The sequence below is a fragment of the Stenella coeruleoalba genome (assembly GCF_951394435.1).
Source record: "Stenella coeruleoalba genome assembly, chromosome: 2".
In the NCBI taxonomy this organism is placed as follows: Eukaryota; Metazoa; Chordata; class Mammalia; order Artiodactyla; family Delphinidae; genus Stenella; species Stenella coeruleoalba.
Window position 1 is genome coordinate 107,362,979 of NC_137147.1, and position 248,746 is coordinate 107,611,724.

General features: G+C 42.4%; 3 protein-coding genes across 3 annotated transcripts; 1 reads left to right on the forward strand and 2 right to left on the reverse strand.

Moving 5' to 3' along the window:
- Positions 1-12,437: 12,437 nt before the first annotated feature.
- Positions 12,438-16,577, reverse strand: MEX3B (mex-3 RNA binding family member B). The gene is made up of 2 exons (XM_079913137.1): positions 15,956-16,577; positions 12,438-15,121 (listed from the first exon to the last, which is right to left on the reverse strand). The coding sequence occupies exons 1-2, from the start codon at positions 16,239-16,241 to the stop codon at positions 13,674-13,676; spliced, it is 1,734 nt and encodes a 577-aa protein (XP_079769263.1). The 5' UTR covers positions 16,242-16,577; the 3' UTR covers positions 12,438-13,673.
- A 72,046-nt stretch (positions 16,578-88,623) lies between these two features.
- EFL1 (elongation factor like GTPase 1) lies at positions 88,624-225,516 on the reverse strand. The gene is made up of 20 exons (XM_079912636.1): positions 225,354-225,516; positions 224,478-224,587; positions 221,564-221,631; positions 219,998-220,082; positions 211,498-211,631; positions 209,546-209,683; positions 207,719-207,933; positions 197,991-198,114; positions 196,184-196,260; positions 195,311-195,447; positions 194,173-194,295; positions 190,198-190,297; positions 186,104-186,255; positions 185,696-185,862; positions 174,376-174,514; positions 128,134-128,265; positions 122,573-122,720; positions 114,637-115,619; positions 104,315-104,499; positions 88,624-89,921 (listed from the first exon to the last, which is right to left on the reverse strand). The coding sequence occupies exons 2-20, from the start codon at positions 224,566-224,568 to the stop codon at positions 89,733-89,735; spliced, it is 3,387 nt and encodes a 1,128-aa protein (XP_079768762.1). The 5' UTR covers positions 224,569-224,587; positions 225,354-225,516; the 3' UTR covers positions 88,624-89,732.
- Positions 225,517-225,570: 54 nt separating this feature from the next.
- On the forward strand, positions 225,571-242,488 carry SAXO2 (stabilizer of axonemal microtubules 2; the record flags this gene model as incomplete). The annotated part of the gene is given in 9 exon segments (XM_079912631.1): positions 225,571-225,672; positions 227,735-227,914; positions 234,129-234,328; positions 241,535-241,619; positions 241,621-241,792; positions 241,794-241,832; positions 241,836-242,078; positions 242,080-242,391; positions 242,393-242,488. Coding segments are annotated over 9 exon segments (1,365 nt in total). The 5' UTR covers positions 225,571-225,634.
- Positions 242,489-248,746: the final 6,258 nt, after the last annotated feature.

A 248,746-nucleotide genomic window follows, 5' to 3' on the forward strand; every position in this document is an offset into this window, starting at 1 on the left:
GTGACCTTCTCTGGAGATAGGGTCCTTAACAGAAATAATCAAGTAAACATGAGGTCATTAAGGTAGGCCCTAATCCAATATGACGGGTGTCCTTATTAAACGAGGAGATTTGAAAATAGAGACAGATACAGAGAGGGAAGATGATGTGAAGAGATCATATAAAGAGGGCCATCTACAAATCAAAGTAGCCAAAAAGAGATCCTTTCCTCAGAGCCCTCGGAAGAAACCAACCCCGCTGACACCTTGCTCTCTGCTTCTCACCTCCAGAACTGTAAGACAACCACCAGAGAGATTCTCAGAGCTCTTAGCAAAAGCCAAGAGTTGAGTTCCCCCACTCACAGAGGGCCCGTCGCTTTCTGAAAATCATCAACTTGTGTACAGACTGCCTGTGGCCACAAGGTCCTATCACAGACTTGATTCAATAAGATAGGGCCACACAATGACTTGTTTTTGTATTCTGACTGTCCTGGGCTCTAAAACCTGCCTATTTCTCTATTTTGAGAAGCTTCTAAGTCTGATTGATTCATTTTGGACATCAATTTGGATGCAGGAGTATCAATATTCTGACCATGAAAGAAGAATTACTTGGGCTGCCCTGGAAGGGACTTCACTCTAGTTTCCAAATTTGATATATGGCCTCGTTCCACCCAAAACGTGGCGACCTGGAGTGTGCTTCACTCTCTCGTAGTGAGCTACTTGGCAGCCCCAAATTTACGAAGCAAAGGGCGAGATATTGAGGCAGTATGTTCAACATCCCAGCCCTGCTACGATTTCCTCTGTCCCAAACGTCTTATAAATGCTTGAGTGAAATGTGAGGCATTCTTTCTCCCTAAATGGGAAATGCAGACTGGAGGTTTTCATTCATTTTGATCTCTTCTTTGCAGTGGAATGGCTGGAATCTAGCTGGTACTTCTATATGAATGAAGACTGAGCTCTTGAGATGAAACTTTTATGACAATAACACATTGATGTACATGCTCGTACAAACAGAAGATTTGAAACACTGCTACTAATAGTAAATGGATCATAAAATCTTCCTAGTAACAAATGTTTGTCTTGGATATTTAATTAACACAAGCTGGATCCAGTGTACGCTACATTGTTTAGCAAATTCTAATGGTTACTACTAAAAGAGTGCATTTCTTTATTTCTGTGTGTCACTTAAATATAGTTAGCGATTTTTTTTCTTCTCAGATCAATCATTTAGTGAGTCTGGGGGTCAAATATATTCCCATTATGTGCCTTATGGCTTACTATGCTATTGCATATGTAGTATTGTATGTAAACCTGCTTACAGGTTACACTGTGAGTTCTTATAAAAAAGTGCCTCAGACAGAGGCCAAGTTTTAGAAGGTACATTTCTATACTTCTTAAATATCTTCAACCTTTATGTAATAAGTGCTCAGAAACACAAGATTCTTCTAAAAACACTGTTATTCACTGCAGTAAATTCACAGTCGATGACAAATGTTTAACCTTAACTGTTGTAGAATTTCTAAACAATTTCAAAAAGGATTAAATAAATGAATCCTCTGAAATGTCATCATCCCTATAAGCAGAAATTTTGTCCCTGTCATCGATGAGTGTCAATATGTGTATAAAGCAACAATGGAGATTTTCAGATAATTTCTGAAAATTGTATATTCATTGGTTAAAACAATTATGTAAAAACCACACCCATGAGAAGGCTGGAAAAAATTCTTAAGCTACACCCGCACACACACACACACACACACACACACACACACACACACACCATTTTGAAATAAGCAAGCACACTGAGGCTCTCTCTTGATAGTCACTTCTTTATATGCCTGTCATGTCTTTGCTTCTAAATGCATCGTTTGCCTAAGGATATGGAAATAGACTTTTTATAGACATAATCAAGATAAACCTAGCACAAATTGTTTCAAGTTGTATAGAAACCCTGGTCCCCAATTCTCCTACTGAAGAGCAGTTCTTTTCTTCTTTGAAGTCATCCTCAACAGATAGAGCCCCTCCCCAGGTCCTCACCTGATTCTCAGGTGAGCCTGTGGGTAGAGGTGAGGAAGGTTTGCTTTCTTAACATGGTCAGAATATTACTAGGTATAAAAGTTTCTTTTCCCCAGATGACCTTTTTTCCTATCCACCTTCCCCTGGTGGGAAGGAAGTCTGTGATAAACAGGAATATAAAAAGAGGGCTCTGACTTCAAATAGTCAAATTCATAGGGACAGAAAGTAGAACAGTGGTTGCCAGGACCTGGGGGAAGGGAGGTAATGGGGAGTTATTTATTGTTTCCTGGATATAGAGTTTCAGTTTGAGATGATGTAAAGGTTCTGGAGATACATGATGGTGGTGGCTGCACAACAAGGTGAGTGTACTTAATGCCACTGAATTGTACACTTGTGTGTGTGTGTGTGTGTATATGCACACAATGGAATATTACTCAGCCATAAAAAAGAATAAAATTTTGCCATTTGCAGCAACATAGATGGACTGGAGGGTATTACGCTTGGAGAAATAAGTCAGACAGAGAAAGACAAGTATGTTATCACTTATATTTGGAATCTAGAAAAAATAAAAGCAAATGAATACGTATAACAAAGCAGAAACAGACTCACAGATACAGAGAACAAACTAGTGTTTACCAGTGGGGGAGGGGTGGGGAGAGGCAAGATGGGGGAGGGGATTGAGAAGTACAAATTACTATGTATAAAATAAATAAGCTGCAAAGATATATTGTACCTTTTAAAAGTCAGATTCTGGGCCTCCCTGGTGGCGCAGTGGTTGAGAGTCCGCCTGCCGATGCAGGGGACACGGGTTCGTGCCCCGGTCTGGGAGGATCCCACGTGCTGCGGAGCGGCTGGGCCCGTGAGCCATGGCCGCTGAGCCTGCGCGTCCGGAGCCTGTGCTCCGCAACGAGAGAGGCCACAACAGTGAGAGGCCCACGTACCGCAAAAAAAAAAAAAAAAAAAAAAAAGTCAGATTCTTAGGTTCTAACCCAGACCTATTGCACCAAGTTTTCAGTGGAAACAAAAACCAGGAATCTGTATTTTACATGTTCCGCCAGGTGATTCTTACACACAGTAAACTTTGAGAACCACTGTATCAGGTAAATATAAGCCCAAGGCAGTAAGCTTCAACTCCCAGATGATGAAGTTAATTTTCTCTACTTTTAGATTATGATCTGAAGAATAAGGTTAAGGCAGTAGTTCTCCAGCAGGGGTGATATTTCCCCCGGTTATATTGGGAAGTGTTTGGACATATTTTGGGTGGTCACATTTAGGAATATGCTACTGGTATCTAGTGGGTATAGGCTAGGGCTGCTACAAAAAAAAGTGGTTAAAATGGTAAGTTTATGTTAAGTATATTTTAACCACAGTTTTTTTTTAAGTTAAACGAAAAAAGAAGGGCATGTTAGTCAAATAACATCTAGACATCGTACTAGGAGAAGCTGTCAATATTAGAAAGATTTGTCTTGTAGATGCTCCTCTCTGTTGACACAGAAAGGCTTACACTCTCTCCCACAGTACGTGGTCTCAATATGCCTCCTGCCACGGGGGGTAGGGGGTAGGGTGTTAGAACTTTGAAGACTTTGCACCCACTCTCTGGGATGGAGTTGGGAACCTCATAGGAGGACCATATAGAGAATATCAAGAGGATCGTGGCAGTGAAGGAAGAGCGAGGAAGATAAGAGAGTGGAGGGGAAACACCCATCAGAGGTAGTCTCTGTATGAATTGGAAGGAGATTCCCTGAGAAAAGTCCAGAAATACTCCTCCATACGTGCACCCCCATGTTCACTGCAGCGCTAGTCACAATAACCAAGATGTGAAACGACCCGGGTGTCTGTCAACAGGTGAGCAGATTTTTAAATGTGGTATATATTTTATTTTATTTTATTTTATTTTATTTTATTTTGCGGTACACGGGGCCTCTCACTGTTGTGGCCTCTCCCGTTGTGGAGCACAGGCTCTGGACGCACAGGCTCGGAGGCCATGGCTCACGGGCCCAGCCGCTCCGCGGCATGTGGGATCTTCCCAGACCGGGGCACGAACTTGCGTCCCCTGCATTGGCAGGCGGACTCTCAACCACTGCGCCACCAGGGAAGCCCTGTGATATATATTTTAAAATGTGGTATTTTAAAATGGAACACCATTCAGCCTGAAAAATAAGAAGGAAATCCTGCCATCTGGGACAACATGGATGGGCCTGGAGGACATTATGCTAAATGAAAAAAACCAGTCACAGAAGGACGAATACGTCATGATCTCACATATATGTGCAGTCTGAAATAGTCAAACTCATAGAAGCAGAGAGGAGGACAAAGATTATCAGGGGCTGGGGGCAAAGGGGAGGGGGAGGTAGTGGTCAAAGGGTATAAAATTTCAGTTATGTAAGATAAATAACTTTTGGAGTTGAGGGGGGCAGGAAGAAACTTTGGGAAGTGATGGGTATGTCTATGGCCTTAAGGGTGATGATTTCCCAGGTGTCTACTGATCCCCAAACTCATTGAATTAAATACACTAAATTTGTACATAAACATGTATAGGAATGCATACATTAAATGTGTACAGCTTTTTATGTCAATCATGCCTCAATAAAGTGGTTTCTTAAAAAGGCCTCCGCAGCCTTTTCTGGATTTCCAATCTACTTATGGTTTCTAATCCACTCTCCACTGCTCTCCAACAAGTCCCCTTAGGGATTTGGAAAAAGACCTGGACCCTACAGACAACTTCTTCAGCTGGCCCAAAGCCAATCTTCATGACAGAGCCTCTGCTTGGAAAGTGGGTCCAATCCTCACTGGCCTCCACATCCAGCCACTCACCAAAGCTGGCCACACACCTGGCAGCAAGTGTAATGCCACCCTCATGGTTTGTGTCAGGACTCACGCCAGCATGGGCCAGTGTGATTAGGCCACCAAGAAGGTGAATGCTTCCCAAGGCCACGCGAATGGAAGGAGGTGTCCCTGCTCTGCTCCTATCTGTCCACACCTAGAGTACAGTTGTCCAGTCGTGAGCTACCGGAGTTTAAGGTAAATGGGCCCAAAGCACATCATTTACAGAAAAGTTAAAGCCCCTGAGCTACGTAGCATGGAAGCGAGAAAATTCGAGGTCTCACGGTCAGTGCCTTCAAATCACTGACGAGTTGTCAGGTAAAAGAATAATGTGGGGCTTCCCTGGTGGCGCAGTGGTTGAGAGTCTGCCTGCCGATGCAGGGGATGCGGGTTCGTGCCCCGGTCCGGGAAGATCCCACATGCCGCGGAGCGGCCGGGCCCATGAGCCATGGCCACTGAGCCTGCGCATCCGGAGCCTGTGCTCCACAACGGGAGAGGCCACAACAGTGAGAGGTCCGCGTACGGCAAAAAAAAAAAAAAAAAAAAAAAAAAAAAAAAAATAACGTGACTTGATCCATAAAATGAAAGCTGCCCGGTGGAGTTTCAGCTTTTGACTCCGGGCAAGGACCAGCTTTCTCACAGTGAGACCTGCCCAAAGGCACAAGAGTGATGATTTTCCAGACTGAGAATGACAAATACTGTATGATTTCACTTGTATGTGGTATCTAAAGAAAAATAAATAAATAAACAAAGGTAACAAAACAGAAAGATTCAGAGAACAAACAGGTAGTTGCCAGAGGGGAAGCGGGTGGGTGGAGGAGAGAAATAGGTGAGGTATAAACTTTCAGTTACAAAATAAGTGAGTCACAAGTACGAAATGTAGAGTATGGGGAATAGAGTCATTAATTGTGTAAGTTCTTTGGACGGTGATAGATGACAATTAGATTTATCATTTTGAAACGTATAGAAATATTGAAACACGCTGTTGTACACCAGGAACTAACATAGTACCGTAGGTCAATTATACTCCAAAACCAAGCAAACAAACTCATAGAAAAAGAGATCATGATCCCAGATGAGGGGGGTGAGAGCGAGTGGAAATTGGGTGAAAGCAGTCAAAAGGTACCAACTTCCAGTTATAAAATAAATAAATACTAAGGATGTAATGTACAACATGATAAAGATAAGTAACACTGCTGTACACCATACACAAAAGTTGTTAAGAGCATAAATCCTAAGAATTCGCATAACCAGGAAAATATATTTTTTTCTAGTTCTTTAAGGTTGTATCTCTATGAAATGATGGATGTTCACTAAACTTATTATGGTCATCATTTCATGATGTATGAAAGTCAAATCATTATGCTATATACCTTAAATATATACAGTGCTGTCGGTCAATTACATCTCAATAAAACTGAGATATAAAAAAAAGAGTGATGACTTCCCAAGCTCTTCAAGGAAACGGTGGTTCCAGCATTGGTGGAGGTGCTGTTTGAACCAGATTATATTTAAACTCCCTTCTTGTGCTAAGATTCGCTAAGCACGAAGCACCTCATCTCACTCCCCTCCTTCCTAATCCAACTGCTATCTCCTGGGTCCAGGCCCTCCCCATCTCATCTCGGGTCACTGACAATTTTGCGGGGAATCAATCCTGCCTACCACCAGCAACATCCTCTTCCTAAAATATCACACTCCTTCGGGTGTTTCTCTGTTCCAAGGCCCATTCCCAACCCCGTCCAATGTTCATGATTCTTTCTACCTTTCAAATTTTTGATAATCTTCCTCCACCCCAGTGAGGTCATAAACTTTGCTCCAGGTAGACCTTTCTTTTCTCTATTTTATCAGGCTTCCACTTGGATCTTTACTAAAAAGAAAAAAAAAAAAAAATCAACACATTTCCTAGGCAGAGGGAATGGTTCAGGCAAAGGCATAAATATGTAGAAACACAAGACATATTCAGGAAACATAAGCAAAAGCGTTTGCTCTAAAATCCCATGGTCTAAAACTCCATGACACTCCATTTAGTCATCACCTCAAACATCCTCGTTCCTCTCTTTTTAATAATGGTGTTTTAGCCACTGAGACTTAAATCCCCAAGTCTCCCCGTCCATCCTCACTCTCCAGAGATGCCCTCTGCCACCTCACAGTGTCAACTCTGTTAGGTTGAACCGCATGAAGTTGTGATTAATGTAGATCAAAATGGTCCAATATCAGCAATTTCACATGATTCAACCTAATACGTTTTCAAGGCCCTCACAACTCTCTCCTCTTCTCTCATCATCCCAGATGCTCCGCGACCTCGTGCCTCACCGTCTACCTCCCGGATCATGGCCATGGCCTCCCCACTCCAGCCTGTCCTGGCCTTTTCCCAGCCCATCTGGCTCACTACGAAAACAGTGTCCCCTGATGCCTGCAAGACACACCCCAAAACCCCCAGTCGAGCTCTCTACCACCTAATCTGACCTGCTTTTGCAATCTTACCCTCTACTCTTCTGTTCACCTGGAACCGTCAGTGGAAGGGGCCTTCCACCCACCATGTCCAGTGATTCCCAAACCTGGCTACACAGCAGAATCTCAGGGGCAGCTTTTACTTAGTCAGCCTGTTAATCAATCCATCAGTCTAGCCTTACATTCATTTACACATGGCTTTACCATGCCTAGCACTTTAAAAAATTGCTCTAATGAATAGACTTTAATTCTAGAGAATTTCTAGGTTCACACCAACATTGAGGAAAGTACAGAGTTCCCACCTCTCCCCCGACGCCCCCACCCACCCTGCCACACACACAGCCTCGTCCACCATCAATGTGGTACATTTGTTCCAATCAATGGACCAACACGGATGCATCATTATCAACTATAGTAAATATTTTGAATAGGTCACGTACAAAATTTCTTTAAAGATCCAAACACCACAAAAGGATATACAATGACAAGTAGGTCTCTCTCCAGCCCCTGACCCCTGACCCCCAGTCTCCCTCCCCAGAGGTCCATTCCATGTATATACAATGATACTTGTAGGTAAGTCTCCATATACAATCTGAATACAAGTGTAGCATACTGCAGGTACTCTAATGTACCTTAACGTTTTCCTCTTAAGAATGCATATTGTTCGACAGCAACACAAATCGGTCTGCTTAACTCTTTTGAACAGCACTCTGCAGAGTTGTCTAAAGTCTAGGATTTATATCTTTAACTAACCATCCCCTATTGAAGCAACAGAGGGAGCTTTTTAAACTGCCATTTCCAGGCCTCATCCCAAAAGTACTGAATAAGAATTCCAAAAGGTGGACCCAGGAAGTTCTATTTCATATACATTTTCCAGGTTACTCTCATGTAGGCATCTCAAGGGACTAATATGCCAAGAAAATTGGAGATGGAAGATGTATAGCGAATTCCCCGAAGTCTCAGAGCAAAGGCAGAGTTAACAGAACAACAGCAGTGCTCCCTGAATAGGAAGAGTGGATGAATGAACAGATCTGGGAGGTACACCATAAAAGTGTGGCTGTGATAAGTAACCCCAAATATCATAGTCCTTTTTATCAAGAGAGTTTAAGTGATCATTTTCTTGCTGTACAGTTCACTGATGGTGAAGTGTCTTCTGAGTCATCGGAGGAATATTAAGATGAGGTCATCATGGTTTTTAATGAGAAGCGTGTTTTACTGGCCTCTAAGTCCATGGGTGGTAGGTTTGGATATTTTCAGTAAGCAGTCTATTAAATTTACTCATAACTCATTGGAGTCACTTTGGGCTGTTCTGTAAAAGCAGGAGTCTTCTGTATGTCTGCACAGGGCATGGTTAAAAGGAACTAGGTTTCCAGAAATCTCTAGTCTCCACTTCACCAAAGACTGCCTGTTGGGCAAAGCATTTAAGCTCAGTTTCTTGGGCTGTAAAATGAAGATTAAAATGATAGCCATATTATTCACTGCTTCACGGGGTGTCTGTGAGATGATTCATATGAAAGCATTTTGAAAAGTGTAATGTCTCCTATACCAAATAAAATAATAGCATTGTATTAAAGATATGATGTCCATCAAAATGTTCAGACGTAGAAGATCTGGCCCAGACAAAATCGACAAACACCCCTCATGCTTCCGATTCTAAATTTTTTAAATTATTTTTGACCTATGAAAGTAATATAATCACATAGTAAAAAAACCTCAAAGGTCATGAGGATATTAAGTGAAAAAATAATAATAGCAAACATAAGGACTGATAGAGATAGAGCGCGCATACCATAAGCCATGCATTATCCTAAATGCTCCTCAGAGCAACCCTTTGAGGTATGTTACTGTTATTATCCCCATTTCATAGATGATAAAAGTGAGGCACAGAGAAGTTTAGTAACTTTCCCAAGATACACAGCTAGGAAATGGCAGAGCCAGTTTTCTGTTATCAACCCCAAATACCAGGCTTATTCTCCAAGGATGACCACTGTTTTAACAGTTAATTGCATAACTGTATTCATTTTCTATTTGTGCATAACAAACTGCCCTAAAGCTTAGAGGCTTAAAGCAACAAACATTTATTATTTCACTGTTTCTGTGGGTCTGGAATCAGGGTTTGGCTTAGCCGGGTATTTCTGACTCAATGTCTCTTAGGAGGCAGTCAAGATGTTGGTCAGGGCTGCAGTCTCATCTGAAGATTCAACTTGGAGAGGGTCTGTATTGGAGAGGGTCTGTATTGGAGAGGGTCTGTATCTCTCCCCAAGTTGCCTTGCCCCCCATAAAGCTTCAAGGACAATTACCACCAGCATCACCCTGGCCAGCAGGCTCAAAACCTCCTTGAGATGGAGCAAATTTGTTCATATGTCTTGGAAATATAAGGCTTAAGAGATAAAAGCTCTGGATCTCTTAGTGCCTGATAGTCACTGACAATAATAGAGCTTTTCCCAAAAGCCAATGTTGGTAGGACTACATTTTGAGTGTGTTTTACTACAAATACGCACAGCAAAATCTCAATGGTTTCTCCCTTACGGTTGTGGAAAGGATCACAGGAGACAATCGAAAAGAAAGCGCTTTGAACATTCCATGCAAACATTATTATTGGTTGAGTGCAATCTACCACTCTTTGGTGAAGAAAAATGATTTCCTTAATTTTGACCTCCCGTGCTCACACATCAGCCTTGGCTTCCCCTGCAATATTTCTGATACCACTAGAGCTACCCTGGGTAGTGGGCAATCCCAGAGCACCACCGAGGGTCAACCTCTGTGCATTTAAATGTCAGAACAATATCACCAATTTCAAGGCAGTGAAAAGACAGCAGGGAAGACCCATTTTCTTTGTCTACATCAGGGTTTCTCACCCTGGGCTGGATGATTCTTTGTTGTGCTTTGCAGGATGTTTAAGCAACGTCCCTGGCTGTTACCCACTAGATGCCAGCAGCACTACCCCACGTTGTCATAGCCCAAAATGTCTCCAGAGATTGTCAAATCAGGGGTGACGGGGTTTGCAAAATCACCCCCAGTTGAGAACCAGTAGTCCACATAAAGAAAGGAAACATGGACCAATAATTCGGGGCAGAGATGTCTGTTAGCTGGTATTTTGTTGCTGCAGAAAGACGGATTTCAGATGGCTAGTAGAAAGTAGAAAGGGAAACTGCTAGTAGTTGCAGGGCATAAAAGTGGTACCTCTCATCTCTCCAGCTGGAGAACCTCCACAGCAAGCGACCACCTCCACAGTTGTCATTTGTGGGACCTGGGGGATGGGACAAAAAGCCTGCCTTGGATCAAAAGTTAATGCCATCTAATGCCACTAGCATGTGTCCACATCCTCCGCTGGTGACAAGGGCCTGCCCTGCAGAGGAAACCAATAGTGAAAAGCTCTCTCTCCTCTCAAGAATCCTGGTTTTATTAATATATTCCAAAACGTCATGTCAACAAAGGGGACCTCTCACCGCAAAGAAACACAAGCCATCCAAGGGCGTGTCAGTAGCCTCGAAACCTGATTTTTTTTTTTCTCATGTTCTAAAGCAGCATATGGACCGCAAAAAAATCTCAGTGAGTAAGAGCCCACGTGAAATTCAACCAATCAAGGCTTCGATTTTTCCTTGCCTTCTCTGGAATCATTCTGCTAAAGCAGCAAAGCAAAGCTGCATCACTAAAGAAATCAGTGCGAAAAGACTCTTGGTTCTGTTCTAGGCACTTTGGAACAGCTGAAGGAAAGCGGGCATTGGACCGTAATATTGCTCCTTGACAGGCCTCAGCTAACCTCCAGTCCTTGAGGGAGCAAAGAAGGGGGTAAACACTGCCTGGGAACTTTCCAGAGTTGAAGATGATGCCAGAAATTTCCCAAGCAGGGCCACTCCTTTCTCTCCTCCCACCCCAAAGGCCTGTCTCCTGCCTTTGCAGAGAATCATTCAAACCAAACAAATCAGGAGCTATGACGTAGGCAGTGACTAAATTTCCGGACAAATAAAAATGAATACAAAGGGGAAAAGAGGAACAGCCAATATATGTTACAGCCTACTCTTTGGACTCACCTGCTAAATGTTACCCATCAGCAGAGGTTAAAATAAAAGGCTGCCCGCATTCCAGGCAGACACCGTTCTCCAGGGGCAGCTCAGCTCAGCCTGGAAGTCCTTGGCAATCCAGCGGTATGGTCTGGTCATTCCTAAATACTCTCTAGAAGGCAGAGTTCCTGTCAAGTGAAAGCATGCAGGCTCCATCCCTTGACAAAGCCCCACAGCCAGGGAGCAGGTGTAGCCTGCCAAAAACAAACAAAAACTTCTCGCAAACAACAACAGACAGTTAACACCTGCAGCCTGTCAACACCAGTTAGCCTGCCTGACGAGCAGAAGCCTATTAGGACCAGCGCTCAAATCTAGCCCGGTCCTCGACCAGCAGAAACTGGCATCTCTGGGCTTCCCCCAAGGAAGTGACCTTCAGTGGAAACTCAGCACAGCAAGCGCAAGCCCTCAGCCTCCTTAAACTCTTGAGGGCCCTGCTGGGTGGGATGATGACCTTCCTAGGCCCTAGGCGCTTCTGCTCCCTCCTCCATAATAATATTATTCAAATTTATTTTTGATATAACTTTCAATACTTTGATGCCTTGTTTTCTTAATGTGCTAGGTAAAATGGAATAGGTTTTGGTGGGCCTGAAAATTAAGACATTGTCTTTGAATATTTTCACTTCCTTTGCTTTATTTTCTTCTAATTTTAAGAGAAATTAAACCTCTTCCTGGGACCCGAAAAGAATCACAGATCCTAGGCACTGTGCCCACACATGTCTAATGAGGAAGCTCTGATTCGGTAGATAACATGCAATTAAAAAAAAAAAAAAATACTGTTACCCACGGCCTAATCATCCAACCAAACACAACCTTGGCCTCTTTTGAAAGTCCACTCTATTGATAAAGTCCTGACATAATACGCCTGGAAGTTGTATCTTTCCATTTGTCACTTAAGAGTGATTCCGTATAAAGGTAGACTCCGAGAAGCTTAAAAAAAAACAAAAAAAATCAAGTTACCACACAAGATAGATTTTCTTCAATATTTTATTTATATAGAAATACTTAAAAAATGAAGTAGCACCATTACTTAAGTTTTACCTTTATTATGTAGAACTTTAAATGTCAGAAAAATAAAACTCTTGATACAATTTCAAATCTTGTCTCAGCAAATATAATATTAGTATTTGACCATGAGGTTAAAGGCCCTTTATCATAAAATAAAATATACTTTGTTTTTTTAAACTTTGCTCAGTAAAGTACATTTAAGCTCAAGTAACATCACCTACATATACATAAACAAGTGGTAAACAAATGTATTAAAATAGAAATACTAAAACTATAGTGGTGCAACAGAATTTTTGTAACTTGCACTGAATTCTATTTATACAAATGTTAGAAAGCATCAACAGTTCCTTTTGACATGTTTATACATTTCCGTTTTTTGTAATAATATAGAATAAAATATGCTTTATATCACTGAATAGAAAATATGCTGGGTGAAGCAGATCTAGAAGATTTGTCTGAACCTATAAAATCTCCATCCCAACAGAATACTGTTCAAAACATTACGCATTTTATGGTTTGTAATTCCGTCACAATTGTGTGATTATTAAAATAATACAGTGTTCTTTGCCATAAGGCCATACTAAAATAAAAAGATTTAACCCAGCTACAAAAAAGTTCACTGAACTTAAATTAAAATACTTGTAAACATCTTTGCAATATGAAATATAATTTTTCAAGTCAAAAAAGAATAAAATACTTCAATCTGTATAATGCAATTTCTCTTTAAAACTTTTAAACGTTTTTTAATATATAAGAGATATGTTACAGTTTCTTTAACTTTAATAAAGCTGCAGTATCCTGGTTTCACAGGAACTCCTGGCCCTTCCACGAACATTCAGAAAGGATCCACTGTGTTCTATAATAAGCATCGTAGGAACCCAGCCACAAAGGGGAACACACTAAAACAGTCCACACATCCCATAGCACTATTATTATCATCTTCATCATAATAATTATTGTTCATTTTTTCCTACTTTAAGAAAATGGAAAACTTGTGGGGTTTTCTTCTTTTGGAAGCTTCCTATTAAGTACAGTGTAAAAACTATCATTACTAGAATGTCGCCGTTCCTATTATTTATAGAGCATGCATTTAAGGTGGTTCGGAGGTTTCCCAGGCTACAGTACTCTTGATGCAGATATCCTGGCAAGTTCCTTTGTTTAAAAATCGAAATTTAAAAAATGAGCGGATACTACAGCTTTCCAAGCTCCTCTTCGGATCTCAGAGTGTGAGCAGGGAGGCGGGGAGGAGAAGGTGGGGCACCAAGTAGGCAGAGAGGCGCTGGGGAGTGAGGATGGAGGGAAGCGGGTTCTCCATCCCCCGCGTGGTGCGCGCCGCCTTCAAGAAAAGATGCGGATGGCCTGAGTGACCGCGGTGTGGCAGACCGGGCATTCAGGCTCACTCTTCTCACAGATGCGGTTGGCGCACTCCATGCAAAAGAGGTTGTGGCCGCAGGGCACCAGTGCGGCGATTACTTCGCTCTCAAAGCACACGGAGCAGTCGCGGCTGCCCTTACGCCGCAACCCAGAGGAGGAGGATGAAGAGCTGGAGGAGGAGCTGGACGAGGACGAGGAGCCGGATGTGTCCGACGGCTGCAGGCCCGGCAGCTGCGCCCCAAGGCCGTTGGCATAGGCGGCGTAGGCCAGGCCCCCTCCGCCCGGGTCGCTGCGCACCCGGCGAGCCAGGTGGTGCTCGCCCGCCCCCGGAGCCATGTGCAAGGGCGGGGACAAACGGGGGCAGCTGGTGCCCGGGTGCAGCCGGCGGTGCACCAGCAGCCCCAGGTTGGCGTTGGAGGGCGCGCTGGCGCCGCCCCCGGGAAAGACCACAGAGGAAGACGAAGCAGACGAAGATGCAGAGGAAGAGCAGGAAGAGGACACGGGAGCTGCAGGTCCGCCTCCCGGGGACCTCTCAAACTGGGCCCAGAGAAGTGGAGCCCCAGGCGGTGGGGCGGGAGCCGGGTCGAAGGTGGGCTGTAGCTCAGGACAGCCGTCAGGGGAAGGCACAGAAGCCTCCCCCGCCGTGTAGGTGTATCCATTGCCATTGTTGTTGTTTCCATTGTGAGCAAAGCTGAGCGCGGGGCTGGGGGGACTATAGTCCGCCAGGCGCGGGGTGGCAGCTGCACTGCCGCTGGTCCCCCCGCCGAAGTAAGAGTCTGTGGAGGCGCTGCCAAGCGAGCTGGAGCTGTCGTTGCGATAACTAGAGAAGGGCTTGCGGCCCGGAGTGGGCGTAATGCTGGGTGTGGGCTTGCTCCAGAGGCTGCCTGGGCCGGACCCGCCGGACCCATGATGCAGATCAAAGCCCACATCCGTGCCATTGGCGTGGAAGTCGTTCTCATCTGTGAGCTCAATGATGCCGCCAGTGCGCAGGGCGATGTGCGCCTCGATCTCCTCGCGAGCTCGGTCCACGTTCTCAGGCATGCCGGTCACCTCGAACACCGGCTCCTTGTCGCGGCTGGGCGTCACGATGTACGTGTGCGTCTGCTGCTGGATGCGCTTGATCGTGGCGCCCTTGGGCCCCACCACGAGCCCCACCACGCGGTAGGGCACCCGCACCTGGATGGTGGTCTGCCCCGGCAGGTTAGGCGGCCCGGGCACTGCGCCGTTGAGCGCCGTGTTCTTATTCCGCGAGGCGCGGATCATGGAGAAGTGCTCGGCGGCAGAGATGATCTCCCTCCGAGCCATGGCCACATCCTCCTTCCTGCCCGTCACAACAAAGACAGGCTCCTCCCCACGAACTGGGGTCTTGATATAAGTGTTGGTCTTCGCCCGCAGTGCTTTGATTTTACAACCTGGGAGCCAGAGTGCAGGGGAGGGAGTGGGAGAGAGAGACAGACACGCCCATTACCCCGGGGTAACCGCGGGGACCTGGGACTGCCCGCGTACGGGGCAGCGGGAAGGCAGAACGCGCGATGGGCGGAAAGGGGGCGGCTCCCTCACAGACCCCGGGCCGCTCCACGGGCTGGAAAGCGGGTTCCACCCGCGAGGCGCTCGAGGAACAGTCCGTTGGCTGCCCAGCCCTCCCCCAGTGACTGCAGTCGTCCCGAGTCAAACCCGAGAATCCCAGAAAAAGTCAGCTGGGGAGATGCCGCTGGTATCCAGCGGGACGCGCCGCCGTCCGCCCTGAAGACGAGGCAAAGGGTTCGGGGAAGGCGACCGAAGGCCGAGATCCTCCAGCGCGGGGGGGGGGACTGGTGGGAATGGGGGGCAGTCCCGGGACCCATTGTTCCTCCTCTGGGCTCCATTCCGCTTTGCAGAAATCCAGAATCCTCCTCCCATCCGATGCTCACTCCTCCTCCTCCCCCCTCCCAAAGGACCGATCAAAGGCCCCCTCCCCCAAGCATCTTATATTTAAATTCTATTTCCCGGGGTGGGCTGGGTGGGGGGCGCTAGGGGAGAAGGCAGTGATTTTCGCAGGAGAAAGTGCATCCCGCCGTGGCCGCGGCGCGGCTCTGGGAGACAGCCTGCCTGCACTTTCTTTGTCTGGGGCGCCGGCCCTTCGCGCGGCTCTTCCTCCCTCCCCAAGGCTCCCCGGCGCCGCGGATCTCGGTTCCTCTCCCGCCTTCCCCGCGGGGCGGTGGCCCGAAACCCTCTCACCTCCAGCTGCCCATCCCTGCCGGACCCACCTTGCCGCCCCACGATCTCGGCGACATGCTCGGAACTGGGCACCGGCACGCACTCGGTCATGTTCACGCTCTTCTTCCTCGGCTCGCTGTCGTACAGAGACGCGCCCTCGTCACTGTCCAGCCCCAGCAGGGAGAGCTGGTCGAGCGCGAGCTGCAGGGCTCTTTGGTCATCCAGGGTCTCTCCCCCGCCGCTGCCGCCGCCGCCGCCTCCCCCGCCGCCGCCTCCCCCGCCGCCGCCGCCGCCGCTGCCGTTGCGCTCCAGGTCTGCAAACAGCGAGCTGGGCATCGCTCGGCCGTGCGCACCGCGCCCCCGCCGGCCCTCTGCTCGGCGGCGAGAAACTGCGGCCACAAAGGCAGCCGGGAAGCGAGTGGTCAGGGGCGGAGAGGCCGGCCGGCTGCAGAGGGCTCCGTTGCTCCTTTCTCGGCGCCGGGAAGAGTGGGTCGCTCCTTGCGGTCCACGCCGGGCAGTGGCTGCGGGAGCCCCCGCCTGGGTCCCCACCCCAGATCTGCTGGCGGGTGGGGTGGGGGCAGAGCTCGAGCGGCGGCCGCGCGTGCCCCCCAAGTGCCCGGCTGGCTGGCCACAATGCCGAGCGAGAAGCGAGCAGGCGAGCGACAGCAGCGTTTCTTTAAGGAGCCCCTCCCCGGCTCCTCCACTCCCTCCCGCCCGCCCGCCCGCCAGCCCTCACTCAGCGCTTTTTCCTCCTCTCCTCCCCGCCTCTTGACTGAGCCTCTGCAGCCAGACGGCTCCAGAGGGGGACGAGGGAGGCGCAACGTCACCGGCGGGAGCTGACTCTACAATGCTACTGACACTATCGCTGGGGGAGGCGATTGGCGCGCGCTGGGCCGGGGGCGGGCGGAGGCCGCAGGCTGAGCGAGCGGAGAGCGAGCGCCCCCCCACCGCCGCGCTCGCCGCAGCCCGCCCCGTCCTCCTCCCGGCCGCGCCCCTCCCCCGCCGCCGCTAACGCCTCTCTTTGTTGTCTAATGCGGGACCGGCAGGCTCGGGACACTTGCCTGCACCTATCAGCCGAGAACGGTCACTGTCCCCAGGTCTCCTCCCTCGCCAGACTGAGAAAAGGAAACGCGCCCAACTCTGATGCCAGGGGCCCGGCTCTAAGAGACTGGTCCTTAGAAAGTCCCGTTAGTGTCCCCCAAATAAACCACCCCTAGAACCAAAGATGCCACTGGGAGAAGCGTCTATTGTCTGCCCAAAAGGCGGTCCGAGCCCTCGTACACGAAAGGCATGTCTCGAGGTCCTGGGGCGCACTGGCAAAGTGGCCCCCGGCGCGGGCTGCCCACCTGCACGGGAGCGCAGGAGACACAAAGGCAAACGCCCGGCCGCATCTCCGCTCGTGCGCGCGCGCGCCCGCAATTCTGTCCCCTTGGGCAACACTTCGCCCAACTGGCCCTGAAACTGCGGATCAGAAAGCCAGAAACGGGTTGCAGCGCGGACCTGGCCGGCCCCGCCTCCGGCGACCTCCGGAACGCACCGCGCTGGGGTCCTGCACATGCCACGCGCGCCAGGTGAGACCCCGCGGGCGCTGATACGCGCACGAGCGCCGCGCCGGCACCGCTAGGACGCCGGCCATACCTCCAGCGGGCTGTGAGGGCGTGCGCGCCCGCTGTTCTCAGGGCCCTCCCCGCCCCACGGTCGGGCCTGCGCAGTGCGCGCGAGGAGCGGGCGGTCCCTTTAAGGCGGGCGCGGCGGAGTGCGCCGGCCCCTCCCGCAGCCCCGCCCAAACGGGAGGTGTGCGCTTGCCTCCCGGCCGCTCTTTGTGCGTTTCTTGGGGTGGGGGTGGCGTCGGAGGGAGGGTGCGACGGGACCGGCCGGCAGGGACGGCGAGCTGCGCCCCCTCCCGGATCTCCCGGGGGCCGCCTCCGAGCGCTAGAGAGAAGAAAGGAGGCTTTGAGGGGCGGGCCGGAACGGGGCACGCTGCCCGCCGGGCCAGCCACTCGATCCCTCTCCGCCCGATCCCCCGCTCCGCCGCCGACCCGGGCGGATGCCCCCGGGTCCCGGCGCGCGCTCCCCTCCCTTGTTCGGGGCGCCGCCTGGCTCGCCGGGTCCCCTGCGCCTGGCCGAGGCCGTTCCGCAGAGCGGCCGGGGCCTCGGTTCGCGGAGTCGACCAACGTTGGCGCAGCGGGACTCCTGCTGAGGACAATGAGGCCATGTGGCCGCAACCGCAGACAGGCTTGCTCGGGAATCCTCGTGGTGCCGCGGGGCGATCTCGGCACTCGAAGACAGCGGCTCCCCCAACTGCTCCCTGCGTGACCCAGGGAAGAGTGAGGGAGCGCCCAGGGCCTTGGTTTCTCATCCATAAAATAGGGGAAACCATACCAGCCCTCCCCACCTTGTGGGTTCTGGGAATAAAATGTGACAATAGGTGGGAGCGCGCTTTGCAGGCAGTCAGGCAAACGCCTTCTGAGAAAACGAACGTGGTTTTCCTTCCTCGCTCACCTGGAGCTGTCTTGGCAAAGAGGTGCTGATTATTTCCTTAGGGAAATGAGACTTAGAAGCCACTTACAGTGGTTACTTCCTCAGGATGTTTACATCAGCTTCCTGGTGTGTGTTTTTCTTCAAAGGGAAAGCTTGGTGAGGGGGCAGGGATTGGGGTGGTGGGCGTGCTGCGTCTTCTGAGACAGCCACCACCTAGACCTCCAGTAGAGAATTCTTGTATTTTTTTTAACCTGGTTTATGGACTCAAGTCCTACCAATTTGAGAATGAGGAGGGAGTGCCCTTGAGGATTCCTGCCGAGATGGAGGGCTGGGAATAAAGGGTCCTGGCTGGGGAGGGCCATAGAGGAGGCCCAGCCTGGAGTCCCTCACTAAGGGCCTGTAAACACCGAGGCAGACAGGAAAAGCCCTCCTGAGTCCTTGGCATTTGTATCTTGCCGACACAACAGGCTAGCTTTGGCCTCTCAACTCTGTTTCTAGGGACTTCATAGACTCTGGTTGCGCCAACTGAGGTTTCCTTTTTCAAATCACAAACATGATGAAGGTAAAGTTGTTCTTCAGCTTCCACAGCTGATGAGGCCTGTACCCAGGTAAATGGGGGCCCTCCTCCCCAAGGTTGCCTGTGCTAGGGACCAGGCTTGCCATACATCCTCCCCCTCCTACCTGCAGTGTTAAGCTTTCAGATGGTCAATTCAGAAATGATTTGGAGAACTGGATACTTCCGAGTCCCTGGGTCATTCCCCGGAAGGTGAATACACTTTGTGGAAGTGACATGTTTCATATCTCTCTTCCCTACTAGATCAGGAAGACAGGAGCTCTACCTGCCTGTAAGTGCAAATGTTCAATGAAATCACCCATCTCACCCCCACCCCATGAAGGATAAGCTAAAACTCTGACCACAGGAATTCATGGAAAGCTGCCAATCGCGAGGTGCCCACGACCTTCCATGTAGCCCAGGTCACCCTCCAAGGACCAGAATGCTTCAGTTAAACCTATACAGAGGTCAGCATGGTTTTCTGGACACCCACAAAATCAAAGCCCCTCCTGAGGGTAGGAGGGGGATGATTGTGGTGGCAGGAGCTGAGATGGCTGACGGATCCGGTTCCCAGTCCAGCTCTCCCCAGTGTTTCTTGCCTGCAAAAAGAAGGTCGTGTCCCGCTTTCCATCTGCTTCCAGGGTGGAGGGTGGTTTAGCAAATGGGTAATGAATGTACAAGGTGACTCATTGTACGTTGCAAAGTCCTAAGCAGATGTACTGGGAAGTGGGTGCTTTCCCCACTGCCACTTCTTGTCTACTTGTATCCAGTACTGACTGGTCAGGGTTATTTTCTGACACTTGAACGCTATTGTAAAAGTAATCATCTGGAAATTTTAATTCACAGTTAATGGCTTGAATAAGCCAAGACATCATAAAACTTGCAAAGTCCAGTTCTGTTTTTAAATAGATAATACACCCAACCCCAAAGTTTCTGGTTAGACTTTCCCAGGCGCCTTTAGGACCCCAGAGCTTAACTACTTTTCCTGATACAGGACATGTTCCCTAAGGACGTCCCCGATGTAGCCATATTATTTTTTTTTATTAGCACAAGAGAGAAGCTTGCAGAATGTGATCTGGTAAGATAATAGAGAAGTTCAGTTGTCATAAAATAAGAAAAGGTAAAAACAAAGCAAGATTAGCAAAAGACCACCTTGTTCTTGTTTCCAGAGCCTCCAAACTATTTTGCACACAGCTTGCTTCCTCTTGCAAACTAAGTAGCTGGCAAAGAAATTAAAATCCTCGTGGGAAAACAAGCACAGTTTCAATCAACTCATTCAACATTATCGAGCACCTACATACTTTTTTAAAGGCACAGAGGAAAGTGCTGAAGCTACAGAAATGAAAAAGGCAGAGGAAGGCTTTCCCTTGAACACGGTCTTGTCCAAATCCAGTTCCCAGCAGGGGTGAGTGCCCAGAGGGTAGTGAATCTGCCTAGGGTCCCAGGAAGCCTTCCCAGAGATGTGGACATTTGAGTTGTACTTTCAAAGGATGACATTAATTGAGACTAGTGCCTAGCATAGCATATGATATCTCATAGGGACTCAGTTAATCTTTATTATATGAATGAGTGAGCCAGACTGAGAAGGCTCGAGGTATAACTTTCTTAAGTATGTGGATGAATAACAGTCTCTGGGAAACAGCTCAGATTACTTCAGCCACAACTACATGATTTTGAATAATAATAACCACAGGTAATACTTATTAAGCACTTATTATGTGCCTGGCAGTTTTACCAAATGTTTTATAATGCAGTCTCTTATTTAATCCTCTTAACTACCGGGGTCAATACTTTTATTATCTCCATTTTACAGATGAAAATAGGTTAAGTCACTTGCCCAAGGAAAGGCACATTTATTCTTTTCCTTAAGGAGTACCCCTAAAATGATGTAATCTTCAAATATTAGATCCACTATTGAACCTAAGGTCTTGAAGCTAGTAAGTGGTACTTGAGCCTGTGATCTTTTTTTTTTTTTTTCTTTTTTTGCGGTACGTGGACCTCTCACTGTTGTGGCCTCTCCCGTTGCAGAGCACAGGCTCCGGACACGCAGGCTCAGCGGCCATGGCTCACGGGCCCAGCTGCTCTGCGGCATGTGGGATCCTTCCAGACCAGGGCACGAACCCACGTCCCCTGCATTGGCAGGCGGACTCTCAACCACTGCTCAACCACTGTGCCACCAGGGAAGCCCCAGAGCCTGTGATCTTAATCAACCATAAGTTCCTTCCCATCTCTGAGCCATGGTTCCTCAGAGAGGAAATATTTCCAGCCCTGCTTCTGTAACGATCACATGTGTGAGGGGACTTGAAAGCATTTTGTTTTTCTGATGTTCTGTGGTTTTTATATCATTAACATGTATGTGACATATAATACATGGAACACACATATTTTAAGAATATTTTAATAATATGGGAAATGTTCTCCTTATGTTGAGCGAACACAGAAAAGGATAGGAGTGTGTGTGTGTATGTCTGTGTGTCTGTGTTACTAAACACTCAATAAGCATTAGAAAAAGCAAATGATGTATGGAAACACAAAAGACCCCGAATAGCCAAAGCAATCTTGAGAAAGAAAAATGGAGCTGGAGGAGTCAGGCTCCCTGACTTCAGACTATACTACAAAGCTACAGTAATCAAGACAGTATGGTACTGGCACAAAAACAGAAATATAGATCAATGGAACAGGATAGAAAGCCCAGAGATAAACCCACACCCCTACGGTCACCTAACCTATGACAAAGGAGGCAAGAATATACAATGGAGAAAAGACAGTCTTTTCAATAAGTGGTGCTGAGAAAACTGGACAGCTACATGTAAAAGAATGAAATTAGAACACTCCCTAACACCATACACAAAAATAAACTCAAAATGGATTAAAGACCTAAATGTAAGGCCAGAAACTATCAAACTCTTAGAGGAAAACATAGGCAGAACACTCTATGACATAAATCACAGCAAGATCCTTTTTGACCCACCTCCTAGAGAAATGGAAATTAAAACAAAAATAAATAAATTGGACCTAATGAAACTTAAAAGCTTTTGCACAGCAAAGGAAACCATAAACAAGACCAAAAGACAACCCTCAGAATGGGAGAAAATATTTGCAAATGAAGCAACTGACAAAGGATTAATCTCCAAAATTTAAAAGCAGCTCATGCAGCTCAATAACAAAAAAACAAACAACCCAATCCAAAAATGGGCAGAAGACTTAAATAGACATTTCTCCAAAGAAGACATACAGATGGCAAACAAACACATGAAAGAATGCGCAACATCATTAATCATTAGAGAAATGCAAATCAAAACTACAATGAGATATCATCTCACACCAGTCAGAATGGCCATCATCAAAAATTCTACAAACAATAAATGCTGGAGAGGGTGTGGAGAAAAGGGAACCCTCTTATACTGTTGGTGGGAATGTAAATTGATACAGCCACTGTGGAGAACAGTATGGAGGTTCCTTAAAAAACTAAAAATAGACCTACCATACGACCCAGCGATCCCACTACTGGGCATATACCCTGAGAAAACCATAATTCAGAAAGAGTCATGTACCGAAATGTTCATTGCAGCTCTATTTACAATAGCCAGGACATGGAAGCAACCCAAGTTTCCATCAACAGATGAATGGATAAAGAAGATGTGGCACATATATACAATGGAATATTACTCAGCCATAAAAAGAAACGAAATTGAGTTATTTGTAGTGAGGTGGATGGCCCTAGAGTCTGTCATACAGAGTGAAGTAAGTCAGAAAGAGAAAAACAAACATCGTATGCTAACACATATATATGGAATCTAAAAAACAAACAAAAAAATGGTCATGAAGAACCTAGGGGCAAGACCGGAATAAAGATGCAGACCTACTAGAGAAGGGACTTGAGGATACAGGGAGGGGGAAGGGTAAGCTGGGCCAAAGTGAGAAAGTGACATGGACATATATACACTACCAAATGTAAAATAGATAGCTAGTGGGAAGCAGCCACATAGCACAGGAAGATCAACTCGGTGCTTTGTGACCACCTAGAGGGGTGGGATAGGGAGGGTGGGAGGGAGGGAGACGCAAGAGGGAAGAGATATGGGGATATATGTATATGTATAACTGATTCACTTTGTTATAAAGCAGAAACTAACACACCATTGTAAAGCAATTATACTCCAATAAAGATGTTAAAAAAAAATGAAAGAGAAAGCAAATGAATAGGCTAGAAAGAAATACATCAAAGTTTGATAGTGGGGGCTTCCCTGGTGGCGCAGTGGTTGAGAGTCCCCCTGAAGATGCAGGGGACACGGGTTCGTGCCCCGGTCCAGGAGGATCCCACATGCTGTGGAGCGGCTGTGCCCGTGAGCCATGGCCGCTGAGCCTGCGTGTCCAGAGCCTGTGCTCCACAACGGGAGAGGCCACAACAGTGAGGGGCCCGCGTACCGCAAAAAAAAAAAAAAAAAAAAAAAAAGTTTGACAATGAATATTCTTTAAGTAGCAGGTCACAATTTTATTTTCATTTTATTTTTCTGTATGTTTCAAGTGCATCTTTATTCAATTAATTTTTTAAAGTAATGCATGCTTAATTTAAAAATTGAATAGTGCTAAAAGTCTTAATAAAATAGAAAGCACCCCATACCTGCTGTAAACAGAAGCAAAAAAAAAAAAAAAAAAAAAAAAAAACTAAGCTAATCCTAGCACACATTTATTCATTTATTTTTATTAAAGCTTTTGGAATTGTGAGAGGAAAGGGGAAAGTTCCATAAATTTTATTAATGGGCTTTTAAAAGTAGCTTGACTTCTAAAATTTAAACATAATTTAGTTAATAACCAGTAATAACCATCCTACAATATCAGAAAGGAATAAGAATAAGAGAAAGTAATTTTAAAATCTCTGATAATACTGGAATTCAAAGAGCCTGGTAGCTCACCGATCTCCAGAAAGAAGGAAATCTTCTTTCTGAGCAGAGATGAAATAAATCAGTGGAATTCAAACTTTTTTTGCAGTTGAATCCCCTTTTTTCCCCAAAGTCTTAGGTTGAACCCCTATCTATGAAATTGACAAAAGAATGTTAAGATCTCAGGTGTTAGTGTGTGGTCCAAAACCTTCATTAGACAGTAAGCAAACTGAGGGCCAGAATTAGATAATCTGACCCAATGTCAATTGCCCAACCCAGAGTCCTGACTTCCAATGTGAGGTGCTCTGTTCTCTTACTTTAGGAAATCTGGTATGGCCCCTAGTAAGCCCCTTCAGTGTTTTATGGGCCATCTTCACAGTAGTCTTACAGTCAAAACTGCTGGTATCAAACCTAAAAGGAACTCTACGATTGCTCCCCAAGTCTGGGTAGTAAAGAATAAGGAAGGGGGAGTGTTGGGGAAGATCTAAAGGCAGTGCCACTCACCTTTCCTCCCCAGCCTCTCTTTTCTGAGCTAAATAGTGCCTCTTTAGTGAAGGTACTGTCTCAAGGAGCTATGCAGCCCTGCTCGGGAGAGACAGGTGATGCACCGGCAGTGAAGGTTCCAGTCATCACAGTGGTGCTATACCTTCTTAGAGGGACTTCCATACCATAAATAAACAAAATGAGTGCTCCGTATTGGCATATGATACAAGTCAGGCACAATGTGAAACAGCTGGACACTTTGTCATCAATTCTCACAGCACACCCATAAAGTATGTACTGTCGATTCTATTATAGAAATTGACTTTCTCAAGGTCACATTTCTAGAAGAGTTGGAATTAGGATTGCAATCCAGCCGCTCCAGAATCCAAACTCCAGCCAAACTTCTCAAATAGAAGCGTGTCCAGAAAAAGACAAACCAGGATAGTGAAAAGCCTCAGAATCTTGATGTAAGAGAAATAATTGAAGGAATTATGACTCTTTGGACAAGAGGAGCTTCAGGCTAACAATATTTATCCCTCAGAGTTGAGAATGACAAACAGATTAAAATAATAAAATCAAAGATAAAGTGTCTCACAATCATAAGTGCTCAGTAAACAGAGATTTAAAAAAAAAATCAAAAGTGGGAAGGGACAAGGCAGGGAATGGACGGTTTTCTGATATTTAAAGAACTACTCAGTGGGCGGCGGGTTCTGTGAAACTATGTGGGGTGAACAAGGATAGAAGCTACTGGAAGGTGTACCGGCAGAGGATAAGAACTTGCTTAAGTGGTAGATGGGTGGGGTGGGCCACTTCCAGGCGATGCTCACAAATGCCTGAGGACCAGGAGACACCTACAGAGGGTTCATGCACTGGCTGGGCGGACAGGTAACTTTAATCAGTGGTGAAATTCCGAGTTGTTTTCAGTTGGTCTGTTGACATTCAACTAGTCACCTAGTCTCTGAGCTTCAGTTTTCTCATCAGTAAAATAGGAATATTAGTCCTTACATAGGCAGGTAACAAATGTGGGATAGTCTTTCTTGCCAGTGGGATGTAGACATAGTCTGCATGAGGGTTTTCCCGTCAGACCTCTTATAAAAGTGATAGAGAACAGAATGAAAAAAGTAGTAAAAGCTCTTAAGTCTGTTTCAGTACTTTATATGAGTCCATTGTCTCTGCTCTCATAACTGTTTTTCAAAGTAAGGAATACTTCTATAACCTAGAGAATTTGTGTGTGTACGTTAAACGTCAGCCCCAAAGTCAAGATGCTAATTGATGATATACAGCTGCGATATTCTCACAAAGAACTCTGAACTGTCATCTAATTTATCCTCATGGTAAGAGCATTTTTTCCCGTGCCTTTCAGTTCAAACAATAAAAATTATGTCAACAGGGCTATTGACATTTTAGCTAATAATAGAATCCATTATGTTACATTAATAAAACAAATCTGCAACTTTATTTACTAAAATTCTACCATTATCACTGTAGTAAAAGGTATACGCTGCCATATAAGGAAGATTCACTAACCTGACAACCAAAGAAATCAAGTGAAAGAGTGCTTTTGAGTAAGCACAATCACTAGTGAACCTAGCCAAAGAATTAAAATAGAGGTCATAAAGTAAATTCCACATCTCAGGGGAAAAAAAGAAATGTAGTCTCTAGCTGGAAGCATTATAAATAAGAAGTAAAAACCAAAACACAATAAAGCATACAAAAGCATTAAACAACCAAATAAAGCAAATACCAACAAGTTGGTAGGAACAGATGTGAGGAGAATATATTCCTTCTTGAAAAGAGATTGATTCTCAGGTTGGATTTTACCTTGTAAAGGTCAAGGTCATGGTCTCTGGAGCTAGACTGCGTGGGTTTGAGAGCTTCCGGTCCTGCTAGTTTTGTGACCTTGAGAGCATGTCTCCTCTTCCCGTGCTCAGTTTCCTCAATAGAAGTGGTGATAGCACCTGCCTCCCTGGGCTGATGTTAGGCATGAGGAGTGATGCTTGCAGAGGCACATGGTGATGCTTGCATAGCTGATAAGAAAAACTCTGAAAAAAAAAAATGAGGAGCACTTGCATTCTCTTGTGTTTAACTATGTTATGCAGCTGTAAAAAATTAAAACAGCATATAATGGCATCAGATGAGGGCTAGATAATTCCAATGGACGTAAACATTTAGAAACAAACCCAAATTGAAAAGTATTTACTATATGACAAGGGTAGAAATGCAAATGAGTGGAGGAAAAGATTATTCCAAAAATGATGCTGAGATAGCTGGCTTTTTAGAAGCACTACATTTGGGATTTTTTTTTTAACCTCACAGCATACAATGGGATAATTTCCAGGTGGGTTGAGGAGTTAAGTATGAAAAATGAAATCACAAAAGAACTGAAAGGAAATCACTGTTTCTATAATTTTGAAGTTAGAAAAGGGCTTTCTGAGTGTGACCCTAATGGTGGAAATTATTTAGGGGAAGCCTTCTATAAAGAAACTAAGAAACTGCACTGTGGGACAAAATAAGGTACAACAGGGCTTCCCGAAATGTGAGGTACCAGCAGTGACACTGGAAGGTACACAGATGAGTCTACTTTGTTTTAATTATTATATATTTATTTTAATTGTATTATAAGATCTTAGTTTACCAAATCTTAGAATCCACTGATATCAAGGCAAGAAAGAAGCTAAAGTTGGTATGTACACTTAGAAGGAAGTCAATTTGAACAAAATATTAGATAAATAATATTAGAGTTTGTTCTCAGATATTGTAAAAATATATAATGCAACTGTTCACTATTTACAATAGCCAAGACATGGAAGCAACCTAAATGTCCATCGACAGATGAATGGACAAAGAAGATGTGGTACATATATGCAATGGAATGTTACTCAGCCATTAAAAAGAATGAAGTAATGCCATTTGCATCAACATGGTTGAGCCTAGAGATTATCATACTAAGTGAAGTAAGTCAGACAGAGAAAGACAAATATTATATGATAACACTTATACGTGGAATCTAAAAAAATGTTACCAATGAACTCATTTGCAAAACAGAAATAGACTCACAGGCATAGAAAACAAACCTATGGTTACCAAAGGGGAAAGAGGGGGGAGGGATAAATTTGGAATCTGAGATTAACAGATACACACTACTGTATATAAAATAGATAAATAACAAGGACCCACTGTGTAGCACAGGGAATTATAGTCAATATCTTGTAATAACCTATAATGGAAAAGAATTTGCAAAAGCATATATATATATATGTATGTAACTGAATCAATTTGCTTTACTATGTATATATACATATATATAGCAATAAAATTACAAATGTATGGGTGAATGATGACTAGAGATGGAAACTATGGATGAGAAGATGTTCCAATTAAGCTAGTTCTTTAAAAATTCATTTATAATTAGAATTTTATATAATTCCAATTAAAACACCTGCTTTTGAGGGGAAGTCTTTCAGAAGTACATCTGAAAGAACACAGAAGAACCAACGGAATAAGGAGTAAGCCTTCACAATACCAGATATTAGCATATTTTATTCCATTGAACAAACAAACAGAACAATGTGGTATCACTGCATCGAAACAGGAAACTCAGAAATAGACCCAAGAGTGTGTAAAGCTTTGGTAGAGACACCATCCTTTCAGCAGATACTTGGAGTGCCCGTCCTGTGGGCACCGGGCTGGGGTATGGGAATAAAACGGTGAACCAGTGAGAGACGTGGGCCCTGCCCCGGCTCTGTGTACAGTCTAGAAGGGAAGGTGGCATTCGTGAAATCACAGGGCAGCGCCCACGACTCTGTAAAATTGCATCTGTGACAAGTGCCATGTAGGAGGGGACCGTGGTGCAAGGAGAGTTTATAAAAAGGGGAAGTTGGCTTCTTCTTATCCCATAGAGGACGTAATCTCTGACCTGGAAATAAATGAGACAAGAACATGTTTTCCTGTATAAGGTGACAAAAGCAGCATCAATTGTTCTTTATAACATTTTTTGGAGCACTTATTATACACCAGCATCAGGCCAGCCGCTCTAATAATCTCAGTAAACCAGTGAAATAGAGACCATCATGCTTTCCATTTTTGCCCTGAAGAGCACTGAGCCTTAGCTGGCGTGTGACAGGCAGACCCGGGCTGTCCAAAGCCAGAGTCTTCCCTTACTCTCTTTTTCTTTCAACAGCTTTATGGAGGTATAATCAACATACCAAAAAACTGCACATATTCAACATTTACAAGTTGATGTGTTTGGACACACAGCACACCCGTGAACGTGAAACCACCACCACAGCAAAAGTAATAGATGTATCCATCACCTCCAAAATTCTCTTGTGTCCCTTTTGTGTGTGTGTGGTAAGAACACCAGCCCGAGATCTAGTTTCTCAAATTTTTAAGCGCATATTACGATATTGTTAACTATAGGCTATGTGGACAGCAGAAATCTAGAACTTATTCATCTTGCATAACTGAAACTTTATACCCATCGAACAGCAAGTCCCCATTAACCCTCACCCCATCCATGGTAATCAGCATTCTACTCTCTGCTTCTCGAGTTTGACTACTTTAAATACCTCATATAAGTGGACTCATGCAGTGTTTGCCCCTCTGTGACTGGTCTATTTCACTTAGCGTAATGTCCTCCAAGTTCATCCACATTAGCAGGATTTCCTTTTTTTAAGGCTGAATAATATTTCACTGTATGTATATACCACATTTAAAAAATTCATTCGTCTGTCTATGGACATTTGGGTTGTTTCCATAACACAGCTATGAGTGAATAAATCTGCAATGAACGTGGGAGTATAGATGTCTCTTTGAAAGTATGATTTCAATTCTTTGGGGGTATATACCCAGAGGTGAGCTTCCTGGATCATACGGTAGTTCTATTTCTTTACCTTTCCACCAAGAGTATACAAGGGTTCCAATTTCTCCACATACTTGCCAACACTTTGTTTTGTTTTAAAATAGCCATCGAAGCACAGGGAGATCAGCTTGATGGTTTGTGATGATCTAGAGGAGTGGGATAGGGAGGGTGGGAGGGAGACGCAAAAGGGAGGGGATATGAGGATATATGTATACGTATAGTTGATTCACTTTGTTGTACAGCAGAAACTAACACACCATTGTAAAGCAATTATACTGCAATAAAGATGTTAAAAAAATAAAATCAAATAAAATAGCCATCCTAACAGGTATGAGGTAATATCCTATTGTGGTTTTGATTTGCATTTCCCTGATGATTAGTGATGTTAAACATCTTGTATGTCTTCTTTGGAGAAATAAAGTCATTTGCCCATTTTTTAATCTGGTCTTGGCAATGAAATCATGGATATGACATGAAGAGCACAGTCATCAAGAGCGTAAGTAAGATATCTGCACAGCAAAGGAAACCATCAACAGAATGAAAGGGCAACCTACAGAATGGGAGAAAATATTTGCAAACCATATATCTGATAAGAGATTAATATCCAAAATATATAAGGAAAGACTACAACTCAATAGCAAAGAAACATAACAAAGCAAAAAACAATAACCCAGTTGAAAAACAAGCAAAGGACTTGTATAAACACTTCTCCCTCTTAATCATTACACAGTGATACCAGCTGAATTTTAGGATTATACACACACACACATTCATGCATGTACGTGCGTCCTAAACATTTGCTCTCGTGCCATATATCTAAATATTTCAAAGTTATAAATCAAGCTATCAACTGTTGAATAAAATGTGTTCTAACCTCCTATCTAGACAAACAGACCTTCAAAATGGCCTGGGAGACCAGGTTAGAATTTAGAATTCTCAACCTCCTTGGGGTTCTGTCCTGGACCTTGGTCACACAGGGAGGGGTAGCCTTGGCCATGACGCTGTGACTCCCACTCTCTTCCCACCCCCATCGGTTTCAGACTCCATCCCACATCACAAGGGGGCCTCAAGCACAAGTGTGTGGACCTCCCAGCTCCGTCCACACCTTGTTCCCTGCAGACAGTCACTCCCTTGGATGCCCCTTGGGCCTAGAGGTGCACACACTTCAGTGCAAGACCTGGGTGGGCCATCAGGAGAGGTCCACACTGGGAGTGTACTGGGGCCTCTGGGCAGGGAAGTCCCATTGTGACTTTGTACTCAGGGGAGGGGCATAGCCAGAGGACAGCAAAAGCATGGGGCCCAGGGCAGTGGCCTCTCTCGTCTGACATTAAATAACTTAAAATATTTAAAACAACAATTTGAGTTATCAAATAGCAATTGAGATAAGTACTATTATTATCTCCATTTTCTATGTAGGAACATATGACAAGTAAACCTGTATGCTGGGGGACAGAATGGTTGTAAAGAATCTTTCCCCTTGTAACATTTTTCGCTAGCTGCTTCTTTTCCTTCCTTTTTTTTCTTTCTCCCCCTCCCTTCCTCCCTCTCTTCCTTCCCTCCTTTCCTTCCTTCTTTACACAAATATTTAGAGAGTGCCCTGTGTTCCAGGCACTGCCTGGGCCCTGGGGTTCAAGGCTGATCAAGACAAATGCTCTCAGGGAGTTTACAACCTAATGAGGGGACTAGCATTGATCACACACAAATAAATGGATAATTACAAACGGGGACAAGTGTGCTGACAGATAAGCATGTGTTGATTTGTTGGTTGCCTCTGATTTAAGGTTTCCTGCTGAGGCGGGAAGGAATGTAAATCTGTTTTTCTCTTAAAGCCAGAGGCCTTACATATTTTCACAAACTTCCCAGTTCTGTACGGCCGGTGTAATGAAACTGTTAATATTCCCCACGTGGATTTAGGCAGAGAAGACCTAGAAGCTTATTGTTATTAAACAGCTTTGTGTCGAGGAGGAGAATCCTAGAAGGAAAATCTGCTTGTGCCTTTAACATGGGCAAGTTGGACTTCTGATCGCCTATTGGCCTTACATCTTTTCACTAACAGTATTCATGGTTTCTGGTAAGGAGGAAATAAATCCCCATGAACTTTACCTTGGGAAAGGAATGATTATATCTTTACCATACCTAAGGGTCACTTAGGCAAACATTCCCTAAGAGGCGAAAGCAGCTGGTCTTACCCTCTCTTCCTCCCCTGCCCCGTACTGAACAGTCAAGTTTTTTAAAATTTGTATTCCTTGCAGGGGAAAACCTTATTTGAGAAGTTGTATTTTAGTACACGCACAAGACACAACACACACACACACGTTTTCCTGTACCTTTCTCAGGTTTGGTCAGGTGTCCCAGGTTGGGGGGTGCCCACGGGAACTGGCACAACCTGGGATGGGTTTTCTGCCCTTCACTACTGTGTCCTCTCCTGCCAAACAGTCTCCGGAGGACTGACCTGGCTACTGCGAATGAGCTGCCCCGCCCCTGGGACCGCTGGGTCTGCCCCACGTTCTCCATCCTGCCTGTGGTGTCTGCCCGCCAGGCCTTTCCTCTAAGCTACCTACAGACTGCACAGCAAGTAAAAGTTTTTTTAGAGGGGTTTTGCGGGGGTGGGGGGGTTGTTTTGTTTGTTTGTTTGTTTGTTTTGCAGGATTTGGGAAAGCATCCAATACCAGAATCAGAGTTGAGAAAAGAATAAGGAAATGGCTGGGGAGGGGAGACTGTCTTGTCTCCAAAGCATCTTTTATCCTACGAGCCTGCAACATTTTAAAAAACCTCTCATATGCCCCCAAGCAGGGAGCGATCACCAGCTTGATCAAGGCAAGTGGGATAGAAGCCAAACTCCTAGTGCAGCTTCTGAAGTGCTCCAGGACTTAACACCCAACCCACCAACAACAACCACTGTTACTACCACTGCTACTATTATTGCTACTACTAATATTATCACTACTGCTACTGCTATTATTACTGTATTACTATTGCTGCTACTGCTACTGTTACAACTACTACTGTGACTCCTCCTATTACTACTACAGTAAGTCCCGTACAGACGAACAAGCTCCATTCCAAGAGCACATTTGCAAGTCCAATTTGTGTGTAAGTCCAGCAAAGTTAGCCTAGGTACCCAACTAGCACAATCGGCTGTATAGTACTATACTGTAATAGGTTTATAATAATTTCACACAAAGAATACATAAAAAACAAACACACACAAATAATAAAGATAACATTTTGACTCTTACAGTGCAGTACCTTGAAAAGTACAGTAGCACAGTACAACAGCTGGCATCCAGGGGCTGGCATCGAGTGAACAGGCAAGAAGAGTTACTGACTGGAGGAGGGAGAGGAGGTGGGAGATGCTAGAGCTGAAGGATCGTCAGCAACAGGAGACGGAGGGCGAGCTGCAACGTCACTCACACCTGACATGGATGGCACAGGTTCTGGCTCCTTGCTGGATTCAGTTCTATCTACCCTCTTGAAAAAATGATCCAGTGAGGTCTGGGTAGCAGCTCTTTTTTTCTTGTCATAGATGACATGGTGGCCCTGGATTGCATTCTGAACAGCTGCTGCAAACATCCTGTACCATTCTACATTCGAGTCCTGTGCCTCAAAAACCAACAGTGCCAGTCAAGGCCAGCTGTTATCCTCTCAACCCCCGTGTAGTTTTTCCACCAACGCAGCCCTCCATAGCTCTGCCTTGAATCCCCTTCTCTTTAAAATTATTTTCCTTATGTAACTTCTCATCATCCTCTTAGGCGCTATACAAAGGCCACCTCCCCGATGAAGCTTCCCACACCGACCCCAGAATCAAAAGCGATTCCTCTCCCTTTTCATCTCCCAGCCAAGAGTTAGGGTCTGTCTTGGGAACCCCTTTCCTTCAGCCTGATATTAATGTTCATGGACCCTCTTACCTCCCCTGCGAGGCTGTAGGTTGGTTGGGGAAATCTCTACACCACTTTCTTCTAACCGTGTTACCTCAGAAACTGCTTAACCTCTGTGTCTCGGCCTCCACTTCTGGAAAATGGGGGCGGGGGGGGATATTCATTGCACGATGCCCACAGATTTAGCACAAGAGTTTTTTAAAATGCTACACGTAATCACATCATGCGGTCCCCAGCAACAAGGAAGTAGATGCTTAGAAAATGTTTGTGGAGGGATTCTCATGACAGTTCATGCATTGAAGGGTGAGAAGGTCTACAACTGGAGGGACACAGGGTCGCCTTGGTGAATGAAGTCAGCAGATGTGAGGGCCACAGATAGCCCTAGCTGTCCCCACTCACAGGGCGCACGTCTGCAGCCACACAGACGCTACTGTCCCACGGCCCTGCGATGCGGAGGCCGGGGCTCTCCGACTGCAGCCCCACTGTTCCGAGGGGAGCCGCATCTGTGGCTGCAGGCCTGACACCACCTGGGCGTCTGCCCCAGCACGTGTCGGGTGGCTCCCCCCAGGCACAGGCGTCACTGTTCTCCCAGCGTCACATCTGCAAGGAAACCCAACTGCCTTTCACAGAACTGGGCCAGCTGAACTTGAAACAGATTCAAGGCATAGAAATCGGGAAGGAAACCCAGCCATGACAAGTCAGTCTAAAGGAACTCTCATTCAACCTCCCCAGCCCCTGCTCCCTGTATTTCAAAGAAAAACATTCATCACAACTTTTTCTCTGGAGTGTTGATTTTTCCCAAGATCAGCACTTTTTTAAAACTTTTCATTTGGATGTAATTTCAAACTTACAGAAAAGTTGCACAAACAAGAATAGTGCAAAGAACATTCATATATTCTTTACCCAGCTTCACGTATTGGTAACATTTATCCCATCTGCTTTATCATTGTCTTTCCCTCTCAATATAAGTATAAGTACAGATATAGATGGATATAGATATACACAAAACCAGGGTGTACATAATAGTGTGTACGTCATGGCCCTTTACCCCTAAATACTTCATCATACATTTTTCTAAGAATAGGGGTATTTTCTTAAAAACCCATGCTACAGTTACCAACTTCAGCATTGATACAATCCTTTTATCAGCTCTACTGTGCTATTCCAATGTTGTCGATAAGGGTCAGCACTTTTAAAATTCTCTTCAAAATAAAAAAAGATGAAAACCTCAGATAGGTTGAATAGGGTCATATATATTTTAAAACCCTCTGCTTTTGGAGTAAATCTTCACACACACACACACACACACACACACACACACACACACACACACACAACTGGCAGTGTTTTAAGCAGCCCACCTTGGTTGGCCTTATATCCTTTTATGTTTCTGTTATCGTTGTGACAAACTGCGTCAGCATCCTGTGTCTATTGTGTATGCTGGTGTCACAGGTGTTCTAGGAAGGGAGCCCCAGCAGGTAATTAACACCTCAGGGAATGATCTACATGGAGTGGGGTCTGGCAAAGCCTGTAAAATGTACTCATTCTTTCAACAGTGAGCCATTGAGCACCTCCCCTAGGCTGGGCATCGAAGATACAAATATCAGAGACAATCTCTGTCCCAAATTTGCTTACATGACAGCTGAGAGCACAGACTTAGGAGCGGGATGAACCTGGGTTGTACTTACTTGTTGTGAGATGTGGGCGGATCACCAAGCTCTGAGCTTCAGTTCCTTGAGCTGGGAAATGGGGGTGATAGTAAAGGCTACCTTGCAGGGGTGCTGTGCTGATCCAGTGAGAACATCGGTCCGAAGCTAGTACAGTGCCTGGTACGTGGAAGTACTCAGTAAGTGCTCACTGGTGTGATTGGTGGGGAGACAGGGACATAAACATGCAATTATTATATCAATACAATCAACCTATTGCTATCATGGTGGTCTAGAGCACAAAGGGATCCCCAGAGATGGAAGCCCTGTGTCTTTCAAGTGGAATCAGAGATGTCCTCAGAGGAGGCATTTGAACCAAGACCAGAGGGAGTCTGGAGGCTGAAGGGAAGTAAGAAGGCAGGAAGGGGAGGTCATCCACGTCCCATGCAGAGGAAATTGCATGAGCAAAGCACGGACGACCAAAAGACAACAAATTACTTCATTGCGGCTGGCCTCAGAACCAGAGGGGTAGGTCACTAGGAGGCGAGGCTGAAAAATGACCAGGGGGCCCAACGGTACCAGTGATGTGCAGGTAAAACTCCCACGGAGGATCACACGCTAATGGAATCAACCACGCTGCCTTACATCAGCCTGAGGCACAGGCTACCAGGTGAGGCTAGAGCTGAGCAAACTAAGCCCCAGTGCGGTCCTGACCTTCCCCGTGTGGCCCTAGCTGGGGATCACGGCAAGTGAGTCAGGCAGCAGAGGGGTCAGGAGAGAGGGAACCAGCTCGGCGGGGGCGGGGAGGGGGTGTGAGAGAAACTTCAGATAATCTGCCAAGTAGTGATTGAGAGTTTGACTGTGGATTAATTTTATGCCGTAAAAGACCAATCCAATCCTGTTTGACTATGTAGCATCGTAAAAGGGAAGCAAAATTAAAATGAAACTCCAAAATTAAGAAAAAACAAAATTAAAAGGGAGGGGTGTGCGGTCAACTCACCCCTCCCTTTTAATTGCTCAAAATGGCCAGATGCTTTTTTGTGAGAAATATTTTCTTCTGACAGTAAAATGAATAATGTTCATTACAGATGATTGCAAAAGTATTTCTTTAATCTCCTTTTCCCACTTTTCCAGTAATAGATTTGCTCAGTGAAGTCAGGTTCTGTAATCTGGCCTCGACTTGGCTCCAGCAGCAGTTAGTGAAAACAGCACGGAGCAGAAACTGGATTTTTTTAGATTGCTTGTCCTGTTCGCTGGGTCTTTTCCAAAATACTGCTTTTGTTTTCTGATTTTCAAAATATGATCTTATACACATGCTCATGAAGGGATGGTGGTCCACTTCACAAAGGGATTTTAAGAGGTTATAAGAGAAGAGCGTAGGTTCCCCCAAAGCACTGATAATCGGATTTAGTTTATCACCATTGGTTTTATATAAAATTCTTGGGGAATGTAGTTTATGCGTCGGAGAGGCACAGCTGCCACAAACGCGGCCTGGGTGTCCAAACCTCTCCACGGTCCACCTTTTGAATAAGGGCTACAGACTAGCGAGCAATGGCCTTTTCCAATAGCTCTGCCCATCAGAGCTTCTTGTCCTAGACCTTGAGCACAACCAGGCCTTGCTGTTAAAGGTGCACCTCTCCCTCCCCCGTCTCCCAATGTCTGTGAAAAATTAAGACAAAAATCAAAATGCTCTTGAGAAATACCTGAATGAATTCTTAAGAGGAGTTAGAAGGAAAAACCTCCTTCCTTCCCTGCCTTTCTGTTTTGATTATGTTTGGTGTTATCTGTGGTTTGCAGAACAGCAAACTATTCAACCCAGCTTTAAAACATACCCACACTGACCCCCACACCAGGGAAATGTGTTGGAAGGACCCAGGATTCTCTGCCAAGGGCAGAAAATACAGCCCCGCCTCGCCAGGGGCCGGGACCACTGGCTGGAGGGCAAGAGCTGTAGCTCACACTTTTCGTCTCTCTGGGGCTGCCCAGTCCCTGGCGTTCTCTGCATTTCTGCTTCATTCATTCACAGGCTACCTTTCTCTGCTTATCTCCATGTAGCTCCTCAATCCAAATACTTAACAGAACTTTCCAGAGTCTCTGAGTCACAAGTTTATTTTAGAAAAATTCTGATTGGCTCAGCTGGAGTCCAATTAGCTGTAACAAGAGGAGGCTGGGTACCCCTCACCCACCGCCCTAGCACGCCTCCCCACGGCATCACCTCATCCCTGGCTCTGACTTTCATCAACTATCGTACGTTTCTGCTGCCTTTGTCCTCGCAGTCCCTGTAATAAGCATTGCTGGAGGGTCTGTTGTTTTGGCCTACCTAACATCTATTACTCCTTCTTCTGGCATCAGAACCCACCTTTGCCTGTTGGAAAAAAACCTTTGCCCCAAATGACATCTTCCACTCCCCCAACTGCCTGGCCAGTGGGTCACAAGGATTCAGATTCAGAAGATGAGCATGTGTCACAAGCAGGGCCACTGAGAACCTTATCTAGGATTTTTGCTGGACCATTCAGGGAAAGAACCATTCTCTTTTTGCTGCAGTTGCTATCAAGCCTGGAGCTGCTGGTGGCCATCTTGGCTTGCCCCCAAATGAAGCCAACACAGAATAAATGCGGAACCAAGAAACAGAAACAAATTGTGACAACATGGGTTTGAACAACTAAAGCTGAACATGTCTGAAGCAAGTGGACCCCAAAAATCTCTTCTTTGCTTAAGCCAATTTGAGTTGGATTTCTGTCCCTTACATCCAAAAGAATCCCACCTAAAACACCAGTGGAAAGAAATTACTTGCATTCTTCTTTATCGGTTTCAGCCTCATCAGCTAACACTCAAAGAATGAAAGAGCCGAAAAGCCAGTAGAGTTGATGGAGCCCAAGGCTTTATGGTGCAGAGAAGCTTCGCGCTTCAAGGGCTGGAGAAGTTTGCCTGAAGCAGGCTGACCCCTAACGTTTGCGGCCTAGAACAAGAGGACAAGTGGAGGCCCACATACCACATGTCTAAATATTTAAAGGTTACAAATCAAGCTAACAAACTATTAAAGACAATATAGTCGGGACTTCCCTGGTGGTCCAGTGGGTAAGACTCCGTGCTCCCAATGCAGGGGGCCCGGGTTCAATCCCTGGTTGGGGAACTAGATCCCGCATGCATGTCACAACTAAGAGTCTGCATGCCGCAACTAAAGATCCCGCATGCCACAACTAAGACCTGGAGCAGCCTAAATAAATAAATAATGTATTCTATCCCTCTACCTTGACATATATACCTTCATTTTTTACCTAGCAAGGCAGACCCAAGTTTAGGATTCTCAGGCTGCTTGGAATTCTGCACTGGAGCAGATGGGCGTAGGAAAGCCCACCACCAGCATGGGGGCAACCTCCCCTCCCGTCTCACTCCCTCCAGCTACATCTTCACTGCAAGAAACCTCACACTTGCAGGCTCACCTCTCAGCCCACAGGACCAAGCTCTGCAGATCTGCCCTTCCCCCCACACTCAGTGTGGTCTGCCCTCAGGAGGACGGACTCAGCAAAGGAGCCCGAGCAGGTCCCAGAATCAAGCCTTGGAGTTCGGGGGGCAGAAAATTCTAGCAACCTGGGTCCCCAGAGAATGGCCTAAAATGGGGAGGCGCAGGCCTTGAGGGCTATGCTCCTAGGCCCTTGAGACTCCTCCCCTGAGAGGAAGACCACGCCTGCAGAAGAGCTAGGACAAGGCCTCTGAAAGCATGGAGCCTAGGGTAGGGCCCCTCCTGTCCAGGTCTAAGGATAGTTCTAGGCGGAGGTCACACACAAGTGACTAGCACTTAGTTTGCGGGCCCCAAGCCATGTACTGGTTTCTACCTCATTATTGGTATTTTTACACTGTCAGGGAAAGGTGTTTGCACGGCCCTTCTGACTGTGTCTTCCTGCAAGATGAAATTCAGTGATCCCATCAGCTGAAGACATGTTTGCATTAGAAGTTCATTTTCACAGGAATGATCCTGCCCAGGCACAGATTACCCACCGTGGGGCAGTTCTGAGGGCTGAACAACTTGCAGAATCACAACTCATTTACTTCCTGATTTCTCAAAGCACTTTGGATGTTGAACATACATAAGCAAAAGTTTCCTGTATGGGCTCTTCTATGAGAATATTGGCATCTGCAGCTATTTTCAAGAGACTCAGGATTATTATAATATTGGGTTGGCCCAAAAGTTCGTTCGGGTTTTTCCATCACATCTTACGGAAAACCCGAACTAACTTTTTGGCCAATCCAATATGTTGCTGGTGGGAATAAGAGTTTGGAAGAAAAATAGACATAATGTGAAGGACCTATGGGATTCAGCAAATGCAACTTAGAGGCTCATACACAGATGGGAAGGCCTGTGTTGGAGTGTGTGACGGATAATTGTAGCATTTATTAAAAACTATTTATAGTACATCAGAAGCAATACAGTCCAGTCATGATACACAAGCACCAAAGTGTTAGACAAACGTTTTGTCCAATCCTATCAGTGTATCCCTGTGACTGTATTTACAACCTCATTTGGAGATAACCCTGAGGTGGAACTAGAGACTCTTCCTGAATGGGAGGCCAAGTCACATGCCCCTCTATCCCCACCCAAGCATGTGCCTGGTCTTAGGTCAGTAGGGATCCTGGCTTTGGGGCAGATGCTCTGACCTCTGACCTGGAATATCAGCTTCCAGAGACCCACATGGTCCCTCTAGCCCAGGGCTGCTATTCACCTTGGAGGGTTTGCCGTCCTCTGTCTGCAGGTATGAAACGGAGCAGGACCCTATAGTCCTTGCCCACCGCCCCCACCCCGCAATGTCCTCAGCCTGCCTTTTGTCTGTGGAAAAACTTTAGCCAAAGAATAAATTTAATCAGAGAAGTGAGAAAATGTAGAAACAAAGGAAAACAGTCAAAGGAGACCAAATAATAATAGTTTAGTCATTAAGCATAGTCAAGGACTTTTAGTTCCTCCTTAAGGGCTGCGGATAATATTCTGAGCCATATCCTGTGAGCTGTCTTATAGATACTGAAACCCACACCAGGTGGAAGAAGTTAACTACATGATGATCAGACTGTAACCATGACATAAGCTGCCACAATTCCAAGAATTGGCCTCAGAGAAACAAACCAGCCCTGGAACTGAAGACTAACTGTACTTAAAACAATCAAAATGATGATGCTGGTTAAAAAAAAAAAAAAAGAAAAAAAGATGCTGGTCAGACCACCGATGACCAATTTCAAGATGACTGTCAGAGCTGACTGTGCTGTTTCTGCATGTGGCCCCCTCCCTCTGCCTATAAAAGCTCTTGCCCCATGGTTGTCAGTGGGGACAGTGGGCCTTTGGACAGGCTTCTGCCCTCCCCCGCTCCCCACCTGGTTGCAGGCATCTAAAATGAAGCAAACTTTCCTTTCCACCAACTTTGCCTCTTTACCGGTTTTTGAGCAGCGAGCAGCCAGACCCCGCTTTCGGTTACAGGTACCCAGAGGTCACCTTAAAGAAAATATTTTCTGCCCCGCTATGCAAAATGCAGCAATGGCTGTGGACCTTGATTAACTCTCTTCCTGCCCCTATTTTCCTTACTTTTCTGCCAAATCCATGTAACACATTCCTTCCTTCAAAACTGCAGTGTAATAAGCCCTTGCTGGGCGTTGAAGACACAGAGCTAATAAGCAGTTAGTTCTCCAAGGCCTCTCTGACCTAGTGAAAGAGACACATATGTAGAGAGAATCACATATGTAGAGAGTTGGATGAGTATGGAATTAGTTTTGGTTTATCTTTTACTTGATTTTACTGTTCATCTCCCCATCAGACTCTAAGCTCCTTGAGGATAGATGGTGGCTGTTTTGCTTTCTATCTCCCCACGGCCTAGCACAAAGTAGGTGCTCACTAAATACTTGTTGAATTAGACAAATACTACACAGACTTTCATATCTTGTTATTTCATTCGACATTCTTAGTGCTTAAAATGTCATGCGTATTTCAATACAATTACATTATCACTATAAACATTAGCTTCAATGACATTTCATATATTTCCTCTATCAGTGTTTTCCAAATTCATCTGATGATAAGAATCGCCTTGGAATGTAGATTCCTGGGCACCATCCCAGTCCCACTGAATCGGAATTTTCCAGGGACCGAGACCATAATCTGTATGGGTAACCAGTGCTTCGAGTGATTGTTAACAGGAAAATCTGGGACGTTCTAATGAATTTATCAAGGATTATTTAACTGACTTCTATTTAGATGATTTCTAAAAAGTTTATTATTCTGCTTACAGATGATTTCTTTAGAATGTATGTAACAAGTGTAATTACTGGGCCAAGTGTAGCAAATTGCTTTCCAACAGGACTATACCAGTCCATCAGCAGAGAGGAGCACCTGTTTCACTTCACCCCCTCAGCAACAGCAGTAACAACTTCTTAAATGGCCCTCATCGTATAAGTGAATATTTCTCTCCTTGCATTATTTTTATTCCAGTTTTATTGAGATATAATTGACACACAGCACCGTGTAAATTGAAGGTGTACAGCATAATGATTTGACTTATGTATGTCATGAAATGATAATGTTCACAATAAATTTAGTGAACATCCATTATCTCATATAGATACAAAATTAAACAAATAGGAAAAAATATTTTTCCTTGTGATGAGAACTCCTAGGGTTTACTATCTTAACAATAACATACAGCAGTGTTCATTCTCTTTATCAGGTTGCACATTACATCCCTAGTACTTATTTATCTTATAACTGGAAGTTATATATAAAGTCCTTCTGCGCTAATGTGTCATTAAGACCAGTGTTTCTTTATTGATTTTCTGTCCGGATGATCTGTCCATTGATGTAATTCCTTGCTTTATTTTGCATTGGTTTGATTCCTACTAAGACTGAACATTTTCCTATGTTTGTGGGAATGCAGTTATAATTATATTTTCTCAGAATTTTTTGATCCTATTTCTTGCCTGTTTAATTTCGGTGACTTAATATTTTTTCTTATTTATCTTTAATGAACTCTTTATATATAAAATATCAGATCTTTTCTCACGCCTTAAAATGGAAATTAAGTACCAGCCTATCTTCCTTGTTAGAGCCGCAGGGACAGTCCAGTCCCCAGAAAAGCAACTGTTTACTTATTTATTAGCTCCATCGCTCTCTCACAAGCATGGAAATGTCGCTTTGATTGAGCCCCTTGGTCCCATGGGACACTGGCAGTCGTTCCTGGCAGAAAAGGGGAGCATTTGTCTGGTGATTTCCTGGTGAATGTGCCCAAGTGTAACACAGAGGGTCAAAGTCCGGCTCCTCTACTTCCCAGGCTGCGTGACGTCAGAGCAGCTCCTTGGTGTCCAAGCCCGTGAGGCTGATGCTCCCAGCTCACCGGAGTGTTGCGAGGATTCAGCGAGATAAGGCACGTTCGGTACTCAGCCCACCATAAATGCTCAACAAACGCAACGGAGATGATCATGAGCTACCAAAGCAAAAGCTGCGTGCATGGTTTGTGGCATGGGCAGGCACCTCAAGGCGGCACGCCACAGAAAGGGGCTTGGGGCTGGGGGAGCTCACAGACATCTCCAACCTGTGCAGAGTGGCACGATGGGCTCAAGTGCTTTTTTGGCTTCCGTGTGGCGGGTAGCAGGTGTGTATCTCCAGCTATGGTAAACTGAGTGTGCACAAAGACGCCAATGCAACCAGCCAGCTCTTACCCTCCAGCCCCTCAGAGTCCCTGCCTCTTCCCAATCACAGAAAAGAAACAATTTGGGGAGGAAATTCCCTCCCAGTGTGACACCCCCCACTTGGGTAGCTGCTCTCACTTCTGCAGACTGCTTTCCAGGTCTCCCCCAGTGCATACAGATGTTGACGCAGCTGCCAGGTTTTGTTTAATGGTCTCCATCTACATGCACCTTATCCCATGTGGCTGCATTGTTGTCCCAGTTACCAGTGTTGGAGGCAGCATACTATCTCTCAGGATAGCTTAACCGTCACTGATGGTCTTAACATTTCACGACTTTAGGACATCAGGTTAGAGGATTTTTTCAATGTCAAATATAATGCAGTGATCTTTGTGCCCAAAGCTCTTTTATTCTGCTGAATCTTTTTCTTTGATTTCCTTTAGAGAGATTCTAAGGACAGGATCAAAGCAGTACTACACTTGGATCAGGCAAGAGGTGTCTCTCCAACACTCCTCTGGCTGAGTCCTTCCCCATAGGGTAAGGAACCCCCAGACCAAAGGAACATGCCCACTTGAAGTCCACAACCCCCCTTCCAGGTACCTGGGATCCCCAGAAGTCCCTGCCCCAAGCTCATCTCCAGACCTGCTCCTGGGTCTCTCCTTCTGAGGTCCAATCTCATCAATAGTGAGCACAGAGCTGGACCCAAGAAATGGCTAAGGGGACCTGGGATAGTGGTCAGAGTTTGGACATGTGGGCTGTGGTGTCTGTACACATCCACAGGAGGTCCCTCCCAATGACAGATGACCTAGAAACTAGAAAGAAAACGGGTCTGGAGACCAGCGACTGGCATTCTCCATGTCATCACACTCCAATATGGAACTCCGAGTAGTCTGAGAACTTTAAACATGAACCTGGCCTTCAGTGGTTGTGAAAATACATTTGACACAGTAGAAGGATAGAACACATTGTATTTAACAGTTCGTAACCTGATCTATGACTCAAAACTATTTAAGCATATGGGATACGAGGCTCCAACTGTACTCTTACTTGGAACCCTGGAAATTATTAGGAGGAGTCCTGGGTTGAAGGTTGTGACCATTTTTGTAGTCTCTTCTATGTCTATATTGCCACATTGCTTTTCCAAATAGCTACACTGGTTTACCATTTACGACTGTATCCATTTCATTATACTTTCTCAGCCACTGAGGATTATAGTTGCTGCTGCTATTATATCTGCTGATTCAGTAGGTGTGAGATGGTCTGTCAACATTGCTTTACTGTGCATTTCTTTGATCACCTGCAAGAATAATCATAAAAACTACCAATTATTGAGTGTTTATATGCCAGGCACTATGATAAAACGCCCTGCCTGCATTTTCTCATTCACTCCTCCTAGGAACTCTTTGAAGTATATACAATTAGGATACCTATTTTAGAGATGAGAACAATGAGCTTGGAGAAATAAAGGATCTTGCCCAATATTGCAGTTAGTAATCAGCTCAGCCAGAATTAGAAACTTGGTACATTTGACACCCAAATCTGTGATTTTTTCATTGTTATACACATCTTGCAGGTGTCTATTTCCTAAATGTATTTCCTCTTTGGTGAATGACTTTTTTATTATTTTAAACTTTTTATTTTGGACTAGTTTTAGATTTACAGAGGAGTTGCAAAGATGGAACATAGAGTTCCCATATACCCTTCACCCAGCTTCCCCTAGTGTTAGAATCTCACATAACCATGGTCCATTGGTGAAAACTTAGAAATTAGTATTGGTACATACTATCTAGGGACTTCCCTGGCGGTCCAGTTGTTAGGACTCTGCACTTCCACTGCAGGGGACAAGTGTTCAATCCCTGGTGAGGGAACTAAGATCCCACAAGCCGCATGGCGTGACCAAGAAAAAAAAGAAAGAAAGAAACCATCAAAAAAAACTATCAACTTCTCCTCAAAAACCAACACAAAAGATGGAGACAACCACAATGTCCATCAACAGATAAGTGGATAAAAAATTGTGGTCTATCCATACAATAGGATTTTAGCCATTGTATTGGTTTCCCAGGGCTACCATAACAACCACCACAGACTGGGCGGCTTCAACAACATAAATTTATTTCTCACAGCTCTGGGGGGTGGGAAGTCCAAGATCAAGGTGTTGGCAGGCTTGGTTTCTTATGAGGCTTCTCTCCTTGGCTCAGAGATGGTGGCTTCTTGCTGTGTCCTCAACGGTCTGTCCCCGTCTGTGTTGTCTGTGTCCTGATCTCTCTTCTTATAAGGACACCAGTCATATTGGATTAGGGCTCACCCATATAAACTAGTTTTACTTTAATTACCTCTTTAAAGGCCCTATCTCCAAATATAGTCACATTCTGAGGGACTGGTGGTTAGGACTTCAACATATGAATCTTGGACAGACATAATTCAGCCTAAAACAGACACAAAAAGGAAGGAAGTACTGAAATGCACTACAACGTGGATGAACCTCAAAAACGCTATGCTCAGTGAAAGAAGCCAGACAAGAAAGGTCACATAGTGTATGATTCCATCTATATTAAATGTCCAGAAAAGGCAAATCCACAGAGACAGAAGCAGCTTGGTGGTGACCAGGGACAGGGGTGAGGGGGAATGAGGAGCAACTGCTTGGCAGGTACAGGGTTTCTTCTGGGGGAGATGAAAACATTTTGGAACCAGATAGAGGGGTTGGATGTACTAAATGCCGCTGAACTGTTCACTTTAAAAGAGTTACTTTGGACTTTGGACTTCCCTCATGGCGCAGTGGTTGAGAGGTAAATCTAAAACTAGTCCAAAATAAAAATGCAGGGGACACGTGTTTGACCCCGGTCCGGGAAGATCCCACATGTCGCGGAGCAACTAAGCCTGTGCGCCACAACTACTGAAGCCCACGTGCCTAGAGCCCGTGCTCCAGAACAAGAGAAGCCACCGCAATGAGAAGCCTGTACACCACAACAAAGAGTAGCCCCCGCTCGCCACAACTAGAGAAAGCCTGCGTGCAGCAACGAAGACCCAACGCAGCCAAAAATAAATTAAAAAATTTTTTAAAAAGGTTACTTTTATGCTCTGTGAAATTTCACCTCAACAAAACACCCACACACAGTTACCCACTTCCCAGAACCATCCTCCCTCTCATCCTCCCATCCGTTTCTGGGGTCCACCCCCAGCCTCCTGAAGTTCGCCCTTCAGATCCCAGGGTGCACCCCCTGACTCCCATGCTCTCGGTGCTGAGGCCCCCACTGCCCTCCTGAGGCCCTGGGAACATTCCTACAGCCAACTGAAACGCTGTCCTCTCTCCCAGCAAGTCCGAGTTTTCTGTTTTCCTGTATTTTCCCACGGAGCAAAGTTTGATGCTTTTGTACAGGCTGTGCCGTGTTCCCAGAGCTCATTAAACAGCCTCCCCTGAAAAAACAAAAACAGAAAACCGTCTTGTCTACATATTTCTCCTACCTCTGCCCTGGATCCCTTCCTTTCTGCCTCTGTAGAGATCTAGCTTCATCATTTATCCTCACACACTCACGTTTTCTCTCTCTCTCTCTCTCTCTCTCTTTCTCTCTCCCTCTCTTTCTCTCCTGTATCTTCAAATTCTCCCTCACGTATGCTCTCTTCCCATTACGATGTCAGCCTGTTCCAGCCTCTTCTTCATAAAGAGTTTCTTTCCTTCCCTCCACACCTCTCTCCAGTTCCTGCCCTATTTCTCTGCCTGTTGGTGTGAGATTCTTTTTTACCTTTTAAATTGGATTATAGTTGCTTTACAATGTTGTGTTAGTTTCTGCTGTACAGTGAAGTGAATCATCTATACATATACATATATCCCCTCTTTTGTGGATTTCCTTCCCATTTAGGTCACCACAGAGCATTGAGTAGAGATCCCTATGCTATACAGTAGGTTCTCATTAGTTATCTATTTTATACATAGTAGTGTATACATGTCAATCCCAATCTCCCAGTTCATCCCACCCTGCCTTTCCCCTCTTGGTGTCCATACATTTGTTCTCTACATCTGTATCTCTATTTCTGCTTTGCAAATAGGTTCCTCTGTACCATTTTTCTACATTCCCCATATATGCGTTCATATATGATATTTGTGACTCACTCTGTATGACAGTGTCTAGGTCCACCCACATCTCTACAAACGATCCAGTTCCATTCCTTTTTGTGGCTGAGTAATTGTCCATTGTATATATGCCACATCTTCTTTATCCGTTCCTCTGTCGTGTAAGATTCTTGAAAGAACTGTTGCCTGTGTCTCCTCCTTTCACCCCTGAAGTCACAGAGGCACCCTGGTGTCAGTCTCACCCATCCACTTGAAACGACACCTTCTGCTAGGTAATTCCACCACCTTTAGCTTCCCAACCTAGCTTCCTCTTCCTCTAAGAAGCCTCTGCTGGCCCCCAAGTCTGGGATGAGACCTCGTGGGTGTTTCCCAGAGCACCCAGGCTTACTTTGGCTGGAGCATCTGTCATATTGCACTGTGGTTGCCTGTTCAGCCCATGTCCCCTCCAAGATGGTGAACACCTGAAGGGACACATCTGGGTTTAAAAAACACTCTACACACAGCTCCTGAAAGCACTTGGCATGTTGTGTCAATGGACTTATCCCTCTGTAATTTTCTAGGTGTCCAGCAACACTTATCAGATAATCTTTCATTGTTTCCTGGTTCCAAAATGCTAAACAATAAATTTTTATATTTAGCCAAGTTTATTTCTGGGTCTTTTCTTCTGCTCCGTTAACCTATGTTTATTTATTTTGAACTTTCGTGTATTTTAAATACCGACCTTTTAATAATTTTATTATAAATGTTTCCTCTGTTTTTTAAAATAAAGTTTGAAATTATTTTGTGTATCTCCATTAATAAGTCTCTTGGCTTTTTTATTCTGATTATATTGTCTATAAAACGTCTCACCGAGAAAAATCCTCTTTCAATAACATTTAGCCTTCCCATATGAAGCATAGTATAATTATTTATTCAAATCTTTATTTATGTATTCCAAAAATATTTCATATATTGTTTTCTTTCTAGAGATTCTGTATTTCTGGGTACCATGTGCCCTTTCATTACTTTGCCTTGTAATATGTATATATATTTTGCTTTGTGTGTGTATAAAATATATATATATTCAATCATGTGTATAAAGTATTTCAAAATAAAAAAGATCGTAATATCTCAATTGTTTTATTCTCATGTAATGAAATATTTTTATTAAATTCATAAGGATGATTTCTCTTTTAATAATTTCTTTCAAGTTTCTTCATCGCAGTGCGTTCAAGAATGCTCCTTTAGCTATACTTATCTAGCATCTAATAATGTACGTTATTATGCCTTCTTAAAATGATGACATCCTTGTCTCTCTTTCCAATATTGTACTCCTCTTATTTATTTTTCACATCCAATTACATTGCTTGATCTTTGTATTGCTTCAAACACTCATCCTCCATCTGTCATTGGAAGGGAAAATCAGGGGTTCTGATGGGAGTGTGATCTAAGCTTAGTCAGAGGTACAAAGACAGCTGAGTTTCCATGAAATCCTTTATTGATGACAGTGAAAAGGAGGCGTGGTCCCAGGTCGAGGTCGGGGAGTTGATAGGGAAGGTTTCTTCCACTATAACTGATACAGACATTAGGTTGTTAAATCCTCGTTCAGTTTTGACGAAGTTAACCTTCCTTAGGAATCAGAACATTGGGCAGTACACAAATATGATTCTAAGTATCATTTTTGTACTAAATGTTCTTTAATCCTGATAGCCAAAAATGGTTGTTTTTTAAGCTCTCATGCCTTTGATTAATTTCTAAACTAAGAATGACAAAGAATTGTCTTCTGGCAATAAATATCTTCTGTCTGTTTTGGAGCCCCACCTGTCCCACCCTCCTGAGCAGTGCCTAGTCTGCACTCTACCTGAATGGCTTTCCGCTCTGAGCCTTAGTTCTCTTATTGATTAAAAAGTCATTGGACTAGCAGACTGCCGTGAACTTGTGGGGATGTTGACCTATGTTGAAAGCACATTTCCTACTGGTATTAGCTGGTTGATTAATGGATTTGTTGATGATACCAACACAGAGAAATATGTTTCTGTGGGTGTGGTTGCCAGGCATTGATGAAAAGCTATGTAGGGGGGTAGAATTGAGGCTGGGCTGGAGCTGGATCTTCCAGGTTCCTTCTAAAAACAAATGTCAAGTCCAGGATTTTAGAAATAATTATTTGAACACACAGTTAAACATCACTTCTTTTGTGGACCTTTTCCAAGTATCCTTCAGACACAGAATTTCGCATGACTTCCTGACTGCTACTTAGTATACACCTCTGTTCCCTTACTTTCCACACTTCACCTGAATTATCTTTTACTTGTCCTTTGTCCCCATGAGACAGTAAGTTCTCTGTAGTGTGGGGCTGTGGCTTATGACCTCTGTAAGGCTATAAGCCTCCAGCTAAGCCCCTGGCAGGTAGCAGCTGGTAAGAGAACTTCTGTTGAATACGTGAGTGAGACAGAGAGAGTGAGTAGGTGAGTAAATGGCTTGAAACCAGCTCTGTCGTGTAGAGCTATGCTGTCCAACATGGCAGCCACCAGCCACATGTGGCCACCTAAAATTCACTAAGATTAAATGCAATAAAAACTCAGTTTCTCCATCACGCTGGCCACATCTCAAGTGCTCGAAAGCCACACGTGGCTGGTGACTACGGTATGTCCAGATTACAGAAAATTTCCATCATGGCAGAAAGTGCTTTTGGACAGTGCCGGTCCAGACTCTTATCTGTATTACACACACACACACACCACGGAATTACAGGGACTCTCCGGTGGAGTTACAAGGAGGGCCATCTCCCTGCAAGAGATTTAGCTGAGTCACTACCAGATATGTAGGGCTCCACCGCTTTTGACGGGATGGGGGTGGGGGGAGAAGAAAAAGTTCTAGAGGAAGTAAAAGGGGATGCCTTTGCTCCTAGACACCTTCTAGTCCCTACTTCAAGCCCTCTTAGAGATCAGGATGCAAGGGGAGACCCAACTGCCATGATGTTAGCCAGGATTTCATTCCTTTCCCAGACAATAAGCCTTCCATTATATTCCCATTACTCTATACTTTCGATTTATAAAGGGAAACTCCCATGTCTCACATAATAAATCATCTTTATTTATTTTAGGCTGGGAAGGAGCCAAAAAGCCAACCGTCAGTGAACAGCATGCTGTAACCACAAATGCCTGCCTGGAGAGCCCTCGTGGAGTGCACGCATTCCCTGCCGATCCCAAAGCGCTCTTTGTCGGGCAATGTTTGCCAGGACATTTTCAAGCGTGCTGTGTGTTTGTCCCTGGGGCTTGACATTAAGCTCTGCTCATCCGTCACCATCTGAAGGTCCACTCCTTCAGGAGAGATGCCTGGCCACAGAGATGACAGCCCCCTTTAGCCAATTAGGGCTGTGCTCAGACACGGCCAAACTCTCCCATTCCCTTTTTGGAAACGACAAGCAACAGTTACTGCAGGCAATAGGGAAATGCAATCGCTGGATTCTTAATAAAAATTCAAAACTGCCCATGATATTCCAGGCAGCAGCTTCTATGAATGGAAGATTTTACATGAAAAAGATCTCAGAATTCTGCTAAACAACAAATGCCACATAAACCATGAATTGTCACAATCTTAGGCTGGACAAATAGAAGGGGACCTTCATATCAAGAAAGTAAGTGTCCCACTATGTTTGGCCCTGGGAATCACACACCAGTCCAGGGATGGGGGCAACATATTGGGATATTGTCTACAGGGGAACACCAGGAAAGCGACAGAAATGGTGACAAACCATTGCCTTTGTCTACGGAAACCATATTAGCTGACATTTCTCTGGACAGAAGGATGAGGATTCAAAATAAGCCATCAGGGTGAAATTATGATGAGGTAGCTCGCAAACAATAAGGATGGACTCTGGCAGCAAAAAAAAAAAAAAATTTATTTGTGAAAGTAAATGCCTAAGAGTTTCAGATAACCACAAGCTCATTATAAGGCAACAGCATAATTGGAATATTAAAAATAAAAATGTAAATGCTCGTGAACGATACAGAGTGAGTGGGGGTGGCTAAGAGCGCCCCCAGTGCTGAAGAACCAGTGTTCACCTCCAAGTGCTATCTTAGGAAAGGGGTTCAGAGCAGCGTGATCAGGATGGCATGGGCGGGGAGTGTTGAGTCTGGACAAAAAGTATTGGCAGCACTGATGGATCTCTGTGGACCTCTTAAGGGTCACCTTATAGGGGAGAGATTAGATAGACATTTCACCTATATGGCTAATGGTTCTGAACAGGTTTCTGAGCAGAGAAAAGAGATGTTCTTGCTCTTTTCTCTGTGCTAGGGGCACCAAGCTAGGGGCATGATTTCATTTAGTCCTTAGGATAACTCCAGCAGGTAGGTCTTGTTATCCTCATCTGACACCTGAGAAAGCTGCTTATTAAATATCAAGCTCAAGGTCACAAGCTTGTAAGTGGCATAGCTGAGATTCAAACCTGCGCCTACCTGCCAACCAGGTCCCCTTCCTCCAGGGAGTCTCCCCTGACTACGTCTCCCCTGACTATCTAGGAAGTCTACCCCCTTGACCTTTGACCTCTCTCAGGTATCACCTTTCCTCTCAGACTTCTCCTCCTTCTCTCTCCATCCACTCCCTGGGATCTCTCCTCCTCCCCCCTCCGCAGAACCCACATACAACGTTTCAACTTTCATCACTGGCTGTTGGTGAGTCCTAATATTATCGCCTTAGCTGACCCACTTGCCAATTTCCATTGCTCCATTTCTACCCCCAGGGCAGTTTCATCACTGTTAGGTGCACAAGGTTCTGGGATGACTGAATACAGCAATTAGCATTGCTTGAACATCTACCAGGCTCAGGGTGAAGTGGGGTGTGTGTGTGTCTGGGGGGGTGATCAGAAAGCAACCAACAGGAACAAAAAGATGCTCAGAAATCATCGTTTGATTGTCAAAGAGCACATTCTCTCCATAATTAGCTAGCACTCAGTCCCCGCCTTCCAGGAATTCCCCGTCCATTGGGAGAAAAAAGACAAAGACACACTAACCAATAATTCAGGAATTGTGAAGTGACGCATGGGAGCACAGAGGGGGAAGAGTGAGGGTCTGCAGAGGTGTCACGGCCCGTGTTCTGGAGGAGTTTGAGGGGGCAGACAACATGGGGAGGGCTTTCCAGGCAAAGTCACATTGGAAATAGAGGGTGCGGGGACTTCCCTGGCGGTCCAGTGGTTAAGACTCTGCGCTCCCAATGCAAGGGGCCCAGGTTTGATCCCTGGTCAGGGAACTAGATGCCGCATGCATGCTGCAACTAAGAGCCCGCACGCCACAGCGAAGATCCTACGTGCTGCAACTAAGACCCAGTGTAGCCAAATAAATAAATAAATAAATAAATAAATAAATATTTTTCTTTAAAAAAGAAAGAAATCGAGGGTGTGGAACTCCAGGCCTGGGGCCTGCACTGCTCAGAGATGTCAACATGTGTGGGGTGATTTGGGGTGTTAATCACAAAGGTCAAATTGTCAGCTAATAACAAGCAGAGGTGAGGTGACAGGCATTTGGCGTACACACGACTTAGGCACTCATGCTTGTTTTTCATTAAGTTTGTTTACTAGAATAAGAGCACAGGGACTTTGGGAAGGGAATTTTGACTGTACCTGCTGATCAGTTATAGATGTGCTACCCTCTGATCCGGCAACTCCACGCTCGGACTCTACCTTACAGGAATGCTCATTGTTCAGCTCAGCATTTCTTTTTTGGAAACACTGGAAACAATGCAAATGCTTTTGGCCAAAGAATGACTTGGCAACTTATCAAACATCCATACAATGGAATATGATGGAGCTGATAAAAAGGAATGAGTTAAATACATATACATCAACATGGAAAGGTAACCATGAGAAACTGTTTTTTTTTTTCAGCCGTAGATTAAAATATAGAGAGTGTAACTTCATTGTGCTTGTGTGTGTGTTCGCCCAGGAAAACATCTGAAAGTATGTCTCAAACTGTACGTAAGGGTTGACGCTACATAGGGGAGGAAGCAAAGTGGGGGGAAGGGGAGGATTTCGCTTTTTACTACACACGCTTCTGGGTTGCTTAAAAGTTTTGCAACAAACATGTAAAACTAGTCATTTAAAACATTTAAAATAATTTTTTTTACCGCGTTGCACAGCATGTGGGATCTTTCCCAACCAGGGATCGAACCCAAGCCCGCTGCATTGGAAGTGCAGGGTCTTAACCACTGGACGGCCAGGGAAGTCCCTAAAACGTTCTTGAATGAAACAAATACAAAGAAGACACTGGCCTGTAATTAAATTAAGTAAAATCTAATAAAATATCTGCTCCATTCTTTCCCCACAGGGCCTCCCACCCACTGGATCTGAGAGCATGAACTGAGGGGGCAGACACGCAGGCAGGAACTGCAGCAAGTCGGCGCCTCCCGCTGCTGGACAGTGGTGAGTGGTGAGGGAGACAAAGTTTTGCAGTTCCAGCTGGAGGGGGGCCCCGCAAGGGGAAGACAGCCCATACCGAGAGATGGAGTTCTAGGAACCGAAGTGTCTGATCCATTTCTGCCCTTCACCAGGCAACCTCTCTGTCATTGACTGTCCTCTTACCATCACTGTCCCATGTGCTAAGCAGACATCTCCCTCTCTCCTCCAGCCAGCATCACTCCTGGGGCCTGGCTTCTCACGAAGTCTCTCTTCTAACATAGCACATATACACACAGAACATCAGAATCTAGAACTGCAATATTAATGAACTGTATAAACCCACAAAAAAATGACATGGGTGCTGGACCAATGCCCAAGATCATACCGTCTCTGAGCAACTGACCATACTTTTTTTTTTTTTTTTTTTTTTTTTTGCGGTACGCGGGCCTCCCACAGCTGTGGCCTCTCCCGTTGCGGACCACAGGCTCCAGACGCGCAGGTTCAGCGGCCGTGGCCCACGGGCACAGCCTCTCCGCGGCATGTGGGATCTTACCGGACCGGGGCACGAACCCGTGTCCTCTGCATCGGCAGGCGGACCCTCAACCACTGCGCCACCAGGGAAGCCCTGACCATACTTCTTAAATGCACCTGCTAGCCTTGTACACATCAAGATTTTGAGGACTTATTACAAGACCATACCATGCATTCCTCCAGTCTTTTACCAAGACTCTTACTCTATGCCAGGCTCTTTGCTAGTATATTAGTTAGCTATTGCTTTTGGCTGCTAGTTACAGGGACCCAAAATAAGAGTGTTTTAAACAAGCTATAGGGGGTATTTTTCTCTCACATAATAGGAAACCCAGAGGTAGGGAGTCCAAGACTAGTATGGTGGCTTCTTGGTTTCAGTAAAAACATTCTATATTTCTGCTTTATCTTTTTTCCACCATTTTTATCATGTGGCTTCCAGTCTCAAAATTGCCTCATGATCACAACATAGCTGCTGCACTTCCAGTCATCACACCTAAATTCCAGTCAGCAGGGAGGAGGAAAAGGAAATGACAATAAAGTCATACTTTCCATATGAATCAATCTCTTTCAAAACAACTTTAATGGAAACTTTACCCAATTTTATTTGTATCCCATTGACCATCTCTATGTGCAAGGAGAATGGGAAATGTAGGTTTCTACTACAGCTTCTGACAATACAGAGGTTCTGTCAGTAAGGAAGAAAAAAAAAAGAGATACTAAGAAGACATTTCTCACAGCTGGGCCCCATGGGTGATGCAGAGATTAAGACCCTGTTCTACCCTCAAGGAGTTCAGGCTTCAGGGAGAACAATTTCCTTCCAAAACGGTTAAAAGAATAATTACATCTTGAGACATAAACTTTCATCTCGAGAAAGAGACTCTGTAATTTAGGATGGCATTATCCCAGAAGATTCTAGACTGCAGAGAATTTTGCTGAGTTTGTTTGTTTTCGTTCACTAAGAATTGTGTTTCTGCCTTTGAAATCTGCTTGGGCCCTGCTCCTATCCACCAGCATTTATGTTCCTCACAGCTCTGTGGTAGGAAATGGGAGAATTTTTTGCTAATAGCAAATGTCCACAGAATTTCTGGGCAGATTTCCCTGAAAGACAAATGACAGCTAGACGCAGAAGGTGCTGCGGTCCTGTCTGTCCCCTCCCCCTCCCCTAGGCTTATCCCAGTCATATACAGGTTGTGGGCACCAATGGCTGCGGCTTTATTAAGAGAGGGATTCCACTAGGGAGGGTGTAAAACCCTCTGTGCGTTATGTGGCTTTAACTCCAGACCCAGGAGAGACCCAATTTTTCTATTTCATTTTGAGCAGATCCCTTGTTTTCTTAGATAAAGTCAATGTGGCGGGCTCTGACGGTTTTCTGCCCCCAGGGGAGAGGGGTGGATTTCAAGCTAGTTTCTTCTATTTCTAGCTCAGCCTGGGGTGGGGATTTCCCCTGATGGAGCTAAGAATAGAGGAACCCGGAGCCGGAAGCCTGGGGGTGAGCACCCCCGGCTGTCACCTTGACCTCTGCCATTCACCTGTGCCACTGCCCTCTGACTGCTCAAGGGACAACCCAGAGGCTCGGCGGTAGGTGGGAACGTCATGATGGGCGCGGTCCTGAGAGAGGGTGGGGCACCGCAGACGGCCTTGGGGAGTCCGCAGGAGAAGTGGGGTCGGGGGCACGGGAGGAGCAGAGCAGGGCCCCACAGACACCCCGACAACCTGGAGAATGACTCGCACATCAGCGCAGGTGATGACCCAGTTGTCTTTCATTCAGCCTTAATTAGGAGCGTTCTTTCTGCTGGGCGCTAAACCAGGCACTAGACACGCTATCCCTGCCCGGGGGCGGGAGGAAGTAGAAGGTCCAAGGAGGGCGCTGTACGAAGTCAAGGAGAAGCCCTCCAGTTGGGCTGATGGGCACAGAAAGCTTCCGGGAAGAGGCTCACCCAAATTGAGTTCCAAAGGATGGATCAGGCAAGCAGAGACTGGACGGAGCTGGGGTGGGGCTCTCTAAGCTTGCTCTGTCACCTGTGACTTGACGGTAAGGCTTCCATCTTCGCACAGGGGCGCTATGAGGCTTGAGTGAGGTAATGCACTGGAGCTACTCCACTGTTGCCGTTACTTAATAAGGGGACTAGAGGGGACCCTGCTCGGTGGGCACGACCCAAGGCCAGGGAGTCAGAGTCAGTCAGTGGAACATGGATTTCCACTGGGTGGTTTTTCTTACACCCAGCATCCAAAAGAGCTGAGTTCATCCTCCCTCCAAAGCTACATGCAAACCAGAGTCTGGTCCCCAACCGGGATTGGAGGGAGAATTTAAAATCCACCGTCCTGGACTTCCCTGGTGGCGCAGTGGTTAAGAATCCACCTGCCAATTCAGGGGACACGGGTTCGAGCCCTGGTCCGGGAAGATCCCACATGCCGCGGAGCAACTAAGCCCGTGCACCACAACTACTGAGCCTGCGCTCTGGAGCCCGCGAGCCACAACTACTGAGCCCATGTGCCACAACTACTGAAGCCTGCACGCCTAGAGCCCGTGCTCCGCAACAAGAGAAGCCATGACAATGAGAAGCCCGCGCACGGCAACGAAGGGTAGACCCCGCTCACCGCAACTAGAGAAAGCCCACGCGCAGCAACGAAGACCCAACACAGCCAAAAATAAAATTAATTAATTAATTAATTAAAAAAAAAAAAACACCCTCCTGGTGGGCCTGACTTAGCCTGAGGCAGCGTACGACACTCCTGGCAGACACAGGCCAGCCTCCTTTGTGGACCCACTGGGCTCAGCGATTCGGTCCACACTTACCAGTCCCCCTCCTCCTCCCTTTCTGCCCGGTCCTCCCCGTCCAGGAGTTAGGCTTTGTGGAGTCGGGCCCAGGAGTGGGGCGGCCTGACTCAGCGGCAGCGATCAGAGCCCCGGTCTCAGGCAGGGGCGTGGGCAGGGCAGGCGAGAGGGGTCCAGTGAGGGGTGGGGGAAGCATGTCTTTGCGCTCTGCCTTTTGCACAGTCTGTGCCAAAGGCAAGCGGAAGATCTGACTCAACCCAGCTGCTTCTTCTGGGCTCTCATCACATGCTCATGGTCGGGACCACAGGCCCCAGCGACAAGGGCACTTAACCATAAGCGACCCAGCTGACGAGCCCACTGTCCCATTTCTGGTAAGGTCCCATAGGATATCTTGAAATCTTGTCCATGGGGTTGCTATGGACCAGACACTCTTTTAATTCTAAAGTTCAAATGTAGCCTTTTCTTTTCCAAAAAAAAAAAAAAATCTGCCACAATTCAAAGTGAACTGTGTTTCTATAAAAAGGAAAAAAATAGTACTTTTTCAAAAAACCATAGCCCAAACTGGAACATTTAAATATGAGACTGATGTATAAATATGCATACCCTCTCATAAAAATAGAGTGGTTTCAGTATATGTTATTTTTTCCCTTCATTGGTTGAATGTAATTGAAAATCCACCAAAAGCCATCCTGCGGTGAGTTAGCAGGTCACATCCCTCCCCCGCTTATGGAGACAACTGTTCATCTGGAGAATAGATCTTAGAGCTGCTTACAGGGGCATGGTCTGTTGATGCAATAGTTATCCAGTCACCCGTCTCCGTTACCTCACACGGAGGTGTGTTTCCAGACCCCCAAACAGAGCTGAGGAATGGGTGGAGGCCTGAAAGAGATGGTGCTGAAGGGGCCCCAGGGAGCATTTCAAAGGAGGGGAAGGTGGAGAAGACTCGGAGGTCCGTGTCCCCCTCAACGAGGTGCTGGGAGTACGCTTGCTCCAAGGAGAAGCTAAGGGAGCATCTAAGCTAAGGGAGCATCTCCTTGGAGGCGAGGCAACCGCATTGTGTAAGAGGCTTGGGTTCAGGTCCTGCTCCCTCTCTGTGTGGTTCTGGCCCAGTTATTTCACATCCCTGACTCACTCTAAATGGAGATGGATGATACTGATGCAGAGGTGTGCTGGAGTGACTAACTGAAAACATGCTTGCTCAGCTAGGAAAAGACGTGGGCAGTCACTGGGTCACCCACGGAAAAGGGCTGGACGTCGCTGGCGCTCTGGCAGTTGAAGCATTTATTTTATTTCACGAGAACAAAGAATTAAGAACAGGACCAAGAATAGCCACGAGTGGGGATGAAAAGACAAGAAGAAAGCATCTGTAGTACCAAAAAGTAAGTAAGTGATTAAACACACAGGCACACGCACGGATGGGGGTTTGTCAAAGGACAGCAGGGCAGATGGAAGGAGCCCCCCCCCCTCCCATGGCCAAAGATGGAACAATCTCAGCAACACAATAAATAAAGGAATATTGGATTATAAACAAAAGTATAACATAAATATGCATGCCTCCATACTGATGGAAATAAAAGATTGCATAAATTAATAAATGAGAGAGAAGAGACAAATGCCCCGTGAAAAGAATCCCAAATCATTCCTGTTGGATGCTTCCGCCTACAGGAGCTGGAGCTTAACTCTCCATCCCTTCAGTGTGGGCTGTGTGTCCTGGCTTCCTTCAAAAGACCACGGGATGGAAAGGGGGGGCCAGAAAGAGTAGCTTTACCATGGAGAAGCCTGACCAACACTGCTCGCCCAAGCAATCAAGGTCAACGTCAGCGGCCATAAATCACATTGACAGTACGTACTGTTGATGCCGGTGTGATAGGATGTAAACGGCACTTTACCCCTTTGGTCTTCCTCGAAAAAGGAAGACCATAACCCCAGTCTCATCGTGAGTAACACGTCAGATCAATTCCAATAGAAGGTCAACCCCTCCACACTGTCTAGGCCACCCCAAAACAAGGAAAGTTGGATAAATCATCAGCCAACGGAGCCTAAGGAGATGCAGTGACGAAATGGAATGTGGTGTCCTGGATGGGATCCTGGAATGGAAAGAGGACATAGGGAAAAACGAAGGGAAAATCCAAATAAACTGTGGGCTTTAATGAATAATAATGGACCACTGTTGTTCCATTAATTCTAACAAATGGACCTTACTGGTATGTAAGGTGACAATAATAGGAGAAACTTTGTGGGGAGAAGGGGGGTATAGGGGGACACTCTGTCCTATCTGCTCAGTGTTTCTCTAAGTCTAAAACTCTTCTAAAAAAGTCTATTAATTTAAAAAAGAAGGAGGAGGAGAGAAGGAAAGGTAATTCTTAACACACTCCTCCATAAAGAGCTGACCTGAGGGAGGGCATGGTCAGCACATAAGGTGAGGGTGACCCAGAGGAGGGGAAAATGGGGTATCCTCATACCCCTCAAAGTTGTGGGGCGGTGGGTGAACCTCCAAGATGGGCCAGGAGAAGGAGCTGGTGTCAGGGAACCGAGTCCAAGGCTGTCCATGTGCCAGGGAATTCAATAGCAACACCCAAGGTGGGGAATTTCTGGTTCATTAAACTTGATTCTGTAAAGGAGGAAAATGCCTTTGCTATTTATAACCCCAAGAGCCTTCTAGGGAAGGGGCGCTCCATCCAACGAAGGCCCTTTTGTTCTGCCAAGCACCTCTATGGATTCAGACCCGCCTGGAGCTGACTTCAAGGGGATGAAAGGGAGAGGGAGGGAGAGAAGAGATGGAGAAGAATCAGCAAAGTGGCAGAAAGCCGAGGGCTCCATGGGGTGAAAGGGGCAGTGAGAAGCCCTCCTGGAAAGTCAGCGGAAAGGACTTTTATAACAGGAATGTCAGACGTGCTGTTGTAAGTTGCTTGCATTCCTCCCCACCACCTGAACTTCCTTGGTGACCCACAACTCCCCCATAGAAGGTTCCACTAAAGCGATGGCCCAGGACATCCCCGGTGGCTTCCCTGGGAGAGAAAGAACGTGAAGAGTTTACATGGGCAATCACTTGAATGGAGACAAAGAGGCGACTGCAGGGCACAGAGCGGGAAACAATAATTCAGTAGATGTGGGACGCTGGATATGGAGCTGACTGTGAGAATGGAGACTCCCCGCTAGGGGGAACCCAGGCATCTTGGGGAGAGTTGAGACTTCCATGCATCCTTTGGGGAGGGTCTGCCTGGAAGAGGGATGTCAGCCAGTATCTCCTGGACCACCAGGGGCCAGGAGATGCCCGCTGACATCTGGGCTGCCTGCAATACTCTACCTCAGCGTTGGAGAGCTTGCAAGGGTGATTGGATCCGTGTGGGCAGCATGGCGGGGGGCACATGTCCAAGGAAGTGTGCCCGGAGGCTTTCTAGGGAAGACAGGTACCCGGAGCTTGCACTCAGTTCTCACCATGGAGCCCTGCACCCAGTAGGTCCTCAGCATACCCTAGTTCCTTTTCCAGTAAAGCTCTGCTTAAAGAACACGCCAGCCTGATTGCACCAAAAGAACACAGTGCAATGCTATTCCTTTCATGAGGGTGTGTGTTTGCTCCTCTGCTGACGGCCATCTCTTATGGGTAACGAGGAACACACCAATCACTACTCAGCAGCCACAGAAAACATCTGTTTTTCTGCTTGATATTTGGAAATAGAAATCACTGAGTAGCTAAACTGGTCGTGTGTGTGTGTTGGCGAGGTGGGGAGTGGGAGAGCAGGGAGACAGCAATAAGTGACTCTATTTAAAATCTCCCCCCACCACCACTACTGGGCATATACCCCGAGAAAACCATAATTCAAAAAGAGTCCTGTACCACTGTGTTCACTGCAAGTCTATTTACAATAGCCAGGACATGGAAGCAACCTAAGTGTCCATCGACAGATGAATGGATAAAGATGTGGCACGTATATACAATGGAATATTACTCAGCCATAAAAAGAAACAAAATTGAGTTATTTGTAGTGAGGTGGATGGACCTAGAGACTGTCCTACGAGTGAAGTAAGTCAGAAAGAGAAAAATAAATACCATATGTTAACACATATATATATGGAAACTAAAAAAAACGTTCTGAAGAACCTAGGGGCAGGACAGGAATAAAGATGCAGACGTAGAGAATGGACTTGAGGACACAGGGAGGGGGAAGGGTAAGCTGGGACGAAGTGAGAGCGTGGCATGGACATACATACACTACCAAGTGTAAAATAGATACCTTAGTGGGAAGCAGCCGCATAGCACAGGAAGATCAACTCCATGCTTTGTGACCACCTAGAGGGGTGGGATAGGGAGGGTGGGAGGGAGGGAGATGCAAGAGGGAGGAGATATGGGGATATACGTATATGTATAGCTGATTCACTTTGTTATACAGTAGCAACTAACACACCCTTGTAAAGCAATTATACTCCAATGAAGATGTTAAAAAAAAAAATATCTCCGCCACCAGCCGCAGCTTGCTGGCTGGCACAGAATAACTGGCATGGGTTAGGCTTTCAATAAGTGGTGTCTGTGGTTGCTGTACTGTTGTCAGGAGGCACTGAAGGGTGGGGGTGGGGGGGAGATGGCGGGGCATGAGCATCGATCTCTGCAGTGGTAGAGTGAAGGCGGGTAGAGGGTTCTGGAAAAGCAGAAGCTTTAGAGCATCACCTTTGATGCTGGCCACAGGAGGACGAGCTCTCAGTTGGATGTGAGACAGATGTTTTAATCTGGACCAGACTTTTTAATACTGACATGTGACCAGTAAGTTTTTAGATCTTTCTGGGATGACATCAAAAGAACTGAAAAGAACTGCATGGTTGCAGTTGGGATATTTTTTAAGGCAGTTCCTTGTCTGTATCCCCTTGAGTTCAGATTGTTCAGTGAACCAGTTATATAGTTCTAGATGTTCATGCAGACAAGTTTAGAAAACACTTGTCTGTAGATAGATGGACATAAAAATCAAACTAGATAAGGAAAGAAAAGTATTATTCATATTTTTGTGAATAACATTACAGTTTTCAATGTAGTTTCTTTGTAACTTTTTATTTTGATGTCATTTCAAACTTGCAGAAAAGTTGCAGGAAGAGTACAAGGCGCTCCCATATACTCTCCACCCAGATTCACCGATTGTTCACATTTTGTCCCATTTTCTTTATTTTTCTCCCTTTACTGTCCGTTTATTTTTTCCCTTTCTCCCCTGATGTATATAGATCCATATATACGTATATATTGTTATTTTTATAATATGTCAACTACATTCTAATATCTTTATCAATATATTAAATGGTATTGTGACTTAAAATAATAATAAATTTTAACAATATACTCATATATTTTAGACAGACACAATTTCTGAACCGTTTGAGACTAAGTTGCAGATATTATGCCCTTTATCCCTAAATACTTCAGTGTCTATTTCCTAAGAATAAGGTAGCTCTCTTTCATACCCACAGCACTAGCATCAAAATCAGGAAATTTAGCATTGATGCTATTATCTAATCTGCAGTCTGTATTCAAAGGACATCATTTGTCCTAATAATCTTCTTTAGAGTAAATTTTTTTCCTGGGTCAGCGGCTAACCCAGAATGTCACAATTTATTTAGTTTTCATGTCTCTTTCGCCTCCCTTAATCTATAAGAGTTCCTCAGTCTTTACCTTCCATGACCTTGGTACATATTTTAAAATACAGGCCAGTTAATTTACAGGAAGTCCCTCAGTGAGGGGTGATCTGATGTCTCCTCATGATTCCATTTGGGTTATACATTTTTTTGGTACAAATACCCCAGAAGTGATGTGTCCTCAGTACGTCCTATCAGGATGCAAATGAAGTGGACTCATCCAGCTATTGGTGATGATAACGTTCGCACCAAGGGATGGTCAGATATTAAGAGAATTGGGTTGCACCGGACACTTTTATAAACTGCTTTTTCACTTAACAATTTACTGCAAACGTTTGGTATGTTTTAAATATTCTTACACAGCATCATTTTAATAGATGCATAGTTTTCCATTGTCACGTCATATTTACTTATTATAACTCCTATAATTTTGCCAAATTGGAACATTTTACCAAATATCTCCTACCATGAGCAATGTGATGCTGAATGTTCTTGTAAATAATTCTTTTTGTATCCCAAAGACTAATTCCTGAGGGTGAATCCCTAGGATTGGAATTGACAAAGGCTATGAATACTTTTAAGGATAAAAGATGCCGTTCAAGGGACTCTGTCCTCACAAGCTTTGGTCAAACTTACGCTCCCCATCAGAGCGTGCGAAGGGGCCCACTTCACCATCTGTCTCCCTACACCCTCCCCAGCTTGGGGTTTTGTCGTTTCCCCAAATCTTTTGCTTTAATTTGTAATCCTTTAGTTAGAAGATTTGACCTTTGCATATATTTTGGACCATTTACATAACTTCTTTTCTTTAGTTTCCTAATCATATCCTTTGCTACTTTTTCCTTGAGTTTCCACCTTTTGTTATAACATACAGTACTTATTGGTATTATTGGATGAACAATTTGTAAATTGAGTTTTGAGTACTTTCTTGTTTTTTCTTTCCTTTGTGGTTATTTTTTTTTTAATTTCCAAATAGCTTTCCTTTATTTATAAACAGAGTACATCTATACTTGTGTTTGTAGTTTTGTCACATGCTTGTAAATATAGTTGTAAATAATTGCTCCACTGGTAATTAACTTGTGGTGTTAGGTCTTCAGGTTGAAGAGGACTACCTAGAAGCAAGCATAGTTTGGTGGTGAAGAGCACAGGCTTTGGGGTCAGGCCAACCTCGTGTTGAGTCCCGGCTCCGCTGGGTGACTCTGGGTGAGTCAGCCACACTGGGTCTCAATTTTCTCAACAGTAAACTAGAAGATAATAATAGGGTCGTGGTGAACATTAAATGAGATATTGTGTGTAAAACGCCCGCTCCTGGGCACTCAGTAAATGTCGGTTGTTAGACGGTTGTTTTGTTATTGAAACCCGGTCTACTGAGGACCACATTCAAAGAGACTGATTCACCAGGACGTGCGGAAAGGGCAGACACAGTGTCCAAAAGTGAGCTGCTAAGGACGAGAAGCGAGGCTTTTGAAGGAGTTCACGGCAGGGCAGGGTCTCAGGCTTGTTAGGTAACATCCAGCACTGACCTGCGTTACTGGCTCTTCCAGGAGACCCTGAACCCTCCTGACCCTTCCAGGTTCGAAGTTACAGCGTCTGAATGGTTAAGGGGTTGTTGTTTTGATGGGTTGACTTTTCTGTGCTGCGCAGACGTCTGTCCCGTGGTGACATCCAACAGCTATTTAAGGTCCCCAGATGTACATCTGCAGGCTGCTGACTTGGAGTTGTAGCGTCAGTTGGTAGCACTTAGGAACCTCTAACTAAGTGAAGAATGAACTTGGAAAACATTGAGCCCAGTGCCTGGCACCCAGTAGGTGCTCATCCAGTGCAAGTTGTTTCCCTTTCCCCCACTCTCTCTCTCCCCGTTACTAATGGACACAGCAGATGACGGGGAAAAGCATGAACCAGCAGCCCAGTCCCGGTTCTGGTCCTGTTCATTACCTACTGTATAATATTGGGCAAGTTAGGTACCCTCTGAACTTCTCTTTGCTCCCCTATAAAAGCATGGTTTTGGGGACAACTTGCTTTCAAAGAGCCCTTCCAACTCTAATATCCTATGATGTTATCATATAAGATTTGGCATAACTGCTTATCCCCGGAAGCTCACACCCTTGAGATACTTATACACACTCAAGAACCAAAACACGAGGCGTGGGATGAAAACTGCGCCAAGAAGGAACGCCCGAGGGTCTGCAAAAGGGCCTCCACCCGCGTAGCCTCTTATCTGACCCGCTCGCCAGGGACTCAGTGCCCCTGCAGAAGCTCCAATTTGTCCGTCACCCCCCCCCGCCCCCCGCAGAGGCCAGGCTCCCTACTCGGCTCCACTAACTCACTACTTGTCAGGCCCCAGCTATGCAGTTGTTGGTAGGGGGAGGGCGGAATTCTTTCCAGCCTCACGATGGAAATTTAAAGAAAATAATGCGAGACCTTCACAGATAGCTGCACACTCACCACCACAAATGGCAGCATCACAAAGACAAATATATAACATTTCAGAACTTGGGAGCGACCCATGCTCAGAAAGGGAGCAATTTGGCCGATACATGGCCATCCTGTGGTACAGCAGAGGGAAAAAAAAGCGAAGTTTCTAATTACCCGGCCACAATCCTGTATTTTGATGTAAAAGAGAGGAAATAACTGAGCTCTCTTCTAGTCACAGACACACCAAGGGGCCAAGAGAAAAGCCTTCTGCCCAGATCACTGCTGAGCCCACAGCTGGCCTTCGGCCCAGGCGGGCCCAGCCAGCGATCCTCAGATGAACCCCCAGAAGCCGACAGTGGCCCACTTCATCCTTCCCCCCTTTTGCAGGGGCATCAGCAGCAATTTCCTTCTCAAAACCTCTGCACCCTCTTCCGTGTCCTTTCTCACACGTATGTGTTGGAATAGGAGGAATTGGGGTCAGGGAGATCAAGTAACAACCCTAGTTTACTCAGGAATACTGCAAACCAAATCACAGCTCATCCTGTGCACTGGGCACTTCTGATCTGGGCTCCCATCCCTCCTTCACTCTGTGCTTTCTGGAGCTCTGACACATCCTTCATCTCCACTGAATGTCACCTGTGGTCACGAGGTCAGCCAAGGTCTCCTCTATGATTGGGCTGCAAAATTAACGGAATCAAGCTTCCATCCTAAGATTTTTAGGGCATGACTCACAACCCATCTCAAGGATTTGTCAGAAGCGTCAGCACAGACAGTCTGGCAGGAAAGGATGCTACCTTCCTAAGAATGCTTGGGGAACGCTTAGCTGTGCCTCAGTTTCCCTTAGCATCCCTCTGAGCTGCGGGTGCTCGAGGCTAAGAGGACTTCCCCACTGTCTGGGGGAGACAGACTTTGCAGCATTCCCTGTCTCACAGCATAGAAGCAATTATTGTAGCCCCCCCCGCCCCGACAACCCTCACGGAAACACACGCACCCGGCTACCAGCCTGTCTGGGTTTTACTAGTCATTCATCTTATTTTCAGGATGTATAGGCAGGAGAATGAAAGAGAGACTGCACGGCACGGGTGAGGAGAAAAGGAGAAGAAACTTGGGAAAGGGGAATGAGGGATCCTCTTGTGCTGGTGCTACCTTGCGTCCTGACACCGCTGACACTTGTATGATTATTTTGACATTTCTCCTATCCAGACGACAACAAATCATAAACAAAAATCAGTTTATCAGAAAACATACAAGGACAAAATAGTAACACAGATAGTTGCGATAGTTGCCCCTCCCACAGCCTAACACAGCAAATTCCATATCCGGCCACGTTTCCCCTCCCCTTCCTTCCATGGGCGATCCTGGGTCTGCCATCTTGGTTCCTGGGCTCCTGTTCTGACAAAACGTGGTCATACCTCCAAGAGGTGAAACAGAGGGCAAACTGATTTCCTTAACTGATTTGGAAAAGGGCAGAAATGTTGCTTATGGGAAAGAAGAAAAGATTTAAAGAGGGAGAGGAGGCGTGAGGGAGTCAAAGGCCAACCAAAGTTGGATTCGAGGACAGCTTTTCTCAGGCACTGAGGTGAGGAAGTGAGAAAGAAAGAGTCACTTCATGGGCAAGGGAGAGCTGTAAAGAGCAAAGGCAATGGGGAGAGAGGATTTGTGAATTGTGAAATTCTCCTTTGACAGTCTTCGAGGGGTCCCAGGAAAGAATTTGGAAAGACATTTGGAAATTCAGTCCTTGCCTCCGATAGGGCATTTGTTTATTCTTCAAGATCTTCATCGGAAGCCATCTCTGGAAATCTTTAGAATGACCTCCTAGTGACCTCCCATGTCTCTGAATTCCTAGTAGGCAAGTCCCATCTCAGTCCCCAGAGTCCAGTAATCTCCTCAGGAGCGACCCCTGATTTTGTGGCATTGGGTGGGAGGGGAAGTGGCTTGTGTTAGGCCATTCGGGCTGCTCTAACAGAATACCATAGGACGATGAAAATTTATATCTCACAGTTCCGGAGGCTGGAAAGTTCAAGATCAAGGCACTGGCAGGTTGGGTAAGGGCCACTTCCTGGTTCCTGGACAGCCATCTTTCACTGTGTCTTCACATGGCAGAAGGGGCAAGAGAGTTCTCTGGGGTTACTCTTCTAAGGGCACTAACCCCATTCACCACCAGGAGACTCAGTCGTCTCTGCCTTGCACGTGCTGTAGGGACTTGAGAGAGGTTTCAGAATGTCAGGGTCCCCATCGGTTAAATGATGGGTACAACTACGGGCTGCTTAAAATGCCCTCTAGCCCTGAAGACCCTTCACGTGGAGAGCTGGCCCCCTCCTGGTTGATGTTGGCCTGCAGAGCCAGGACCTGGGCTACCTCATGGCTTCTCACTGGGTGCAGGCAGGTCTTGGGGCTCCAAAGACTCCTGGGATATCTGAAGCCTTGGCCTCAGGCCTGGACCTAAGGCCAAGACACTGCTGTCAGCTCAGGTCCCAGTAGGGTGACAAATGGTCTGGGTTTGTCCAGAGCCTGAGTGCTTAAACTGGTGAAGTCTGGGACAAACCAAGACACAGTTGGGTGCTCCTGCATCCCCTCCCAGTGTCCTCTGGGCTGCTGTTCCGCTGGGTGGACCCTGCTCCACAGTCCCACCCTCTTCCCTGCCGTCCGATCACAAAGCTCTCAAGCCTTGGGCCAGCCTCTCAGGGAGGGGCTGGAAGAGGAGGGTGCTGTGATAAAGCAGCCAATAGGAAGCCAGGAGGTGGGAATTCGAGTCCAAGCTCCGCCAATCACTGATGGTGAAACCTCAGGATTTAATCCCTGATTTAATCACTGTAAACCTAGGTCTCCTCATATGTCACACAAAGAAATAGATACGGGGGTGAGTGTGTTCCCATGTCAAAGTGGTTAGAGGACTGGACTCTGCAGTCAAAGAGGACAATGTTTGAATCCTGAAGGGCCATTTATAAGCTGGATGAACTTGGACAACTCACTTAACCTCTCTGAGCCCAAATTTCCTCATCTGTAGAATGAAGATAATATCCCTGTTTTGGGGACTTTTGTAAGGATTAAGTGGGATGAGGTTAAGTAAAGCCTTTAGCCCAGTGCCTAGCACATCATAAGCACCTGTTATTATTACTACCATTGTTATTGTTCGCTACTCACTAACAGTCTGTGGCTCTAAACCACACCGAGGGGAAACTGGGGGCTCAAACCCCCTGGCATCATTTGTTAACCCAGAACATGTAGGCAAGCAAGGCTTGTGCTATAGACTGAATGTGTCCTTCCAAAGTTCATGTGTTGAAACTTAATCCCCAGAAAGACGGGTAGGCAGTAGGGCCTTTGGGAGATGATTAGGTCATGAGAGTAGGTCATGAGAGTAGCATGACACTGAACTCCTCAGAGGCGGTACTATATGACTTTTCTCTCTTCTTCGCATGTCCAGCATGGGACCTCGCTGTCAGGCAGTCTCAGTACAGTAATAGGCTATGGTCCTGGGGTCCTGGGGCCCTGGGCCTCCAAAGGGGGTGGCCTCGATGGAGGTTGGGGGGAAGGCAGGAGGCTCATTCTCCAAAAAGGGCGTCTGTTTAATGATTGCCCTTGAAGATAAAGTGGAGACTGTTAGGACTACGCTGAAAAGATGTTAGGGGAAGTGGTTGAAACCACATGGTGAGACAGGCAGACAGAGCAGGCAGAGGGTGGGGCTTATTTTAAGTGATCACCTCCCACCTCAAGCAGCCTGCCCTTGCCTGGTTCACTCACTGTTTTTAGAGCTCCCCAAGTGGCTGTCTGCAGGAACAGTGTCACCTGGACAAATTGACTGCTGGGGAAAATTCCTGAAAGCAGTTTGCCAGAACAGATCAATATTTAATTTCTAATGGGCAGTTTTCAATTAGATCCTAGATTGAGTGCCGTCTGATTGGTCACCTGTAACCACTGAAGGCCTTTGCTCCAGCCAGTGGCCGAGTGCAGCTGATATTACAGCCACGATACCCTGGGTGTTCGGTCCCACTGCTGCACCTAGGGCAGCGGTTCCTAAGTGGGGCAGTTTTGCCATCCAGGAGACACTGGACAATGTCGAGATATTTGCGGTTGGCACAACTGAGAGATCTAATGGCCTCTAGTGGAGAGAGGCCAAGGATACTGCTAAACATCCTTCAGCGCACAGGACAGAGTCCCCACAGCAAACAAAGGTAGAAAAACCTTGTCTTACTCAGGGTTTCCTCTCGCTGGTGGTCACAGTCACCTCCCTGATGGCCTCTCTACCTCCAAGTTCGCTCTTAAAAGCATCTGTTCGTGCCACAACTGTGCGCGTGCACACACACACACGCACACCCCTTCACAGCACCGGTCACCTACGGTCCAAACTCCACCCACTGTGTAAGCTCTGCACACCCAGGGCCCACTTGTTTTTCCATTTTTCTTTCCCCATCTCACTCCAGTCTCTGAACTAAAGTCTCTGTCCTGGTGACTCTCAGACTTGACTCTGCATCAGAATCTCCTGGGGAACTTGTTAAAACCATGGTTACTGGGCTCCGTCCCCAGAGCTTCTGATTCAGTAGGTCTGGACGGGGGGCTGCAGGATGTGCATTTCTTCTGGGTGAGGCTGCTTCTGCTGGGCTGGGGCCCACGCTCTGAGAACCTCCACCCCACACCGGCTTCTCTTCACCTCTCGTCCTGTCCCCCAGCCTCTGCTTCTGTCCAGGATGCCCTTGCTTACTGTCCTTCTACCCACCCGAGTTCTACCCTCAAGGTCCAGATCAAACGCCACCTCCACCCTGCAGTTGCCCTCCTCTGATGCCCAAGGGAAGAAATATCCCAGCCTCGGCCCTCTTTCAGTACTGTGCACCTCTCCGTGGACACTTACTTTCTTCTTTCACTGACAGTTACAGTGAGTCCTCTACTCAGGAACGAGTTCCGTTCCGAGAACGCGTTCCTAAGTCCAATTTGTTCGCTAAGTCCAAAAAAGTTAGCCTAGGTCCCCAACTAACACAATCGGCTCTCTAGTACTGCCCTGTAATAGGTTTATCATACTTTTCACACAAATAATACATTAAAAAACAAACAAAAAGTAAAGAAAACATTGACTCAGTACAGTACCTTGAAAATACAGTAGTACAGTACAACAGCTGGCATCCAGGGGCTGACATCTAGTGAACAGGCAAGAAGAGTTACTGACTGGAGGAGGGAGAGGAGGTGGGAGATGGTAGAGCTGAAGGATCGTCAGCAACAGGAGACGGAGGACGAGCTGCAACGTCACTCACGCCTGACGTTGATGGGACTCATGTTCGAATCTTTGAAAGGTCGCAACTTGAAGGTTCATATGTAGGGGACCTACTGTATTTAAATGCATGCTGTACAAGCCAGGCATGCTCCGGAAGAGTAGCTGGAGAGAGTTTAATCAAAGGGACTATTTACAAAGATGTGCGCAGGATTAAGGGAAACTAACAAGTATGCTGAAGCACCCCAAGGCTCGCCATGACCAGCCATGACCACTTATTGGAAGCCATGACCACTGCGATGGACAAGGTGGGGAAATGGTCACTGGAATCAGGAGAGGGTCACCTGATAGGAGCTGCAGGCTTGGGAAGAGGAGCACAGACACCACTAGAGGGCAGCCTGGCAGGCAGGGAGTCTGGGGAATAAATACCCCAGCCTTTCTCTCCAGCACCCCCTGCTGTCCTGCCAGTGCCTCCCACGGGCTAAACCCAATAAGAAAACAGAAGGCAAAGGGAACATGATGCAGCCCACAGACGTCAGCCTCCCAAGGCTCAGAGCAGGTAGAGAAGGTTGGAGAGTGGACCTAGTGGGGCAAAGAGAGGGTCTCCAGCACACGACTTCTCTCCCTACTATGAAATCCCAGAGTTATAGCATCCATGTCAGAATTGTCCCCAGGATCCACGACAAGCCGGGGCTTTGCATAATAGAGTAGGTTATTAATAAATATTTGGTGAGTGAATCGTTCATCATTAGCTGGTGAGTATGTCTGGTGATTAATTTTCAGATATTTTATGGAATTTCATCACTCATAGAAGTCTCTCAGAATATTCTAAGAATGTTTATAGCTCCACAGAAAAACCTGCCAGCTGAGGTCCCCATGACGTGGCTGGGAAACCCAGCTTATCGTATTTCCCAGCCCTGTCCACCAATTTCTCACTTACATATCACTTTATCTTTCAAAGCAAAGAATATAAACTGGGGATGCATCAGGCTTGTGGAGGAATATTTTCTCAGATCTCAAGCAATCAAGGAAAACAGAAAGGAATGGAATCAACAGCAGAGATACTAGTCTTTTTAAAGTGAAATATAACCAAACTAAAATTAAAGGGAAAAAGTTGTCTGCAAAACATACTTGCATTAGAAGTGATCATGAGTTCAAACTGATTAATTTCGTGTAAATGTGTAAGAAAAACAACTTGAGCTTAAGAGAGAAGTCTTCTATTCTAGCACAACTGGCAACCATTTATTGAGCACTTACTATGTGCTATGTACTAAATGCTTTATGTATTCTATCTCATTTAATCCTCACAACTGGCATTTGAGCTCTGAACCGTTATGATTTTCATTTTCACAGATGTTGAAACTGAAGTACTGAGAGGATAAGTAAATTTTCCTGGTTCTCGTAGTTGGTAAAAGGCAGTATTGGAATTTAAATCCAAGTTGCCTAATTAAATCCAATTCTCGCTGGAAAATAGCTAAAAGTTGAAACCGTAATCACTATACAAATTCAATTCAATGACTATCTGAGTGCCATTTACACCTACTAAATTAATTAACGCTTTTTAAAATTATTATTCAGTTCCATTGCTGATGAGGCACTGGTGAAAGTTATACCCACAGAGCTGGTGCCATGGTGGATGAATATACACTTCTGGGAAAGCAACAAGGCAGAACCCGTCAGAAATTAGGACCACATTCAGAGCGTTTCTACCATGATCAGAAGGCTGGTTCGCTGTCCTGCGGGAACAGGATTCTGCATGAGGGGCAAGGATGTGAGGTCTCTGGGTCTGGGCTTTGCAGTCGTGGGGCAGGAGAAAGACAGTGTCTTCAGATATGGGATCCACTGTGCTTTCATCTACATGACCAGCCCCATCTAGAAGCAGCTTCCTCCAAAGGATCGAGGTGGGGGTGGGGTGCGGCACTGGTCAGCCGACTGGGCTGGATCAGGCCCAGGATATGGTCCTACTGAAGCCCTGGGATGGTGTGACTCAGGCACTGGGACCCAGACAGATGGGCAGAGCTGTGTTTGGAGTTGTAGCCTTCCCAGAAGACTCTTCATTTGCTCTCATTGACCGGCCCATGGCTGGTCCTAGAGGTGACTCATATTGATGTCCAGATGTTGAGCAGGTAGAGCGAGGAGGTAGCGGGGTGGAGGAGGTTCCTTGCTGCACCCTTCCTGAGCTGGAGGAGAGCGGCCTCCCTGCTGCCCCTGCTGGGAACTCTGAGAACTGCAGGGGTTTTTCTGACATCCCGGATCTTGATTTCTTCTGGAGACAAAGCAGGAATCTTCTTCTGCTCCCTCCCTGTCATCTCTTTGCCTGACGCTACCTCTATATTTTAGCAGAAGCAGCACGCCGAGCATCCCAGCTCTGCCACTCACGCACTTAAACTCTCGCTTCCCTGCTCCTGGTCAACACTACTACCTGCCTCACAAGTCTTTCCTGAACCCAGAAACATAGTGTTTCGTAAAGGCCTGGCACACAACAGGGAATCGATAAATATTCACTTTCCCCCTTCCTTATTTTTATCCCTTTAACGGATTACAGGTGAAAACACCTCGGAGTGGTCATTTGATACGATAAGGCCCATCTAGTGTGGGGCTTTCACCTTCCTCACACTTTTCTTACAGGACCAAAGGGCTGGACCTGGCGGCTGTTTCCAGCCTGCAAGAGTCAATCAATCAACCAGGGGCGGGCAGGGCAGTACGGCAGGGATCCACCAGGAGGCAGCAGAGAGCCGGCCTCCGCGGGCTCCGCTGGGCTGGGGTCTGCACAGGTGACCTCAAGAGCAGGGAGACTTTCCCAGGCTCTGTCATTAGAGACTGAAGGTCTGGGGGTTATGGGCTGTGTCACCAAACTGAAACTCTAGAGGCAAAGACCTAGATGAGCGTGAGCCCAGCATGGCTGTTAGCTTAAAGAGGAAGTAGTTCTGGGACTTCCCTGGTGGTGCAGTGGTTAAGAATCCACCTGCCAATGCAGGGGACACGGGTTCGAGCCCTGGTCCGGGAAAATCCCACGTGCCACGGAGCAACTGAGCCCCTGCACCACAACTACTGATAGAGCCCGTGAGCCTCAGCTACTGAGCCTGTGCACCACAGCTGCTGAGGTGCACACCTAGAGCCTGTGCTCCACAACAGGGGAGGCCACCGCAATGATAAGAAAGCCTGGACGCAGCAACGAAGACCCAACGCAGCCAAAAATTAATTAATTAATCAAAGGCCATTTCTTTAAAAAAAAAAAAAAAGAGGAAGTAGTTCTACAGAGTCCAGAAGAAACCCTCTCAATCAGGGGAGTAATAGTAATAGTAGCTGCGATTAACCAAATGTGCTGATATCATAAGGATATTATTGGGAGACCTTTATATACATATGTACATATATAATACACATATGTGTGTGTGTGTGTATATGTGTATATATATATATATATTTTTTTTTTTTTTTTTTTTTTTTTTTTAGGCCGTGGCATGAGGGATCTTAGTTCCCTGACCAGGGATGGAACCCGAGCCCTCTGCATTGGGTGTGCACAGTCTTAACCACTAGACTGCCAGGGAAGTCCCGCCAGTATATATTTTATCTGTGGTCATCTCTAATGTCAAACCTGGTAGACTCGGGCCATAGAGATTCTTCCGGAACATAGAGAAGCCCAGTCATGGGCTTCAGGACCTGGGGCGGGAGGAGGGTACTGAGTACAAGGAGATTCTCCCAGACAGGAGGTGGAAATGGAAACCCTGCTGTTTCCTCTTGATGGAGCGTGGAAGGAAGAGAGGCGGGGGAGGAGAGGCAGTGGGTCAGACGCGTGGGTCTTGGGTGCCCCGCGCAGCCCCGCTCCCAGGATGTGGTGGGGCTGGATGTTAACATGAAGGAAAAGCCAGAAGTGGAGGGAGGGGGGCTTGTGCTCTGCTGGTGCCGGGCATGCAGCAGGCACGCCGGGTACACACGGAGACCCAGAGGCGTGAAGTGGAGAGGAGGTCTGGGTTAGGGCTCTCCAGCCCTCTCTTGGCCTGGAGGGGCCCCCGAAGAGCCGGCGTGCGACAGCCACGGGTTGAGACCCAGGGGCCTGCCATGCTAAGGGGTGAGGTGACTGCACCATGAAGGCCACAGAGTCCCCAGCTTAGTAGGGGGCAGGTGGAGGGTGTGCCTGGGACTCAGAAGGCTGAGCAGCACCCCGAAGAGCTGGGGGAGGGGCCCGTCAGCAAGGGAGAACAACTGGACCCCAACCGAAACAAGAAAACAAGCTTCGCGTTAATCTCTGCACCCAGGGAGAAGTAGCCCACGGGGCAGGCATCCCTGCCTCTATGTCTGCTTTGCCTCTCGAGCCCCAGCCACTCCCATTCTCCTTCACAGCAGCCACGCTGGCCCTCTCAGGCCTTCAATGCTGCCATGCTTCCTCCAGCCACAGGGCCTTTGCACATCCCTTCTCTCCTCCCTCCAAACCCATCCTCCTGGCTCAGTCCTTTTCTTCTCTTCCATACTCTCTTTCATAACACTTGTCATTTCATTGAGTTGTCATTTTGCATCTATCTTTGATTAACACCCACCTCCCCCCTAGGATTATAAGCGCCATGGGGGCAGGGACCACGGTTTTTTTTTTTTTTCCTTTTTTTTTTAATATTTATTTATTTGGTTGTGCTGGGTCTTAGTCACGGCAGGCAGGCTCCTTAGTTGTGGCACGCATGTGGGATCTAGTCCCCTGACCAGGGATCGAACCCCGGGCCCCCTGCATTGGGAGCATGGAGTCTTAACCACCGCACCACCAGGGAAGTCCCACCGTGTTTATTTTCACACATCACCGTGTGCCCAGCACCCAGCAGACACTGGCAATGACAGACCCTCCATCGGCGTTTGCTGAATGACCGGACAAACAGCTGAATGAGCAAACGTGTGGCCACAACCTTGTCTCCATTTTCGGAAGGAGGAACGGAGGTGAGCAGTGAACTGTGTTCAACACAGAAGGTGGGGGAGGGGGACGGCAGGGGGCAGGTCCTGCCCTCGCTGAAAGAAGCAGACCTTTCCCCACATCACACAAGCTTTTCCTTTACCCCCCAAGTCAGAGCAGCATTTTCTTCTTCAGATGAAGAACCTGAGGATTTGCAGGGTCTTTCGGTTTTGTGTTTACTTCCCATGATGAAAATTTTCAGCAGACAAGAAAAGTGAGGAGGACTGTACCATATCCATTGGAGAATAAATATTTTAAAGTAAATTACAGATATCATGGCAACTGACTCTCAAAGACTTCACTTTGCACCTTTGAAAAATAAGGACACTTCCCTACGTAACCCAAGTACTGTTATCGCACCTAACAGAGTGATCCGGAATTTCTTATTATCATCTCACACTCAGGCCTTGTTCATATTGTGGGCTCCAAAATGTCTTCTACACTTGGTTTCCTAGACCCAGGAGCCAAACAAAGTCCTTGCACAGAGCAGCATGTTTTGAAAACCATCTCAGATGTCTTAATTCAGACCATATGTTGACCAGCAATGGAACACAGAACCAGACGTCTCCCATGTACATTCCGGTATCCTCGGTCCTTCTTCATTCTGATCCATTCCTGGATGGCAGGCAAGTCCAGGAAGGAATCGCCACAGATCCCTGGAGCCCAGGTCCCTGGGGACACAGGGCGCCTCAGGCATATTCCAGAAGCCCACGGCAGCCCCCAGGGGAGGCAACACGCAAGCCGCACTGCGGAGGAGCAGAAAGATGAGCCAGAAAGAAAGTATTTTCTTTTCCCGAACTTGCCAAGCCCTCGCGAGAAGTCTGGCTACCACTTCTGAAGGAAGGTGCTGCCCCCTAGGCAGGTCCTGGGGGGCGGTGGTGAGGTCGACCTTTGAAAAGTCATCCACTTAAGGGACAAAGCACTTTCTCCGGTTCTCGACCCCAGTGCTGGCCTGGTGACCTGAGGTCGGCCAGAGAGGCTGCAGACAGGCGTTGTGTCACCAGAATGCGTGGAGGTCGAGCTGGGGGGTGGACATGGGACTTGGCTGTGCCAGTGAGATTTTGTTTAATCTTGATGGGAATTTTGTGGTTTTCACAATTGCCTTGGGATAAAATAGGACCTTGCTTCATAGTCCCTCAAGTGTGCAGCTGCTGAATTGTCCTTTAGATGACGCTCTTGACTTTCCAACTTATACTTTTTCCCTTGGGCGACGGCAGGAGGGCAGATTTCCCCGCCCCCTACCCTTGGCTTCCTTGCCTCTAAGATGAGGGAAAGACTGGGAAATTCCACCCCTAAAGAGAGTTTCCCCTAACCTTCCCCCTGAAACCGTGGCGTTTGGACAGACTGATACACGTAAGACTCAGTCCTATGGGGACGGTCACTCTCTGTGCTCCAGAAAAGCTGGGGGCAACCTGGAAACATCCTCAGTGCCTGCAGGAGCCCCACTGACCAGGTGGGTGCAGACGTGGTCACCCAGGCCACCATCCGTCACACCTTTGCCCCCGAGCTGCAGCCTGGACCCTGGTTCCCATCCGGCGTGGACCCCACCACCTTCCCTGCCCATCAGGACAGGGTGCCAATCCCAGACAGAGAGCTGTGGGACTCAAACAGGCTGGAAGAGACTCCTTGCTCACCATGCCCTCCCTTCCCATTCGGTACAGATACTTCTCTGCTGTGGCGCCTGTCCTGGGAACAGGAGGATGGTTACAGCGGCCCCGGTCTCTACCCACAAGATGCCAGGATCGTCTCCAGGCGTTGCCAGATGTCCCCTAGGGACCCAAATCAGCCTCAGTGGAGAACCCCTGGTTTAGATCTCGTTTAAAAAGCCAGGGAAGTTGCAGAGCTGTGTACACCAGCAGAGAGTTTCACTCTTTGTTGAGAGGACCTCAAACCATGCATTTCAGCAGCGTTCAGGAGAGCCCCCATTCTCTTCTTGGGGAGGCAGAGTGGCCACCAGGCCGGGCCAGTCGAGTCCCCTAGGTGTCCCTCTACTCATGCTCGGGAAGCTGCGGAACAGTGCTGTCCCTAAGATAGGATGAATGGGGCGTTTCCCCCCTGGAAGTGTGAACCCATGAATGCTTTCCAGCCACCGAGGCCCTGCGTCCCCACCCTCTCCCTTCTTCCTCCCTTCCTTCTCACACCCTCATCCCCCAACCAAGGCCTCTGGCTCTGTCCACCCTGAGCTGGACTCAGGATGGGCGGCTTCTCTGGCCACAGCTAGAATGGCCCTAGCTTGCACCCGTGGCTCTCCCAACACCCTTACCGCTGTCACCTCCTTTCTCTCATGTCCCAGAGGAGCTGCATCAGGGAGGTGGCCTTAGAGCCCTGGTTGACAGATCTGCAGGGCCTGGGTCTGAATCTGGACTTTGCCGATCGCTGGGCTGACCCCTAGTCCTCCCAGCGGTCAACACAGGGAATTCAGGTGATGAACGTAACTTCTGAGCATGGAGCCCAGCTCACCTCGGAGCTCTGATGTGTTAAGAAGGAGGTTTGTCCTGATATCATAAGGATATTATTGGGGGGATCTTTATATATATATATATATTTTTTTTTTTTTTTAAAGCCTGCGGGATATTAGTTCCCCGATCAGGGATGGAACCCGTGCCCTCTGCATTGGGAATGCAGAGACTTAACCACTGGACCACCAGGGAAGTCCCGTCAGTATATATATTTTATCTGTGGTCATGTCCTGCTTCCCTCTTCATCCAGCAGGGGATGGTGAGAGAAGACTCAGATGGACCAAGCGGAGAAGAAGGGGCGAGAATAAAAGGACAAGGGTCTGAGGGGACCGGGGAAAAGACACAGGAGGTCAAGGGGAAGCGGTGCCTCTGAGAGCCCTGTTGGGTGACCTTGAGAGCAGAGGGCTGAGGTCCAAGGCTCTGCACCCATGGGAGCTCCTGGCGGAGGAGGAGCCCCTGGGATGGAGCTGAGGGGTCACGAGCGGTCCTAGCCCCCCACCCCTGCGCAATAGACTCTGATGTGAAGGGCTGGATCATATCCCCTCTTCCCATCCTCTGGGGGTGCTTGACGGCCTTGTAAGTAAGATCTGTCGGCAAGTAGACTACATTCCTCTCCTCCCTCCCCAGAAGGTTTGGGGCGCTGGGCGCCCCCATAAATGGGTGGTTGTTTATTGTCAGTTCTGCTAAGGATTCCCCAGAGGAGGTCACCATCCTCAGGATCCAGGAGATCCTTTCCTGCTGGCTCTCCTGCCCCTCCCAGTCCGTTCTTCCGCCAAACCCACTTCCCTACCTCACTGAGCGTCCCGCTGGGCCAGGCCTCTGTTCTCAGTCTCTTGGGCCCCTTCTGGCTTCAGTTCTTCCTTCGACCATCTCCCAGCAGCCTAAACTCACCTGCTCTCGTGGCCCCTCGCCTGAATCGCCATGCCTGCCCTGCTCAGCTCAGCAATGTCCCTGCCTGCCCTGCCTGGGAGCTTCACTGGGTGTGGGCGGGGGGGGGGGGGGGGGGGGGGGAACAGTACCAATGTGCTGATTGACCTTGTCGTAAAGAAGGTCACCCAAGCCCTCCAGGCAGCCCTCCATGATGCTACAAGTCCTCCAGCAGCCCCGCCCCCTTTTTCCATGACTGCATCCTCAACCTTCACTGCTGCTCTCAGGGCGCCAGAACCACCTCCAGCCTCACCTTTTCAGGAGGATCTTTCTTCCTCCTTTCCCTGAAAAGCAAAACAAGATGAAGCGAGGACCATCAGAGGACTTGCTCTGTCTCAAATATAACCTTTTCTCCATCTTCACAGCTGCCACCCAGGTCAAGCCACAGTCACCTCCTGCCTGAAGCACCGCGATACTTCCCATGTGACCTCCACAGAGCAACCAGAGTGACCATAAGTTAGCTCACGTCACACCATCTAGAATCCTCCAAGACTTCCATTGCTCCTAGGAAAAAGATCAAATTCCTCAAATGGCCTTTCGGGCTCTGCCTGGTCTAGCACCACTTTCCCCCAGGCTGTCTCTGCTCTGGCCATGCTGGGCTTGTCTAAGTTCCTCAGACCTGCAAAGATTCCCCCTGTCACAGGGCCTTTGAACATGCTGTTCTTTCTGGAACACGATTTCCTCTCCCATCCTGGCCTAGATATGCTGAAAGGTCACTTTCTCAAGAGAAACTTTTCTGGTCCCCCAGTAGGTCAGGTTGCTTTGGTATACATTCCTTCCTTCAAAGGCACTTATCCTAGATCACTGGGATGTCTTCCTCCCCAACTAGGGTCACCAATAGCTCCTGAGTGCCTGGCACAGTATTTGGCACATGGTTGGAACTCAATAAATCTTTCTTTGTTGAATAAACCTCACCTCCAATCCTTCATTCTCAGTGGACCATGTCCCATTCTCTCTCTCTTTTTTTTTTGGCCGCACCTCACGGCTTGCAGCATCTTAGTTCCCCGACCAGGGATCGAACCCATGCCCCCTGCAGTGGAAGTGTGGGGTCCTAACCACTGGACCGCCAGGGAAGTCCCCGTTCTCTCTTCCTCTCCCTCTCTACCCATGCCCCACACCAAAGAGTCCATTAGAGGTGAACTCTTTCCACCGCTGTTCCCTTCACCACGCACCCAGCCGGGCTCTCATGTCAGAAATGGGCATTCGTGCCTTCACAGTCCCTCTGAGGCCAACCACGAGGATGCATGGGGTAGATTCTGCAGCTGCTCTCGAGTCTTTCCAAAAGGCTTGAAAGTCTTTCCACTGAACATTAGGTTGGGTGGATTTCTTGGAAACAATGTGCTTCTTACGAAAGAGATGAAGTTTAATGTTTCTCAGCAGCTTCTTCTTGGTCTGGCTGAAGGTACCTAGCTAGCTGTGCTTTTCTGCCTTTTCTGGCTCTCATTTTCATCAGAGAGACAGCATGCCAATGCCCTGTGGGGTCGTGTTGAGAGCCAAGCTCAGGAACGAGACGGGCTGAGTCTGAGATTCTGTTGCACCACTTCTTAGCTGTGTGGCCTTTAGGAATTTATGGGGATATAACTAGTACATACCTGAGTCGATTGGGAGGCAGCCTAGCACAGGGTTTGGGAACATGAGGTCTGGTGTGAGAGCATCTGCATTCTAAGACCTTAATTCTTGTGTGTAAATAATGTTAAAACCCAGAGGGAAGGTGACCTCCATTTCATGAAAGAATTAGTAATCAGTGTGTGTGTGTGTGTGTGTGTGTGTGTGTGTGTGTGTGTGTGTGTGTGTGTTTCCCAAGAGCCCACAAGATTTGGAAAATATACCATTTACGAATAAGCAGTGCTTCTTTGGGCCACCATCGCAGGAAAACAGATGGAATCCCACCCCTCTGGCTCTTGTCCACCTGCCATTACATGACCTTCAGCTCTCAGAAAGGGGCCCCCCCCAGTTTCTTCTTGAAGTTCCCTGAGAGTATCTCTGAGATGCGCCCTCGAGGTATGAAAACGCAGCCGTGCTCCCTAGAGCCCTCGGGGTGTTGAGACTAAACTGTGTTCTGGGCATTAGTGGGAGAGGTGTCTTTGCTCTCTCCTCAGCTGCCCTTTGGACCAGGAAGAAGGAAACTGTACGGTCTTATGTGTCTGGGGCTCAGAGATTGAGCGTGGCAGCTTTTTCAGTGTTTACTCACAGCCTGCAATGGGGTCAGGGAGACAAATCTGAAATGCAGATCCTCGGTGAACTGAGTCGCTCCCGCCTTCTCTTCCTTGCCACTGTCTAGGGCAGCGGTTCACAAATACACGAGTGTGTGAGAATCAGCTGGAAGGATGATGGGGCGCACGCCCAGTTCCTGATCCGGTAGGACTGAGGTAGGGCTGAGCGTGTGTGTTTCTGAACCGTCCTCAGGTGGTGTTGACGCTGCTGGTCTGGGGACCGCTCTTCGAGAAGCCCTGCTCGAGGGCTTCCAAATCGAATCCAAGCGACTGTCCAAGTCCTCTTTCTAGAGTAGGACTCCTGGGACCTGGGACCGTGGCTGTAAGTCACCTAAATCCCTCCCATCCTTGCAGATGTAGAGACCTTGGTGAGGAGTCAGCAGGCAGCTGAGCTGGGCGCTGCACCCCAGAGCTGGCAGTGGAACTGAGCACGGTGTGCGCGTGTGCCATTCCGGGAGCCCAGCGAGGGGGATGGGGGTGTGTGAGCGGGGACGCTGAGGGTGTCGGCCGAGCAGGACCTACAGCTGCTGGTTTTCAGCCGTGCCCCACAGACCCCGAGGTGTCCCATGGATTCTGCCAGGAGCAGCTCTCTGCGCTGGCGGCCAGGTGTGGGGCTCCTCTTCTGCGCCCCTCCCCCTGCCCTTCCACTCCCGCCTGCAGCAGGGCAGGCTCTGCGTGCCAGGCTCTCAAAACCTTCCTCCTCTCACCAGAGTTCCAACAGGGTCCCTCCCTAACACCGTCCAGTTCGTGTGCAGATGCCACCTACTCAGCCAACCTCTCAGCAACCAGACGGCAGCGCCCTGAGTGACGGCGGAGGGCTACTCGGTTATCTATCTTATCTCATCTAATTATTTTTTTCTGATTATTAAAGCAATACATGTTGGATGTGCGAAAGAAACACTTGCTAGGAAAACATAATGTGGAAAGAACAAATGGTCTGTCACGAAATCCATAGGGATAGTAAACTTAACAGGCTTGTAAATGTCTTCAGATGCTTTCTGAGCATTTCTTAATGAGGCATACATGCATTATAAATACGTAATAAAGTGGATTCAAAGTATAGTTTTGTAGCTTTTTAAAAAATATTCCAATAGATCTCAACTTTCTATGTCATTAAGTAAAGATTTTCTTCAAACTTTCTAATGGCTGTGAGTGACCCACTGTTCAAATACACCATCATTTACATAAGCAATTCTTCATTGGCTATTAGGAATTTTCCCCGTGGTGGCTGTTACTCGCAGCCTTGTTTGGGTGTTTTTGTGCACTTGTGTGAATGTTTCCGTAGAGGAGATTTCTAGAAAGATGTCTAGGTTAAAGTGTATGACCAATTTACATGGTAACACATACAGTTGACCCATAATGCGGGTTTGAACTGCGTGGGTCCAATTAGACCTGTTTTTCAGTAGTAAACACCACAGTGCTACCCGATCCGTGGTTGGTTGTATCCGCTGCTGCTGAGCCGTGTGTACCGAGGGCTGACTGTAAAGTTATATCTGGGCTTTAGACTGCAGGGAACTTCAGTGTCCCTAACTCCCTGTGTTGTTCAAGGGTCAACTGTGTACCAGATTGGGCTGGGCCACTTCTCAAAGCTGCTTGTCCACGTCAGAGTCAACAGCTCCAGAGGATGACATGTCCCCTCTAGCTCACTTCTCAGATCTCACCCTGCTGCAAACTACGGATGGATTCAATGGCATTCTGCCACGGCTACCAACATATTACAAAACATAATGGCAGTGTGGGTCTCCTTAGAAGGAGCTATGGGTATGACAAGGAGATCGACCAAGCTATTTGTAGGAGATCTGGGGAATTTTCTTGGAGAGAAACATCCTGTAAGAAGGCAGCAAACACAATTGGTCGAGTAGGTAGCAGAAGAGGGTAACAATTTTGAGTACAGCCAGTGACGGCCAATTGAATCCATCCCAAGCTAGACCTCAGGGACACTTGTCTGGTCTGCTGGAGAGCAAGGTGCCAAGGAGTTGATTCACTCAAAACTCCAGGACACCAGGGCCCACTGCTTTGAGGCCTTTCCGACATAACGACACAGAAAGGAAGAGGCGGAAAAATTCCATCTCTGCAGCCGTGGCAGGAGCATGGCTCAGTGAGCGGTGGCAGCAGCTGGCAGGGGACTGGGGTGCAGGTGAGAGGCAGCAAAGAAGTGACGGCTTCAGAGGAAAGGGAGCCCACAGAGCAGTGCCCAGGGAAAGCGGGTCTGATTGGGGGCCTGTGTGAGACCCCCTAGCCCCCAAACCCACCCCCTGGGAGCCTCCTGCAGCATTTGGGGGAAAGGAGGAAGCAGCAGGAGGTCCTGTATGAAGAGGGCCGTCAGCACAGTGATCCCTCCAGGCTGGATGGATCCTTGCACATCACTTAAGAAATATTAACCTTTTCTGGGGAAGGGAGTTAGCTCTCCAAGAGAGAAGCCCAGGGAGAGTCTCAAAAGACTCAGAAAGACTTGAGGGTACTTTTGCCTTCTTTGGAGAAATATTTGACCAGGAAGCACGCCTCTTCTACATCAAATTCCATTCCAAATGCTACATCCTATTTATTTTGAAGCATTGAAGGTGGCGGCAGCAGCAATTTTAAAACATTTCAAAGCCTCTGAAAACAGCCAAATGAATTCACCTCTGACTGACAGGCTCGAAAGTGCAGTTGTTTAATATACGAAAATGTCTTTGGAAAGGGTAGCATAGAAAATGAAAAGTGTGTATTTTCAATGATCTCATGTGATACACTTAACAGAAGAATTTTCCCAGCCCTGGTTTTTCTAGACACTCTTTTAAAAAAAAAAAAAAAGATAAAAGAAGGGAAGTAAACATTCATAACTAGACATCTCATAAGGTTACTTCTTTTTTCTTTCTTGCTTTTTTAAAAAATTTTGAATGAGGGCAAATAAAAAAAGAAACATCTAAATCTGATGTTCAAACAACCTTTCCAGTTTGATCCAATCCTCTCACCTTAAAAGTCCATTTATAAGTGCCCCAGATCTTTGAGCTGGTTCCTCCCTTTCTTTGCTCCTTCTGGGTTTGAAAGGCAAATAACTTCTTCCTCCAAAGATGTTCTGTCCAGAATGAACACCATATGGATGAATACTTTTTGGTGAGTTCTCTCCTTTGACCTTTCGTCTCCCAATCCTAAAAGAACAGTGTACACACTTGGAAGGAGTTAAAGAGTTTCCATATCTACTGTAAGGTGGAAGAAAGTTAAGTATCCAAATGAGGCCTTGCAAATTTTACTTAAAGTTAGACTTAAGATGTAGAGTGCGCATTTCCACTTGTAAATCACGAAGAAGTTAAGATAAATTTCGAAAAGAGCAAAGTATAATTTTAAATAGTTGTCAACTGAAATCTCTATGGCGGTAGTTTTCAAACTGAAGTATGCATCGGAATCACTTGGAGGGCTTGTGAAAACACAGCTTACTGAGCCCACCCCAGTTTGATTTAGGAGGTCTTAGGCGGGGGCCGAGAATTTGCATTTCCCTCAAGCTTCCAGGTGATGCTGTCTGGGGACCACACTTTGAGAAGCACTGCTCTTGAACACATCCACGCCACTAAGGCTTCTCTCTCAGGAAGGAGGAAGTGTGGCATTCCAGAAACACTGGAAGAGAGCCAGGAGAACTATGTTCTCAGTGTGGTTCTACGTGACTAAGTGTACACTCTTAGGCTAATCCACACACTTCCACCAGGATTTACTGAGCATCTACTATGTGCAAGGCACAGATGGTATAAAAAATCTCACCTTCAAGCTTTCACATAAGTAAAAGGGCCAGGATCTGTACCCAAACCACACTTACCAGAATGCCCTGAGTACCATAAAAGAGATGCAAATAATATTATGGGCGTCAGAAAAAGATAAGCTCATTTGGTTGGCAATGAGAAAGGTGACATCCTAATAGAGATGGCACTGGGCCCAGGCTTTAAGAGATGGGAAGGACACAGGGTGAAGGTGGGGGGACAGCGGGAACCACAAGACATTCTTGAGCAGAGGAGGGTGTCAGGATCAAAGGTGTTGTATTGGTCAAGGCTGTTCAGTGCTTGTGATTTTAAGTCAACTCAAATTGACTTCGACAGAAAAAGGCGAGGAAACTTACTGCCTCGTGTACCTGAAAAGTCCAGGGATAGCTTTGGTTTAAGGTACAGAATTTAGATGCTCAAAATTGTTCAGAAATTGGTCTCTCATCCATTCCAAAGAGGCCAAGGGACTTGAATACACCAACTGTCCCATCCTGTGTCACATGCAGGTGTGGTGAGGTCAAACCCACTCCAACCTCACGGACCAAGTAGGAATGAGGTGGTTTCCCCAAAGAAAAGCAGGGTGTTATTTCTAGGTTTTTGTCTACTGGGTACTGCACAGGAGAAAACAGCCAAGAACTACTATAGATGTGAATAGCCCAAACATGGGATCCAACAGGTCACTATCAGAGGGGGAGCCAATTTAACAAAAGGTCACTACCCACCTCTCAGGTCCCTTGCCAAAGGACTTTCTACAACCTGGCTTCCATTCTCGGGGTCTGGTCCAGGGCAACTCCCTGGTCCTCTGTCCCCTCTGCCTCGAGCTTCTCTACAGCAGCAGGAATCCTGCAAGGGGGACTGTCCAGGTGGGGGGAGGAGGGGACGATTGCAGTGGTGGCCCCTGTAGACCAGGCCTTCAGAGACAATCTCCGGAGGATCCATTGTCTCCAGATGTCTCATCAGGGCAGGGTCAGCTCAGCTACCATGCATCCTTCTCCCACCAGCCTTGAAGCCCAGTCACTTTCCTAGAAGGTTCTGGATCATTCCTGTCCCTTGTGGATGCTGCTGTGCACTTAGTGGCCAGAGCAGGAGCCCCTGCTGCTCAAGTTCCTCCCGCTGCACCCAATTCTGCTGGGCGCCAGGCCTCCCCCCACGGTGGGCTCCCCGGGGAGCCCGTTCCCGAGTAACGGCAGCGTCACCGGTCCATGAACTGCTTTCTCCAAGGCTCTCTTGACCCACCTGCTCTTTGAAAAGGGGAAGGAATGGGCCCCTGTGCCAGAGGTACTGGAGCAGCCCAGAGGGCTGGCTGGAGGAAGCCCTGGCTCTGGCCACAAAGGCAACACCAGTGCCTTGAGCAGAGCAGGTCTGCACAGGGATGGTTCTGCTCGGTGGATGTGGCTGCCTGGGGACCAGGCCGGGGAGAAAAGAAAGTAAAGCCTGTGGAGGGTAAAAAGGTGGAAGGAAATGGTGGCTGGCAGAGTCGTGGTAAGTCAGAGCTTCCCAGAGTTGGGAAGACAGCAGGCTGTGGTGGGAGCAGAGCACAGTGACGTTCAAACGTCCCAGGTGGGGCAGGCCAGGCCCGTGGCGAGGGCCAGAGCGGCCCTGAGTGCTGCCTCCGAAGCAGAGGGGCAGGAAGGGGAGTTGGCGCAGGGGCGGCTTCAGGAGCTGGGAAGACCACACGGAGACCCAGGAAGCTGACATCTCGGCTGGGCCTAGCCCTCCCACTTTTCTGTAGCTCCCGTTCCAGCCGGAAGCACTGGCTGCCGCGGGTTCACGAAGGATGGATGAAGGGGAGCCCGTAGGCAAGCTTATCTGGCTTGGCCTTAAGCAGAATCGGTCACTGTCCAAAGGCCAACTGTACGGCGGTCCCCAAAGCGAAGGGCCTCGGGGCTGGCCGATCCCACTTGCTATGCTTTGGGGACAGTACATAATCTGACAAGGGGCGCTGGCTACAGTGTAAAACCTGACCTGAAGGAAAGACCAAGAAAAGTGAAGAAACCAGAAAGCAAGCACCCCTGGAATTTCGAGTCCTGTCGCCCTCCCCACTTTAGGTCCAGAGCGCTCGAGCTCAGCGGGATGGGAAGACCTCACTAGAGAAAAAGAAAAGTGAAATACGCAGCCTGAATTTTTGTCTTATCAGATCAACTGATTGCGTAATCAGCCTGAACTGAGGTATCTTCCCTCTCCGTGCATGTGCACTGCCTCAGGATTGTAATAAAAATAAAAAACCAATGATAATTGCTTTTAATACATTGGGCACGATACACCAGGTACTGTGTCCTAACATGGGTTATTTTGTTTCCTCCTCCCAACAATCCCTTCCACATGAGAAATTACCGACCACCTTACATCTGAGGGATGTAAGGCTTCCAGAGACTTGCCCAGGGTCACCCAGGTAGGAGTGACAGGACCCTAAGTTCTTGTCTCCCTGCTCCTGACCCCGCTGTGGTACTGTCTGATGATATCAGGGCTCTGTGGTTCACAGAAACGTTTTTTACTTTTTCAAAAAGACAACAGATAACTATTTGGAAAAATATGCTTCAAATGGTCATTCAAAATTAAGACATAAAAATTCTTCAAGATCACTGATTTGCAAAAAGGTAAAAGTTGCAGCTGTGGTAAAAAGGCCTTTTAAATTGGACAAGAAAGGCTGTTTGTTTATGAGAAATCACACGAAATCTGGGACAGAATTAAAGCTGCTACACCTTTTGCCACGAACCAAAATCATACAAAATAATCTGTCAGACCCAAAGGCCTGGCAGAGATGTGCAAAGGGCAACCCCCAAAGCAAACGTGCGTTCCCAGCGCTCCCAGCCCTGAGGCCGAGGTGCGGGGTGGAATACAACTGCCTGGCCCTCTGGAACTTCCTCAGGAACACCGGAGGGAGGGGACACATGGGCTGGGAGAAACCCCATCCCCGTGACTCAAGATCAAGTCTCTGGCTTTCCAGCCCTGGGCCAGGAATGGCCAAGCTGGGAGGGCCTTGGCCCCTTCACTTCCAGAGCCCTTCCTCGTGTTCCGCCCCCTCCTCCCTCCCATCTCCTCTGGTCGGTACTCCCTTGCTTCCCTGGAGTCTGCGGCATATGGCTCTGCTCGTTCCCTGCAGGGCAGACATGCCACAAGGTGAGAAGCCTCCCCACCGCTCATTCCTAAATTGCGAGAAGATGCTCTCTGTGCCGCGGGTTCTGTCTATGGAACAGGATCAAAGGAAAGTCTTCTTACTCCCGTGGTCTGGTTTATGTTTTTAGGTTGACATTCATAATCCTGTTTTTAGAATCTGATCTAAATTCTTGGCTTTTATTATTAATTTTATCTTTTTTTTCTAGCTTAGGAAGTTTAAAGTGCTCTTTGCCTTAAAAAGAAAGGATTACTTGGACTGCTTCACAATGGCACACCTTCTAATTCTGGGATTTAATAATCTATTCACCTGGAGGGCTTTGGCTCCAGGACAAGCCTTCTATGGCTCTGGGCCTTATTTGTTGTTGTAAGACAGGAGAGAAGGGAAATTTCTTATCCAGTTCCCTAGTCCCAGTTCCAAGAGCACAGGTTAATCTAATTTTTTAAATCTGATTTCTGAAATCAATTATTTTTCCAAACTTACCAGCCACAAACCTGAGCCATATAGATAATGATTTTGAATCTTGGACACTGGCAGCTTCACCTAAGTTTGAGGCACAGAATATAAATATCATAAATATAAAGATGGCCCACATCCTCACCTCGTCCTCTGCTATAGTGAAGATTCAGCTTCTGTTGATGATTTCCCTGACCTAACACACATCAGGCAACAGTCCCTGAAATCCTTTTGTGATGTACTCAGAGCAGGGCTTACCCAGAGGTGCAACTAAATGAGATATGGGACCACGGGCTGTGAATGTAACTTCTACGAGGCCGTAATGATTTCCTACTCCTATTCCCATACAACAGGTGTGAGGATCCGTAATTCTCTCTCCCTCTCTGCACAGACACAGACACACACACACACCACACCCCGCCACTCCATACACCCAGGGTCATAATAGGAGATGGGTATTTCCCCTCAAGTCTATGAAAACTCTGACCCTTCCAGACCCCACGCCCCTGGCCCACCTGTGCCCTGGGGTTGCCTTGGAAAAGGCATTAGGTTGATGTTGCCTATGCCTGTCCTCTGAGACCTCAGGACCTCAATGCCAAGAATCCTGCAGGAGTGAGGGTCTTGATTTTGTGGCTTCCTCACTGCCCCTGAGGCCTGTCTGTAAATGACTGCCAGAAACCAATCCCTGTGTAAGAACAGGAACACCCCCATCCCACTTTGGGACTGATAACTCCTTGGTTCACTTCCACTGAATTCAGTACACTGAGGCTAGGGTCTGAGCATGCCATAGGGACACGAAGTAGAGACACAGTCTCACTATGCTGTCACACATGGACGGGGTATCCATGGCTGGGGCCCCGTCACCAACTACACACCACAGCAGATTACTCGCATGGCAGATTAGCTATAGCCCTTGGCCTGCCTGCTCGTGGTCATTCCTGCTTCTTGTTGTCTCCAAACGTGGAGAAGGAAGAGAGGCAATCGATCAACTTGACACGCCACCTCCCCACACCAGCACATCTGGCAGAGCCCAAGCGAATGCAGAAAGAGCTCCGACTCTTTCTGGGTTATGCCTCTTTTCTCTATTAACTGTAGCATTTGCTGATAAAGTGTATAGTCTAAGAATACTTTTTATAGCACATCTGGCAGTTTGAATGATATGATTTACAAACGCTATAAATCGATGTGCTAGCTTTTCCTGTGTTATCAAAGTTTTCAGATAAACCAATATGTGGTATAACTCTCCTAAATTCATTCAGATATCAGTATCTGTTCCACTTAGACAGTGAATTATCTAGCTACATTTTCCCCAAAGTCTGGGTCAATTAGACTTGACCAGATATGCCAGGGCTCTGGTACTAAGAATGACAGAGTTTAGGGCTTCCCTGGTGGCGCAGTGGTTGAGAGTCCACCTGCCGATGCAGGGGACACGGGTTCGTGCCCCAGTCTGGGAAAATCCCACATGCCGCAGAGCGGCTGGGCCCGTAAGCCATGGCCACTGAGCCCGCGCGTCCGGAGCCTGTGCTCTGCAACGGGAGAGGCCACAACAGTGAGAGGCCCGCGCACCGCAAAAAAAAAAAAAAAAAAAAAAAGAATGACAGTTTATTAAAAACAACAAACAAACAAAAAAACATTAATAGCATTTCAAGCCTGGTCTGATAATTTTAGGTGTTTTGAAAAAGAATCCTTCTTTTAAGTGGCTATAAAAGATATTAGCACAACATCAAAAATTACAAAATCTATTACTGACTGGATTGCATTTGTACCTTATATGGGGATCTTCCTGAATGAGGCAACTGAGGAGACTTAGGGAAAGTATTTACAATCAAGGCAATAATCTCATCATATTAGCTAATATCCCTTCAGTAAGGCTAAGAGGAAACAGCCGAGAGAATTATAGAAATTTACCTTTTTTTTAAAAAAAGAAAAAGGTATAGGGCATAACTTTAATTAACATTTATTTAAATATGAGTGATGCAATTTAGGAGGGAGTGTAAAAACAGAAGGTTTAAAGGCCAACAGTTGAACATTACATTGGTTTGCTACACAAATAAAGAAAGATGTGTAGCAAGATGAATCAGCTGTAACAGTGACTTGGTTTAACTAACCTAAAGGCAGCTGGTCTCTCGAGTATGCGGTCTCTCCAAATGATGTTAAATGCTGTGATTCAATGATTAAATATGAAGTATGTTTAAGTGGAGGATGTAATCAGAAGAGCGACACTCTGATGACAGGCAGAGGGTGGGTGCTCAGTGTAGAGGACCCAGCCCACTGGGGGATCTGCACACCCTGCCCCTGGCACTTAGCAGGTTGCCCTCATCACAGCACAAGTCTTGCTGCCAAGGGGTTATACATAGGGTAGGAAGAAGGCACCACTGCAATATTTATCACTTCTTGCCTTGTACCAGAACCAATTACAAAAACATTTTGGAACGCCCTCTTTAAAATATGATATGGATCAAATTTACTGAAAGTGAATGCACAGAGATGATGCAGCATAAAGGAATTCTCCCAGGATCGAAGCCTGGGTGATACTTCCTAACTTATTACAAAGAGAAGAATCTGCCACCAGTGGTAGTTACTTATTTTTGCTGAGGGTTCTCTGCTTTTCTGCGTGCTCCACAATCTTCTCTTCCACATAAAGACCCTTCCGCTTTCGTACCGCATTCATGTACTTCCGGGCCTGGTTCTCAGAATCAGCCTTTTCCCCAAAGTGCAAATACTCCTCCTCAGTGGTTGGTACCCAGAAGGGGTCGCTGGGAATGATCTTGTAAAAGAAGGTGACAGAATGTGCTAGATTAGACAAGTGTACTTTCATCTCAAATGCCAACTCATACAGTCTTAGCTTAAGAATAAAAGTGAAGCAATGAAGAGTTAAACTTGCTAGAAATGCTAATAAACAAATACGAAGGATCACAGGCGGTATGGACAAATGGAAGTAGATTCAACAAAACTTGTGACATACATATTATTCTTTACTCCTAGAGCCTTTACATAACACTAAGTAAGAAAACTATTAACTTTGAATAATGTAATAGAAAAAACTCTCCCTTTCACTAGGATATACCTGGGTATCAGTGTCACTTCACTAATTTTGCCTTTGTCCTCAGCAAAGACCAACACATGTAAGTCCATTCTTGATTATTCTGAGCTTTTTGCTCCAAAATTCAGTGCAGTATTAGGAGCTCGGTATTGCCTACAGATGAAGACCACATTCCACAAGATCAGCTTTATCAGTAATAACAATGAGATTCTGACTTTTATATGCCTTGTTCTTTTCGTTGTTTTTTCTTACTTCTCAATTGGGAGGAAGGAGGTGCTATTTCTCAAGTGGTCTCAAATCCCAACACTCTCAATTTAAAATGCAGAAATGAAAGAAAAATTTATTTTATAATAGTCACTCTTCAACACAAGAAAAGGAAATTTCTGTGGACCAGGAAGGGAGAGGTTCTTGGAGGGAGAGAAGAGAGCCACAGTAATATGTGAGGGCAAAAGCCCCAACCACTTCCCATAGGGAGCCAAGATAGCTGTGCACCAGGAGGGCCAGGCTTTTACTGCCCACTTAGGATGGGCCCAAAGCCACATAAACCAGGTGTGTGGGGACCAGAACCATCCACTCTTCTCTGGAGCTGGAATAACCATGTCTGCCCAGGGCTGTGGCTGAAAATGAGTTGCAGGTCATGAGATAAAAGCCGTCACCTTCTGAAGATCAGACTCGGCCTGTGCTGAGTCTGTTGTCCTGCACCATCCACACTGGTGAAGGCACCAAGCTGAGCCACTGCAAATGCTACAGTTAGAGCTACGGCACTCAGGAGGACAGAGGAGGAGAGGATTCCTGCTGAAAATGACCCTACCAGTAAGATATACAGAAGACAAAAGGAAATCCAGCACCATGAAAGACAGGTGCCAGACTCAACAAAAGGGAGAATGAATAATCAAATAGAGATAATAAGGTAATCTGAAGAGAAAATTCTAGAGAGTTCATTTAAAAATCCTCCAAGAAATAAAGGAGATGGGGGTGGGGAATAGCATCCACAATACATTAGGCATTTGTGAAAAAGAAAGAACTAGAAATCCCAGAAATTAAAATTTTAGACATTAAAATTAAAAAAAAACAAAGAAACTCAGTGGGTAGGTTAAACAGAAAACTGCTGAAGCGAGAATAAGTAAATTAAAAAGACATTTGATATTCAGAATATATAAAGAACTCTTAGAACTCAACAACAAAAAACCCCAAACAACCCGATAAAAAATGGGCAAAGGACTTGAATAGACACGTCTCCAAAAAGGATATACAAATGGCCAACAAGCAACTGAAAAGATGCTCAACATTATCAGTCATGAAGGAAATTCAAATCAAAACCACAGTGAGGTACCACTTCACACCCACTGGGATGACTATTTAAAAAAAAAAAATGGAAAAAAAGCATTGGTGAGGATGTGGAGAGACTGGAAGCCTCATGCACTGCTGATAAGAATGTAAGACGCTACAGCCACTGTGGAAAAGTCTGGCGGTTTCTCAAAAAGTTAAACGCAGAATTATCATACGACTCCGCAATTCTACTCATAGGTATATACCCCAAAGGACTGAAAATAGGAACTCAAACAAGTATCAATACATATACACGCAAGAACACAGCAGCACTATTCACAACAGCCAAAAGGTGGAAAAGCCTAAAGGTCCATCAATGGACGAACGAACTACGGTATACAGTACATACAACGGGCTGTTACACAGCCATACGAAGAACACTGATACATGCTAAATGTGGATGTACCTCCAAAGCAGTATGCTAAGTGGAAGGAGCCAGACACAAAAGGTTACATATTATATGATTCCGTTTGTATAAAATGTCCAGAAGAGATGAACCGCAGACATAGAATGCAGACTGACGGTTACCCGGGGCTGGTAGGGGAGTCTGTGTGTAAGCCCAGACCCAGGAAGGCTTTGGCACATCTCTAAATCCAAGGCAGGCGCGGAGGCTGGAGCGAATGTAACGCAGGGGTTGACGGTGCTGGTGCTGAAGTCAGATCTGCATGACTGGGGCAAGTTACTTAAAGGCATCTTGTGCCTTAGTTCTCTCGTTTGTAAAGGTGTAATATTAAAAGTCCTAATCTCCTATGATTGTACGAGGGCTAAATGAGATCATCAATTTATGTCAAGTCATGCCAGGGATGCAGTAACGGCACATCACCACTCTCTGACACTGCTGAATTCAAGACTAGGGCTACAAGCGCAAGCACAGTTGAATGGAAGTGGAAGGGGCGAGTCTGGAAAGTGGGTAGTGTCTCTGCGTGCTCTTATGAACCACCAGCCTATTGTGGCTGGAAAAACAGACCCACTCAAAGAACTGCTACTGCGTTCTGTCCCCGGGAGATGAATCCCTTTGCTTCCACAGTCACCTCTGGAGACCTGTCTGCCACTCTCCTCCACCACCCCCAGCCACAACCACATGTCACAACCTCCTAAGTGTGTCAAAGCACAGACCGGTGCCCTCAGGCTGAAGGAGGATGACATGCTAGGTATGAGGACACAAGTGTCATCAGGGTATACGTCTACAGAGGATAAGCAAAATCTCCAAGGTGCCATTAGCCAAGTATTAGCAGGTTGCTGGGGCCCTGCCACCCCCAAGTCTAATGTGACACGGTACCAGAGTAGTGGGGTGATGCTGCGGACCTGCAAGTTCCCACACACCAGTGAGTGGATTCAAGGGTGCTGAGAGGCTGGTGGAAGCCTGGGGGCAGGACAAAGGCAGCTGCGGGTGGGGATTTTGTGGCTAGAGACAAGTGGTTGGTAGGAGAGATTCCTGAAACTGGTTGGTGCCACCACACTGGCCCCAGCAGCCAGATGGGGCTGGACCAGTCAAGCCATTTCCCGGCCAAAGCCACTGAGGATCTAGGGTACTGGGGTGAAGCTGAGGCTCCCCTCCCCCTTTCCACAGAAGGCCCCCTCTTGCTTAGAGAGGGGCAGAAGAAAGTCAGGAAATGGAACATTTACGTGGGCAGTCATCCACAAAGACTATACTTGTAAGAGACTAGTTTTAAGCCAGTTATCAGTGCCCTCCTCTAACTAGTTGGATGATAAACCCATCATAGAATATAAAGAAGCCACATGTTCTTAGCAGGTCTCAGTGGTAGCAGTGAACACATCTTTAATCCAGTTAAAAAAAAGTGACACATTTTATAAAGAGAAATAAGTGAGGTGTTAGTTGGGAGATATCAGACTCAGACTGGCCAACTGAAGGCCAGAGTGTCCTCTTTTCAAAAATGTAACTTCAGAGCTTCAGAAGGGTCCAGTTTCGCCTGGGCCCTCAGTGTATATTTCTGAGGTTTGCTCAGTTTGTTTCCCGAGCCGCCAGGGCCGCTTTCTGTGCCCATCTCCAGCTGCCCGGGGGACTCGACCCGATGCGGGTCAACTGCCCACATCTCTTCTGTCCAGCACGGGCAGCTGCTGTTTTCACCTTCACTCCTCCTGTATCTGTGTGGACATCTGGAAGCTTCTTGCCTCGACATGCCACACAAAGTCTCAGAAAAGGGGCAATGGGGTACACTATACCAGAAAGTGACTGGCCTGGTCCAGTCCCACCTGACCGTGTTAGGGTCATTTTGAATTTTCCCAGTGGGGTGATGACAAGGCCACCCCAAAGGCTATCCAGCTGATGCTCCACAGAAAGGCATCCTTGAGGCGACAGAGCAGAGCTTGCTATCAGTTTGGAAGAAAAGATGCTTTCTTCTAACTGGCTCACCCAGAATTCACGTGCCTACAGTGAGAATGTTTTTTTTTTTGGCAACTCCACAGCCTAAAGAGGATGCCATTTTCTAACTCACAGGAAGAAAGGCACCCAAGTGCTAGCTGTTGCCCTGAGCATTACTACAAAAAAAAAAAAAAAAAAAAGCCTAGAAGAAAAAAGCTTTGGGAGCTCTCTTTCAATACTTTGCCCAATTTTCCCTATGGTTATGGCTGGCAGGTGGCAAACACCATGTCCAAAATACACTTCTTCAGTGCGATTGTGATCACTTCTCCCTTACCCTAACGTGAACTTTAGCCCACCCCTCAGCAGCGAGTCTTGAGGCTATGCTGACATACATGTAGATCAGCACTGGCTGGTAATATTTTTCCTTCTGTGTCTGTTATTAGCTCCTTTTCTTCCTTTTTCATAGAAGGGTAAAACATAGAAAGAGAAATTATGAGATTGCTGACTTCAAAGGTTTCCTCATGGAAAATGCCTGTAATTTTATTTTCTCTATTTTTTGAAGCACTTTCTCTCAAAAGCTCTTGATTGTAAATTACATGGTGTGGTAGAATACAAATGAAAAAAAGTGCCTTGGAGTGAGAAGCCAGATCTCAACAACTGTGTTATTTCTAAACCTAACTATGGGGGAAAACTGAGACAGCCAGAAAAGATCAGATCAATGACACTTAATTATAATGTAGTTTTCTAGACTTTCAAAAGATTTGAAGCTTTTGGGAACAGGACCATGACAGGTGGCAAGGGGATGACAGAAGGATGGTACAAAACTGGAGCAAACTTTCCTTGACTACATTTTTCTCTCAAGTTATTTATTAAAGGGCGGATTTGTAATGATTAGCTGTAACTAAGTCAAAAACGAATATATTTTTAAAACTACTACTAAGTATGTCAGATTAACTTTCAGCCTCCCCGCCCTTTTTTTTTTTAATTTTGAGAAAGAAAGGAGACTGAAAAACCACCATGGTTTTCACGTTGACAAAAACTGCCTGCTTTGTAAAACTTTGCTGTTTTATATTAACTGTTCCTAAATACTTATTATCCTCTTTTTCTTTGGTATTAGTATTTCAGGTGGGCATACAGATGACCTAGGTTCTGGGGGGAGGGGTCGGTAGGCACACATTTTCTATAAAGCTCAAGACAGTAAATATTTTAGACTGTGGGCCACATGGTCTCTGTTGTAACTACTCAAGTCGGCTTGAAAGCAGCCATATAGAATACGTAAATGAATGGGTATGGCTATATCTGAGTATATTTTATTTACCAAAACAGGTAATGGGTCATAGTTTGCTGACTCCTGAATGAGTTAAGACTATATTGCCCAGCCTCCTTGTCAGATGGAGCCTTGTTAGATGTGGCGGGATGATGTGTTCTGGGCAATGGACTTGGGCAGCATCCTCTTAACGGGACTATGCCCTCTTAATGGAGTATGTCCTCTTCCCATTGCCTATTCTTAATGGCCGGTATGCAGAGGTGACAGTAGGAGGTGAAACAGCCACTCTGGACCATCCAAGTGTTGAGAAAGGCAGCAAAGGAGCAGAAGCCTGGGCTCCTTCCACAGTGAGCTGCACACCAGCCCTGGACTGCCTCCTGAGACTCAAAAGAGAATCTTCTGCTTAATTTGAGCCACTCCACTTTGAGATCCTTTTGATAGAGCAGCCTTATCTGTTTCCAGAATATAGCTGACAATTGGCAAATGGTGAGAAGTTTAGTTTATAGATCTTTAAAAAAATGTGCTTTATAAAGTCACTTTCAAGGAAAAGGGTGACTACAAAATGATGAGGGGACTTCCCTGGTGGCGCAGTGGTTAAGAATCTGCCTGCTAATGCCGGGGACATGGGTTCGAGCCCCGACCCGGGAAGATCCCACATGCCGCGGAGCAACTAAGCCTGGGCACCACAACTACTGAGCCTGTGCTCTAGAGCCTGCGAGCCACAACTACTGAAGCCCGTGCTCCAACAACAAGAGAAGCCACCGCAATGAGAAGCCCGCGCACCGCAACAAAGAGCAGCCCCCGCTCGCCATGAGAAAAAGCCCGCGAGCAGCAACAAAGACCCAACGCAGCCCCGAAGACGCCACGCAGACAAAAATTTAAATTAAAAAATAAATTCATATAAAAAAATAAAATGAGATATTTTAAACAAACAATAGAATAAATGAATTCAAATATATAATTCTTCCAATAATGATGCCATTATAAGAGCTCTGAATATGTTTTAGATCTGTATTTACAGAGAACCCCGGGGATCACTTAACCTACATGCTCTTTGTTCTGACCAAACATACTATAACCCAGTTTTCTGCACCAGTGCTGATCAAGGACATTTTCTTTTCTTTTTTGAATTTTATTTATTTATTTTTTATACAGCAGGTTCTTATTAGTTATCCATCTTATACATATTAGTGTATACATATCAGTTGCAATCTCCCAATTCATCCCACCACCACCACCCACCCCCCGCCATGTTCCCCCCTTGGTGTCCATACATTTGTTCTCTACATCTGTCTCTCTATTTCTGCCTTGTAAACCGGTTCATCTGTACCATTTTTCTAGGTTCCACATATATCGTTAATATACTATATTGGTTTTTCTCTTTCTGACTTACTTCACTCTGTATGACGGTCTCTAGATCCATCCACGTCTCTACAAATGACCCAATTTCGTTCCTTTTTATGGATGAGTAATATTCCACCGTATATATGTACCACATCTTCTTTATCCATTCGTCTGTCGATGGGCATTTAGGTTGTTTTCATGACCTGGCTATTGTAAACAGTGCTGCAATGAACACTGGGGTGCATGTGTGGTTCTGAATTATGTTTTTTTCTAGGTATATGTCCAGTAGTGGGATTTCTGGGTCATATGATAATTCTACTTTTAGTTTTTTAAGGAACGTCCATACTGTTCTTCCTAGTGGCTGTATCAATTTATATTCCCACCAACAGTGCAAGAGGTTCCCTTTTCTTCACACCCTCTCCAGAATTTGTTGTTTGTAGATTTTCTGATGATGCCCATTCTAACCGGTGTGAGGTGATACCTCGTTGTAGTTTTGATTTGCATTTCTCTAATGATTAGTGATGTTGAGCAGCTTTTCATGTGCTTCTTGGCCATCTGTATGTCTTCCTTGAAGAAACGTCTATTTAGGTCTTCTGCCCATTTTTGGACTGGTTGTTTTAATATTGAGCTTCATGACCTGTTTATAAATTTTGGAGATTAATCCTTTGTCTGTTGATTCGTTTGCAAATATTTTCTCCCATTCTGAGGGTTGTCTTTTCGTCTTGTTTGTAGTTTGCCGTGCAAAAGCTTTAACGTTTCATTAGGTCCCATTTATTTGTTTATTTTTGTTTTTATTTCCATTACTCTAGGAGGTGGATGAAAAAAGATCTTGCTGTGATTTCTGTGAGAGTGTTCTTCCTATGTTTTCCTCTAAGAGTTTTATAGTGTCCGGTCTTATATTTAGGTCTTTAATCCATTTTGAGTTTATTTTTGCATATGGTGTTAGGGAGTGTTCTAATTTCATTCTTTTACACGTAGCTGTCCAGTTTTCCCAGCACCACTTATTGAAGAGACAGCCTTTTCTCCATTGTATATCCTTGCCTCCTTTGTCATAGATTAGCTGACCATAGGTGTATGGGTTTATCTCTGGGCTTTCTACCCTGTTCCACGGATCTATACTTGTTTTTGTGCCAGTACCATATTATCTTGATTATTGTAGCTTTGTAGTATTGTCTGAAGTCAGGGAGTCTCATTCCTCCAGCTCTGTTTTCGTCCCTCAAGATTGCTTTGGCTATTCAGGGTCTTTTGTGTTTCCGTACAAATTTTAAGATGTTTTGTTCTAGTTCTGTAAAAAATGCCACTGGTAATTTGATAGGCTTTGCATTGAACCTGCAGAATGCTTTGGTAGTAGAGTCATTTTCACAATATTGATTCTTCCAGTCCAAAAACATGGTATATCTCTCCATCTGTTGGTATCATCTTTAATTTCTTTCATCAGTGTCTTATAGTTGTCTGCATACAGGTCTTTTATCTCCCTAGGTAGCTTTATTCCTAGGTATTCTTTTTGTTGCAATGGTAAATGGGAGTGTTTCCTTAATTTCTCTTTCAGATGTTTCATCATTAGTATATAGGAATGCAAGAGATTTCTGTGCATTAATTTTGTATCCTGCAACTTTACCACATTCACTGATTAGCTCTAGTAATTTTCTGGTGGCATCTTTAGGATTCTCTATGTATAGTATCATGTCATCTGCAAACAGTGACAGTTTTACTTCTTCTTTTCCAATCTGTATTCCTTTTATTTCTTTTTCTTCTCTGATTGCTGTGGCTAGGACTTCCAAAACTATGTTGAATAACAGTGGCAAGAGTGGACATCCTTGTCTTGTTGCTGATCTTAGAGGAAATGCTTTCAGTTTTTCACCATTGAGAATGATGTTTGCTGTGGGTTTGTCATATATGGCCTTTATTATGTTGAGGTAGGTTCCCTCTATGCCCACTTTCTGGAGAGTTTTTATCATAAATGGGTGTTGAATTTTGTCAAAAGCTTTTTCTGCATCTACTGAGATGATCGTATGGTTTTTACTCTTCAGTTTGTTAATATGGTGTATCACATTGATTGATTTGTGTATATTGAAGAATTCTTGCATCCCTGGGATAAATCCCACTTGATCATGGTGTATGATCCTTTTAATGTGTTGTTGATTTCTGTTTGCTAGTATTTTGTTGAGGATTTTTGCATCTATATTCATCAGTGATACTGGTCTGTAATTTTCTTTTTTTGTAGTACGTCTGTCTGATTCTGGCATCAGGGTGATGGTGGCTTCATAGAATGAGTTTGGGAGTGTTCCTTCCTCTGCAATTTTTTGGAAGAGTTTGAGAAGGATGGGTGTTAGCTCTTCTCTAAATGTTTGATAGAATTCACCTGTGAAGCCATCTGGTCTTGGACTTTTGTTTGTTGGAAGATTTTTAATCACAGGTTCAATTTCATTACTTGTGATTGGTCTGTCCATATTTTCTATTTCATCCTGGTTCAGTCTTGGAAGCTTATACCTTTCTAAGAGTTTGTCCATTTCTTCTAGCCTGTCCACTTTATTGGCATAGTTGCTTGCAGTACTCTTAGGATGCTTTGTATTTCTGTGGTATCCGTTGTAACTTCTCCTTTTTAATTTCTACTTTTATTGATTTGAGTCCTCTCCCTCTTTTTCTTGATGAGTCTGGCTAGTGGTTTATCAATTTTGTTTATCTTCTCAAAGAACCAGCTTTTAGTTTTATTGATCTTTGCTATTGTTTTCTTTGTTTCTATTTCATTTATTTCTGCTCTGATCTTTATGATTTCTTTCCTTCTACTAACCTTGGGTTTTGTTTGTCCTTCTTTCTCTAGCTCCTCTAGGTGTAAGGTTAGATTTTTTTATTTGAGATTTTTCTTGTTTCTTGAGGTAGGACTGTATTGCTATAAACTTCCCTCTTAGAATTGCTTTTGCTGCATCCCATAGGTTTTGGATAGTCGTGTCTTCATTGTCACCTGTCTCTAGGTATTTTCTGATTTCCTCTTTGAGTTCTTCAGTGATCTCTTGGTTATTTAGTAACGTACTGTTTAGCCTCCATGTGTTTGTTTTTTACGTTTTTTTCCCCTGTAATTGATTTCTAATCTCGTAGCGTTGTGGTCAGAAAAGGTACTTGATATGATTTCAATTTTCTTAAATTTACTGAGGCTTGCTTTGTGACCCAGGCTGTGATCTACCCTGGAGAATGTTCCGTGTGCACTTGAGAAGAATGTGTAATCTGCTGTTTTTGGATGGAATGTCTTATAAATATCAATTAAATCTATCTGGTCTATTGTGTCATTTAAAGCTTGTGTTTCCTTATGAAGTTTCTGTCTGGTTGATCTGTCCATTGGTGTAAGTGAGGTGTTAAAGTCCCCCACTATTATTATGTTACTGTTGATTTCCTCTTTTATAGCTGTTAGCAGCTGCTTTATGTATTGAGGTGCTCCTATGTTGGGTGCATATATATTTATAATTGTTATATCTTCTTCTTGTATTGATCCCTTGATCGTTATGTAGTGTCCTTCCTCGTCTCTTGTAACATTCTTTATTTTAAAGTCTATTTTATCTGATATGAGTATTGCTACTCCAGCTTTCTTTTGATTTCCTTTTGCATGGAATATCTTTCCCCATCCCTTCACTTTCGGTCTGTATGTGTCCCTAGGTCTGAAGTGGGTCTCTTGTAGACAGCATATATATGGGTCTTATTTTTGTGTACATTCAGCGAGCCTGTGTCTTTTGGTTGGAGCATTTAATTCATTCACATTTAAGGTAATCATCAATATGTATGTTCCTATTACCATTTTCTTAATTGTTATCGGCTTGTTTTTGTAGGTCCTTTTCTTCTCTTGTGTTTCCCACTTAGAGAAGTTCCTTTAGCCTTTGTTGTAGAGCTGGTTTGGTGGTGCTGAATTCTCTTAGCTTTTGCTTGTCTGTAAAGCTTTTGATTTCTCCATCAAATCTGAATGAGATCCTTGATGAGTAGAGTAATCTTGGTTGTAGCTTCTTCCCTTTCACCACTTTAAATATATCATGCCACTCCCTTCTGGCTTGTAGAGTTTCTGCTGAGAAATCACCTGTTAACCTTATGGGAGTTCCCTTGTATGTTATTTGTCGTTTTTCCCTTGTTGCTTTCAATAATTTTTCCTTGTCTTTAATTTTTGTCAATTTGATTACTATGTGTCTCGGTGTGTTTCCCCTTGAGTTTATCCTGCCTGGGACTCTTTGTGCTTCCTGGACTTGGGTGGCTATTTGCCTTCCCATGTTAGGGAAGTTTTCAACTATAATCTCTTCAAATATTTTCTCACGTCCTTTCTCTCTCTCTTCTCCTTCTGGGACCCCTATAATGTGAATGTTGTTGCATTTAATGTTGTCCCAGAGGTCTCTTAGGGTGTCTTCATTTCTCTTCATTCTTTTTTCTTTATTCTGTTCCGTGGCAGTGAATTCCACCATTCTGTCTTCCAGGTCACTTATGGTTCTTCTGCCCCAGTTATTCTGCTATTGATTCCTTCTACTGTATTTTTCATTTCAGTTATTGTATTGTCCATCTCTGTTTGTTTGTTCTTTAATTCTTCTAGGTCTTTGTTAAACATTTCTTGCATCTTCTCGATCTCTGCCTCTATTCTTTTTCCGAGGTCCTGGATCATCTTCACTATCATTATTCTGAATTCTTTTTCTGGAAGGTTGCCTATCTCCACTTCATTTAGTTGTTTTTCTGGGGGTTTTATCTTGTTCCTTCATCTGGTACATAGCCCTCTGCCTTTTCATCTTGTCTTTCTGTGAATGTGGTTTTTGTTCCACAGGCTGGATTGTAGTTCTTCCTTCTGCTGTCTGCCCTCTGGCGTATGAGGCTATGTAAAAGGCTTGTGCAAGTTTCCTGATGGGAGGGACTGGTGGTGGGTAGAGCTGGTTGTTGCTCTGGTGGGCAGGGCTCAGCAAAACTTTAATCCACTTGTCTGCTGATGGGTGGGGCTGGGTTCCCTCCCTGTTGGTTGTTTGGCCTGAGGCAACCCAACACTGGAGCCTACCTGGGCTCTTTGGTGGGGCTAATGACAGACTCTGGGAGGGCTCATGCCAAGAGTACTTCCCAGAACTTCTGCTGCTAGTGTCCTTGTCCTCATGGTGAGACAGAGCCGCCCCCCCCTCTGCAGGAGACCCTCCAACACTAGCAGGTACGTCTGGTTCAGTCTCCTATGGGGTCGCTGCTCCTTCCCCTGGGTCCCGATGTGCACACTACTTTGTGTGTGCCCTCCAAGATCGGAGTCTCTGTTTCCCTCAGTCCTGTCGAAGTCCTGCAATCAAATCCCGCTAGCCTTCAAAGTCTGATTCTCTAGGTATTCCTCCTCCCGTTGCCGGACCCCCAGGTTGGGAAGCCTGAGGTGGGGCTCAGAACCTTCACTGCAGTGGGTGGACTTCTGTGGTATATTTGTTCTCCAGTTTTGAGTCACCCACCCAGCGGTTACGGGATTTGACTTTATTGTGATTGCACCCCTCCTACCATCTCATTGCGGCTTCTCCTTTGTCTTTGGATGTGGGGTATCTTTTTTGGTGAGTTCCAGTATCTTCCTGTCGATGGCTGTTCAGCAGTTGGTTGTAATTCCAGTGCTCTCGCAAGAGGGAGTGAGCACACATCCTTCTACTCTCAAGGCCATCTGAATGAGATGGACGACTTGTCATCTCTAAGATATTCAGAAGCATGAGCTGCAAGTTCTGAAGGCAGTTTTCAGCAATGGCAGCACGAATGAAGAAAGTGTTTCACTTCTCAAGGTCATTACTTTGAAGTGGAATAAGTCTCTCTTCAGTTCTAAGCATCATTTAGCTGCACTGTCCTGTAATCACACGTCTGGTCACTAAAACACGTGGGGGCTAACGCTAATGTTTTTCATTAGGAACATCAGTAATATATTTACACTATAGACATAGTTCTTCAGAAGTTGCCTTTATAAATCCATTCCTTCTACTTCTTACTGGTTTGTGTTTTTATGTAAAAGTTGAGTGCCAAAAAGCAAAACCAAAAAGCTGGACGTTTGCATAAGTGGGAAACTACTACCCCATAAGTGTGGGCATTAACAAATAACTTAAATGTTTTGTGCTACTGTTTTCTACATAATGAAGTACAGCAATGGCATCTATTCAGATATAGGCCAATAAAACCATCAAAACATCATTTAGTTTCTAGAAAAAGATGCAAGAAAAATTTCATAGTAAATCAGTGTTAAAATATAGTTTGTACTGACAACCAAAAAAATGTAACCTAAATCAGAACAACATTAACTTTAGTTCTATCAAGTACTAAGAACGTAACTTTCTCTTTTCAAGGAGAAGCAGACACAGTGGAGTGTTTTGGACTAGCAACTTCACTTGTATCTATTTAGATGATATGAACTTGCCCAACTAAAATCAAATTTGCCCTGTCCAAAGTTAGTTTTGCTGAAGTGTCACCTTTCTTTACTTTGCCAGATACACTTGACTATAGAATTCATTTTAAAGAGAAAGTTCTCCCTCAATTATTCCCATTCCTCTATACTGTCTAAATTTAAACTGCTCGTTGGAAGCATTCTAGAGAAAGGGACCCAGCTGGCTAAAGAAAGTGAAAGGAGTAAAAAGAGCTTAGCACTGAACCCAAACCATGAGCTTTGTTTATAAATAGTTTAAGGAAAAAGTCTGGATTTGTGTGAAGTTGAGTGCAATGCCACACTGCTGAGAGAGAGCCAAAAGGAACATGACAAGGACTCTAAGAATGTTGACAAGAAAACAATCTTCATGCCAGGGAGGGCCTACCAGTGTCAGGCACTAGGCTAGATATTCCATATACCTTATATCTCAGGGGCAAAACAAACTCAGGGAGGTTCCACAATTTGTCCAAATAAGTGGCAGAATTAATATTTGAAACCAAGACTTCTCAACACCAAAGTCAATGCTCCTTCCACTAAACTATACACCTCCACGGTACAAGAGAATAATGTGAAGTTACTTAGGTTCCCTGTAAACAGTGACAACAGAACTTTCTTAAAATCACCTTTCAAACTTACAACCTACAGTTTAAGAATGCTATTCCTGACCTTCAGGCTTTGTCTTGAAACATAACACATTGCTTTCTGCTCATGCCCTACAGCTTTCCTTCACTGCTTCTCACACAGGCACCCTCCAACCCAATGTCCTTCTCTCCTCCTTAGCTGCTTTCAGGATCTGTTCACAAAGGCCGGTCTGACCTCCCCGTCCTTTCTTGTTATTATTTTCTTGACCTAAGTTAAAAAACAACGTGTTCACAATCTTGTCTTCTCTCCCAAGCAATGTGGACCTGTTAAGTTTGCATTTCTGATTACAGATAAGGTTTGCCTTTCACCTACCTTTCCCTACACTGACAGTGAAGTGTTTTGATGAGCCATTTTATTCCACAACACTTGAAAGCCACAGGAGCCTCGAATCTCTATAATGGGGACTGAAGAATATGTAACACGTAATAATTTAAAGGTGCCCCTTGTAAGAAGCATAACTGTTTGCCTTTAAATGCTAGAAGTACTTTTTCCCCAGAAGAAACAATACCTTAAAGTTTCACTTTCAAAATATCTGTGGTTTTCTTATCTACAATATTACCTTTGGAGGGAAAAAAGGGATTAAATGTTGTCTTAAATTTTACATCAAATGAAAAAAAAATGAATATATATGTGTGTGTGTATTACAAAGCGCATATAACCTAAGGCTCATTCAATCTGGATGAAAAAATGCCATCTGCTTTGTCCTGTCCATTTGACTGAGCAGAGCCAGAGGAAGGCCACATGGCCTGGGAAGTCGTCTGCTACTCTTGGCGCCATCTATAAGGAAGCACATCCGTAGATGCAAAGGAAGGAACGAGGATTTGGATTCTTACCTCCCAGTGGCTAAATATCAGCTGCGGGCTGGCCAGGCCACTTGTCCTCTTCCTAATTTCATCAGCAAAGCCAAAGCTTTCGGCCACGGGCAGCACAGCCTTGATGATGAACATGTCCGTCCCCTCTTTCATTTCCTCTTGTAGCACTCGACCTTCTCTCTTTGACAAGACCGCATAGACCCGACCTGCAAAGCCATATACACCTTTTAAATTCACTGACCGGTTACATGTCTTGAGCGACACAAAGATGGGACTACTCCTGTACCCTGTTAACAATCAACTAATGATTAACTTTGTTCCCAATAATTTTGGTTTACAGAAGCATGGGAAATTTTCAAGTGTTTATTTAAACAGTAAAGCATGACAATTATAGAAAAATTAGAAACAAATGATAACAAAAGGTGAAATCACCCCAAACTGCTTTACCCAAGGACAATCCCCTCAACACAGTGTGAGAAGCAGGAGACTTTAAAAGGACCTTTTGATATAATTTCACTACGAGGTGTCTTTGGGTCTGAAATCCAACGAGAAGAGGGTGACTGAGCTTTGCAAATGTTAAAATATTCTAATAATTTCAAGACATTATTAATGTGATGATAACTATCATGATGACAAGCTATTTGGGACTAGTAAGCAATCAACTGGCTCAAGGACATTTTTATACTAAAAATTAAAGCCGCACATATATACATGCTTGCTTGTATTTGTTTTAAGCTGATATTATCTCAGTGGTATAAATATAAGGGTTTTGTTACCTGAAGACTGATAGTCTGGAATCTTTAATGTCTGGTAACAATTTTTACTGCCACGTCACAGGAATTCTAGCAAATCCTCTTGGCTAGCACTTTTATTTCATCTTTAGGCACAATTCTTTCTTCCACTCACGAGGGAGACCCCTTCCCCTCTGACTGGCTTCTGTATGACTGCCTCTGGGTGCTCAGACTATCCATTCAGCTAGTAAGCAGAACAGACTGCAGAGAACAGAGATAAACTGGAGATCACAGACAACTGAAAGAAACTTGCTTTAGCTAATGGGTACACTCATTAAAGCCCCCACTTTCACCTTCCATTTAGAAAAAATAATTTTAATTACGTAAGTGGTCTATAAATATATTCTCCTTAAAAATTTACACATTGCTGTGAAGCAGAGTGCAAGTCTCCTCTGACTACCACACTGAGCTCTGGACTCTGCCCTCCGTCCTAAAAAACTGGGTGGTGATCTGGTGCGGATGCCACCCACCTTACTTATTTTTTATTTTTTACACTAGGCACTGAGGACACAGGGCAAACTTTTCTCTCTGACTCAGATTTCCCCCTGGTGGTGGTTATTGGGAAGGATAAAGGAAAACAAATGCCAGGAAACCCATTGTGTCGCAAGGCTTAAAAATTTTAAAAAAACCTTAAAACCCCCGGAGGGCCTTCTGCATCTCTTGGCTTAGCATCAAAACAAATAAATTACAAATTCCACCAGTGATGACAGGTACAGTTGTCCTCTTCCCCACTCCCGCGCCCGCCTCCACAGTTTCGCCTTCTTCCTGCCCCACAAGCCCTAAGGGACCGCCTCTCACGTCTTCACTGTGTGCTCTTTCTTTAACACCCAGGCTCCACTGGTTGCCCTGAGCTCTATTAAAGCTGCTTCCTTGAAATTTCACAATAATTTTCATATTCCTATCCTAAATGGCTTTTTCTCAATCCTCATTCTCCGATTTCTCTGCGGTTTCTGCAGCTACTGATCAACACCCTCTCTGACAAATCTCTTCAATCTTAGTGTCACCTTCCTTTGACCCCTGGCCCTCTAACAACCATCATTCTACTTACTGTCTACTACAATAATTCTTAAGGGTATGACTTCTTCCTAAGAGTATTCTTTGAGGCTCAATACTCTTCTCCAAACAAACTTCCCCTTCAGAAAGCCCATTCATTTCTCATTTGTGTGGTTTAAATTATTAACTATGTCTGGGATTCCTGGGACTCTGTTTCTAAGCCTGGCCTCTCACTGGACCTCCAATCTCACATTTACTGGGACTGTGGCTGCCAGGGCATCTCCACGGTGGAGCACAACTTCCTTTTAAATTCAACGTGTCTAAGACACAATACATTGCCTATTGCAAAAGGCAACTCCACTCCTCAATTTTGAAGTCATTTCTCCTGTCATTCACACTAGAAATCTCAGAGTCAGAGAATCACAGAACAGTGGGCTAGAAGGGAACTCAGGGGTCAAGTTCTACCACAGTAGTCATTTAGATTCTGCTTGCATACGTCTAAAACTCACTTCCTCCCAGGGCAGGCCATTCCATCTTTGGACAGCGCTGATTGGTAGACAATTCTTGAGCCCCAAGTTTCTAACCGTTAGGCCCAGTTTTTGTCCTATGGGACAGGTTTAACCCCTCGTCCACAGACCAGCCTTTAAGCTACTTGAAGACAGTATTCAGCCTTCTCTTCTCCAGTCTGAACACCTCCTCTTTCTCTGTCACGACCTTCCTTTCCTGTTCCATCCTGACCACTTTCCTATTTGAACGACTACAATTTATTTACGTTGCTTTTGGAAAGCAGTTTCTAGAACTGAAAGCCATATTTTAGGTACAGTCTGAAAAGCTCTTGAAAAAAGCAGAATAATTAGTGTCTTTACTAGTGATCCCCTCTAGGTTACATATGACTTGCCTGAGATTCTTATGAGAAAAAAATTCTTATGAGAAAAAAATTCTCATGAGAAAAAAAACTTACTGTAATAGCTACCATGTGTGAACTAGTCATCTTTATTTACTCCTCTACCTCACTCTAAGGAAAGTTTTAAGGTGGTTTATGGAAGTAAATACCAAACAATGGGGTGGGGAGAGAGAAAGAATGAGTAAATTGGGGCAACGAGACTCTGAGGAGCTGGGCCGGCAGGGACGAGCCGCCTGGCTGCTGCTGCAGAGGCTGGCGGCTCCTCCCCTGCTTCACGGGTCATGCCAGCAGGCTTGGATCAATCATTATAATTGGAACTGAATGTAATTAATCATGTAATTTTGGGCCATTCCATTTTAATTCCACTAAAACTAAATCTTAAAACTGGGACACAGTGATGGATCACTGAACAATGGACACCAGCTATAACAAAACCTTCCAATACACTTGGCGCTCATGACAGCTGTGTCCAATGCTTGGATGCACTCAGGGACCCTCTCCACTGCTGAGGTTGCACTGAGAAATGAATGCAGTCCTATCAATGAGGATTTCTGATCATGTGGCCCCTGACAGAATATTTTGATACCCCTTCAACTGGTCGTAACACCTCAGGCATTTGTTCACTCACTCAAAGGAAGATCACAGTGCGCCCTACTGTACGCAAGGCACCAGGGAAGAGGCATCCGTCAGGAAAGAAGTGGCAACAGAAAGGTTAATTGCCTGACTGGTTTTGATCAGGGCTCCACTTTTAATGACTACACTACAAATGTCTCAGCCTGTACTCCAGGCCCTCTATGACCTGGCAGGAACCCACCACTCCAGCTCCTGAAACTGCCAGATCCTAGAGCACAGAGCACAGACTCTACACCCTAAGCCAAGGTAAACCCCTCACTGCCCACAGGACACGTGTGAGGTTTTTCCACTCTGAGCTCACAGTTTCTCCAACTCAGAGTACTCTTAGCCCAGCTTTATAGTCAAATCCTTTTCATCATTTAAAGACCATTCAAAAACAACTTGTTCCACAAAGTGTTCTGTGAGATCCCAAGATCGAAATAATATCTTCACCATTTGGACTTTACTGAACCTAATCTGTTCTTTTGTGGCATTACAGATACTTATATACATATTTTCTTCTTCCATAATAGGCAGTTAAGATTGGTCTGCAGATTCTACCATCTTTAGAGCTGAAAGTTTGGCAATTAAAGGTATGTTATTTTTTTTTCAGAATTTAGGAAAGGAAGCAGCTGTCCACAGCAATGTTTTCTCTAATAGTAAACAAACAGGAAACAATGTGAATTTCCAATTTGGGGATGATGGGAAGTAAATTACAGCACATCAAATTGATAGGATATTATGCAGAGGTTAAAATGAAAATTATGAATACTAAGTAGCCAAATGGAAGTGTGTTTATAAAACAAATAATAAATGTAAAAAGCAAAATATCAAACTGCCTCTACCATAATGCATAATAGCCATGCAAAATGTACTATTATGGACAAAGATGGTAAAAGAAAATGAAAAATGATAGGCTGACTTCCAAGGTGGAAGATTTTTCTTTCATCTTGTGGTTTCTGTTACTGTCGGTAACACTTGCGGTATAACTTCAATTAAAAACACACACACACAAAGAAATCGGTGGGCATTTCTTATTCTTATAAACTAGGTCACACAAACCTCTTTTCCTTTTGTCACAGAACAACCAGACTGCTAAATCAAGCAAATGTGGTCGACAGGATGCAGGTGGTCTTCAACCAAATATGAGATAAAGCGTGCTGTGGACGTAATGGGGAACGTGGGCTGGTTGCTATTAGATAGAAATGGATGTTAACAAGTCACTCCCACCCTGGAAGGATGTCCTTAGTGAACTGTCAGTGCTCTGTTCACAGCTCTGTGTCCTTACTATGATAATCAGCCACTTAAAAATTCAGAAGGCATGGTGATCAAATCCAAAGTTGACACGAAGCTGGCAAAGGTAATAAATTCTTTGACAGAATCAGGATAACTAGGTAAGGACCCAAATTTAATAAGACACAGTATGGGTAAATGCAAGGTTTTACTGTTGGGTTCAACCAACCAGTGTCCAGGATTAGAAAGGTAATGCTGCACAGCAGTGTCTGTAAAACCAACTGGAAAGGAGTTTACTTTAAGTTCAACAGAGGTCTTCAGTGCTGTGGTACAAAGAAAGCCAATTTAATACCTAGTTGATGAACTCAAAATCATTCCATCCATCATCAAAGCCCATTTCAAAGTACAGTCACTTTCAAAAGATTTACCCTGTTTTGAATTTTGCTAATCCAAATTTCTCATAAAATTTCACTAAAAACCCATATTTACTCACTAAATTCAATTGTATTTTACTAACTGTTTTACATACTTAAGCTTTGTCACCTTAACTTATTTCTCAAAGCAGGAACCATGCTTAACATAGTGCTGGCATATATAGCTCAATAAATTTTTGTTGAATTAATGAAATGCTGGTGAAACATAAAAAGAACTCCAAGTATGAAATAAGAATAGGTTTTTAACAGTAGACAGTAATACTTACTAAGAATGTTTCTGATACATTAAAACACATATGTTTTAACAATATAAGCATTTATCCCTACAAATAAAATAGAAGCACTATAATAACTGTAGATGTGAGTAAAACTAACAGTAACAGAAAAAGTTATATTTTATATGTGAAGTTATTGCCAAAGGTAAAAACAATGGAGAGCAAGAATGAAAGATGTTAACAGGTTAGAAGAAATATGAAAAGAGACAATTTACTAGTCACATGATGATCAATTAAAAACACAAACCAATTCTTATGTCCGTTCAAGCTCATAAAAGGCAGTTTTCATGGGTAAAAAATGATAATAAAACCACAGTTAGGAAAGCAGGTTTTACAAGTAAAGGAGGTCATTTTCTTGGGATTATTTCCCCAGACAAAACAATTTTAAGATGATTATTTTTTCTGCAAAATTTCCCATTTTGACCGTAAGCAATTCTATACATTTATAAAAGGATTCCTTATTTTAAAAATCTGTGTAGAAAAGTTTTAAAAAGAGACTAACTCATCTTACTAAATAAGAAAGACCTGACTTGTCCTTTTATTTGTCTGGTGCCAATTCTTGGAGAATTAAAGGAACCAGCAGCAGTCTGAAGTTTTCCTGGAAGATCTCTGAATACCCAGGGAGGAAGCAAAAGCCTCAGGAACATAGAGGTCTCTTCATTTCTTTTTCCAGGTGAAGGTGGTGATTTAGAAAGAAAAAGGAAAACACAAGTGAAGAGCTGAGTATCCCGATAGACCCTGGATACTAAAAACTGGCATCATTACCAAAGAATCCCTCAAAACAAGAGAAAACAGGCTTAGGAGGAGATTCTCTAGTCTAAGCAAGAAGGCCTCAAACCAATTCAGGAATAAAAAAAATTCCAGATCAAATCTAAACACAGCTTCTTTGTAAGGCAGTGGGTGTGGTAGCCAGTTGATCTCTGAGAAATGTATTAAGAAGGCTGACCAGCGACACTGGTACAGACCGTGTACAGCGGACCCTTGAACAACACAGGTCTGTGTTGGGTGGGTGTGGGTCCCCTTATAAGCGGATTTTTCTAAGTACATACTATAGTACTACAAAATTCGCAGCTGAATCTACCGATGTGGAGCCACGTATAGGGAGGGCCAACTGTAAAGTAATATACAGATTTTCAACTGTGTGGTCAGTCAGCACCCCTAAGCCCCGTGTTGTTCAAGGGTCACCTGTACTAACCAATCCACATATACAAGGTTGAGAGTTGTACCTGGATAAGGCAAGGCAAAGACATATTCTGCTCCTAAGGGAGAAGAGGGCATATAACCCTGAAGGCTAAGATAAGCATCTATTCCTAGAAAATGCCAGAACTGACTCAGCTGGCCAGGTGAAAAGTACCAGGATGAAGATCAAAGTGCCGGATGACAAGTGATATTCAAGGGACTGCCTGGTCACATGCAGGGTCCGGTCCTAGTGGTGACTTCCTAACACAGATGGACAAATGGACACAGAGGACTGACTCAACAAAGGTGACTCAACAGTCTGCTGGGAATTTCCAATAAATGCCAACAGCTGAACCTAGCTTCACGTGTTGTGCTGAAAAGCTGTCTTCTCAGAAAGGACAAATGCCGCTCCAAATGGATTATGTAAGGAGAGATGGCCATTTGGGGAGGAAATATGTGTTCCTATTATGCTGGGAATAAGGGAGGGAAAGACAGGCACAGATAGATCTACATGGACCCTAGACTTTGGGAAGGCTCATTTCAAACACATAAAGGAAAAGAAAAACAAAAAACCAAACAGGCTTTAGGATAACAAACCCTAAGATAAAATTCCTTTGGGGAGTAACAAGAGTCTGAAAATATCAATCATGAATGATCCCAATGAGAAAAAAGGAGGAGAGATCCTCCCCACCCAAAATAAATAGCTCCAAAATAAATCTGTTGGGTCATGGAAGGCACTGTGTTGTGCCTTCTGACTCCTATTTTAAGAGGACAGGCACAGTAGACAGAAGAAGAAGAAGATAGCAAACAACTAAGGGAGGATCATAGTATGTCCTGGATGTTGAAAACTAGAGTAAGGCGAGCCTACCAAGTAACAGAGTTAAAGACAACAAAAAGGGTCACAGCTACAACTTGGAGAGGCCAGTGTAACATTAATACAGGACAGCAAGAAGGCCAGGGTTGGTTCTCAACACCGACGTTACCTCCATTCTCTTCAGTAAGGAGAATGAGGAAGAAACTACAGCAAGTAGAACAAACATGATAGAAGAATGCTGAAGTTCAAGATAGCCGAGCAGTTGATAAGCAAGTAACTGGGCTTCTTAAACGAGTTCAAGTCTCCAAGACCAGAATTCTATCTCATGGCCCTAGAGAAATTTGCCCTTTTGAGAACTTGTGGATAGCAGGGTAGCTGCCAAACTACAGGTAAAAGGCAAATGATAAATGAACTTTTTTAAGGATAAAAACACTGGTTCCCATAAACTACAGACTAGAAAGCCATATACTAATTTCCTACAGAATTTTAAGAAAACATTATAAAGATCTGTATATATTTATAGAAGCATGAGGTAAACCTTTGGAGATGACACGGACTTTCTAACACAAAATCCTATCAACCTAAGCTTATTTCTTCTTATAAGATGGTTGGTAAGTTGATAATCAGGGGAATGCTATATATACAAAGGACCTCAACTTCATCACAACATTCAATTCACTACTTATTGAGTTTCACGTCTCACCAGACAAGAAAAGGACACATGAAAAAAAATTAAAAAAAGAATCAATGTGTGAAGATTATGGTGTTGAGGGACTTCCCTGGTGGCGCAGCGGTTAAGAATCCGCCTGCCAATGCAGGGGACACGGGTTTGAGCCCTGGTCCAGGAAGATCCCACATGCCACGGAGCAACTAAATAAGCCCATGTGCCACAACTACTGAGCCCACGTGCCACAACTACTGAAGCCCACGTGCCTAGAGCCTGTGCCCCACAACCGCAATGAGAAGCCGGCACACGGCAATGAAGAGCAGCCCCTGCTCGCAGCAACTAGAGAAAGCCCGTGCACAGTAACGAAGACCCAATGCAGCCAAAAAAAAAAAAAAAAAAAAAAAATTATGGTGTTGAGACTTCTTTTTCTTGGCATTAAAAAACCCAAAACTTCCTTCACTATTGTTGTAATGTTTATTATGTATTTTACACACACACGCACACACAAAAAAAAAACCTAAGGGAAGAAATTAACTGTATAGACCCAGTTTACTCATATGTAAATATAGGAGTTCTACATAATTTCAGTCACTAAGATTTAAATCCAGCTTTTGGGGGAACAAAATAGAAAGACAAACTTATTTAAAAAAAAAAAATGAGGTTGATCCTGACTTCTCACAAGTGAATGACAAGATGCAACTGCTGAACTGCATTAAAAGAAGAATGCTGTACCGCATGTGGGAGGTAGCAGTGTGTCTGTGTCTGTACGGGTGAGATGGTATCTGGGGTGCTGTTTATGGCTGCTTTATTTAAGAGGGAGGCTGACCGAAGGAAGTATATCTAAAGGACAGCAACTGGAACAATTGAAGGATTAAAAAAAATCATATCCTGAAAACCAGCTGAAGGATGTGGAGAGTTTCCCCCTACATATAAAGCTAGAAAACGAATGCTCCCCTCAAATATATGAAGTGCTATTGCATGTAAGAGGGACGAATGGTGGTATGAATGGTGAGAAACTAGCAGGAGACAAGACTTTTTTGCTCAATATGAGAAAGACAGTTTAATCCGGGAACTGGCTGTGAGCTGCCCATCAACAGAAGTATTCAAACAGAGGTGGTATAAGCATCTGTCAGCGTAGGAGAGACTGGAGAAGACCTCTGAGGTCTTTTTTTGAAGGAATTAAGACTGCTTGATTCTAATTCTACCTCTGCCTTCTTAAATTAAGAAGGTTCTCAATGGAAATGTGAAGAACACCTGGGGATGGTCTAGATCGGTGTTCCTCGAACTAAGCTACGGATTCCGTGAGGTGTTAATAGGATGCTGTATTCAGGTAAGGTTGAGAAACACCGCATATTCCAGGCCGTATCTGCAGATCTGACTCACAGCACGTACTGGCTTTAAGCCGGCCCAGAATAACCAAACCTATGTACCTGTGTTTAACTCAACTGTTCTTGAAATGCTGCTATGGGTGCTCCGTTCCTCTCACAGGAACCTTACTGTGACGCAAGCCTAAATTTCTTTTTGGGGAAGAAAACCCCCAACAATTTAGATTTATGCTTTTAGGAATTAATTGGCAAAAGAACTTTACCAAAAAGAATGTAAAGGAACCACATACTGACTCAAAGGACCTCAGAGCTCGAGAAAACACGACAATTTGGTCCACTCGCTCATCCAGTGCTCAATTCCCCCTTCTATAACCTCCTCACTGCTGAAGCAGTTCCACAATCTCAAGAGGGTAAAGAGAACTACCGTGTGGCCAGGCATGGTTCCAGGTCCCACATTTGTGTTCTCATGCTACTCTTCACAACCTCCAATGAATTATTACCTTCTTTTTCAGAGGTGAAGAAAATAAGTCTCACTGAAGTACAATCTGTCAAAAGTCAAAACAGCTACCAAGTGCCAGGGTTCAATGTCTCCTGAGATCTTAAAGGTTCTTCTCCCAAAGAGAGAAAAATCAGCAGTAGGATCTGATATAATAGTTAGCAGTGGATAAAGTCCCAAATAATTTTCTTCTTCAGAAGACACCCAGAATTCACAGAAGCCCTTTGTGTTAGGAGTACGAGAATGTCACCTTATTCTCTGATCGTTATCACAACTTTGGTTACCCAGAATGATATGGTTACTCCCTTGTGAAAAACTACTGCACGGGTTTGGATGGTAAAATATATGAGAAGTTTAAACCTCATTTACCAGACCTTCTGTTGCAGAAAAGTCTTTCTATTTTTGCAAAACAAAATATCCTAAGTTGGCAAAACTTCCGCTCCCTTGCCCCCAAGATTGTAATATTTAAGGCCTCTGACTTTCTAAGATCTTAGTTCCTGAAAATCATATGATAATGTAGCTTCTGCAAAAAAAAATATTACATGAGTTTAAGCTTTCTGACCTGAGAGACTTCCACTGTTATTCATGGTATTTCTCAGTCTTTACCTTTCTTGCCTTACCGAGAACATCACTGGTGGCCATGATGTCACACGTGTACATTGCTGCCATCAGACGCTGAGGTTTCACTTGCAGTGCATAGCGACAGGCTTCCTTCATGGTGGCAATGAGCTGTCCTGAGAAGGGCCCATAGCAGTCGGTGAGTGAAGACTCTCCTTTCTGGGAAGCCCTCTTCTCAGAGGGCTCGGAGCAGCCACCTTGTAGGTCTTGGTGTTCATCTCTACCAGAACAGGTTTCACCTTCCCCCTGTCCCTCTTTTACCAGATCACTTTGTTCTTGATTCTGCTTATCACTTGCTGTTTGGTCTTCAAATTTACTTAGGTCCCATTCTTCCAGAACAAAACAGACACCCATGAGAGGCTCCTCACACATGGGGCCAGAGAGGGTTGCTAGCTGGAAGCCACTCACGATGCTATTGCCCAAATCTCGGTATCTACTGGCTTCTTTTGATGCTTTGCCGTCTGGGCCTGTCCATACTGAATTCTGAAAATCTTTACTTTTATTTACTAATATGTTGGGCCCACATTTTCTTGGGCCAAACGACCAGATTTGGTCAACAGTGTTCCTCCATTTTCTCCCTGTTAGATGCTGCTCTAGTTTTCCTTTGAATTCCCAAATTTTCTCTTGGGTCTTCTGGTGAATCATCTGAGTGTTTTTACCCTCATTCAAAGAGGATATCAACTGCTCCATAGAACGAATCACATCACTATTTTCTTCCAGAATCTGAGTGACTTCTTCTGGAAGGGGCATGGCTCGAACACTGAGTGTGGCAAGTTTATTGGGGGTTGTCATGGTGATTAGCCCACCAGAGTACACTTGGATTCCTTCAGGGATTCTGTTTTGATCTTCTTTTGTTTGGTGTATGACTGCAACTTTTTGTTGTTTGCCTATTTCTTCATTGACCATGTCAACTGTGGGGGGTTTTGTGATTGTTTCTCTGAATGGAATAATGGGTTCAGACACACTGATTTGAATCTTTGCAAACCTACAGAGTCAAGAGAAATAACACAAGGTTATAATCAAAATGGCATCAAAACGTCCATGTAGAAATGTTACATAATGAATATTCTGCAAAAACATAGAAATATAAAAATTACTTTACTAGGAAATACTGGTAATTTACATTATATCAGAATTCAAAAACCACTTTCATTTCAGATTCAAAAGACCACCTCTAATGGGAACAGACCTTCAGGGAGTTCTTTGCATATACTAGAATCTCACTGCTTTGTTCATTCTCAAAATAAATAAACCATGTATTGAGATAAGAATGTTTTACAATGGAATATTACTCAGCCATAAAAAGAAACGAAAGTGAGTTATTTGTAGTGAGGTGGATGGACCTAGAGTCTGTCATGCAGAGTGTAGTAAGTCAGAAAGAAAAAGACAAATACCATATGCTAACACATATATACGGAATCTAAGAAAAAAAATAATGTCATGAAGAACCTAGGGGTAAGACAGGAATAAAGACACAGACCTACTAGAGAACGGACTTGAGGATATGGGGAGGGGGAAGGGTAAGCTGTGACAAAGTGAGAGAGTGGCATGGACATATATACACTACCAAACGTAAAATAGATACCTAGTGGGAAGCAGCCGCATAGCACAGGGAGATCAACTCAGTGCTTTGTGACCACCTAGAGGGGTGGGATAGGGAGGGTGGGAGGGAGGGAGACGCAAGAGGGAGGAGATATGGGAACATATGTATAACTGATTCACTTTGTTATAAAGCAGAAACTAACACACCATTGTAAAGCAATTATACTCCAATAAAGATGTAAAAAAAATAATAAAATAAAATAAAATAGGCATTAAAATATTTTTTAAAAAGAATGTTTTGAGTGGAGAATAAATGTTTTAATAAGGTTTTACATGAATTCTTTAAAATATTATCTGCCACTTTAAGAATCTGGAGAAGAAAAGCTCAATGATTATAACTCTAAAGAGATAAAAAAAAAAAAATCACAGAACTTCAGGATATCCAGTCAAATCCTGACAGTGGATTTGGCTTTGATGAGGTTCATGGTGAGGGTGGCAAGACCTAGGAGTTTGTCTAGAGTAGCACTCTCCAGAAGTACAACTGGGGAAACAAAGTTTTAATTTCATTTAATTTTTTTTTTTTTTTTTTTGCGGTACGCGGGCCTCTCACTGCTGCGGCCTCTCCCGTTGCGGAGCACAGGCTCCGGACCCGCAGGCTCAGCGGCCATGGCCCACGGGCCCAGTCGCTCTGCGGCATGTGGGATCCTCCCGGACCGGGGCACGAACCCATGTCCCCTGCATCGGCAGGCGGACTCTCAACCACTGTGCCACCAGGGAAGCCTCCATTTAATTTTAATTACATTTAAATAGCCACATGTAGCTACTGAACATTTGAAATGTGGCTAATGTGACTGAGGGACTGAATTTTTAATCTTATTTAATCTTAATTTAATTTAAAATAGCCATATGTGGTCAGTGGCTACTCTACTAGACCGCATAGGTCTTGAACCTCATAGGTCTTGAACCTCAGTCTGCCACCAAGTTCAGAAAGCCCCCTTTCTCACAATGTGTCAAGCTTAGTTTCATGCTGCACTTTCTTGCAGATGAGTTACAAATTCACAGAGGGCAGATTCTGGAAACTGACATGGTCTGATTCTGATGACAATGAAACCACGCAATCTTTCTTTTTCTCTTATTTTCTGTTTACCTCATTCCCAGGAAACACTAAAGGTTTGGTCTGGTCTACTATTGGCAAGGTGGATGGACATATGTATAAATGTACATATATATATGTATGTACACATACATAAATGCGTGTGTATGTACACATATATAAGAAATTTTTGGATCTTGGAACAATACTTTTTCCCTGGGGAATGTTATTCAATAAGGAAATTAAATACTAAAAGTAAAAGGTTTTGAAATGCTTACTTTTGATTCTAGATTTGTTTTTGCTTTCTATATTTTGTGGGTTTAGGGCAGGAATTTGGTTTATCTGATTTCATACTTTGTGATAAAATTGAAAACTCAATGAATGGATGGTTTTCTAAAAATATGTTACCAAAACTGATTTTAGAATACAGAACCTGAATAGATCATAATGTATGGAAGAAAATTAAAATTTTCTAAAAATAAAAGTCACTTCCAAGAAAGGTTTTGGTTTTGCCAGTGAGTTGGTTTACTTTCAAGGATTAGTTTATTCCAATGCTATATACATTGTTGCAGAATACACAAGATGGATGTCTACCTGACACTGTATTCATTTAAAATTACTCTGATACTTGCACCTGAAAAAGACAGCAGACATACACAAAACTGTAGCTCAATCTTACCCAAGAACTGAGATATAAAATCTAAGATAAAATGACAATGACAAAAATGGATATATATGTGTGTGTTTTATTTTTACTAATCACTTATTATGTATGAGGCACTGTGTTAAGTGGTTTACATGTGTTATTTCTTTAGTAGGTATATTATTATCCTCGTTTTGTAGAGGAGAAAATCAAATAAGAAAGATCAAATAACTTCTCCAAAGTCACAGAGCTAGTAAGCTGGGTTTCAAATCGAGGTCTGACCTCAGAATCCATGCTCTTAGCCATTATACTATAATGAAAAATCCAATTAAACAGCATATTAAAGGAATAATTCACTACAACACTAAGTAGTTTTTACTGTAGGTTCTAAAACTTGATTTGTATTAGGACATCTGTTAAAATATCACATTAAAAGTGTCTAATAAAGTAATCTAGGTAACCATCTTTAAAAATGCTAAATTGGCATTCAATAAAATTTAATACCCACTCCTGGTTTTTAAAAAAGAAAAGCACTTAGAAATCTTAGAAACAGGAAAATATTTTTTTAGTTACCTTTATTTAGAGAAAATATGTTCAACATACTTAGAACATTCAAGAAAACCAACTGCACAGCTTTGAAACTATGAGAGTTGAGTACTATGACACTGTCCTATTTTCCTCATACCATAAGGTCAAAAGGGCTACTAAGTCATATTAGTCCTTCCAGTTTCTAAGGTTCCCAAGAATTCTCCCATAGTCCTCACTTACAAGATTAATTAAAATCATTCCACACCATGGAAGGGGAGGTGTGCGTTTGCCTGTCACACCTACAAAGTGCCTCAGGGCTAGAGTTTCTTTAAATCCTGGCAGTGCAGAGCCTGTGATTACTTCAAAAGAAGTGCAGTAGACTCCGACTACATCAGCAATTTCCTGTGGCTTCCTGCCACATCTGATCATGACTACCTTGAGAGGTGTAGGATAAGAGCTCTGACAGTTTCTCTGGCCTAGAGATCACAGGAGCCTCCTTGTCTCCCACGCATGTACATAACGCATTCCTGCACATGTGTATCAAAGTCAAAAAAGCTTATATATTAGAAGGCATAGGCTCTGTCCTATGAGAGGTTAAAAAACCCTCTAGCATTATATATATGTTCTTATTCTAAGTATATAATTGTAAAATTTACCAGTCATATAGAACAGTACACAAAACAAAACTCTACTGGATCTATGACTTTCACAACATGAACACCATGTAAATAAACCACTACTCAAGTTAAGAAACAGAACATTCCTAGCCCTCAGAAGGCCCCCTTATGCATTCTCCCAACCCCATGAAGGTAACCGCTATCTTGATTTTCACTGTAATCCATTTTAAATTATTATTATTATTATTATTATTGCGGTACGTGGGCCTCTCACTGTTGTGGCCTCTCCCGTTGCGGAGCACAGGCTCTGGACGCGCAGGCTCAGCGGCCATGGCTCACGGCCCTAGCCGCTCCGCGGAATGTGAGATCTTCCCGGACCGGGGCACGAACCCGTGTCCCCTGCATCGGCAGGCGGACTCTCAACCACTGCGCCACCAGGGAAGCCCTTAAATTATCTTTTTTAACACCTAAACATAAAACCCCCATACTGTATATAGTTCACTTTGGCCTGCTTTTTGGACTTTATATGAATAGAATCAAACATTTTTTTCTTCAGTTGTCTTCTTTTGCTCAATATTATGTTGTGAAATTCATCCATGTTTGCGTAGTTAGCTTGTTCACTGAGATTATTCTATAAAATCCCATGGTATGGATTTACCGTAATTTATTTGTTTATGCATTTTATTTTGAGTTTTTTCCAGTTTTGGGCTATTAAAATTTTTGTTGCTATGAATATTATTGATGCACATTTGTCCAGCTTTGTGTTAAGTATATATAGAATAGAAATGGGAATAGATTTGCCAAACCGTAGGAAATAACTATCTCCTACCTTAGTAGATAATACCCAAACTACATTCCAAAGTAGCTGTACCAACTCACGCTCCCACTAGCTGTGTAGGTAAATTCCTACATCTTTGCTCTACATCTTTGCCACCATTTGATGCTGTCACTTTAAAAAATTTCAACCGCAAATAAGTAATTCAATTAAAATCAGTTTTAGATTTAAAGGGGGAATTTTACTTGAAATATAATTCTAAGTACCATAAAGCATTATTTTTAAAGAGGAGTTAATGGCCTGAGAAACGTAAGGTTATTTAACATTGGATTTTAATTTGGTAGCAAAGAGTGTGAAAAGAGAGAAAATAAGTTAGTTCAAAAACTCCAAAATATAACATAACATTTCAATACTGTTAAGAAAAAATCCCTCTGAGAATTAAGTTACTATTTTAAAATACATTATGCCTTACGATTTATCCAATTAGGATTATTCTCTAATCAACATTATAATTATACCTTCAGAAATTCTAAGAAAATGGTGACAACATGAAAGAGATGGAAAAACCTACCTTCCAATTTTGTACTAATTATGGCTATAAAAACATTTAAAGAAACCCAAATGGATGGTGCTGCAGGAGCAGCTCTTCTTATTCTACTGTATTAGTAGTAGTAGTAGTAAAGTAGTACTGTACTACAACAACAATTATTACTACTACCACCACCACCAATTTTACCAGGTTGTTTTAAGGATTAAATGAGACACACAGAGTTCAACACAGTGACTAACATGTAGTATTTAGTATGTAATCATGTTGATTATTTATAATTATTATTTTAGCTATAATTATTATTATGGTTATTAAAGTCCCAGAAAATTGAAAAATAAAAGGAAGGAAGGCCATTACAGGGTGATTCATCAAAGAAAAACAAATGGCCAATAAACATATTAAAAAATGTTTCAGGAATTGAGCTATTTGTAATGAGGTGGATAGACCTAGAGTCTGTCATACAGAGTGAAGTAAGTCAGAAAGAAAAAGACAAATACCGTATGCTAACACATATATATGGAATTTAAGAAAAAAAATGTCATGAAGAACCTAGGGGTAAGGCAGGAATAAAGACGCAGACCTCCTAGAGAACGGACTTGAGGTTATGGGGAGGGGGAAGGGTGAGCTGTGACAGGGCGAGAGAGAGTCATGGACATATACACACTAACAAACGTAGTAAGGTAGATAGCTAGTTGGAAGCAGCCGCATGGCACAGGGATATTGGCTTGGTGCTTTGTGACAGCCTGGAGGGGTGGGATAGGGAGGGTGGGAGGGAGAGAGACGCAAGAGGGTAGAGTTATGGGAACATATGTATATGTATAACTGATTCACTTTGTTATAAAGCAGAAACTAACACACCATTGTAAAGCAATTATACCCCAATAAAGATGTTAAAAAAAAAAAAAAATGTTTCAGGGACTTCCCTGGTGGCGCAGTGGTTAAGAATCCGCCTGCCAATGAAGGGGACACGGGTGTGAGCCCCGGTCCGGGAAGATCCCACATGCCGCGGAGCAACTAAGCCCGTGCGCCACAACTACTGAGCCTGTGCTCTAGAGCCCGTGAGCCACAACTAATGAGCCTGCGTGCTGCAACTACTGAAGCCCATGCACCTAGAGCCCGTGCTCCACAAGAAGAGAAGCCACCGCAATGAGAAGCCTGTGCACCACAACGAAGAGTAGCCCCTGCTCGCTGCAACTAGAGAAAGCCTGCGCGTGGCAACAAAGACCCAACGCAGCCAAAAATAAATTAATTCATTAAAAAAAAAAGTTTCAGTATCATTACTAAGCACAGAAAGTGTATATTAACAATGAACACCTTTTATTCGTCTTCCAGGTTGGTGAAATTTTTAAAAATTATGATATACAGGGCTGGCAAAAGTTTGGGAAAAGAGACACTTTCAAATACACCTTGCTAGTTTCAGGGTAAACTGGAACAGCCTTTCTTAAGGATAATATGGATCATAAGCCTAAAAAATATGCCAGCAATGTAATATGCCACCTTTTGAATCAGCAATTATACTTCCAGAAGTTTACCTTAACCAAATAATCAGAGCTGTGTATAGATATCTGTAGGTATTTGAATACACATAGAACAGACTAGGGAATTATGTACCCAAATGTTATGGTCATAGTTATCTCTGCATGGTAACTGAATGATTCTTTTTATTCTTCTGTATTTCCCTAATTGCTACAATAAACATATATTACCTTTGGAATAAAGAGGAAAAACATAATTTACAAAAAGTTATTTGGGATGCCTATTTTATGACACTTATGTATCACCATGATAGAGAAATATAAAGATTTACCGAAGGTTTACACTGTAGAGACCACATCAATAAGGAAAGGAAGTCTATCCTAATTACAGCCTATGTTTACAAAATACGATTTTGTTTTGTTGCCCTGATATGCTGTGTGTGTATATGCTTAAAGTAAAATACATATATATGAAAATATTTTATGACTCAAACTAAAAATGCAAAATCATGCAAGTATAGCAGTGAATACTATTTGTCAGTTATTAAAAATTAAATCTATGATCCAGTAACACAATAACAGTTCCTGTTTAAGTTGAGGGCACTTAATTTTTCTCCAAAGACAAACCACAGTGTAAGTTCAATGGGTTTAGGAAACGCTAAAGCATCCCACCGATTTGGGGGCTATCATTTCTTCATCTCTGTTATCACCTAACCTTTCTTTTAAGTCATCCAGGCATCGCTGAAGGTGAACTTCCCCTGCTGTGACTAAAACGTGCTCTCCCGTTTCCTGAATTAAAATCTGGACACAGGGATCAGCTTGGTTTAACAGTTTCATTCCTCTGACGAGCTGAGGCATTTCACCTAGGTTAACAAAATGAAATACTGATTAGATACAAGATAAGGACTAATATAATCTAAAGATAACATCTGTGAGAAAACTGAAGGGAAAAGTATAATGAAATAAACTCTTAAAATAATGGTTTACTGTTCTTCCAAATAATATAGCAATGTGAAGAAAACTACCCTCTAGTAATTTACCTGTACAGATAGCTCACATGAGACACGTGTCACATATCACTGAGACTCCCAAAGCTGATCTATGCCACTTCTTCAAACACTCAGCAAATATAAACTACCATCGTTACACTTGTAAATCCACCTAAATGTATTACACCTGTATATATACCTAGAAATGTAACACAACTCTTCCCAAACAGTACCTATAAAACTATAAAAGCAACAAATAAGCAAAGGAAGCATTCAATATGATACTCAATTCAAGAAACTGTACCAGAAGCTCATATTTAAAATAATTATTGGGCTTCCCTGGTGGCACAGTGGTTCAGAGTCCGCCTGCCGATGCAGGGGACACGGGTTCGTGCCCCGGTCCGGGAAGATCCCACACGCCGCGGAGCGGCTAGGGCCGTGAGCCATGGCCGCTGAGCCTGCACGTCCGGAGCCTGTGCTCCACAACGGGAGAGGCCACAACAGTGAGAGGCCCGCGTACTGCAAAAAATTAAATAAATAATAATTATTTATGAAACTGCTTGACAGAACTGTGGATTTTAGAATAAAGCTGCCCTTTGGGTGAGAGGTGGGATACACGAAGCAGCCACTTTATCCCGTGAGCTATGGGTACCTTCTGCATTCCACTCTGCTGGTGCTTTCAGTATCTAATTGCTTGTTCCCTACAGTTCTTGGGGTACAGGTAGGGATTTGGATCCACATCTTGAGTTCTGCTGCTTTTTCACACCTTTCATATGCGTGGTGGCCACTATTTACTCAAGGCAGGTCACAGGAATTCTCTTGTTACTACTTCAGCAGAGACCTTGGCTTTGAAGGCATTTTTACGCAGTCTTGTTTCACTTCTACGTCTGAAGGAAGGACTCAGTTAATTCCTCAATGCTTGGTTTTCAACATGCCAACAAACCAAACCACGGGAGCTTTCTGCAATCAGTGGTTTTTCAATATATTCTTCCCAAGTTGACTACCCATATCTATTCCATACCTATTTATTCTTTAAATAAGCTTTTCTTAATGGTAACTAACACTTTATAGTGCTAAGTGTGCCAGATAAGCACTTTACATATATGAACCCATTAACTAGGAGGCAGGAATGATTACTGTTCTCATTTTATAGATGAGCAAACAGGCATAGAGAAGCTTAAGGAACCTGTGCTCAAGGTCACAGACACACTGGTTTTGAAGCCTGCAGGCAGACAGCCATAGAGCCACACTCCATAATGGGTGTCGGCACCCTCACAGGTCGTGGTCATGAGCCACATATGGGATGCGTGAAATGCTGACGGAAGACAGGGAGTGGGATTTCACTGTTTGTGGGGGTGACGGACGTACCCTCATGTTTTCCTTTTCAGCATTTGTAGTTTTCCTTTGCCTAATTCCGTGGACAGATATTATCTAGTGTTAAGTTAACCTTCACAGAATTTGAAATATGGCTTAAAAAGATTCTTGCACGAAGACCACTAATAATACATATCACACAAGCCCAAGGGAATAATTAAAAAAAAAATGACAAAGCTTTTTGTCAGCTCTCCATCACCAATTACAAAACAATGTTACCAGTATGAGGACCTAATAAATTCTTTTTTAAATTTTTCCTTATAAATTTATTTGTTTATTTTTGGCTGCATTGGGTCTTCGCTGCTGCGTGTGGGCTTTCTCTAGTTGTGGCGAGCGGGGGCTACTCTTCGTTGCAGTGCGCAGGCTTCTCATTGCGGTGGCTTCTCTTGTGGCAGAGCATGGGCTCTAGGCACGCAGGCTTCAGTAGTTGTGGCTCGCGGGCTCTAGAGTACAGGCTCAGTAGCTGTGGCTCACGGGCTCTAGAGCGCAGGCTCAGTAGTTGTGGCGCACAGGCTTAGTTGCTCCGCGGCATGTGGGATCTTCCCAGACCAGGGCTTGAACCCGTGTCGCCTGCACTGGCAGGCGGATTCTTAACCACTGCGCCACCAGGAAGTCCACAAATTCTTAAGAAAACAAAAACAAAAAACCCACTCACATTCACATACACACTTAAATCTGTCACTTCAAGGCAAAGGTGACAGTGTAGCAATAAGCAAAGAAGAAGCTTTTTCAAAAGAAATTTGGCCTGTCTGACCAATAGAATACTGCAGAAGTGATATGTGATTCCTAAGGCTAGCTAACAAAAGGTACTGCAGCTTCTGTTTTAGTGTCTTGGACTACTGGCTAAAGCCAGTAACCATACGGTGCTCTAGGAAAATCAAGCAGCCACGAGGAGAGGTCCCTGTGGAGGAACTGAGGTCCCCAGCAAGCACCAGCTTATGAGCACCAGTGAGTGAACCACCGTGGAAGTCCAGTTAAACCTTCAGACGGCTGCAGCCTGCCGTGATATATGACTACAACTGCGTGAGACGTCCCCAAACTGAACCCTTCCAAAATTCCTGACCAAAGGAACTGTGAAAAATAAGAAGCGATTACTGTTCTTTCAAGTCTCCAAATTTTGGAGTAATATGTTAGGCAGTATTACATAACTAGTGCAACTATAAACCACAATCATAAACAAATAATACATATTCACCTATTTATAGATACAGTGCATATCTCCAACAAATACAAATAAGAATATTTTAAAGACAGTGATTTCATTTTCATCTCAATTTTTACAGTAACTTCTACGCTTGTGTGTATTTCATATGGTACAGAAAACATCAGCACAGAAGTTCATGTATCTATATAACCATATGCAGAGAGGGCTCTTTTCTTTTAACTGATATGGATAAAGGATGGAAAAATTCTGGAAACCAGTAACTCTGCTCTCAGGTAAACAGAATTTCTTGGATTCCTAAAAATAAAGATCCAGAGGCAGGAGTCTGAATCCTGACTCAACCACTTACTAACTGCTAAGTGTAAGGCCATGGGCAAGTTAACTAGCTTCTCTAAGCTTCAGTTTACCTCATGTGAAGATGAGGATACAAAATAGCACACGGCTGTTGAGAAGATTACATGAGATAATGTCAAATCCTCAGAATGTAGCACACAGTCAGGATCAATGATGATGCTGAAAATAATAATGGCTTTGGGCACGTGGAGTCCTCTGTGTTTGGGTGTTGGATTTTGAGTAGACCCTGTGGGCATGGAGCAGAGTGGCGGCCACCATGACATCTGGACCTCAGCTTAGGAAGTCAGAGAAAGAAAAGTGGAAGAACAAATGCTCGGAATGCCTTCACACCAAAAGAAGAGTAAAAAGGCTGTCTTCTAGATTAGTTAACCCAGTTTGTCAGCATGAAAAAGAAAAGAGGGCCTGGGGACACATGTTCTGTTCAGAAATAAACAATGCAACTGCCCAGTGCTTCTCAGGGGCAGTACTACTGGGAAGTTGAGGTACAGCAGGGTGGGACATCCCAATAGTCATTAGACATGTAATCTGTAAAGAGAGGGGCTATCGCCCCAAAGTAAGGATGGGCATAAGAAATTAGGGCAAAGAGTAAAGGGACAATAAATATCCTCTGAGGGCTCAGAGGAATGAGACTAGCATCAAGAGAAGTATTCCCAGACATTCTAAATGTAAAATAAGATGTTGACATTGTAATAACAAGAAGACAGAACAACGGGTATAAACTTCAGACATGGAAATATAGAATGGCGTACACTTCAATAACATAATCAAGAATACGCATGGCAAATTCAGCAAGAACAATATACTTGATTGGGAAAAGTAGCAATACTCCTTTTAAAATTATGAAGAAAACCGGTGCCCCTTCTATCATTTTAGTTTATTTTTTACAAAGTTCAGAAAAATCTAATGCAACACATATGAGGAAATAAATTTTGGCACTCAGATGGCCAATCTTAAGTAATTCTGTTTATTAGATTACCTTGTTTATGAGAAAGCAATTAATCTTACTGAGTCTGCTATGGGACAGGAAGTAAGCTAGGTACTAGGATCTCTCACCTCCTGTAGCAGAGCTGTACAGAAGGTGGCCCTTTAGGACTGGGCTTTTACTCGGCTTGGATAATAGCACAGAGTAGCACACAGCTATCAAACAGACTCCAAAAAATTACACATTTCTCTTAAAACATTATAGCTAAAATTTCTTTAATCTCTGTTTTAAAAGTAAGAAATAAGATTTAAATAAATACTAGAAACGCCTAAGAATAAATTATGATTGCCAGACTCAAATGTTACAACTTCAATAAAACTGAGCTTTTCTTCTATTGTATGTGCTTCTTAGGGTTGGAGGCAGTTAGCAAGGAGAATAAAAGAACAAACTATGAGGGGCCGGGATCTGGACAAACCCACAAAGAGGAAGCAGGCATTACACAGAATGGGGTAAATCCATGCAACAACCAAAGGCACTGTCAGTCCACAGTGACAGCCCAGAAAGCATGCCTGTCTGAGGCCCAAGGCAGATAGCTATTTACTGAGCCCAAAGGCCAGAGATGCAGTCCTCCAAATACATATCTGCTCAAGGGTCCCAGGGATCCTCAGTGGCTAGAATATGTCTTAGGAACTGAGGCAGAGACAAGCTTTCCGAAGGCCCCAGCTCTGGGGAGAGGAGGGATATACAGATGCAGGGGCAACGAGGCCATTATATACCCCAACTAAACTGCCATTTTACACATTTGTTCTCTGGTTTCCTTAAAGCAGTCTGGAGACTCTTCACTGACTACCACTAAGCACTGGGAACAGCCAAGTCACAGGGACTAGGGGGGTTAGTGACAATCATGGGAAGGAAAATACAAGAGTTAATGAAGATTGGCCAGGCAAATGGTATAAACCAAAGACTAAGAATTAGTTATTATAGGGACTGGCATATGTAGGTGTCACACAGCCAGACAGAAAGACGCAGGAAGTGCTTTCTACACAAAGAGGAAATGCTCAGTGTCCAGATAATCTAGCAAACCTAGAGGGAAGAGGATATGAATTTTGAACCAAGGAGCTTGGGGTAAGATTCTAAGAACCATTCACATAAAACATGAACTCTGCTGAGACGCCACCCTGTGCCGGGGTTCTGGGGGATGCAGGGATGACCCTGTTTCTGCCATAAAGAAGAATACAGTCTCCCTGGAGGGCGAAGGTGCCTAAAGACTCCCGGTTCCTAAGACAGAGGTTAGATTCCCCTCAAAATGTTGGTGGTCTGTAAGGCCTCATGGCTGGGCAGGGTACTCCTATTATATACCTTCAAGAAAATTCATAGTCTACTACTGAAACAAATCATGAGGAACCAAGCATTAAATGCAAGTATTTTAAAAATGTAATGAACATCACAGGCTTTTAAAAACAAGGTCATCTTACTTGGATGTTTCGGTTCAACAGCAACCCTCACAATAGGGGTGGCTTCAAAGTTGAGTGGTATAAATGGCGGGCAGGAGGGCAAGGTAGACAGTGTTGCCGACTTCAGCACAAAGTCTTGAAGGCCTCCTATTCCTGCAGGGAGGAAAAGATCCATGGAGTCAATAAAAGATGATAAATTCTGAATTTATGTTAGAAAAATAACAACATCAACCCAGTATATATGTCACAGAGAAAAAACACTGAACAAATTGGGCTAAAACATACCTACTTTGACCACAGAAATGATCATGTCCAGAAACATATGTCTGAAAGTACTAATTACTTTTTAAATTGTAACTCTTAGTTTTTAAAATACATTAGTTTGATGAAGATGAGTCTCTACTGAAATAATCTCTTTTGCCAAATCTACTTGCTTGTGGGTGAAGGGGATTTAGAGAGGAGAATATCAGTTATTCCCCCACCTCCCTCTCCTGCCCACTCTCCACTTCAGGCTCCCGGCTGATAGTTGCATAAGGCTCTAAAGCACACATATTTGTCTTTGAGCAGACAGGAGCAGAGAGAATGCCCCAGAAAAGTGAGGTGAAGGCGTCATATTGAACCTCACATCCAGAGTAAGAGCAGACAACATTTTAGAACAAATTAAGAAACACAAGGGCGATTTTTGTGCTTTGGGGTTAAAGAATTAAGAATTGAAGAGGGTGTGGAAGGGGAGGCTACCTGTTTTAGGGTAAGGTGACATAGGAGAAAGGGGCAGGGATATTTAATCGGCAGTCTGCTTTTGCATCTCGAGCTTAGCAACAACTATGAAAAGGAAACAAAGAAAACAGCTTTGCTACCTTCAGCTGACAAACGGATGTACAGGTACAGGGCACCGGGGTGCCACACAATCGACCATTCAGCCTGGTGGAGGGGAACTGAATCTGACCACACAGTGTGAAAAGCCCCCTCCCACTGCCCCTTCCGAATGCCTCCAGAATTCACCATCCCACTACATTAAGGGATCGCTCCAACTCTAAGAACACCTTCCTTACATTAGGCTGAAACGTGTTTCCCCCATCTCCACACATTGTTCTTAGTTCAGTTCTCCAAAGGTCCACAGAAAACGAGCTTCAACTTTTACCAACTACCCTTTGGATTTTAAAGGCATCTGTCAGATCCTTTTAATCCTTTCCTGCCTCACACTAAACCTCATTAGCTCCTTTAACTGTTTAGCTCATGACATGATTTCTAGACCTTTTGTGTGCAGGGGATCCTCTTCAGACTAAAGTTTCCAAGGAGCTAAATTCATTCCCAGCGCCTCTGGTTTATCTATTTGGTCAAGGTCTAAACTCATTGCTGTCCTTCTTAGCCCAGCACACAGAGAGACGTATACCTGGCCACAGCTTCTTGATAATGTCCTCCATGTACCATGATGTAACACATCTGGGTCTGCCCAAGTTTCCACCAAGTCTACTAGAAATAACAACATCTCCCATGAGGCTAGGGGTTTAGGAAAACCCCACAGTAAATATTCTCTTTCAAACCTCATCCATCCTGCTTCTGACCTCTGACTAGCATGCATTTCCTTCCTGCACACACAGCACATGGTTTCAATGAAAAGATAAATGCTGGTCTCTTCTCTGTTTCACCAGGGATGCAGGCTGCAGAAGGTCAGTATATTTTGAACACTGTCTCTTTAAACTTCTGGTTTACATTTTGCTGTTCAAATCACCAAATCTATTCTTGCTATTTAGATATGCCCAGATTTGTGAACAGATTAAAAACATGAAAAAACTGAAACAAAAGAAGTCAATACCACAGTATTCCTAGTCAAGATTAAGACTTTATGGAAAAGATTATGCTCCAAAGATAGTAAAAAAGTCAGTATCTGTAACATGCCACTATTTTAACAAATTTTTTAATATAATTTAAAAATCTAAGAAAGGAACCATTAGAGTTATTTGGCTGAATCACAATAAAATGATTTAAAAATCACTTTGAGAATTTCTTGATGTACTATCGGATAATTATTAAGTGTACAACTTGATATTTATACAAAACACACTTTAAAACAAACTTTCTGTTTTTAAAATAATGCCATCAGGTACAATCTAGAAAAAAAAAAATGAAACAAAACAAAACAGACCACCGTAAACCCATAACCACACCATTTGAATACCGTCACTATATTCATTTGATGTATTTCCTTTTTTATTCCCTCCTCTACTGGCGCACATAATTTACACTGTTATAATCTCCATATAATTCTGTGTCGGTTTTTTTTCTATTTAAATCACATGATTTTCACTTCAGTTGTTTAAATCACAATTATATCAATCAAGGAGGTATAATTCCTTCACATAAAGTTCACGTGCTAAAGCATTTTTCAACTGGGACTGGAGCTGCAGAATGTGTTCCCTTCAGGGAATCATTTTAGAAGTTTTGGGATGGGAAAAGTGATAGGTCAGAAAGAAAATATGCAAAATTAGCATGGCATGAATTTGTTTCAAGGATTAAAGAGGGTGCAAAGCTTTTTCCATGTATGTTTTAAAAAAAGGCATACGACTTAAATAAAAGACAGAGAAAAAACAGGCTGATGAATATGGAGCAAAAGGAATTCACTAAACACCAAGAATTCTAGCTTGTTTTTATACAAACGCCAGTAACTTTTGTCTGACTGAAGATGAACAATCCAAGTCCTCTCTGGTCCTGATTCTTCTCTATATAACAAGGAGTACTAGATATTTTGAGTGAGTGAACTCTAGCTTACAGGCTGGGGTGACACCTGAGTAAATACTGAGTTCTTCCACTGGGTACACAGGCCCTCACCAGGATGTGTACCATACCCTTCAAACTTTTCTTAATCAAAAATCAGCATTTTGCAAACAATGCCAGACCAAAATTTTTTCCAGGTTCTGTCTAATGTTTCTTTTTACAAAGTATTCCATTTTTAGGTTTTTTTTTTTTTGAGAAACTGCCATACTGTTGTCCACAGTAGCTGTACCAATTTACATTCACACCAACAGTGTAGAAGGGTTCCCTTTTCTCCACATCTTCACCAGCATTTGTTATCTGTGTTCTTTTTGATGATGGCCATTCTGACAGGTGTGAGGTAATACCTCATTGTGGTTTTGATTTGCATTTCCCTAATGATTAGGGATGTTGAGCATCTTTTCATGTGCCTGTTGGCCACTGGCATTTCCCCTTTGGAAAAATATCTATTCAGATATTCTGCCCATTTTTAAATCAGGTTGTTTTGTTTTTTTGATGTTGAGTTGTATTAGCTGTTTATATATGTTGGATATTAACCCCTTGCGGTCACATCAGTCGCATCATTTGCATATGTGACTGATATGACCCAGCAATTGTACTCTTGGGTATATATCCGAAAAAAATAAAAACACTAATTTGAAAAGATACATAAACCCCAATGTTCATAGCAGCATTATTTACAATAGCCAAGATATGGAAGCAACCTAAGTGCCCATCAACAAATGAATGGATAAAGATGTGGTATATATATATATAAATATAATAGAATACTACTAAGTCATAAAAAAGAATGAAATTTTGCCATCTGCAGCAACATGGATGGACTTGGAGGGCATCATGCTAACTGAAATAAGTCAGACAGAGTAAGACAAATACTGTGTGATATCACTTATTTGTGGAATCTCAAAAATACAACAAACTGGTGAATATAACAAAAAAGAAGCAGACTCCCAGATATGGAGAACAAACTAGTGGTTACCAGTAGGGAGAGGGAAGGGCAATACAGACATGGGGAAGTGGAAGGTACAAAACTATTGGGTGTAAGATAGGCTCAAGGATTTATTGTACAACAGGGGGAATATAACCAATATTTTATAATAACTGTAAATGGAAAGTAACCTTTAAAACTTATATACAAATTAAAAAAATTTTTTTTAAGTATTCCAGAAACAAGCAACGTTAAGGAGCACATCTTTTATGAGACTGAAAATATTGTGTGGGCCCTGAGAGATGGATTGGTCTTCTGTCGACAACTTTTTTTCTTTAACAACCCCCTGCTGCACCAGTTGAATCAATCTAGGATGAGGGCACACTGGCAGCAGTAAGATGGTGAAATCATTACTGAATTCTAACACTGCTTCCTGGGGAGGAGCCTGTTAGCTGTCTGGAGAGAGAGGAGCATTACTATCTTCAGGAAAGTTTCGATTCGTAAACTGCTCTTTCATTGCTGGTATAAAAATAATACTGGAATTAAAAAAAACTTTGTGGGAAAACATGTTACTGCTCTAGCTAGCATATGGTCTCCTAATTGCCAAAGTTTTATTTCAAGACAACTTTAACATTACTACACCCAGAACCATCAACCTGTTCCTCTTAAACTGTTTAATAAGACTGAATTAATGGAGTCCTTTAAATCTTCATAGTAAATGCAAGTTATGTATCATGGATGTCTATAGGGCCTCAGGCCTATGAGAGCAATAAACACTACTTTAGAAGAGATATGAGGATTCAGACAACTATTAAAACCAAACCAAACCTTTTTTTTTTTTTTTTTTTTTAAAGTACAGGTTCCCAGAGTAGTTGGTGAGAACCTAGAAAACCTTTGGTCTCAGTAGACTACCTTCTGCTCTAGGTCCTTCTGTCTTTGAATACCAAAGAAGCTCATATCCTCTGACTTATTCTGCACCTTTCTGGAAACTCAGATTCTGCTCTCTTTCAGTCAACTACATAGGATATCAGGGGATCCATGCACTTTATAATTCTTGTCATGGAGGGAGCAGGCAGGTAGGTACAATAAATATAAAATGGGCCTTTTCCAAGCCTGCCTGCCGAGCATCTCCAATGCAGACCAGTATTGCTAAAGTTTTCAGAGGACTGGTCCAGTCTGTCCATGATGCTAAACAAGTTCCTTAAATCAACTGCCCTTTACCTTCTTGGTGAAATAGGAGGCCCCGGGGAAAACTCCTGCAACAATGACATCACCATGTGAGGATTTTTTTCCTTCTCGTAAGGACAGATGGAGCTCATAACCAGCTAACAGTTACATCAAGATCTGGGGTCCTTTTCTCAGAAGAGAGACTACAGTAAATGGAAAATGTAACATCTTAAGAATCAAAACCTTTTTTTTAAAGAGCCGTCTAGACTTGCTATCTTCGTCTATATTCCAGAACAGGTGGAAACGTGGCCCTCAGGGTCCAGAACCAGGTAAGGGAGCTATAATTAGGTGTCACTGTGGAGTCTCAATTTATGCATCAAGACCACTTCCATTTATGCCAGACCACCATTCCTGCGAAACAGATGACTCAGTAGAGCCGGCTGTCACCAAGGGAATTAACACAGTTGGAAGGGTCTAGGACTAAAATAGTGGAAGAAATTTCACCTTGGACCTGGAGGCAATGCAGAGTACCTGAATGGTGCCTAATATTCACTCAGAGTGAATAAAAGGGCAGTTACTTCTGACTGCCTCTTGGTGTGTTATACCATGATAAAGGATCTACTAATGCTAGCCCAGGAGAAAGGATGAAGCACATTAATTAAAATATTTGAAAACAATGTTTTCTATTAGAACAGAAATAGATGTGAAGGACTGTGGGGAAGGGAATACCAGGCCAGGGACACAACATACACAAAGTGCTGGAGTGTTGTGGGAACCCAAAGTAGTTCAGAATACCTTATGCATAGAATACACCAAGGGGCTGGCAAAACAGGAGGGTGAAGGAAAACAGAGAGATTACCAAGGGATGTGGATACCAAGCTAAGCTTAGACTTTACTCTGAAGGGTGTGGATATGGAAACAAGTAGATGAATTAGAGAGAAATGGGGTAAGCTATCAGTCTTGGTGGTTACGTAGGAGCTGGAAAGAAGGGACAGGAAGAAACGAGGATGAAATCCAGATTTCTAACTTGGAAAACTAAGCATTTCTCTACCCTTCTTTTAGGTTCATAAGTTTTTCCTATTGTTTTTATTAGTTCTTCATGTAATAAACATTTTAACTCATCATATTTCTTTTTCTCCAGACTATAGTTTCCCTTTTGATTTTGCTTCTATATTTTCTCTTTAGTATCTTTTTGAGCTTTTTCTATTTGGTGTCTAAACTTCAGAGCTTACAAACTTCAGTGCTCTCAAAGAACTGATACTTATTCAACTTTCTGTTAGTTTTCCAAGAATTTAGTTTTAAGGGCAGGGGCACAACTAGGCACTTTCATAAAGTTTCTTCAATGAACAAGTGAACCTGAGCACAGTTCCCGCCCTCAGAGCTTAAAATCTGGAGGGGGACAAAGGCAGATAAACAGGCAATTACAATATAATGTGATAAATGTCATAATAGGAAAACTACGAGGTTTATGTGGGAAGAGAAACTGAGAGGTTAGACTTCCTAGCAAAGTTAACATGTAGGAGTACCTGAGATAACTCTGCAGATGCTGTGGGAGGAGAGTGTAGAGGGGGGGAAATGGCACCAGTGGAGGTCCAAGTGAGAACCCAAAGTCATTATCTACAGCTGCAGTGTGGAGCGGAAGGCAGGACTGAAAAGACATTTTCAACCCATTCATTTCCACTTCTCTGAGATCTTGCAACTGCCATCAACTTTCTTTCCTTAGTCAACATGCATTCTTGTGATGTCTGATTTGGAATCAGAAGGAGTTGAATTTAATTAAAGCTCTAACCTTATGCCAGCTACCTAATCTCTCCCTAGTTTTAGTTTCCATATATATAGCATGTGGTACTTTCATAGGGTTACTGTGAGCCTTAAGTAAGATAATCAAATAAAGAGTTACAGTCGCTGGCAGAGTGAGCACTCAATAAATGGAGGTGGTGGCAGTGGTGGTTATAATTGGTTGTAGTGGTAACAGTAGTTGTCAGTAATAGTTTTGTTAATCAAAAAGGTTTTTTTGTGTATGGTATGAAGTGCATATTTAATTTTTATATATACTATTAACTAGTTAACTGTAAAGGAGGTTATAATAACTTCTCTATAAGGTACTAATCATATCCATTTATAAGCTTTGAATCCTGTCCCACTGACCTAAATTTATACTTTGTATAGTAACACATGGTTTTAAATGATGCTCCTTCAAAGATGTGATTCCAATTCAAATGATTTCAGTAAAATGGAAGAAGTGTACAATGTTTAGCACATAAGAGGAATAAAATGCCTAGTATAGTTTAAAACAATGCTGGAAATTTGTTTTAAGATTTAAAAAGAAAAAAAAGAAGAGATATGGCTTTACCCAACCAGGAAATTGTAACCAGATTTCTTCTACCTTTAAACTCGAGATATTTCCAAATAAAAACAGGAAGCAGAGTCACTTCTGGATGCAATGGCAACTTCATCACAAGTACACAAAAGATCCTAGTTGAAATGATCAATGGAAGAAAACTAAGGAAAAACTGAATGAATAGTGAAACTAGAGAGGGCACTTCAAACTTTGAGCTATTTCTGTTAACTGTAGATCAAATTACAGAAAAACATCAAGTGTCAGGTCATAACTCCATTCTTGAGAAATTACCACAACTTAAGAAAAATGATTACATACGTAGTATACTAGTGGTGGTCTATTTGATAACAGACCAATGGAAATGAAGAGCCTAGAAACATGTATGTGTGAAGGTAGAAAACCTAATGAAATGGAAAAAATAATACAACTGCATCTCTATCATACACCATCTAGAAAAATAAATTTTACATGGAATTGAAAGCACAAGTCATAAGATGACATCATAAGACTGAAGACTGATAATGTCTTACTATATTATAAAATCTACAAAACAAAAATGCCATAAACAAAGTAAAAAGTTATAAAATAGATGTTTTCAATGTTTAAACAAGACAAAGGATTAGTAAGCATAATATATAAAGAACTAGTACAAATCAGTGAAAGAGACATGCAACCAACAGGAATATAGGCAAAGAATATAGTTTCAAGAAAAGACACTAAAAGAAAAGGAAGCTCTAAACATTCAAAAAACATACCAAAAAACCCTTAATCGCATTAATAATAAGGTAAATATAAATTAGAACAATGAGATACTATTTCACACCAATACAACTGGTATAAGTCTGAAAAGAAACCACGTTTGGCAAGTATGTGCAGAAATCATAGGTCTTATGAACTGGAAATGGGAACAAAAACTGTTACAACTATGCAGGAGAACGATTCTGTGATGTTGAGCCAAATACAGACTGTGCAACTTAGCAGTTTGATTTCTACTCGTATATCTCGAATCAGTGTGAGTAGCGGGCACAATAGTGTACCAGTAACATACCACAAACAGTGGTGCAACTCTAGTGGTACAAATCTAGGTGATTTGGTAATTGCTGGGAACATTTCTGGTTGGGGCCGACTACAGGCATTAGCGGGCAGCACCACGGACCAGTGCCTTGGAATGTCCCACACAAAGAATTTTCCCAAACCACACAGCTTTTGAGTATTCTGCTGGACAAACCTATTAATAATGATCCGAGTTTAGATTTAACTCCATTTTAAAAGTGAAGTATTTTTTGCACAATTTAACACATGTTGAATTTTCAGGAATTCTGTTCTGAAAATGAGCTATTCACCATTTTACCAACAGCTACTCGTGGCACCCCAGTCATCAGTACCATACATCTGCATCAAATTGCATCTGTAGCTGTCACATTCATGGTGACTACAAGTATTTATCTAACTTGATTATGCCATCTAGTATAGTCAAATTGGAACATTTACACACTGCAGGGTACTTTATTTTATTGAAAAAAAATTTTTTTAACCAGAAGGCAAGAAAACAGCCTTTTTGTTAGTCCTGCACCTTGAATGCTTGCATTGTTTGAATTGTCACACAGCAATAAACCGTGGCATTATGCTGTAAACACATTACATTTGAATTAATCAACTTAGGTCCTAAAAACTGAAACTGTGCTCTCACCTCTCGGCTGCCGGACTTGGATTTCCCTGGTTCCTGGTGTCCGCAGAGGGAGTCTTGGATTCCTACCTGATAGGGAGCTGGAATGTTTCTTGAGGTTAATCAAGGTCCTGGGAGTGAGGTGTCTGATAGCCTCAGATTGAAGGCCCTGTTCAATCTTAGTTCCATGGAAAGAGCCTCATCTCCGGGTCCACTCACAGGCCACCCTGGCATTAGATGTGAGAATGCATCACGTGATGCCACCCCTGTGTCCTTTAAACATTTGTAATGATCATTTTTCCAAAGGTAAATATTTTCCTCAAAGTCAATTCAGGAATTATGGAATTTAGACGGTCCTACTGAACCTTATATTCTAATATATTGTGATTTCTTTGCGAGTAGGGCTCAAAACAGTGGGTGAAGGAATACTTCACACAATTCCTGTGCTTTTTAGATTTATGTCAATAAAGTTCTACTGACACTTATGTTTACAGGTCTGTGCTGAGCACCTTGGAGGAGACAGAGATGAAGAAGACCAAGATCCTATAACTTTCTCTCATTTTAGTATTATAAGTGCTCCTAAAGCACTTTTAAAACTCAGTCGCATTATTGCTGATAATTTATTCCAATCCCTGAACCTTAGAGCTTGAGATTTTTGTGACCATTGCCATGCGTCTGCATCTTGATGTGGCGCAGTTACTATGGCACGGCACAGACACAACTGACTTGTATTAGAACCTACCAAAGAAATGTAATTCCTAAGGGGAAAAAATAACAATGATAGAATGTTAACAAAATTTTAAAAGCAAATATAGGCTATTTGAATTCAAGCCAATACTTTTTCCAACGCATGCATTACTTCCCTGTGAGAGGCAGCTTTCAAAGCAGTTCTGTTATTGTGGACCAATCACTTCACAGACCAATGAAGTAAGAATAAGTACTACAGGTTGAATTTTTTAATGTTAATATTACTACTACAAAACTACAGTAATCAAAACAGTATGGTACTGGCACAAAAAGAGAAATATAGATCTATGGAACAGGATAGAAAGCCCAGAGATAAACCCACACACCTATGGTCACCTAACCTATGACAAAGGAGGCAAAAATATACAATGGAGAAAAGACTGTCTTTTCAATAAGTGGTGCTGGGAAAACTGGACAGCTACATGTAAAAGAATGAAATTAGCACACTCCCTAACACCATACACAAAAATAAACTCAAAACGGATTAAAGATCTGAATATAAGGCCGGACACTATAAAACTCTTAGAGGAAAACATAGGCAGAACAACTCTTTGACATAAATTGCAGCAATATCTTTTTTGATCCACCTCCTAATGAAAATAAAAACAAAATTAAACAAATGGGATCTAATTAAACATAAAGGCTTTTCCACAGCAAAGGAAACCATAAATAAAACAAAAAGAGAACCCCAGAGTGGGAGAAAAGTATTTGCAAATGAAGCAACCAACAAAGAATTAATCTCCAAAATATACAAACTGCTCATGCAGCTCAACATAAAAAAAACACAAATAACCCAATCAAAAAATGGGCAGGGCTTCCCTGGTGGCGCAGTGGTTGGGAGTCTGCCTGCCGATGCAGGGGACGCGGGTTTGTGACCCGGTCCGGGAGGATCCTGCGTGCCGCGGAGCGGCTGGGCCTGCGTGTCCGGAGCCTGTGCTCCGCGGTGGGGGAGGCCGCGGCAGGGAGAGGCCCGCGTACCGCAAAAAAAAAAAAAAAAAAAATGGGCAGAAGATCTAAACAGACATTTCTCCTAAGAAGACATACAGATGACCAAAAAAGCACATGAAAAGATGCTCAACATCAGTAATTATTAGACAAATGCAAATCAAAACTACAATGAGATATCACCTCACACCAGTCACAATGGCCATCATCAAAAAATCTACAAACAATTAATGCTGGAGAGGGTGTGGAGAAAAGGGAACACTCTTGCACTGTTGATGGGAATGTAAACTGGTAAAGCCACTATGGAGGTTCCTTAAAAAATTAAAAATAGAACTACCATATGACCCAGCAATCCTACTCCTGGGCATATACCTGGTGAAAACCGTAATTCAAAAAGATACACGCACACCAATGTTCATTGCAGCAATATTTACAATAGCCAGGACATGGAAGCAACCTAACTGTCCATCAACAGAGGAACGGATAAAGAAGATGTGGTACATATATACACTAGAACAGGGGTTCCCAACCCCCCGCCGCAGACCAGTGCCAGACCAGTGCCAGGCGGTGGCCTGTTAGGAACCGGGCTGCACAGCAGGAGGTGAGCAGCGGGCGAGCAAGCGAAGCTTCACCTGCCACTCCCCATCGCTCCCTATGGCTCGCATTACAGCCTGAACCATTCCACCCCCCATCCCCTCCAGCCCATGGAAAAACTGTCTTCCACGAAACCGGTCCCTAGTGCCAAAAAGGTTGGGGACCGCTGCACTAGAATATTAGCCAAAAAAAATAACAAAATAATGCCATTTGCAGCAACATGGATGGACCTAGAGATTAAGTCAGACACAGAAAGACAAATATCATATGATATCGCTTATATGTGAAATCTAAAAAAAAAGGGTATCAATGAACTTATTTACAAAACAGGAGTAGAGTCACGGATGTAGAAAACAAACTTATGGTTACCTGGGGATAAAGGGAGGAAGGGCTAACTTGGGAGATCGGGGTTGACATATACACACTACAATATATAAAATAGATAACTAGTAAGAACCTGCTGTGCAGCACAGGGACCTCTACTCAACACTCTGTAATGGCCTACATGGGAGAAGAATCTTAACAAAAAAAAAGAGTGGATATATGTATATGTATAACTGATTCACTTTGCTGTACACCTGAAACCAACACAACATTGTAAATCAACTATACGGCAATAAAAATTTTTTTTTTAAATCATGAAGATATATAAAAACTGGGTATGGTTTGGTGCAAAGAATATATACTTCTGTAGAAAATCAACTCTAAAGGTATCTCTAAATGAATCTGTGCTGGAACTATACTCAATATAACCCATAAGGGAAAAGAATCTGAAAAAGAATACACACACACATACATACACACACACACACACACACACACACACACACACACACACACACGGCTGAATCACTTTGCTGTACACCTGAAATTAACACACTGTAAATCTACCGTACTTCAATAAAAAATTTTTAAAAAATGAAAAAAAATGTTAATGAGGTTTTACATTATAGTAGTAAGGGGTTTTAATTTTATAATATTATGAAAGCTCATCTGGTTAGTACTGGTATTGTAAAGCAATCAAACCTCTTTATAAAGGACAAAGGAATCTATACTAAATAGTTGGATTAACGTAGACTCAGTTAAAAAAATAAGTGAAAAAAAAAATAAGTGAAAACAATTAAAGATGGGGTCCCAGATTTATACATCCATTCTCATTTGCTACCCTCTTGTAAAATGACAGATCAATAAATTTCTACGAGGAAGCAGTTCTCGTTACTATCTAAGAACACTCTAAATGCCTATCAGTATAGGACTGGTTAACTAAATATGCTATACGTGTCAAAAAAAACCCATAGAGCCACTAATAAATTGAATTTTTTTTTTTTTTTTCAGTACGCAGGCCTCCCACTGCTGTGGCCTCTCCCATTGCGGAGCACAGGCTCCGGACGCGCAGGCTCAGCGGCCATGGCCCACGGGCCCAGCCGCTCCGCGGCATGTGGGATCCTCCCGGACCGGGGCACGAACCCGTGTCCCCTGCATCGGCAGGCGGACTCTCAACCACTGTGCCACCAGGGAAGCCCTAAATTGAATTTTGAAGACTACTGAGACACAGATAAAGCAGAATGTAAAATTCTACATAGATGAGATTTATAGATAAAATGAAGAGAAATATAACAATGAAAATTATAATAGTGGTGAGATTAAAAGTGATCATCTCTAGATAAAAAATATTTTGATTTTTACTATGAAAAGTTATTAGACACAAGCTACAAGAACTAAAAATTTAAGCTTTTTAAAGAGCTGCCATTAACAGAATCAAATGGATATAAACTATATAAACTGATATATGGCAAAGGTGACACTGTAGTATAGTGGGGATCTGATAATGATTTTAAGTCAATGGCGTATCCACACTGGCAGAAACAATCAATCTGACTTCCATCTCACACCATGTACAAAAACCAATTCAGATGGATTACAGGTCTAAATCTCGTAAGTTAAAAAAAAAAAAAAATCTTCTTCGTGACTTTGGAGTAAGCAGATTTCTTAAACAGGACACAAAAAGCACTAATCTTAAAAAACTGATAAATATTAGACATATTAAAATTAAGAACTACTGTTCATCAAAAGATACCATTAGAGAACAGAAAGGTAACTCACAGAGTAGGAGAAATCTGCAGTAAGTATATCCAACCAGGGATTTTTATGCCGAATATACAAAGAATGCCTACAAATCAATACAAAAAAGGCAGAGAATCTTAAAAAAAAAAAGTAGACAAAGACTTAATGATAATTCATAAATGAGTAAAAGTCAATAGTTAATAAATAAGTCAAAAGGAGTTTAACTTCACTAGTCACCAGGGAAACCAACTACTATTCCATACACACCAGAACGGCTCAAGCAAGAACAAAACAAGTGTTGGTAAAGATACGTAGCAACTGGAACTTTCAGGTCCTCCTGGTAGAAGCATAAATCGGTACACTCACTAAGCCTGAACATAAATCTGCCCTAGAACACAGCAACTTCTCTTCCAAGAGACATGTGTACAAATGTTCAGCAAAAGACATGCACAAGAATATTCAAAGCAACAATATTCATAATGGCCAAATATTGGAAATAAACTGAATGTCCACCAACACAAGAGCGGATAAATTGTGGTAGTCACACAATACAGCAATGAGAATGAACAAATCACAACGATGTGCAGTGACATGGACGAATCTCACAACCAGAATGATGAATGAAAGAAGCCCGACCCAAGAGCACATTCTCTATGATTCCGTTTGTACAAAGCTTAAAAACAGGTAAAATTAATCGATGATGTTAGAAGCCAGGAGAGTGGGTACTCTTAGGGGTGGAGGGTGCAGGTGGCAGTAACTGGAAAGGCAGCTGGCTTCTGGCATGTGGGTAGTGTTCTGTTTCCAGATTCGGATGCTAGTAACACATGCATAATGTTCAGTTTATGAAAATCCATCAACCTGTGGTTTAAGATTTGCATATTTTTCTATACGACTATTATGCATCAATAAAAGCTACTTAAAAGTGTTATTTGGCACAAAATTACATGGGTATGTAAAGCACTTCTGAGTCTCTTAGAGACGCCATTAGCTGCAACTATTAAAGATAAACCATTTCAGAGCCTTTAAAAAAGAACTGGCAGCAAAAGAGTGAGCGCGTGGTTTGTTTCCTGTATCTTTTCCCTCCACATCATCCAAGGAAGAGTGAAAGGTGTCTTTCACTGCAGTGTCCTTACACGGATTCTTCCTGAACATGTCTGTCCTTGAGCAAATCACTTCTCTATTCAAGTAAGTGCAGCCAGCCTCCTCCTGGCGGCACAGTTCTGTCTATTCTCTGGTTCCTGATGCTCTCCAGTTCATTCATTCAGAAGACGGTCCTTTTAAATACCCACTGGAAGATACTATAAATGGTTTAGAAAACTATTCTTTGGGTTTTGGTCTGTTTCATTTTGGGGGAAAACAAAACAATCCCCAGCAAACATCACACAATTCTCTAAGGCTGCCTTTATTTATGTACAAAAAACGTCCAGCACATTACCCAAGATTTTCCAAGTGTCTCATTCCATTCTTACCAGCTACCACTGCTGAAATCTAGCCACAATTAGAGAAAAATAATCTCAGCTCACATCATGGGAAATGTTTCTTTGGCTCTAAGAAAAACAGAGAATAAGTGCTGTGAAAAAGTAGGTCAGCAAAATAATGTGAAAGTTGTTTACAGCTGATTATTTCCATAATACTGTCCATGGTGGCCTTGTGTATATGGGTCTCTTCAGCAAACACCCCAGAAACACTCTGAGGCAAGATTATCATTTCTAAGTGATAGGAGACCCACAAAAAGGGTATGTCAGGCGACCCTCCTTCACTCTACCAAGGCACTTGGGTATGTTTTCTCAAACAGCCACAGGTGTCCTTCTGATTTATTAACAAGCTCTGTCCCTAGTGAAACCTGTTGCAAACTAAAGAATTCCACCATAACAAACCGCAGAAATGCTAATACAGCATCTGTAAGGAAGCTTTCATAAGACAAACTAATGTGAACAATTTACTCAAGACTTCCCAGTCTGTGCCTACTAAGTAGAGTTAGATGGGCAATAACAAAATCCCACTGGCTCCCTGACCCCACCAGTTCATACAGGGCCTTCATCTTCCTGTCCATCATCTTCTCTAGGAATCCCAGGGGCTGTTCCTCATGGGCTCATGAGCTCACATTTACCACAGATACTTAGGCACTGGTGTTCTCATGGTGCAAAAACTCTGCAGGGGTCTCCGATGTAGGGAGAATGCTTCTTCTGTATGCTTATACCCTGTTAGAGCATAGATGATGCTTGTGACCCAATGTCTTACAGAGGCCAACTCTTACCTTCCAAAGGTCTCAGTCATGGGAGCAACAGGGCTGGGCCAAAAGGCAAATCCAGTGACAGGCATAATGCCACTCCTCCCCGTAGAGACTAAGGCTGGGCTACTGGATTACCCTGTCATGTCTGGTTTCTTGTTCTTTTGGAGAAGTTTCCTTCCAGGAGGTACCTCAATCATCTTCAAGGGCCCTTTCTACCAATATCTGGATATGCTCCCCAGAAGGTAAGCAGTCCATGCTGAAGCTGATCCTTGGTACTTAACTATTTGAGTTCTTATTCAACATTAAGAAAATGGCTCACGGTATGCGGCTCAGGAGCAGAAGACAGCAGCAACACTACTGAGCACCCTCAGGCAGTGAGAAAAGCCTTCAGGGAGATATGGAAGCAGCCAGCTTTCCAGATCCAATACCATATCAGGCTGGTAAATGCCTCATCCGGAAAACAAAATCATCTCTAGAATAGTCTACGTTTTAGTAAACATCAAGGGATTTCTTTCAAACTTTGCACACAACTTTTATAGCTTGTTTGTAAAACAGCATTGTCGCCGATTTAATGACAGAAACATAAAATGTATACTTCAGCAAGTCCTTAGAGCTCCTCCCTTTCACAGGTGAAGAATCTGAGGGGTACAGTGGGGAAAGACTGATCCCAGATCCCAGTCGCTGGCAGTTCTGGAAAGATCCCAGTTTTCCTGACTCCCAGGAGGAGGGCTTTTTCCTTTATGCCATGCTTCCTCAATGTGTTCCAGATAAGATGAATGACATTTTTCCAGGACCAATAAATAGTTATAATATTTCTGCTCCTTTCCAAAATCATTGAAATCTCATTCACATGCCTTTTATCCAGTGAAGGAAAAGTAAAAATGCCAAATCTGTTAAAGAAAAAGAAGAGAGGAGGAAGAACTGGTGGGGACAAGGAGGGAGTGGGTCACCCTGTGTATCCCCTGTAGAGCTGGTTAGCACGCAGGAACAGAGTGCACCAGGGTGGAGAAGATGAGGCAATAATTCCTGAAGACTCCAGTGCCTATGCCCAGGATCATCCTTATGGAGGGGCAAAAGGGCTGGGCAAGTAAACACCTGGCGCCCTGTCTACAAATATCTCCAAATAGGGAAAACTGGTTTACAATGAACATCAGCTGAAACCTTCAAGGGACAAATGAGAGGAAAGTGCCTGGCCAATGTAAACACACTCAGATAAGGAAATGGGGAGAGAGCACTAGCTGTATTTTATCCCAGCTCCTACCCCTTCACTGGCAACACTTAGAATCTCAGGTGTTCATCAACATCATTTAGCTGTGTTGTCCTCTCTTCTCGGATCTCGTATCTCCTCCCCATTCCCACTCCTGCTACGGCTTGTACTACCTCTCCACTCCGAGAGTCACCAGAATGTCTGGCATCTAGTAGGCCCTCAATAGATATTTGCTGAATGAATGAATGAACCTCATTTGTGTTAAATGTCAATTAAAATGAAGCAATAGCTGTGATTAGACTGGCAAAAAACCCAGAGCCACTACAACATAAATATAATACAATGATTGTCATCACAGCACTGTCTGAAACAGGAAAACCACCATACAACAAACTAATTATTCATTAGGAAGGAACTGGTTTAAAATACTTGTGGGGCTTCCCTGGTGGCACAGTGGTTGAGAGTCTGCAGGGGACACGGGTTCGTGCCCCAGTCTGGGAAGATCCCACATGCCATGGAGCGGCTGGGCCCGTGAGCCATGGCCGCTGAACCTGCACGTCCGGAGCCTGTGCTCCGCAACGGGAGAGGCCACGACAGTGAGAGGCCCGTGTACTGCAAAAAAAAATTTGGGGTACATTCATACAATTTATTTAGCCATGAAAAAGAATATAGTAAATTAGAATGTGATAACACTTGAAGATACAGTACTGATAAAATATTCTAAGATATATTATGATAAAAAAGCAAAGTAGAGGAAAACAACATTAATAATGAGATTCTTTCCCTCCCCTTTTAATATAAGAAGATATACTTGGAATATGTTGGTATACTTGGTAAGAAGATATACATGGTATATGGGTAAACCTGACTAATTGTCAAGAACAACAGCTAGAATCTTAAAGTTGGCCCTTCCCAAAGAATATGGAATGGACAAAATGCTATCCCAAGTTTCTTTAAGCTCTAAACATCTGGGGTCTTATGATTTATTATGAGCAAGTTTCCCTTCCATACAAATATGGCACACTCTACAAAAACTCAATATACGACGTTGTCCTGAATTTGCCTGTGATAAAATGATCCCCAGATGACAAATAAGACTTGAGTTATTTTGTATTTTTGCATTTTGCATACAAGTCCAGGAAAACAATTTTTAAAGCCTCTGAATATCACTGAAGAAACAGTTTCATTGTGATTATACTTGAGGATGGAAAGAAAAAAAATCAGTTACTTGATACATATCAGATTTATTATCCTCAGTGACAACACAGAAAATCACAATTAATCATGCAAAAGAGCTGCAGAAGTGGAAGACCCCTGACAGCCTGTCTGCTTAAAAGAACCTGCTGCAATGTGAAATCTCCTTCATAACATCCCTAAGAGAAGACGGTCACAGCAGTCCACTTCCCTGATGGAGGAGCATGAATTCAAATTTCTGTATGGGTGTGTACGAATTCACTTACCATTATGAACATCTATTGCATGACAAGTCCTCTGGTAGGCACATGAACATGGCACTGCCTCTACCCGGCAGGCTCTTCTTGGCTTTCTTGTGTTGTCTTCAAATCACATTCCCTGTTATAACACCACTGCCTCTAGCTGTACTCTCTGGAAAAACACGAGCCTTTAAATACTTTTGAAAGCTAGTTTATCACACCTTCCGCACCACTGCTGTTTTCATAAAACCCCCTAAAAACTTCTATTCCCTCTCTGCTCCGTATATAAATTTAACAGAGAAAAGTACAACATTTAGGTCAAAAAATCAGCTGCCCACACGGGTATATTTTTAGGCAGTCATTTCAGTTTCACAAAGGTTTTCAGTTTGTGGTTGCCAATAGGTTTGCTGCAAACTAACAGTCTGAGGTAGCTGCTAATTAAATCTTAGGTTTCCTTCATGAAGCCTGGGAACCAGCAGAAGGTTCCAACAACAGTCACCTATATTTGAAATATTATTCTGTTAGGAAGGGTAAGGACAAAACTGAGTCCACCTAGAAATGGCAGAAGAGGATGGCAAGCTGCCTGTAAACCATATGTTACAGTCATGAAGCATAACGAGCCAAAATGTAGTTTGAAGTCAGGTTTAATCACCAAAGCAGTCAGCTTGCAAAGGTACCGGCAGACAAACACATGGGAGGAAAAACCTGGGCATCCAACCTTCTATCAAGGCTGGAGCTTCTCTGGCCTGGGGCATTTGTAAAGGGCATGGGATGGAAAGACAATGATGAGATCTGCAGGTAAAAAGGATCTCCCAGCAGGAAAGAGGACTTGGTGGTGACAGCCCACTTATGACCCAGATTTGGGGGAGAGATGGCGAAACTAAGTGAGGATTGTCCAGGGAATTTTACTACAGAAGCCCCTTTGCTATATATTAAGTATTAAAATTATCAATTTCTCAAACGTGGGGAGGAAGAAAATTTGATAATCATATTTTATAATAATTTTGCCCTTAATATAAACTCTGTTTTCTTTAGTAACTCAAATAAAGCTTTATATATGCCAGGGTATATCTGCCTAATTCTTCAAGCACATGGGATAAAAATAGATTGGTCAGGGCCTCCCTGGTGGCGCAGCGGTTGAGAGTCCGCCTGCCATTGCAGGGGACACGGGTTCGTGCCCCGGTCCGGGAGGATCCCACATGGCGTGGAGCGGCTGGGCCTGTGGGCCATGGCCGCTGGGCCTGCGCATCCGGAGCCTGTGCTCCGCAGTTCTTAGCAGGCAGCTCTCTCACTTGCTTCTTTGGTAAGTTCATCTCATTATTTTTTGGGGGGGAGGATACTTGCTCCTTAGGATGTGGTGTCACACCACCACTGAGGGCACCTTCCCTTTTTAGTCATCACTGGTCACTGGCCCTTTTGTCCCTGCTCTACTGATCATGTAACACTACTACTCCACTGACTGCAGCAGAAGCTAGCTGAGGAGAATAGGGTTGGTGATAAACTGCACCCACCCTCCCTAAATCTGATGGAAGGAGCTGGAAGAAATGTAATAACAGAGGTTCTAAGGATGGTCTAGCACTGAATTTTTAGCCGTTTTGAATATTATCACTGGGTTTACAATAGGCCCTTGTGTTCTCTGTTTGTGAACAGGGTCAGCTGGCAGCTGGTTAAATTTCTTAGGGAGTTACTGAAGCCAACATTAAAACAAAACCAAGCACAGGATTCCCTAAAAAGTGCAAAGCACCGGGAAGCGTGCCCAGAAGAACAATGTCAGGTTATCTTATGAGTCCAAGAGCAGAATACTCGAGCAGTACATATTATTAATGAAGGGCTCACCTTTCCAGCGGGGCTAGTGTCAGGCATGCTTTCCTCCCCAGGGTTTTTGGTTTACACTCTATAGGGCTGTGGCACTCCAGGACCTCAGAGGTGAGGAGAGATGTGAAACAGGCTAGAACAGGGGCTAAGAAAAGCGACCCAATCTTACAGCTGTCATTATAATTGGTGGTAAATCATTATTTTTAATCTAAATATCTTGTTGATATTGTTAGGGAAGTCATCATTATAAGTATCTATCTTGGAAAGCAATGACTGCTATATTACTATGCAAAAGATCTGCAGTTGAGATATCCAGGATTCTCAACAGTAAATACTCCTGGTACCCACAGGAAACAGCAGAAGCCGAAAGAAAATTCAAATCATGACTATAACATACATTCACAGCAACCTCTGAAGAGTGATTTAGGAGCATTCAAAAGAGTTCTTCTGGCAATGGAGAAGACAAAACCCTGCAATCAGGTTGACTTGTGAAGCACTGAGCCCAGCTTCCTGGTGCAGGTGGGGGTTACTGACTGCAGTACTCTTCTCCCTGAGAAGGAACCCAGTCCTCCTCCTGCACCACAGGTCACACTTTACTTCAAATCAGGGCCCAGCCACACCCTCCCAGCAGGACCAACCACGAAAATAAACCACCCAGGCTGTAAAATGGGAGGCACAGCAAACTGCCCAAGAGAGCACAGACACTCTGCAGTGCTCTTCCATGCCCTACTGAACAGTCTCCTACCTGGTATGTGGAGAATTTTTTCCCACATTTGGAAGAAAATGGAAGCCAAGCAGACTGTAAGGAAGAAGTTGAAAGTTCCTAACTCCCAAATTCCTCAGAGATTGACAGATAAGGGATTACTGGATGAAATGGGGTAAAACAACCTACTCTACAGCCAAAATAAGTATAATCATAAAAACAAAGAAATGTAAAGTCTTCCCACCTGAGGATTTTGGGACAAGAACAACTTAAAGAAGGGGGTGAATAATAAGTCCACTGTTCAGCTAAAAAATTAGGAGACCTTCACTTCCCCAGACTGTGTTATTAACATGAAGCAAATGTGTCAGCGAAGGAAAAGGAAAAGACATCTGTCTTTAAACTCCCCGCCACCATGAGCTCTCAGAGACAAAGCCAGTTTGAGTTGTTGACCATACAAATGAACTCACTACACCCCCTTCCCCACCACCCTCCAAGGTAGGACATTAGGTCACCTATTTTCAAAAATAAAAGATTAAAATTACATCTCTACCCAACACGGTAAGCCAAGATAAAAATCCACATGGATTTAAAAGTGACATATGTATGCATTTTGTTTGTGTAAGCAATACATACTAAACAAAAATGGAGTGTTTATCAGAGGAAAGGACAAGACTATTAACTTTTCTCTATATGCCATTGTTTTGCTTAATTCATTATGTTTTATCTCCCTAAATAGAGAGAAAAAATGAATTAAATTATATAATTTAATTGTTAAAGATGGTTGAGTTTAACAATCAGTTAGCAAAATTCCTGAAAATTTAACAATTGGCCCTTGTAAGCTGACCATTTCCCTTTTCTGTGTCCTGTAGGGCCTACTGTAGATTTTCTACACCTAAGCTTTCTAGAAATAACTTTTTGGAGCTTCCAGTTTATATGAGTTCCTGTAGAAACAGTCTATAACCTTCATGGTACCAAGGCTGACTCTGCTCTTACTTGCATGCCCACCCTGTACCCCCTGCAACTGACATCTCATGATGATGTGCAACTAACTCCAGTAAGGCAGGAGCTTGCTAGGTAGTCTTTTGAGCACCTCCCACTCCCTCCACCCCCCACCTCACTGGAACCTCAGCCTGTAGTGATTTTAGCTAATTTCTAGAGCTATGTTGTTTATCATTTCCTTGAACTCTGAATAGAGGTCACCATACCACTGGGATGCTCTGTTTTACCTTCTTACGTAAGCTATTTTTGATCTATTTTTAAGAGTGATTTCACAAATGTTCTCTATTATACATCACCTTACAAAGGAAGTTAGCAAGGGGATGATGACAAGCACCAGGGCTAACTGTAGTGCTTTTCTACAGAGGAGGCACTTGTCAGTGAGCTAAGGAGCAAACACTGTGACATATATTTGGAGTTCAAGTTTCTTTTTTTTCCCCAATAGTGAAGAAAAAATATTGTGAAATGGGTATCACTTCCACTAAGGCTGTTTGGTTAAGATAAAATGCAAATTTTTTAAATCAAGGGGTTACCTATATCCTATAGTTTGTTGCAAATTTAATTTCTACTTTGCTCCAAAGGTGATTTAAGAGATTGTATTTTAATATCTAACTGGTGAGAATTATTTTGAGTAACTTTTTATTACTAATTTCAAGTTTTAGTTTATTTTATAGTATAACAGCCAGTGCAGTTTATATTTGAGGGACTTTATTAAGATTTTACTTGTGACCTGGAATCTGATTTTAAAATCTGACTTATACATAGAGTACAATGTTTTATGTATACCTAGTGAATGCAGCTTACATTCTAATGGGGGAACTAAATAAGCCCAGAAGGTTAGAGAAGTCATGACATTTTTCTCCCTCTCAAAGTGCCGGAGACACAAAAAGAAGCTTGATGCTGACTCCATTTTCTCTTTTTAGCGGGTATTCTGCTTTAAACTACCTGGATTTTCTGGACTATTTTCCTTATTCTTGAAATATTTCTAAGAGTCTTTCTCTCTCGCCCTGCCCCCCCATCCGTAACTACACCCATTACTCAGGGTGTCCTTTCACCATGAGGGCCCAAGTCCACAGAAAATTTTCTCCCGTTCTTTCTTTCTAGTGTAGACGCGCGCACACACACACACACTCGTATACACATCTATACTGAATTCTCTGTGTTTATTTTCCATGTTTCCAATCTTTTCACTCAGAATTTTAATCTTTTTCCTTTTTAATTCTATTAGAACTTCTTTAGCTTTCTTTTCATTCACTGATTCAGGTTTCTTCAGTACTGAATCTGTTCCTCACCACTTTGTTTTAAAATCCTAAAACTATGTTTTTAATTTCCAGTAATTTTTCCTCCTCTCAGATCATTTATTTTTTTATGACTATCAACTCCGGTTTTATCAATGCAATACCCTCGTAATCTTACTTTGGATAATTTACTTTTCTAAGTTTTCTCCAGGTCAGACGGTCCTATTTACTCTTGTCGCTCAAAGTGGTCTTTTTCTTTGGAAATGCCGTATCTTTCTATATGTCCGTTGGTGTCTTCTATGTTCACTCGAAGGGAGGAAGCGTCCATGTTAGTTTTCTGAGTGATAAACTGTGACAGTTAGTACACAGGTTTTCTGTTCTCATCTTGAGTCTTCACAAAATGAGGAGGGAGGAGTTTAGAGTTATTGAAAATTTCTTTGCCATCTTGGTGATGCAATTATCTCTATGGTTTAAGAAAGGGCCAGCAAGTAGAATCAAAGAAGAGGGTTTAACTTTTGTCTCAAATAATATCTTCCTCATGTCCTGAGTAATATAAGCAATAATACTGATTTAATAGGGGTGTATGGGTGTGTGTGTGTTTGTGCACAGGCATGCACAAATTATCTTTAATGTCTGTGGAACATTTTAAAAATGGATACTAGATCACAAGTAAAATCTCAATGAAGTCCCCAAAATATAAGCTGCACAGCTATTATTTGATTCTCTGATTCACCTAGACTTTTTCCATCCTAGTTTGCATGCCTACTGTGATTTTTAAAAAAGGAAAAAAAAGGATTATCTGTCATGAAAATTATTTAAAACATATTTCCACCTCCTTAGGTACTTAAGGAAAACTGACAGTTTTCTTTGCCCCCTCTTTTCTCCTTGGCTGCATCCACAGCTTTCCCTAAGCATATTACTTATTACCCACATCTCTGTAAATTATATATATTCATTGTAAAAAAGGAGAACAACAGAAGAATTGAGCTGCTAATTTCTAAGATTACTCCAAGCAGTAAAGTTTTCTTTTATAGAAAAGAAAGTTTAAAGTTTCATCATTCAAATGTAGCCTATCTAAAACACCTGGAAATGATTTCAAAGTCACTAGTCTAATAGGTATTACTTCCAACCTTACCATTACTGGCCTTTGAAATATAGAAGCTAAAAGCAGACTGACAGATCAAATACTATAGATAAAAGCATTCTGAAAAGCATACAGTGCTATAAAAACATATGGTGGTAGTATTAAAAATAGATTTGGACATGAAATCCCAAACTCATTCATTTCAATGATTCCCTTAAATCTTGACAAAGGCAGAAAATAGTGAGACTTTAATCCAGATCCAGTTCTGCACCTTACTGGGATCATTTCAGTCCAGTCAATTGTAATCAAATTACACTCCATCCATACATGATTAGAAACAAACTGAGAGGTTTTGGTCGAGTGCCACAGTTTTTCTCACAAAGCCATCATGCTCACTTTATTGGAGGACACTTGGAAATTACGTGATCAAATTTGAAAGTAACTTTTCAAGAGTTCCGTGTGGTCTTTCTGACAAGGAATAGCTTTATACTTGTGGCAAAGTTAAAATCTCTGGCTGTAACTAATTAGCTGGTGATAAAATAATCACAATGACAATGGACATGGAATACAAACCATAAAGAATCTTAGACTCTAACACATGCATGTTAACTGAATAAAATTTATGGCCTCACTCTCATCCATCCAGATACAGCCAAGAACATGGAAGAAAAGGATGGCTGAAGATACAACTAACAGGATTTTTTTTAAACATCTGTTGAGGCAAAGAAGGTTAGGCACACTGCATCTTAAAGTAACAAATACAATAAAACCAGGTGCAGAAATGTATGGAACCTACTAAAATAAATTAAATATAAGCAGATGTACCATTTTGTCCTTTAGGAATTACAAAAACTAGAATTACCCATAAATAATTACTAGTAATCATCATGCTTACTAAATAAGTGCTTTATGCTTAACTAAGTGCTTTAATAAACATTACCTTATTTGGGTTTCACAACACTATGGGCAGGAAGCCCCCACATGAATTGACAGGGGATTAACAATAGTAATGAATTTGAAAATGTGTCAGAAGACATTATGCACACTCATAGTGCAGTGCCTCTTGACACTGTGTGAGCAAGAGCCCGATACACATCTGCTGAACTGCACTAAACTAATAATATATTCAACAATAATTTTATAAGGCAAAGGAAAGAAGGAAAAAATGTGTGTGTGTGTGCGCGCGTGAGTGCACGCTGTATAAAGAAAAGCTATGGAAGGATACATGCTGGTTTGTTAGCAATGATTATATCAGAGAAGCAGCTGCAGAAATGAAACTTAATTTTTGACACTTCTATACTGTTTGGATTTTTACGATAAGCATGTATTACTTTTGAAGCCCAAATGAATGAGATAAAAATTAAAATGTACCAGCTAAATCTGCTAACAAAGGATGGATGTAACTTTTAAAACAGAAAACAATTCAAATTGTATATATCTTTTTAAATAAAAGAAAAAGAAAACACCGTAGGATTATGCTATGGTTTTTGGATCCTGAAAATTGAATAGTGAATTTTATGATCAAATAGAGGGGAAGAAAACACAGATTCACCAGTATTTATTGAGCACTAACCATCATATGCTAAGCAGTTACCTAAAAACTTAGGACTCAGAGAATATTTGTACTCAATTTATCCACAGCCTTCCTTATTTACACCAATTAGATCGCCTTCCAGCTTTGCAGATAAGCAACTTTACACTCTGAATATAAATTCAAAGATTACTACACTTTCTAAATGTCAAAAGTTTTTAGTCACGAAAGTCTACAGCATTATTACATGTAAGCTCAGTTAAGTTGTCCATATTCTGCCTAAATTTGGAGGCATTTAGCTAGAGTAAAATTTGGCAAAGCCTTTAGAAAGACTCATTTTTTCTGGTGTTGTCAACTGCCTATCATGATAAAGTACACGGCATATTTTGCAACTCAAATTCTAAAAAAGGACATTCTTCCCTCTTCTGGCTCATAAATGGTTAACCGTTACTAAATACACCTAGCTTTCAAATTAAGAAGCCAAACTTATTCTTTAGAAATACACATGGCCCTGGACTTCCCTGGTGGCGCAGTGGTTAAGAATCCGCCTGCCAAAGCAGGGGACATAGTTTCAAGTCTTGGTGTGGGAAGATCCCACACGCCACGGAGCAACTAAGCCCGTGCGCCACAACTACTGAGCCTGCGCTCTAGAGCCCGCAAACCTCAACTACTGAGTCCACGTGCCACAACTACTGAAGCTCGTGTGCTCTACGCCCCATGTGCCGTAACTACTGAGCCCACGTGCTGCAACTACTGAAGCCCGCACGCTGCAACTACTGAAGCCTGCACGCCTAGAGTCTGTGCTCTGCAACAAGAGAAGCTACTGCAACGAGAAGCCCGCGCACTGCAACGAAGAGCAGCCCCCGCTCGTCCCAACGCAGCCAAAAATAAAATATAAATAAATAAATTTATTATAAATAAGTAAAAAAAAAAGAATTCTTAAAAAAAAAAAAAGAAATACACACAGCCCGACCAACTGGATGTGCTCACAAAAATCTCTCCTGTGAATTCCTTGTGTGGCTCTCCACCTACTGTTCCACTGGGTCTCTTCCACCTAACTTGGAGCCCACTCTCCTAACTCTAGACACAGTGCTGTCGCCAACACTGCTGGTGGCCATGGTGGCTGAATTGAGCTGCTCTCTCTCTGCCTCGCACTGGAAAACTCCTTTGCCTTCATATTTAGCAGGAGTGTCATCTTCCAGAAAGGACTTTAATTGAAAAAGAGTTTACTGAAAACTTATTTGAGAGTCTCCAGGTAACAAAACAAGATAAATGGAATCTCTTCCAAAACTGGGTTTGGTCAGTGGTGCTGTGGGACTGACTGGACCCTCAGCCCCAGCTCAATCCCAGCTCCTTTACCTGAAGGACATTTATTCTCAGACGAGACGGAAATTCAGCCTTCCTTCTATCAGGCCAAACTGTTTTCTCAGATTCATTCCACAAGTATTTCTTGAGCACTCACTTAGTTCAAAGCACATTGCTGGATACTGCCAGAGATACAAGGATCAGGTATCATCCTCAAAGAACTTATAGTCTAAATTTTAAATTGGTTGGATACACAAGTAACATTTCAGTGTTGACTCTTTTAAAGGATGATTTGAAAAACATAAAGGGCAGCCATTAATAGAATTAAAAATAGGATATGCCTTCTAAAACATAGGAGTATCTAAAAATACAGGAAAATATAGTAAAATATGCACTAAAGCAGCATTAAAACCAAGCATAAAGTAAAACATTTAAGGACAAGGTATATCAGTCATAACTAGAGTGACAACAGAATTCATCATCCAAACTAGCATTTACAAAAGTGAAAGGGGCGCTATTAATAACTTCTCCAAGACAACAGGCATAAACCAGGATGTCCTGAGCAAGCCAGGTGGTGACTTCTCCCTAGTTATAAAAATAAACAGTTTGCTTTACTAAGAAAGGCGGATGGAGTTAATGGGTTCAAATGATCATCTTCCTTTCAGAATCTGAAAATCATGAAGCATACTGAAAAAAATGGAAAACAAAATAGGATACACAAAAATATTCTTTCTACGATTTTTGCAAAGAACAAAGCTACAGACTTGTTAACATTTTAAAATAAATTTAAATTTGGTCAAATATTGTGAGTTTTAGAAATATTTTTATATCATTTAAAGTGAATATATACAACTTATCTATAATTACACCAGTAAACTAACAGTTTCTACTTGTTTAGGCTTTTTATTTTTTAAAGACAATTCTATATTTTAACATAGGTTTCACATACTGGGTTCAGTTATAAACTTGCCTAACCTCATAAAGGGAATTGTTCTCCAAATTTATTACCAAAAAAAAACACTTTGGATATACTAGACTTATGTAGAAAATTAGACTTTTACAGGCCAAATAAATCCAGAAAACAAAGTTACTCAAAAAAATGAAGATATCTTGTAAGACCTGAAGAGACCAATGTTACACTATTTCCAAACTCTTCTACAGCTATGAGATTTCAGGCTGTGAACAGCCCTAAGGTGTCCCACATCTGGGCAGATTAATACGCCTACAAATGAAAGACAAACAGCCATACTTACTCACATGACACCCAGCCTACTGTCTGCTCCAAGTTGTACATCTCTAAATTAATGCAGATCCTTGGGAGAAATTAATTCCTGGTGAATACACTGAATATCAGAGGCAACAAAGAAGCAAACCAGAAGCACAGGACTGGTGGTCACGTGCTGGAAATTCAAGTTCTTAGTACTCTGGTCTTCCATTCTCCCTTTCTGATCTGTAGTCCCTCAATTTTCCCATATATAATCTAAAAGCTAAATTGCCCGCAAACTAATGAATAATTGTAATAACAGCTCCTAGAACTTCCATAGACTCTCTTTTCCTCCTGCTCAAAATTCTATTCCATCTCTGTGCTCAGAAGGTGCAACACACCTTCTGTGTAGCACACAGCCATTTGTCTATTCACTTACACATGCACTGGAACATGTGTCCTAGTAAAGGGCACCCACTGTGTAACAGGTCTGGGCTCAACACCAGAGATGCCCAAAGAATGACGATCCTTGGCCCAGAAGCTTAGATACACCAACTGAAAACACAAACAATGTAATGGAATAAATGTTCTAAGAGAAATGTATTAAAAGAGGTATAGGAACCCGAAGGAAGGAGCCAGATGTAGCCTAGAGAAGGTGGGGAAGGCTTCAGAGAGGCTGCATCTGAACTGGGTCTTGAATCTGAGTTTATCAGGTAGTAAAGGGAAAAAGAACACTTGAAAAGAAACAACATGTGCTGAAACACAGAGGTATAAAAATCTTGATATATTCACTGTTGGTGGGAATGTAAATTGGTTCAGTCACTATGGAAAACATTACGGATGTTCCTTAAAAAACTAAAAATAGAACTACCGTATGATCCAGCAACCCCACTTCTGGGTATACATCCAAAACAAATGAAAACAGGATATTGAAGAGAAATCAGCACTCCCACGTTTATGGCAGCATTATTCACAATAGCCAAGATATGGGAACAACCTAAGTGTTTGTCAACAGATGAATGGATAAAGAAGTTGTCACACACACACACACACACACACACACACGGATATTATTCAGCCATGAGAAGAAGGAAATCTTGCCTTTTGCAACAGTATGAATGAACCTTAGGAGCATTACGCTTAGTCAGATAAGTCAGACAGAGAAAGACAAACACTGTATGATATCACTTATATGTAGTATATTAAAAAGCCAAACTCAGAGAAACAGAGAATAGAATGGTTACCAGGGGGAATTGGGGAGATGGTATTTAAAGGTACCAACTTGCACCTAGCAGATAAATAAGTCCTAGAGATCTAAACCACAGTATAGTGATTACAAACAACAAGACTGTATTATAAACTTCAAAGCTGCTAAGAGGCTAGATCTTAATTGCTCCCACCACAAAAAAGAAACGATAATTATGTGACATGACAGGGGTGTTAGCTGACACTACTGTGGTAATCATATTACAATATATAAATGTAGCAAATCCACATGTTGTACACCTTAAATGTAAAAAATGTTAAATGTCAATTATATCTGAAAATAAAATTTTTTAAAATCCTGATGTGTTCAGGAGTGGTGAGCAGTGAAGCACAGGATTTGAGGTGGGGGGAAGCAGACAGTGAAGACTCTATGAGGTATGGATACAAAACAAGCCTAGGCTCCCAGGTGTGTGACATCAGCAGTGAGGAAGTATGAGGGGGATGGAGAAGGGGGGTGTCTCACTATCTCACCTCTTTATGGTCTCTCTTTCCAAACTGGGTAAAACTGACAAAGTCTCACTGTTCACAACTTCTCTCTTCTCCCTTTTGAGAGGAGCCAGCTATTTCTCCTCCTGTCCTTCCCAACAGTTTTCTTTACCCCGCTTATAAAATCAAAGACCTGGGTTCGAGTTTCAACTCTCACTGCCCAAGCTTAGAGGAGACCCAGTCTCTCTCTGAGTCTCAGACTCGCTTTTTACAGGAAGAAGAGACCGGACTACATGAACCATGAAACTCAAGGACTCAATAAGCAGAAATGCCAAAAATCATTATAGCATATTTTCATTTTAACAATCATAGAAAGTGAGGAGAATCAGTAGCAGACATATTCTAAATAATGTCAGCTACACAACGGTGCAGGACACAACATCTGCCTACTCGGGGATGGCTGGGTAGTGTGATTTGCTAGGCAAGTCAAAACCACCTCAGTTTTCTCCTCTGCAAAATGAAGACAGGAAATTCACACTCAAGTTTGCAGTGAGACTTAAATAAGAAAACATAAACAAAAACAAGTCACTGGACACCTGGCATGCAATAGGTGCTAAGTAAATATTGGTTAAATCTAGTTTGATATATTATCTTTCAAGTACATTTATATATGTGCCATCTGTATTAGTATCAGTTAACAAAAAATATGCAAATACAATGACATTGGTTGTGTAAACTGTTTAGAAAGTGAAATTATTATTTTAGAAAAATTGAAGGCTTCTAATTGCATGGGAGATCAGGATATTAGTGATATTTTATATGCTCCTTCATTGCCCACCAAGCAGCATACATTTTCATTGCAATGCTTTTTTCAACTAGAAACAACCCAAGGAGTCACAACTCAATTTCCAAGGTGAAGAGGAAACCAAATGGAAAAAAATATACAATGAAACAATGCCTTTAGCATTTGGAAGAGAGGTAGGAGGGGCAGGAGAAAGAAAGAAAGGGCCAAAATAAATTTAAATTACTGCTTTGAAATCATTCTTCATGTTCAAACAGCAAGCTAAACTAATTTCAATTTCTTTATCTTAATGATTCAGACATCTCAACCTCTGATAATAAAAGATGCCTGCCTGCAATGTTTGCAAGACTCTGGCCTGCACAAGAGGGTATATATAGTTCATAGTGCCTACACAGAAGAATCCTATTTGTGTTAACAAACTTCAGTCCAGCAAAGCACAAAACCTACTCAGCACTCATATGCCCTTCACCCAACAGCTTAATACTCTTTATAAATACAGAGGCACAGGCTACAAATTTTACACAGGGGCTCTGGCGCAGAGCACGGGCTCATGCACACGCTCACACACAGACACCCTAGTCTTTGTTCCTGTTTTCCAATACGATGAAAATCCGTGGGAAAGGCTGCCCCCTTGTGCTCATCTCAGTGCGGCCGTGGACCTTGCTAGAGCAGGAACAACTGTCCACAGATGCCTTTCAATATCCCCTGATGGCTTCAGAGAGCAAACTTATTAGCCCACTCGACCTCTGCCCAGAAATCTACGCTGGTATAAATGATGATCATCGCTTGGGCTTTCAGAGAAAGTGGTACTGCTTCTGAGTTGGTTCAAGTCCAAGAAAACCATTCTGGACCTCTATTAAGGCACAGCCACGTGCAGCTGGTCCTTGTACATACAATCAGGATGAGAACCGCTTTTACAACGCTCCTGGTTGTTAGAAGAGACCTTTAGAGGGATGGAATTCCTATCTGTCAAATGGCCTCTGGACCTCTGGCTTTCTGAATGACACCTAGAGAAATCCACAGACAGGAGGAAGGGCAAAGAGGGTACTGAGAACAGCATAGCAACTAAAAGAGGTAGGAGAGCCCAAGACAGGAGCAATTAGGAAGGTTCTCGGAAAACCAACTAAGAGAGAAGGGAAGGCTTATCATAAGAGATCACCTGGGCTTCCCTGGTGGCGCAGTGGTTGGGAGTCCGCCTGCCAATGCAGGGGACACGGGTTCGTGACCCAGTCCGGGAAGATCCCACATGCCGCGGAGCGGCTGGGCCCGTGAGCCATGGCCGCTGAGCCTGCGCGTCTGGAGCCTGTGCTCCGCAACGGGAGAGGCCACAACAGTGAGAGGCCCGCGTACAGCAAAAAAAAAAAAAAAAAAAAAAAGAGATCACCCGACTCAATCTTATTTTCTACGGATATGCTTTCAGGTCTCGAAGTTCCCACGAAAGTAGCCAACTTGCCAGAGGTCTCAGCTGGCATACCTAGTGCTTTTTCTCATGTAAGAGGCTACCTTATTGACTAGTATGGGGCCAAAAGTGTGAAGGACCTATAAATAATTTGGAAGAGTAAATTTAAGCACCCAGCATAAGAAATCTAACCTACTGGATGATATAGAACCAAACATACAGTAGGCATGAAATCCATGTATGTGAGAGAATGACTAAGCTATAAAATTCAGCAAACAAAGGTTTGTCTTTTCAGAGCAAACAACAGTTCAAAAAAGAAAAAGAAAAAACTCCATCTTATTTTTTTTCTTTTAAGAGACTCTGGATCCTGAGAAAGGAAGGTTTATCAGAGATATTGATATCCCTTCCTCTCTTCCCCAAATCCCTCCACCCCCAAATCTCAAGTGAAATGTCCAAAGAAAGGTAAAAATTAGGGAAAGACTATGTCAACGTAGGAAAAGGTCTCATCCAAATGCCAGAAAATCTGAAAAATGGAGCTAGATTAAAGGTCACCCAGGCATCCTAGAATTCATTTATACCACTAGGAGAGCAACTGGTCTCTCCACAAATTAAAAAATAAAAGAGATCCTGGACCTCATAAATACCCCAGAGTAAGAAGGACCAGGGCAGACGTCTTTATGTCAGGGAAGACCCTGGGGCACAAGCAGTAATTCTGGCTGCTTGCCAGCTGGCTCCATTTGCGACAGCCAGGCCCGGGGCCCACAACAAAAGAGCTTATATGAAAATGGAAAGGGCTTCTCCCCAAAACAGACTAGCATTGGTACAATTTAATGGTTTAAAATGATTCGGTATTAAAGTTAGGAGACCAGAACAACACAGAGCTGGGTTAAGTCGCAGCCCCTTCCTTAGCTCCCCCATCACTAGAAATGGCTTAATATGATAAGGATGTCAATCCTTCCCAAATGAACTTGTAAATTCACACACATAAAATTATTTCTTACTATAAAACACGTGTATATATGAATGTGTGTTTATGCCTGGACAGAAGTTTGGAAAAATACACATTACACTGCATATTCTAAACACCTACAGTGAATACCCCTGGGAAGGTAGTTCACCTAGTATTTTCTATATTTACTGAGCTTTACAGTGAAAGAAGGTGATCACAACTTACTTCTGTAAATAAAATGTCTCAACATAGATATTTAATCTACTGGAATTAAATAAAATGATCTCAAGTTCATATGGAAAAATAAGTGTCTAAGAAGAGCCAAAAAATTATTAAAATGAAAAGTGATAAAACCAGATTAAGAAAGAATGACTGAAACCATCAAAACCAGACAATACAGACTGGCAAATACATCAGAATAGAAAATAGAGCCCAGAATCAGACTACTATAGTATTTGTAGGAATTTAACAGTGACAAAAGTAGTAGTAAAACTTGGGGGTGGGGGGAAGGCTTATTTAATAAACTGTGATGACACAACAGTTATGCATCTGGAAAAAAAAAACTGGAATATTTGGGCTACGGGTAACCTGGTCCATGGCAGAGCTTGGCTGAGCACACGAGAGTTATGTAACATAAAACGGTCAAAGAACAACTCAAGAAAGAGTACAATTGCCAAAGTATGTGGTAGAGAATAAGAGAATTGAACAAAAAAAGAAAAAAAAAAAGAGGAAAAGTATCAGTGGAGCTTAAGTCCCTACAAATCACACCTCTGAGAATATGGTACAAAATAACAAGTGGGGATAGACAAGCTCTCTAGGCTATGAGGTGACTGAGTTCTGCCTTCCCTTGGGAACTCCCTTAGCTCAGGAGGCTAGAAAGGGAACTCAAATGGCTCCTGGGGGCAATTTTGGCCTTTACGAAGCCTAGAACAATGCTTTTCTCTTGACTGGACCAAGGCACACAGAAAAGAACAGAAAAAGACTCAATATCTCTGCTTCACCAACATCAAAAAGCCTTTTTCAGCCCAGAATACGCCCTCTGAATCTCCCAGAACACCTGGGATACACTGAGTGGAGAAAGAAGCAATTCGTTTCAGTGTCTACATGAGCCAAACGAAGAATTTCCAGTGATAACATCACCTTGCCGCTGGGGCCCCGGATGATCGTATCACATTAAAACATCACTATCCTGTTATCCTTAAATAAGAAATGCTCAGACCAAGCCAGGATTTTGCTCTCACCTACGAAATTCCAGAATATTTATGATGAAAAGCAAATGTGTTCGCTTCTAAAGAAATGTTTTCCACACTCTTCCTTTTGTACCTGAGAACATTTTAAACTTTGAAGAAATAAATGATAAACCCCAAGTAGCTCTGGCTGCTCATGTGTTCTCTCACCTAAGCTCAGCGATCTTATTATTTGCTTAATTCATGCATTCATTCAACCAATATTCACTGAATGAAGTGTAGAGACTTATGAGGCCCGGTCCCCTTAAGGTATTTGCAGTCAGTCCCCCGCCCCCAAATTAGCTTGTGTGAAGTGTTAGGATGGTATAAGCTAAGTGCCCACCACTGAAGGAGAAAGGGACTTCCTTCCCTAATAGAAGGTGTACTGACTCTCTTCCCCACCCTATAAAACTGGAAAAAGGCCAAGTCCTTTTTAAAAGACCACCATATATTTTATTCCAGGGCGGAAAGTAGTTGCTTTCAGCTCCTACTGCTCTTAATACAATTCTAGAGGTCCAACTAAGGACTTACCTTACAAATGACAGCTTAAGAAAATTAATATATTTCCTTTTATTTTAAGAGAACAAATTATACTGCTATTTTGTGGTATGCTTTATATTTATTAATCACTATATTTTCAGAATAACATTTCAGAAGAATATATACCTATTTTTATAGTTAAAACCTTCTTGCAAAAAAAAAAAAAAAATCAAAAATCAAACCTTAACTCTGAATCTACCCCGAACAGCTCATGGCTTTGTTGACCAGGCACGTGATGCGGCCTCTCACGGAGTATCTGGGACACCATCACCCGTCTGCTTATGTCTTCGCTTTGTGTTCAAGCTTGTATACATGCTTCTCAGTAGAAAATTCTCTACCTCCTCCAACTTGCAAGCCACCGCCTTCTGCCTCAGCCACTCTCCTCCTCTAAAACATACACGTCTGGAGTCAGGCTCCGACCCAAATGGAATGGAGTTCTAGCATCCATGTTGGCAATTCAGAAGTTTCAAGAATTCACCCTTTCTGCCTTGCTTCTCCGGGAAACTGATTCCTTCTATCATCTCTACTTAGCTCAAGCTTTCTCTTGAAGAGGTTACCAGAAGTTTTGATTCTTTGTTAACTCTGAATAACTAAGGATGAGAGGGAGAGTTAGAGAAGTAGTTTCAGTAAGAGCCAAAGCATCTGATTTCTCTCTAGCTACATTTTTTGGAGGACATTTTTCAGACAGACTTCATAAGAACAACAGAGTACTTTCCCCAGAATGTTTATGGCGGCCAACTTGAATTTTTCAATTAGATCAAAAGAGTTACGTTTAAATAAGTGACATGCTAAATTAGAAAAGTGTTCTTTAATCTTAACAATTATGTGCTTCACTTATGATTTATTTTCTTAACAAGTGTGACAACTGGCAGTCAATTAATTAATGATAATATTTCCCATGGAAATCAATGGTAATAACCATGCTGCTTAATTAACCTGCTGCCTTTTGATATTTTCTGAAACAAAATAAGAGGCATCATCCTGTTGCTTCCCATTATCCTCATCTGCAAGATGAAGTGAAAGATCACAGTAAGTACCTCGCCCAAAGCTACAAAGCTAAAGAGTTGCTCAGCTGGAATTTTAACCCAGAGTATCCTATTTCCAATCCATATACTTCATACTTCTCCACTCAATTCAACAGGATAAATTCTATAAAACAGCACCAATGGTATCAAAGAAAGATATTAACACCGTCTTCCCTTCTGACTCAAAAAAAATAATAAATTAGATGATATTTCAGGTATAAAAAAGGTAAAAAGAAAAATAATACAGACAATATAGGCTCACTATTCACCTGACGAAAGAGAATATTACCAATAATTTTTACCCCTTCCAATCACATCCTCTCTCAAGGGAACTACTCTGTTGAACTTGCTGTTTATCTTTTCATGTATTTTTTTTTATTATATATGTATCTGCTTCTAAACAATATACAATATTTACATGTTTTTAACCTTTACATAAATGGTTGACAACCGGCTTGTTTTTAAAATGCACTATTTTTGAGACTGACCCAAGTTGATATTTATAGTGTAGTTCATTTTCATCCATGTATAATATTCTACTTTATCACTGCACCATAATTTACTTATCCATTCTTCTGTCAATGGATAATTAGGTTGTTCCCCTCCCCCCATTTTTTTGCTATCGTAATTAGTGCTATTATGAAAATTCCTGTACATGTTTCCTTGTTTGCAAGATTTAAAAGTTTCTCTAAGATATAGTCCTAAAAGTGGAATTGCTGTGTCTTGCGGTCACCTATTCTTCAAAGTGGTGTACCAATTAACAATTTACATCAACAGTTTATAAATGTTTCCACTGCTCCATCCCTACAACACAGGATACTGCCAGATTTTAAGAATTCCACCGTTCGAACTGTTATGAAACAGTATCTCATGATTTTAAAATACATGCATTTCCTTGATTACTTTCACATCTAATGGGTCTGCCACATTTTAGGTCATACTAGAAACATGTTTCTCCCTCCAACATCACACCTTCCTCTAAACCACATACTTCATCGTTTCTGAAAAGACCAAAAGAGATGTCGAACCTTCTTAATTACTGCCACCACTCAAAATCCATAGTTACTGTTATCACTCAGCTTCCTTCAAACTATCTTCATAGTCTTTGCAGAAATACCTTTCTTTTTGGAAAAATTTTTAAAAATTCCGTTTAACCATTTACCCTCTCCCCCAAGACTATAATAAATATCTTCATAGCCAAATCTTTGTGTACAATATTAATTATTTCCCTCTGAATCAATCCCTAAAGGTAGCACTTTTGGGTCAAAGGATATGATTATTTTTCAAGATATAATTATCTTTAAAACGCTTGATATACAATGCCAAGTTGTACTCCAATGGATGGTATCAATTTAGGGGGTATAAGAGAGTATCTTGACAGACAGTCGTCAGCTGGATAAAACCAAATTTGGCCTTGTCAACAAGACTATTGTGTGAATCATCAAGGACTGCTTCCCAAATTTCATTTAACCATTTACAGAAGTCAAATTATTTCCCCATTCTGTCATGCATTAAAATTCTAAGAAAAGAGGTCAAAGGTCTCACCATCAGCTTCTTAAACTTGACCTCTGCTTTATCCATTACCACCTACTCTTTCAGCTTCCTATATCTGACATTTGATCTGTCAGTGTCTTATGAGTTTAGCTAAATTCCAGGCTCTGGCCTCCCCAGTGCTGGCATGACCATTATACAAATAATTATTCAACTCACAAGTGTGATTCCAATATCACTTGAAATGGAATATGACCTGTAGTACGTTTACTATTATGTGTAAGTTCTAAATACAACTGTTCACTTTTTCAACTATTGTATCTGAAATAGGCTTGGTAGGGCCAAAAACAAATGGAAGTGAGGAAACTACAACAAGCCTATAAGCTGAGTTTATATGAGGTGGGTCAGTGACAGGTGAGCCTGCCCCCTCCCGGCCAACCAGGTCTCAGTGGTTATTTCCTCCACGTTTAGACCTGGGGCAGCTGCAAAATGTCTAACAATAGCCAATATACAGTCCCTCTATGACGGGCACTCGACTCAAGACAATCTTATATTTCCATGTCTGAGCAATACTCACTGGACTTCCCATCTCCATGTCTTCCCAAAGCCTCACTGCAATCCCATTTATTTTAGTCAAGGTACAACCTGATGATCTGCTAGCAACTGCTCACTACGGTTTCTCCATGCATTATCACATCTTCAAAATCTTATTCCCTCCCAAGCCTTCTTTACTCTCACCAGCCGACCATGTTTTTTACACTGTTGAGTTGAGAGAGGTTATATTCTATATACCACTAACCATTTGAACATTTCACTGCATCCCTCATCTTTCCCCTTTCACTACCTCTTTTTCTCTCTGAAAAACAACTATTATCAAACTCTATTATACACACACACACACACACACACACACACACACACACACACACACACTTTCCCTCTCTCTTTGCCTTGACCCAACCACTCCTTCAAACCATTAACCCATGTCGCACCTTTCTTCAACTGAAAAACTTCAGCAAAAACTGTTTCAATTACCTCTTCCTTTATTTCCTCTGACAAGCTGGTCTCTATTTTATAAGTGCCATTTAAGAGTAAAAGAGGACTATCATATTTGGAGATGGAAGGGAAAAAAAATTCCCATCACATAATCATTTATTCTCATATAATATCTAGAGTGGCAATAAGCTTACTAATAGTCAATTCTTAGGTTATGAAGCTGTATTAGTCTATCTATTCAAAAGAAGTTATGTAGTTTTAGCCAGTTACTCCAGTGAGTGAAAATGAGGATTCAACAGACAGATCTTAAAATAAGCATTTTACTAAAACATATGGTAACAATTCGATCTAGGTAACAGACAAGAGGGCTCCAGCTATTCCATAACCTGCTCAGCTGCCTTAAGGACTAAAGGGATCAACGGCTTGTCACATTTAAGTGCAACTGCAGTACACTGGTTGAAAAGTGTTGATATTAGAGTGTGTATAAAAATGTAACGATAAAAAGAATAATGCATATAAAACTAAAGAAATCCAGCCAAAGTTATAAGTAAGATTTAGGCTATAAATAGTTTCATTTGAAAAACAATGACCCAACTCTTTTGAATAAAAAAGGGACAATAACAATTGATAACATTATCAACTCAAAACTGACAACCAACCAGGTATAGTTGCTTTCATGGTGTTAATCAAATTTCTTAAGGGCCAGAAAATTCCTGTGTCATTTAAACTGTTCTGCAAAACAAGAAGCAATGAAAATATCCCCTAATTTGTTATTTCTTCATGCAGCTAGTAGAAAGCTGGTATCTAAATTCCACAAATATAAAATATACAAAAAACTATAGATCAGGCAAACTTACAAATACTATAAACACTTTACAGAAAAACTACTAGCAAATTGAATTCACTGCTCTATTAACATATTGAAATATACCCATCAAATAGTTTATTCCAGGAATATAAAGCTGGTTTGATATTAGGAAACGTGTTAATGTGATTCACAATATAAGTGGGTCAAAAGAGAAAAACATGTACCACCTGAAAGGTGTGGAAAACACCACGTGATAAATCTCAATATCTATCCACATTTAAAAAATTAACCTAGTAAACAGAAACAGGAGGATACTTTATTTTCATCATAAAAACTATCCAGATCAAATCTCATAGAAACACTAAAATGTTTACAGGAATTCCTGTACTATAAAAGGAATAAGACACCACTCTTTTTTTTTTTTTTTGCTGTACGCGGGCCTCTCACTGTTGTGGTCTCTCCCGTTGCGGAGCACAGGCTCCGGACACACAGGCTCAGCGGCCATGGCTCACGGGCCCAGCCGCTCCGCGGCATGTGGGATCTTCCCGGACCAGGGCATGAACCCGCGTCCCCTGCATCGGCAGGCGGACTCTCAACCACTGCGCCACCAGGGAAGCCCTAAGACACCACTCTTAAGCACTGTTCTAAGGGTTACAGCAAATATACTTAAACACAAGGGAAAAAGCTATAAATATTGTGAGAAGAGATTATTATCTCCAAGAGAAAAACATACAGGTTACAAAACAGGAGAGAAAGTGTGATTTTTTTTTTATTAAAAATATACTACTGAACTATACACTTAAAAATGGTTAAGAAGGTAAATGTTGTGTTATTACATTTTTATCACAATTTAAAAATATACATATACAGATTAAAAAAAAAAAAGACTGGTGGTTATCCCTATGGTAAGAGATAATTCTTATTTAGCTTCCCTGAACTTTTCAAATATATCTCTATCATGACCCACATTATATTGAAAACCATCTTTTAAAAAGAATTTCTAAAAAACCATAACCCTTAGAATTCACATATAAGCCTTATGACCTCAAAATAAAAAAGACAAACTTATATAGTGAAGAAATAAAGAAAACACAGACAGAATTGATCATGAGAAAGACAGTCTACCAGATTGAAAGAATCAGACTTTTTATGTGCCCTGCCAAGATGATTTACAAGTGAACTATTTCAAAACTTTCAAAGAAACGATGATTATCACATTCTACAGAAATTTCTCTAGAATAACAATGTCCAAAATGGTAGCCACTAGCAACATGTGGTTACTGAGCACTTGACATGTGACTAGTGTATCTGAATGAAGTAAACTTTTTTTTTTTTTTTTTTTTTTGTTGGTACGCGGAGCTCTCACTGTTGTGGCCTCTCGCCTCTCACTGTTGTGGCCTCTCCCGCTGCGGAGCACAGGCTCCGGACGTGCAGGCTCAGCGGTCATGGCTCACGGGCCCAGCCGCTCCGCGGCACGTGGGGTCTTCCCGGACCGGGGCACGAACCCGTGTCCCCTCCCAACCACTGTGCCACCAGGGAAGCCCCGAAGTAAACTTTTTTTAATGTTATCTGATTCTAATCTATTTAAATAATGGCATACGGCTAATGGTTACCAATTGGACAGTGCAGCTCTAGAGGGTAGAAAAGATGGAAGCTTCCCATTTTGGAACTACCATGACACCAAGAAAATAATGTCAATTTTATTAATAATACAAGAAAAGTCTGGATGAAATACTAGAAAACTGAATCTAACAGTGCATGGAGAAAATATGAAAATGTTCAAGTATTGTTTTTTCTAGAAACACAAGGACATCTTAATAACCAGGAAATAAATATAATTCATGATATCAATTATATAGCAAGGAGAAAAGTTCTATAACCTTGTCTTCAGAGGCTGAGAATGTATCAATAAAAATTAAGTATCTATTCCTGATTTTTAAAAAAACCCAAAACTTTCCTAGCATGATTAAGAGATATGAATCAATAGGTATCAGCAAACCTGAAACTAAAATACTAGAAATATCTTCATTAAAGTCAGGAAGTAACAAGATAGAACAGCAGCTATAACTATTATTTATCATACTTTTATAGGCAATAAAAATAAAAAGAAATAAGATACATAACTCTTAGGAAACAGGAGAACAAATTCATTACATCTGCAAAGAAAACTTACTAAAATCAGATGGAACTATTAATACTAAGAAATGCCTAGCAAGGCTGCTGGTTATTTATTGATTAAAACAGAGTCTTTCCAAGTGGAAATGTTGATGGTAAGGTATATTTAAAAGAAATTCACTAGTAAGTGAATTTAAAGTATTACAAATGTACTACAAAGGCTTAAGAGTCACAAACCGTTGAGCTTTCCCTTGAAATAATCAAATCAAATCTGCTAGTAAAACCCTTCAATGGCTTCTGCCTCTTCAGTCACCCCACATGACTAAGGAGAACACATATACTCTCTCCATTTAATCCACACTGATTTCCTATCAACCCAGCAACCAACCATGGCAAAACTAAAACCATTTCAGGAAAAGGCTAATTAATATTTATTATTTTCTTCATGTTGCAAAAAGAGCAATATCATGTTTCCTCTTAGAATATGCCCCTGAAATTTTTAAAGATTTAACCATATGGAAGAGATCTAAAAGTGTGTAAGAAAAGGCTAAAGATTTGGAATCCTAATTCAATTTCCCCTCACATTTTAATAGGAGCCTGTAGCAAACATTTATTTTTAGAGAAATTCTCAGTAGAGAACTGAACAAAAGACTATTGTGTGTTCAACACAGTAAGGTTTCTCTGGTCCCATCTATACCAACTTTTCAAACATCAGGTTGGAATTAAATGATTTTAAACTTTAAATTGACTATTTCCAGACCATAAAATCTAACCACACTTAGTCGGTGTAAGCATTCCAAGTGAGTTATAGCTGAGTTCAAGTGTGAAATCTGCATTTTTCAAGTGCCAATAAAGGAACTTTCCTTTAGACTTTGACTATACACACTGACTTGCTCAAGAATGCCATATAATGTTTTCATTTCCCTCTCCAACAAAAATTTTCATCTGCACCTGATAAATCTGACTTGGTATTGTTTCTGATGAAAAGCATATGGGTATTGGTCATATCACTCTACTATTTTCTTATTAAAATGAGAATTGTAACTTTTGATCTAAGTTAGGAAGAGTAAAAAAGAAGTTTACAGGCCTGCCTGATCACGATGAAAATCGCTATGTCTTAATTTGCAATATGTGTCCTACCACGGGCCTGCTAAAATACAAAAGGAAACAAGAAATTATCTATGATTGGTGGTGTGGTCATCTGAAAACATGTCCACAAATTCCTTGACATATCTCCCATCAAAGGTGGAGTTAGTGCCCTCTCTCTGATATGGACCAGTCTTAGCAACTCTCACTTCTTAATAAAAAGAAGGTGGCGGAAATGAGACTGAAGGCTTTAGAGGCTGGGTCATAAAAGTTGATACAGCTCCCTCCTGGCTCTCCCTATTGGGATGCTCACCTGCAGAACCCAGCCACCATGCTGTGAGGAAGCCAGGCGGCCACATGCTCCAGCCCCAGTTCCACTTCCAGAAAAGGTCCCAGCCAACAACCAGCATCAAACAGCAGACAAGTGAGTGAAAAGAGCCTTCACATAACTGTAGCGCCCAGGCTTTGAGCACTTCAACCGACACCATGTGGCACAGAGACAAGCTGTCCCACCAAACCATGTCCAAATTGCAGATTCATGAAAAATTTACAAGTGCCTTTGTTTTAAACCACTAGGCTTTGGGTGGTTTATTATGCAGCAACAGATAATTGGAACATGTAGATTAATTCAACCACCTTCAGCCACTCAACTTATTCTTTCCATTCACCCCCTGCCCAACCCCTGCCACAGGAAGACAAACCTGTTTTAAGTAAACAACAACAGTGCTGACATAGAAACTTGAGAGCTAGAATCCCAGCATGTGTTACCCCTGTTGGCAATTAGCTTTCTCTTGTTCTGTTTGCTGCTCACCTCTTAACATACCAGAATTCTTGGCCTTTTCCTCTGTCCTGCCTTAAACTTACTCCTAGCTTTGAAAGGTTGCTTTTATTAAACACCTGGCTTATGAAACTGCTACTACTGCTACATATGCTCCAGTTTTTTAATCAATAAACAAGTGAAATTTGCCTTACAAAAGGTAATTCTGACTCTCAGGCTAGCAACTAGTTCAAGATGTTCTGACAGAGCTATTGAAATGGGTTCTCAACCCAACCAAGTAACCATATCAAAAATGTACTGTTCCTTCTAAGAAATACTAGGAAGGGAAATATCCTAATAACTAAAATAAGATTTTTCTCTAAAAAACACAAGTCTGAAAAGTTAAAGCCTGAGGGAACCCTGGAGATAATCTAGTTCAGGACTTTTTCAACCAGTGGTATACTGACATAAACCAGGGAAGATTTTCATGACAAAAGTACTAAGAATTTGTATCTTACTCCATGCTCACTGAAATGTCAACCTGCCATAATATAATGGCAATATTAAACTTGAATTTTGTTTGTACTTTATTTTTACATTTGTATGCATGTATTTTACAAACAAGATGTACAAAATATGATTTTGTTTACATTTTACAGCTACAGCAATAAAATGTATCCATACGATGCTATTTAATGTTCTGTCCTTAAAGTTTAGAATATATGATACATATAACAAAAGCCCTGGGAGTCCATAAATAGTCTTCTAAGAAAAAGAAATTAAAGTAGCTGTTCTATTTTTACTATTAGAAATGTTGGTAAAAATTACTCTAGTCCAAATCACGTGGCAAAACTGAGGACCAGAAAGGTTATACAGTTGGCCTGAGGCCATATAACTAGTTAGTGGCAAAACTATGACCAGAATTTTGGTATACTCATGTTCTCTAGTCAGGCATGGGGCTCCATTAGATTTGGATTAATAGAAGGAAAACAATTACTATCTGCTTCAATTCAGAAGGTAAGTCAAAGTGGTTGGCTGGATTCCAACCCCTTCAATGTTACATTTATAATCATTCTGGAAGACTATCTTCCTCCTTAATGTAAAAAAACAGAACCTTAATGAAGGGGTCTCAGGCAACACCAGGGCAATGTGGAGGAAATGTGGCTGACAGTATGGACTGGCTATTCAAAAGCCATTCACAACCCCAATATCCCTTGCCTTAATTGTAGAGACTATAAGAGACTCAATCCTTGGCCTCCACTGCAGCTAGGGGTGATCATATGACAAAATTACAAAGAAATGAGGATATATACATTGGTCACTAAGAGGGCATTTCTTCCCAAATAAAAACATCAGTGCTATGAGAAGGGCTTTGGCCCTTGTGCCCTCTTCCTGCCAGGAATGTTGATGTGATTCCTGGAGATGCAGGAGCCATCTTGGTTCCATGGGGACAAAAGCCACACGCTGAGGATTGCAAACAGGCAAAGACAAGGAACCTGGCTCCCTGATGACATAGGAGAACCAACCCATCAGCCCTCAACTCTCTGTCCTCTATCTTAAACCTCCTACTGAGTGAAGTTTAAGACTATGCAGTTGGTTTTTTGGTTACCTGAAGCTTACAATCCTAATTCTTAAACAAAATAAATCTGGCTTTTCTCCTTAATCCATTTTGTCCCAAAGTTGGGTGTCCGTCTATGTTATTTTTTTATCACTGAATTTGGTAAATGAATGTTTAATCACCTCCACCACCCTAGCTCGTAGCACCACCCCAAAATGTTTTTTTTTTTTTTTTTGCGGTACGCGGGCCTCTCACTGTTGTGGCCTCTCCCGTTGCGGAGCACAGGCCCCGGACACGCAGGCTCAGCAGCCATGGCTCACGGGCCCAGCCGCTCTGCGGCATGTGGGATCTTTCCGGACCGGGGCACGAACCCGTGTCCCCTGCATTGGCAGGCGGACTCTCAACCACTGCGCCACCAGGGAAGCTCCTCAAAATGTTTTAAAAGATCAGTAAAAGAGAATGAGGCATGTCTCTTTTCTCCAAGACGAAGACAGTTTTAACTTGTAGTAGGTCTCCTGTAGCAGATGGCAGCGTTAAGGGCTGCCTTAGGAGGCAGATGAAAGAGAGATGGTTTCCCTACTTATAACCTAGCTGACCTCAGTCCTGAACAGCATATGGAAATCTAGAAACAGAAAGAAGGAAACCAGAACTATTGCATGTCAAGTTCCTAATCTCTACTGGGGAAAGAGCACAAACAATGAGCCTTAACTGGAGGGGATATTATAAAAACCATTCACTCAACCCTTTATTCAATACCTTTTCTTTCACTTGAACATTGTGTTAAGACATCTTCCACCTCACCTTCCATTTAAGAAACAAAATTAATTGAATCAAGAGAAATACAGTAATCCCAAGGAAGGCTTATAAACAAAACTAGGGTGTTTTCCATTCATCTTCCCATGTCCTTCCTGATAAAATATTTTTCTGGCTACGGAAGCTCATAAAGTTATATCAATTGTTAAGGTTCAATAGCATTTTCCAAAGGGGTGAAAAGAATGGGTAATACTGATGAGAAGCTAGGAATTCTACTAATTTCATACCAAAAGCACAAAACAACAACAGAAAAGGAATGAAAAAATTTAAGAAAGAATGTGTCTCAGCAAGGGAGCGTCAAAATGCTTTGGCATATTTCCTGGACTGAAGTGGACAAAATCCAGCTGTTCTGGACCAGTGGTCTAGATCATTTCTCTAAAACATAAAAAGAATCCCCAGCCCAAGCAATCACCCAATAAATAGCTCTATAGCTGACAAGGACCCTAAGGGTTCAGAATGGGATACAACATTCCACAACACACTCAGGTTCCTGTGATGATCCAAGGGACATTCCTTAGGCTAAGTCTTTAGGATTGCACTAAGGACCTTAAAATGTGAATTCTGCACACAAAGAGCAGAAGCCAAGCAAGTAATAAACATTATGGAGATAAGGAGGAGTACTTATGGATATATAACATAAAGCAACATTCAATGGATAAAAAATATTGCGAGAAAATAGACCTCTACATCAGAATAGTTTCCGATAATTTAGAACCAGAAGTGTCTTGTTCATCTAGACTGACTTTAATGTGAGCAGGAATTCTCCTTCTTGCTCCCAAACAAATAGAACCCCAGCTTAGGACAGAGCATTCACAGATTACTTTTTTTAAAGTAGAACTACCATAATTTACAGCAAGCTATTGTTATGCATGCTAATTACTCAAATGCACTAAGTTAAAGCCTAAGGACACCGGACAAAAATAAACAAACCAAAAACGAGGTCAAAGCCATTTCCTTTGAAGACTTCACTTAGTTTGTATGACAGGTAATCTCTCGGAATGGACTACAGATATAATACATAGCACCACCCTACCTAGCACATTTCCTGGAGGTACCTTCTCTAGATCTTCCAGTTCCCTTCCCATCAGAAGATACAGGTTTTCCAGGGTACAGCATGCCATGTGGGGGACCGGGGGAAGGTCATCTAATGGAGCTGAGAAGCCTAATGGCACCTAGGCAAAAAAATAAAATAAATAAAGGAAGATAACTTAGAAGGCATCAAATAAAAAGATTAGTTAATACCTACAAAGTTACTTTATTCAAAAGTAAGATATAGTGCAGTCATATTGCATGTAAACCTGAAACATGTAAATCTGAAACGGCATGATACAAAAATAAGTCTCAGTTTATGAATAAATTCTGAAACAGTGAAACCTCTCAAATATTCAAAAATTGTCAAGAATTCCACATAATCATAAGCTTTACGGCTAAGTAATATAAATTCTGTTGTGACCTGGTAGCACCACATTAACTAACAAACAAAAATCCCCATAGCCCTTTGCTAGTATTTACATGAACCATGTCAAACACCAGTTCTGGTGACCACTATGCTATTATTTCAACGCTCATTATTACTATTACCACTTAAAATCGTAATAATATTATTATAATGTCATGTCAATTATAATCTTATTATAATATCCTTTAAGCATTCAACAAGGGCTGGTGGTAATGCTGAGCAAGATGAAAATGAGTAACTCTGGAAGAGCAGTTAGACGTAATAGACATGCCATGTAATGGCCAAACAACTGCTATTGATATTATATCCTACACCGTTCATCTGGAAGAGAGCATGCTGTGAAATATTAGGGACTCATGAGAAGACACAGCACACTCACATGCAAAGATATGCTACAGGGGTAAGAGATTGATGAATTCCCCCTACATCACAGTTATTCTTATGGAGATACTGTCTCAAATTATTCAAGATATTGTCTCGAATTATTCAGTGATCTCCATATAAATGCAAGTGCCCTGAAAGCATTTCAACCAAGGAACCAACTTATCTTTAATACCGAAAGGCCCAAGGCACTGTGCCAGTGCCAGGAGGAGAATAAAACGTCCGAGACATAACATATACAAAGATAATTACCACTGCAAACCTAGAGTGAGTGACACAAAAGCAGTACAGGCAAGTAAATTCATGAAATCTCAGAGGAGAGGGAGAAGATAATGTGTTAGGGTAGACCTGGAAACTTCATGAAAATGATGACCTTTCAGGCACCTGATACATTTAAATGTACATGTTGTGACTCAGTGACAACTCTGTAGGGGAGCTCTGAAGATAGGGTGGAAGAAATTTAAAACATAAGGATCAAATTGGAAGAAACAGAATTATTCATAGACAGTATGATCATTCACTTAAAGCAAACTACAGATGAATTATAATTACTAAGACAATTTAGCAAGATGGCCACAGACCAATATACAAAACTTAATTAACTGTATGTCTATAAATCAGCAACAGAAAAAATATGTATTTTTAAAACAGTAACTTTTACAATATCAACAAAATATAAGAGAGCTAGGAATTAGTAACAGAAGTGATTAAAGATTTTTATAGAGTAAATGATAAAACTTTAATAAAAAACATTTTAAATGACCTAGATAAGTGAAGAGCTATAGCTAATACATTCATGGATAGAAAGATTCAGCATTGCAAAATGTTGACTAGTGCCATACATGTACTGATTTAAATCAATACCAAAGTCTCCACAGGACTTTTCATGGAACCTGACAAGATGACTGTAAAGTTTATAGAGAAGAGTAGAGAGTTAGGAATAAACGAGATACAAAGAAAAACAAGGTAGAGGAATTTGGCCTTTTAGATGTCAAAACATGTAGAAAAGAAGACAACACTGAATAGAGACAGTGACAGACAAACAGAAAAGATGAAGTCTAATACTCCAGAAACAGACCAATGTACATGTGAAATTTGATTTATTACAGAATTGACAAAGAGGATTAGTGGGTAAAGATAGAATTATTCAATCAATGGTGTTGGAACAACTGTTTATTTGTATGCGGACAAAAATCAAATTGGATCCCTTCTTCATACCATATATAATACAAACACTGACTTAAACATTTAAACATGAAAGGCAAACATTAAACTTTAGAAGAAAACAGAAAATTTTGTGTCTTCAGTGTAGTCATAATTTTAATTTTCTTAAACAAGTTACAAAAAATAAAACCCATAATGGGAAAGACTGATGAATTCAACTACATTAAAATTAAGAACTACTGTCTACTGAAAGACACTAAATAAGAAGTGTGACAAGTCCCAAACTGAAGAAGGAATTTGCAAAACTTAAAAATGACAAGGAATTAGTATTCAGAATACACAGAAGAATATACAAAATTAATATACAGAATATATAAAAGCCAATATTAAAAAGTATATATTGTACAACAGAAAATTATGCAAATGACCCAAAGAGATACCTTCATAAGAGAAAACAAAAATGACCACTAAACATGTTAAAAGAGTAATAAGGAAAATGTACATTGAAACCATAACAAAACATCATATCATACCCATCTGATTAGCAAAAATTAAAAGTCTGACAATACCAAATTTTGGAGAGGACGCGGAATAACCGGCACTGTTAAACACTGCTGCTGGGAGTGTAGGTCAGAACTACTTTGGAAGACAATTTGGAATTATCCAGTTAAGCTGAAGATACACACAGGCAATTCCACTATGGGCATATTACCTTGAATTTTTTGCAAATATGCACAAGGAAGATGTACAAAAATATTCAATGTAGCATTGTTTCGATTAGCACAAAAGGAAAGCAGCCGAAATACATATTCAAAGGAAAATGGATAAATATTTCTATAATGAAATACAATGCAGCAGTGAACAATAAATGAACTACAGGATAAGCATCAACATAAATTTACCTCACAATGTTAAGTTAAAAAGCAAACTGGAGAATAACTACAGTAAGATTCCATTTAAACAAAGTACACAAACAGGATATTCTTTAGTAATGTATACACAGGTTGTAAAACTATAGGGAAAAGCAACAGAAGGATGGAGCAGACAGACTAAAGGCGGTCCTCCTATGATCCCTGCCTCCTGGTGTTCACCTCCTTGTGCAATCCCTTCCCCCTCAGTGTGAGTGGGGCCTGTGACTTGCTTCTCACCAAGGGAATATGGCAAAGGTGATGGGATGTCACTCTCACGATGACCTCGGGTCACACAAGACTCTGTCTTGCCAGTAAATTCACTGTACAGTCTCCTCTCGGGCCTGATGAAGTAAGCATCCAGGCTGGAAGAGTCCACATGACAGGAAAATGCAGGGAGCCTCTAGGAGCTGACAGCAGCCAAAAGAATCTGGGGCCCTCAGGCTCACAGTTACAAGGATATGAATCCTGCCAACAACCTAAGGAAGTCTGGAGGCAGATACTTCCCCAGCTAAGCCTCCAGATGAGAATACAACTCAGTCAACACTCTCACTGCAGCTTTGTGAGACCCTAAGCAGGACTAGATAAGCTGTACTTGGAATCCTAATCCACAGGAACTGTGAGATGAGAGAGCAGAAGCAAGAGAACTACAATTCTGCAGCCTGTGGAAGGAAAACCACATTCACAGAAAGATAGACAAAATGAAAAGGCAGAGAACTTTGTACCACGTGAAGGAACAAGATAAAACCCCAGAAAAACAACTAAATGAAGTGGAGATAGGCAACCTTCTAGAAAAAGAATTCAGAATAATGATAGTGAAGACGATCCAGGACCTCAGAAAAAGAATGGAGGCAAAGATAGAAAAGATGCAAGAAATGTTTAACAAAGACCTAGAAGAACTAAAGAACAAACAGAGATGAACAATACAATAACTGAAATGAAAAATACACAGGAAGGAATCAATAGCAGAATAATCAAGGCGGAAGAACAGATAAGTGACCTGGAAGACAGAATGGTGGAATTCACTGCTGTGGAACAGAATAAAGAAAAAAGAATGAAAAGAACTGAAGACAGCCTAAGAGACCTCTGGGACAACATTAAATGGAACAACATTCGCATTATAGGCGTCCCAGAAGGTGAAGAGACAGAAAAAGGACCCGAAAAAATATTTGAAGAGATTATAGTCGAAAACTTCCCTAACACGGGAAAGCAAATAGCCACCCAAGTCCAGGGAGCGCGGAGACTCCCAGGCAGGATAAACACAAGGATAAACATGCCGAGATACATAGTAATCAAACTGGCAAAAATTAAACACAAAGAAAAGTTACTGAAAGCAACAAGGGAAAAATGACAAATAGCATACAAGGGAACTCCGTAAGGTTAACAGGTGATTTCTCAGCAGAAACTCTCATGAGCCAGAAGGGAGTGCCATGACATATTTAAAGTGACGAAAGGGAAGAACCTACAACCAAGATTACTCTACCCAGCAAGGATCCCATTCAGATTCGATGGAGAAATCAAAAGCTTTACAGACAAGCAAAAGCTAAGAGAATTCAGCACCACCAAACCAGCTCTACAACAAATGCTGAAGCAACTTCTCTAAGTGGGAAACACAACAGAAGAAAAGGACCTACAAACACAAACCCATAACAATTAAGAAAATGGTCATAGGAACATACATATCGATGATTACCTTAAATGTGATTAAATGCTCCAACCAAAAGACACAGGCTTGCTGAATGGATACAAAAAAAAGACCCATATATATGCTGTCTACAAGAGACCCACTTCAGACCTAGGGACACATACAGACTGAAAGTGAGGGGATGGGGAAAGATATTCCATGCAAAAGGAAATCAAAAGAAAGCTGGAGTGGCAATACTCATATCAGATAAAATAGACTTTAAAATAAAGAATGTCACAAGAGATGAGGAAGGACACTACATAACGATCAAGGGATCAATCCAAGAAGAAGATATAACAATTATAAATATATATGCACCTAACACAGGAACACCTCAATACATAAAGCAACTGCTAACAGCTATAAAAGAGGAAATCAACAGTAACATAATGGTGGGGGACTTTAACACCTCACTTACACCAATGGACAGATCACCCAAACAGGAAATTAATAAGGAAACACATGTTTTAAATGACACAACAGACCAGACAGATTTAATTGATATTTATAGGACGTTCCATCCAAAAAACAGCAGATTACACTTTCTCCTCAAGTGCACAAGGAACAATCTCCAGGATAGATCACATCTTGGGTCACAAATCAAGCCTCAATAAATTTTAAAAAACTGAGATCATATCAAGCAACTTTGCTGACCACAACACTATGAGATTAGAAATCAATTACAGGGAAAAAAACGTAAAAAGCACAAACACATGGAGGAGAAACAATACGTTACTAAATAACCAAGAGATCACTGAAGAAATCAAAGAGGAAATTAAAAAATACCTAGAGACAAATGACAATGAAAACACGATGATCCAAAACCTATGGGATGCAACAAAAGCAGTTCTAAGCCGGAAGTTTATAGCTATACAAGCCTACCTCAAGAAACTAGAAAATTCTCAAGTAAACAATCTAACCTGACACCTAAAGGAACTAGAGAAAGAAGAACAAACAAAACCCAAAGTTAGCAGAAGGAAAGAAATCATAAAGATCAGAGCAGAAATAAATGAAATAGAAACAAAGAAAACAATAGCAAAGATCAATAGAACTAAAAGCTGGTTCTTTGAGAAGATAAACAAAATTGATAAACCATTAGCCAGACTCATCAAGAAAAAGAGGGAGAGGACTCAAATCAATAAAATTAGAAATTAAAAAGGAGAAGTTACAACAGACACTGCAGAAATACAAAGCATCCTAAGAGACTACTACGAGCAACTGTTTGCCAATAAAATGGACAACCTGGAAGAAATGGAGAAATTCTTAGAAAGCTATAACCTTCGAAGACTGAACCAGAAAGAAATAGAAAATATGAACAGACCAATCACAAGCAATGAAATTAAAACTGTGATTAAAAATCTTCCAACAGGGCTTCCCTGGTGGCGCAGTGGTTGAGAGTCTGCTTGCCGATGCAGGGGACATGGGTTCGTGCCCCGGTCCAGGAGGATCCCACGTGCCGTGGAACGGCTGGGCCCGTGAGCCATGGCCGCTGAGCCTGCGCGTCCGGAGCCTGTGCTCCGCAACGGGAGAGGCCACAGCAGTGAGAGGCCCGCGTACTGTAAAAAAAAAAAAAAAAAAAAAAAAAATCTTCCAACAAACAAATGTCCAGGACCAGATGGCTTCACAGGTGAATTCTATCAAACATTTAGAGACAATCTAACACCCATCCTTCTCAAACTCTTCCAAAAAATTGCAGAGGAAGGAACACTCCCAAACTCATTCTAGGAGGCCACCATCACCCTGATACCAAATCCAGACAAAGATACTGCAAAAAAAGAAAATTACAGACCAATATCACTGATGAATATAGATGTAAAACTTCTCAACAAAATACGAGCAGACAGAATGCAACAACACATTAAAAGGATCATACACCATGATCAAGTGGGATTGATCCCAGGGATGCAAGGATTTTTCAATACACACAAATCAATCAATGTGATACACCATCTTTAACAATATCTTAAAAACCATGTGATCATCTCAATAGATGCAGAAAAGCTTCTGACAAAATTCACCACCCATTTATGATAAAAACTCTCCAGAAAGTGGGCATAGAGGGAACCTACCTCAACATAATAAAGGCCATATACAACAAACCCACAGCAAACATCATTCTCAATGGTGAAAAACTGAAAGCATTTCCTCTAAGATCAGGAACAAGACAAGGATTTCACTCTTGCCACTATTATTCGTTTTGGAAGTCCTACCCATGGCAATCAGAGAAGAAGAAGAAATAAAAGGAGTACAAATTGGAAAAGAAGAAGTAAAACTGTCACTGTTTGCAGATGACATGATACTATACATAGAGAATCCTAAAGATGCCACCAGAAAACTACTAGAGCTAATCAGCGAATTTGGTAAAGTTGCAGGATACAAAATGAATGCACAGAAATCTCTTGCATTCCTAGAATAAAATACCTAGGAATAAACCTACCTAGGGAGACAAAAGATCTGTATGCAGAAAACTATAAGACACTGATGAAAGAAATTAAAGATGATACAAACAGATGGAGAGATATACCATATTCTTGGATTGGAAGAATCAATATTTTGAAAATGACTATACTACCCAAAGCAATCTACAGATTCAATGCAATCCCTATCAAATGACCAATGGCATTTTTTACAGAACTAGAACAAACAATCTTAAAATTTGTATGGAGACACAAAAGACCCCGAATAGCCAAAGTAGTCTTGAGGGAAAAAACGGAGATGGAGGAATCAGATTGCCTGAATTCAGACTATACTACAAAGCTACAGTAATCAAGACAATGTGGTACTGGCACAAAAGCAGAAATATAGATCAATGGAACAGGACAGAAAGCCCAGAGATAAACCCACGCACCTATGGTCAACTAATCTATGACAAACGAGGCAAGGATATACAATGGAGAAAAGACATTCTCTTCAATAAGTGGTGCTGGGAAAACTGGACAGCTACATGTAAAAGAATGAAAGTAGAACACTCCCTAACACCATACACAAAAATAGACTCAAAATGGATTAGAGACCTACCCGTAAGACCAGACACTCTAAAACTCTTAGAGGAAAACATAGGAAGAACACTCTTTGACATAAATCACAGCAAGATCTTTTTTGATCCATCTCCTAGAGTAATGGAAATAAAAACAAAAATAAACAAATGGGACCTAATGAAAATTAACAGCTTTTGCAAAGCAAAGGAAACTACAAACAAGATGAAAAGACAACCCTCAGAATGGGAGAAAATATTTGCAAACGAATCAACAGACAAAGGATTAATCTCCAAAATATATAAACAACTCATGCAGCTCAATATTAAAAAAGCAAACAACCCAATCCAAAAATGGGCAGAAGACCTAAATAGACAGTTCTCCAAAGAAGACATACATATGGCCAAGAAGCACATGAAAAGCTGCTCAACATCACTGATTATTAGAGAAATGCAAATCAAAACTACAATGGGGTATCACCTCACACCAGTTAGAATAGGCATCATTAGAAAATCTACAAACAACAAATGTTGGAGAGGGTGTGGAGAAAAGGGAACCCTCTTGCACTGTTGGTGGGAATTTCTGTTCTCCACTATGGAGAACAGTATGGAGGTTCCTTAAAAACTGAGAACAGAATTACCATATGTCCCAGCGATCCCACTACTGTGCATATACCCAGATAAAACCATAATTCAAAACCACGCATGCACCCCAATATTCACTGCAGCACTATTTACAATAGCCAGGTCATGGAAGCAACCTAAATGCCCATCGACAGACGAATGGATAAAGAAGAAGTGGTACATATACACAATGAAATATTACTCAGCCATAAAAAGGAACGAAACTGGGTCATCTGTAGAGACGTGGATGGATCTAGTGACTGTCATACAGAGTGAAGTAAGTCAAACAGAAAAACAAATATCGTATATTAAAGCATATATGTGGAACCTAGAAAAATGGTACAGATGAACTGGTTTGCAGGGCAGAAATAGAGACACAGATGTAGAGACGTATGGACACCAAGGGGGACAAAGTGGCTGGGGGGGTGGGGGGTGGTGGTGGTGGGATGAATTGGGAGATTGGGATTGACATGTATACACTAATAAGTATAAAATGGATAACTAATAAGAACCTGCTGTATAAAAAAATAGATAAAATAAAATTCAAAAAGAAATAAACTTAAGGTTGATGTTTAAAAAAAAAAATGCAGAGTCTGATTCAGCAGGTCTGGGGTGGGGCCTGAGATTCTGTACTTCTAACAAGCTCCCAGGTGATGACAACATTCCTAGTTCATGTGAGTAGCAAACATGAATATAGGTCTGTGTAGACAGGAGGCTGGAAAACAGGTAAGGGATACATCACACAAAAGCCACACTGAGGAGTTTGGGCTTTCTCCTTAGTGCATTGGGGAGACACTGAAGAACTTTAAGTAGGAAAGGGATACATCATATCTGCAGTTTTAAAAATGACTCTGGGGCTTCCCTGGTAGCGCAGTGGTTGAGCGTCCGCATGACGATGCAGGGGACGCGGGTTCGTGCCCAGGTCCGGGAAGATCCCACATGCCGCGGAGCGGCTGGGCCCGTGAGCCATGGCCACTGAGCCTGTGCGTCCGGAGCCTGTGCTCCGCAACGGGAGAGGCCACAACGGTGAGAGGCCCGTGTACCGCAAAAAAAAAAAAAAAAAAAAAAAAAAAAAAAGACTCTGGTTACCGAGTACATGTGTGTATGTGTTTGGGGGAAGTGTGTGTGTGCGCAGCACATTTCTGCTCCAGAGACATAGTAATGTCCAGCCCTAGAGAAGTCACCTATAAATTCTTGGTCAGATGTGAACAGAAGCAGCAGCCAGGTGGGGAAGCAGAATGGTAGGCAGTGGTTCTGAAACTTGAACAGGCAAGGAAATCACCAGGAAGGATTATTAAAACAGATTCCTGGGTCTAACCCCCCAGAATGCCTTCTTCAGTAGATCTGGAGCAGCGCCTGAGAATCTGCACCTCTAACAAGTTCACAGGAGATGCCGGTACTGCTGGTCTTGTCTTGGGATCACATTTTGAGAACCACTGGTGTAGTGGAAAAAGCACAGGCTTTGGGGGCCATACGGATATGAATTCAAAGCCCTGACCCACCACTTCCTAGCTGTGTGACTTTGGGCAAGTTTTTTAAACTCTTTGAGTCTCCGGTTTCTCATTTGTAAAAAGAAAATAGTAAAATAATACTAAACTCATGGCAGGATGGTTGAGTGATGATGGTGGTAAGGATTAAGTAAAGTACACAGAGTGTGTGCTTGATAAGGCAGAGTGGCTTTGCTCTGGGCTGCACTGGAAGGCAGGACCAATTAAAAAACGAAAACAAAACTGTGAGATGAGAAAACATGTATTGTTTTAAGCTGCTAAATTTGTGGTCATCTGTAACATGCAGCGATAGAAAAAAATAATACAAAGGATAAACACAAAATTCCAGGAAGGGATATGTCTGAAATACTCACTTTTTTTTTTTTTAGGTAGCTGAAATTAGGTTTTACGGGGATCCAATTACTGAAATAAGGAGTCATTCGTGCTGTCAATTCATCTTATCATTCCTGCTTTAGTCATCTGACACATAAGCAGTTGATTTCAATCCTGAGTCCCACACTCACTACGTACAGAAGATAAACTGGAGTGCTCGTGGAATTTCTAATGCCCAATAAATCAGTGTTTCACTAAATAACAATTTCTTACTCCTCTTGACAGTTTAGAGAGTAAAAAAGGAAAAAAATTAACCAAGAGCACCCTTTCTGATAAATAACAAACTATCAATTATGTGTAAACCAAGATGGTAAGATAATCATCGATGGATTTTTATACATGCCATCACAGCACTTTCTCCCTCCCATAAAACCTAACCCTATACACACCAACTGCTGCGCTCCTTCTTGCTAAATCCAAACATGTTACAGACTAGCACGAACTGCTTAGCCACCACTCAGCACTGCAATGTCCAAGGATCAGACTGCTAAAACTGATGGAATTAGCATTCAAAGCTAGGCAGCTGACGGCACAGACTTCCGTCAACTGCCATCTCCCTCTCTCTCATTCATACAGCAGCTCCCCTGGTTAACCTGCAAGGAGAGGAGCACGTGCTTTTCTGCTCGTGACGCTGCACGTCTTAGAAGCTCCTAACTTACTGCTTCTTGCTGATCCTGACTGGCTCCCTGGACCTCTGGCATTCATCCTATGACCTTTATCATTTATTTACTACATATATACCTGGTTTATGTCCAAAAATGTTCTGACGGCTCTAGCTTGTGGTTTCTTACTTGCCCTTTGGCTCAGACATATTTAGATGCTGGCTGTTCACTGACTTTCAGACCCTCCTGATCAATTTCTGGGATCTGCCTGCCAAGAAACTGTTGCCTATCACCTGCTCACTGCCCATGCCTTTGGCCTGTACCACCTAGTTTTTGGATCTTTATATTTCTTGAACATCTGCTATTGCCCTGGCTCCAACATGACATCTGTTCTTACCAGTTCCTTCCTCTAGCCTTGAGCAGAAAAGCCTTATAATTAACTAAATAAGGTTTGAAAACTTGGTTCACATACTGGTTTAATTTCCTAAATGCTACTAAGCGAGACAGATTTACCAAATGTTACTGAATTAACACAAGAGGAAGTACATGGATTCACCTGAATGTGCCTTTCTAGAGACAAAATAAATCTACTAATAAGGTAATCACCAATCTCAACCAATCTGACAAAGTATCAGAACCCTGAAACAATAAACTAACGTTTTACTTCCAATTCTTACCCGCTGCAAAAACTCAAGAGGACTGTATTTGGGCCCCAAGACGAAAATTTTCTTTCCTCTTCGAGCCACGCCACTGAATACTCGAGCAAATGCAATAAAAGCCTCTCGGTCAGTTCCTTCCTGGGGCACAGGTTTAGGGGTCTCACTCTCCACCTCTTGCTCATCACCTGCCAGAAGCCAAAGGATAATGAGTGCCAGGAATGCTCTCTCCAATCCAGGGACTGCTGAGAAACTCAGAGGGAACAGGGAATATGCTATATTCAGCCCAGTTTCAGCAAGGAAACACCAAGAATGAAAGTATACTGATAAAAGCTACCTTTAAAGCTAAAAAGCCCAAGAGCTAGAGGATGAGTGTCCCAAGTTAAGTAAACATCCCGTCTCACCAAAGCCTATTTAGGAAAGCTATACCTTTCAGCTCTTCTCCCTGTGGACTCGTTTCAAGGGCACTCCCGTCCTGCGTGGGCTGCAAGGGTGCTTGGCCCTGCGCGGCTGCCAGCTTCTCCGCGTGCCTTCGTCTTGCACGCTCATGCCTCTTGGCAATCTCCTCCTGAGTGAGAGGTCTACAGGATACCACAGACACGTTAACACCTGGCAACATCAAGCATCTCTCAGTCTCTTCCAGTAGAGAAACAGCAAGTATTAACGTGGTTGGAGAAGATGACGGTTGGTCCCCAGTCCCTTCTGGGCGGAAGGTTTCTCCAAGTTCTCTCCCTCACTGCAGCAAGAGGAGAGAAGGCCTATCGGGCTTTCTCTGAGAATGCTGCGTCCTCAGCTAGTCTGAGCTTATGACCTGACATGCGAGAGCCCACGTCCCCACACAGAGCCACACACGACAGCACGGAACCTTTCTTAGGTACCGATGTTCCTCCTCAATAAGGCAAAGGACAGGAAAAGGAAGGGTGTGAGTAACAGACACCGGGGCTCCGAATACCCCTGTAGAGAGACAAGCATAAGACTTCAATGAGAAACTGAGGTTTTCTCCTCAAGTACAAAAGTATATCTTCATGGAGAATTGGGGTCCAAGAAGAAGGGTCAGGCTGAATGCTGGCAACTCATCAGGATAAGAGGTCAAATAGTGATTATCAGTCATTGTGTTAGACCCAAGTACCACCAGAGAAAAGGCAGTGCGTGGGTGTGTCTGGCTGTCTGCTGGGGGGTTCATCTGGGGGGTGGGTCACGTTGCTTGATCTGTCACTTTGTGCCTGCCTCCCCTGTTGTCCCCCACTGTGATTTTATGATTCCTGCTTCACCCCCTGGTCTCTGACTTGACACCTGGCTGATAATCGCGTCTCCCAACCTGCCATTCCCCATTCCCCTTCTCTCTCCTTAAGCACTAGAATCCATTCAGATGGCCATTCTGAGAGTGCACTGTCCACGTGCATTCTAAACGGCCACATGCTCTTAGAGATCCTGATGTCAGGTACCCTAAAACCCCTTTTTACTTTGTGTGGGCTACCCTGGGAGGTGAACGCTTAGGTCACTGACTGTCCACTGCTATGCTCTTCAGACACCTGCCTGCTAGACAAGACCTCCCACTAGGGCTGGACACCAATGCCACTCCCTTAGCACCTGCCCCTCGAAATCGAAGAATTCGGCTCTAGGAGTCGGCCCCTTCTGGTCAGACCCATCCCAATGCAGGTGGTAGGGCTGTGCCGTAAGACACAAAAAAATGAGGGCGCGACCTTTGAGAATGGCTTGCTCAGGTGTCGTTAGGCAATCAAGCCTGTTGGCAGTTTCGCTACAAGAGATAAGCTCCTCCTTACTGGAAGCTCTACATGTTAAAGGCCTTTCAAACACAGGATAAAAGCTGCTTCCTCATAATTTCTCGTCATGGCTCTTGTTCTGTCTTCTGGAGCAACATCCAACAAACCTTCTTCCCTCTGCTTTCCTTTCAATCATCTGCATTCATGCTCTTCCCCTCCCCCCTCTCTTCTTCAGGCTACACACTCCAGCTGCTCCTTCAATCAATCCTTAGATAACTTACCTTGTTTCTGGACTTTTGCTAAAATCTTTTATAAGAGTATCTGAAAAGTATGAATTAAAATATAAATGCAGAATACATTATTATTACTACAAACAGGGTGGGAAAAAACCCCCCGATGAACTTGTTAGCACATGGAGAGAAACGGTCTCTTCCAATGGGCTTATCACTATGATACGGACATTGTGTTCTTCACTCTACGTATATTATAGCACGTATTTATCAAAACAAATGACACAGGTATTATTACTCCTAGTTTACAGACGAGAAACGGAGGCTTAGGAAACTTACATAACGACCCAAAGTGACATAGACAATAAATGGAGGAGCCGTAATTCAAATGCAGATAACTCCAAACTCTATACTCGTTATCATCAGGCTATGTCTCCCATCCAGAAGGAATTAAAGACGATAAAATCATCATCACATTAAGTAAATGTGGTTTTATTTTAGCTTTGGTTAAGAAAGAAGCATACTTGTTCACATATAGTAAATCCTCATTCTGCCTGAGCTCATAACATGATTAGCATTTTATATTTACTAATCAGCATCAAATGCATGCAGGCTTGCTGTCCATCTACATGTTTATCCATCCATCCAGTTAACGTCTACTATGTGCCAGGCACTGCTGTGAGTACCAGGAGTGGTGGCAGAGGTAAACAGAGCAGACGGAAGAGAAGTCAGCAAGGTTTTATATGAAGAACCCATTGTGTAAACTAGTATTTATTGAGAATAAAGAGGAATTTATTTGCAAGAAAACAGAGCTCTACTAGTCAAGGAACATCTGTGGGCAGTGAGTTATTGAGGCTGTAGTTGAGCTAACTACGGATGACAGTTCTGAGGGGACGGCAGTCAGCAACAGCAGGGATGAAGGAGACCAGAGGTGAGAATGCTGACTGGAGCGTCAAATGGCAGACTGGGGAGATGAATCTGGAGAAGAAAGGAAAAGAGGCAACGACACAAAACCACCCACCCTCAGGATTCCAAGCTGAATGTTCCTGCTCTGGCCTCTGCGAAGCTGGCCAAGGGGTGGGCTGGGAGAGTGTCAGAGAAAGGGCTGGAAAGCTGGCCATAGTTGGTACGATCAGTAACCACACCACCAGGTAGCTGAGATGATGGGAACCAAGGGACCAAGGAACGCGGCTTCTATCTGAAGATCACGTCTTGTTACTACAAGAAGTTGGTTCTCAAGAAGGATGCCAAAGGAACACAAAGACTCAGGATTCAGAGGGAGAGGAACTGCCTCAAAAACTCCTAATAGGATGTTACCTAACAGGTACTTAGCGGCAAGTAAGTATTCAGCAAGAATTTGATAAGAGTACAGTTGAGAACAGCAAAAGCAAAGGCCCAGAATCTAAAAAGGGCAGGCAGGTTGGAAGGCTGCCTGCCTAGATCTAGAGGTGGAGTTTAAAAGCTGCGCAGGATGACACAGGCCAGATTCCACACCGTGACGTAGAAGACCACAGGTTTTCAAGCTAGACAGATATAGATTCAAATACTGCTTTGGCCTCCTTCTAGCTATGTAACCTTGAGTGCACTACCTAGTCTTTTTAAGGCCTCTTAATTTCCTCAGGTAAGACTGAAACATTAGACAGTTCCATTGCAGAACTGTTGTTAGATCTAAGTGGCATAATCAATGGTGAGGCAGGAATATTATAAGCTTAATAAACTGCAGCCAATTATTAGTGTTATCATCATTATTAATTATAACATAAAAGAGTAAGATCTGAGATGCTGCCTGAGGTACTAGGACCTTCTTCAGAAGTAATATTTATATCCGTTCTCTCAGGTTACTTGAAAAATTGTTACACAGAATGCCCCCAGAGTAGCTGTGGATAGCACAGAAGAGGAGCTTCCAAGCTCCTATATCGAGTGAATCTTTTCATTCCAGACACCAAAATCATACTGAAGGAAGGATGGCAAATGGACTGGCAGAGTTAGATACTGGGGCAGGGGAACCAGCTAGGAGACTGCTGCAATAACTCTCACAAGAAATGATCGGGATCTAATCATTTATACTAGTGAGGGGTGGGGGGCAGTGCAGGTGGGAAGGAGGGGAAGACACATGACCAACTCATACGATGTAGAATAGATCCTCCAAGACTCTGGAAACTTGAGAAATGAGCCATCTCCCTCCACACACGCACAATACACACGAAGATCAGCAGAGATACTCACCCATCCAACAATCTCTACTGGGGCAGACAAGACAGGCTCAGATTAGACCCTGCCTGACGTTCAATAAAAGTTAACTGTGGCTACCACTACTCTTACTGCTCTTCAAACTGACATGAATTCAAATCAACAGTCCCAGAGCTGATTTCAACAACCATCTCCCACAGAGGTATCACAAAAAGATAAAGTACCCTGCAAATTTTATGTTCCCGCAGGGGCTGCGGCGTATGAATTCCAGGCTGAGGAGAGAAAGCATTATCTGCACCTTCCCACCCACACCCTCACTGCAGCCCCGTCAAACCTACACCACTTCCCTGGCCCAGCCCAACTTTGCCTTTATCCTTACCTTTGCTTATTCTGAGGCAAAGCCTTAGCATCAACTGCAAACATTTTGGAAACAAAGATAATAACCGGAGCAGTGTCTTCGCTTCCACATTTCATAAAAGCTAAAGAGACAGGAAATAAAACTGTTACTGTTTTTTCCCATTATTAAAGAGCCAGATTCTTCTGAGAACAATTACGAGGTTTAGAACACGGCATCATCTAAATACATAAGCAACCTATAATCTTTTACCACTATGATAAAAATTGCATCTGGAAAAGTATAAAATTGCTAGAAAAATAGTAGAGCAAGAGCAAGAGAACTGGCAGAAATGAGGAAAGAAAAGCAAAACTGATAGGGTGGGAGAAGGGCTGGAGGAACTCCCACATAGAGCTAAAGCTAGGAAATGGGCTTAACCACCCACCATAAGCCCTCAGAAATGTTTCCTGTGGAGAAGGGATAGAACTGAGAAATTTTACCAAAGGTCAATAGTCAATAGGTAGCTTACTAATAAAATACATAAAAACCAGTAGCTTTTCCAATCCCTCACAAAAACAAGTTAGAAAATAAAACAGACAAAAATATCTTATCATGATAATAACCAAAAACCTTAGAAATGAATTAAGATTCAATACTATAAAGATGTCAATTTCCCCTAAATCTATAAATTTTAACACAATTTCCTATCAACGTATTCACATTTTTCTTAACCTACATAAAAAAACCATTGGTTAAGATAAAAAACCATTGGTTAGTAATTTTTTTAAAAAAGCACGCCACATCAAAATAATTCACACATAAAGAATTCAACAGTAAAATTCAAATAAGGGGGCTTCCCTGGTGGTGCAGTTGTTGGAAGTCTGCCTGCCGATGCAGGGGACACGGGTTCGTGCCCCGGTCCGGGAGGATCCCACATGCCGCGAAGCGGCTGGGCCCGTGGGCCATGGCCGCTGAGCCTGCGCGTCCAGAGCCTGTGCTCCGCAACAGGAGAGGCCACAACAGTGAGAGGCCCACATAGAGAAAAAACAAAAACAAAAACAAAATTCAAATAAGGAATAAAGGAAGCAAGAATTAAATACCTATCAGAAGTCTTGCCAGGGAAAACTTTGAAAGGCTGTGAGGAACAAAGTGACACGCCCTGACTTCAATTTTTAACAGGATCACCCTGGCTGCAGTGTTGAGAAAACATGAAAGGCTATCAAGAACAGCAGCAGGGATACCAGCTGGAAAGCTATTGTAATAACCAGATGAGAGATCATGGTCCAGGGAGGACCCAGGGAGGCAGAAGTGGAAATGTTGAAAAGTAGTTGTTCTGGATATATTTCAAAGGAAGAGTAAACAGGATTTGCAGATGGACTCGATGCAGGGGCATGAGATAAATGTGGGAATTAAGAGCATGCTGTTGTCATGTAAAGCCTTGAGACTGGACAAGATCAGCAGGTAGAAAACAGATGAGGTCCAAAGACTAAGCCTTGCTTTGGGGTATCCCACAGTTAAAAAGTCAGGGAGATGGAGAGGAACTGGAAAAAGAGATTAAGAATAAACAGCCAGGGCTTCCCTGGTGGCGCAGTGGTTGAGAGTCCGCCTGCTGATGCAGGGGACATGGGTTCGTGCCCCGGTCCGGGAAGATCCCACATGCCGCGGAGCGGCTGGGCCCATGAGCCATGGCCGCTGAGCCTGCGCGTCCGGAGCCTCAAGAGACTATTAGAAGTTCAATCTGGAAATTCCTTATGAAAAGTTCCAGTAAAGCAGATTTAAAAGAGCCTATATGGTCAGCTGCTATTCTTGCTGGACCTATAAAAATGATCAGGCCAAGTTTAATGAAACTAAACTTACTTTGCAAACAAATTAGTCTTAATTTGGCTATCTTGGGTAGAAATGAAGGTGATTTCAGAGAAAAAAAAATTATGTTTCAATAGAAACTATAATACACACTTGTGGATATTCGATTTTAGTTCTGTTATCATCTTCGAGGTTTTGTTTTTCTACTGGTAAACTGGACTGGATCCTGAATTCTTCTAGTTTCCTCAAATATTTGGCTACAACTCTCCAAAGTCACATTTCCAATTTTTCTCCCACTTTTGATTCGGAATCACTGAGAACCAAAGCTGCCCCTTTCCTGAAGCCCTGCAAACTGAAGCTGAACAACCTGCAATACACTTGAGAGAGACCACCACACAACATCCCATGTTTAGACAATCTTCAGGCCCGTTGCTGTGTAAGCCGCTCAGGAAGTTTACCTGAACACTCAAAGACATCATCGACGACATTTCACAATGCAGATGATACTTGACTCTGACATCTAGAAATCTTGACTGGCTGCCTCCTAGGTTCAGAAGTTGGTTTATAATTTGCTCCAACCATTAACCTTTTTCTTCTGTCTCCACAGAAATGCCTCTTATAAGACCCGATTGCTTGCACCTTATAAGCCTAACTTTGAGAGCCCACCTGCATCACTGCCTCCAGAGATGAATTTAACTAGACAGACTTACTGTCAGGACTGAGACTGGTTTAATGAGATGGAACAATCTACGAACTCAGCTTCTGGACTGTGACACTCCTTGAAGACGTTTCAAAGGGAGAGCTGTTGAAGAGCAAAATTTGCCACCCCAGAATGTGTTCCTCCGGCATGAGGATTAATTTAGGCTGATTATTTTTAAGAAGCAGAAGACTCAGGAAGTCTTTCTTTTTATGTCCCCTTAGCTGCCTAAAGAATTTAGATAAAGGACCTGGTCCCGGAATAGAGCTATCACCAGAAAAGAATATGCAGCTATCACTGCAAAGAATATGGGACAGGTGTGGTGGGGAAAACTGGAAGGACCTAGAGATCAGAGTCCACTCTGTGTCCCAGAGTCTCTGCACAGCCCAGCAAACATTCTTTTCAACCAAACTTTTGCTTTTCCATCTTCATGTGAATTGCCTTCCTCCCCTTTGAAGTCCTAAACCACTCACAGTATTTAAGGTGAGGGTTTTGGCCAGTTATTCTGTTTTCCTGGGTCTGTCCCATGTATATATGTTATTAAACTTTTGTTTGACTTTTGTTTTTTAAAAAAAAAAAGAAAAAAAGAATAAATAGCCAGGGAGACAGGGAGAAAGTAGGAGTATGTGGAAACCTAGAAGTCAAGGAAAAAAATGACTCAAGCAGGAAGGAGTGATCGACCATGTCAAATGGTAGTGACGGATCTAGTCAGATGAGGATTGAGAACTGGCTGAAAGATATAACAAAGGACAGTCAACAGTGGCCCTGAGAACAGCAGTGACTTGGGGGGCAGGGGCTACAAAGTCAGTAGATTGGGAGAAAAAGGACAGGAGAAAGTGAGTACATACACATGAACTTCATGGAGCCACACGGAGCCTGGAACGGGAGGATCCCTCTCCTGGGGAGCGCATATACGGGGCTTCAAAAGAGCAGCACTGGGCTTCCCTGGTGGCGCAGTGGTTGAGAGTCCGCCTGCCGATGCAGGGGACACGGGTTCGTGCCCCGGTCCGGGAAGATCTCACATGCCACGGAGCGGCTGGGCCCGTGAGCCATGGCCGCTGAGCCTGCGCGTCCGGAGCCTGCGCTCCGCAACGGGAGAGGCCACAACGGTGAGAGGCCCGCGTACCGCAAAAGAAAAAAAAAAGAAAGAGCAGCACAGCCCCTGAAAGCCCTTTTCCACAGTCCCTGGGGACACAGCCATGGTGGTGCTGTGGCACTTCAGGAACACATTCTTGGCTATTTAGGGGGATGGAATACAGCATGATTATGAGATTATGAAACGTGATCAGGGCAAAAGGTAGCGGTCTCAGAGCCTCTGGTATCCCCACTCCACTGGCAGAGCAAAATGGCTCCAGCAAAACTGAAATGTTAGAAAACAAAAGGCAACTGGTGAAATGTTTGTGAAATTGTTTGTCTGTGGAATTGGTCATTTAGCAAACTAGCATTTAGCAAATTGGTCTAGAGTAGTCTGGACTTAGGACTCAAAAATATGTTACCTGCTGTGTTCATCTTTACCTCACCTGCTTTCAGTGCCTGGGTTTCCGGTGGAAGAGAATCAAATGTTTGCGATCCTGCGCACATCAGTTTCTCCACTCTCTCGGCTGTAATGTCAAGGGGACTAGGAAGTTTCTGACACACCATAGCTGAAGTCTGCTGTTAAGGACTCAAAACCTTGAGCAAGTGCCCTCCACCATGGCAGAGAGTCACAGTATGCACTAAATACTGAGGTAACAATGTATGTCTATGAGATGCCTGGGCTATAAGGCAGCACTACGCCATATACCACATCTCAAAATATGGATACAATTTCAGGGAGTTCATGGACACTCTAGAGCCCAGAAAGGATCCTCATGATAGATATTCTAACACTGACATCCTACGGAACAAGTGAGGAAGGACAACAGAACTTAGGAGCACGGCTAACTGTGACCTTTTAAGTCCTCAAAATCTTTTATGTGGTTTCATAAACTGGTATAAAACAACCATCAGCCACAAGCTATGATACAAGAAGGTCCCCCACCAGAGCGAGTGTCACTGTAGGGGTATGTGTCTATCACAGCTCTGAGATCCACTGCTGGTTCACTCCCAGGACACTGCACCCCCAGCCCACTGCAGGGGTACGCCTGAGTACACACAGGTCAAGGAAGAGAAGATAGTCTAAATTCATCTATAAAATCACTTTAGTTAATGTAAGCCATTGAAAATCAAGTCTTTTTGGAATCACTAATGTGAGAGGAAGTATCAACAAGCTAACGAAAATATGGGTCTAAAATGAACAGTGCTGTATAAAAAAATAAAGAAAATAAAATTCAAAAATAAATAAATAAAATGAACCAGTGATCCTAACACAAACATCTAAATTAGCTACTTATATGTAAATCTTAGTCTAAAAGTTTTTATTTTACAGATTACTAAACAAAAACTAAAAACATTTTTTAAGAACATTCAGGTTGATATTAGTATTAGTCCTAGTTAATATTAATATATTCATTTTTAAAGTACTTAATACAGTTTCATGGTGGAACCTTAAATAACCCCAGAAGACTCTGGATGGAAATGCGTTATTTTCAGAGGATTTCCAGATTGCCAATAACACACTGGTTTTTCTTGTTTAGTCAAATCTATGATTTCATTAAAAACCATTAAAATAAAGGATACCAAGAACAGCCTGAGATATGGGAAGCCACTGACTGCAAATAGCATTGATCTGAACTTTAGGGTCTGAATGCCGTGCCTCTCGGGCTCCAATTTTTAATCCTAAAGAAGTCACGATTTTATCAATTTTTTCTTTGTCCCTATAGTAAACGTACAGGATGGGTGGGGGGTGAGGGGTGAGGAGAGAGAAAGATCACATAAAGACACAAAGGAGCAGTGAGGAAAAGGGACTCAACATTGTTTGACACATTTATTCCTAATGTATTACTTTTACTACAAAAAAATAAAAATGCTTGAAGGGGCTCCTGCCACAGGAGAAAACTGCTCAACCTCTACCCATACACTTCCAAATGGACTTTTCTTTAAAACGTCCCATGAAGCACCATTCCACAATCTCCCTAAAAAAGCTATGTCAACTGGTAAAGCAACTGTATAAATAAATACTAAAAAATCATTATTCCATCTCTGGAACAACTTAGAAATTTACTGAAGCAAACATTCTTTTCCACTTGTATCAGGCAAGTTTTTCCCCCAAGTGCCCCATTAGTGATCCTTGATATCAAACACCTTTTCTACTACAATTACTATTTTATTTTAAACTGAGTTTGTATAAACAAAAGTCTAATGTTTCTTTCCATCCTTTATATCTCTTCACTTCAGCACTCTATAAAATATGGCTGTTCTCTCCCTCCTGTCACCCTTTACTTGGGTTACACATACTCCTTTAAATTGTTTCCAAGCCCTGTAATCAACTCCTCTGTAAAGGCTCTGTTCATTTTTTCAGTCTATCTCAGCTTTCTGAAGTGTGACTCATCAAACTGCAAAGTGAGGCAAATTATACTGCCCAATTTATGTAACAATTTATAACAGCCTTACTTTTTCAAGACAGCATCATACAAACTCCATATATTTTCCAGGATCAACTGTACAAATAAAGGTTTCTTTCCTTTTGCCTGTAAAAAAGGATGAATGGGCTTAAATTTCTGAATATTTCATCGGTATCTTACATATTCATTCTTGACATGTTTTATTATCAGTGTTTCATTTCTACCAGAAAATATTTACTCAACAGAAAAGTGGAGGAAAGTAGCTATAAGAATGCTCTAAAAAGCCAATAATCCACAATCAGTAACAACCCACTGTTCTCTTCCTCCAGGAACCATGGACTTCACAAACAAGACCATTTGGGGGCTATATCACTGCAGTTGTCCTTTCACTGCCATCAAAGAAATACATAATACCCAAGCTGAGAGCTAAAACTTCACTCTAAAATTTCCATGGACTTTGTTCTAAAGAATGTTCTTAAACATGAAAAATGTTCAACTTCAAGGAAGAAGATATTAAAAAAAAACAAAAAAAAACCCTATTATTTCTCTTACCAAACTGTACAAAATAATAGCAAGAGCACTTTGAGATGGATAATATACAAGAGCTGGAATATAAACTGATACCCTCTTTCTCAAGAACTATTGGCAAGGTATTGGGAAATTAGGCCATTACCTTTGAATGCCTGGTTAGAAAAAGCTCATTGTCAAGACATAAAAATGTATTTATCAAGATGCCCACCACAGCTTTACTTAAAATATCGAAATATTCGTGAAACAGAAATAAAAACTATGTCCAATCTTACAGGATTTATGTAGATTCTACATTTATGTAGAATGATTATGTAAATGATGTAATAGGGTCCTTATGTGACAGGAACTGTTCTAAAGACTTTTCTTGGATAGTTCATATAATTATCCTAACCACCCTGTAAATATTACTATCTCCAATTTGCAGATGAAAAAAACTGAGACAAATGTCACAGAACTAGTAAGTGGTGGAGCTGAGATTCAAACAGAGTTGGATTCTCAAACCATGCTTTTTCCCACTTCATACACTGGCTCCTTCTTAAATACACTGTTTATAGAAAGATTTTAATGGCAACGGAAGATGTTCACAATATGATGTCAAGCAGAAAAGCAGCTATATTATATAAACAGCAATATCTCAACTGAGGGATGTATGTATCTATCCAGAAAGAATGAAAGAAATGAAAACCACAGCATTAGCAGTGCTGGCTTCTGATATTTTTCCTTTCCTATAGCTTTATACTTATAAATACCTTCTTAAGGGAATATATATGCTCTTCAATGAGAATGAATTTATAAAATCCTGAATTTTACATTTAAAAAAAAATCTTCAAGAAAAGCATCCTCTGAGGCTATGTGATTCAGCAGCCTTACATCACCTCAATCGATAGAATGAAGTGCTCCAGGGAGCACCTGCCTCTCCACATCAGCGAAGCATGGTGACGGACATTCAATGAGAGAAGGCCTCAGCTGAGACTAGGGATAAAGTGTGGGCCACACAGTGATGTCTGAAAGAGATGTCTCTTTATGAAGGGGACACACAAATGCCTGATGCAAAATATGTGTCGAGTTCACATGCACAGGATCTGAGATTTTTGCTCCTCTTAAAAAGAAAAAATAAACAAAAAAAAAACCCAGGCAGTCCTAAAGAACTGTATTTAAGCAATACTTGGATATAAGACACGTGAACTTTAGCCAAATATATACAGTAGAAAATCCCTCATAAACTGACTCCCATACACCAAGGCCAAATTACAGGTGTGTTACAGTACAGGTTTTCATAGGGCAACAATGGGACCAACAATCAACAGGGACATATGCCACATTACCTGATCAACCTTCATAATCTTCTTAGCCTTCGTATTTATATAATAATCTCCCCACAAGGTTTTCAAAAGAACTTCCTTTTTGATGCCAATTTTTTGACTGTAGATTTCGGCAAAGTGCTCAATTCTGAAAGAAAAGCAAGTGTTCACGTTATTAATAACAACATAAATGAGTACAGCTAACACTTGAGTGTTTCTGTGCCAGGTACTGTTCAACGTGCTTTAAATGTCATTTCAACTATCTTACAAGGTAAGTACTAATTATCTCCCCCATTTTACAGAAAAGGACAATGAAGCACGAGATATCACACAGGTAACAAGTGAAGCTGGGATTCAAACCCAAGCAGTCTCATTCCAGAGCCCAGCTTCCTGTCCAACTTCCCCTAAATCCATATGAATTAGAATTCATGCCATACCTCCCTTTTTTAATTCTGCATGTGTAAAACAAGAGGAATAATGGCCAAGGAAATGGAGGCTCCGGCTGCCCATTGCAGCCACGCCAACAATAAACTTTGTTTCAGCCCTTCACTGCTATAGGTACCTATTGCTCACAAAGAAAACAAACCCTAGAGCCAGAACCTGCCAAAAAAAGGCTTTTTAGCATCTGGGATTAAACAGGAAACAGATAGATACACACTTACTTAACTCTCTCCAGCCCTTAGAGAAGCCAGTTAGCACCAGGTCTGCTCTACTGGAAACCCCAGCCACACAAGGGCGGTCACCTGACAAATAATGATGCTGTATATTACAGCATCTGCAGGGTCTGGGTAAAGGACCTAGAAAAAATACCTTTTCTGCAGGGAACAGTATGCTCCTACATAATCTAAGTTTTGAGCCCAACTCTCAAAGTACCAGCAACTTAAAAGACACCTGCTATATTCTCCAATGCAGAAGGAATCCAAAGTTAAGATTCTAGACAATTCTTTACCTGTCATTCAACAACTGTGGAATCCAGGGGTTAACTACAACCAAGTCCAATTAGCTGATATTCTCTTATGATAATAGAAGCCTGGTGGGAGCAATAAAAAGCTGCAGGAGTGGAAGTTAATAATTATGGTTGGAACCAGAAATATGAAGAGCATCAGGCAGCAGCTTAGAAGCAAAAACAGATGCTACAGAAACTGCTGAAGATAAATAACCAATGCCCCCTCTCGCTGAGGTCCAAGGGAGAGAAAAACACCCATCAGGAATCAAAATTCACATCATACAGTTATAAGCTACTAACATTCTGAAAGAGATGGCCTCAAAGGTCCATCACTTCCAAAGTAATTCACTATGGTAAGCTTTATTTCCCATTTGATCCAACAGCTATTTATTTAGTAGAGTTTTTTTTACTTTTCTAAAACTTTAGTTTCTATTATTATTTTATTTATACTTATCATATAAAAATTTATACATAAATTGTATATATAACATGTATATAATTTATACATTATTTATGTATGTTAGTATCACTATATATATACATTTTTTTTTTTTTTTTTTTGCGGTACGCGGGCCTCTCACTGTTCTGGCCTCTCCTGTTGCGGAGCACAGGCTCCGGACGCGCAGGCTCAGCGGTCATGGCTCACGGGCCTAGCCGCTCCGTGGCATGTGGGATCTTCCCGGACCGGGGCAAGATCCCATGTCCCCTGCATCGGCAGGTGGACTCTCAACCACCGCGCCACCAGGGAAGCCCAGTATCACTATATCATTAATTTATAATCTTTTTCGTCTTTTTGGAGGGAACCCATCTTCTCTTTACCAATTTTTACCTCATTCCATAGACATAGCTTTCCTACTCTTGAGGGCTGAAAGGAGCACTCTTGGTCTCTCTCCCACCTCAATGGCTACTCAACAAGCAAAAAGGCGGCCAATGGCCAACACTTATTGGGCAGAGTTCCTATGCCTCAAAAAGGAAGCAAGCTCTGTCTTGCTCCCTATTCCAGGGATCAGTAAAAAGAGCCAAGATTCCTCCTTGACTTCCTGAAGTTAAGTACACCTAGAACAAGGCACAGAACCTTCTTTCCAGAGGCAAGTCAGCAGACCCTTATCTCACCCTGGGCTTTCCATCTCTCAACACCTGATCTTTCCAGACAGGCTACAATCCTCCATGCAGATTCGCAGATCCATTACAGGACCTACAGGAGGGAGACAATGGGAGGCAACTACTGTGGCCTGAGGTCCCAAGCACATTCTCCAGCCTATCTCTACCAGGGAGCCCTGTTCTTTACAGTGACGTTCTCTGCGTCCTCAACAAATACAGCCAACACTTTGATCATCATATTGGCAACTTGGGTCCATTCTTAGATGGTTAGCGCTGGAGATAATGACTGAGTGATTTGTATAAGCTTTCAACATAGTTTATATTCCTTGAACTTGAATTGTTTGTTGGCCTGACATAGGATCAATTTTTATATATCCTTCACTGACACTTAAAACAAATCCGGACTTTAATTATAATACTATTCATATGGTTTGTTGCTATTTGATGTTAAACTGTGATATGATGCAATCCCCCCAAACCACATGACTGTGGATTTCTACTTATACTTCTATTTTTGTCTCATGAACTTTGCTGTTACGATCATTAATCTCTTTACTACAGAAATGTGCCAATTACCCATATAAAAATGATCCTTATGCCACATTTGCCATAAATTCTGCTCTGCTTATCATTAAGATCGCCAAACCTACTTTCTTTTTATTCACATTTGTTTGACATATTGAACCAAAGCTTTGATGTTTACCCTCAGTCCCTTATGCTTTATGTTTATTTTATTTAGCAAATCTCTGGAAATATCCTTCTTATAAAAGACAGTATCTCCTCAACAGGGGATTCAAACATTTACTGTCATAACTGTTCTGATTAGGTAGATTTCTCTTCATGCTTCTAGGATTTTTTTGTTGTTGTTGTTGATTTGTGCTACCCAGTCCGTTATGTTTTCTTTTATCCTTTACAACAATGTGTCAGATATATGTCTTGCTTTTAACTCAAAAAGTGGCAAACAAAGATTTTCACAAACACTGAAACGTACTATAAAATCATAAATTATAGTAAGAAATTGGCCATTTGCTTAGACCACTGTCTTCAAACCCTTTTCTAGTCCATCATTTATTTACACATACATACACATACAGACACATAAATCTTTGAAAATCTTGTTTTTCATCCTTTACATTCTTTTCAATCCCCCAGTTACCACAAAAGTTGCTTATAAACATCAAACCTTTCTTGATTATTGCTTAGTGCTTTTATGCCTGTGTCTGTCATTAGTTATAATTTTAAAATACTGACAGTTTCTAGCACTTCTCCATTCTTGAATTCTATTTTAATTCATTTCCTCTACCGAATAACCTCAAACAAGATTCTCAGAAAAGATTTGCAGAACATGTTTTCCAAGACTACTGACCTATCAATCTTTTGCCCTGAGTGACAGCTTGGCCAAGTATGAAATTTCTGGGCCACATACTCTTTTGTGTCCAAGGTACCCAATGGATTAATGTTAATTGCAGGATTCTAAGACACTGCTGCACAAAGACAAACAAAACTATAAGGAAGGGCTTTTCCTTGTCTTTTCTTTCCTGCCCCTGTTTTATAGGGTTGGGGGCCTCAGCTCTATTTATCTTAATCAGGAACTAGATCGTTGCTGCCACCCACACAAGTCAATGTGTTTCTGCTTTTTCAGGGCAGATTCTCCTGGAGTAACAACTATTAACAGGACAGATTTAGGCCACACAGCCACTAGTCACACTTCTTAATCCTGTCCCACTATATAAGAGTTTATAGAACCATCTGCTAAATTCTGAAATGTACTCATTTCCCACTTTTTGTGAAAACTTTCCCTATTGAAGTTGCCAACCTTCCCCATTCACTGACATGTTAGAGGAAAATTGGAAGGAAATGGGTCTCCAGTGCTTTCATTTCCACCAACCCTTTTCCATAAATTAACATGTCAACTAGTTGAGAACAGGCACTAGCAGATCTATAAAGATGACTTTGTCTAATACAGGGGAATTCATTTATTGACTGAAAGTACGTAAAAATGTCCAAAGTTGTGAGAAGTTACCCTCATTCTGTTCATTCAAGTCTCTCCCCATTCCTTCTTGTGAGATTTAGACGAAAATTCACATAAAACATTCAATTTTTTATGAAAATCATTACAAGAAAAGGGCAAGCCCCTTACATTGTAGCTCACTAGCAAAATTTACAAATTAAGAAATCAATAGGTCTGACCCTGTTATATGACTGAATGAATCACTGTACATTTTAGCTCAAAGAAATTCTTAGAAATTATCTTAGACCTATATTCTTATTTTTCAGATGAGGAAACAAGGCCCAGAAAGATGACAATGGTAAGTCATCAACTACATATGAAAAGTGCAAATTTTCAAGTTTGTAATTTCCATTTTCACTATATATCCATTATCTGAATTTATCTGTCTGGTATAACCTTTATAGGCACCAAATAAACCAAGGTATCTATAATTTATTACAAACTAGCAGAGAAAAATTATGGTATTATAATTTATTATGCTGCCCAAGGCAAAATGTGTTCAGTCAAAAGGAAGTTGAAGGGCAAGTTCCTGTAAAAAGGAAGACAAGGAACAGCCAAGGGTGGTTTCACCTGGTGCATTATTTCTGGTTCTATTATCCCTGCAAATTATATGTACGGTTAAGTCTACAACTAAAGTAAATTTCATTATATCCCCACAACTGTTTACCCAGGCCGAAGACATTTTTCTCAAAGTAAAAATCCGCTGAATTTTCTGATTTCACAAGTCAGTGATGGTTGTGGTTAGAAATGTAATCAATTACCTAGCACATTCAAAACTGATATCACTACTACTTGGCCTGAGTGTGTACATACCCAGAAGGGGCAATTAGAAAAAACAAGGGTCCCTATATTCCATAGTGAAGATCCCATAAAAGCACTATGGTAAAAAAGCGTGAACTTCAGTGCCAGGCAGACTTTAAACTTAACAACAGCTATGCCACTCAGTGGCTAAGTGATGTTTAACAAATCAATCAATGTCTTTGAACCTTAAATAATAAATATTAAGACCTATTTAAAAGGATTGTTCTGGGACTTCCCTGGTGGCGCAGTGGTTAAGAATCCACCTGCCAATGCAGGGGACACAGGTCCAGGAAGATCCCACATGCCGCAGAGCAACTAAACCTGCGTGCCACAACTACTGAGCCTGTGCTCTACAGCCTGTGAGTCACAACTACTGAGCCCACATGCCACAACTACTGAAGCCCACGTGCCTAGAGCCTGTGCTCCACAACTAGAGAAGCCACCGCAACAAGAAGCCTGCACACCCCATAGAGGAGTAGCTCCTGCTCGCCGCAACTAGAGAAAGCCCGCACACAGCAATGAACACCCAATGCAGCCAAAAATAATTAATTAAAAAAAATTGGAAAAAAATAAAATAAAAGCAGTGTTCTAAGAATTCAATGAAATAATTTAAGTGACTAGCTCAACGCCTAGCATATGCACACCCTCAATAGTTTCTTTCCACAGTAACTTCTGCTAGTGTAGATAATAAAAGTTGATAATGTATTTGCTCATATATGCATAATAACCTCCAGATGATACACAAGAAACTGCTGGGACAAACTAGTTTTCTGTGGGGAAATGAACTAAAAAGCTAAGGGATAGTGTGGGAGACTTTTCATTGTACGCATTTTTGTACCTTCTGAATTTTGAATTTATTCAAAGAATAAGGTTTAAAAAGTTAATTGTATATAAAATCTACAAAGAGATGCAAAACTTGAATATTCAAAAATCAAGGTAATCTACTATATTAATAGTTAAAGAACAAAAACCATAGGATTATATTAATTGATACAGAAAAAGCATTTGAAAAAATTTGACACCAATTCATAGTAATAACTCAGAAAAAAAAGGAGTGCAGGGGAACTTCCTTACCTTGACAAAGAACATTTACAAACAACTTAGAACTAACATTATACCTCTTGGTGAAAGACTGAAAGATGGGGAACAAGGCAAGTATGTCTACTTTCCCCACTTATTCAAACAGTGCTGGAAGTTCTTGCCAGTGCAATAAGGCAAGAAAAGAAAGGAAAGTGGCACAGGACAGGAAGAAATAAAAGTCCTTATTTGCAGATGACATGACTACCTTGTACAAAATCCCAAGGCATCTACAAAAAACTCTTAGAACTAATGAATAGGTTTAGCAAGGTGACAGTATACAAGATCGACACACAAAAATCAAGTAATTATATTTCAATACAGTAGAAATGAAGATGTGAACACCAAAATAAAAAATACCATTATAATTTCTAGAAAAAAAGAAAAATTACGTGCAAGCCTAATATAATATGTACAGGACTTAAATGCTGAAATCCACAAAATGCTGATTAAAGAAATCAAAGAAAATCTGCACAAATGGAGAAACATACAGCCTCCATGGATTAGATGATTCAACATAGTAAAGGCATCAATTCTCCTTAAATTAATATACAACTGTACCATGCATTTTCCACCAAAATCCTAGCAAAATTTTTTTTGCAGATATAGGCAAAGATTATTATAAAATGTATATGGAAAGGCACAGACCCTTGAACAGCTAAAACCATTTTAAAAAAGAAGAACGTGATGGAAATAATCCACCCAATTTCAAAACTTATTTATACACTTAGAGTAATCAGGGCTATGTGGTATTGGTGGAAAGACAGACACATAGATCAATGAAACAGAATATAATACTCAGAAACAGACCCACATAAATATGTCTAACTGCTTCGGACAAAGGTACAAAAACATTCAATAGAGCAGGTATAGGCTTTTCAATAAATGGTGTCAAAGTAACTGGGACACCCACAGCCCCCAAAATGAACCTCGACCCAAGTTTCACATCTTGTACAAAAACTTAACTCAAAATGAATCACAGATTTAAATGTAAGAAGGAAAACTATAAAACTTCCAGAAAAAACATGAGAGAAAATATTCAGGATCTAGGGCTAGGTAGACTTCTTAATGCCAAAAGTATAATTCATAAAAGGAAAAATCGATAAACTGGACTTCCACTCAAATTAAAAACTTTGCTCTGTGAAAGACACTTATTAAGGTGAAAAGCGAAACTCTAGACTGGAAGAAAATATTTATAAAACACGTATGAGACAAAGGACTAATATCCAGAATATATAAAAAATTCTCAAAGCTCAAAAGTAAAACATAAATAAATAAAAATTAGAAAATAGGCAAAGGACTATACAACGAAGCAGGTAGTCAAGAAAATGAAAAAGCAACCTATTGAATAACAGAAAGTATTTGCAAATTATATATCTGATAAGGGGTTAATATCCAAAATACTCATACAACTCAATAGCAAAAAACCCAATCAACTGAAAAAAAGGACAGAAGACATGAACATTTTTCCAAAGAAGACCTACAGATAGCCAACAGGTATATGAAAAGATGCTGAACATCACTAAATATTGATCATCACTATCAGGAAAATGTAAGTCAAATGACAATGAGCTATCACCTTACACCTGTTAGAATGGCTATTATCACAAAAGGTAAGAAATAAGTATTGGTGAGGATGTGGACAAAAGGAAACCCTTTGTGCACTGTTGGTAGGAAGGCAAATTGGTACAACCACTATGGAAAATATTATGGAGGTTCCTCAAAAAATTAAAAATACAACTACCATTTGATGCAGCAAGTCCACTTCTGGGTATTTATGCAAAAAACCCCCAAAACTCTTGAAAAGATATATACACAACACCTTATTGCAGCATTATTTACAACAGCCAAGGTATGGAAACAACCTAAGTGTCCACTGATACATGAACGGATAAAGATAATGCAGTATATATACACAAAACGGAATACTATTCAACCATAAAAAAGAATGCAAACTTGCCATTTCCAACAACATGGAGGGACTTCGAGGGCATTAGGCTAAATGAGATATGTCAGACAGAGAAAAACAAGGACAAATACTGCATGATCTCACTTACATGTATGATCTTTAAAAAACAAAACCAAATAAACAAGCAGCTTACAGATACAAAGAACAGATTGGTGGTTGCAAGAGGCAGGGAGTAGAGGGTTGGCAAAGTGGGTGAAGGGGGTCAAAAGGTACAAATTTCCAGTTATAAAATAAATCAGTCATGGGATGTAATGTATAGCATGGTATAGTTAATAACACTATATTGTATAATTGAAATTTCTTAAGAGTCAATCTTAAAAATCCTCATCACACACACACACAAATTTTGTAACGATGTATAGAAACTAACTAGATTTACTGTAGTGATCATTTCACAATATACAAATATTGATCATATTGTTGTACACTTGAAACCAATATAATATGTCAATTATACATGAACAAAAACAAAATGGGCAAAGGACATAAAAAGACATTTCAGGGCTTCCCTGGTTGCGCAGTGGTTGAGAGTCTGCCTGCCGATGCAGGGGACGCGGGTTTGTGCCCCGGGAGGATCCCACGTACCGTGGAGCGGCTGGGCCCGTGAGCCATGGCCGCTGGGCCTGCGTGTCCAGAGCCTGTGCTCCGCGACAGGAGGGGCCACAGCAGTGAGAGGCCCTCATACCAAAAAAAAAAAAAAAAAAAAAAGACATTTCACGCAAGAGGATAAGATGGCAAATCAGCTCATGAAAAGATTTTCAACATCACAAGCTGTTAGGAAAATGCGAATTAAAACCATAATAACATATCAGTACACACCTATCAGAATGGCTAAAAAAGACAAAAGAAAAAAAATAGGAACAATACCAAATGAGGGTGAAGATGTGGAGAAACTGGATCACCATACATTGCTGGTGGGAATATAAAATGGTACACCAGTTTGACAGTTTCTTTAAAAACTAAACACACAACTACCCTATGACTCAGCAAATGCCCTTCTAGGCATTCATCCCAGAGAAATGAAAACTTATGGTCACATGAAAACCTACAGATGAATGCTTACAGCAGCTTTACTCATAGTAGCCCCAAACTAGAAAAAACCCAGATGTCCTTCAATGGGTAAATACTCAAACAAACTGTGGTACAAACACACATGGAATAGTACTAAGCAATAAAAAGGACCCAACCAGTGATGCACGTAACAACTTAGATATGTCTCTAAAGAATTATTCTGAAAATCAAATCCACAAAAGGTTACATATTATTCAATTACATTTCTATAACATTCTTGAAATGACAAATTATAGAAACAGAGAAGAGTTAGTCATTAAGGAGGGGTTGGAACTCGGAAGGAAGTGGGTGTGGCTATATTAGCGGAACATGAAGGCTCTTCATGGTGATGGATTACATCAATGTTAATATCCTGGCTGTGATATTACACTACAGTTCTGCAAAATGTTACCTTTGGAGGGACACAAGGTAAAGGAACAAGAGAACTCTCTGTATTCTTTCCTATGACTGTATGTGAATCTACAATATCTCAAAATAAAAAGTTTAATTAAAAAATCAATTGGATAGGGGCTTCCCTGGTGGCGCAGTGGTTGAGAGTCCGCCTGCCGATACAGGGGACACGGGTTCGTGCCCCCGTCCGGGAAGATCCCATGTGCCGCGGAGCGGCTGGGCCCGTGAGCCATGGCCGCTGAGCCTGCGCGTCCGGAGCCTGTGCTCCACAACAGGAGAGGCCACAACAGTGAGAGGCCCACGTACCGCCAGAAAAACAAAACAAAACAAAAAAAACAATTGCATATAAAATCCACAAAGAGATTTAATTACATTGAAACACTTACCCAAAGCCCCACCCATCTATTGCACTTGTAAATACCACATTTCCCTGGTCTGGAGAGAAGTAAAGGTGAGAATCATCCGTGTCCTCCAAGCCAGTGCTCCAGTCATACACTTGCTCTCCTTGCTCAGAATTTGGATTCACTTGGGATTCAGTCTCTCTCTCTGCTCTTTCTTCTAGCACTTTAGAAGTAAAAAGAGCTCCTGTGAGTGCATTAATCTAGGAGAGATGGTAAAATGGCAGAATGTCATTCAGATGCTTTGCACGCCCACGACAGGAGACACACTGTCTAAGCCTTGCTAAGCCTAGAATCGTAAGTCACAGTTTGAGCTCATATTAAGCACACATGGATGGCGATGACGTTTATAGCAATCATTAACTTATATGCTATCAACCCATGCTTTTCACACCCAGCAAAGCTAAATTGGAAGGCTTTTGAAAGGTCATTTTTGTGCTCAAGAGTTGAAAGCAGACACTAATCTGTCATATCTTCAACTTGTTTTCCAGGACCAAGGCCAGGTGTCACTAGAACTCATGGTTTCCAACCCCCACAATCTTCGTTTATAACCTTAGTCAACTCCCTCACCATTTCTCAGAGCAGATGTTTGAACTGTTCGCCCCTCTCTTCAGGCCCTCTTCCTGACCTCTAACGCCCAACTATTTTCACTCTCAAGTAGGTAATCTTATTTCCTACCTCCAAGAGAAAATGGAACCTATTATTCAGAAATCCTGCAAGCTCGCAATAATTCAACCTATAGGTCCATCTATATCTACAATTACCACTGGCCCTTCTCCTTCCACTGCAGGGTGGGAGTATTTCATCTGTACCCATCCCTGACTACCTCTTCAGGGAACTAGATCCACTGATCCATTCTTTTTCACTGCTCTACCTTTATCACTTCCTTTCTTTAGCAAATAAATATTCTCAAGTTGGTCACATCAATGGTACTCCACCATCTTGAAGAAGACATTTCAAACCTCCATGCATGGCATACAAGGTTCACCATAATCTAAACCCTACACTCCTTTCTACTAGCGCCTCTTATCACTACTTAACAGGATCTAATTCTTCAACTATAACAAATAATTTGCAGTTCTTTTAATGAAACATTGTACTATGCTTTTTTTCCTTTATAACTCTGTATATCTCATTCCTTCTCTCTTGAAGAACTTTACCATAAGTCTCTACCTGGCAAACGCTACCTCTCTTCCATCTCAAGACCTCTTTTGTGAGACTTTTCCTAACTCTCCCTTTCCTCTTGACCCAGTCTGGGTGAAGCAGCCCTCATTTATGCTCTCAAATCACATCCAGGGGTTATCTCATTGTTCTCTAAATATCTCTTTTAATTGTCTGTCTCCCCTACCACACTGTGAGAGCTTTGAAAATAGGGACTCTGACCTGTCTTTATAGACATAATCCTTAGCACAAAGTGAACATCCAAGAACTCATTTATTCAACATATAGGTATGTTAATGTTTGCTGAATAAACGAATGAATGCTTTGGTAAAATTTCATCTAAAGACAGGTAATAAAAAAAACCAAAGAGTCTCCTAATATTGCTTCATTGTGAAACCAAACTACAGGATTTTAAACAAGAGAACATTGAAACCTATTGTCTAAGCTTTATATTCAAGGATGCTTTCAGGAGATGGAGGGGGCTCCTAAGATGACACTTGTTCTATTGCCTCTCTTCCGGTATGATGACTCTGACACATGTGAATCTAAGTAAGTGAATTTTCTGTAGCAATGCCTCATACTCAACTCAGCAACTTCCTTACAACCCTTCTTTGAGCCACAATTTTTCAAATACTGAAGTAAAGGATAAAATACCTGTTCTAAAATATTCTTGAGGTGAGAATAGGCCTCCTGTGGGGTGAATTTCAGTTCCACTATCAAGCGATCTATCTTATTAATCACTAAAACTGGACGGATGTTTTCGAGCCAGGCTTGTCGCAGAACTGCCTGTGTCTGATTAAAAAAGAAAGGAAAATGTAAAGCTCGTGACTTGAAATAAGTAAAGCACATTAGAAAATTCTGATTAATAAGCAGCTCATTTCCATACTCCTTGATCACAACTCAGACCATGCCAGTCAGACACAGGTGTTCACCAGACATTCACAAAGTATATAACACAGAAGCATAGAACTACAGACAAGAAACTGTCCTTGCCTTTATGGAACCGTCAATTTATTTAAGAAGGATAAATAAAATTATGTAAAAGACAGTGAACAGTTTTGTGGAATTATATACACACACACACACACACACACACACACACACACACAACACACACAATTTACCGAATTTTATTCAGTAAATAATCAGAAAACAAACACTCATGTTGCCAACACACAGGTCGAGCAACAGAACATTCCCCCAGAAGTCCCCTGTGTACACCTTCCTGAGCATAAACAACCTCTCAGCATTAACCACTATTCTGCTAGTGTCAGGTCTGTTCATTTCACTCGTCTTGTCAGGACATCTAAGACACTACAAAGACTAAGGCTGTGCTTCTCCAACTGGGGGACCTGGGCCCTTACAGGCAATCAGATGGGAAGTTACAGAATAATTACAGCATATCTTCTTGGAATTATCAAATTGTCTCCATTTCTACAAGAAAACCTCATTTCATTGTGCTTTTGCTTTATTGTGCTTCACAGATGTTGCATTTTTTACAAACTGAAGGTTTGTGTCAACCCTGCATCAAGCAAGTTTATTAGCACCATTTCTCCAACAGCGTTTGCTCACTTCATGTCACTATGTCACATTTTGGGAATTCTCACAATATTTTACATTTTTCATTATTCATGTATTTGTTGTGGTGATCTGTGATCAGTGAACTTTGATGTTACCATTACAACTCAGTGAAGGCTCAGAAATGGTTAGCATTTTTTAGCAATAGAGTATTTTTTTAATTAAGGTACATACATTTGTTTTTTAGACATAATGCTATTGCATACTTAAGAGACTTCAGTATACTGTAAACATAACTTTTATATGCACTGGGAAACCAAAAAAAATTCATGTGACTCGCTTTACTGCGATATTCATTTTACTGCACTGGCTCAGAACCAAACCTGCAATATCTCAGAGGTATGCCTGCAATTTAAACCGTTCCTTATTCTTTTTAAAAAACATTAAAACAAATAAGGGCATTTAAGAACTAGGACACAAAGGTGACAACATTTTTAAAGATAACACATAAGGTTTCAAAGAAAAATTATTTTAAAAACTGAATTTAGAAAGCCACTCTGAGTTTCACGTCGACCGGAGTTACATGTTCACTCTGGCCTTAGGGGTGAACTTTTTGAACTTTGGTGGGAAAGAGAAGAAAGTCTCGGTTAAGGATCTGGAAGAGTAAGAGGGGGGAGGAGGAAGGCAGAGAGACAGCATGTGTAGGGGGGGAGGGGGGCAGACTGACAAACCAACAGAAGAGACTCAGTACCTTGCTATCAATTACCTCTCACAGTTCAGAAACTTTTCCACTGGAGTGAAACCTCCAGACCCTCCTAAACACCTCTCCCATTTTTGCTGAGTCCCTCTCCAAGAGGACATGACAGACACATCAAGGCACCTTAAAGTCATTCTCTCTACTATCCCTTCAAAACTTGGGGGATTTAACTCCATCACAGACCAGAACACTACCAAAAGTGAAATGGAAAACCAGCTTTCTGATGGTCAGTGAAAGGTCTCAAGCGGCACAGAGTCATCGGCAGTCAGTTCCTCTTCTCTCCTCCCACCTTCTTTAACCAGTTAAATATTTCCATGTTACAATCCACTACCTGTGGACAGACCCCTTCCACAGCATCCACTACAATGATGCACCCGTCACAAATGCGAACAGCCGTCGATACTTCTGAGGAGAAATCCACATGTCCTGGAGAGTCTATCAGGTTAATCAGGTACTCCTCCTCACCTGAAATGAAATTGGAAGACACACATTTTCAGTTGTGCAGGTACACAGTACTCTTCCTCAGGCAACCCAGAGTAAGAGAGCTTCTAAGAGATGACTGAATAAAGCTAAAGAAGACAAAAGCCAAAATGGTAGCTCAAGCAACAGCCACCATTCCATTTTACGAACTCCCAACAGTGGAACTATCCATTCCAAATAGCACTGGTATAAAAGGGTAAAGGATTTTATTACTCTAATAATCTAATAACCACTTATCCAGAGCTACTGTGAGCCAGGCACTGTGCTAAACACCTGTGCTAATCGCACATGATTCCGCCCTTAAAATATCCATACAACATAAACATTCCTCTACTCACCGTGCAGATGAGGAAACTGAGACTACAAGAAATTAATGGAAAAGACACAAAGCAGGTGGCCAACAACTTCCCTACAACTTCTCAAAGAGCAGTGCGTGAATATGCGCAGCAAGACTTACAGTCGATTCGAAGTCACAAATTTAAAGAGCAGCTACTGTGTGCCAAGCAGTGCGCTATGTGCTTTCACATTTGATATACTGTATTCTTTAATCCTCACAACAAAGTTGTAAGCTCAGAGCATGACTCATGCCTATGTGTCCTGTTTTAGCTCTGAAGGTCTCACATCCCATCAAACGCCAACGTCAGTCCCACGTCCCACTAAGTCCTAAGTCAGTCTCAGGCAAACCAGAACTACTGGCCACCCTAGGTTACAGAGACATCATATTATCAATAAAACATAATTAAGTAAACTAGCCAGAAAACCGGTCGTTCATTAGAATTCTACACTCATTCCCCATTCACTGCTAAATTTGATACAATTCTCTTTTAATGGCATAATAATTACTTAAATGATCAAACACCTGAATATACCTATACTTTACTTCTGCTCCTCCTCTTAACTCAGTGTTTTTCAACTTTTGTGTGCTCCAGAACTACTACAGGGCTGAATGGTATAACTTATGGGGCCATTTAAAGGAATTCCCCAAGTGTGAGGTTAACAACTTGATGATCTGATTAGTGCCCTGTGTGACACTGATAACGATAAAACAACAACACTGCAGTAACCGAAGCCAGAGCTCACATTTGTGAAGTGCCTATCTGGGCACTATCTGGCACAGTTCTAAACGTTTTATGGACATTATCTAATGTTTACTTACAACAACCCTTGCAGTAGTTACTACCATTAGGCCAAGTTTACAGAGCAGGAAACTAGGGCACGGAAAAGTAAAATATCTTTCTGAGGAATATCCAGCTAGAATCCAACTCTAAGGTAAATTGCCTAAGGTCAAAAAATGGTAGAGTGAACGTTCAAACCCAGCCACCTCCGAACTCATACTTTTCCCCACTATCCTCAAGATGGCATATATTTAATCTCACATGCCAAGATTCCACTAGTAGAGAATTTCTGAACAATAGGGTAAGGATTCCAAAATGCAATGGGCTCAGTGGGAAAGACTGCCATCAATCAGCAAGACTGCCTTCTTCAGTACCACTCCTTCCCCTGCTTCCTCTTTTCATGCAAATGGCTTTGTAAGGAATTCTGGCTCTGATGCACCCACCAGGGAAGACTCCAACCAGAGAGGACTGTGGACATCTCTAAACAAAGTCAAAGAACCAGTGCCCTGGAACAATGGCCCCCGTGTGCCTCCTTAATTGAGTCTTTTACTGTCAGGTCTCACAGCTACCCTGCAGGATAAGCACCAGGGTCCCAACCAAATAAACCAGAGAAAATGAGCAGTGCTACAAAGGCTCAGAGTTCTATCCACTCCCATCACAGAAAACCAAAGGTATGAGATTCCTGAAATCATTCAGCATTTTTGCAGCCCAACCCTTCATATCATAAACATGCTAAAGCCCCCAAAAGGGAAGAGATCTACCCAAGGTCACAAAAGCAGTTGCAAGACAGAAACACAACCGGGTCTATCTACCACTTAGTCACTTCCTATGAAGGTCACAGATGCCTCTACACTTTGCAGCTGAGGAAACAACACTTGTTTGTTCATTTGGCTAAGAACCAGAATAAGAAACCCCGGAGTGAAAAAAGACTGATGTTCACTTCCTGGAACCAATATAAACCGCTGCAACCTACTCGGAACTTCTCTATGTTCACATCACCCTGGAGAGAAAGTCAGAGATCAAGGACCAACTACCTTTCATTCAATTTCACATGGCTAATATGGGCCATTGCCATAAGGCATGGGGCCTATTGTCAGAGCAATACGGTAACAGCAGCGCACCTTTGACTAACACTTAGAGTGACACAGAGAGAGACAGACACACACACACACACACACACACACACACACACACACACACACACACACACACACACGAGATGAGAGACTTAAGCATGCTTAAAAGCTGACAGCTAGGCACCAGGACAAAGGAGATAAGTACAGAGCACAAGTCTTTCACAGTGACAGGAGGCAAGCAAAGGTACTAATAATGTTACATTTTGAGGGGCAGTGGCAAACAAAGAATTCTCCCACTTTCTGTAAAACAGAACGTAAAAATGCCTGCTGAGATTGTGGGAGAGGGACCGAGAGGTAGACTGGAAGAGACTAGAAGGTTCAGGAGAGCTGTTGGAGAGAATGAGCAAGGCCCGACAGACAACATAGTGGAAGTCTGCCAGCAGCCCAAGGACCAGCCGAGAACCCAGCCCAAGGACCAGCCGAGAACCCAGCCCAAGTATAAGGAGAAAAAAGTGTAGAGAGTTAGCTCTATCAAGGGTTACAGTTTTACTGGGAGGACAGAAGGTGAAGCAAGCAAACTGAGGACATTGGCAAGACTGTCAGCAAAAAGACAAATCTGGGTTGTGTGAGGCAGGAAGTAAATGACGGACAGTGATGAGGCTCAAGAGACTGAAGGGCTTTCTGAAGTCAAAGAACGGCTACCTCGCTACACAGGCAAGAGAGCTGGGAAGAGTAAAGATGGTGGAGAAGGGAGTATTTGAATTTCAAATGTCAAAGATGAATAGTTGTGGAAGATGCTAAAATCCAGCAAGTAGCCACGCCAGAGGGAGGGTGAAGTGGAGATCTACACGTCACTATTGATGAAGCCATGCCGTTGGAGAGGTCATTTTCAGAAACGGTAAAAGCTACCTTGGTGGATTTGGGCAAAAAGGAAAACAATGAGCCAGGTGCAAAGTCATTAGTGAACGGGGACTGGGGACTGTAACCGGGAGGTGACAGTGGTAAGAAAGGGTCGAAAATAACTGGATGGACAGTAAGAGTCTCAAAGGAGATGGAGTTTTAAAGCAAGGGTGGAAGAATTAAGCTTTGAACCAGAACTAGTGAACAAGGGGAACAGCAATCCCATGTCCTAACCCAGAGACAGATGGAGCATGAAAGAATGAGAAGCACTCACTTGAAAGAAGGACAAGAAAAGCAGTGTCCTCAGAAAACAGCCAGCAGGAGGAGAGGGGAACAGCAACAAAAGATGTTGCGGATGCAGGGGTTATTTCTTTACCTTGGGATGTTTTCAGAGAAAGTTTTGAGAAGGAAGGGAACAGTGAGAGGTTGAGGGCAGAGGAGGTATCAGAAGCACAGAGAAACATGGGGAAGAGATTGCTGAGAGGCCAGATCACAGGACTTCCATCTTGGGTGCTGACCAAAGACAACAGGGATGCGGGTAATGGTGGCCACAAGATGTCTGTAAGTAGTCGCAGCAATCCCTGGTGGACAGGACACATTTACACTTCAGGGGGAATCAGCCGTGGCCAGGACTGACTGATTTCCAAAGACTCCTGGTGCAAACGAGGAGTCTGCAAACGTAATTACTTGGCTCCCAGGACTACTACCACATGCTAACTACTCTGTCTTCAGGGGAGTTTCTTAACCCCTGTGAACTCCATTTTGCACACATGTAAGATGAGGATAACATCCATCTCACAGGATTGCTGTGAGGATTGAACAAAATCACGCATATGAAGCATCTGGCTCAGAATCCAACTATCGTGCACCCATTTTCTTAGATCTGGCACCAACTGAATGCTTCACAAAGTAAAGCATTCATTATGTTAAGAGGAAATAATCTGATCTTCAGTCAAACAAGGGACAATGGAACCCTTCCCTCCCAGCCCTGGTCCCAAAGGAAGAAGACAGAAATCAGAACCTCGGGTTAACGTTCACATATCTGGAAGGGAAGGGAAGTGACTGATACATGTTGGCCTTGTGTGAATCTGGATGGCATGAATCAGTTTCCCCACGCCCTAGTCTTAAGAGATTAAGACCAGAGAGCCACAGAGTTGAAACCAACATGTGTGTAAACTCTCCACTTGCCCACAACCACAAACCCCTATGGAGGTGTTTACAAAGAGGTGAACCTGCATATGGATCTCTTTGCAGAAAGCCCCGCCATATCCTTGGTCTCCACGTTTGGAGTACATCCAAGCTACAGTGTGGCTGCCACCTGGGTAAATACTGAGTATCCCACTGAACCAGGCTGTTAGCTAGTAGCACATATGCCTGAAGTACGAACTGAAAGCCTGTAAGTTAAAGCCCACTGCAATTTGTTCTACATAGTGCTTTACAAATTTTTAGTAAGTTGCCAGTATTTTAAAAATTGGAGGATTTTACCAAAAATCTTGATGCCAACTTTTCTTGATAAAAAAAAACAAAACAGAAAAATACAGGGCATCAGTCAGCTGCAGCTGACTAGCACTAGCCCCCAGCCAGGTAGTGGGGGGTGTTTCATGGGTGGGCAGAGTCTGCTCTCCAGCTCATAACAGTCCCACCCAGACCGCCTCATTCATGCAGAGCTGTTGACACCAGCACCGCGTCAAGAACTAATAATATAGTACTTAATAATCAAATTAGACTGGTGTTGGAATAAGTAGTTAACTCTTTGGGGGGAAATTTAAGTTAGACATCTACCTCACAGCTTGCATGTATACACACACACGTGAACAATTATGGTAGGATTAAATGTAAAAACTGCAAGTATAAAAGAACTGGTAGTAAACTAGAAGTAATTTTTATTTCAGTCTTGTGTTTTCATGTATATTCTACAACATACTGAATTTTCTATAATACATATAAACTTGTAAATTTATTTAAAATTTTTAAAAAGACGAGTTAGAATGAAAAATTCATTTCAGAAGTTCTGCAAGAGCAATATTTGCTCACAGGTATAAAGAGTAGGTAGAAATGACAACAATAGGCCTTCTGACAACAATAGTTCAGGAATTTCTAAGTATTTAATCCATCTGAATACATTTCTCTCATCTATAGTTGCATCCTAGGCTAAAGGATTCAAAGGTATTACATCCTCTTAGGATTTTTTATAGTATGTATATTGGGATTGGGATTATTTCCTAACTCTTGAAATGACCAGATAAATGTATAGTATCCTTGTGGGAAGGGCACAAAGAGAGGTGGCTAAGAAATAGGAAAATAACAAGATTTAACAATATGGTCCCAACATTCGTACCAAATTTTAGTCACAAATGGAAAGATGAGAGAGGCTCCATTTTCTCAAGGAAGAACTGGGGCCCTGGAAAATGCTAAAATAAGAATATCACCTTGATGGTTTTCAACACTCTATCTGTAATATGCATAGTTTGGGTAAGCTTATTTGCTTACCTTAAACTAGAAAAATACCTTATCTTTCAATCCATGTGAGGATTTGAAAAAATTTTTTGAAAGCTGGTTAAATTAAGAGTCAAAACAAGAAAGCACTTCATTAACATTTAGTACAGAGATCCTCAACTAACAGGGCATTTGGAAGGGGCATGGGAAGGAGGGGAAGAAGTGGTAAACACAAAAATCACCTGTGGAGTTTCTTCAACCATCACGTTTCCCTCCTCCAGAAGGGAGACCCCCTTCAGGCTGTCCCACCTTCACAGCAGGAAACGCCCCATTCCAGAGAGTCAACGCTGAGATAAGGAGGAGAATGTACCTCATCTCTCGGATGTTTTGAGAACATGTCTCAGTCAACAACCCCAACTTCCATCCCCATTTTGCAGATGTGGAAAGCAAGGCTCTAACTGTCAAGTGTGGTGACTGCCTAACGCACAGCCCCTTCTAGGCCATCACGGTCACAAAGAAACATGTTGAATACTTTATGGCTCCACTCCAATCACCACTGATCAGACCAGGAGATGACCATCCAACCACAGACTGGCTGTCCATAGATGCAACCTCTGCCATAGCCTGGCATCAAAAGACAAGCTGAGCAACATCCTGCTCTTGAGATGTATGCTCGTAAACGTAGGAGAAAGCAGCAGCAAGCAACCGAACTAAGGGAAAAAACAGGAGCGGAGAGGAGGGGTCAGGGAAAAGGGAGTTCATGAAGATGGAGGCACTAAGGGTAGGCAAAAGCTATAAAAAGAGAAAAGACTTACAGGGTAAAAACAGATAAAAACAGAGAACTCAACCCAAGGATGCCGGTGGAGCTCCAGAGGGAAGATCCGTTAACTTTTACTGATGGTCTCTAGAGCCATCCTGGATCCAGAATCAACAGCTGCCTTCACTTTCTTTGAGATGTCACTCCAATAATGCTCCTGCTTTTGGATTTTCACGAATATTGTTTCCAGTATCATTTCACACATATTCTGTCAATAAGCCATCCCACCCCATCCCAAGCTAGCTTAAGCCTCTGCTCTGTGCAATCAAGAAAGTATATCTAGGACAGTCTGAGAGCAAGTTACCCAAGGTCATACAGTTCAACAAAATAAAGATTAGACCATTCAATTCCCTGGGACCTATAGCCATTTTCCTGCAACACTGTACCACAAAGACAAAAGGGAACTGCAGTGACTGAAGGTCATGATACATAAAGTAAACCTTAATAAAATGGTTTAAAAAGGGGTGAAGGAACTGGAGACAAAGTCCAGAGAGCAACTAAAATTGACACTAAAGTAATCTTCAAATGAAAACAGACTAATGAGTGTGGAGAAAGGAAGGCTACAAATGTCTTGAACTCTATAAAAATACGGAGAGAAAAGAAATAAACTGACCACTGACCCATTCACTGGATCACAGAATGACAATGTCTAAAAGGTGAGAGGTAGATTTTAAAAAATAAGGCATCAGTTTAAATACTAAACACTGGGAATTCATGTACCTAAAAGCTTCAAAACTGGTTTAGTTCAAAAACACTGTAAGACTGACCTCAAAGAGAACAGTCATGTCCCACATAGTACAACCCTTGGTGTCAGTGCCAGACATATGAAGGATAAATCACAGGTCAGTCCATTAGGAAAATGAAATATAGCTTTATTATTTTCTTCTAGTTATAAAAATTCACATTTTGTGTAAAATTTCCAAACAGTGCAAAATAAATATTTTGAAACGTGTAAGTTTCACATAATCCAGCCACTAATAACTACAGTTAAGGTTCTGGTATGTGTCCTTCCAGACATCTTTATCTATATACATAATATATTCTTATTACTAAAACACATTCATATCTTATAAGTATTTACTCTGCAACTTGCTTTTTGTCTCCTACTTTACCTATTCTATATGATTACATATAGGTCAAACAGTTGTTTGAACAGCTGAATAGCATTTCACAGCATGGATGTATCAGTTTACTTAACTATTTTCCTTAACTATGTAAGGTTGTTGGTATTATTTTCCCTATTACAAACTTTTGAGTGAATGTCAATGAACATATATCTCATGTGCTTGTATGACTGTTTCTGTCAGATAAATCCCTCGAAGTGTTACTGTCAAAATGGCATCCTGGGGCTTCCCTGGTGGCGCAGTGGTTGAGAGTCCGCCTGCCGATGCAGAGGACATGGGTTTGTGCCCCGGTCCAGGAAGATCCCACATGCTGTGGAGCGGCTGGGCCCGTAAGCCATGGCTGCTGAGCCTGCACGTCCGGAGCCTGTGCTCCACAACGGGAGAGGCCACAACAGTGAGAGGCCCGCATAACGCAAAAAACAAAATAACAAAAGACAACAACAAAAAAAATGGCATCCTGATCTGGGGATAAAAACTATAGTGATTATGGCAATGCGTACACAGTCAAGTAAATAAGACTCTAGATCTAATAGGCAGGCCATAGGACAGAAGGAGGACCTAGCAAGGAAATGGGACAGTAAGGCTGAACCAGCAAGGTCCTAAGACTCCAGACCTTCCCTCTGAAGAAATCTATACAATCACCTGAGTGGATGGGGGCAAGTGTGAGCTGCCAGTTCTTCTGCCCTCAAGCCAGTCAGAGGTCCCCGTCTGTACTCAAATGTGGACAGCCTGACTCTGATCTGACAACAGATCATCTGGAAAGGCCAGAATGAAATTTGTGGAATGTAAAGCAAAAAACCTGAGGCCTGAAACTAATTCAGGAAGAGAAAGAAAGACACAAAAGATACAAAACCATTGTTCTTTAAAACACAGATCGATTTACCTTTTGCATAATGTAGTGAAATGGCACTGGATTTCATAGTGATCCCTCGGACCTGTTCATCCTCTCTGCTGTCCATGTACCTTAACTGTAAAAATGCAACATATGCATCCGTATTTCCCAATGAATTAAAATGTAATATTAAAATGGACTGATTTGGATTTTTGTTTTAAATACTTAAACTTTTAGGCTTATTGCCATGAAGTTGTTCGTTATGTCCCATTATTACCTTCTTAATCTCTGAAACATTTTTCTTTCCTAGTACCACTTATTTCTCCCACCTTTCCTTTCTCCTGATCAATTTCTAACTTTTTATCAGTTGTAATGCAAGACAATCACAAATTGTTTACATTGCTAGTATTTTTTTTAATAGGCTTTATCTTTTTAGAGCAATTTTAAGTTTATAGAAAAACTGACTGGAAAGTAAAGAGGTTCCCAAGCATCCCCTCTCCTCCTACACACACAGTTCCCCCATTACTTACATTTTATATTAGTGCGTAGTGTGGTACATGTTACAATTAATGAACCAATATCAATACACTATTATTAATTAACGTCTATAGCTTACGTTAGGATTCAATCTTTAAATGTACTATGACGTGTCCACCATCACTGTATCATATTTGTTAGCTGTATTAATCTTTTTGAAGAACAAACTGTGGCTTCATTGATCTTTTCTAATTCATTAATTTATGGTTTATTATTTCCTTTCATCTACTCACTTTAGAGTTATTGTACTTTTTCTCACTTCTCAACTGGGAAAAATAAAAGCACTTTATTATTTCATTCAACCCAGTTTTTTTAGCCTTCTATAGACAGTATCTTCGGCCAGTTCCCCACCCAACGTGCCTCAAATGCCCAAGTCTTCCTTCAGTCTCTTAGGTCTACTTTTTGAATTCAATTTTGTTTCTCTACCTCCTCTTCTCTATATTACCAGTCACCTGATAAATCCTACTGACTATATTGTAAATTCACTGAAGGGAGGAACATCTCTATCTTTCTACTGCAAATAAATTATTCCCATTTCTTTCAGTTCACAGTTAAAAACAAAGGTCTCTATCATTTCATTTCCTAAAACATGATCTTCCTTCGTCATGACCCTCAAGCTTCAGAAGCCTTCCTTTGGTATTTAGGTTAGCCTTCAACGTCTTTGTGATCTGATACATTTTTTCTACCTGCACCATTTTCTCTCTCAGTATAGGCAAACGTTCCACTCAAATGAAGCACAACCCACAAATTAGCCTTCATGCATTTTATCCACATTATTTCCCACCGTGAAGCATCTCTTCCACCTGTGAAATTTTCCACAATCATGCGAGGTTATCAAATGACTGGTTGCAAAAACTCATTCTTGCACTTATAAAATATTCATATAAAGTAACATAAAGCAATATAGAAATAACTTTTTCTCAACGATCTCTTTTATCTTGCTAAATGGACTGGCAGCTTCTTAGATGCATGAACTATGCTTCATACTTTTTCGATCTTTAAGAACACAACGAAGGACTCATCACATTGTAGATTTGCTAATACTAACTGAAATGCAAGTATATATCAAATATAACATACCTTGCCTGCCAGGCGGCTGGAGATAATGCCATTGCTAGATATAAGACAGTCAGCCAGAGTAGTTTTTCCTGTTAAAGTAACAATATTAATTTAAATCGATTTCTTTTTTTTAAAGGGTGAAGTAGGTAGATTGTATCGACAAATTTAACATCTAACCATAGAACTGGTTTAGCAAATATTTCCTATTTACCTATACTAAGTGAAGCAAGATACAACAGGCATTTTAATTAGAACTTTGAACAAAACGTCATCTGGAAGGACACAGATTCCAGCACTCCACAGTGCTGTAATCTGTATTGCCAACCCTGCGGATCAACCTCACTTTAAAATCCGTCAAGCAACATTTATTTTTAAGGACAGAAAAAATGTTTTTAATTCAGGCATAATTTACACAGAGCAAAGTGCACAGACTCTTAAGTGATAAGAAAAACCACTGTGCCAATCAAAATATAAAACGTCTGACAAACAACTTTTACAGTACTCAAATCTGTCCGACAAAGAATTTGATCAAGTTTATTGTGATTATTACATCAGTCATCAGATATCCATAACTGTGTCCAGGCCTATAAACTTAAACTTTTTTTTTTTTTTTTTGGGCGGTACATGGGCCTCTCATTTTTGTGGCCTCTCCCGCTGCAGAGCACAGGCTCCGGACGCGCACGAGCCCAGCCGCTCCAAGGCATGTGGGATCTTCCCGTACTGGGGCACGAACCCGTGTCGACTGTATCGTCAGGCGGACTCTCAACCACTGTGCCGCCACGGAAGCCCTAAACTTAAACTCTTGATAGCTCAGCGTGACAAAAGGATAGCACAGCAATCATTTTTTCCTCTGGATGATATACTGGGTAAAACATCACCAAAAAACAATGGAACATTATCTTTTGCCATATTTCCTCATGTATGGCCTCAGCTGGCTTTGGCCAGTTAAACTGTCTGAAGAAAACACCCATTTGGCAAAGAAATTCATGAAATTTACCCATATCTCCTACTGTTTGCAAGCCAATGGAGGGCATCAGCTACACTGCAGTGACCAATGCTACCTAGTATCCAAACATAAACCCAGGAATCTACTCTAATAATAAAAGAAATTCTTATGATACTTAAGTACCCATTTGGACCTTTAATACTGTATTACGTGCTTGTCATGTAAATATTATGTATTAGCATATAACCCTAGAGCGTCACTTTCCTGCTTCCAATGGAGTAGAACATTCTAAGTACGGAGAGCATATATCCCCCCAAATGCAAGTGTCAAGAAAGCAGGGACTTTGCTTTATTCACAACTGTATCTCTAGGACCAGAACAAGGCTTGGCATATAAGAAACATTCAATGAATTATCTGTTGAATGAATAAATGAATCACAGGTTTTCTAGGATAGTATTATCTTAACATACTTTTAAATGGTAAATTTTAAAGTAATTTGCTGTACACACAACATGCCACTGCCTTGCTGCATGATTTAATTCACAAAGCAAAAAAAATACTTTTGTCAAACATCATGTCCTCAAAACGTGAGCAGCATAATTATAGAAACTCATGGGGTAGGGTTAGCCACCAGATTTGTATACAAAACTCATTCTCAGTTGCCTTCACCTACAAAGTGATCCATCACCTCCCCCTTTAGTTCCCGTAACTACTTCACTTCAACTATTTTACCAATGGCAATAGCCACCTAACCTCTTTTCTGCCCTTCAATCCATCCAAAACACTCTCACTGGACCATTCTTACTAAAGTACTATTTGATTACAACATCCCTGCTTTATTCTGTTCTCCCAATGGCTCCCTATTACCTAATAATAAATGCCAATGATCATCTTCATGATAAAGCACGTACCTGCCAAGGGCTTCTCCTTATCATCATTTAATCCTCACAATGCTATAAGGTAGGTTTGGTTTTTATTCCAGTACACAGAGGCTGTATACTGAAGCTCAAAAAGGCAAAGTAACTTGAAATGGAGTTTTGAACTCAGATTGTCTAACTCCAGAGCTGGAGCACTTAATCCATATCCTTGTGCCTAGCTGGCATGAAGGGTTCTTTAAGATACAGCCCAGCCTACCTCTTCACTTTTCTCTCTTACTCCCTCACCTTCAGGATGGTATATAGGTTTTATTTCACACTCCCAATCCTATCACTTTGCTGTGGCTACGTGAACTAAGAAGGAGTCTGAAACCAAGCGCGGGCTTAGCAGGAGGCACTGCTGTGGTATGAAAGCAATGTCTGTGAGAAGCTAAGCGCCATGCATCCCTGTCCCCCTCTCATGTCCCGTGCTTTGGTCACAAACATTTCATTCTCCCCTTGCTGACATTATTCCCACTTGAAATGTGTGCCCCCATCTGCCATCTTGAATCACCCGTCCGGGGGGGTCATCTCTAACACTGTTATAAAGCCCTTTTCTTAACCCATTACTAGCTTCCCGACCCTCCAGCTCTCTCAACCCTTAGAGTCTACTTTTTGCCTGCCTCATGTTGTGCTGCCTCAACCCCCAAATCACCTCTCTATATAGCTGGGCGGGTGCCCTGTGCATAAATCCTTACCTTCTGACATAGCTAGCAAAATACTTCGAACTTAGCAGATGTTCAATAAACATCGGACGAGTTAAACAGAATCACATAACACAGGTTCTGAGGACATTATGTCAAGGCTACAGACGTATTATATTACAAAGCCATTTCAAAATACTTGACAAATACTAAAAAACTCAACTTCTCGTTTAAAAGACAACAAAATATACTACATAGAAGAATAACAATCACTAGTTAGCTGTGTTCCTCCCACAGCAAAGTTTAAAGGGAAATAAGACTTGCCACTTAGCAAGCATCACTCTCAACTGCCCACATCATCACTCCACTGACACGTGTGGAGACACACCCCCTTAATTACTGAAAATAAGCCATTTAGAAAGGATTCTTACCATGGTCAACATGAGCCAAAACACAGATATTCCTGATGTTAGCCGTGTTTTTCTGGAGTTGAATCATCTTATCCAAACTGTTCAGCACCATGGTCACTTATTTCCTGTGACTAATAGTTAAACATGTATTACAAATGGCTGAAGATCGGGGCGTTAAAAGATAAAAGTTTCTACTGCTGGGAGCTGACAAGACTTCTCGAGTCCCTTAAAGTAATAACCCAACGGATGCTTACTGAAGGGACAGACCCATCCAGGCCCAAGTCCAATTTGAGCACTTCAACAAATACTGTACCACGACTGTACTTGGGGAGTTTACTCATCCTTCCGGATCGGCCCTTTGCGATGAATCACAAAGCTCGTGGGGGTTGGGTGCACAGTGACACCTGGAACTCTGCCCCGTACTGTGTACTCGGGCATTATTTCTCCAGGTCAGTGATTACATACTGGAAGGGTCTTATGCAGGAGGGAGAGAAGATGCCGACATCTCTCTCTTCCCCTGCTCGATCCTTTTCCAAGCCTCTCCTATCACTCCCACTTGCTTTCACTGGAGGTAAAACACCCAGCTTCCCGACTACATTTTGGGGTCATGTGCAGGTGCACTGAACGTCTTCCATTCCTTTCCACACTGGGGAAACCAAGAAAAAACAAACCCTCAACTCTACATTCCCTTTATCCTCACTCCCTTTTTCTTTGAGGATCCCGGGTCCGTACTGAGAAACGGCCGGACCGGCCCGGACACTACGCTCGCACGGCAGCCGCTCTCAGCCCGGGCTCGCTCCTAGCTCCGTCCACGCCCTGCCGCCGCGGCGCCCCGGGACCCCCACTGCCTGGAGTTGGCGGAAGAGGACGCCCGGACGCCTGCGGGCCCGCACTTACCGGCTGCCGCCGCCCTGCCAGCCCAGCTCGAACCACAGCGCCGACCACACCACGCGTATCACAAGCCCCCTGACCTCCGCGTTCACCTTACGCCCGCGCGCCGGGGGCGGGGCTGAGAACGCACGACCTTTGACCCGCCTGCGTCTCTGGCGTCGCCGGAAGCAGGCGGAGCATCCGTTAGCCGCGCGCCCCGCCGGTTACCTGGACTGAGCCCGGCGCGGTGGAGCTGAAGAAGCTGCGGCTGCGGAGAAGCTGTGGAGCTGGGCCCGCGAGCCGGGAGCATGAGGACCTGGTGTCTGTGTCAGATTTGTACCTGCGGGTAAGAAACGGCCGGTGTGGCGGCCGCCGGGGCTTGGAAGCGAGCTGGGGTCTCGGGGAACGGAGCCCTCAGAGTGGCCGCCCCGCCAAGGTGGAGGACGCGGGCCCAGCGACGTCCCACTTATCCCTGAGTCCGCAGATGCTCGCTGTTCACCCGCCAGCTACCGCGGGTTAAGCAGTTATGCTTTGTCGGCTCCTATCCACGGGCGCAAACTGAAACGCTGTGGCGCCAGGCGGATGATATACACCTGTGTAGCGGCGGCTGGATGTCAGGCTGCCAAGTGTGGAGACCTGATCCGACGGGGAGAGTGTATGCCCACAAAATTTTTTTTTAAATTTATTTATTTTTGGCTGTGTTGGGTCTTCGTTACTGTGCGAGGGCTTTCTCTATTTGCGGCAAGCGGGGGCCACTCTTCATGGCGGTGCGCGGGCCTCTCACTATCGCGGCCTCTCTTGTTGCTGAGCACGGGCTCCAGACGCGCAGGCTCAGTAGTTGTGCCTCACGGGCCTAGTTTTTCCGCGGCATGTGGGATCTTCCCAGACCAGGGCTCGAACCCGTGCCCCCTGCATTGGCAGGCAGATTCTCAACCACTGCGCCACCAGGGAAGCCCCTATGCCCACAAAATTTAAAATAAATAAATAAAAGGAAACGGAAGGAGAGTAGAACGGTGTGCAAGTCTATGAGTTTTCGCCCTGTGTTAGGCTTTCTTCTGTTCGTAGCTTTCCGTCCCCGCCTAACCATATTCCCGTTCCCAGTCCCATCCAGACTGCTTTCCTTTGGGATCTGACGGACTGAAAAGGTAGTAGATAGTCTCCTGAAACCCAGAATTGGTCAGTGAGTCCTGCCTAAGCTGTAAGCAGTCATCTCCTTCCTCAGCTTCCTTGCTGACCCAGGGATTAGACGACTATTTGCTAAATAAATATTGTGAATATGTCAATCCTGTCGTACTGTAATCCCCTCCAAAGGAAAAACACTTCACATGGTGATGGAAAGCAGTTTCCCCATAGTTTCATGGTAAATGTTGTTTTTAATTACTAATTGGATGTAGATTAGAAGATAAGTCAGCCTTTGAGGATTTGATTCATATCTGAAAACGCTGATGGGCAAAAAAATTGATTAATTTTTTTTCTAATCTTTAAATTAATTTCTATCCAACCTAAGTTCCTTTCCCATCCAGCTGTCAGGAAATTTCAGTCTTCATTATGTTGGAGGCTTCCTTTTTCCCAAGCAGTAAAACGGTCCAGGGAGCAGAGGCATTGCCAATGCAAGAGGAGTCTTCTCTGGGCTTTAAACATTGGTAATGCTTCCCACTGAAATGTCTCTTGCTGGAGTTCACATAATCCCTTCAAGAGTGGTGCCACCGCTGCTTTGAAGTTTATGTTTGAGGTACAAGAATCTTGGCAAAGCTGGGAGCCATTGTTGTAGGGTTCCACCTAACCAACTCTTGATATCCGGCCACCTCCTGGATCACTGGTAGAATGGGGCAAAGACGCCTGCTCTTCTAAGAACTCCTTCCCCCTCATCTTCTACCTCCTTCCTCTCTCTGGGGAATCGTCCCCTCTTCCCTCTTTTGCAGTTCAGGACCACCTGTTTCCTCTTAGGACCTCATTTCCAGCAGGACATCTGATTTCATCTCTTCATGAATTGTGTTTAAAAAGACAGGAGAACGTGTTGACTTCAGGCAGCTTATATCCTCGGCCCTTCCAAAAATCCTACAAGAAGGAAATGTCAGGGTCCTGATTACCTGCTTGAAATAAAGGAGGGGAAAAAAACAAGGAGAACAAACTCATTAATATTTCAATACATTGCCTCTCTTTAGGAGGATCAAGATTGTCAAAGAGACCACTTCAGGGAAATTTTGACCTGCATCTGCTACTTTTTCATCTTGCTGTTTGAATCTTTTTTTTTTTTCATACTATGTAACTAAATCTTTTCAAATGTCTGTTTCTTTCACTATATCAGTCAAAACAACCATCTATCTCAGAATATCGTTTTCTCTGCAATGTGTATATACAATTGCTCATGTGCGTTAAACTATGATAAGTTATTTATGTTTGCATAGGCGACATCATTGCCCACATAAAACCACAAGGATTTATGAAAATTCTGACTTGTCTTGTCCCACAGCTGAATATTTGGAAAACTATCCTACGTATGGCAGTGTTCTTCCACCTCAGAGTTTGAAGCCCAAGGAAGAATTTCCAGCATATCGTTGTAAAATGGAAGGAATAACAACATTTAAGTAAGTATCAAGAAACTGTTTGCTTTACCTATTTTTCTCCCCACTCTTCTGGGGTTTTTTGTTTTTTGAATTTTATTTTATATTTTTTATACAGAAGGTTCTTATTAGTTATCCATTTTATACATATGAGTGTGTATATGTCAATCCCAGTCCCACTCTTCTGGTTTTAATAAGGTGTTTTTGTTTTAAACTCTTTAAACTATTTAGTTGATTTAAGTTGAACCAGTTGACTAGTTGAGTCACAACTTGAGGAAAACAGAAAGATGAGAATTAAGTTAAATGAGAAAAATGAGAAGGAAAGGGGATATATAAAAAGTTCTATTGATTGTTTTTGTTAACCTCCTAAAATCTCTTGTGTTTATCTGTTTTCCATTGTGACCAGAACCTAGAGGAATGCAGCAGCTTCCCAATGGTTATGTTTGTATCTACTCTAGCTTTTGCATCTCTGATCTGTTTTCTAACTTTAGCCAAGATGACCTTTTTATGTACTGTTTATTTTTTATTTTATTTTTTTATTGAAGTATAGTTGATTTGCAATGCTGTGCCAATCTCCGCTGTACAGCAAAGTGACTCTGTTATACATATACAGACATTCTTTTTTTATATTCTTTTCCATTATGGTTTATTGACAGGATATTGACTATAGTTCCTCATGCTATACAGTAGGACTTTGTTGTTTATCCATCCTATATATAATAGTTTACATCTGTTGGGACTTCTCTGGTGGTCCAGTGGGTGGGACTCTGTGCTCCCAAGGCAGGGGGCCCGGGTTCCGTTCCTCGTCGGGGAACTAGATCCCGCGTGGATGCCACAGCTCAGTGTTCACATGCCGCAGCTGGGAAGCCTGCATGCCGCAACTGGAGATCCCGCATGCTGCAGCTAAGACCTGGTGCGGCCAAAATAAATTAAAAAAAAAAAAAGAAAAAGAAAAGAAAGTTTACATCTGCTGATCCCAAACTCCCAGTCCATCCCTCCCCATCCCCCACCCCCCTTGGCAACCACAAGTCTGTTCTCTATGTCTGTCAATCTGTTTCTGTTCTGTAGATAGGTTCATTTGTGCCATATTTTAGATTCCACATATAAGTGATACCACATAGTATTTATCTTTCTGAGTTATTTCACTTAGTATGATAATCTCTAGTCACATCCATATTGCTGCAAATGGCATTATTTTGATCTTTTTTATGGCTGAGTAGTATTCCATTGTATATATGTACCACATCTTCTTTCCATTCATCTGTCGATGGACATTTAGGTTGGTTCCCTGTTTTGGCTATTGTGAATAGTGCTGCTATGAACATAGGGGTGCATGTATCTTTCTGAATTAGAGTTTTGTCTGGATATATGCCCAGGAGTGGGATTGCTGGATCATATGGTAATTCAATTTTCAGTTTTCTGAGGAACTACCACACTGTTTTCCATAGTGGCTGCACCAGCTTACATTCCCACCAACAGTGCAGGAGGCTTCCCTTTTCTGCACACCCTCTCCAGCATTTTTTATTCATAGACTTTTTAATTGTGGCCATTCTGACTGGTGTGAGGTGGTACCTCATTGTAGTTTTGATTTGCATTTCTCTAAATACTTAGGGATGTTGAGTAAGATGACCTTTTTAAAATGCAGATCTAATCGTGTCACCTCCCTGCTAAAACTGCTGTTATATTTTCCCATTATATTTAATGTATACCAAAATCCCTTCATTGTTTGCTCCCTGCTTTCTTCTCTGATTTATTTTCACTGTAATGCCCTTTGCACTCTTACGGTTACATCTCATAGGACATGTTTCATTTCTTGGAAGTACCAGGCTTCTCTTGTCATAGAGCCTTCCAAGATACTATGTTACCTGCGTGGAATTTTTCCTGCCTCTTTACCCTAATTAATGCCTATTCAACCTATAGCTCTTAACTCAATTATCACTCTGAAAAGGCTTCACTGACACTCATCCAGTTTTCAGGCTAGGTAAAGGTCCCCTATGTAAGTTCTCAAAGCATCTGCCTATTATTTATCATTAGATTAGTTTCAGTGTTCCATGAAAGCAGGAACTATGTCTGTTCTTACCTCAGCATTCTATTTCCAGAAACCTGTTACAATGCCTACTAGCTCATAGTAGGCACTCACTATTTACTCAGTGTGTGAAAGACAAAAAAGTCCATTTAAGCCTAAACTTTTCGTTTGGACTCAGCTTTTTTGATCTTTGTCAGTTCAATGGGTTCTTTTCTCTATTTTCTTAATGTGTACACTGTATTCAAGGTACAGTCTTAGGCATTAAGTGTAAAATTATCAATAAAGAGAGGTTCTTGCTTTCCAGGAACTCATACATCAGCTTTCTATAATTTAGGGTTTTTGAAATGCTCTGTAACAACTTTAATTTTTAGTGCTATCCATTTTCTTTTCATTTCAGATAGAGTTTATTTTACTTACCTAGCAAAGGTGGAGACCTTCAAACTTTTACTGCAGTACTTATACCTTTAACATTTCAGACAACTCTTGCAGTGCTTTGGTGATTCCAGTTACTTCCCTCATACTTTGGTGTGATTTGGAATCATCTAGAAAGGTTAAAATTGCAGATTCCAGAGCTCCACCTAAAATAGTCAGTAGACAATGAAGTGGATCCCAGGAATATGCTTTTTTTTTTTTTTGCGATACGCGGGCCTCTCACTGTCGTGGCCTCTCCCGTTGTGGAGCACAGGCTCCAGATGCGCAGGCTCAGCAGCCATGGCTCACGAGCCTATCCGCTCCACGGCATGTGGGATCTTCCTGGACCGGGGCACGAACCCGTGTCCCCTGCATTGGCAGGCGGACTCTCAACCACTGTGCCACCAGGGAAGCTCCTATTCCTTTCTTTCTTGATGCCTTAATGATTCATAACAGAAATTTGAAATAAATTTCACACTATTCATATTTATTGAATAAAGATTTTGCATTTAACCAACTCGAAGTGTTAAAACCAGGAAAGTTTAACCTGCCACATCTTTCTTTAAAAGGCAATTGCTTTTCAATTCTGGGCTTTCTCAGTTGCCTTGTTCAAGTAGCCTGTAATAGTAAACAAATAAAATAAAATCAAAAAAGAAATGTCCCAACTCCCAAAAGGTTCAAATATGCCAACAAAAGTAAAACTTCCATTTCTTAAATCATCATCTTTCCACTTACTAAAACATTAGATCTTTTCTTCATAGTTTGACTAGGGAACTAGCAGTATTTCCAAGAGCCATATTCGAGGGGTTTGGAACTCTTGCTTGACTCCCTCATGGTGACCATGTTGACTAGGCAGTAGAAAGCAGCTGATTCATCTGTACAAACAAAGAATCATGTGTCATTCTGTTCTATACTTTTCTATAATATAAGAAGAGACTGTGTAAAGAGCAGATGTCTGGACTTGTACCGGACTTTTGATCCTTTATAGCATTACAGCTGTAGCACAGTAGATGATTGCCAGAGTTGGCAGGAAGTCTGCCCTGAAAGTATGATTCCAGACATGTCAAATGTTTTAGGATATATCAGATGAATAAGAGTGCATTTACCCTTTACTGCTTCTCCATAGAAAGTTGCTTTGGGTTTGGAGGTAAACTTTCTAACTCTTAACTAATCTTACTAGAGAAACTAAGACTTCTAAGCTTTCTCTGTCCTCTCTACTTCCTGATTGCGTTTTAGCCTGTTCCTCTCTAGCTGGTATTTGGGAAGAGCAAAGAACAACTCAGATGTCTTGAGAAGCAGAGGTATGGGATTTCTACTATTATTTATCCACTAAATAATATTTCATAAGCATTCGTTAAGTGTCAGGTGCTATGCTAGGCACCTGGGATACAGTGGTGAGCAAAACAGTCATGATCTCTGTGCTCACAGACGTTGCAGTCTCGTGAAGGTGGCAGTCAAAAACATCACTCAAAATAAGTATAAAATTGCAACAGTGATCAAATCTATGAAGGATAGGCGCAAGGTAACTTCGGATCCAGAATAAGAGGCTTGACTTTATCAGGGAAATGAGAAAAATGAGCTAAAATCTGAAGGCTGTAAAGCAATTAACTGGATTAAGACTGTAAGAAAGTGCCTTCCAAGGAGAGAGCAGCATGTAGCAGGAAGGAGCATGAAAAGAAGGAAATTGTCAGAGAAGGCCAGCAGGAGCAGAGGAAGCACAGTGTGATTTGAAGCTAGTGAAAGAGGCCATGTTCAGTTTTTTCTGTATCCTTAGAGCAATAAGAAGCCATTGAAAGTTTCTTTTCTTTCTTGTTTTTTGTTTGTATGTTTGTTTGTTGAGGGGGGTACGAAAGAGAGGTGAGGAAGAGGCTACGGAGATGAGGGCAAGAATGACCTGATCAAATTTATGTGTGAAAGGATTACTTTGGGTGCAATGTAAGAAAAGATTGGAGAGAGAACTAGTAAGTGAGTTTAGGAAGGTATTGAATTGATTTGAATGAGCTATTATGAAAGCTTGGAATGGTGATGAGAGAGAGAAAAGCGGATTTAAGAGATATTTAAGAGGCAACATTGACAGGAGTTGATGATGAACAAAATGTAGGAGGGAGGTAAGGCGTGAAGGGTTAGTCCTAGGTTTCTGAGTACAGCTGAAGAGATGGTGATGCCAGTCAGTAAAATAGGGAACAAGCCAATAGGCCCAGATTTGTTGGGGGGAAATAGTTTGATTAGGGGTATACTAAGTTTTGAGGTACCACTGAATATCCAACAGGCCACTGTAAAAACTGGTACGGAGCTAAGAGAGGAGGTCTGAGTGGAGACGTACGAGTGAGAGGTGTTTCCATATAGTTAGTAATTGCAGCTGTGGGAGTAGAGGCGTTGTCCTCAGGAGGGAACGTTGGGTGAGAAGAGGAGAGTGGGTAGCCCCAGTGTCGAGGAACTGCCCAACTTCATGACTGACTATAGGAAGGCGAAGCTGCGTAGGAGACCAAGAAGAAATAATGAGGAAGGCAGGGAGAGAGAATTTCTCAGAAATAGAGGGAGTGGGCAATAATGTCAATTAGGAGTTGAGAGGTTAAGTAAGATGAGGGCTAAAAAGGTCTGGTGGATTTAATCACATAGAAGTCATGGTGCACCTTCAAGCTGTGTTAGAGAAGTGACAGTGCTGGAAACCAGGTTGAAGTGGGTTGATGGGGGTGAGGAAATGGAGTTAACAAGTCTAAGAGGTTATATCGTGACTAGAGAAGGGATTCAGTGAGTTTTGGTTTTTGGAGCTTATGGACATATACAGAAAATATTGATTAATACAAGTTGGTTTAAACAAATGATACAATGAGTGAAACAGTCCATAGTGTCCCAAAGAAAAAAAGCAATTTTGAAGACTTTTAGTAATTTGTAGAGCTAACATATCATCCTTACTGTGTACTAAACACTCATGTGTATGCTGTACATGCATGCATTTGTCAGTCCTTCAAACAACCCTGTGAGGTAGATGGTATTATTGTCCTATTTTATATCTAAGGAAACTGGAGCATAGACAGAGTAAGTTACCCCACATCATAAATCTGGTGAATGACAGAGCCAGGATTTGGACCCAGGTAGTCTGATCAGTCTGAGTCTGTGGTCTCACCACCCCACCAGACAACCTCAGTGTCTGCAGTACAACCTCTGCCACATAATGTTATATAATGCCCAGGGTGGCTAGGGTACCATATGACTCCTATCCCTGGCAAGGGCTTCTGGGGATCTGAAGATGGATAAGACCCACATCAACACTATGAATATGATTCATGTCTAAAGGCCAGAGTTTAGACATAAATTATTTCTTTAATTGATTACTTAATGATGAGCAAAAAGACAGCATGACTTCAAGAAGAGAGCGTGCCCAAATAGTTTATTAGAGTCTTTAATAGGATGAATAAGGATTTTGACAAAATGGACCCAGGCGATATAGTTAAAATTGTTTTCAGATTCATTAAATCTTTAACCTAAGATTTCCTTCCAGGTTAGGAAAAAATTCAATTATTTGAAGATTTTATTTATGTAAGATCCAATTAACTGAGGATCCATTGTAAAGCTGTTTTGAAAACTAGGATTTTTGACATTTATTTTTCTTATATGTAGTCACTGGATAGGACATAAAGGAATTCAATAATCTCTTTCAAGTAGCTTATCAACCATCACCATTTTAATATCTTCTTAGACTTTTCAAGTAAAAAAAAGTCTGGAAAATTTTAATACTGCATTGAAATACTAAGAAATAAAAGAACCTGTGAAGCTATGTTTCAAATGTATATAGTTCAGGTCGGATTCTCGTCCTTATGAAATAGTCAAACAGCCTCACCATGCACCAGAAGAATATAAACAAAAGCAGGGGGAGATTGATCTTGGTACTACCTACAAACGGCATCTTAATTCTTGTAGAGTGCAGCGTGTGGCAATAGCTCAGCCTTTGGAGAGACAAGTTAAAAAAGGGAAGTTGGATACTGTCCCAGCCTATAAAGGTAACTTGCCATTTCAAAAATTAAAGAGCCAAAAAGCAAAAACTTACTTCCAGCTTTGAGATCTAACATCAAATCATGATTTTGGTGCATTGCAAAACTTAAGTCTCCGTGGCTTAAGAAAAAACTTTTTTCTCTGTTGTCTAAATAGTATTGTATAGTGAGAAAAAAACAGACTATTTGCTTGATGGAGAGTTGGGAGACCTGGATTCCTGTCCAAATTCAGCCACTTAATTAGTTTTCTCTATCTCAAACCATGAAAACAAAGGATACCACTGAACAAGCAATATGTCATATCTGTCACATTATGCCACATGTAGTCGGTACTGTTCCTTTCCTTCCATCCCAGAATGAGTTGAAACTTTACTGAGCATACTGGAGCCTTTGAGAAAGTCAAATAAAGAGCAACCCTCTTCTCCATTCAAGTTCTGAACCAACCGGTAAAGCAAAAGAGTTAGCAGGTAGAGAACCAAAATACTCCCTTTATACTGATAAAGGCTGGAATAGAGGGTGAAGCTTGCATCTGTTAGCAGATGGTCCCTGATACTGAACCTCAGAATACAATAGGCTTGTCCACCCAGTGAGACAGTGTTGGAGCACCACATAGGCAACCTGCTCCTCCGAGACTTCCAGCATGGAATACCTTCTGCCTCCTGGCAACTGACTTGGAAGAGTAAGGACTGTACAACGTACGACCAGTTTCTTTCCAAAAATCAATCTGATTATATAATAGTCTGTTACTTTTTGGCAGGGAGTGGGGTCCTTTATTTTTAAACAATAGGCTATCTTGTTCATATTTTTTCTGTATTTTTTTTGTTAATAATGTAATTGCATATTTAGGCTTAAGCCTTTTCACTAGATATGTGACATAACTGAATGGGTATGTCCTAATATAAAGCCCTTTTGTATGAGTGATGCCATCCACAATAAAAGTAATGATTTATACTTTAAACCGGTAATAACTGAATACATCCTTTTTCTTTAAATGTCACTCTTACCAGTTTAATGGGTAACTAAAGTATATGGTATCAGTATGCTGTGATCTATATGTCAGCCCAGGAGGGAGATCTATACAAAGGACACATTTTTAAGACAATGCATGTGGTGAACAAATATATTGTTATAATCTAATATAGCATATAGTAATTGCTAAGATATATGTTTATTGGTATGCAGAGGGGATAGTGTATTGTGTAATAATTTGACATAAAAGATAATTGGTGAAATGTCTGTACTAGGTCTTTTAAACAACCGTAGTAAGATTTTTTCTTTTTTTCCCCACATAGTCTATTTAAAAATACAACAATACTGATATTCCTTGATGCTGTGACTGTTTACATATGACACACACACATACACACCAACACTGGTTCTGGTTTCTTATTACCTGGGTTTCTTATAGATTCCGTAATCCAATGTTGAGGATTCCTGGGTTCCTTCTGGCCTTCTCTCTCCTCATCTTCCCTAGTGAGGAAAAGTGATCCTTGTATTTCCAGGTTTTCAGGCATGAGACAACAAATACTAAGGGCCAAGGGAATAATTCGTCGTTCTGCGTGATGATTGTACTGCAGGTTTTGTAGATACCTACTGAAGGACAGGTCTGTAGCTAAAGAGAAATCATAATGTGAAGAGACTCTGTCACTGTCACCGAAGAATTAAAGAACAGAGCAAAGGCAGAAATGGGATATGATTAAAAACAAAAACGAAAAACTCTACAAGATGGTGAGAAGGGTGACATCTAGATTCTGGAGATGTGGTTCTGTGAAACTGGTGGCTCGTAGACAGAAACATACCTACCCCTAGCAGCCTTGCTTTAGAAATTCATTCAGATTAAAATGTAGATAATGAAAATAGGTCAGTATTTGATTTGATACTTTTTAGGGATTACTCTTCTGTGTGCAGGGCACTATAAGGAATAGAGATCTGAATTGAGCATGGTTGTTGACATTTAGAAACTTTACAGTTGAGATGATAAAAAGAGCAATAATAGCCTGAAGAATTAAATAGTCATCCGAGAAATAAAAATATGAGATATCACAAGAAGGAGCGAATAATTCACTAGAAAATTAATGGAACAATTAGGGCTTCAAACACTTAGACTAAGCAAGATATCACTCCAGGCTAGTCTGGGAATGCATCACAGACTAGTAAGTATTGATATATAGAAAGAGGAGGGATATCCTAAAAGCTAGGATGAGATGAGCAAAAAAATCATAAAGCCAGAAAAATAAGAGAGTTGTTCAGTGAACATGGTGGGAACCAGAGAATTTCAGGATCTGAGAGATTGGTGTATCCAAAAATGTAGGTTGAGATCAGCTTGTGAAGTCTTGGTTGTCAGACTGAGGAACTTAACATTTTTCTGGTAGCCACTAACATTTCTGAGTTCTGCTACCAGATAGGATATAGCAGATGGCAGAGAGCCATTACTTCCACTGAAACAGTTTAAAAAAATACATAAATTTTTAAAAACCTTTTTTAAATAGAAGCAAAGAACTAAAATTACAGAGACAGGGGAGCCCTTCCTAGATAAGTTGAGATGGCCAACTGTGTACTTCTCTGGGAGCATTTGTCAAGTCTAGGCCAAGGCTGAAGATTAGGGTAGCATCAGCAGCGAGACCCTCCTAGGGGAAGGAGCAACTGACATGTAGGCCAGTGTGACCAACTGGAATCTGTAAATACCCCTGATGTGTGACTGGTTTTCCTTGTGGGATGTCTGCTGAGTGATTAGGGGGCATGGTGGGCTAGAGGACTGGCCTAGAAAGAGCCCACAGAAATATCCCACAGTCTCACTTGGGAGCAGGTGCTTAGGGGAGAAAGTCCCACTAAAATGAAGGCTCAACCACAAACACATCACAGGTCTTGTCCTTGAGAAACTTGTAACTAGAGGAAGACCATGTCTAACTGAAGGTGCCGCTGAATGCCAGCCGCGCTCAGTTCCTGACTGGATTAAGGTGACCTGCCCCATATCCTACCTGCGTAACATAGGAAAGAGCAAGCTGTCTTCTGTTGAAAATAACATCGATTTTAGTTTCTATGGTTTTCTTATACATGACATCCAGCACAGAGTAAAACATTATGAGAACTATGAAGAATCAGGAAATATTTAAAGAGGTGATGGTCAAGAAATTTCCAAAATTGATGAAGTAATCAGGCTCCAGATTCAAGAAGCTCAACCAACCCCAGAATAAACACAAAGCCACGTCTGGCAACTGTCGTTAAACTTCTGAAAACCAAGTAAAGATAAATTCTTAAATTATAAATTCTAAAGATAAATTCAGTTAAAGGAAGCCCGTGCACAGCAAAGACCCAACGCAGCCAAAACTAAAATAAATAACTAAATTTATTTTTTTAAAAAAAGGGTTGAGCCTGGACCTGGACAACAGAGGAACACCCTATCCACACACACACCCACCAGATTACTGAGCACTGAATAACAAGCAACAACAGTGTACCATTGGAGAGAAGCAAGGTTACAGAGAGACATTCTCTGAGGTGCAGGTGCAAAGAGAACGCCTAAAGCTGAGGATGGCACAGAAATTAAGAAAACCAGCCCGCCTCTCCCCCCGCTCCAAAGCACAAGATAATGCCAAAGGAATTTAAAGCTGATGGTACGCTGAAGGTAAGCCTAGCAACAACAAAAGCCAAATCTAGCTCAGCTGCTGATTGAGCTGACTTAACCCCCTTCACTAAAGCCCTGGCAAGTGAAGATGTATATCCGTTTCTGGACATAAATACTATTTATCCCAGTCTCTACTGTGCTACACACAATATCCAGCTTTCAAATACAAATTATAAATTGCACAAAAATAACATTTTATGGAAACACAGCAATGCCATTCATTTACGTATTATCTATGGCTGCTTTCATGCTATGGTGTCAGAACTGAGTAGTTGCAACACAGACCATGTGGCCCACAAAGCCCTAAATATTTATTTAATGAAAATGAAAAAATACGATATTAAAATGTATGGGATGTATCTAAAGCAATGCTTAGAGGGAAATTTATAGCATGAAATGTTTGTATTAGAAAAGAAGACAGTCTTAAATTAACAGCTTAAGAGTCCATCTATGAAACTAGAAAAATGAGCAAATTAAGCCCAAAGCAAAGTAGATGGAAAGAAATAATGAAGAGCAGCAATCAATGAATCTGTAAACAGAAGAACAATGAGAAAATCGATGAAACCAAAAGCTGAATCTGTTAAAAGATAATGAAGTTGAATAACCCTAACCACACTGACCAAGAAAAAAAAAAAAAAAGACGCTAACTACAGATATCAAGAATGAAAATAAGGATCTCACCATAGATTCTGTAGAACCTTATTTTACATTATTGTTTCTTCTGTTTCCTTATTCTTATCTTTGATGATTTCATCAGGTTGCTGTTCATTCCATGTTTGCCTCAAGAAGGCAAAAATTAAAATTTAGGAAGTAAAATTGACAGGATTGGAAAACTCCTTGAAACAGGGAGAAGGGAGTGAGGGAGAGAAGATTAGCTGGGTGAAACCTTTACCTGAGATACCAAATTCAAAATAGTGTTTTCTTGTTGATGTGTTATTTGTGGGGAGTATGAGTCTGAGCAAGATGGTGAATTCAGTTGGGGCATACTAAACTTCAGTTTACCTCTTGTACGTCTGTATAGAGGTGTCTAGTAGGAAGATAGATATGTTGGTTTGGATTTGAAGGGAGGTCTGGAGTGGAGATTCAAGTTTGGGAGTCATCAGCTTATAGGTAGGGGTAAAACTGTGAGGCTCGTTTGATGATCTGTAGATTGAGAAAGAAAGCATAGAGCCCTCTGACTTTATAAAAATTGGCCCCAATTCCTTAGTGCCATAAGACAACACAGGGAACAGAGTCCCAACTACCAAAAGAACTCACATATGCAGCTGAGGACTTTTGTCCTCAAAGAAGAACCTAGAACAGCTCGCTATATAAGGATGGAGATGGAGCTCCGCATAGAAATGTTCATGGTGAGCAAACACATGCAAGCACCTCATGGACTTAAAACTGTTCAGGAGAAAGCAAGCTTCCTGTCTAGATTTTAGTGGCTAGAAAGCAAAAGAATGAGCTGAGGCAACTGGATTGCCCTTATCTAACAAGGGTAATACTGTAGCTGCCAAATGAGCAGACTGCATTGTTAGATGTGGATGGCATTATATTTTCTTTCCATAAGTGTCATAAGATACTAAGAATAGATGATGTTAATAAAGACTGTGATGTTTTAAGGCATTGCTATAGAATGTTATTAATAAATATTCTAGAGCAAATAATAAATTTTCTAGGCATATGAGCATAGGAATATTTATGAGAGGCAAATCAGTTTTCTGCAGTTATCTGAAATTGATATTCTTGCTGATACATGCTGTCAAACCTTGTCTCTCAGTCTCCAAATTCTTGCTTCCTTTTTGAAAACCAAAGTTGTTTGTTAAGGGAGAAATATTCTGTTTTTCTCTCATGAAATTAACATCATTTTCTTGTAGACATTTTGGCAACAAAGGCTCTCCCTGTATGTTTATAGGGAACCATAGGTCTTCAATAACATCCTATGGTTTCCTTTTAGTTACTGAAAAATAGTGCTATAATTTTATACTTTAGATTGCAAACAACAGAGATTCCTTCTTGGTGCCTCAAGAAAAAGCGAGTTTATGGTAAAGCTCTATGTGAACTGGAAATGGAAAGCTATCGGGTACAGAGGAAGCTTGAGGGAAGAGCTGCTCCCTTCATCTCTGCCATGAGCTACATGGCTTCTCTCACAGCATCTTCACTTCCCTTTACACGTCTTCTCTGACTGCCATTCTACTAACTGGCCTCCCCTGACCATGTATCATCTCTGTTTCCTTACAAGTCTATTGTGAAGTCTTCAACTTACCATAGCTCTCCACTTCTGCTTCATGGCATCCTTTTACATTCTTCTCCCACTTTTATCTGGCTCCGTATTTTCAAATTTAGGTTCACAAGAACGAGAATGTGCTTGACCCAGGTCATCTTTTCTTGCCAAGTTGTTTCTTGCCAGGTCTCTACTACCTTACAGATTGCCTGCTCTTAGGTCAGGTGTCCACTCTCATTCACACATTTGTAGCTTGAGGGTGGCGGGAGTAATCATTTGGTTGAAGACCTGGCAATCTTGGCAGAAATGCCTATGGCTGAGGAATTTGTCTCCTCAAAGGAGGTATCCACATAACAAGCATCTGAGTTTTGGCCTTTCCAATAAACAGTGCATGGACTTTAGCCTAGACTCCAATTCTTTATCTTGTATATCTTCTGTCTTTTATAAATTAATTTTTGGTATTTAGAAATACATATTTTGGGGTGAAGTCAATTCTGTAGTAGTTCTCAGCTTTCCACCTTTCTTATCTAGAAATGGAAAACCTAAATAACCCTCAGTTGAAATATAAGCACTTCAGTTTTCCATGCGTGGTTTAGGTAAGCTGCAAGAAGCAGAATTAAGGTATTTAACACTAAATCCCAGACTCAGCTCTGATATTCATTTCTAAATTCCACGTACAATTTCTAACACTTTAGAAAGCACTCAGTTTTGGCCCCTCACCTCTAGATGACCCTTTATCGTTCAGGAATGCCTTGAAGCCCGTTTTCTCCAGAGGAAAAGTTGAAGCCAGTGATCTTTCTGGGACAGTACCAGTTACCCTGTAGCCTGTGTCTTTGCTCAGGGAGTCCAGTAGGCTTCCTAGGGTACAGTGGAGTTGAAATTTTCTCTTCTTTGAGGAGTCCCTTCGAAGCAAGGAGTAATACCTACATCATTTTTGCCCACACATCAGGGCCCTTGATTTTATGGTAATCCCTGGATTTCATGTTTTACTTTAGCATTTTGTAAGTTAGAGCAAAAATCCCAACCAGTTCCTGGGAACACAACCATAATCTCCTAAACTCTGTCTTCACCCAAAACACAACCTTCTTGGCTTTCAAAAACTATCAACAATCAGGCTCAGATGTTCCATTCCCTGATGTAATCACAAGAATCTTAAAGTGGAAAGTTACACGTATTAAATTGGAGTATAGGGAAAGGAAAGTGGAAGTGAAGAAAAAAGCGTAAATCTGAGGGGAATCAGTGAAACTTCATACTTGATTGGTGTTCAGATTTCTAAAAGAAATGAAAGGATGGCAATGAGAAAAGTCAGTCATGATTTTTAGAAGGTGGTTGTTTTCTTCAGTATTTATACATGCTCTTTTTTTGTTGTTTTTTAATTTTCAAGATGATTATAGAGCTTGGGACATTCAGAAAAGTGAACTTTATAAACAAGAACAAACTTACTATCCCCCTACTGTGAAATTTGGAAACAACATTTCAGGATGACTGTGTACCTTGTGAGATAAAGCCTAGGCAAAGCTTTAAACCCAGCCCTGCAGTCAAACATTCTACAGTCCCCTTTAATGGTGATACAAGTCATCACCTTGATTACGTACCTCATCAGCTAGAATTCAAGTTTGCGAGGCCAAAAGAAGTTTACAAGCCAACCAACCAACCAACCTTTTGAGGATCTCACAACTCACTGATATGACTTCCAGGGGCTTGTTGGTGAAAATGCAAACATCTGCAGACCTCCATACACCAGAGTGTCCCAAAATGCTCAATTTGAAAGAAGCACTGAATTCCGTGACAGTTTTCAACCATGGGAAATCCCACCACCCGAAGTCAAGAAAGTACAAGAGTATGTCCCTCCCGCAGGTATCGTGCAATTACACAGCACAAGCCACATCGATTATGTTCCATATGAGGCCAGACGTGTTGTTCCTTCCCATCAGGCCAGCTTCTCGTAGAAAAAATAACAGTGTTCCTTCCCAAGGAAAAAGCACCATGAAGGAAGATTTTCCAGCATGGGAAAGTTGTTGTCAAAGATTTATTAATATTAAGCAGGAGCAGCAGATCCCCAACCCATCTGGAAAGTTTGATGGTTTGAGCACTTTCAGATCTCACTATGTGCCACATGAATTGATTCCAACAGAGAGTTGCAAACCTGTAAATGTTCCCTTTAAGGGTTCTATTCCATTTGATGACGTAACCGTGTACTCTCCCGAGTGTGCACCAAAGAAACAGGAAATCTGCCCTGCCTAGTTATCCTTCTCCTCCAGGTTATATCTTTGAACATACAAATTCCCGAGGTCATAAATTCTTCCACACGATCGCTCCCACGGTGAAGGCCTTCTAATCATCAAATCATGTTTAAAAGGAAGCTAACTAACAGAACGTTGGTTTCCCAAGGGCAAAACCAATTTTCTATGGTAGAAGAAAAAGTTTATGAGAGCTGAAAAAAATCATGTTTTAAATTTTTAAACGAGATTTAGAAAATTTGTTACAGGAAATCAGGATTTTTTTTAAAAATTTTATTTATTTATTTATTTTTGGCCACACTGGGTCTTCGTTTCTGTGCACGGGCTTCCTCTAGTTGTGGCAAGCGGAGGCCACTCTTCATCGCGGTATGCGGGCCTCTCACTGTCGTGGCCTCTCTTGTTGAGAAACACCGGCTCCAGATGCGCAGGCTCAGTAGTTGTGGCTCACGGGCCCAGTTGCTCCGCGGCATGTGGGATCTTCCCAGACCAGGGCTCGAACCCTTGTCCCCTACATTGGCAGGCAGACTCTCAACCACTGCGCCCCCAGGGAAGCCCCAGGAAATCAGGATTTTAAAACCCATTTTGTATTAATACTTTAACCAAGTTTGTTCTTTAATATGCGTTCTGAGAGTTGCATAATGTATATTCCCATCCGAACTATTTTAATCCAAACATACTTTCCGGTAGCTTGCCTCAATCTGCTATCATTTGTACATGTGTTTATAATTATGGAAATTATAGGGTTATTCATATATGAGTTATTTATAAGTGCCTTAGGACTAATAGAACACCATTGAAAATGATACATGGATTCTTTTCATTGAAAATGATGCATGGATTCTTTTTTCAATACAACAGTATTTTTTTCCTTAGATTTCAAGGCATCTGCATAGTGAACCCTGAGTCAAGTTTTGGTTGGTAGTGTCAAGATGGCTACACTGCTCTTCGCTGTATTCAAGTTAGAAAGAGGCATTGTGGTGTGACAAGTAAAGGCTCTGTGGGTTGGGAATCAAAGCACCTGAGTTCAAGTTCCAATGAAACCAGTTTCTACTTGTGCCATCCTAGGCAAGTGACTCTTGTCTTTGAGCCTCAGTGTCTTCATTTGTCAAAGAATATCTGCTCTTCCTACCTCTCAAAAGTTTTGCTCTGAGCATCAGGTCATGTGATACAACATAACGCACAAAGTAAAAGTGCTAACCAAAGGTCAGGGATTGTTACTAAGTCGCTCAATCTCTTTCTGTACCTGTTTCTCTGTTTTCAAATTAGGAGAATTACCTACTCAGCACTCACTTTCTGTCCTGTAGCAAGGATTGTAAAATAACGTAATCTGCTTCAAGCTTACGAGTAGTATGATTTGAGATGAGACTTGCCCTCTAAAGCTTCACAAGCACCCTAGAAGTTCTTACAGAGAATGGAGAGCTTGGATGGGGTGAATAATGTGGTTCGAATGACAGTACTTCCAAAAAGGAAAAACCATTTGCGAGAGTAGTTTAAGGAATGACTGACAGCTCTGAAGAAAATTTTCACGGTAACCTCAGGTAATTATGCACCTAATTGCTGCTCCCAGAATCAAGGTGCAGAAGAAGAATCAGGCTTGGTATGGGCACAATTATGTCCTCCTCCTCCAGTGTGAAGACAAATGCCAAGAAGGGAAGGAGGGAAGGAATGGTGCCATTAAGTGAAGTAGAAAGAACAGACTGAAATTATAAATGCTGAGACTTTCCTAATGAATTAAAATCTGAGTGGGTGTTTTTTCTTTGATCAATGATGCATTATGGGATAATATGATTTATTTTATCTTTTCAGTCTTTAGTAGCTTTAGAACTGTTTCAAAATATATACTTAACTGAGAACAAGTCCGTCAACATTTGGTTAAAATACTTTTCATTATGTGGAAGTAGTTTGTTTTTATTTACTTTCATATTAGAGAAAATTATGTTGAATTGATATATTAGTCATAGTAATAGAGCATCATTAAATGAATTTTCATGAAATCATTTCTGCAACAAATCTTCTCTGGAAAAGAGATCTTGTTAATAAAGTATTTTCCAGGATAAGCTCTACATAATTCTCACACACACACACACACACACACACACACACACACAGAGTCACACAACATTTTAACAGCACTGGAAACTAGTAATATTTTAACTATTTAACTATCTGCCAGATTTAGAATGAATTTCCACTAAGCCAAACTTAGATAAATCGGATGAAGGAAGCAGGGCATTTGGAGACAAAATTTCCACCCCCACCCCATCCCATCTCCATCCTGTCTCCCTGCATGTCCTTGTTGTGGAGAATGAGACCACAGAATGAGACAGAAAGGCTTTGTAGTTTATAAACCCTGCAGGGACAACAACGCTAAGAGTGCACCCTAATGTACACCATGGACTTTGGGTGATTATGCTGTGTCAGTGTCAAGTCGCCCATTGTGACACAGGTACCCTCTGGTGCGGGCAATCAATAGTGGCAGGCTGTGCATCTGTGGGGGCAGGAGGTACAGGGTTACTCTCTGTACTCTCCATTCAATTTTGTTCTGAACCTAAAACTGCTCTAAAAATCAAAGAATATTAAAAACAAAGACTGCATGGCAGGAAGAAAGGAGGGGAGTGTTTAGCAGTCAGAGGTTGGGAAGCCCAGCCCCTGAATACATCAGATTTACAGACTTCCTTTCTAAGGCCCTCTCTGAGAATCGCTGTGTGAGAGGAGTCTGGTAATATGAAGCGAGGAGGAGACCTCTGAACATTCATCAGAGAAGGGGAAGGTGAACCTTGTCATCATAAGTTAGCAAACTTCAAAAAGGCTGTTTAAAAAGAGTGCTGCTGATGTACCTTTCAAAGGGTCACAGTGTCCAATAAAACATGAAGAAACGTCCATTTTGTTAAGACTTTAGCTTTTCTTCTCTCTCCACTCAGTGGTGTTTTACATGGATGGGCAGATTTTCACCCTATGTCACAGACCCAGGACTTTCACCAATGTCGCCCCTCCCCATCCTCCCCTTCAACAGGGCACACAGTTTGATAGCTGCCAGGGCTATCTCTCCATCATCTCCAATGTCCCCATCTATACTACTTTATTTGTAGCCATTATGGAACTATAATGACAAATGACACAGATTTGGAGCACCTGGAACACTCGTATGTCGTTAGTGGGAACAGCCACTTTGGAAAACAGTTTGCTAGTTTCTTATAAACATGTACATACCATATGAGCCAGCAAATCCACTCCTCGGTATTTATCAAAGAAGAATGAAAACTTAGTTTTACACAAAAGCCTGTACGTGAATGTTTATAGAATTGTATTCATAATCACCCCACGCTGGAAACAACGGTCTTTTAACTGGAAAAATGATACACATCTATAGTATACCCATACGAAGCCAATTCAAGGAACAAACTATTGATTCACCCGATATCACGCATGAATCTTAAATGTTTTTTGGTCAGTGAAAGAAGCCTCAAAGGCCACATAATGTATGATCCCACTTGCATGAAACTCTGGAAAAGGTAAAATTATACGGACAGAAAATAAATAATTGCCGGGGGGGGGGTGGAGAAATTATTGGCTACCAAGAATCAAGATAAGGGAATTTGGGAGATGATGGAACCGTTAATGTAAGAAACTGTGCTGATCAACAAAGAACTCTCTGAATTTGTCAAAACTCTTGGAACTGTAAAGCACAGAGGCAATTTGACTGCATGTAAAATTATAAAAACTATCACCCAGGAGGTGGGGAGAAAGCAAGGAGGAATGCAGACTGTGACAAATGAGGATGACTGTACTACAAATGAATCACATAACCACACTGCAGGGGGTGGGAAGGAAGGGGATGACCTAAGTCACTCTGGAAGAGGGTTCTCACTGGACACCATAAGGCAGTAGACAAAAAGAATACTATACAAATACTGTACTCTACTTGGTAATTTCTTTTTTTCCTTTCACAGGGATATGCGTTACCAGCTCTGAAACTACGTGTATAATAAGGCCAAACCAAGAAAATATATTGCAGATAATGAAAGCCAGGCTTCTCCCTGTCAGAGAAAGAAGTTTACAAACAAGAAAAAGGTATAGACTATAATAATGACCCTATGTGCTGGACTGGCATTCAAGGTTTCAGTATGAATACATAGATACAGGAAAAAAAGTGTGTGTGTGTGTGTGTGCGTGCACGTGCGTGCGTGCACATTCAAGGATTAGTGTATATGCAGTCAACTTTTTAACCCTCCCAATGGCCAAAGCTAGTATGCGTTCCCTTTTTTTTTTTTTAACATCTTTATTGGGGAATAATTGCTCCACAATGGTGTTAGTTTCTGCCTTACAACAAAGCAAATCAGTTATACATATACATATGTTCCCATCTCTCTTCCCTCTTGCGTCTCCCTCCCTCCCACCCTCCCTATCCCACCCCTCCAGGCGGTCACAAAGCACCGAGCTGATATCTTTTTATCATAAATGGGTGTTGAATTTTGTCAAAACTTTTCTCTGCATCTATTGAGATGATCATATGGTTTTTCTCCTTCAATTTGTTAATATGGTTTATCACATTGATAGATTTGCGTATATTGAAGAATCCTTGCATTCCTGGAATAAACCCCACTTGATCATGGTGTATGATCCTTTTAATGTGCTATTGGATTCTGTTTGCTAGTATTTTGTTAAGGATTTTTGCATCTGTGTTCATCAGTGATATTGGCCTGTAGTTTTCTTTCTTTGTGACATCCTTGTCTGGTTTTGGTATTAAGGTGATGGTGGCCTAGTAGAATGAGATTGGGAGTGTTCCTCCCTCTGCTATATTTTGGAAGAGTTTGAGAAGGATAGGTGTTAGCTCTTCTCTAAATGTTTGATAGAATTTGCCTGTGAAGCCATCTGGTCCTGGGCTTTTGTTTGTTGGAAGATTTTTAATCACAGTTTCAATTTCAGTGCTTGTGACTGGTCTGTTCATATTTTCTATTTCTTCCTGATTCAGTCTTGGCAGGTTGTGCATTTCTAAGAATTTGTCCATAGCTAGTATGCTTTGAGCAACAAAGTCATGATAGTGTTGGATTTCAACCCCTAAATATATATCTATATATAGATATAGATATCTATATCTATAACTATAGATATCTAGATATATATGCATCCCCTGGAGTCCATGTGCATATACATAAAGTGAATAAATGGGGAAGAAGGGACAACTCTTTGCTTCCAAAGGATTCCAATTAGTAAAAGTAGACAGAGTGAAGAAAATAGAAGCTTACAATTAGAACATCTTCGTAATAATTGTTGTAGGCACAATCCACAGTGGACACTAAAATTAAGGGGCAATACTTTAAGCAGCAGCAGAATATTTGCACAGTGTCAAAGTATTGTCTCTAAAATAAGTATTTATTAATTACAAAGAGAAAAATAGTAACGTAATAGACAAGAAACTTGGCAGAAACTACCTGAACCAAGGATCAAGTCACTTGTAATAGGACTTATTGACATATTGTTCCCCCTGACAGTATGCATTAAGAAGGGCAATAATGTATAACCTCACTCTCATCTTGAGAAAACACTAGATAACCCCAGCTCGAGAGACATTCTGTAAAACCTCTAGCCAGTGTCATGGTCAAAAGTGTCACGGTCATGAAAGACAAGAAGAAATTTGAGGAAGCATCACACATTGGAGGAGGCTAGAGAGGCAAGGCAGCAAAACACAATGTGGGATCCTGGATTAGAACTCGGGCAGAATAAAGGACAACAGTGGAAAAATGGTAAAATCCCAAAATGTTGATATGTAAAAGACAGAATATTTGGGATTTCATCACACTGTACATGAGAGTGGACCCAAGCCTTACATTAGTGTTTAGATTGTAAAATCTGGAGTTTTTTTGGTGTCCTTGCATAGTTACTAAAGATTACAAAATATTTCAAACTGCCAAGAAAATAGAGGGGATTTCCTAGAAAAATTTATCTGAGTTGGAAATAAAGTTGTAACTTTTCCACTGTCCCGATAATGCTGTCCACTCCTTGTAACCTACGTAGGCCTTAGAGAAGGAAGGAAGAGAGGGAGGGAGGGAAGGAGGGGGAAAGAGGGAACGAGTCAAGGAGAGAAGGAGGAAGGGACAGAAGGAAGGAAAGAAAGAAAAGGAAAGAAGGAAGTACACTGTTGAGATATCTGAGGTGTCCCATTGCTTATCTTCTGTGTGGCTCGGCCTCATTAGGTTAACACAGTCTTACAAGTTACTGTAAAATGGTTGATTTTTGTCTTCATCAAGTGACCTTGGAAACTCCAAGGCCTGTAGCAAATGAAGGGCAATTTCAATTCCAGCACCACGGATGTTTTCTAGAAAGACTCACTGCTAATCTTGAAGCACTATACACTT

Excerpts from the sequence above, each read along its gene's own strand:
- EFL1 (XM_079912636.1), bottom strand. The coding sequence starts at position 224,568 with ATGGTGCTGAACAGTTTGGATAAGATGATTCAACTCCAGAAAAACACG. Across the intron at positions 195,448-196,183 it reads TATGATGCTGTCTTGAAAAA|GGACAAAGAAAAAATTGATA; the intron begins GTAAGGCTGTTA and ends CGTTTACTATAG. Across the intron at positions 174,515-185,695 it reads CTCTTGAGTTTTTGCAGCGG|GTGCCATTAGGCTTCTCAGC; the intron begins GTAAGAATTGGA and ends TTTTTTGCCTAG.
- MEX3B (XM_079913137.1), bottom strand. The coding sequence starts at position 16,241 with ATGCCCAGCTCGCTGTTTGCAGACCTGGAGCGCAACGGCAGCGGCGGC. Across the intron at positions 15,122-15,955 it reads CGAGATCGTGGGGCGGCAAG|GTTGTAAAATCAAAGCACTG; the intron begins GTGGGTCCGGCA and ends TCTGGCTCCCAG.